General features: G+C 29.6%; 5 protein-coding genes across 6 annotated transcripts; 4 read left to right on the plus strand and 1 right to left on the minus strand.

Moving 5' to 3' along the window:
- Positions 1–3,725: 3,725 nt before the first annotated feature.
- LOC147802071 (uncharacterized) lies at positions 3,726–9,744 on the plus strand. The gene is made up of 3 exons (XM_087153531.1): positions 3,726–3,864; positions 7,494–7,634; positions 8,907–9,744. The coding sequence occupies exons 2-3, from the start codon at positions 7,503–7,505 to the stop codon at positions 9,027–9,029; spliced, it is 255 nt and encodes an 84-aa protein (XP_087009657.1). The 5' UTR covers positions 3,726–3,864; positions 7,494–7,502; the 3' UTR covers positions 9,030–9,744.
- Positions 9,745–11,292: 1,548 nt separating this feature from the next.
- On the plus strand, positions 11,293–25,810 carry LOC107436220 (uncharacterized). The gene is made up of 3 exons (XM_016047846.5): positions 11,293–12,214; positions 22,090–22,413; positions 25,574–25,810. Exons 1-3 carry the CDS (start codon positions 12,189–12,191, stop codon positions 25,773–25,775), a joined length of 552 nt encoding a protein of 183 aa, XP_015903332.3. The 5' UTR covers positions 11,293–12,188; the 3' UTR covers positions 25,776–25,810.
- A 4,187-nt stretch (positions 25,811–29,997) lies between these two features.
- Positions 29,998–76,142, minus strand: Hel25E (ATP-dependent RNA helicase 25E). Its single transcript, XM_016047848.4, has 10 exons — positions 75,955–76,142; positions 75,539–75,767; positions 72,249–72,376; positions 65,721–65,997; positions 64,003–64,121; positions 55,086–55,217; positions 52,333–52,442; positions 40,510–40,654; positions 33,730–33,877; positions 29,998–30,196 (listed from the first exon to the last, which is right to left on the minus strand). Exons 2-10 carry the CDS (start codon positions 75,735–75,737, stop codon positions 30,183–30,185), a joined length of 1,272 nt encoding a protein of 423 aa, XP_015903334.1. The 5' UTR covers positions 75,738–75,767; positions 75,955–76,142; the 3' UTR covers positions 29,998–30,182.
- Positions 76,143–79,780: 3,638 nt separating this feature from the next.
- On the plus strand, positions 79,781–90,365 carry LOC107436221 (beta-secretase 1). Of its 2 annotated transcripts, XM_087154254.1 has the most exons (5): positions 79,781–81,900; positions 84,366–84,407; positions 85,245–85,323; positions 86,855–87,014; positions 89,834–90,365. In XM_087154254.1, exon 1 carries the CDS (start codon positions 80,097–80,099, stop codon positions 81,486–81,488), a length of 1,392 nt encoding a protein of 463 aa, XP_087010380.1. In that variant the 5' UTR covers positions 79,781–80,096; the 3' UTR covers positions 81,489–81,900; positions 84,366–84,407; positions 85,245–85,323; positions 86,855–87,014; positions 89,834–90,365. The 2 variants fall into 2 exon arrangements, with proteins under 2 accessions (XP_087010380.1, XP_042907047.2); XM_043051113.3 differs by lacking the exon at positions 89,834–90,365 and having other exon boundaries at positions 86,855–87,115.
- A 7,886-nt stretch (positions 90,366–98,251) lies between these two features.
- LOC139426215 (DENN domain-containing protein 4C-like) lies at positions 98,252–115,330 on the plus strand. Its single transcript, XM_087154255.1, has 5 exons — positions 98,252–98,439; positions 102,978–103,058; positions 108,998–109,074; positions 111,580–111,905; positions 114,176–115,330. Exons 4-5 carry the CDS (start codon positions 111,607–111,609, stop codon positions 114,300–114,302), a joined length of 426 nt encoding a protein of 141 aa, XP_087010381.1. The 5' UTR covers positions 98,252–98,439; positions 102,978–103,058; positions 108,998–109,074; positions 111,580–111,606; the 3' UTR covers positions 114,303–115,330.
- The last annotated feature ends 145,403 nt before the right edge of the window (positions 115,331–260,733 follow it).

Here is a 260,733-nt window from a genome sequence, read left to right on the forward strand (position 1 = left end):
TTGATACTATCAAAGAGGAATTCTTATTTTGTGAGTCTCTTTTGCAAACTACAAAGGCAGTTGATGTTTTAGCAATGTTAAATGTTTTCGTTTCCAAACACGACTTCGACTGGAAAGAAAAATTTTATTCACTTTGTACAGATAGAGCACCTGCGATGCTTGGCAATAATTCCGGTTTTGCCCTGTCTCCTAATGTTCTTGTTACTCATTGTTTTTTTACGTAGATATTCACTGACTACAAAAACTCTTCCAACCAGCTTAAAATAAGTATTATTAATAGTTATTGAAACTGTGAATTTTATCAGAAGTAGAGCTCTTAATCATCGTCTTTTTAAAACATTGTGTCAAGAAATGGGTGCAGAACATTAGGTACTTGTGTACCACACGGAAGTGCGCTGGCTATCACGAGGGCAGTTTTGAAAGGAATTTTCATGTTGAAGACAGAAGTATTACTTTTTCTAGAAGAAAAAGGTAGCCCACTCTTCGAATATTTCAAAAAAAAAGAAGAGATTTTACAAATAAATTGGCTTACCTGGCAGATATACTTAACCACGTGAACAATATAAGTCTTTCAATTCAAGGGCCTGATATCACCATTATGGATGCAACTGAGAAATTACAATCATTCTTATTAAAATGCAACTTTGAAAAAAATAGAATTCAACTTTCAAATGTTGGACGAAGTGCTTTCTGAAAATGGATCTCGGCAAGATAATTTGTTACTGAATAACTTGAAAAATGAAATCTGTGAACACCTGGAAGTACTTAAAGTTTCATTTAAAAAATATTTTAATTCGGATGAGATAAATATAAAAGAGTTGCGGATTTGCAATCCTTTTCTTTGTGATATTGACTGTATCGATGATATGAACCTTTCCAAAGATGAGCTTGGAACAAAGTCTTTGCTAAAAATGGATTTCGATTGAAAAAAACTCGGAGAGTTCTGGTCTTCTGTGAGAGAAGCCTACCCATTGTTGGTAAAGCGAGCTATGGCAGCTTTAGCTACAGTGTATCTTAACGAAGCGGGTTTTTCCACACTTGTGACAATGAAAACAAAACATCGAAATCGATTGAATGTTGAACATGATATGCGAGTTGCTTGATCGAAAACCATCCCTCAATTCAAAGTAAGGAAAAGCCTTCACATTAAAAATTTTAACTTTACAACCTTCACATTAAAAATTTTAACTTTAAAAATTTTGTATACTATTAAAATAATAAAATTAAATGTTTTCTAATAATTGATGTTTTCTGCATTTATTTTTTTCTCAGGGGGGTGGTCCGTGGGGACGAAACACTGATCTAGACAATCAGTAGTGGAGAACATCAAAGCTCTTGAAGTAGCAGCTAGTGAAATGGGACTAACCATTAATGCTGACAAAAGTAAATGTATGGAGATAAACAGAGGGTTCACTAAGCCCTTGCATGTGAATGATTATGAATTTGAAGCTGTTGATGAATTTAAATTTCTTAGGACTACTGTAACCTGCAAATATGACACAAGTACCGAAATCGATAGACGTTTAGCAATGGCAAGCAAGTACTACTTTGGTTTAAAAAGCCAACTAAAAAGTAAATTCCATTGTAGCAAAAAGGTTAAGAAACACTGGGTTAAATCGTTGAAAATTGATAACATAGATAATTTGAACTACTTCTATCATTAGCAAAACTTTTATCACCTTTTAGAATTTAAGTTAATAAGTTTAAGCGTTTCACTTTTACCAGAGAATTCAACTAATAAAAAATATCAACTGTTTTAAAAATTATACCATCTGAAAATTAATGAACATTCATAGTAAATAGCTTAAATAGTGAGAAACTTAGAATTAAAGTAACAAAAAAAAACCTGTATTACCCTTAATGTCAGAATATGTTCTATATTTTTTTCTTTTCTATCTTTTTTTGTACTTAAAAAATAGCAACCGAGTAAAGAACACCATTTTATGTAAACGAAGAAATATCTATGCGAATTTTGATGAAGTTCTTAAATCAAATTAAATAAGTCTCTACTGGCGGCTGAGTTAGCCAATCTGGTTAATTTCCTATTAGCCTCCTATTCCTATTATATTCTCTGGTTAACTATGAAACTATATGCTTTTTAACTAGAGCAGACGATAGTTAAAAAGCAGACAATACGAAATCAGGCACAAAAACTTATTTCTTTTTCTTTTTAATAAACGTATCTTTTCTTAACGGTTTTCAATTTTTGACTTAATACTATTTTTGAATATTATTAAACAAATAATAAATAATTATTAATTTTTTTATGGAATTATCTTTGGATAAAAGAATTTTATACTCGTATGTAAAAAAATTTCTATTCGCTTTAAAAGTTCTCAAAATAGGCAAGAAGTAAAATTAACATTAAGGGGTCTAAGCTTTGGACCACTCTCCGTTGAGATCTTATTTTCCAGATTGCATCCTTCCTATTTTGAATCCAAATTCAGCTATGATGAAGAGGTATTCAGATAGCGTGTCTGGTTTTGTAACTTAAACTAGTCGTCGGTTCTAATTAATTAGCATATTTGAGAGATTCATATCACAGGGATTGAATATGGGTGTTCGATCATTTAGATAAAAAATTATCAGCACTGACATTACGGATCTCAAATTAGTAAAATTTTAAAAAAAGTTGTGATCGACTTTTTACGATCACTGGTCAAATGCTTTTTCTTTCTGGATGCACTCCGTTAACCGCCACAGCATTTCAAATCATGGATTGCAAAAACTGTCTCAATTGATGTTTGTCGTCGGATTGATTTTCATATCCTTGTCTATGTACGTGTTTCACAACAATACTTTTCTTTCTTCACCATTCATATTTATATTGAAATCACCGTCAAGACAGTCATTATACGTTAATAATAAAAAGAATATAAAAGTACTTAAAATTATTATGATGTAAATACATTAAAAATGCCTGCTAGTGAAAAGAAAAACAGCAGCGATCGCCATAGCAACGCATGCGCACTGTTTACTATTACTCTTGAACACAGTTGAAAAGTATGTGGGCTAATCAAATCCTAACCAGGACCCATTTTACCAATGGGTTAAAAAAAAAAAAAAAAAAACTTTAATTAAGCAATCCACTCTCCTATCTTTCGAGGAGTAAGAATGTCGTGCCGGATAGTAATAGTGAAATTCTATACATTGCCGTTGTACTAAGCTGATTTTTATGTAATAATTTTTGTAACATTTTTAACGATGTAACACTTTTATCCAAATTCGCAGTAAATCATAACGGATGCTTAGGAAAATAAAAATCTGGCGAATCCTCAAAATCTATTTAATCTCCAGAATAAAAACGATCTGTTTTGCATTCACATATTTTAATAGTTGTTTCCTTTCAGTTTGAAACTTCTAATCCTCAAAATCTATTTGAAAAGAACATTTGTAATTTATATTAGACCTTTTTTTTTTCAATAAAAAACACTGAATTGAGATCAAAGAATTTGTCCTACAGTTGGTTGTTATTGTTTCTTCCAGACAGACAAGAACAGATAAGAATGTCTGTTTATTAATAGTTTCAAAAAACATCAATTACCAATCAGCCGCCATCTTTAAAAGACAAATCCATATTCAACCAAAAAGGTCATTGGCAGACAATACCTATTGCTTTTCTATCAATGGCGGCTTGCTGAGGCGCAAAATACTGTGGGGAACAGATGGGCATAGCAGCTGTTGTGGATTTCGCTAGTGGTCACGTGCCCAATACAAAACATTTTAGTATAAGTAAAGAACTTTTCGCATTGATTCTGATCCATTTGATTCGGTCCAGTCCGTGAAAGTAACAATTTCTGAAATAAATTAACGTTATTTGAAATAATTGTTGGCAACAAGAAGGATTTTTATTTTATCTCATTTGTAAGTTGCTATACATTTTTTATTATTCTTCAATAGTTAAAGTTGTGGTGAATAAACATTTTGAGTTCATATGATTTAAAGCTGACTCATATGATTACTGTATAATGGATTTTGGGTTTCATTTCTCACCCTTAACTCCATAGTCTTTTCCTTTAAACAAAATGTTGAAAATACAATTTAAGTAGAATGGGATATTGGTTACTGCCTGAGACATCTATGACTTATCAGGACTGTACACAACTAAACTATGAATATTTTGATGAAATCTGACAACTTCTGGGTCGAACTCCAACTGACCTTCGAAACTTAGCTATCCGGTCTTACCTTACTTTCACTTTTAACTTCAAGTTTTGAAAACTATTATCACGAAAACATGTTATCAAAGTCGGTGACAAATATTATTCAGCAAATAATCGGTGCAATCTTCTCTTTTTATGTTCAGTATTATTTCCTTAAGCTCTCTACAGTTCCATTTTCCATTCCGATTTAAATTCAATTTTTCATTAAGTTCAAAATTGACGATATCATCCAGCTAAGAATTTAGGATACCTAAAGTGTGCATGGCTGACATTTTTATAAGTTTTTTTTTCTTTCTTTTTTTTGCAATGAAATTTTTAAGCATCAGTTTTTATTAATAATAATAATGAAATACTGTTAGAATTTTAGCGAGATTTACTGGCGCAAAATCTTAATTTGAAATCACCTTCACCTGGAATTGATCCTTTAAATTGAAGGACCACGATTTTTATAATTAAACTTTTCGAACTTTAAGGTGTTATTAATAAATGCATGAAAACAACTGATTTATTTAACAATTTATTATTCAAAGTGAAACCCTTTTTTTCACACTTTGAAGTTCAAATCCTGTCTATTAATCTGTTTTTGGCTCAAGTATGCATTCATTAAGAGTAAGACATTTTTCCCTTTGCTCTTTGTGGAAATCGCGCGACCTATTTAATAAATCAATTACAATTACTAAGATATCCCTTATTCTCCAAAACGAGACATTTTACTGATTTTCTTCGCAAGATTTTCCCTAACTTTTATGGAGCAGCACGATGATTTTGTGTCACTCTCTAGATTTCCATCATCACATAATGATTAATTTACTCTTTTTAAAATCCTGTGCCTGTTTGTCCTGCTTGCACGACTGCCACCATCATAAGCCGTGCAGGATATTAAAAAAAAAAAAAAACCTGATGAAAACGGGAGCAGGATTAATAAAATGCTTCTTTCAAATAAATAAATAAAAAAGTAACCTGAGATCACTTTGCTGGGAGAATGGAGCTGCACCAAAGAGATGAAAAAAGAGTTTTCCTCCGTTACAGAGATAAAGAAACTGATTATTAGAGCCCGGATTTTGATGACCTAAAAAATCTCAACTAATGCCATTAAAAAGTGCAAAAAATGCCCTTAAAAAGGGCAAAAATGCCCTTAAAATGCAAAAATTGCTCAAAAAATCCTTAAATAAAGTAAAAATATTGAATTTAAAAAATGTTTTGCTCTTTAAAATTATTATGAGTCGTTTCAAAAAATATAAAGCAATGCAATACTTGTTCTACGTTCATTAAAGTTTGACAAATATGTTTTATATCCTAAAAAAACATAAAATGGAAAATATATTGACACCAAAATATATTTCTTTTGTATAGAAACTTTGATGGATATAACAACTTCCATATCATAATATTACTAAATATCAGAATGAATGTTTATTATAATTATATTAAATGTTTTTCGATAATTTGAAATGTAAACGAGCGTCTCTTGTCTGAAAGTAAATTTTCATTCCTGCAGAAGCTTCTTTCAACGTCTACTGATGTTATAGGTGTGTACTTGAAAAAGACGGTCTCACTTACTGACAATTCTTCTTCAATTTGAAAAGATTTTGCTTCACCTGTTAATATCCTATAGATTTTCTTCATTGTTTGGAAGCCAGTGTAATAATGAAAATTGATAAAAAATAATAAAAATTGGAAAAAATTAACAGAAAACTTTAAAAAATGCATTAAAATGTAAAATACGCCCCAAAATTTAAAGAAAAATGCCCTATAAATCTAAAAAAATGCTCTAAGAAGACAAAAAATGTCCAGAAATGCAAATGTCATCAAAATCCGGGCCTTACTGATTATTATTAATTGAAATAGACGATCGAAATTCATTCTTCTTCCTGTTCCTAGGAATGCTTGGAAGAGATTCTCCCGTTGATACGATTCGAATTTTTTATTTTTCTCTTCCACCACTCATCTTTTGACTTACGGACATTTTTTTTTTCAACTCTTAATTTTAGCCATTCGAGTCCCATTAAAAGGGAAAATCACAGAAGTGATCTTTTTATCAGACCTCAAAAGAAAGCGACAAATTTAATAACTATTTTCTATAAAGAACGTTTTTTGCTCCGAAGATACGTCGAGAAAATAACACTATTTCATTCAGTGTTTTAGTTTTATTATTTGTTTGGATGATAGACAAAACCTTATCAAGATTTTTTTTCCTAACTATTTCAAATAGTTCTGATATAATCAAGTAATAAATGATTCAACAAGATAAATATTTTGCTCATTTTGTTTTAACTAGAAATAATATTTATTTGACAAATTGTGTTTTGATTTTTTTTAATGGTATTTATTCACTGAAGTTTTCTATACCAATTGAAATTTAAAAAGTGAACGCTTTTAAATAATTCATGCTATGGTGAAATTTGCAAATATAATAATATGATTATTGATATTTATATTTGATACTATTTCTATTTATTGATATTATCATTCAATAGTTTACCATATTATATGTTTAAATTAAAACAATGCTATTAAAATTTAGTGTTTTCATTAGTTTTTATTTTTACTTTTGACTCATTTGAATTAATATCAGAATAATTTAAAGAAATTATTATCTTTCTATTGTATTATCACAGTATATATGATTTATTGAATGTATAAGTAAAATTTACATTTTTATTTTATTATGGTGTTTGGTGATGAAATATCCGCTGATGGCAAAAATACTTCTCTCATTCCTCACCCGATGGTGCCAGTATGTTCTACTCGCCCCCACCACAGCGAGATATCCTCAGTGGCCATCAGGCTAACCAGTTCCGTGTAACGCAAATGCGTCCTCCATGAATGTAAATTTCTCTCAATACTTGATCCTTCTGGATTCAAAAATGACGTTTTAACATTAGTAAAGCCAAAAGGGTCGACTGAAAGTCAATCACCACCCAATAAACCCATATCAACGATTTGACGTTTATCACTACTACTTACAGATGCATTCAACCAATACATTTTATTATCATAAATTTAATCGGATATAAATTGATATAATTATATCAATAGATTCAATTCGTAAGAAAATTATTTATTTTTTTTTTTTTTGCAAGGGAGATATTTGATTCAAGCAATATATTACATTCTGACGAATTAACATCTTTGCTCATTTTTTGAATGAAATAATTTATACTGCATTTCTTTCCAAAAACCTACAACAATTATACTAACATAACGGTAAGAATAACATGCACCTTCATTTTGCATCTCGGGTTCTTCCCCTTCTGGTTATTTATCATTTGATTTTTCATCGAAACATATCACTGTTTTAAAAGTAGTTTTTTTTTTGTTCCCCTTTAGAGACAAAAAATGACCCACTACAAATGCTTAAAGGTTTGTTGTACTCTCTTTGTCCTGAGCCTTTGCTTCGATGCCGTTGCATCTTGTGAAAACTCTACCGAAACTTCTGGGAACTTCTTTTACCGCCACAACCTCGAAGTGGTAAGTGACTTTTAAAATTCCTCAAATAAAATAAAAAACAATTTTTTAAATACATTTTATATAAACTCATTGAGCGTGTATGATGTAATAATAGTCCCGCAGCTGACTGATCGTAAAGACACGGCTCCCAGTAGAACACCAAAGTTATTCATCACTGGCTGTGGTCAGTAAGCGGGTGGGTGACCACTTTGATCAGCCTGCGTAGGGACCTAGGGAGTGCGGTCTTCGTTAAACTGTTCTATCGTAAAGTGCTTTACTTTGCGCGTAGGTCGTCGGGCTACCAAAGCAGGGGAGCCATCCCCTCTGAAGAGGATCAAAATGGCGATGCCATTTCTTCGAATCATACTCGAGGATGCTTCCCAGATCGTCGCCAATAGTCCATTGTGCAGCTCTAGGACAACGTAAATAAAGTAACTACCTGTAGTTTGTCTAAACTAAGAATACCCCTAGCCATTCGTCTGGGCCCAAGGTGGTGACTATGGTTACGAGGTATAACTATTTCAAGTAGGGGTGTTGGGTTTAGGACAGGTTTCGTGTAGGCGAGAGAAAGGGAATCTTTTTCTTCTGTCTATTTTATTTTTATTTTATAACCGTCGTTGAACAGCCGACCCAATTTCATGGGTTTACGACTACTTACGTTCAACTCCGTAGCCTTGTAATTTTGAACCAATCCAGAAGACAAGGAAACTCCTGGATCAGTACCCCCAGAGGTATTGATTTGTTGTGGGAACATGGAGGACTTTGCGACTCGACAGATTTAACGTGCATCAGTCACCATTTACTACACGGGGAGTCTTCGGCCGGCGAGGATCGAACCCATGACCTCTTGGATATGGGCCCAGCGCCCTCTTCTGTCTATTGTGTTAATCCTAGAGGGAAGAGAATCTACCCTCCTAAAATGTGCTATTTTTGCTTTCATAGCAGCAGACGGCCTCAGAGTTTGTGCCGGGGGGGAGGGGAGTTCTTACCGTAGACAAACTATACCTATGGTGTGATAAGCTAATAAATAAATAATAAGCCGCGATGGTGTAGGTTGGCAGAATTCAAAAACCTTTCTCTCCTAATGCGTATTCAAGACGTTCACTTACCGCAAATGGATCGCGATTTTCGTCCAATACTTTAGAGACCGTTCACACTGCATACGATTTACGTATTAAAGAGAAATGGAAAACCTTTTTGGTATACTATTATGAATTGTCTTTATCATGAATATCTATGAATTGTCTGCTGTTACGAATTGTCTTTATATTCTCTTTATATTTACTATTTCAGTGTATAGCAGACATAGTCAGAGCCATATGTAATGCCCTGAGACCATCACCCGCTAAACGTCATACAGAACTCATCAACAGCATTCTTGGACTGCCCAGAATTTTGAAAGAAGCCGGAAGATGAAATCATTTCACTTCATTTCTTTTCTTTTCTCAATTTTTAAAAGCAGTAGAGACATAAGCATCCAAACTATTTCACACAAAGACAAGAAAAGCGTATCAGAACAACAATTCTATCGTGCTTTAAATTCTATCAGATTATGATTGAGAACAGATACTTTTTTATGTTTTTTTTTCTTTTTTAAATTTTTACATTCCAAAAATTGCTTAAATTTTTTACTAAAAATTCAGGCAGTATTGTTTTTTCCTAATGTGGAATAAATCTGTGATCTGTGTAACCGACATTTTTTTAAAAAGTCTTTTGCGTTTTTTCATTCTCTTTGGAATGGGTAAGTTTTTTACTAAAAATTCATGCGCTAATAATTTTTCCAAATGTTCTTAAAATCTGCACCAAAAAAATTTTTTTTTCTTAAATGTGTCTTGCATATTTTCATTATAAAAATTATTTGAAATTTTTAATAAAAATTAAGTATTATTGTCTTTTTCCAAATGTTCTTTAAATCTGCAAAAAATATGTTTTTTTTTTTAAGATGTGTCTTGGATATTTTCATTGTAAAAATCATTTAGAATTTCTATTAAAAATTCAAGTGCAATTGTTCCTTCCAAATGTTCTTTAAATCTGTGAAAAAAAATTTTTTTTTTTCTTAATGTGAATTGTAAACATCATTGTAAAAATTATTTAAAATTTTTATTAAAAATTCAAGTACTTTTGTTTTTTCCATCTGCGTGCTCTTTAAATGCGTGTTTCCATGTTCTTTAAATCTGCGAAAAATATGTTGCTGTTTTTTTTTTCTTAGCATGTCTTGGATATTTTCTTTGTAAAAATTATTCAGAATTTCTATTGAAAACTCAAGTACTATTGTTTTATTCAACTGTTTTTTAAATCTTCGAAAAATATGTTTTTTTTCCTTAACGTGTTTTGGATATTATTTTAGTAATTAATAAATGATTATTATAATTATTAATAAAAGTATTCAAATCAGGAATTGTCTTCTCCTAATGTACATCAAGTCTGTGAAGAAAAAAAAAATTTTTTTTTTTCTTTAAGGAATTTAGATTTTCTCCATTCTAAAAATTCTCTTTAAATTTTTTACAAAACATCCACGTACTATTATTGCTTTTTTTCTACTATGCATTTTTTTTCATCAGATTATGATGGAAAAAAAGATATTATAAATGTATTATTCTGATGATTATAATACAATAAAAGGGGTACTAAAAAATAGATTTTACTAATTCCGGATAAAGGAAAATGTTTTTAAAAGAAGGGATGAAAGAAATATTCATTGTTAATATAATTTTTGTGAATTTAAAGCCATTTTTTTATAACATTTAACTCATAAGCTGTTACGAGTAAATATATAAATAAATTTTCACAGTACTCCAAATCAAATTTGCGAGCTAACAGAATTTTTTAACTGACTCTTGTAATGTAATTCCAACTCAAAATTAATGCAAAAAAACTTATTTTCTTAACACTCTTCGTAAATGAAATCGTAAGTAAACAATTAATCGAAGACATCAATTTCTTTATTTATTGCTTACGAATTTACATTTTTCTTAAACACTTTTTCGGAGTTGAACTCATAAAAAAAAAAAAAAAAAAAAAAAAAAAAAAAAAAAAAAAAAAACACTAACTATGCTTGAATCTATTAACTCGAAAGAATAACTCAATTTCACTCCTAACGAAATTTAATTGAAACTGTTGTAAAAGGATCCATAACAACAAGTGAGCAATATTCTCGGTGAAGTGCAGACTGGATCGATTTTATTGAAATTTCATTACATATATTCATTTTAACTGTGCAAATTGCGAAAAAAATGAATAATGAAAATTCTTTGCTTCTACATCTTGCTTACCAAACCGAACAGCAACATTAATCAAGTAATGTAGAATTTCGGAGGAGGTTTTGTCCCCCAAAACTGCGTGTGACCCATGACATCAGCAACAATATGAAGTATTAAAGTTGAGCTAAGTTTCTCTACATAAGTTAAAATGTTAATTAACTTTAAGTTCGTTAAATACAGAACCGCATAGCACATCGAATGTGTTGATTCTTTTTTGTCTTCTTCTTTTTCTTAACTTAGATTTATTATTTGTATTTTATTGTGACACGTGATATATTTTTGTTTTATGTACCTGGCAACTTCAATGCATAAATTTATGTTCTACATGGCTTCGTGTAAATATACAGAGTTGAAATCTTTGTGAAAGAATATAGACTCTGTTATTTCAGAGAATTGAGTATAATATGAAAAAAACACAACTACTTCCACTTCGAAAATTTTACTAGGAATAACATTTACCTTTAAGTTTAATTAATAAGCTGAGTTTTAAATATATTTATTAAATTCATAAACCTAGATAAAACAACAAAATAAATTATTTCAAAAGAAACTAGACTAATGCAATTGGGTATAATATTAAAAAAAACACAACTACTTCCACTTAGTAGGAATAACATTTACCATGACGCAATGCTAAATTCTATGCCACTATCCACATAAATCAATTATTAATCAAAAATCGAATATTAATTACTTTTCTTTATAATGCAATAAAATCTGGAGAGCAGCTATTTAAACGATCAAACACTTCGTTTGTTTATTTGTGGCTTGAAGTTAGGCTCGCAGAAAATGCCGTTCATGGGTTAAATTTAGTAGGAATAACACAACCTGTGACGTAGGCTATAGTATACCCAATTCTAACCTGGTGAGTAGCGACTTACAACACACTTTGTTTAATGTTTATTTGTTGTTAGAAATCAGGTTCGCAGAAAATGCTGTTTACTAGTTAAATTTAGTAGGAATAACACGACCTGTGACGTAGGTTATAGTATACCCAATTGGAACTCGGCTTACTCGAAATAGAATGAAAAAAAAACTGAAAAAAACATTTACTAACGCAAATAAATGCCACGTTTCAACAACCAATCAGGATTGAAATACCCACACTACGTCACTTTCATGTATCCCATTAGCAAGGTTTTTCTGAATACGTACCAAAAGTTTCATTTTTACCGCTTTAAGTTAAATAGCGCTGTCATAAGTATTATTTTTTTAACGTCTCTCTTCATTCAAAGGAAATATAAATTCTAATTACACTTGTTTAGTTATATCTCCAAAATTTTGTTTTAAAACAGTAATTGGCATATCAATCAGAATGAATTCATCATCTTCAAACATTATGTAAGAGATTTATTTTATTTTGTTGCTTAAGTTATTCATTCATTGTCAACTGTATCTATTGTTCTTCTAAAAATACATATATTATGATATGGACAAAGACTTTTTTTTTCCAACAAAGTGTTTAAATGAACACATTCGGCTTATATACCAAATCAGACTCTTGAAACAAGATTTAGTAAAATCCTAGACAAACCCATCTCTTGGCGACTTGAAATCACGCAAAGTTGGCTGGGATCAACGTAGCTTCTTGATTATTAAAAAAAGAACAATTTAAATAATTACACATTTATTCGCTAGCCATTTTCAACCGGTACCCCACAAAAAAAATTAAAAAATGAAATAATAACGGTAATAAATGAAATAATAGCGATTACTCTGACAGCAAGAGATCAAATGTAAATGACGGAAAAAATAACCCTTTTACCTTTTTTTCTAATAAAATCCAAATTTTCGCGTAGGGATGCATATCAAATAACCAATCAGGGTAAAAATATACTTGAGGGTGCCCTTAGGCGAAATTGGCGACTTATGTTTGGCGCCATTCCTGTTTGCTTGGAATACCGTGGTAATAGGAATGTCGGCCAAAACATAATGATATTTCAATAAAACATTGGAAAATTTCAACAAAACATCGACCAAAACTTTATAAAATTGCAACGAATCCAATATAAGCAAAATTAATAAACCCAATAAAGTGCATTTTGAATCGAAACAAAAATTAATGGAGTAAGCACAGAAAGGAAAAAAACAACTCACTTCTTCATTAAGTTTGAATATCCTCAGATTTAGGTGCACAGAATTCTCTAATATATTAGCAGCAGTAAGATACTGTCTAAATTTAACATGAATAGAACCTGTGTACCTCCATCGCCACATAAATTCGGCGAAATACGAATTGAAAATGTCGTCTGTGATACCGGACTGGCAGAGACATTTTTTTCTAAAGTCCCTTTTTATGACTGCCCACATACCTTCGATCTATTTGAACTAAGGCAAAAGTAACCTTACCAAACGGTATCCAACGTAGAACTAACGGATCTCTGAAATTACATATACAGTTGAACATTTAAAAATAACGCTAAAATCTAAACCAATCAGAATCACGATTGGGTTTCAACATCGCCCAGCTTGGCGATCAACCGCTATCAAAATTTGGCGAGAATCAAGGGGCACCCTCAAATATAGTCAACCCGTTTGGGAAGATTTCAAAAACTTGCTTGGCGAAATTTAAATAAAAATCGCAACGGGGTGGGCTATTCTCGGATCTACCCCATGGTTTTCACATACACATTGATATGGCGATATATGTATTACTAAAAGAAGGACCGCTGTCGATGGTTAAAATTTTTCGGCAAATCAAACATAATAATCAATCAATAATTATCGTTTATTATTTTCAATAATTGATTAATCGAGGGATATGAGTATCATTGCCCTACACTTATGTTTTTGTAACGTTAACTTTTACTGTCCAGTTTATAGTTTGTCTAAAATAAGAATTCCCCTAACCATTCGTCTGGACCCGTGGCGGTGACTATGGTAACGAGCTATTTCAAGTAGGGGTCATTGTTTAAGACAGGCTTTGACTCAGGTCGGCGAAGGTAATCTTTTCCTCCTGTCTACTGTGTTATCCGTAGAGTGAAGAGAAGCTACCCTCTCTGAAAGTCTTGTTTCCATAGCAGCAGACGGTCTCAGACTGTGTGGCGGGGAGTTCTTACCGTAGACAAACTATACCCCTGCACCCATGTTTTTATAAGGTTTTACTGCTCAGTAGCTAATCCAGCGACTTTTTCTGACTGTAGTGTGTTATAATGCTAATTTAAAAGAAAGAAAAAGTGAGTTTAGGCAGAGTAAGTCATGAAATTTCAATTGCTGAAGAAAAATAATTAAGACTATTAAAATGCAAACAAATTTCTCCGTTGCCTAAGTTATCATTTATTACATTCATTTGAATATTTTCTCTTCAGAATTTGAAATTTCATGACTGACTCTAGATTTCTTTAAATCTTAAATTAGCAATGAAAGAGAATTTGAGACAAAAAATTTCTTCCTTTCATTGGAACCAAAAAGATGATATTATACATAACGATAGTTATGAATAAATATTATTGTGCTAGCTGAAAAAATATCATAGGATAACGAAAATGTTGACAATGTAAAAAAAATATAGATTAGTTATACTGGGGAAACATCGCGATATATTGCTGAATATCGGTATTTTTGTGCTTCTCGATGTTACATTTCGGCACTTTTCAGTTATAAGGACAATGTAAAAGTAATATGGATTAGTTATACTGGAGAAATATCGCGATATATTGCTGAATATCGATATTTTTGTGCGTCTCGATGTTACATTTAGGCACTTTTCAGTTATAAGGACAATGTAAAAGTGATATGGATTAGTTATACTGGAGAAATATCGCGATATATTGTTGAATATCGATATTTTTGTGCGTCTCGATGTTACATTTAGGCACTTTTCAGTTATAAGGACAATGTAAAAGTAATATGGTTATAAAATAAGGTTATAAAAGTAATATGGTTATTATATATTAGTTATACTGGAGAAATATCGCGACATATTGTTGAATATTGATATTTTTGTGCGTCTCGATGTTACATTTTGGCACTTTTCATTTATGAGGATCGATAATCGTGTTAACAAAAAACTGTGAAAAGCATTCGCCTCTATAATCGATAAACAGTGCCAGTGGAAGACATTTTCACGGCTTGGACGATACTGAAAACAGCGCCCTTAACTCAATTTCGGAAAAAGGAATGCTAATTTAAAAAAACAAAAATAATAACTTATTTATTGTCCCTTGAATTGTCTTGTTCTCATAACTCTGCATAAAATTACTTTAAATTGTAAGTTATTAGAAAATTATATAATCTTCGAGTAAATGTTGATTTAAGAAACATATGAAGAAGATAAATAAACTGTTTCAAGGTGAAGATTTATGAGAATTATCACCTCAAGTGTCCTCAAAAATCCTATATCTATTATGACTTATATTTTTAAAGAGCATAATGTATTATGACATACAAATATATAAGCATAAACATTAAAACTTTTTGTGCTTTAGTAAACGGAAATAGTTCTATAGAGTCTTAAAAATCAATTATTTTGTGGTTTTATTTTTGATAAAGAATTTGGTCTCTCTTGTGGTGTAATAAACCTTAAATAGCTTCTTATTTGCTAAAAGAACGTTGCTACAGTTTGTTAAATAAGTTCTTATCCACAAGTTTCAAAAAATATCTTATAGGTTGCTCTCATGAATGAACATTATGAGATTTATTATTTCTTTCTTATAACTGTACATGTTTAAAGAATATATTATAGGTAATTTCCATTCAATAAACACCATTAGGAATAACATTGTTGGCGTCGACTGCCTTAGCACAATTTATGGGTTTATAAACTGATTCAACAAGAATCATGTGATTCAAACATTTGCTGTTATTTATTGGTAACTCGTTTTTAATTCACCTTTCACTAATCCTTTTGTAATAGTAATATGTTTATGAAAAATGTACAGTGTGCCAAAAAATGTTCTAAAAATCGGATTTTAACGTAGTAATACGGATATCACACGAGAGAAAAATAAGAGCAACCGTACTTGTAACCTCCGCTTTATTCTTAACTCTAAAAGAAATTTCGCTGTCGCCCATAGGGTTGCTTAATTGCTAAAACTGTTGCTCGTAACCATTTTTTGTTACATAACTTTTGGATAATATTATTTTCTTTCATGTGATGCTATTATCTCATCGATGTTTGTAAAGGGAAGAAAAGTAAATCATAGACTCTCTAAAGTTGATATCCGTTTAATTTTATGTATTAACTTCAGGCCCGGACTGGGATCTAAAATCGGCCCGGGCATTTTAGAGATATCGGCCCTCTACTTCACATAAACACCGCATGCGCTTAGCGTACGCGGCTCCTAATGTACCATTTTTAGGCATTTTTTACTTATAAATTCTCATGAGCGTAAGTTAATTTATCGAAGTAAGAAAGTAGAAAAAAATTGCTTAATAATCCTTCATAGAATATATTTCAGTTTAAAATACATGGTTCTTATAAGGAAACATAGGTTGATAAAATCAAAAAGAAGGTGAAAGAATAATAATATTTATTATAGTACACATACATGAATGATTTAAATAAAAAAAAAATTTAAAATAGATTTAATGCTTCTTCAAAAGTCATTAAATTAATATTTAATTTAACTTTTGAAGATGCTCACTATTTTCTGCCTCTTTATCGACTATGGCGTCGCTATCAAATTTCATTAATAGATCTTGTTCTATTGCAAATGCCATGAGAGTATTCAAATTATCCGAAGATGAAGTACTCTTCATTCGATTTTTAATTACTTTTAATGTGGAGAATGATCTTTCACAAGCCACCTGACTTTTTGATAATGTTAGTAAAAATTTTAATGCTAGACTAATTAAATTGTAAGAATTGATCAATAAATTGAATGTCATCTTGTAGCAACAAATAACACAATTTTTGCACGCACTGCGTGTCTCACATTTTAGACTTACTTCTTCTGTTTCCAAAGTAAAGTCGTTATTATCTTCATTTGAATAATCTTTTGTGATTATTTTATAATCTTCTAATTCTGAATTTTTCAGTTTTTCCCAATGTAAAGCTAAACTCATTTAGTTCGCCAGATTGATGCTTGTTAAAATGTTTTTCAGGGAAACGTTTCAGATCTTGATAGGAAAAATCGGCATAAAACTTTCCATTTGTCGGAAATCGACGTTCCATTGACGCTACAACTGTGCTGAAAATAATGTTATGGACGTTTATCTTAAATGCAGTGGGTTCATCATCAAAAACTGCTTCATTCGATGCTGTCTCACCCGGCATCGATTTTCTTTTCTTCAATCTTTTTCATGGAAACTTTGTTTGAATTTCAGTTTCTTTAAGTTCCTTATTTGCGCGAATAATGAAATCATCTGTAACTTTTTGTACACCTTCAAAATCTCTCACTATTTTTTTTAGTTCTGAACACGTTTGTGATACCATTCCAAAAGCTTTTAAGATGTCGAAACCATAGGTTGGCAAATATTGAGAAAGCGGTGTAGTTAATTCAAATATTCTTGAGAATATTTTGGCGATGATTACTGTTTCATATTTGCAAAATGATTCTAAAATTATTTTTGCCTTTGCACGGATATCTGGCTTGAAATTTGAATTTTGTTGTATAGTTTCTAAACTTGTAATTAATGTGACATATGACAGCTTAATAGTTGAATCTGAGTTTGAAAATTAACCAAAAATTTTCTTTAATGCAGAATCTTTGAACCACCAACGCGTTTTCCAATAGTTGCGAACCTTTTTTTATTTCCGTACTCGTTACTTTGTTCCCAGATGTTCATACGTTGGTATGATTCACGGAAAAATACTGCGACGCTATTTAGTAGGCAGAAAAACGATGCACTTTCAATTAGTGCCTTCGTGGTATCTCCTAAAACTAAATTTAAGACATGTGCATAACACCAAACATGAATTTGACCAGGGGACTCTTCGGAAAGCCATGAAGAAAATCCTTTACATTCACCTTGCATATTTGCAGCCCCGTCAGTTGAATTACCGATGCACTTTGTTATATCTATATTACAAGACTTTAAAACTGAATCCACTAAAGAAAACACATTCTGTCCAGTTGAAGATTTACACTCTACAACAGCGAGAAGTCTTTCATATACAAGATATTTCATATAATTTTTAAATAGAAACTTATATCTTATTTGGCATCATTGGAGAGAATTTTCGAAAAGAAATAACTTTTACTTAAAATATTTTTTAATATCTCCTACTATTTTCAAGATAATAGATAAGAAAAAATACATATTAATGGATTTTGACATATTCACTAAAAAAAATGTCTTTTACCTTCATTAAAACACATTTGCGCTTTTCTTCCCATGTTTTATAAAAATTTAAGCGATTTTGATAATTTAAGTGAATTATTTTTGATAAAAATGATAAATTGAAGTAAATAATCAGAATTTTTTCTTATCTATTATCTTGAGAACAGTAGGAGATATAAAAAAAATTTCAAGTAAAAGTTACTTTTTTCCAAAAACCCTCTTTAATGATGCCAAATAAGATATAGGTTTCCATTTAAAAAATCAAAACTATATTCAAATTCCTGTACATCCGGCCACTTCCGGGAATTAACAATATCACTATTGAATTCCTTGGTGTCGATTTAGTTACTTAGATTTTTTATTTCAAATCGATTATTTGCTTCATTCTCGAAAAAAATGGGTGGCACGCATGATCTGAATCACTCTGTATATTAAAACAATATTATTACTACATATATCATATATATGTTATTTAATATTATTATTATTTGCGCGATATTATTTGAAATTCATGCAATGAATAAAAAAAAAAATTTTGCGCTACTGGCTCGGTCCAACCGGCCCTCAGGCCAGACCGGCCCACCGGGCAATTGCCCGGTCCGCCTACTGGCCAGTCCGGGCCTGATTAACTTTATTTTCTCAAAATTTTATTCTCCTCATCAACGTCGCCGCCATTTTTATTTACGTTTATAAACGTCATCGCATAGAGTGGAAACGATTGGTGCAAGTGTGAGTTACTCTTATTTATAAGCAATTTTTCTCTCTGAGGAACGAAACAGTTGCTGGCCTGATATTACGAGCCACTGTGATTTCTACATCACACCGAAATTTTGGAGAAAAGTGGAAGTGGACTAGCCAGTTTCGTTGCCGCTGATTTTCAACGAGTGATATACCCATTAGTGTCAATCTTAATCGTTTCTAGGGTTGACTTCAAATATTCTAAATAATTAGTGTGCTAACTATTAATGCAACTTCGCTAATTTATTAGTGCTAACTATTAATTAAGTTACGAAATCAGACACAAATAGCACTTTCTCTGAATAAACATACTTCTTACATATTTGGATCTCTGACCCTCAAAATTTGGTGGTAGAAAAAATTGAATCAAATGTTGGGGTACTTGGATTATTATAACCATACTCTAGCTGCGTAATCGACAAGAGAGAAATATTCAGTTGCTAAGATAAAACAGATGAATTCCGTTGTTAGAAAGTAAGAATTTTTGTGGCATAACCTGTACTTATATAAGACCTCGTTTTAACTTTCATCTCATTATAGGTTCAAAGTTTTGAGTAAAACTGTTGACCTTCAAAACTCTACGAGGGATTCTTTCTCCGAATTCAAATTTTATTCCAACATTAAAAATTTTCAAAGCATAATTTTTTTAAATTTCATTTAAGAAAATTTCGAAAATAAGAAGATTTTAATATTTATGTCAGCATTGTTCACCCTTGTCAGCAAAAATAAGTAAACCATAAGACCTTGTGTAATAATTGTACGACCCCTTAAAAGTGTTTATTAAAAGGTTTCAAAGTGTTATATCATTCCGCAGTGGCAAAGACACGGTTCCCAGTAGATCGCAGAAGTGAGAGGGTGGGTGACCACTCTGATCAGCTTGCATAGAAACCGGGGTTCCGTGGTATCATTAAATTGTTCTTTAAGTGTTAGCTTTGAGCGCAGGGCTACCAAAGCATTCTCTTTGCAGATGATTAATAGTCACTGGTCTAGTGGTTACTGTACTGGACTATGGGACCACCAGTGGTTGTGAGTTCCAATCCCACTGTTGGCATGGATGTAACTTTCTGTGTTTCCCTTCTTCTGAGTGAATGTAACCCGCCCTGTACCCGGGTTTGCGGTTGGGTGACGCTACTCTTAGCCACTGGGTAACGATAAGTTGTTGTTGTAGTTTATTTACGTCACATCGCAATTTTGATCCTCTGATGACATCCCAGCTTCGGTAGTCGTCCGACGACCTGCAAGCACTTTACGGTAGAAGAACAATTTAACGAGGACCATTACCGCACACCCTCGGTCTCTTCGTATCGAAGTGGTCCCCCACCCGCACACTGAACGCCTCCAGTGATGCTTGACTTCGGTGTTCTACTGGAAACCGTGTCTTAAAGATCAGTCCTTTGCGGGAGGGTGACGAAAAGAGAGTAGCAATTCCGGCATTTCTGAAGCGCAAATAGATCCAAGTGCCCGCCATTAAATAAAAAATGGTTAAAACAGTAAATCATCCTGAGTAGGACTGGGTGATGTCAGAAATTTTAAATCGTGATACATCGTCAGTTAGACATCACAATATAGTGATGTATCGCAATTTAGCATAGGTTCAAAAATTACCTATGGGAAATCTTTAAATCAATCAAAAATAAATAAAAAGGAATAAATCTAGTACAAAAGAAAATATTAATACTAAACATATTCTACTATGATATCAATATCATTGCTCAATTTTTTAAATTAAATTAATAAAGAAGTCAAAGTAAAAGCAAATAACCCAAGCTTTACTTCATTTTTCTCAAATTAAAAATGATTTAAGATTTATTGGTTTAAAAATAATAATACAGTAACAAATTATTTTACATACATGCATTAAAAATTAAAAAAAAAAAAAAAAAAAAAAAAAAAATTTCACTTTAGAAAATTTTTTATTTTTTATTATTTGTTGAAAAAAAAACATGCTTTCGAAACATCATTAAACCCTTTTTTATTTACTTATTTAATATAATAAAAAGTAGGATTAACTAATGGTCAAATTGTGTACTTAATAAATGTAAAAATATTTTTACTTATTTATTATTATTTTCATTTTTGAAAATAAAATCGACTGAAGATTTATTTGTTTAAAAACGACACTGACTATCGAACAAATTATAAAACAAGCAAGTATTGAAAGAATTTTAATAAAAATTTTAAAAAATACTTAAAGTACTAATGTTAAATTATTAAAAACGTCAAAACATTACTAAACTTCTTATTTAATTAAAAAAAAAATTGTTTCAACTAATAGCCAAATTTTTTTAAAACTTTGTTTTCATTTTCTCAAAAATAAAATCAAATTAAATAAGGGTAAGCTTTGTTTTAATCTTTTTATAATTAAAAACGACCGAGCATTTATTGGTTGAAAAACAATCAAATTATTATACTTAACTACATTTAATAAATTTAAAAAAACTAACTTTTTATAACAAAGTTAAATACAAAATACCTCAAATAAATTGTATCGCTTAAAATAAAAAACAATAATTGAAAAAAATCAATGATTTGATCTATTGAGTTCAGAACGAAAATTTACGATAACAGCAATTGCGCAGCAATCGCAAAGTAACAGTAGGACTACTAAAAATAATTGACAAGAATCGTTAAACATAGACAGAAAAAAAATGGTATGAAATAATGCAGAACGAAAAGATCGCTGAAAAAGTCTCACCGAAAATAACTTGCAAGAAACCCGACAATTATTTCCGACGAAATAAAATGCACAACGATTGCAAAATGACTTAAGTCCCATTGGAAATAATCTTCAAAAAAACGCAAAATCCCTAAGACAAAACTGGACATAAAGAAACTATGCATTGCGTTCTACTTATATTACAACGCTGATCCTCGCACGAAACCGAGAGTTCTGATTCAATTCGCTCTTCGTCATTCAACATCACAAAACTAACATCATCTTAATAGCAAAACGCTATCTACATCTCTGCAGCTAGACGAAATCAAAATCGTCTTCGTTAGCGTGGTAACAGCGTTAGCCTAGTAAAGGATACTTGCATATTAAATCGTTAAACCGCGATTGTAATCTAATTCCGGCTGCTTAAATCAGATTTCTGATGCAACGCCTAAAACGAAAGTCACTACATCGGTCTACTGATATATGCGTTAAATCAATATTTCGCGATACATCGATTTATCGCCCAGTCATAATCCTGAGAGATGCTTCCCACGCCAGCCACTTTATTGCACTAAAAAAAGTGATATCTTTGTTACAGAACTTACGAAAATGAGGACATAACTGTAATACGTAGTGATTCCAGTCACAGCAGCTCCGGAGAGGAACTCGATGCAGCCCTATTGGATGAGAAGTCTGTCATAGTGATCAGAAATCGGGAATTGGGCAAGAGGACAGTCCTCTGGTTGTGTCTCGGCAGATGCGTGCGCCACCTGACGTTGGCAACTGTCATTGGGTCTTCGATATGCTGCGGTGGATTTTCCGAGAGCCTTTACGGGCTCCGTAAACCTCTTGCCATCTCAAGTGTTTTGTTTAATATTGGGTACAACACCATATGGAGAACAGATCCATTGAGTCACTACAGGTAAGCTCATTTCTTCGCAAATTTATATATACATGAAAGGGTAGCAGTCATGGTGAGTGATGTTAGGCCACGCAGATAGCAGTTGGAAGGCAAAACATATTTTATTAACTTCACATAGTATATTTAAGACATTTTCTAGCAAAGGCGGAGCTCAAAATCGCACTCCAAAACTGTGTGCTTAAGTTTTTATCTTAGGGAAAGTAGCAAAGGAATTTCCCTCTATTTTGTTATATTTGAGGGGAAAAGGGAAGTGATAAGGATTACTATTGGTTTATGAAAGAAATCTAGCGTTTCCCACACAGAGCATAGGGAGATATGTCCTGCTCTTAATTAAATGCATAGTTGAGCCAAAAATAGATTTAAGAACAGGGTGTGGCTTTTAAAAGTGTGAGAAAGAATTTGGAATAGAATAATTAATTAGGAATAAAGTAGGAGTTGTTTCATAGCAAAGAAACTAACATGAAAAGATTAATAAAAGCTTTTTATATTACATACATATATAATATATATATATGTGTGTGTGGGTGTGTGTAACATAAAAAGCTTCTATTAATCTTTTTATGTTATCCTAATTAATTATTCTAATTGAAATTCTTTCTCACAAAGCCACATCACCAAGCTCTTTAAAAGCCACATCCTGTTCTTAAATCTATTTTTGGCTCAAGTATGCATTTAATTAAAAGCAGGACATTTTCCCCTTTGCTCTCTGTGGGAAACGCTCGACCTATTTGATAAACCAATTACTTTACTAAGATTTCCCTAAAATGAAACATTTTACGGATTTAATTTGCAAGATTCCCTGACATATAACCTAGAAGCACAAATTTTCGTGTACACATTCATGACTGCTCTATCTAATAATTAATAGATAAATTTTGTACCTTCCTTCCTTGCCTAAGACCTGTTTTTATCCCTCCACTCGGCAACGAAGTTATAAGTCGCCAGGATTGAACGGTCGGGAGGGGGGTACAGTACATCAGAGATATGTAATATCTCATTAAAATAATCATCTGAAATTTTGAAATTAAATCAATCGGAAGAGGGTACATCAAAAATATGGAATAACTTCAAATCATTCATTCAAATGGACAGTTTTTGAAATTTATCATTCAAATTCTTCTTCAACTCATTATTCATCCAGTATCTTTAACAAAAAATAAACTCTTTAATCATCAAACTTTTTGTTTATTATAAATTATACCTACGCCCAGTGGAACTCAACGATCATCGATTTTCCATATGTCTATGCTGCAAGTTACGTCTACGTTCTGAAGGCGATGGATACTACTAGAGAGCTGAGCTTCAATATTATTCATTCCCCTCGGACTAAAAAGAAAAACTGCATCGGACTCCTGATAGACGTTAAAAAGTTTTCGATTTGAAACCCCATCCCTTCCGTCAGGAAAGTGTTGATTTTGCTTCTCCCAGTGCTGCCCTGGATTTTATCGTCAATATATTGTTATCACCCTGGAATGGTTTACTTAGATGTTCGACATTCCCTCCCTCCTAGTCAGAACTCAAAGAAAAATAAGCTTCAATTTCTCCTTCACTCTCGGTGTTAATTTATGAATCATCTTAACGACGAAACACATTTTTTCACTAGCAGCTCTCGTCTTTGCTTTTGGAATTGTGTTCATGGAATTTCAACGAACTTTCATCCATGATGTTGCGGTTTTGAAAATATCTTCTTGGACTAATTCGAACTTTTTCACGTATCCTTTGTGGTACTTTCACAATTCTCATAAAACAATTTCTTTAATTTTTATTAATTAATAAATAAATTTTGCATCCTCCTTCCCTGCCTATGGCCTGTTTTAATCCTACCACTCGGCAGCGACGTTATATAATGTATATTGTACAGTAACGGTCGAAAGCTTAGTAGACTCACTCTTATAAATGAACAAATAACAAGCTTTTTATAGTTAAAATCACAACAAATTAACTTTATTTTGGTGAATATAGGTACACTTACGCGGCAAGAACTATAATTTTATGCATGACATATGAATTTCGTCCAAACGTGGAGTCTTCGAAATATCCTCCTTTAGATTTATTCACAGCAGTGCATATTTTTGGGATTCTTTCTATTAGTTTTTGCAGTGTTTTAGTTGAGATCTGGTTCAAGCAACTAAATAAAGATTCCCAAAGTTTGTTTTGATTGGTACATGGCATTTTTCTAAGTGGTTCATAGCTCAATAGGATTAATATCGGGGGATTGAGAGGACTAATCCGTGTATTTCAGTGCTTTTTTTCCTTTCTTTGGGTGCAATGCAGTTTCTACACCATTTCGATGAATGTGTCAGATCGCTGCAAAACAAATTCGTATCCCAAGATTCTGTGTCCAAATGAAGCGACGTAACGCTGCAATATTTTGAGATAATATTTGTTTAAAATCTATAACTCCCTCTATTCTTACAAGATCTCCAACTTAGTCACCGGCAAAACATCTCAAAACCATGACTGAACCTCCACCATGCTTCACTATTGGTAGTAAACATTGATTTATCATATGTTCACCACCTAAACAACGAACATGCTGTTTTCGTTTGTGGGCCACAGTTGGCCCATCCCTGGGCTAATCAAAATTGCGATGGCATGTCTTCGGATCAACCTCAGGGATGTTTCCCAGACAGTCGTCAAGAGCTTATTGTGAGCCACGATGGGTATGGTGATAGACCATTCATTTTTCAATGAGAGGAACCGGGTTATAGCTGGTAGACACGAATTGCGCATCCAGCTAGCACCGACCACAGTGCTGACGTAAAATATCCTCAGTGGTATACATACGCATCAGGGGTTAGAGTCCCCTTGCCGTCAGGCTTAACGTTGGAGGTTCTTGTGGTCTTCCTCTCCATGTAACGCAAATTCGGTTTATTCCATTAAAAAGTTTCGACGAAGGCAAATTTCTCCCCAATACTTGATCCAGGAGTTCCCTTGTCTTCTGGATTGGGTTCAAAATGACAAGGCTACGGAGTTAAACATTGATGGTCGTAAAGCCAAAATTGGGTCGGCTGTTCAACAACGGTTGTAAAATAAAATAATTGCGCAGCTCTGGTGCGACGTAAATTAAATACCTACCTACCATTGAACTAAAAGAACTGTTTAGTAACATAATATATGGCCAGTGGATTTACGTCTTTTTTCTTTTCTTCTTCCAAAGAATTGCTCAAGGTAGAGAGATTTTGTGCCCCATGAAGAAGAATAAAGAAAGACCACCCAACACAATACTTGTCCGCAACGAGGAACAACATGCTCTTATTCTCTACTCCCTGGCTTCAGTGGTTGCAGTTGCAGTAGCTTTCTGGAATGATATATCCACAGTTGATTTCAATGAATTATTTGGCAACTTAGCAGAGAATTGAAAATCATTGTAATGCTGAATCCATTCAAATTAAAGTTCTACAAACTAAAATTTTAGTTGTTGTCTAGGTTACCCCCCAAGTCAAATTTTTTGATGGTCCCATCAAAAAACTTTGATGGTTTATGTTAGTTTCAGTTTGAGTCATGATAGTCCAACATCATTTGATGATCACCATCATCCATGATATGGTGGAAAGTGCTACTTTAATATCATGGTAATTAATCATTAGAGAAGTTTGACTCTCATGGGCCAACAATCCATGATGGTTCCAAGTATACATTTTCATTACGGTTTAATGGGAATTCTAGTTGGTTCTCAGGAATATATCATCAAAACAATTGTTTTATGTTGGCCCATCATTAATCAGTCCAAATTTCCTACATTGAGTTGATGGTTACGTATGCTGGTTGCCATCCAAAAATATAATGGTTCAATGATAGTTACCATCAAGATCATCTTGGTTATACTTAAGGTGAGCAAGATTTCTAAAATTATCTTATTTTTTATTTTATTAATAAATTTTTTTTGGATATTTCATTGCTCATATATATATATATATAAAAAAAAAGATAAGATGTTTTCGAAGAAGTTCGAGAACATTTGAGACAATCAGTTTTTGAGGACATTTTCCGCCCTCCTTTGAGTTACATCAAAAGAAGTTCGAGGGCTATCTTTAAATTAGAGGACATCTAGTTATATAAGTAGTCTGGCAGTCTTTACTTTGAAATGAAATAGCGATGTCGACCCCAAGCAAAACATAAGATGATACTGTAAAAATGTATTTTCAGTTCAAACATAATGATTTAGGTCGCAATCCATTTGTTTTAATAAAAAAAAAGTTATTAAAAACACAAAATATTAACAAAAATAAATCTTTGAAAACAATTCAAAGTACCAGTTAAGATTTAAATCTAATACGACAGAAAAAATAAAATTTTTATTAAAATAATTTTTAGAAAATTAATATTTCTGTTCAATTTTTCAAGTATATAGTCATTGTATCGAAATAAATAAGCAGAGAAAAAATCTGAATATTTTAAAATCACAATTAAACATAAAATTAATGGTTCAGATATTTAATCAAGCCATATCTAGTTCAGCAGCTATTGGTTCTTTGCACCTTGCAGGATTTTCATTTTTTTTTTAAACTCTTAAGTTCTCTTGCCTGTTCTTCAGATTCTCTTAGTTTTTTTCGCTCTTCGTGGTAATAACTGGTGAGCATTTCCAGCTCCAAGTATCATTTGTTTTGTTACCTTAAATAACCCTCCAGAATTACTAACATAAAAAGTAATTTCCTTGCAAGTTATCAATGAGTAAAGCTTGAGCCGTGATGGCTCAGGGAATAGAGCGTTCCAATAAGGCGAACAGGGTTCGAATCCCAGCCGATACGAATTCCGCATCCGGCTTGCACCGACTACAGTGCTGACGTGCGAGTGGTATACGGATCGTGACTTAGAGTCCCATTAGTGTCAGGCTAGCCGTGTGAGGTTCTCGTGGTCTTCCTTAACATGTAATGCAATGCGGATTAGCTCCATCAAAAAGTTCTCCAAGAAGGTAAATTTCTCCCAATACTCGATCCAGGAGTTCCCTTGTCTTCTGGATTGGGTTCAAAATGACAAGGTTACAGAGTTGAACATTAATAGCCGTAAACTCATGAAATTGGGTCGGCAGTTCAACGACAAAAAAAAAATATGCAAAACTTACTGAGTCGGGGTAGCCTGGTCGGCAGAAGACTCCCTGTGTGTGTGGGGGGGACTGATGCACGTTAAATCTGTGGTGTCACAAAGTCCACCATGTTCCAATAACAAATCATACCTCTGGGGGTACTGATCCAAGTGTTCCTTGTATTTTAAATTGTGTTCAAAATTAAAAGAATACGGAGTCGGACGAGGGATATAAAATCAAAGTTTTATTAAGGCTGAAACAACAGCAGCATTATCATGTGACATAATCAAAATATTTCTTATAAACGCGAATAAATTTTTTGTAGCTCGTGTTTTCAACCAAAGATGAACAGAAAATATCTAACTTTTCATTTTGAACCTAAGGAGATTGAGTAAACTTACCTGATTTCACTTTATCAGATGTTATTTGATTACAAAACTGCTCAATTTACGTAACTGCCAACATGGATAGGAAAAACTCGCAGTAGATTTTACGAAATATAGAGCTCATAACTGTTGCATAATATACTAAAATTCCCTATAGGGAGTTTTATTGCCATTAGAATTCAAACAAACTTTATCACTCTAATAAAAATAAACTGAAAATTTTATACAAAAAAAAAAAAGCTTCGAACTGATTAATATGTTTATTCCCGTGCCTTGTTATACACATTATTTTAGTGGATATAGTAAAGCAAGAGAGGAAATTGGATATTATGTCCTTTTTCTTTCTTCAACTGATTTTTTTTGTAATTTTGAAATTTCTACTTAGAATACACATACCGAATTTTAAGTCCATCTTTTGAGTGGAATGTAGCCATAAGCTAAGGCCACCCCTAAGACGAAGAATAATAAAAAATAAAACACTTTTTTTGTTACTACAGATTGTTTTTTTAATCATTTAAGTATTTCTTTTTATGGGTCATTTATTTAAATGTGTAATAAAAGATAACAGTGAGGAAAAATGAGTTTACACATATAGTGAACAGAAATTTCGGCCCCTTGAAGAGAACAAATTTCTTTCTTAAAATTAAGACAAGGCAGTATCTAATGGTTGTTTTAGCTGCTTTACATGGCCATTTATAGGGCAGACCCATTCACAGATCATAATTTGTTATGGTAACCAGACAGATGCACCATTTATTACACGGGAAGTTTTCGGTCGGCTAGTTTCGAACTCTTACCAACCAGGCTATCCTGTATCCACAATGCTTTAAGACTGTGCCTTGCTGTCAACTTCACGGCAGGATCCTTTTTATTAAACAGTCTGGTATCAAATGATCCCATTTTCCATTACATCATTTAGCAACAATTGTTAGGAAAAATAACTATGTTTTCATTAAAATGTAATATTTGTATAAAACTAACTAGAAAATGTTAAATGCATACTTTTAAGCTGAAAAGGACATTTTAATTTAAAGAACAAATAGAAAAAGAGATTGATCTCTCCAGGATCAAGTACAGAGCCCCCAAATCGAACAGAAAGTTTATTTTACGTTTCCTTCTTTAATGAACTCGTTTTATACAGAGTTTGCCTTCCGATGAGGTAAACCAGATTCCAATCACGCTGCTCGATAAGAATCCACTTGCACTGACCACAATGCTGACATGAAATATCCTCAGTGGCCATGGGTTAGAGTCCCTTTACCGTCAAGCTAACCGTTCTCGTTAACTTCCTCCAAGAAGACAAACTTTCCCATATCCTGGAATTCCCTTGCCTTTTGGGTTGGGTTCAAAATTACAAGGCTATTAGTAGCCTTAAACCCAAAAAATTGGTTCGGCTGTTCAACGACAGTAAGTACAATATAAAATCCGCCAGTTTTATGTTAGCTTCTTCATTACTCCATCATATGAACACACACGAAAAACAAAATTGCGTAAATCCATGACTTTCTAGGGCGGAATTCTAAATGTTCGCATATACGCGACATGTTTACAAAATTACGAGCTTCTGATTGGCTTAAGGCATCGTGATTGCAAAAATTAATCTGAATTCTGCCCTAATGTCAACAAGGATATGATTTTTCTCAGCTAGATGATAAAGTTAACAACCAGAAAAGTGCATGATGGACATAGTATTGTCAGAAAATGACTAAAATGGACAGAACGATATTTCGTCTGACCATTGGAGGGGGGTGGGACTTCACCTATTAGGTTCTCTTTTGCATACAATTATTTTATCACTACACCCTTATTGCAAGCAAACTATGTCGAAGCCAGTACATAAGCGCTGATATTTAGGATTGGAATTAAAGGCCATTCACACTGCATGTAAAAAATTTGCTTATGTAATGGAGAACCAGACTAGTGAAATAACCATACAATATATAGGTTTGCAAATTTGATTTACTCGTTTAGCTATTTACCCGAATAGCTCTTTAATATGACTGCACAAAGGTAGGAGAGCAATAAAAATGTTAATTGGAAGATTTCTTTTAGTTTTATAAAACCCAGTCCAGTAATAAATTCAAATGTCACTTTTAAACTTTTAAAGAAAGTTGAGATTTTTATCACGGTCATAAAAACTAGTAAAAGCTAAAAATTAAAACAAAGGGGAAAAAAAGATGAAAAAAGAAACTTTATTTTGAAATGCTAGAATATTTACAATAAAAGTCAAAACTATTTTTTAAAAATGAAGCATTTATTACACATCTGTGGTAAATGTTAACAACGATGAATGAATGAACAAAAAAAAAGGGGTGCATAGTATCTGTATGCAGTCACAGTAATAGTCCAGAGATCGTTTACCTTCCTTCAACTGAAAAAAAAAAAAAAAACATCAATTGATTTACTACATACATTAGGGGTGCACAGCCTTAATGCAACTTTCAAAAACTAAAAATATTCAATTTTTACATTAAGTTACATTTACACCCAACATAAATAAAAGAGTTTGCATTTTATAATTTTTTCAGGGTGCGTAGCCAAATCTTTCAATAAAAAATAAGCACCTTTTAAGCACTAAAAATATTTTTTAATGCACTACATACAATAACAAAAACCAAAATAATTTTCAAAAACTTTACATGATCAAGATAAAATAAGTAGTTTCTGACTACAAAAGCCACCCCAAAAAAGATTGTGAGATTTTTCAGTTTCATTTCATAGGGTGGAAAATGAAGCCTGAAACTGAGAATCTCTTGTGAAGCAGAGTTGCACAGGAGAGTACAAGAATAATTCCCACTAAATCCTGTTCAGTACATGCACACGCAGACCCGTAAATATCTCACCAGACATGTTAAATAATTGGAGCTTTCATACGCCCCGGAACATTGGTACGCCAAAATGCAGTGTTTGTAAATGTTCAATCTGCTACATTTTAGATTTTGAAATTCACTTGTTAACGAAGTTACTATTTTCTCTGACAAAAACACAATAGATTTAAAAGAGCATTATAATAACATTAATTGAAATGATGGGTAAAACCAAAACTGTTATTAACTCTGCATCTTCATATTTATGGATTTTAAAGTTAAAAAACAGAGTAAAGAAAGAGTTGAAGCACTAAAACAGCTGAAAAAAATACAAAAGCAAATAATTTTTTTCCCTCTTTTTTTTTCTTAAAGAATTACATTCTACAAATACTTTTCTTGTTTATCTGAAAGGAAAGAAATACTCCTGATTTTTCTGTTCTCATTTCAGAATTAAAAAAAATTCCCCAAATGACTGGCTTCTGCTTTAGCTAGAATTTTAAATTGATAAAATAAAAAAAAATTCTGCAATAACAGAAGTTTAAAAGATAATTCGCTCTAGAAATGTTCTTTCTTTCATTTTTTGAAAGAACACCATAACTTTCAAAAAGCAGGATAAAAACATTTTATATTTTAATAAAATGACTGTGAGAGGGGATTTTATTACAAATTCAGATATTCAGAACACCATGAAATGGGGGGGGGGGGGAGGGGTATTTCTAAATTCCATTTTAAAAATTAGATTTTTCAGTGACCTAAATCTATGACTTTCCATAATTTTTCTTTAAAAAAAATAGTTAAAATCATGACAAATTTTGTTCAATACCGAAATTCATGACTTTTCAGATGCGTGGATACCCTGCTTTTAGTTAGAAGGCTGCACACACAGACTGTACTTCAGGCTACACTTTTAACATACAGTCATGAAAAAGTTATTATTGAAATTTTCTTTTAGTTAAAATTGGTATGAAACATAACTTCTCTAACTTAAAGATTTGACCCAACAATGATTTTGGAAAAATTACTTTTTTTTATTTCATTTTGACAACAACCTTAATATTTCAAATCCATGACTTTACGTATGTGAATAATTCCTAGAATTTTTCATGACTTACCGAAGTTACTATTTTCACCGACAAAAATAAAAAAGGTAAATTTAAAAAAGCATTATAATAACATTAATTGAAGTGATAGGTATAACCAAAACTTATTAACTCTGCATCTTCATATTTATAGGTTTTAAACTGAAAAAACAGAGTAAAGAAAGAGTTGAAGCAATAAAATAGCTGAAAAAAAATATCAAATATCTAAATACTGTCAGATATATGTAGCTATTTAAACCTATTTTATTTCTTCTCAAAAGTGTAACATAAAAAGTCTTAAACTAAAATTTTAAATTGATAAATAAAAATAAATAGATTAAAAAAAATAACGAAATCACAGATGTTTTAAAAGAAGTTCAATTCGCTCTAGACCTTCCATTCTAAGAGTTGCCTCCCTTATCTCTTTAAGAAGTCACAGATGTAACATTTCTACCTGATTTCATATTTAACCATAATTACCACTCTGCAATGATTATTTTGTAGATTAAAATATAACTACTAATAAAATATTATAATAAATCCATTTGTATATTTTATAAAACAAAAATATTCTTTTGAAAAGAACTATAAAATTCTACTTTTAATATTATAATTGTATATGCTTATTTTATTTGAGAACTTATCTGTTAAGGAGATAAAAGAAAGAAAAAGTTATTTTAGTCTGCACTAGGCACATGCTGAATTCTGAACAAATAACAAAGCTTTAATTTTTCAAAATGTTGAAGCAAGAAAAATTGTTAAATTAATTTAAAGTAACATACATATTTATCTAAATACACTAAGTTTTGATATGTTTATTTGTATTAATTAATGTATGTATTAATTATTGTATGTATTAGTTTGTATGTATTAATATTTATGAGTCAAATAAGAAAACGATTTTTGATATAAAGGTAGATACTGTTAAAAAAATTTCCACGAGTCCAAAATTCCTTAATGAAATTAAAAAAAAAAAGAAGGGCCATTTGGGTGGGTCAAAAATTGTAAACCAAACAATGATTATATTACCGAATACCAATCTGCAAAGTATGCAACACTAAATAAAAGTGATTATTACACATTTTATAACTACTAAATAAATGAGTACTAAATAAATGCGAATTCTATTTTAAATAAAAGTGATTACAATAAAAGAAAAATATCACAAAAAGGTTTCGGATTTGCACTTTTTAAATCTGAAATCACAAGAGTTTAAAAGATAATTCTTTCTAGAAATGATGTTTTTTCTTTCATTTTTTGAAAGAACATAATTTTTAAAGAACACGATGAAAACATTTTGTATTTTAATAAAATATGACTGTAAGTGGTGATTTCGTTACAAACTCAGATATTTGGAACACTGTGCGAAATAAGGAAAGGGTAAATAAATTCCATTTTAAAAATTAGATTCTCGGCAACCCAAATCCACGACTTTCCAGATGCGCAGATACCCTATTAAAATTAAAAGACTGTACATTTTACAAGTACAATAAATTTCCACATGGAAAAAATTTCGATTGATATATTTCTAATTTACACTGTATTTTTAAAATTAACATGTTAAAACATAAAAAATTAGCACATTATAAGAAAAAAGGATTCCATTTGCAAGAAGGTAATTTCATTTTTTGTCAGGGTGGGTAGCCAGATTTTTCAACAAAAAATAAGCACCTTGAAAACACTCAAAAAAATAATTCAAATCACTTTCATAAAAAAAATCAATTAGGATATGTTCAGTAATAAAACATTTTTCTATCGTTTAAGGTTCTTAAAATTGAAAAACATTACATAATCAATGATAAAATAACTAGTTTATGATTAATATTGAAGAGGAAATTGTGAAAATCATGTATTTTTTGTAATTTAAAAAAGACAATCGACACGGCAAAGAAAAAAGGCTCTTTTTAAAAGATAGAAAATTAAGTACTTTTTACAAGCCTCAAAAAATTTTTTCTATCTAAGGGCTTTTAAAAAACATAAATTAAAAATAAGCACATCTGTGAAATAAAATGACTTACTGTAGGAAGAAATGTCAATTTCTTCAGGTAATTCAGAAATGTTAACATCAAATCTTTCTTGAACTTCATTCAGTATTTTGGCATCTGATTCATCAGAAACAAAAGTTATGGCTAAACCTTTAGTCCCAAATCGACCAGCACGAGCAACCTAAATAATGGATACCTAATTAGAGTACATGATTATACGTATTCAACATAATTTCCAATGAAGACTCCTTTAGAGAAACTAATTTAAGAAAACTTTAGTTCATACAAGATTTAAAAACCAACTCAACATAAATGATCTTTAAATTGGCATTAATATAAATTGAGACATTGGATTTTCCCAGGAATATGAATCGTAATGTACAATTTTTAAACCACCTGAATTCGAATAGCAATGTGTAACTTTTAAATTAGATAAAAGCTATGGTTAGAACATTAGAATAGAAACTGGGATATAGAATTTTTAAAACGCGTAAATACAAATCACAATTCATAATTTTTAGATCGCGTAAATACGAATCATGATGCGTAACTTTTAGATTGCATAAATAAGAATTATGATGTATAATTTTTAGAATGCGTGAATGCGAATCCCAATGCCTTATTTTAAAATCACGTATAAATACGAAAATCAATGTTTGATATTATAAACTGCATGAGCAAATCAAGACATTAATTTTAAACTTGTGTGAATACGAATCGCTATATAGGTCTTTAAAAAGGCGTTAATACGAATCACAATATCGGAATTTTAAATCTCGTAAATACGAATCGCAACGTACAATATTCAAATCGCGTGAATAAGAATCGCAACACGCAAATAGGAAAAGCTATGTTTGATATTAATATTGTGTGAATAAGAATCGAGATACAGTAAAACTTGTGTAAGTTGACCACTTGTGGTGCATTGTTTTAGTGGTCGACTTATGGAGGGGGTGGGTCATTTTTTACTTTTTTGTTTCCTATATCATGTTGCTATATACATATATTTTTTCTCTTTTACTTGACTTAAAAATTTTATTCAGAAAATATGCAAATGAATATCTTAAGAAATGTGTTTAAACCTGAATGAACTTCAATTTGATACATATAATTCAAATATTTAACAAATTTTTTTAAAAAAAATTATTTCGTTAGTTATGCATGTGAAGTGTTTAATAAATATAATTTTTTAAAACATCAGAACACGAAAACATGTAATTTGAAAACTTTAACAAAATAAAATTATTTGAGCACTTTAAAATTTATTTACTACACTTAAAGATCAAAGACCATAAATAAAGGATCAAAGCATATTTCAGGGCATTCATTTATTCAAATGCTCACTATTGCAACTGGAAGAGCAACTTTTCAACTAACACACCTGTTTTCAATGAACGGATGAAAGAAATGGTCAAAAGCTGACCCCTTACAGTTTCCCCTGATGGTCAACTCACAAAAGGGTTTAGATTAGCTTTTTACACTATTTTACCAAACAAGTGAAATTTTAACATACATTGCAAAAATGACAGAAAATTTTCTGAATTTTTTTTCCTGGTCAACTTATGAGGGTTTCAGAATAGAATTTCATAATACTCATAGACAAAATTGACTTATTTCAGTGGTCAACATACAAGATAGACAGATGGTCAAGCTACAAAGGTTTTGCTTCTTTATATTATATAGGGAAAATTCCGCTCTTGATAATTGAGGTCAACTTATGCAGGTGCTCAACTTACAAGGGTGGTCAACTTGGCAGGTTTCACTGTATTAGCAGATTCCAGGCTTGGGACCTCTAAAAGGCTCGTCAAAAGCAGCGTCGTTTGAACTACAAAAATCGGACCTATCTGGAGGGCGGGTAAAAAATTCGGAAAATCTTATCTGCTGCGAGTAAAAGGGGAGAAAATAGCTATAATAAGTAAAAATGAGAAAGGATTGCTAGCTATGTAGTTTGAATTTTCTGTTTCTCTTTGAAAATCGGTAAATTTTCTGAAAAAGCGAAATACTTATAAAAAAAAAAGTGAAATTTTTAGAAAAATCTGCATTTTTGATTTAAAAAAAACTGAAATTCAAAAGATAAAAGTGAAAAATGCGGAAATCCGCTAAAAAGCGGAAAAATCTCATCCCTGTATAAAATATGTTAATTTAAGCAGATTTTAGGTTCAGGCCTATCTAAAAAATTTTGGAAATAAAAATAGATCATTGAATCCATGTTATGATAGTTTCTTAAATTGGTTTAATATAATATTGAAGAACTGAGTAAGATGCTTTATTGAATTTTGTATGCTATTTTTTAATTAATCTTTAAAAATTTTATTTGTATGGTATTAAAAACATAAGTTTTAAATTATCTTTAACGTATATTATTTAATTTAATGCTGCACTTTTAATTCTATTGTTATACTACTTAAAGTGCCTATAATAAAATTAATAGCTGAAAAGTTAATTATTTATTAAATCATAACTGCACTTAAAAAGATACATTTATTATTTTATTCGAGAGATTTCTCGGTTCGATATTAGAGGGTGGAAAAATGATGCCTGAAATTGAGAATATCTTGCAAAATGCAGCTGTGACATTAAGTCACAGCCTAATTTCTAAATATCCCGTTTTATTAATCAAAATACTAATTTTTCGGCTTAATTTATAATTTTTGATACAGTTTTTATTGTCTTCATCTTTTTTCTTCTCGCCCCTTAACGCGTTAGCGCAATGAGGACATTTTCCCCAGGAAGCTCCTTGCACATTCCTCAGACACTCCTTTTCTTGAAAAAAAAAGCTGTCGGCGACCTTTGATGTCAACACATGTTTTTAGTTACGGTACGGTCGCCGTTAGTATTTAATTCTGCTTAAATTTAAGGGGTTAGTTAACTCAGTTCAGTTCGCTCCTTAAGCTCGATTTTTTTGCTTTTTAGGAAGTTTAACTTCCACTTCTAGCTATTTCTTTAAATACCGCCCATTTCTGGGAGCGGACACATTCGAAATTTAGTCGTCAAAAACAAACGCACGAACCCTTAACAGGGATTTTTTAATTTTTACCCCCTCCTCTCCTTGAGAGACGGAGATGTTTTCATGGTTTTTCTTACACCCTCTCGTGGGTGTTTATGCGGACATTTGATGGCGATCCTCATCGTGCATAATGTTTCATGGAAGTAAACATCAACCTTTTCTTACACCCCCCATGGGTGCTTGTGAGCTGTCGAGCTCGACCGTGATGAAATCCTTTTCTTCGCCATGCAGATGTTTTTGAAAAGATGACTCCAGCGGCATCCCACTCCCGCGTTCCATGAGTTTTGGTTACATCTCGAAAGTTTTGGTATGAAAATGCCAAATGTGATTTGAAGAAGCGGTCCTTGGTCCACCACTGATGGCCTATCCCTTTTTAATCATATGCCAGAAGTTAGTGTGCTGATAAATTTTGTTTTTGGTGTGTGTTTGTTATACATAGTTGTGTGTAGACTATGATGCATGTGTTTTCAACATATTTATGTGATCAATTTTTTTTAGTGAGAAAAATGTCTGATTTTTTTTAAGGTGTAATTTCTAACTTAGTTTTTGCAGGTGTTAAGTTCAATGTTTTTGCCTAGGCGTTTCTATTAATTTAAGTCTTTTTTTTTATTTTTAATCTCTCTAAGTTTTAACTTGTTAATTTTTGTGCACTTAATTGATCTCACTAATCACTTTGATTTCTGAACCCATGCATAATTCATAGGTTGTATACTAATTTTTTTGTCGTTTTAACTCGGAATACTAAATTATCAGTCGTATTTGATTGGTTTTAATTTTTTTCAATAATTGAATTGTACAAAACTTTGTTGTACAAATTTTTTTTTCATTCGTTTAAACTCGGAATACCATCAGTCTACAATGTGAGCCTGATTTGTTTTCATTTGTTTGCAATTCACAATTTTTTTAATAAGCATAATTCAGCAAACAAAATCAATTTTTTTTTCATTCCTCTTTATAAGGAACCATTTGAGTTAATGAATTACCTCATTTTTTTCACATTTATTGAGTGAGTTATTTATATACTCATTGAGTCACATTTTATCTCTGTAATTTTATTGTCTATGGAGATAATTTTTTAATGTCAAGTGAACTTTATTTTGACTATCGGGTAGGTCAAAAGTTTTTTTAGCAAAAGTTTTTAGCAAACAATTAAGATTGTTTTTGTTGTTGTTGTTTTTGTAAACAATTAAGATTTGTTGTTGTTTTTTTCAAACAATGAACATTGTGTTTTTTTTTACTTTTTAGCGAACAATTAACATTGTTTTCACTGTTTAGCAAACAATTAAGATTGTTTACTTTGTAATATTCAAGATCAGCTATGTACAGCTGTTAATGTCCGTTTTTGTGTTGTGATTGCTATTGTAACTATGTTGGGGCACAGCATTTCTACTTGAGGCCAATTTACTGTCAAAATTTTTTGAGATCGAATGTTATGTAACATCTGAATGTTCTGTTAAGGCTGATGTGGTGGACTGGTACGGCAGGTTGTTAAATTGTTAATTTTAATGCTTTTGGGTACGGATACTTTTGGCTTTTCTTCTAATTCTTTAATTTTAAAAAAAAAAAAAAAAAAAAAAAAAAAAAAAAAAAAAAAAAAAAGGATTTCATTTCTTCAAAATTTTTTTTTTTCACCGGCTGTGGGTATAATGTGACATTAAGTCACAGCCTAATTTCTAAATATCCCGTTTTATTAATCAAAATACTAATTTTTCGGCTTAATTTATAATTTTTGATACAGTTTTTATTGTCTTCATCTTTTTTCTTCTCGCCCCTTAACGCGTTAGCGCAATGAGGACATTTTCCCCAGGAAGCTCCTTGCACATTCCTCAGACACTCCTTTTCTTGAAAAAAAAGCTGTCGGCGACCTTTGATGTCAACACATGTTTTTAGTTACGGTACGGTCGCCGTTAGTATTTAATTCTGCTTAAATTTAAGGGGTTAGTTAACTCAGTTCAGTTCGCTCCTTAAGCTCGATTTTTTTGCTTTTTAGGAAGTTTAACTTCCACTTCTAGCTATTTCTTTAAATACCGCCCATTTCTGGGAGCGGACACATTCGAAATTTAGTCGTCAAAACAAACGCACGAACCCTTAACAGGGATTTTTTAATTTTTACCCCCTCCTCTCCTTGAGAGACGGAGATGTTTTCATGGTTTTTCTTACACCCTCTCGTGGGTGTTTATGCGGACATTTGATGGCGATCCTCATCGTGCATAATGTTTCATGGAAGTAAACATCAACCTTTTCTTACACCCCCCATGGGTGCTTGTGAGCTGTCGAGCTCGACCGTGATGAAATCCTTTTCTTCGCCATGCAGATGTTTTTGAAAAGATGACTCCAGCGGCATCCCACTCCCGCGTTCCATGAGTTTTGGTTACATCTCGAAAGTTTTGGTATGAAAATGCCAAATGTGATTTGAAGAAGCGGTCCTTGGTCCACCACTGATGGCCTATCCCTTTTTAATCATATGCCAGAAGTTAGTGTGCTGATTATTTATTGTTTTTGTGGCTGTCCCCCTTCGATGTCATGCTCTACTATAATCCAATTTTACAAAACCATCTGCTGATGTTAGAAAATAAAACGAACAGTTGTTTGATCGACCAGAACTCATTTATTCTGTGTCCTTTTTAAGAACATTCATGTTTTTTTCAGCACTTTAGACATCCCAAGGTAAACCGGCAACAGGTATGTGAAACTCCATTACAAAGACATCTTGATTTCTATTGTGTTTTCTTCTATGTTTTATCTTTAAGGGTTATTGCTCACATCGCATAAATTTGATTGTTTTTTTAGTTTCGGCCAATCTTTAAATTTTAACAACCCCTATTTTTTTTAACAGCAGCAGAGTTGCACATGAGAGTGCAATAATCTAACCGTACACAGCTCTACTGAGCTGAGTTTGGTGAGATTTTTGACGCACATGCGAAATCCCGGGTATTTGATTAAACACGTAAAATGATTGGCGCTTTCATACGCTACAGACTGGCAGTACCCTGAAATTGATAGTGGTCGAATGAATTGTGAAAACGTTGAATAAAACAATGTGAAAAGCACGCTTTTGCATATTATGTGGCGAAAATCGACAGGGTAAAGAAAAAATATCATTAAGCACTTTTTAAAAACACTATGCACCTTAGGAGACACCTCTATAAGTAATGGGTATTGAATCTAATCCTCTTTGTGGAGGCTGTGTCATTTTGAAGAGACTTGTGACTGTGGGGTAAGTATTGGGCAGAATAGACCCTATTCTGCTCAAAGATTTGAGCAATTAGGGCAACACTGCAAGATGTTCCCGGAAAGTGTCAGCTAAATTTTATTTCAGCCATAAGGGTTTTTTGCTAATCATGTTTCAGGGTTTGGGTATAATAGACCTCCGGTCGATGTGCCCTGCTCTTTAGATCTGCTCACTTCTAAATCTGTCTACCCCCAGAGGCACGATTTGTTATGGGAACATGGAGGGCTTTGTGACCGCGACAGATTTCACATGCATCAGTCACCATTTTCTACACTTCTTAGGGCGGCGAGGATCGAACCCACAACCTCTTGGACATGGGGCCAGTTCCCTACCAGCCATAAGTATTTTTATTTAAAAAAAAAAAAAAAAACACCCATATAACTGGCGTTGAACAACCGACCCGAATTCAGGTTTACGACGACTAACATTTGACTTCGTGGCCTTGTCATTTTGAACCCAATCCAGAAGACAAGGATTAAGTATTGGGAAAAAATTTGCCTTCGTGGAGAACTTTTTCGATTGAACTAATCCGCATTTGCGTTACACGGAGAGGAAGGAAAAATAAAAAACTCACCCTGTGCAAATAAGTATCTGAATCTTCTGGCATGTCGTAGTTAAAAACAATATTAACTCTCTCAATATCCATTCCTCTTCCAAATAGATTGGTAGCTACAAGGATGCGCTTGTGGAAATCTTTAAACTGCTGATACCTGGATAACCTGTAATTATATATAAGACACTTTACAATTAAGACACAAAAACGAGTCTCATTATTTTACAAAAAAATATATATATAAATAAAATAAATGTCATTTTTTTAAATTAAATCTTTTCAATGTTCAGTAATACCTGGCAAACACAATATTTTTGGGACCCAATAAATATACTGTTGTAGAGGGATACATTGTTATATGGAAGGAGTATATACTTTGGGGACACAAGATTTTCTAAAATTTTAATGTTATATATGTATTAACTATAAATGTATACATTAATTTGCAGATAGGTATGAATTAAGTTCAAAGTAGGAAAATGATTTTCGTTTGTGGATGGTGCTCTACCCACCCTCCACCAAAGAATATCTCTTTCAAGTGTTAAATGTGATGTGTGTGGTTATTTGTGACTCATGATCATCTTTTAACATGAAGAAAATGAAATCAGATAGGATGGTTGCATCTTCTTAAGAGGTAAGGGAGGCAATTCTTAGAATAGAAGCTTTTGGAGTGGTCACATTGAGAGGAGAATAACAATAATTCATATGAAATCTCGTCGGGATCACAAAATATTATTGTAATAGAGAGAGAGTTATTGTTGTATCGGGTATCGAGTGTTCACTATATATTATTTTACTCTGTAAGTTTCATTTTAATTTCACAAAAATATTAAATTTAATTTTGTATATTTTAATGTATATTTTTTCACTTTGTTTCATCTTTATTTCACAAAAAAAAAATAAAAAAATAATAATTAGCCTTTTTTTAATGTAACCTTTACAATAAATAAATAAATAAAATAAATGTAATTGTTTTTCACCAATGTACAGTAAATTCTCACTACTATGATATCCAATACCACAATAACTCCCTGCATTACAATAATGTTTTGTGGTCCCGCTGCTACGATTAATGTTATCCACATCTCACTATTGCGATATTCTCTGAATCAATAAGCCCCATAAAACTATTTTTTTTCTTCAAATTATGTAAAAAAATCTTATTTTATCATATTTTGTCTCTTCTGTGAAGAGAAGTCTCACCGCTGATTATGTACATATTTCATTTCACCATAGCTTTTGTATTCCGATTTTATTACTCCATCCTTTATGTACATAGACCACCCCAAGACCTTCCATTCTTAGAGTCTCCTCCCTTAAGTCACATTTCTACCTGCTTTCATATTTAACCACAATTACCACTCTGCAAACTATACAATATATGTTGTTGTTTCTAATGCCACCTGCCACACGGGCAAGCCTGTTTGATGAAACCAAGCAAATTTAAGGCCAGAGTGTGCGATTCTTGTTTTTCAGTAGCATCACCTATGGCCAAGAATTAGACTTCTGCCACACAATACGTCGCACCCGCTTATAGGGCGGACCCATTCATTCATCCACAAATCGTAATTTTGACCTGAATCAGAGATTGATCGATCCAGTACCCCCAGAGGTATTGATTTGTTATGGAAACGCGGAGGACTTTTGCGGCTCGACAGATATAACGTGCACCAGTTACTTTACCACAATGGGAATCTTCAGCCGGCGGGGTTCGAACCCACGGACATGGGCTTAGCCCCTCCATATAATATATAAATAGATTTATAGTTTATACCTATATATAGCTGCCAACCTCTAGTAATAAAAATGCAGAAATTAGACAAAAAAAAGTGCAGAGGATTCGCAACTGCAAACTAATTACTAATAAATTTATAAAAAGAAAGCTTATTTTAATTATTTATAAATCCACTATAATATGAGCATAAAAAAGCAATATGCTCTCCTTTTATTAAAAAACAATAAGGAAAAACATTAGTAATAACATGCTACATAGTCATAAGTATGATAGATTGAATAATTTTCAAATGATTATTTTAAAAAAATCATTGATTTAAATCAACTAATTTTTTTTATCTATATATATTGATTTTAAAAGTTAAAAAACAGTGTTTTAAATTTTTGATACTTTTATTATTTTCTTTTCTTAGTATTAAAATTTAATTTAAATAAATTGCTGCATTGATTAATTTTAGTTAAAGAAATTACTTTCTTGGTGTGTGTTAAATTCCAACACATTTGAAATTACATTTTTAAAAATGTTTTGATTCTTGAGATTGAAAGTACAGATTAAAGTAAACATTTAATGCTGTGTTAATATAGACTTGCATAGCTGTAGAAAGTAATTAATAAACATGAATTTTTTTCAAAAAATAATACAAATAATGTTAATTAAAATTCTACCTTTTGAATGAAAAAGCGTGAATTAAAATCTACATTACGTTTTATTGGTGGAAAATGTATATTTCTGCAGCTTGAGGTTATATTAAAAAGAAATTACCCTAGTATGCCAAAAACAGAAAAAGAAAAGGGCTGATGAATTCAGATGTTTTTTTCCTAATATAGTGTCATTCTTCCCTTTTAAACTCTTTCAAAGTCTATTTGATGCAGTAGGGTCATTAACTGGTATTTTTTTCTCATAATATGTTTACAGTATCTTTGACATTATCTGATTTTCTATAAAGAAATTTTGTGAAAAAAAAATCCAATGAGTACATAGATTTTCTAATTTTCTTTTTAGCTTAACTTATCTATTTTGATATATTAAAATATTCATTTTTAATTCTATAAAATATATAGATTTAATATTTATTTATTTATTGATGAATGACAAAATTTATAAACACAGTCTGCTGCATTTATTTTGTCATTTTAAAAATCAAGAGGAAAAAAAAAAAAAAAAAAAAGAAATCACAATTTTAAATTAAAGTTATGGTTTGCTAACTGAAACTTTGTTATGGTTTGCTAACAGGGTACAGGGGTCTGTGGAAGCCAAATTTACTAACGTTTATTGGTACCTTTACAAATTCAACTTTAGGAAAAATGATAGAATAATCACACAAAATACTTTTTCTTAAAATTTTATTTTAAGGAAGAAACGAAAAATCCATATTTTTAATATATTTGTGTTGATTTTTTAATATAATTTTTAATTTTCACAAATTAGGTACCTCTCAGAAAAACACAGACAGATCCCTGAAGTATTCTTTAAATTCTCTACTTCATCTAGTCTTTAAATTTTAATCATGCATTTGTTTCAAAATGGTTGCTATACATTCAAAGCCATGTATTATAATGAAAAATTATTTTAGTTAGAGCTTCTAAAATATTGTTACAATATAATTTTAATATTAAGTTAATTTGATTAAACATTTATAATTTTTTTCATCATAAATTAAAGTTCTTACAGTGTATTTGAATAAAAATAATCTGATTTAAATAAAAAAAATCAGATTTAAATAAAAAAAATCTGATTCTTTTGATTTTTTTTAAAAAAAAATTTAAAAAAATCACGAACCCTGCCTCAAATACACCTCTATTTTTTTTTTTTTTTTTTAGTTTGCTTACACATCAGAAAACAGGAAGCAGCGACGCCTGAATTACGAAAATACGAGTCATCTGGAAGACGGATAAAAATACGGAAAATCTTATTTTTTGCGCGTAAAATCGGAGAAAATAGCTAAAATAAGTAAAAATGAGGAAGGGTTAGCAGCTAGGAATAATAAAAGCGGCTGTGTGTGTGTCTGTCTGTCTGTAATCACAATATATCGCCCCAGAAGCCTCGCCAAGGCACGAAACTCGGCACATAATTGTGTTTTGACATAATGAAGAAGTATTTTTTTTCTTTTTCAAAAATTTTGATTAGTTATTTAGTTATCAGTCATTTTGTAAGTCTATGCTTTTCGTCTGCTTTTTCGTCTTCAAAGAGCCATATTCAAAAAACTATTAAAAAATGCATATACTTTTCCCCACTCTTATAAATGCATGCTAATGCGAACCTTACAATTGAAATATTAATTTTCGACAACTTAAACCAATGATATACGAAGGAATTAATAATTTAATTGTAAAGTTCGCATTAGTTTACATTTATTAAAGTGGAGAAAAGTTTAACTTTTGTATTAAAAATGTGGCAACATATTCGATACGTAAATAGAACGCTTCGCTTTGATATATTTGTCGCTGTTCATAATTGTTATAATAAGTTTTTCTTCTTCTTTCCACTCTCTATTTTTTTTTTTCTTAAGCGAAGACGATAATTTTTGTAGCGATATTGTAGTACTTTGTACAACTAAAAATTCTTTTCACAACACTTTAAAAATATTTACTTTATTTTCTTTATATATACAGAGAACAGTCGGCAAAGAATTCGATTAGGTTGAAAAACATTTTGCTAAAAAGGAACGAATTCCAAAAGAAAAAATAAGCAACTTAAAGAATAAAAATGCTGATGCCAACCAATTTTTTGAAAGTTAACTTAGAAATAACAAACCAAACGATGTTAAATAACAAACCAAACGATGTTAACAAAATGACGTAGAAAGCGCAACTAGATCAAAATTATACAAGCACAACTAGATCAAATTATAATACCTGAGTGCTTGACGTAACAGATATAGAAATAGAATTTGATACCATAAAAAATTATATAGAAATAGAAATTGATACCATAAAAAATTTATTCGTTTTCGTGTTCTTTTCATGTATTTAGCATTTTAGTTTTTTTTTTCTTAAGCGTTGTAGCTATATAATTTCAAACATCCTCAAGAGCTATAACACATCTGCAGCAGAACTGGATATGAAGACAAAATTGCAGGACAGGAACACTTTAATTGTCCACTAATCTTCAGATTTCCTGCTATGTTTTAAAAAACTTTATTTGTGAAAAGTAAGTCAGAGAGGCGGACATCTGGCTGCCTTAGACGGCTAGTATACAAATAAAAATTCAGATAGAAAAATTATGAAACTTGTGAGAAAAATAAAAAATATTCTTTTCAGTATTTTTAAATTTATTTCTGTAATACTGTAAGCTTCCGGAGAAACTCAGGAGCTCCTTTGTTATATAATATTTCTCAACATATTTTGTTGCTTGATAATTTCTGAATCAAGAACATTCAGTTCTGTAGCAGCAGTTTTCCTCAATTTCTTAATTTCAAATCATCTATCTTTTCTTTTATTCGTTTTCGAGGAATTTCAGCTTTTTTATTCTTTCGTTTTTTTGCTTCTAATGCATGTCTCCATCTTGTTCTAGATCCCTTTACAGCATCTAGCATTTTTTCATTAATGTCTATGTTTTTTATTCCATTTATAAATGAAATATAATCATACACACACCTTTGTGAAATAATAGAGTCTTCATTGAGGTTTTCAACCAATTAGCTTTTATTGATTGAAAACCCCCCTTCGACTGTTGCGTTACCATGAGAGGATAAGAGCAATTTTTTTCATAATCATCCACAAATTTTCATTTTTTTCCCTTGTGCAAATATTTCGAAGAAAAAAAAAATCTAATCTCTTTTGCTGTGGATAAAACTTCAAGAAACTCTTTTGCTCTTCTTTTTTTTTGGCAGCATCACAAAACAGTAAAAACAGTCTGCTGTTTTAGCTACTATTGTCTGTAAACCAGTTATTCACACAAAGAGCAATAAGCCTAGCAACCCTATCAAAAATTCCTTATCATTGGATAAACAGGAGGAAAATTGCTAACAGGACAGGTTCTACCAGGAAAAGAGGAATATTATTATGACGAAATTACATATTTTGAATTACAGAATTTTTCCTTGAAACTTTATTTTTGCATGTCAGTCTTTGAATGAACTATAGTTTTTTTTTCTCCCTAACTTTATGAATATGTAAGAAAAATCCTAGCTTTTCCTGACTTTTTAGCTTAATTTTAGAATAGCCTGACTTTTGCAGGTGAAACAGATTAACTTTAATGCCAACAGATGGCGCTCTGACTGAATGAATATTAATGTTTTTATTTTGTTTCATTGTTGATTTCTATAGGTTCGATGAAAGAATGATCGTATATGTTATGTCCGTCCTCTTCTTATTAAATATGTTTTATTATTAGAGTTCGTTTTCTTTTGAAGACAAGCGACTCAGTATCGAAGTCTGGTAAATAGGTAACATTCAGGTAGGAAAGAATATTTGAATTATTTCTATTATAGCAGGTTTTCCTGACCGTGTAGGATCCCTGCACTACAGTGAAACCTGCCAAGTTGACCACCCTTGTAAGTTTGGCACCTACATAAGTTGACCTCAATTATCAAGAACGGAATTTTTCCTATATAATATAAAGAAGCAAAACCTTTGTAACTTGACCATCTGTCTATCTTGTATGTTGACCACTGAAATAAGTCAATTTTGTCTAGAAGTATGAAATTCTATTCTAAAACCCTCATAAGTTAACCAGAAAAAAAAAAAAAAACAGAAAATTTTCTGCAATTTTGGCAATGAATGTTAAAATTTCACTTGTTTGGTGAAACAGTGTAAAAAGCTAATCTAAACCCTTTTGTGAATTTACCATCAGGGGAAACTGTAAGGGGTCAGCTTTTGACCATTTCTTTCATCCGTTCATTGAAAACAGGTGTGTTAGTTGAAAAGTTGCTCTTCCAGTTGCAATAGTGAGCATTTGAATAAATGAATGCTCTGAAATATGCTTTAATCCTTTATTTATGGTCTTTGATCTTTAAGTGTAGTAAGGAAATTTTAAAGTGTTCAAATAATTTTATTTTGTTAAAATTTTCAAATTACATGTTTTCGTGTTCTGATATTTTAAGAAATTATATTTATTAAATACTTCACATGCATAACTAACAAAATAATTTTTAAAACAAAAATTAGTTAAATATTAGAATTATATGTATCAAATTGAAGTTCATTCAGGTTTAAACACATTTCTTAAGATATTCATTTGCATATTTTCTGAATAAAATTTTCAAGTCAAGTAAAAAAAAAAATTAAATGTATAGCAACATGATATAGGAAACGAAAAAGTGAACAGTGACCCACCCCCTCTATAAGTTGACCACTAAAACAATGCACCACAAGCGGTCAACTTACACAAGTTTTACTGTATATTTATTCATTTATTAATTTTTGCTTAAAGGGAAATATGTAATATTTTAAGACTTCTATTAACATTAGTTTAATTACAATATAATAGTATGCATTATATATAAACTAGAAATTATGGAAGAAGTATTACATTAAAAGAACTTTTGTTCTTCTGGTATTTTTTCGATTTCACGTGTTCGACTACATCAGTTTTACCATAATGCCCAGTGCTAAAGTCACTTTTACATACGTTGCAACGTACATCATGTACTCCAAAATTCGATTTAGAAATAAATGGTAATTCAAGAGAATAAGACTCATTGAAGAATAAGGCTTGTTTGTATTGTTTTTGTTCAGCCATAATAAATGGACAAGGCAAAACTAATCAGCAAATACATATCGCCATAAACCAATTGCTCTTTTGCTTTCGCGCAGGCAAACAGGAAGTCACGTGGTAACTGGAAAGATCTTGCAACAGAAGCTGAATTCTTTCTCTCATTGATAGAAGAGAGGAGAAATCCATTAAGTCACACTGCAAGCGGGCTTCTAAGGCCATAACTAGGAGCATCAATGCCCGACTCAAAGACAATACTAGCTATCGGCCAGACGGGGAAAAAGAGGAAGATCTTATCTCCTGCGCATAAAAAATAGCTAAAATAAGTAAAAATGTGTAAAGCTTCTGCAAAATGTGGAAAGGTTGGCAGCTATGCCTATATAACATTAAAAAAACTCTTATTGTGTCCCCAAAGTATGTAGGTCCTCGATATAATATATCCCTCTGCACCAATATACGGTTCTCAAAATATTATTGTAGTGAGGTTTTACTGTATATTATTTTACTTCGTAAGTTTAATCTTTATTGTACCCAGTATTCAGAAATAGTTCTGCTGCGGGCCATAAAATAATTCATCAATCATTTAAATCTTTATGAAATAAAATTTAGAATGCAAATTAAGTTAACATTAATTTCATACTATTCAGTATCTTATAATGTATGGGTGCCACTCTAAATTTTTTTTTTAAAGACTGATCTTGACCTATTAACATGATCTAGAGTTACTGAGCAGAATTTTTCAGAAATTTAAAGCTCAGTTTGGATGACCCAAATATTATATTAATGAATTGATAAATTTTTTTAAAAAAGAAATTTATTTTCTTTATTTTAAAGGAAACAAAACGAAAGTAACAGCTTTTTACATCAATCTCCATAGGAATTTTTCTCCCAGAAGCTATTCCTATCTCAACCTATTTTCAGGGCATCTGCTACATTTTAGATTTTCAAATTCATTACTTTTCATGATTTTCCATGACTAATTCCAAGAATTTTTCATGACTTAGCGAAGTTACTATTTTCTCCAACAAAAACACAACAAATTAAAAAAAGCATTATAATAACATTAATTGAAATGATAGGTATAACCAAAACTGCTATACTCTGCATCTTCTCATTTATGGATTTTAAATTTAAAATACAGAGTAAAGAAAGAGTTGAAACAAAAAAATAGCTAAAAAGAATACAAAAACAAATAATTTTTCTCCCATAGAATTATATTCTAAAGATACTTTTCTTGTTCATCTGAAAGGAATACTCCTGATTTTTCTGTTCTCATTTCGGAATAAAAAAAAAATTCGCCAATGACTGGTTTGCTTCAACTAGAATTTTAAATTGATAAAATTAAAAAAAATAAATAATAAAAATTCGTAAGTAACAGAAGATTTTAAAAGATAATTCCATCTAGAAATAATGTTTTTACTTTCATTTTTTGAAAGAACACCATAATTTTTAAAGAACATGATAAAATAATTTTATATTCTAATAAAATATGCCTGAGTGGTGATTTTGTTAGGAATTCTGATATTTGGAACAAGACGAAATTGTGGGAGGGAGGGGGGAAGATTACATTTTAAAAATTAGATTTTTCGGAAGAGGTGCAAGTGGCAAAACATGGTTTAGGAGCAACAAAGAAAGCAATTTTGGAGCAGGATAAAAGGAATTAAAACAAGAATTTAATAGCAAGAGTTTGAGTGGCTCATATAATTTTTTAAATTAATAATTACATTATTTAAGGTTATTGAGTGTATTTTCTTAAAATTTAAATAAATGTTATTTGTAATAGTATATACAACAAAACAGTAACAAGATTAATATTGATCATACCGAATTTATAAAAATACGTTAAGAATTAAGCAAACTTTAATAAATTTATATTTCAAATGTAAATTAGTGAATGACCCCTAAATTTTTAAAATTTAAAATTGGTTATCTAGTACAGTATTTTATTAATGAAATGATTAAAAAATTTTTTTTTTTAAATGCAAATACAATGAGAAGCAAAAAAAAAAGTTCAGAAATAAATAATTATACTGTCCCTACACTCATAATGTTTAAGAAATCTGTGATAATTAAATTTTTTTATATCAATTGTTTTAAATCAAATCATTAAGAGATGAATTAAAGTATTTTTGAATGACAAATTTGAAAAAACATAAGATTTTTTTGCTACTTTAAAAATTCGGAAAGCCCCTCTCTTCATACTTATTTAAAATCTTGCCTCTAAATATTATAAAGTTTTTTCCTAAATCAAAATAAGAGCACTGAAAATTTTAAAAGTAATAACACAATAATAAAATGCAATTAGTAAAAAAAATATTAGTAAAATAAAAAAGTAATTAAAAAATTTTTTTTTTTAAAAACCAATATCAGTTAGTGGATGGTCCCTCAGATAAAATTAACCTTTAAGAAACTCAATTCTTATTTATTATATTAAATGAAGAAAAGGGAGATGGAAATTTGGAGGTTATGATGTTTTGTGATTCTTGACTGCTCTGAGGATCAACATGAGAATATGTACTTAGTGAATGGTCCCCAAGTTAATTCCAAGATCATGGGTACTATTCTATAAATTGAATAGAGCAAGAAAGCCATTAGCTTGCCATTGACGAAGACGATGGCACTTCAATAACGATGAAATTAACAAGAGATATAAAATTTTCTTTTGCTTTCAAAATTTGGCAATGTTTAGTTGGTCCCCGAAAATTCGAGGGAAGTTTCGGTTCCATTTCAGAGAGTGGAAAAGGAAACCTGAAATTGAGAATATCTTGCAAAATGAAGCAGAGTTGCATATGAGAGTGCAAGAATCCTTTCCACCTAATCCAGAGCAACCCCCCCCCCTACATGGTAGTAGCTGGGTTGCGCACTTGCAACACTGGACAGGGCTTAATCCAGGGCGATTTTGGTACCGTTTTCGGTACCTTCACAAAATTAAAAAAAAAATCGGTACCTTCACAAAAAAAAAATCAGTACTTCAACAAACTTTGGAAAAAAAAAAAAAAAAAAAAAAAAAAAAAACATCTTCACGAAAATAAAAAAGAAAGTTAGAAGGAATTAAAGTGCTGAATAGTTTTCCGAGCGGTTCACGGAAAAGTGGATTCACAGTGAACGCCGTATGGTACGCCATCGGACGGCGTTCCGCGCAAGCGCACTAGCTCGAAAATAGGCTTGATATGCTGACGTCACTTCTCCTAAATACGCCATTCAATCGGGGTGAGTGGTGAAGTTTTTATACTAGGCAACGGGCTAAATTGTGCCAGCGCGTAAACAACTCAACTCATTTTCCCAGACAAGTGTTTTTGTTATGATGTAGTGTAAAACGTGTTCTATTCGTATTTTTTAACAAGATGTATGAAAAGTTTTTATAATGAAGCGAGGAAGAAATTTAAGTGGAGCGGGTGGCTCACGGAATAGCGATTATTAAAGAAGCGTTTACGCACGATCGATAGTATAGGAACGAAATCAATTAAAACATTTTTTCAGTCTGAAAAAACTGAGGAGAAACCGTCACAACAGTCGCCGTCTGAAAAAACCGTCACAGTTGATAACGAGGCACAGTGTATTAAAAATGCTACGGAACCAATGATTGAAGAGCATAACAATTCAAGTTTTGCTACAAAAAAAAAAAGTTTTTTTTATTTTTTATCAATACTTAATTTTCACAAAAATAATTTTTTTCACAAAAATAGGTACTAGGATTGAAAACCTGGATTAAGCCCTGCTGGAGACCTATAGCAAAAATCATGACAAATTTTTAAATTAATTTAAAGTAACATACATATTTATCTAAATACACTAAGTTTTGAAAGTAGGGGTTATGTTTATTTGCGTATTATGTATTAATATTTATGAGTAAAAAAAATTTTCTACATGAGGTCTTAATGAGGTTTTTTTTAAAATTATTTATTTTATTTTTCTTTTATAAAAAAAGGCCCATCCGGGTGGGTCAAAAACTGTAAAACTAGCAATGATTATAATGCCAAATACCAATCTGCAAAGTATGCAACACTAAATAAAAGCGATTATTACATTTTCATCATCTTTAAGTATTAAATAAAAAAGAATTCTATTTTAGATGAAAGTGATTATAATAAAAGAAAAATATCACAAAAAGGTTCCTTATTACTTGGATTTGCATTTTTTAAATCTGAAAAAAAAAAAAAAAAAAAAAAAATTGAGTTTAAAAGATAATTCACTCTAGAAATGTTTTTTCTTTCATTTTTTGAAAGAACAGCAAAATTTTTAAAGAACACAAAAACATTTTATATTTTAATAAAATACGACTGTTCTAGTGGGGATTTTGTTACAAATTCTGAACACCATGAAGTTGATAGTTAAGATGATTGCTAGATAAGTTTGATGAATTGATAGAATATGATTTCTCATGACTTTCCAGGTGAGCACATACATTAAATGTGACATTTTAAGGACTGTTTTAATGAAAATGCTAACATTACCTATCTTCTTGTGTCATAGCGCGATGAATAGCAATTGCAGGGAAATTCTGCTCCACCAGAAGTTGTGCCAGGGCCATGCACCTAGGTACAGTTCGAACAAAGATTACCACCTACAACAACAATTATATTATTATATCACAAATTATATATCTATTATAAGCAAACAAAATTACAAAAAACAGGGTGAAAGTTTTCAACAAAGAATTATTAATAATAATAAAAAAAAAGAATTCCTTGTATTTTCCTGTTCATATTATACACACTATATTATGAGGAAACTGGGTCACTGCCCTCAGCTATTACTAGAATAGCGATGCTAGCTTTAGTTACTGGAAATAAGGGACAGCTCAAAACCAAAAGAAATAACGCTAATAAATTAAACAGTTTAGTAAAGCTGAACGAACGTCTTCAAATATCTCATAGATTGCGCTTTGAAAGGTCTGCATTTGTTAAAACACAAAAATTACCTTTTATTTTAGATGATTTTTAAATTCCCTGTATTTTCCAGGTTCTCCCTGAAGTGTCAACCCACAATACATATGATAAATGTGTCTCAAATAATGATAGGAAAGACCTTCTAATAAGAATGGATTTAAATTATAGCAGGGTTCCCACTCAAGTTCAAAAAAATAAATAAAATAAAAAATTCCCAGTGTTTTCCCTGTACATATTACACACAATATATTAAGAGGTAGCAACAATAACTGTGCTCTTGTGTCAGTGGCGCCCCCCCCCCCCCCAATTGAAAAAAATAAAATAAAAATAATTTTTTCAATAGTTAATAAAAGAAATAAACATACCCCCTTAAATATTTTAAAAATTAATTAAGGGGGCTTCTACGAGTTTTTTTACTTCGTCAAACTGTTACAGAAGATCTTATAGCTATTTGTGAAACTGCAGAGTTTTAAGCAGGGTATCAAAATTCGCCATACAAGTAGATGAAGCTACTGATGTAGCTAAAGAAGCACATTTAATTGCATATGTTCGATATGTTGACGATACTAATATAATTGAAGATATCTTATTTTGCTAACCAATTCCTGACAGAGCCACATCCAATGAAATTTTCAAAATAACAGATTTTTTGAAGAGAACGACATAATGTGGAATAATTGCATTGGGCTCTGTACTGACGGTGCATAATCAATGGCGGGACACAAAACTGGTCTTCAAACACTAGTTAAAATGAAAACACCCGAGGTTCTCTGGACGCGCTGCATGCTCCACCGAGCTGCCCTCGTATCAAAAACTATAAGCGAGGAACTTAACATAGTTTTTGCAAAAGTAACGAAAATTATAAATTACATAAAAAGCAGTCCATTAAAAGCAAGGTTGTTAGCAAAACTGTGTGAAGATATGTGAGCTAATTACATGTCACGTCTGTACTATAGTGAAGTGCGCTGGACTCAAAGAAGAAATTGCTATGTTTCTCAAGGAAAATGAAGACGGCAATATGTTTAGGGTTGATAATTTTATTGTTAAACTTACATATTTGGTTGACATTTTTGAAAAATTGAGTGTTCTTAATAAATCAATGCAAGGACCACAAATGCATTTGCTTACACAATAAGACAAGGTGAAAGCATTTATTAAAAAAGTGGAGTTATGGAAATCAAATTTGCAAAAAAATAAGATTAACATGTTTCCACGTTTAAATTTATGCGCCCGAGATAACATAGAAGCAAACAAAAATCTCTTTGTGGAACACTTGAATGATTAGTTGCTTCAATTTTCGAATTATTTTGGTTGATTTTATAAAGTTTGCGTGGATACAGAATCCATTTATTGACGAAGATGATGAATTTAGATTGACAAGTATCGAAAAAGAGAAATTGATTGAATTATCTTGTGATACTACATTAAAACATAAATTTCAGACTGTATCTCTGGATCAATTCTAGTTAAATCTTCATACAGAATTATAACACTTTGTCAAACAAAGCTTTGAAAGTACTGTTGCCATTTGCAACATCATATTTATGCAAAATGGGTTTTTCTGCCTTGGCTGCAATGAAATCCAAATATTGAGCTCGTTTAGTTGTAGAAAAAGAGCTATGAATAGCTATATCGTCATAAACACCAAGATTTGATAAACTTTGTGCTAATAGACAAGCACATCCATCTCATTAAAAACAATAATAAAATATCGTTTTCCATTAGTTTGTATGAATAAATTTTATAAAAGAGAAAATGTTAGTTTTTATTTCATGATATCTCCAGGGGGGGGGGCCCAGTCTATGCCCCCCCCCGAAAAATTCCTGGATCTGCCCCTGTCTTATGTGAACTATAGTGGGCTAACTGCATTTATTAGTCTTAATTGCGGGGAAACGGAAATTGCGGGCTAAACATACTTACGAATACTATAGTAAATGAAATAGTTAAGTATAGCTGAAATATCATGGTTAAGTATCACGTCAATTTTCATCAAAAGACTGATTTTTTTAACTTCTAAATTGCCAAATATTAGATTACGAAGTAAGGGGAAAATATTAATTGAATGAAGATGGAACAATTGTAATAGATGCTAAAAATATTTAATAACTGATAATTCTAAGACTGCTTATTTTCTAGTTATGGCATAGGATATCCCTGCTTTTTAGAGTCAAAATAAAATTCTCTGACAAGTTCAGGTTTTTCCCTGACCTACGGTAGCCCTGTTATTAATTTAATTCAAAACAAAAAGATACTAAGAGAAAGTCTTGAATCCTGAGTAATCATAAATGTTGTTGAGAGTGAGAAAAAAAAAACAGTACCTGGTTAAATTCAAGAAGATCAAGAAGCTCAAATAATTTCCGGTTTTTTTCATTGTCCTTTAACTTCACGTAATATTGTTGCAGTCCATGAAGGGTTAACTTAGCTTCATCGTCCACGTACACTTCCATCGGCTGTAATGATAGCTCAAATTTATAGCTAAAGGGCTGGACTATCCAGTCTTTAGTTATAAGAGAAGGACATTGTCATTTAAATAGTTATGAATTATAATTAGTTAAATGACTTTTAAAATCAACCATGCCTTATTTAAATAATATGCATTACTTAAGAATGTCATTTCTTTTTTCATAAAAATAAACAATTATTTGAAAGTAATTCTGACACTTAAAAAAATTCTGATATTAAATGCACTAGAACTTAACACATCAAAAGGCTTAAAAAGTATATTGTGTATTTAATCATTCTAATAATTAAAAGCATTTAAATGTAAACACAAAGTAAAAAAAAACATCCATAAAATAAACAAAAGGCTCCTCGCAACAGAAATATAGTCAAATCCAGTTTTACAGAAATCCAAAATACTCAACGTAACAAATATTTTCTGAATTTCCAAATAAATCTCCATAGAAAAAATGGATTAAAAATACCGATATTACGAAAATGGTAATTCGATTTAACGAAATAATTCAAATATTTTTGCATCTTTAAAATGAAAAGGGACAAGTCGAAAAAGACAAATCACTCGGAAGGGACCACTCTGTAACCCCAACCCGTTCATGTTTGCAGAAGTAAAAATACATGTGGTTTCTAAAAAAAAGAATGATTCCTAACTCAGTTGTTTGAAATGTGCAATAATTTGGAGAAGTCCTTAATTTCTACTAGGTAGAAATCATTTGGACAGAAAAAAATTTACGGATTACGTAATTTCTAACAGCTAAGTGATAATAAATTCACTGTTTTAGTGGGCTTTCAAAATATCACAATTTTATATTTTCTACACATAGAGTACAAAATAGATCAAAACTAATTAAATGCAATATTCATAATTTTTTCATTTGAAGAATTCCAATGTAACAAAATCATTTCGGTTAATATGCTGCCGGAATTCGTAATGTCAGCATTAGGAATTAATGCTACTGCCAACTGCAGAGTGATTGCTCTAGTCCAGAGATATTAGCTAAAACGGGATTCGACCATATAACAAAGTGGGTTACAGTCACACATGCACAGTAGCTCATTATTTCAAAAAACTAAACGGAGCTGAAATGTTTGCATGCAATAAATTCAGGTCTATTTAAACTTTGAATTATTGTAATAGTATAATGTATTTTATTGTATTGTATAATGTATTGTCACCTCTTAAAATTAAGAGGTTGGTCGACAGTAAGCAGTGATTTGGCTAATAACAATGAATACTTCGCTTACAATTATTATTATATTTGTCTTAAGTTAGGCATAATTGTATTTTATAATAAATCATAGTAAAAATTTAGATATAATTTAAAAAATTTTATAACAAAACATAATAATTGAAAAGTTTTAATGTATAACTTAAAAGTTCGTGTATTGGTATGGAAACCTTACAACCAAAAACTATTTAGTAATTTATTTTATTCAGTAATTTAAAAGTGGCTAAGAAATAAATAAGCTACATTATATTATATTTAGGCAATAATAATAATGTGAACTTTAATTGTTTAAAAACTGCATAAAACATTCCTTAAACTACACTTAAAAGAATAGTGTTACTTTTATTATATACTAGGGCAGGTAAATGCACCAGTAAAAGGAATTACTTTATTTCATTAAATAGTTATTGATACATTATTACGATTATTATTTAAATATATTAACCTGTTAACAGAATCAATTTTAGTCATCGATCAAGATTATCAGGAAAGATCAAATTTAAATCAGGCAGAATTATCAACAGAAATTTTTTAAAAATATTTTATATCATTAACATTTTACATTATCTACCTCCCGTCCTCTTAATGCTACAGCTCAATGTCGGCTGAATGTTCAGTATTCCGTGTTACAGCCAAACCGCGCTTCACGCCACCACTAGTTACAATTAATTCTAAATTTCTTTTCAAATTAACTACAATTTTCAATCAAATTATAAATTCTCTGACAAGAGATAAAATAAAAGTTGATAGCATCCCCCTCCCTTTAAGGACACACTATACATAAAGAATCCTTAATTATCTTTCATAACTACCATCATTAAACCAATCGGCAAGCCATAGTTTTACTGAAAGATAAACAGGGCATAGAAATGGGTTAGAAGAACAAACCAAATACCTCAAATTTAAAAAAACCAAACAAGAATTTTTGAATCACAGCTGCCAACATGGATAAGAAAAAATCCAGTAGATATTACGAAGAATAATAAATTTCATGATAATTGTTGCATAACGTACTAAATATTTTACACATAAGGAATTATAGAAAAACTACAATATTTTCAAGTTATGATTGACATTAAAGATACTTTAAATGTTATATATAAACTCATAATTTCGAATATTAATAAGCATTCAATTCATCAAAGATAGTTAAAAGATTTCTTTCATTAATTTAAAAAGAGAGTTCAGAACAAAAATAAATTGAATATTTTCTAACAAAAGTATTGAACTGATTTCCATAAATTAGGTTATCGACATTATAGAAATATTCTAACAAGCAATCAATAATCTGTACAAAAATTCTATTTCAATAGGGATTTTTTTAGGAAACTTACTAAATTTAAGGGAATTTTCTAAAATGTACAAAAACCTGGACAATTTTAATTAAACCAGTAAACCAAGAGAAATTGGCAAAATCTTTTAGTCTACTGGAAAATCCAGTAGAGTTGGCAGCTATGCTGGAGGAACTATCGAAAATTTAATGTTCTGCAATTTTACATAACACAAATAATTTTATAGTTCACTTTTTGTAACACTAGTCATTAACCAACAGATTTCCATTGCATGATACAATAATAAGAAATTTACATCAGTTATTACACTTAACAAGAAAGCATGCAAAATATTTCACTTTTTTGCACAATATTTTCAACCATCTTCCAAAAAAAAACATTTTACTTTACAATCTTTACTAATTGCCCTTGCAGATAACAAGGGGTGCCACTCGTCAAATATTATATGTATAAAAAAAAACTTCATGTAAGATTTATAAGTCATGAGATGTTGAATCATCACGTTATTTCAAATCACAATAATACAGATCATAATGTCTGGGTTACCACAGAAAAAAATTAACAAAATAGTTGCCTTTAAAGCATGAAAATAGTTGCCTTAATAAGAACAAATATTCATCAAAAATAGGACTAGCATTTTATTAAATACCAAGTCATACCATGATCCTTTTAGTCAAATTGGCAGTCAATATAATTTTTATATAAACGTTAGTGCTCTAGCACTACATTTTTATACCAAATTTTTTTTTGAATATTTGCAGAAAATTAAATACTTTTAATTGCTAGAATTCAAAAAAAAAAAAAAATTCTAAAAAAAATTTCTTTTAGCAAACTTGTGTGTGTATATAAATACACAAATAAATAGGAAGTAATTACTCTAATTCATATTCATGCATCATATTATTGTATAAAAAATTAGGTTTTAAAAAACGTGCAGAATTTGTAGCAATAACCATTGAAAAGGCGATTAGGAACGAAATAGACTTACAATGGAAACTGCAAACTGAATAAATTATTAGCAATTCGAGAATGTCAACATTTTCTATTTCTTAAGAAAAAAAAATCAGTGTGTTTAGTAGTCAGGCGACAGGTTTTCTACCCAATTTATGCTTTAAAAAAAAATATCGCTAGAAGTACAGAAAAAACACCTTTTCCTGAAAATAGTTGCTTTTGTAAGCATTTTCAGGCAAAAAAAAATTGCCATAGTCGCCACATGCCGAAAATAGTTGCATTTCAGAACATACAGTTACAGAACGTAATTAGTTGCACATTAAAACCAAATACATAGTGAAAATCGACATGGTACATAAATCTTTGAAAAGGGAACATCAAGCACTTTTTAAAAACCTCCAACGAAAGAATCGCCTTTAAGGGCTTTTAAAAACATTATGCACCAAGCAGTCTAAAGATTTAATATTCTGTTGAAAATATTAACCAGGCTTTATCAGTACTTAATGCTATTCATTAAACAGTTCCAAAAGGAATGAAACACCGTTAAAAAAATCATTGGTTCCCAAATTGGATACTGAATTGTTACTTAGATTAAAAATTGCTTTAGAATCACCTCATGATTTATAAGCTTTGAAGAGTGGCACTCACATTAACAAGTTATTAAGTGTAAATAAGCAGCATCATTTATATATGCATATAATGCTGGTTAGATCAACGGGGATGCCACTCAAATAGGGTAAAAAAATTACCCGTGTTTACACTCTACATATTATATACAACAGGACTGGGTGATAAATTAATACATCAGAATTTACAGGGGTGATTGTGACACGATATTAATGAATAATGAATGAATATAATGAATATTAATGATTATAAGAATTGCGATATTGGATTTAAGAACAAGAATATACAAATTGCAAATCTGGATTTTTGAAACGTGTAAATACAAATAGCGATGCATGACTTTTATATCCCATAAATATGAATAGCGACATTTAAATTTAAATTAGGGTGAATACGAATGGCGACATACGATTTTTAAGAAGCTAGAATACAATTAAAAATTCTTAACTTTTAAATCAGGTAAATACGAAAATCAATGTTTGTTATTAAAATTGAGTGATTATGAATCGCGAAATTAACGGATTCCAACGTTGCTTCAAATATTAAAAGACAAAAATTTGATGAATAAAAAAAATAAAATAAAAATAATTCCGGAAGAGTTGTCTGTATGAAAACGTCTAGTTAATGTGATTTAGCGAAAGGGAACTTTTCAAACTTTAAATTGCTATGAAAATTTCGTCGGATTATAAGTTTTGATTCGTGAACTTCTGCGAACAAATGGTCTTTAAATCCGTGAAAAAATCACATGCCCCGATCCTAGTTTCTATACTAGGAGGGAGGATACAAAAATACCAGAAATTTTCTGAAATGTGTATTATATTTCCGGATGCATCATTGGCATTGATGTCTGCAAGTTCATGTGAAGAGCATTTTCCGCCCTAAGTGTGCAGTGAGAGAAACAAAATTTCCAGTTTGTAAAGGGGAAAGAAAAAAAAAAAATCAAAATTCTCTGTTATTTCAGGTGATTTTAAAATTCCCTATATTTTCCAGTTTTTCCCAGTGGAGTGGCAACCCTGTTTAAAAAGTGTAACAAAAAAAAAAAAAAAACATTCACTTCTAGAGAAAAACAAAACAAAGATATGGATATTTAAAATGCTGCTGCAACATCAACCTGTGCAAATTCTCATACAATTTTCAATCATCAAACAAAACTTTTAGGCACCACATAAACACGAAAAGATAATTATTTCATTCTATCACTAAATATTTAATGAAAATCTTTTTCAAAAGAAACAATAACATTCCAAGAGCCTTAGTAAACTTGTGCAAAAAGGCTCCTAAAATGATTTTTTTATGCTAAATGTAATCATGTTATACTTAACACTAGAAAGACTGAAATTTAGTACATATATACCTATATTGCCCAAAAGCAGTTAAAATGGCAGGATTGTAAAAGAATAAATAAATGTGTAACAAAATTTATTTAAAGTTAATTTTTAATATTTTTTTTCATTATTTACAGTTATATAACAAGTTATTAGTAAATATAAACAATAAAAAAAATTATATGTTGTACAAAATTCTAAGAAATTTTGTCACTATATACATCATTGTTTTTCTAATTGAAATTAAAAGCAGTCAAAATGACTTCCTTAGGCAATCTAGTGTTAAAGTAGCATTCTGCTGTAGTTTATTTAGTTTCCCAACATTTCTTTTATAGGCAACAACAAGCTAGGTTGGCTTTTTAACATTAAATATTGATTTTAAAACAGGAGAAATTATTTGATTATAGATATCCACTTTGCAATATGTTGAATGTCTAACAGATAAAACTGAGTCCCCAGTGGCAGACTTTTTTTTGGGCTTTCTGCAATATACTTCTCTAATACTAATATTTTTCTGCAAGATACTTTTAAAAATAACAAATATATGTTACTAAATTAAAGTAACAAAAGCATCAACTTCAAAAAAAAAAAGTGATTTTTTTATTCTATTGTGGGCTATATTTTGGGGAAAACACTAATTATTTCTTTTTTGTAAATCATCATCTCATTAAAAAATCATGAAATTCGTAGCAGCAAATCAGACTCTTTAAAAAAGAGTTACTAAAAGTGAGTTTTCATTTAGAGATTCAGTTGTCATAAATAATATTATTTTGAAAATATCGGATTTTAAAACTATGTGGAAATCAATATTAACAACTGCATTCATCTTTATTATTCATTGTTCTCAAATGAGAATAGAAAAAGCATTTTATCCCACTCGGATAAGAGAGAAAGGCATCTTTTGAACATAATTCTGAAGAAAAGATAAAATCTTTGGAAAATTTCTGCAGAAAAAAGAAACTTTTTTACTACCCAAAAGAAAAATCTTCCTGCGGCAATGTCGCCATGATTCTGCCACAGAGACTGAGTCATAATAAGTAATTTTATTAACTTCATAGTAAGATAAACAATGGGAGATATAGACACACAGAAAGTTCTTAAAACTGATAACATGTAAAAATTGTTCTCAGAAATCTTAATACAAAATCTTTTTTTCTGTGCTATACTCTATATTTTTTTCTTTATTACAAAATGTACTATATTCTCATTTAGCATAAATTTAAGCAGCTTATATAACTAAAGGAATATAGTATAAATACCTTAAGTCATTGACAATAGATATTTGATAAGGGGTTTTCGCCGTGAGATTTTTATCCACTATTCAAAGAGCCGAAAAACATTGAAAAACTTGTGAACACTAACAATTAGATTGAAAAACTTGCAAATAAATTATAAGAAAAACTTGTTTTGATTAACTGAACTAATTATGGAGTAGATAAACATTTTGCAAACCTTGGTATTTAATGAATTTATATATATATACACACACATTTATATTTCTTTAAACAATTTATCAAAAGCTATTGAAAATTTAAATACATACGTACAAAGTTCACTGAATCACATTAAGACATAATCAACAGTCCAATTAACCCTTTGTGGTTGTACAGTAGGGAACCGATTATCCGGAACGATCGGGACCATCGCTATTCCGGATAACTGATTTTTCTGGCTTTCTGAATGGCTACAAAAAGCAGTTTTTTTTTATTGCTAAACCCAACTGAAAAAAATTTTTTTTTAAAGAAATAATCTTAAAAAGACGAAAAAACGATGGAGTAATACACTAATGATTATTTCCAAAATGATGGTAAGGTAAACATCTTTCAGAAAAGAAGGAAAAATCCTAAAATCTTATGAGGAAAAAAAATTTTTTTTTTTTTTTAAATGGCGGGAAAATTTATCGAATTTTGTTCCGGTTTTTTGGTTTTCCGACTTTCGGATAACGGGTTCTGTACTGTATTAAGTTTATAAATGGGTGTAGGTAATGCTGGTCGGAATTAATTGCCTGAGAGCAGACATACGACCACAAAGGATTAAACATTTATGACTGAGGATATTAAAATTCATAATAGACACAGTAGCAATGGATCTGTAAATAACTAAAACTCGAAAAAAAGAAAAAGTAAAAGTAAGTTTTAAATTCACAAGATATATTGTAATACACTTTGGAAAATTCTTTAGAAATGAAAATACATTAAACATTTCGGATAAGTAATAAAAAACATACCAAGTTATATTTATAAATTAATAATTTAAAACAAAATTCTATATTAGTTTGCCAGAGTTGGGGTTTTTAGACATTCATTAGCATTTCAGAATTTAAATCATTTCCCTAATATATATATCAATATTTTCAGAAACTAAATTCTTTTAAAAGAACAGAAGAAAAAAAAATTCTTCAGGTTGCATTTTGAGCTGGATAACTCATACTTTTAAGACAGTTCGTTTCTAACAATACCACTGGTTTATTTCTAAAATCATCTAGCCAAAATTAGGAGTATTTCAATAGCATTTTTTGAACATTACGGAAAAAATATATGCATAAGCTTCCTTCCTGTATAGGTCCGGGGTGATTGTGAGCCCAATTCAAAAATCCGGAAAATTTCTTGAGAAAAATCACTAATGACGCATTTCAAAAAATTAATGTCTTTGTAAATTTAAATCACCAATATTTTCAAAACATGAAATTCCAAATAAATTGTACACAGCATAATTTAAATAAATAATTATGGATAGGTTTACTTTTATCTCTAATCATATTTATTATTGAACCAGAAAAAAATATTTACAAATGAAAAGGATGCTAGCTTTAACTTTTTAAATAAAATATACAAGAATTTTTATACATAAACGTGATCGACAATTTCTCGAAACTTCTGGACCTCGGATTTCCGAAAATTTCCAGATCGCAGTCAGTGAAAAATTCGGACATTTTCTGGAGCACAATTCATCTCAGATAGGTGAAATGAATAAAAAAAAAAAATAAAATAAACATTACACGAAATTGGTTCATCCACAAAATTGGTCTTTGCACAACCAAAAACTGACGATTAAACGGATTCCTTGTTTATACTTTCCATGCTATCAAAATAGGAAGCACACATTCCTCCCCTCCCACAGAACCTATAAACATCACCAGCTCCCTCATGCCCAGCCACCCACCTATTTCAACACAAGAAAATTATTCAAACATCTCCCACAACTGTACTGCTATTTGAATCCTTTTTCAAACATCGTGACTAACATCAGTGAAGAGATTTTTCATTCAGCCATAATATATTTGGAACTGTCTAAAAGTAGAGCATACCAGTAGCACAAAAATATTAAAATTTGTGAATAAAGATGAGACATTACATCTTGCATGAACTTCTTGCAGACGGGACGAATTTCTTTACTCAGCGTCGCACTGAACATCATCACCTGCTTCTCGTGGGGGGTGCTGCGGAAGATTTCTTGAACATCTCTTCTCATGTCTACAAAAATAATAATTCCGTTAGTCGCATGCCTTAAGAATTTTTTTGAAGGAAAATTTTTTTTTATTCTCAAAAGAAAGAAAAAAATATATCATGAGCATTTATTTCACAGAGAAAGCTGCATTTACTCAAAATCAATTATTACATATGCGAGAAAGGTATTTTTTAAAAATATAATTCTGCAGAAGAAAAATTCTCCAGCCTAACATTCTCTGCTTCCCCCCAAAAAAATCTTTCCGCAAGAACTCAGTAGTGTTTTGAGACAATGTTGCCACGATTCTACCACGGGGTTCATAAGTAAAATTTTGCAGAAAATTGCTAAAATATTGGAGGTTTTTGATGTTAAATTTGTCTTTTCTACTATTTTCAAGGAACAATGCTTTTATTTTTGATAATATCTCAGAACAATTAATAAAAAGTTGCACATCAGTTTAATACTTTTAAAAGATATAGGTACACCTAGGTAATTTCGTTACTTCTAAATCTTTACTTTTGTAACAATTTTTAATTTATTCATCAGTTTTCAATAAGCTATAGGCGGTTAAATGAATGGATACCATTGGAAAATTTTAACCACAGTAAGTCAATCTCTAAAAGGTAGTTTTTTTTGAAGAAGAAAACAAACACATACTAATAGAAAATGAGATAAATAATAAAATAGGTAAACTATATCAAAATAGGTCATCTTGCATAATTTTGCATTTTGAGTTCAAAAAAACATTCAGATGCACTCTTCATGTTTTACATGACACCAAATTACATACATAAATTGTATTGTGCCACTAATATTTAACATAAAAAAATTGTTTTTTCGGTTTAAAGAAAGATTCTGTGTTTCATTAGTATAGTCTGTCTTTAAAAATAATATTTTTACTGTAAATTAATAATCAATAACTTTTATGTCCAGAGCCACTGCTTTTCTTTTGATTGCATTTGTTTTAATCTATTTAAACATCATGTTTAGCTTCTGCTTTATAAAATGAAATAAAAAATTAATAGAACAATTACTAATTTAAAGTAACAGAAACGTCGTCTTTACAGAAGAAAGTATGGAAAAAAAATTTCTAATTGTAAAAGTAATGTATTTTTGATTCTAATATTATAGGCAATATTCTCGCATTTTGTAGACGAAAAAATACGCTAATTATTTCCTCGTTCGAATTTTGCAACTCATTGCACAAATTAAAATTTGTTAATAAATTTAACGATAATAAATTGATATTCCTACATAAATTAAAAATCTTAAAATCTGTGCAAAATCTCCCAAAATAAAGATCAACAATGATATCACATGAATAGGACTCTTTAAAAAAGAGATACTCAAATAAGTTCATGTGTTTCTAATACATAAAAATTGGCAATTATACAATTTTGTTTAATTAATATAAAGTCTTTTTTTAAGTTTATTTCCTTCTTAACATCCATATTTCATACATTCAATCAAGAAACATGAAGACTGGTCATTTGACCGGCTATGGTAGAAACAGGCATCGATAAAGTGTTGGTATGTTTAGTGTTAAAGAAGAAATCAGGTGATTTGAATAAATGATATTTTTCAAAAATATGGTTTGATGTTCAGAAATTAATGAACATTGTTACCTAAAGCTTCAAGCATTTTATCACATTCATCCAGAACAAAATGTTTGATGTAACGGAGATTAAGTTTTTTGCTTTTTACTAATGCCAATATTCTTCCAGGAGTTCCAACAACAATGTGGGGACAGTTGGATTTCAGAATTTTTTCATCATTTGTTATGGTCATTCCACCAAAGAAGACGCTCACTTTGATTGTTGGCATGTATTTCGAAAAACGTTCATACTCCTTGGATATTTGGAAAGCTAACTCTCTTGTGTGACACATGACCAAGACAGAAACCTATTAAAAAAAGAAAACATTTTTTAGATTTGTCATGCACACTAGAGGATTACACGGTGCATTACCAAATCTTTCAACAAAAAATAAGTGCTTTATTTTTTGTTGCATAATAATTAATTTAAAAATAACTTTTAAGTACTTTTACACCTATTAAATACTATACATGGGTGCAAGTCGGAGAGAAGGCCAAGACTGAAAATTTTTTGACTGAAATACCTAACATGCACAATACCCCCTCGACATATGCAAACTATCGAAGAAAGCTTTACCATAATACATCAAGTTTAAATACTGTACAAAAAATATTTATTCATCTGTCCTTTGATAAAATAACAACAGGACATAAGAAAGTAGACCAATAACGTAGACCTAAAAAGTATTTTTAAGGACAGGGAAAAAAAATTCTGATTTCCGTCTTCGAGTCAGTTTTGTTTCCGTCTTACTTCCGTCCGCGGACATTTTCGAAAGACGGAAATCCGTCCTGGGGACGGAAAACTTGCATCCATGTACTATATACATTAACAAAATGTAAAATAATTTACATGTTTATGTTAAATTTAAAAAGGGATTTCTGAATAAACAGAACATTTTAGAAACAAAAAAAAGTCTTAAACTGATTTCTATAAATGAGGGTTGCATCCTTATATGTTAGTAATACTTATTTAAATATTCAAGCAATAATTCTATTTCAATAGGGAATTTCTGAGGAAAATTACTCAATCTTAGGGAATTTCCTAAAGTGTTCAAAAACTAGGAGAATTTTTATTAAACTAGTAGAGCAAAAGAAACTGGAAAAATCCAGTAGAGTTGTCAGCTATGTATTAAGTAATTCTGGTGAAGGGAAAATTTGTTATTTGGAGATATATTGTTAAAGAAGGTAAACATGGTTGCTAGACAGTTTTTGGCAGTTCTGATTTGGCCTCTTTTTACTTGTTCATTACTATTTGTTCTTGGTGCAACCATCATACATTAGTGTTCACTTTACAAATTATGGTTTAAATTACAACGTTGGTCTTGAAATGACAGATTCTTCTTTTAAATGAAAATAATAAATTGGGTAACAGGGGTTTGTGTAGATTTTTTTAAGAGGTACTTATTTTGTGAAAATTTAGACATAATTTGTGAAAATTAAAAATTATATTAAAAATTCAAGACAAAAATATGGTTAAGTAGGAAAATATTTTCAGAAATTGTCACTACAAGTAAAAATTATTTTATACTGTTAAATTTCTATTTTTTCTTATTAAAGGAATACCATCAGTTCCAGCCAAATCTATGCAATTAAGCGGGTTATTCAATTAAAAGGGGAGTGCACTATTCAATCTTAAATTCTATATTTTTGCAGAATTTTACTTTTTAAATGGTATTTATGGCATAGCATAGCGTTTTGATTAAATAAACTCATTTTTATGATCAATAAGCAATTATTAATACTAGTACCTTATATAGAAACTTATATAGTACCATAAAACTTAAATGTCATTTAAAGTTACATAAAATCAGAATTTTTATTTTCACTTTATTATTTTCTAATTCTCGAAACTTAAGAGATTCCAAATCAATGCCCTATTTTACAATAGCTTGGGAGTTTTTGAAACTTATCAGGGGTCTGTTTAGAAGAAATTTGGGTCCGTTAACAGACCCTTCACAAACTATCTTTTCATAAAAACGGATCCTTCACAAAATATTTTAACTTAAAAACGGACCCTTCACAAAATATTTTAACTTAAAAATGGACCCTTCACAAACGATTTTCTTTTTAACCGGACCCTTCATAAATTTGTTTATCTTCATTATTATTTTGTTAATCGAATAAATCCTTTCCTGGGCAGAAAACAAGAAAGATGGATGTAAACAAATTAAGTTTTGTCTTCGGCCGACGATTCTTTCATTATTCGTCTGAAATGAATATTCTGCGTTCAGCAGTGTAGGCTAAATACCAAATATTTGTATGTTGCATCTCTAATTTAGAAACAGCAATTGTTGTTTATTTTTTTAAAATGTAATTTTTTTAATTATAATTTTACAATGTTGAGCATAATCTTGTATGTCTTTACAATTTAAAAACTCCTTGAAATTGTTTTTTTTTTTTTTGCAATAACGGACCCTATTTGCACAAATTCATCCCTGGTTGAAAGAATGCGAGTAATTTTTTCACAATTTCATGAAAAACGGACCTTTCACAAAATGTCTGGACAGACCCCTGCTTATTGTTTCCAAGATTCATTATTTTCCCCCCCTTCGATTAATTCAAATTATTCTTTTTCGCGCACAACTTGCAACCATCATTAGTGATGTGCGAAAAACGAACGAATCGATATTTCAATCAACTCTTTTTTGTGAATCGATTCATCAAGTTCGTTTTTGAAAAAGAATCGATTCTTTTTTTTTAATTTTTTTTTTTACAATATTTTGTACTCTACACTTTATAAGCTTATTCAGAGTTAGTACTTATACTTACTAAACATCCGCATATGCATTTGATACAGCATTTCGTTTATACAATTGGAGCTTGATAAAATCCTATCTCAGTCGAATAGACACAGGTCCATTCTCACTCGAGTATCATGCGAATGACAATCTGATTGGTTGAAAATATTTACATGCGAACAACTAGCCAATAAGGTACTCGTATGTGTGAGAGTTTTCGCAAGCGGAAAAATCGCATCCGATGAGAATGACCCCGATGTCAACGTTAGCGCACAACCGGTTTCCGGAGGAACTTGAAGGATGAAGGGAATTGAAAATGCTATTAATGCAATACGTACTGTATGCATCACTCTCTCTCTTTTTCTTTTCATCTACGAAATTAATAAGTTCTATTGATAAACAACAATTAAAAAATGGCAACAACAACTGAAAAGCTGTCTTCTCCAGTTTCGGTTCTTCCTTTCAAATAAAAAAGATATTAATGCTGTAAAGCTCAGATATTACTTTTCAGTTCTTTAATATTAAAGAGCGAATTTTTTCATTCATATGTTTAATTTTCGATTTATAAATTTCAGTAAATATGAAGTAAAGCAGAGTTTTATGTTATCGTTTATTCTATGTCAAGGAGCGAGAGCCATAGAAAATGAAACCGTTGCGCTGATTGGGTAATGAACTTACGTATGAATGCAAATCTCTGATTGGTTGAAAATGAGTTGAATGAGACAAAAAGAGTCGAGAATCGAATGAACGGTCCTCTGATTGGTTAAAAATGAGCCGAATGCGAGAAAAAGAATCAAGAGTCGAATAAACAACTCAATGAACTGTTTGCCTATCTCTTAGCATTAAAAGAATCATAAAGCCAAATGAATCGATTCTTTTGAACTGTTTCCTATCCCTTAACATTGAAATCGGCTCAAAGAGTTGAATTGAACTTCTAAACGATTCATTTGAGTCGTTTCGTATCTCTTAACATTGATATCGGCTCAAAGAGTTGATTTGGATTTCCAATCAGTTCTTTTGAGTCGTTTTCCTATACTTTAACATTGCATTCGATTCACTGAACTGTTTAAATGATTCATTTGAGCGGTTTTATATCTTTTAACATTAAAAGAACTGTTTTGAGAAACGAATCGATTCTTTTCGCTATTATCTTTTTTTCTAAAATTAAAAGATGCCTTCAGAGGGATGGGGGTTATGAAAAGGGGCAAGTAACTAAAAATTTTCAGAAAAAAAGATAGGTTTTTTTTATTTATTTATTTATTTATTTTTTTTATTTATTTATTTTTTTTTTCTTAAGAAAAGATTAAAAAAAAATATTTATTTTTTTAATGATTGAAAAACTATTTATTGCGAAAAATGTGAGTATTTAGAGTAAATATTCTTTTACTGCTGGGGGGAGGGATATTTTTAATTATTTTATTTATTTTCTTTTTTTCTCCCCTTTTCTTTTTTTTTTTTTTGTTAGGAATACTTTTAGACAAACTTATTGAATATCAATGCATATCCTCTCACTTTTTCAAGTTTTAATTTTTTAAGTTTTAAAACGCAATTGAACTATTTTTTTATTTTGTTTCACGTTATACAATTTGAATTTTTTTCATTATTATAAGTGAATTTAACGTTTTATTTTTTTACGAATATCTTTATTATTCATTATTGGTCTTTATATTAACAATTTTTTTTAAAAAAATTATTATTTTTTAATAAAATTGATGAATCAAACAAATATTAAAAAAAAATAAAAATATTAAAATTCTAAAAAAATTATTAGCATTGCCTAGATTAGCAGTTCCTAAATGGTGTTTCGCGGAACCCTTGGGTTCCGTTTAAAATTACAGGGGTTCCACTAGTTAGTACTTTTTATAGCCACATTCAACTGGACCACCCAAGTGGAACATTCTGCTTTTGAACCCTAGAGCCCAAGATCTAGATTAATGGTTCCCAATTGGTGTTCCGGGTAGCCCTATGGTTCCGTGGAAAAGTTAAAGCGGTTACACGAGATAGTACTTTTATAGCCACCCAAGTAGAACATTCAACTTCTGATCCCTAGAGTATAGGATCTAAAAGAGTGGTTCCCAAATGGTGTTCCATGGAACCCTAGAGTTCCGCCAAGAATTGCAAGGGTTTCTCTAATTGGTACTTTTTTTAGCCACATTCGGCTGACCGCTTAACTGGAATATTCTGCTTCTGCACCCTAGAGACTAAGATCTAAATTAATAGTCCCCAATTGGTATTCCGGAAAGCTCAATGGGTCCGTGGAAAAGTTACAACGGTTACACGAGATAGTACTTTTATAGCCACCCAAGTAGAACATTCAACTTCTGACCCCTAGAGTATAGGATCTAAAAGAGTGGTTCCCAAATGGTGTTTCATGGAACCCTAGAGTTCCGCCAAGAATTGCAAGGGTTTCTCTAATTGGTACTTTTTTTAGCCACATTCGGCTGACCGCTTAACTGGAATATTCTGCTTCTGCACCCTAGAGCCTAAGATCTAAATTTATAGTCCCCAATTGGTGTTCCGTAAAGCCTTATGGTTCCGTGGAAAGGTTACAGCGGCTACACGAGATAGTATTTTTATCAGGTGTTCCGCCGAAAGAACGTTAATTATTTAGAGTTCCATGGCAGAAAAATATTGAGAGCCCCTGACTTAGATCAACTAATTCAAATACTAAAATAGTCTAAACTAATTTGTACGACCACCTTTTATAAAGACTCATCCATTATAACGACCATTAAAAAAAGAATCAAAGAATCGATTCATATAACCGTTCATTTTAGTGAATTGATTCTAAAGAATCGATTCATTTAAATGAATCGATTGGCACATCACTAACCATCATTCACTGGATTAAGCAATGATTATTCTACTTAAGAGAAAGACTACGTAACACATTGTATATATGTTTGATTTTTGAAACTTTTTCTTTTCAATGCTCATAGCACCCTAGGAGGGAGTAAATTTATTCTGTACAGACCCCTTCTTATGCAAGATATACTACTCAAGAGAGACACAATGTTGTGAGGGCTTCGAAACACACCATAAACAATAACCCAGAAGTACAGGTACTCAAGAGCTTGCAACGCAGTGTTAAAAAACACTATCCATTGCAAAGATTGACAATTAAAAAGTTACTCAAATAATTTTCTTATTTAAAGTAACATAAAGTACAACTAATTTAAAGTAACATTATCTTTACTGAAGAAAGTTTAGAATAAAAATGTATAAAAGTGCTTAATTGAAAAAGTAATATTTTTTAGTTCCAATATTATATGCGATATTCTCGAATTTTGTAGGTGGAAAAATGCAATAATTATTTCCTCTTTCAAATTTTGTACACAAATTAAAATCTGTAAATAAATTAAAAATCGTAAAATCCTTACATTAACTCCTAAAATAACGATCACGAATAGAACTCTTTAAAAAAAGATACTCAAATAAAAGTATGTAAAATATGGTGTTCTGTAAAGGAAGAAAAAAATGAAAGAAAGGACATCATTTCTAGAGCAAATTACCTTTTATACTTCTGTGATTTCTGAATTTCTTATTATTAATGTGAAATTCGAGCTGAAGCCAGTCATTACCGACGTTTTTAAAAATATCAAATGAGAATAGAAAAATCATACTTGTTTCTATCTTTTATGATGCGCAAGAAAAACATCTTTGAAAAAAAAATTCTGCAGAAAAAACATGTATTTTTCGAAAAATTATGCAGAAATTTGGGTTATTATAAACAAAATTTTCCTCTTCCCAAATAAAAAATCTTGTTGCAAAAACTATCATTCTGCAACAATGATTTACAATATTATTCTAATTAAACTTACTTGATTATCAACAGGATCCAATTGCTGCAACGTTGCCAAAACAAAAACTGCAGTTTTACCCATGCCAGATTTAGCTTGACACAATATATCCATACCAAGAATTGCTTGAGGAATACATTCGTGTTGCACTAGAAAAATAAGTTCAATCAATGTACATAGCCATATTTTTCAACAAAAAAATAAGCACCTTTTAAGCAGTAAAAAAATATTTGTAAGCACTATATACATTAACAAAATGCAAATTAATTTTCAGACTTTTACATTACCATGATACAATAACTAGTTTCTGGCAAAGCATTCTTTTTTATTATTATACTAGTTATTACAAAATGAAGCCGGAAAATTGAGAATATCTCGCGAAATGTAGCAGAGTTGCATTTGAGATAACAAGAATCTCATCGAACACAGCTCAGTAGACATACAACACGGACCTACAAATATTTCATCAAACACATAAGTAAACTGATTGGCACTTTCATACATTACAGACTGTACACCGAAATATATTACGGTGAATGAATTGTGAAAATGTTGAATAGAACAATGTGAAAACCACGCTTTTGCATAATATGTGGCAAAAATTGACATGGTAACGAAAACAAATCTCTTTTCAGAAAAGAGAAAATTAAGCACTTTTTAAAAACACTCAATGAAAAAAGCACCTTTAAGGGCTTTCAAAAAATGAAAATAAGCACCTTTAAGCACTTTTTAAAAACGCTATGCACCATGATGTTATGCAACTTAAATTTTATTAACATTCAATTAATACCTCCATTTTCCACTCAGAACTCCTGTTTCATTTTTAACAGCTATGTGAAGAGAGGCCTTATTTAAATATTCCATTTTAATATTTAATAAAATATTTTCAGCATTTAACCTATTTTGTTAACACTATACTGCAATTATGCACAGAAAGAAATCTTTGAAAAAATAATTTCAGTCATTTAAGATTTTCAATTGGAAAATATTTTATTATGTCCGTAAAGAAAATTTATTTGAAGTTAGTAAAAAGTGAGAAATATTACAATATAAACAAAGGAAGATTAATCAGTAATCAAGTTCAATTGGTCCTCTCATTTAATAGTACATAACTGAAGTTTGACCTTGCCATACAGGTTAAAATATTAGGGACTAAGTGCTTGGTTCGTCATAAACAGGTTTATTTATCTATTGTACTATTCAAGAATACTTTTATTTCATTCGTGTTCAATTCTTTTAGCATAGTGGTGATTCATCACCAGTGTCAGTAACTGATGTTATGCCCTTCAAAACTGTTTATTACATTTTTCAGTTATTTTGTATTTTCAATTTAAACTAATATATTTATATTTAAATTTTTTTTTTTTAAATAAATGTCTTTTCTGTCATCCTGTAATGCAGAAATTATAACATTTTTTTTAAAAAATATTGTAAAAAATAAAAGGTTAATTTTTGATCAAATTTAATATTTTTTTTAAGAAATTTTTTTTTTAATATTGCCATATTTATTCTTATGCAAAAATATTATTTATCAGTATTAAAAGCATATTTATATTTAAAGGATTAGATATTCACTTTTGTTGTTCAATGAATTGTGGAGCTTCAAAAATTATAAACCTTTTTCTATTTTATTATACTATTTTCTTTTAATAAGTTATAGTAAATTGTATAAAAAATATTAAATATTTATTGATACATGTAATTATTATGCGTACAATGGTTACACCTATAGAATTTTTACCTTTTACCAAAGTTCAAGGTTTTGGACAGTTTTACCCAGTTTAGGACAGTAAAACCCACGTGTCCTATCCAAAACCAGTTTAGGATGTGCACAGTAAAAGTTTTCTTATGCATGAAATTTAGAAAATTCTTGTAAATTCAATATAATTTTGCCCCTCTATAAAATTGAGATATGCAATGCCCATGAATAAAAGTGTGCTATATAACTTGGGAACACAGTATTTAAAATAATAAACACTTCTACTTGAACCTTCTACAGTAGTCTCGATTAACAGAGTTGTTACTATCTCAAGTTTTTTGTTCCAGCTTATTTTTAAAAATAAAGCCAAAAAAAATTCCGAATTTTATCTTTAAACAAGATCCAACAACTTGATTAGGGGTGTTTATCACAGAGAGCTAAGAACTTTGAAAAATACATAAACAAATATCAATTTATACATGTTTAATATTTAACATAACTTTTTAAATTAGCATTTATAATTAAATTACATACTAATGCAGACACCTTGATAGTAACTCATTCAAGAAACTAACTTACTTCGTACAAGAAACGCACTATTGGATTTTAAAATCACACTAATATGAATCGCGATATTAGATTTCAAAAAAGTGAAAACACAAATAGCAATAATTAATTTTGAAATCGCGGACGTCTGATTCGAAAAATTTGTTGTCCGCGTGAAATTTTTGACCGCCGAGGACGGGCGGTTTTTCGAGCCCTGCAACCTTTGTCTATCAAAAGGTACCGCATCTCGCGTTTGAATCAAGTTAGCATGTCTTATATACCAGTGAATAATTGTTAAATTTTTGTAGTGGTAGTTAGGCCATAATTGCTTTAAACGGTAATTGGAACAGAAATTACGATTTAATTCCTGTTCCAACATATTGCATTCGATGAGTAGCACATTTCTGCAAAGACTGTTGTGTTGTTAATCAGAATAACTGAATTCACATTTCAAGAAAGTACCAAAAATTTTAGATTGGCCCTTTTGTACAAGAAAAGGAGACAAAAACAAAATGTTTTGGTAAGTAGCTTACATTTTATTTTGATAGCTTTACTTCATTTCTAACTAACTGTTGTTGGTTTTAACCCAGAAAAATGTCGAAACAATTAAGACAACACAAGTTTTTAGAAGAAATAATATAAATTATAAGAATAATTAGAAGAAATATGTTTGCGGAAAATGTACAATGGAAAAATCCCATATATGTAAAATATGCCTTGTGCGATGAATTAAAAATTCTCATTCTTTGTGTTTGTAATACAATAAAAATTAGCAATACACAATTTTGTTTCATTATAATCAAGTTTTTATAGTTTAATACTAACATCCATATTTCATAAATTCAATCAAGAAACTAAGTCCAGTCATATGGTAGAAATAGGCATATATTAAGCGTTGTTATGTTTAGTGTTGAATATATTACAATTGTACCTTTACTTTTTTATAATGTACGCTTTTACCGAGTGTTTCGGTCATCTGAGAGAATCCGGACTTAACTTAATAACAGTTAAAGCACAATTGTAATGTTACAGCTGTTCAAAACTTTAACTTTATAACAACACATACCTTCAGATGGATGTTCAAACCCGCAATCAACAATTGCTCTTAGTAGCTCTGGTTTCAGTAGGAAATCTCGAAATCCGGAGCTATGTATTGAAACATAACCACCGGTTGGTTTCTTTGTCTCAACTACTGTTTCAGGTACAGTAGTTTCCTGTTCATCTTCATCTTCGTAGTCCAATAACTCAGCTTCGTTTTCAGTCATAATTTAGCCAAACGCTTGTATAATATTTATCTGGGTAAGAAAAAAAAAGACATAGAAATTTTGTTATCACTAAAATAGCTCATGGAATTAAAAAAAAAAATGGCTAGAAAGGTTTAAATGTTTAGAGTACATTGATCATATGAGAGAATTCTAAAAGAAACAATTCAATAATAAATATTATAATAAGAAAAACGGTTAGTTAACTTCATAAACTTACTAATTAAAAGTGGTATAATATTACGTGAAAAACTGTTGATTATTTCAGATGGAAATTTTAATTAGTCGATCAAAAATATATCCTCTCTCCAACAACCAAGCTTCACTTCAATCAAAAGTTTCAATTTTTAAAAACGATTCAGGCGAATGGATAGTATTTTCTACACTAGGGTGCACTGCAAGCTCTTTATTGACTTCCGGGTCACTTATGCAAGTTTATTTTGAAGCCATTGGGCTCACAATGTGATCATAGTGTTTTGAGACTTTCTTGAGTAGTTTTTTCTTGTATACATGCATTTGTTACCTGATTTATTATTTTTTTTTTAAAAAGAATATTTATAAAAATTGTCGTTTGAAGACCTGTCATTTCAAGACGTAAGAATCGTCATTTGAATAAAAAAAATCGTAATAAAGCACTTCTTACCTTTTCAACAATAATTGTACGAGTATATTGTTGAAAGCACTTGCACTTTGAAATTTAAAATTAAGTAATAATTTGTAAAATGACCTTAATCTCGCTATTCGAACCATATTTTGCAGATGGCAGGCGCTTCTCCTATTTTAAGGGTCTAGGAACTGAATCCCTCATAAAGTTAGACATTCAAATCAATAAGATCGAGTAGTAGTATGTACATTAAAATCCGATGTATTATAAATGCTACGTTTGGCAAAAATCAGATTCAAGATATAGTAATACACAGTTTCTATTTTAAAATCCTGCTAAGTAGTCTGGAGCCTCATAAAACTTTTTAAAATGGATAAATCTTTAATTTCTGAAATATTATTTTTATTTGCTGAGCTATATTTTGGTATTAATGTAAATCTAACTAATGTTAGTGCTAATTTCCATTTTTTATAATAACTATAAATGCATTGTAAATGCTATTTACTTGAATCTATCGGCAACTCATACATCCAAAAAAAAAAATAATAATAATGAAGGTAAAATAGTAATAACAGTAAAAACTTAAAGTATTGAGAATTAAATTTAAATTATAGTTTAAGTGTTTACTTGAAGCCTACTGATATTAAGAAGGGAGCATAATAACTATTTAATGTCCTTCGGGTAAGGGTGTTCCAATCATAAATTTAAGTTTTAAATTCTTAAGTTAATATTAATTGATAATCTTAAAAATACAAATAACAATGCGTAAATTAAATACTTAATAAGGCAAATGAAATGCAATTAAACTGAACCTACTTTTTATATCAACGAAAGGGAAAAATCTTAAGCTTGAAACAATAAAACAGAATATGATTAAGAAACTTCAATTTTAAGCTTTAATCAAGCAAGTTAACTCCAAGAGTGTAAATGATCAGCAGCCGAAATATTAGTGCAAAGTTGCGCATGACGTAAACAGCAGTTTTTAAGACAGTATTTTGAAAGGGAGGAGAATCAAGGGTTTACAATAATTTTCAAAAGTTAAATTTAATGAGGTTATTTTTTTCTTTTATTTTTATTATTATTTTTAATTGAATAAGAATATTGAAGTTTGAACATTAAGCATTGCCTCAAAGTTTCGGTACAAAAAGGCTAATAGAAGTTTTTCTAGTTTTTAAACGAACTTCGTTTAAAATTTTATTTATTGCTTTTCTATTGTAATTTTATGTATTTTAGACGTATATTTGTTTGATAATTCAAATAAGACGTTAAAAGAAAGAAAACAGATTTAAAATACTATCGTCCGATTTTTTGAACGACTTAATTTAAATTTAATTAAACAGACTTTTACTCGCCCCCCCTTTAGAAAAACTTGTTTTTCTCTATATTAGCTCCTTTTATATATTTTTTATTTAAAATTTTTATTTTCAACAGTGTTTTGCCGATAATGTATAGAAAAAATTCTTGACACGAAAAAACTGCTGCAAAATTTCAGGAATGGTTGAGCATACCTGCTAAATCTTTTATAGCAGTGACAAAATTTAAATTGAGAGTTATAAAATTTTTACATCCTTTTAAAATATGTAATTTCACGTGACAAAATGCAAAATTTGAGCATAATCGGTTGAATGGTTTCTGAGAAATCGAATTTCAAATATACACAGGAACTATTCGATAGATTTAGCTCGATTTTGTATTTTGCCATGTAAAATTACGTACATAAAAATTGTATGAAAAATTGTATGCCTTATAATTCAAAAATTTTCCAGCTATTATTTAATAGCGCACTAAAAAATAATAAATATCTACTAAAGTTTATTTTCTGCATGCAATTATCTTTGGATAAACGAATTTTAAAATTATGTTCAAATTTTTTTTAACTCGCTTAAAAAAGTCTCCATGTATGGCGGAATATGCAAAATATAAAATTAAGATAGGGGCATCCAAACTTTGGATCACCCTCATAATCAAACTATAGGGACAATATTCCCCAGATCGTGGCTACCCCCTAATACAGAGAAAACACATTTTTGCGTTTAATTTTGTAACTTAAATAATCGCCTGCACTAATTAATTAGCATATTTGAGATCACCCTTTCGAAAAATTAAGATTGAGTTATAAAACGTGAAAATTCAGTCTTTAGATCAAAATCTATTCAGGGTGGTCTGTCTTTTATTTTGCACACTATACATCAAGTTCTGTGAACAAAATGTTTTTAAATTCACTCCAAAGATATGATTAAAAAAACTGTGGGTCTAGGTTTTGAATCCACCCAGCTTTAGAACGGGTACCAGCTTGTCAGGCAAATAAAAGCGGTGGGTGCACAATGCTGATTTTATTTTCACCATCACTCCTCTTTAGTCATAAATCGTGGAGTCTTAATATCGATGACCCTTTAACTCACAATAGACTGTTGGGCGAATTTTTTCTGTATATAAATATTTTAAATAAAATTCTCTTCACGCGGATATTTTATTGCTATACCATAATTAGGTTTGCAATAAGGTAAAATTAACAAGAGAAGGCCACTCATTTTAAAGGAACCGCAATGCATAGGACCCCTAAAGCCAAATTCGAAAAGGAAAAAAAAATTGTAAAAAACTATTGAAGAGTCAATTTTAAACTCCAGATTCAAATTTTTTAAATTTTTTTTTTTTTTAATGAGATTGTTTGAATGAAAATTTTAAAAAAAAGGTACTATTACTTATACTTATGTCGAGAAGCCTTTAAAAGAAAGTTTTCGTATTGTACTTTCGCAGACCTTAAAAAAACAATCCAAAAACATGGTCTTATGCTCGTTTATTTGCTTTCCCTTAAATGAGGTCCTTTGCAAAATATTTTTGTATTATTTATTAATATTTTCGCTGAAAAGGTTAATATTTGCTTTATTTCGTTTCCTTTGAAAAAGGTTTTCGCCTAATATTTCTGCTAACCTAATCATGACAGCAAACAAAAATGCAAAAAATAAGGTTTACAATTTGCTTGCTTTTTTAACCTAAATAACAATATTTTTTAAAAAAGATTTAAAAATCATTTAGTTTTCCTTTAAGGAGGAAAGGTTGGAAATTGGAATATTTTTAAGTCGTTGAAAAAAGATTTTTACTGCAAACCTTTTCGTAACAATGAAAGTAAAGTTAAAACTCAAGGTTGTCGTAAGGTTACATGCTTTCTGGGATTATATCAGAAGATCATATCATATCTTTATCTCGCCGTTTGATGATGCGCGGAATGCAACGAGAACAGAGTACGGAATGCAAGTAAAAAAAAAGCATCGATAAATAACTAAAACAAATGTTGACTTCAAACTCAACAGAATTACTTAATATCATTAATATTTTAATAAACACAGCAGATTTGAGCTCAAAAATTATAAAACTTATTTATTTTGTTAAAAACAAATTACCTGTTTCAAAATATTGCATCACAAAATAAGCAGCTGTATACTTTTTAACAGGAAATAAATCAGATCCAGAGTTCGAGATTGTTGTTGTTTACATTTATATTGAAAACACCATCTAATAGTTGACATGTTTCCCCATTGTGAAACTGAAGGAATCATTTTAATAATAAAAAAGTTTTTTGTTGGTACTTTTATTTCGTCTCAATAACGAGATGTTTTTTAATTGGAATTTTTGATGTTTTATTTATTAATTAAGTGTAAAAGACAAGAACTTTCCTCTTATTTTTCCCCCATAAAAGTTTGAATTCGGCGATACATTCATGCATGTTGTTTTAAAAATGTGAACTTTTGAGTGTGAAAATGTTGTTGAGTGTTCTTTCATTTGCCTTCTATTTGTATTGTTGTTGGTGCCAAGTACTGTACTATGAATACGATGTTGAAGGGGAAGCTCAACATGGATTTTATGTAACTATTACTATAGGTCGTCCACCACAAAATATAAAACTTTTAATTGATACTGGAAGTGCTAATTTCGCAGTAGCTGTCACTCCACCTCTGAAAAGCGGCAGCAATAATTTCTTTCGTTACTCTAACTCGAACACTTTTGTGAAAACAAGCTCTCATATAGCAATTCAATATGTTCAGGGTAATTGGAGTGGCTTTTTAGCCACCGATATAGTATATGTTGAAAAGAATCGCTACGTTAGGTGTGCCATAGCCTGTATGTCGGATGTGCATAATGTTTTCGACATCAATTCAATGTTCAGTGGCATATTGGGATTGGCCTATCCAGCTGTAGCTAAACCCAATTCATCCATCTCCCCATTCTTTGATGCCATCAGGAAGGCTCAAAATATAAACGACGTTTTTTCGATCAGTTTGTGCGGTCCTTCATTCTCGGACAGTCGCGGCTCGGATGGAAAATTGCACTTCGGGTTTATTTCTGCCAGGTACTATTCTGGCAAGATAATGTATTCTCCGATCACGAGAGAGCGTCTTTACGAAATAACTTTGACATCGCTGAGAGTGGGATCGAAAGAAATAGCCGTGAATTGTGAGGAATTAAATGATCCCAGATCGTCTGTGGATACGGGAACGACCCAACTACTCGTATCCAGTTTGGTGTATAATGAAATCATATCTAAAATAAAATTACACGTTAGTGAAGAAGAGAGTCAGTCGGGCGTCGTGGGAAATGTCAGTAAATTCTGGCTCAATGATACAGCAGCTTGTGTTCCTAAGATGTATTTTAATATTTCTCTTTTTCCTGACCTATTCATATCTTTTTACCACACTGATAACAGTTATTTTAATCTTGTTATATCACCTGAACTTTATCTACTTCCTTTTCAAGAGTTTTCCATCGAAAATACTTGTTTCACGCTCGGCATCGGCGTATCCGACGTTGGAACAATCGTCGGTTCCACTCTTTTGAAAGGGTATTACGTCGTTTTCGATCGAGCCAACAAGAGAATAGGCTTTGCTAACTCTAGTTTCTGTCTAAAAGAGATGAGCTTTGTTACGATGCCCAGTTTTTTAGACAGCGCCAACTTCTCGAATTGCAAATGTGTTGAGAACAATGTTCAGAATGATTCTATTACTGCTGGAACCATTATATTATTAGTGTTTATTTTAATACTGGCAGTTTTGTTGTTATACAGGATAATTGTATGGGTTCAAGCTATTAGGTTTCAGTATTCTAATAATCACTTAGACACTAGCAACTTAGTTGAGGAAGATGATAAACTATAAAACTAAATTTTTTTAAAACATTGTTGTGTGTCTACCACTACAAAAATACAATTCCAATTCACTACTATATAAGACGTGTTAACTCGATTCTATGTAGGTGTATCTTTAGATAGATGAAGGTTGACATTGTTGATAACTATTATCTCCACATTGGTGACCTGCAGATGTGATGTGAACACGCCTACCTTTACAGAACCTCCCACTTCGATTTGAATACACCTACTTCAATGAATGGTCCACATTGAACTATGGACTTGCTACTTATAACTGCGACATTATCCAGCTCATTGTGCTGTTGCTGCTCAGTCTAGTTCACACACAACATATACACTCGACAGCTAGCGGCAACACAGGAAGGACTTTCCAGAAGTCCAGGGTCCTGAAGTTTCAAGAAATCATCAATCACATTTATGTATAAAATTTCTTGTATATTTTATTTAGAAATATTAAAACTATAATTTATACTTGGCATCGCTTTCATTTGTAAATATTTTTTCTGTTAGAATAATAAATATGGTTAAAGATAAAAGTAAACTTATACATAATTATTCATTTAAATTATGCTGTCTATAATTTATTGAGAATTTCATGTTTTGAAAATATGAATGATTTAAATTTATAAAGACATAATTTTTTAGAAATGAGTAATTAATGATTTTACTCAAAAAAATTTCAGGATTTTAGAGTTGAGCTCACAATCACCCCTGGATATGTAATGTAGGGAAAATATTTATAAACTTCTGCAAGTTTATAATTACTTTCCTTATTAGCTTTCCCTACTAACTAACTTTGTAAATAATATATTAAGTATGTAAATAAATAAATTTATAAACATTATACCTTTCAATGTAAGGGACAAATCAATATGATCCATTTTGCCTATGGAAAGAATGAAGTTAATATCAATAGGTACAAGAACTGAAATGATTGCTACTCCTAAAAACTGAGATTTTTTTCCCTATAAAAGGTTATGCCAATTCAGTCCTATGCATGTTGTGATAATTTAGTAATTTTTATTGTGAATGTCCTTCTTTTAGCATCCCTGTTTCATTCTCTTTTTGCATGCTTTGTAGAAATCTCTTCTTCTTCCTTCTGTAGTTGCATGAAGATGCTCATACTTTATGTGTAGATTGGAAAACTCTCCTGGTTAGTACATTTTATTTTTGAAGAGCCTTCTACATTGTCAGAACTGAACAAAAGAACAATTGCAAGATTTATATTATTTATTGACCTATCCATAACATCAACAGACTCATAAAAACTTGAGAGTATTTGCCAAATGAACTTCAATTTAAATGTTAGTTGGTCATCACTGTCCATGCTTCAAAAATGCTGCTCTGAAAAAAAAAGGAACTGTGATTTCTATCCCACACAGCGGTAATAATAGAAGTTGGTGACGTTCCCGGCCACAAAAATTATCTCACTTCATTAATAATATTAGTGTGTAGAAATAAAATTCTCCCACAGTGATCGTAAAGACACGAATCCCAGCAGAACACTGAAGTTAAGCATCACCGGCTGCCGTCAGTAAGAGGGTGGGTGACCACTTAGATCAGCCTGCGTATGGACCGAGGGTGCTTGGTATCAGTCCTTGTTAGACTATTCTACAGTAAAGTAATAGACTTAGCCCGCAGGTCGTCTGGCTATCAAGGAAGAAGATCAAAGTTGCGATGGTATGTCTTTGGATCATCCTCAGGGATGTTTCTCAAACCATTGATCTTAAGTCCATTTTCTTAAGTCTTTCGACCAAGGTGAAAAATGAAAGGATAAAATTTTTTCTTAATTTTTATACCCAATCTAAAGGTTTTGTATTCTCACTATGTAAATTAATGATAATTTTTTTTATTGCATAATAAATTTTTTTTTATTTGGAAAAATAACTAACATTTTAAAGACATTTTTTAGTTTATTACAATATTATTTTTTTAAAGCAGTCATTGAACTTTAATTACATTGCCTTGTAATTTTGTACCCAATGCAGAGTATTGCTAGAAATTTGCCTTTGTGAAGGACTTTTTAAAGGAACTAACCTGCATTTACGTTACATGGGAAGGATAACTACTCTCGGGTAGCGGGACAATAAGTGAACGCTAACCCATGATCCGTTTACCACTGAGAATGTTTTACGTCAGCTCTCAGAATGTTTTACGTCAGAACACTCTATCCCCTGAGCCACCACAGCTCTTTAAAAAAATATTTTATTTTATAACTGTCGTTGAGCAGCTGACTCAATTTTTTGGGCTCAATTTTTTGGGCAGCTGACTCAACTATTAATGTTCAACTCCATAGCCTTGGAATTTTGAACCCAATCTAAAAAGACAAGTTAACTCCTTGATCAAATACTTTGAGAAATTATGCCTTCTTTGAGAACAAGTACAATATTATTTTATTTTATAGCTGTCGCTGAGCAGCCCACCTAATTTTGGGTTTAGGACTAGTAATGTTCAACTCCGCAGCCTTATAATTTTGAAGCAATCCAGAAGACAAGGAAACTCCTGGATCAGTTCCCCCAGAGGTATGACTAGTTATGGAAACATGGAGAACTTTGTAACCCAACGGATTTAACATGCGCTCGTCAATATTTTCCATCCAAGTAGTCTTTTCCCGGCGGGGATCGAACCCTCAACCTAATTCAGTGCTCAACCAGCCACAAAACATATACTTGTTTGTCTTTCAGAAAGAGTGAAGCCAGTAGTTGAAAAATATTTAATAATGCTACGTCTGTTAATTATAAAAAATTCTTATTAAATATTATATTTATATTGAATTATGTTTTCTTTATTTTAATTTCTCAAAGTGCTGTTTATTTAAAATCTTTTTTCCAATTTTTCTCTTTTCGCAAAATTTTAATGGAATTTTTAAATGTTTATTTTACAGAGTGTTGGCATTGATAAGGGCAGTATACCTGATCTAACCAAGGTAAGTCATAATGCTATGCTTTAAATCAATTCAACTTGAACTCTAAAATGTTCCTAAGAGGAAATTTAAGTAGCAAAATCCGCTTTAAACACACAGGCAGTAATGCTTTCTAAATTGCAATATTTCACTATAAGTTTTCTTCACTTTTTTCTTATTTTATTTGAATTGTCGTTCTACAGCCGACCCAATTTTGAGTTTAAGGCTACCTATGTTAAACTCCTTATCCTTGCAATTTTGAACCCTATCCAGAAGACAAATGAATTCCTTGATCAGTTATTGGGAGAAATTCGCCTCTGTGGAGGACTTTTGATGGAACTAACCCGCATTTGTGTTACATGGAGAGGAAACCACAGAAACCTCCCATGGTTAGCCTAACGGCAAGGGGACTTCAACCCATGATCCGTCTACCATCCAGGATATTTAACGTCATCGGTGTGTTTGGCATTAGCCGAAATGCAGAATTCGAATTCCAACCATCACTATGTGGGATTCATACCCGTCTAACCTCTTTGGGAAACAAGCGCTCTATCCCCTGAGCCACAACAAGTAATCGTTTTATATATGTTTATTTAGTTTTGCCCTTGTCATTTTTAAAATACTGTTTATTTTCAATAGCAAGTAAACTTATTTCATAATTTTTGCTTTATGCATATGAATGAGCAAAACTGAAAATAAATTATCCAATTCATTTCATCAGTTACAGAAAGGAAAGGAATTTTGATATTATCAGATTCGAAAAAATCAGGGATTTTTTTTTCTGAGTGTTTGAGCCCACCCTATGATTAATAGTTAAATTTAAGCTATACTATGCCTTACAACAATTTACTTTGTTTTTAGGCTTCGTGTCCTTTGCTAGAAGAAATGGAAAATCACCTTACATATATTTGGAAGGAAAAAAAAGTCAAACAGTTGCCAAGTAACTACATATTTGTTTGAACGAATAATACTAAATTTGTCTTTTTTTATTATTATATACAATTTGGTGTCAGTCATAAAAAATCTTTGATATTGTATTAGTCGCTAAACTTCACTTTATAATTGAATATTAGTGAAAATTCATTGAAATTAAATTTTAATTTTAATCTTATTATATTTAAATTGATGTACAAAATATATCTTAAATACCTGAAAGTTTTCTTGAAGATATACATATTATTCTATTTTTTTAATATGTATATCACGATGAATTCTTTTTGTATAGTAAGATTCATGTTAAAATAATGGTTCACTTCTTAATAACAATTTTTTGAGAAATAGGCTAGTGCTTTCAATATTTACGTAACTAATAAACGACTAAAAATAACTTGCCCATAAATGATCATATTGTAAAACCCATTGGACTCAGAGTCTGTTCAGAAGAGGTTTTTGAGAAATCTTATGTTGTAAACTGTTCTATTAATTGAGCAGTGAGTTATTGCAGTCCAGGAATCGTGCTCTAAATGACTTACTATAACTAAATGAAATAGACAAAAACATTCAAAGAAATATCACTTTTGTGACTTCCTTTTTTGCCCCATACGAAAATTTGTTGTTCTCTTTATTCTATTATACATTGTTTTTAAAAACCATACTTACATTCAAATCAAATTCTAAAAATTTACGAAAAACAAACTCGTGGAATGTTTTACTTCAAGGAATTTAAGAAAGCTTTTTTAAATGTCTACTACTAGTTGTCTCCAGTTTGAAAAAGGTCTCTATTAATTTTTATTCATAAAAGATTGTCAGCAATTAAAAGTAAAAAAAATTATCTATAGTGTGAGTAGTCTGTATAATGTGAAGTTTCGCTGTATTTTGTTAAGCTGATCATTAAAATTTATTACAATACCACCCTTTATTTTACAGAGTGCGTAGCGTTTTTTAAAAGTGCTAATTTTTGATTTATGTTTCTAAAAGCCCTTAAAGGTGCTTTTTTTAATCGGGGTTTGTAAAAAGTGGTTAATTTTTTATGTTTTATAAAGAGATCTTCTTTTTTCTTTGCCGTGTCGATTATCATTCTAAATTACAAAAAATTTACGATTTTCACAATTTTTTCTGCATTGTTTATCAGAAACTAGTTACTTTATGATGATTATGTAAAGTTTTTAAATTTTATTGATTTTTAATTTTTGATGATTTTGATTTTTTTTTTAGTTTATAAATTAAGAACTTTAAGCAATAGAAAAAAATAATTTTTATTACTGCACAGATCCTAATTATGATTTTTTTCATTTTTTGGAAAGTGATTAAAAATATTTTTTGAGCGCTTAAAAGGTGCTTATTTTTTGTTGAAAAATCTGGCTACATCATTTATGTAGTTTCTCCCCCTACATCATTTTTTTTTTATTATTTATGATTTTAAAAAAGTGTACTCTTTAAATTATAAATATTATATTATTAGTTCATAAGCTTTTATTATTTACACAAAGAAAAAATATTACATAGTTTAAGAAATTTCATTAACCTTTTAGGACAAATTCAGTTCAGTGTGCAGTGTCTGCTCTGAGCTCTACTAGTTCTGCTTTAGCAAACAGTGCTCATGAAATCTCTCACGAGCTGAATGGCCTGACAGTGGATGAGAGTATGAGGAGGGCTGTTGAAGAAGAAGCTGCCATCATGAATCAATTGAAGGTTGTATAATCACTTGTAAAAGTTGCATGAATCTCGCTGCATTTCATATTTTGAGCATTCGGGAATGCCTATTAATGACCATTAAAATCGTCTCAAAGGACTGCAGACTTATTTATGCATCTTGCATGACTCTTGCTTCACTTCATTGCCAGGATTCTCACTCCACAGAGAAAACCGGGAAAATACAAGGAATTTAAAAATCACCTAAAATAATAGGGAATTTTGTTTCTTATTTTCGTCTTTTAAAAAATGGTGACCACTCTTAAGGATATTTCAACTATACTAAACTGTTTAATTTACTGCAGCATTATTGAAGTATCTTCAGCTGTTTCTTTTTGTCAATTTCTACTGTAAATTCATACTCTCCCTATATCTCATTCAAATTTTCAACCATTTATAAAATACTTTTTATTTATCCACTCAAGTTCAAATACATTTTTTTAAACGTGTAGTGGATGACACTTAATGTTAATACAGTTTTTATCAAATGTTAATTCATAAATTAAATAGGGATGAGCAAAAAACGAAATGGAGTTTTCTAATTGGTTAAGCATTAGTCATTGTTTTAAATTTTACTATAAGTGATTTCAGTTTTTCACTTATTTTAAAAAAAAAATCAGTGTTAATTTCTAACTTATAGCTCTATTTGAACAAAAAAAAAATAGTTTATTGAGTACATTTAAATGTTTAATTATTTTATATTCACTCTCAGATCAATTCAATAAATAACATTACCTGGTAGCAAATGGGGTCCACATCACCAAATTTATACTTTAATAGTTGTCCGATACCAGGCACCTTTTTTTCTCTTCCAATTACTACTTATTAGTTTATACTCTCTCAATATATCTTGTTCAAATTTTCAATCGTTAATAAAATACTTTTTATTCATCCACTCAAATTCAAATAAATTTTTTTAAACTTATAGTGAAAGACACTTGATGTGAATGCAGTTTTTTCAAATATTAATTTATTAATTAAATTTAATTAATTAATTTTAGTTTTCGTGGGAGAAAAAATTTTAATTATATAATGAAAAGTAACTAAAATAAAATTTTCTTCTTCTGATCTAAGTAGGAATTGACTTTAAAATTTTTTTTATATTACTTGTTTAAGTATGTTCCCTTTTTTTCTCTAAGTTTTCCCAGAAATTAAAACTGGTATAGTTAGCCCAATATAGCTCGCACAAGAGCACAGTAATTATGTTTCCTCTTACTATCTGGCGTATAATATGTTCAGGGAAAATACAAAGAATTTTTTTTTCCTGATTTGAGAGGCAACTCTAACTGTATTTATATCATTTAGGAACACCCATTAGAATCATTAAAATTGTCTCATTGAATAACTGATAATAAAACGCTACTGAAAACTTTCTCCTAGAATGATGAATGCTGGATCATTTACGACTTTTGCGTGAATTTCGCTGCACGTTATTGTTTTTTAAAGCTTTCATGGTTCTCAGTTACAATCATCAAAATTGAATAACTATCAACAAAATAATGCTGATAATCCCTTGTGATGAATTGAATACTGATTGAATAACTATCAACAAAATAATGCTGATAATCCCTTGTGATGAATTGAATCATTTATATATGCTGCTTGACTTTTCCCTTATCATGTTTGCGTTTTTATCAATTTTTTTAATACAGTAAAGAAATATGCCATTTATCATCAAAACTCATTTTCACATAAATTAACACTCCTATATGAGTGTTAACATTTCCAATATAATATCGCGACCCAAATGAATGCTATTTTTTCAATGAAACTACATCATGCTTTATATAATCTTGGATTACACAGTTAAACAACTCTAACACTCAAGGAGATTATATAAATTTATTTTGGAATTTCCTTTACCTCACAAGAAATCTTCTCCTTTATATTATTTACTGAGTGGTCGTTTTTTTTAAAGTTATTTTATAAACTAGTGGGCTAGTGGCTTATAGCACTTATAAAAAATAGTGCCAAGTATATAAGACATGCTAACTCAATTCGATCTTGAGAAACCTTTTGATAGATAACAACTCTCCCTAAAGGTTTATATTATAAATAATAAACTAATAAAAAATATTGATATTAGAGATTATAGAGGAAAGGGTTATATTTTAAGAGCATATAGTAATGGTCAGAGATGATTGTGCTCCGGAAAAAATTTAGATTTCCGAATTTTTCGCCAACCGTGTTCTGGAAATCCAAGGTCCAGAAGTTTTAACAAATCACTGATCTCATTAATGTATAAAAGCTCTTGTATATTTTATTTAAAAATATTAGAACTATAATTTATACTTGGCATCTCTTTCATTTGTAAATATTTTTCTGGTAGAATAATAAAAGTGATTAGAGATAAAATTAAACATAATTATTAATTTAAATTGGGCTGTCTATAATTTATTTGGAATTTCATGTTTTGAAAATTTGAATGAATTAAATTTATAAAGACATTAATTTTTTGAAATGCATCAATAATGATTTCACCCACGGAATTTTCAGAATTTTTGAGTTGAGCTCACAATTACCTTGAATGGTATAAGTTACAAATAAAAAAATATTTTAATAATATTGGATAATCAGATAGATGTACAATTAAACAAGATTTCGTGTTAGTTACATAAATAATAATTGAGTGCATATGTAATAATTTAGTTATAAAACTTAATCCGGGAAATTTACTTTTGCATTGTTAGTTGTGCACAAAACCATACTCCTGCATGTACTAGTCATAAAAATAAAGCGATTGTTACATAAACTGGCATCCCTGTTTTTCTTTTTCACTCTCTTAATGCATGCTTTGTAGTTGCTTCTTCCTCCTGTAGTCGCATGAAGAAGCTCATACTTTATCTGTAGATTGAAATACTATCCTGGTTAGTACATCTCCTTCAATTCTTTAAGAAGAGTATATCTCCTAAGTATTCCTATATCTCCTAAACTTCTCCTAAGTATTTTATGCTTACTTTAGATAGGATTATTTATTTTAATTTCTGTGCTTGCTTGAAAGTGTTCTATGGTTTGATCAGAAAATGTGTTGTATCTGTATTTTTTTTCTTTATTTGTAGTTAAAACCCATTTTAAAAATCATAGGTCTTGATATTAAAATATATTAAGTGTTCATATTTTGTACACATGCTTAAATTGTTTTGCAATCTCGCTACTTTATTAATTAATTTTAATGTACTGGGAGATAATCTGACAGCCTGGATCACCCCTGTGATCTTTTTAAAAGAAAATGTATTTTCAGTTGAAAAATTCATTTTTTATTGTTTAAGTACTAATTTTTATCAACTAAAATAGTTTTGATTCACTTAACAAATTTTATAATTTTTATTTATTTTTATAAGTTTATTTTTATAAGTTTTTAAATTCGGATGATCCAAAAATGCCAGATATTTTTAAAGTGCCATCAGTCTAAAAAGTTATCGAGTTGTTTAAATTTTCGTGCATAAAAATAGCAAAACAAATAGTAGTTTTAATAGTTTCTTTAACATGGCACATTTTTATTAATAAAACTTGTTAAGGTTGTACGAAACATTTTAGTATGAATGCAATTTCTTTTAAAACTTGCTTATTTTATTTTAAAGAATAATAATCAATTGCAATAATGAACAATATTTTGTGTTACGACAATAGAGTGCAACGAAGACAAGATATCTCGTCCGTGGCGATGAATGAGTTAAACCATACTTCGTTAGAGCATTGATAAAAATTAAAGAATAATCTAGAGTTAGAAAATAATAGTAACCATTAAGATAATAAAAAAATTACTCTTAGGAAAGAAATCATGCAAACGATATGAAAAAACATAGGATTAAAGTCCAATGTGATGGATTTTCCTAGGAATTCCGCAAAAAAAAAAAAAAAAAAATGAATGTTTAAAGATCTCAGTGAAAAAATTTAAAAATCTCATATTTTAAATATGATTATCCTATACTATGATGAAATTAAATAGCTAATGAATATACAGTCAAACCCCGCTATAGTGAACATGGTTTATAGTGAACTCCCGGATATAGTGAACTAAATGTCCACTCCCCTGCCTTGCTACTCATGTATAATGTTATTCTTTGTGGATATAATGAACCAAAAAAAGAGAGGAAGTTGGATATTATGAACTTTCTTCTGATTTCGACTGATTTATTTTCTTCATTTTTTTGTAATAATTTTGAAATTTCAACTTGAAAATAAATTCATATACCGATTTTTAAAACCATTTATAGCATAGAATGTAGCAATAAGCATTTTTTCTTATTTGCTTCATTATTGAATACCATTATTCAATTATTTCATCATTCAAAGAAGCCACAATCTTACAGTATCTGGACAAATGCTTCAAGTCAAAATCTATGAATTTGCTAAGAAAGTTGGTGAGACTACTTTTATGAAACAGGTTTAAAAAGCGGAATAACATAAATTCAGGCTTTCAGAATAACATAAATTCAGGCTTTCAGAATAACATAAATTCAGGCCTTATTCTAATTAGTAATATATTAGTGAAGTTTCCTTTCACATCTAGAATAGCTTTTATATGTTCGTAAATAAATGTAACTAGTTTTTTTTTGTCTGATCAAATTCGAGCAGAATATTTTTTATAAAATTTGACAGAAACTTTTTCAACACTCAATTGTAAATTTATGAATTTTTCTACAAATTTTAAAATTTTAATCGCAGATATGAAGTCTTTCTTTTATGTATTTTATCGCATATTACACATTTACAGCATTTTATCGCATATTGCAATAGGACACAATATATTAATTTAACAATATTCATTACTGATTTACCTCTTATGATGACTAATAATCAACTATTGTTTTATTATGACCATGAGGCGTTTTTAAATGATAAAGGAAAATATTACGGTGAAGCAAAAATTAAAATATAATTTTGCTGTCTCAAATTTGATACTAAATTGCAAATAAATATATAGAAAATGAAATGAAAAATAATTAAATAAAAAAATTAAAGCAACAGATGATCATTTTAATTCTGAAATCGGAAAACATTTAATTTTTGTTACTATTTCATTATTGATATTTTAAAAATAAACTTTTGCTTTGTTTTTAAAATATTCCATGCAGTTTTGCTTAAGATTAGATTATACATCTTATTATCTGAAAAATTCATTTAAATTAATGAATTTTTATTGCCCATTTCAATAACAGTTATAAGTAAACAAAGACTTTCGGGAGCCAACTATAATTATAAAAATTTATTAATATATAATCACCTGAAACGGTTTTCCTTTTTGCTTAATGAAAATATGTTAAACAATACCTATCCAAGGTCTTATTGGTCATTCTATTTTGCCATTTTCTAGTACACTTTGAGCAAAAACTACTTTAAGTAACACATTAAAAAAACTGTATTCAATAAAAACAATATATTCTACAAGTTAAACGTATTTTTCCTCCACATGTCTTAATTTCCTAAACATTAATGTTGTACCAAAACATTAAAAAATAAATAAAAAATCTTGCAAAATTGTGAAAATAAATTTTTTTTTCAAGATGCTAAAAAAATAAGATTTTAAATAAAATATTTTGTAATATAGACACTTTTTTTGTACACATCCTACACTTAATAAGAGAAAAGAAACAGACCTGGAAGTTTAAGATTGTTACTTGGAAAACCGGGAAAAATCAGGGAAATTTGAAATGTAATTTGAGTGGCCACCCTGCTCATAAAAGTTGCCAAACCTGAAAAATGTTTCACGACTAATCAAAATAAAATTCTGAAAATATTTTTCATTATGAATCTAGCATTATTTTATATCTGATGCTGAAAAAAATATATAAAAATTTAAATTATAATATGTTAGATGATAGATAATTTTTAAAATGAGGAATAGTTTGTAACATTTTATGATTTTCAACTTTTTTGTTTCACAATATTTTATGTTTTCTAATGTTATGTTTGTAACATGTTATGTCCATATATTAAACCATTTTATTTTGCATTTGAAATTTGTTAATGAAAACTTTTTCCTCTATTTTGTTTTGGAAATTAGACTGCAAAATTATCGGTGTAGGTGTCTATAATCAACTAGAAATATCCTAAGTTTAGATTTAGAAAACTTATTAATTTGAAAGAGCACCACTGTACTTTGGGTAAACTAGACCACTTTCTTTAGATCTGAAATCTTTTTTTTTATTAAAAAAAAACTAACGAGATTGATGATGAATTTTTTTTTATAAAATAATTGAAATTTTTTTTAAACTGTTTTAAATGTGTTGAGAAAATAATTGATAAAAATATTTTTTTCAATTTCTCAGAATTTTTTTTTATGTGGACCTCTGATGCCCAAATCTTTTGTGCTTAATGCTTGCATATATTATGTCATATATTTTTGTACAAATTTTATTAAATTATTTATAATTAATGGAGATAATTAAATTGCAAATTCTTTTACCAAAACTTATATTTTGGTTATTATAATTAAAAATATTTAAAGATTGTCATTTTATTTCAAAATTTAGAACTGGTGGTCATCAGTGGGGTTCTTCAAAAATTTCTTCTAGAACTGGTGGTGTGAACTGGAGTGCAAATACACCTGTGTCAAACTATGTTGGTGTGCCACAGAATGTACCACTTGTGGTAAGAACGATATTTTTATAAAAATTTATTTTAATATCTTTTCAAGGTTGCTTCAATTTTTTATTTTTTAAAAAAATGAAACAAACTTGTATTTTTGCCCTCTATGTTACCTTACTTGTTTGGCAAGAATTTATACTTAAAGCGTATATCAAGTTTAATTAAGTTTGCATAAGTGAAATTTCAAGAATGATAATTATAGCATGTTTCTTTGTAAAAATGTAATATTACATTAACTTGCATATTGTATGACTTTAAAAAAGTGTTTATAAAATTTTATTTGATTTTTTAAGATGTTTGTGCACTTCAAATTTCAGAAACATTATTCACTTTTGTCCTCAGAGAAAGCTATTTCTTTTATTTTCTAACAGTTCTAACAGTTGATATAACCTCTCTTCAGAACTCCTGAGGACTGAAATTAGTCTTGAGAAAACGCAAGAGACCAGAATGCCATAGGATAATTAATATCTTTCCAATTTGATTTTTGAATTTATCAAGAAAAAAAATTATTTCTTCCTTAAAGAATTAAACAAACATACCTGCCAAATCTCCTGCATTTTACGACTATCTCCTGTTAACCTATATGTTCTCAAATTTTTCCGTATTTGTTCAAGAAATTTAAGAAGGAAAATTTGGTGATAAAATATCCACTGATGGCAAAAATAATTATCTTATTACTCAACAAATGATACTATTGCTAGTACTGTAGTATGCTGAATGTTAATAGTTTAAGAATAGGCCAGGATAGCCTGGTTGGTAGGGCACTTGGCCCATGTCCTAGAGTTTGTCGGTTCGATTATAAGCCAACCGAAGACCGTGTAGTGAATGGTGACTGATGCACGTTAAATCTGTCGAGTCGCAAAGTCCTACATGCTTCCATAACAAATCAATATCTCTGGGGGTACTGATCCAGGAGCTCCCTCGTCTTCTGGATTGGGATCAAAATTACAGAGTTGAACGTTGGCAATCGTAAACCCGGAATTGGGTCAGCTGTTCAAATAAAATAGTTTAAGTACTTATAAATAATGGTTTTAAAAAAATCTTCTTTAAATTAAGATTTGTATGCATATTTTTTACTTCGTTAACTGTAAGTGCTTATATTATTTCTAAATTTGATTTTTTACTTTTTGACTTACATGATTATGCATCATGTAATAAATAGTTAAGTCTTTGTCTTACTTACAAATGGAACTTAAAAACAAGCTTGACTCAGAATCACAGCTTCAGGTCAACATAAACATGATATTTTTAGGTTTTTATGGCTGGTTATTTAAAAATTATTATGTACTCTTACTTTTAATTTTATGTCTGTCAGTTTGATCTAAAGTAACTGACAAGAAGTAAAATTTTATTTATTGATACGATATCCGTTTACTTTCAGATAAGTAAATCTATCATTACTCGCTAGGCTATTTGGTTAGATAAATTTTTTTTAATCGGAGGCCTCCCAACATATTTTAGACAGGGAAAAAGAGGACCACTTGTAGGTAAAAAGAAGACCTATGAGAACCACTTCAAGACTGAAAAAAAAAGAAAGAAAAGAATTTAGTTCTTAGTACCATTTACAAATAAAACAATTATTATTCCGGGACCCCTGAATACAGTTTGGTTCGATATCTTTACCAATATTAACAATGTCAAAAAAATTTAAAAACAGAATCCTACTAAAAAAAATCTTGACTGTTTCAATCAACAATCTTACGTTTATTACTTCTCTCTTTTTAGCTTTATCTTTTTTGTTTCAAAGACTTGTGTAGAAGTATTTTATTAGCTTGTGGCTCACTTATCTGTTAAAGGCATTTTTAGTTTTTTGAAATACATATTTTATAGAAAGTTAGATGAAAACTTTCAAAAGAGTGTTTACTAAATAATTTGAAATGAGGCGGAAATAGGAGTAAACAAATAACTTTATACCAATTTAACATTTTCTCATTCAATTATTTAATTTTTTTTAGCCACCACAATTCTTTATCAGCTTACTTTTTTTATTAAATCTGCAATCTTTTTTTATTTAAACTAGTTTCACGAGACTGAGTTCCTAAAAAATCAGATCCTATTGCTATGAGCTCATGCATGCTCCCCCAAAACGTTTTGGTGGCATGTGTTATTATAAATTTGATTTGTAATAATTTTGTAAGCTTAAAAGTAAATAGTCTTAGATTTCTGAAAGGAATGTTTGAATTCTTAAAAATTTTTCCCGCGCTTATGTCTCAGCGCCATGTTTTTTTCTTCTTCTTACATTACTTTAATTTTAATAATACAGATTTAAAAAAATACGTCGCTTTCTTTTCTGATATGCATGTGCACATTTTTTTAAAAGTATATTTCTATAGAGTGTTACCTGTAGAAATTATGTTGATACAGTATAAAACTCTATTTTATGTATAAAAATATAGTTTTTTATTTCATTTTTGATATTTACAAATAAGTAACAGGGTGGCCACCCACCTGGAAAACCTTGAAAACCTGGAATTATCAGGGAATTTTTTTATACTGGAAAAAACCTGGAAATATCAGGGAAATTTGGATAAAAACCTGGAAAAATCAGGGAATTTTAAAGAAAAGCTGGAAATTTTTCTTTGATAATTTTTTTAATTTCACTAATTTAAATTATTTGCTAATTTTCTTAATTTAAATTATTTCATCCATTTACCCACTTTTTTTTAACGGAAATGTATCGCCAAACAGTTGAAATATCATCAACTTAACAATACTTTGCTTGCATCAAAATTTGCTCCATTATAGTTCTGTTAAACTAGAATGCCATATAAAATTCTCCCACGATTGCTAAACAAATGTGGAAACCTTTGACCGCTATGGGAATTTAGGAAAATTTAGGGAAGATTCTGGTGGAAAAAGGGATTAGGATATTAGCTTCTGTTTTTAAATTCTGTCCTTGGGCTGAATCCATTTATGGCTCAAGTTTGTTCCGATGCTTTGGCGGTTATTTTTTTTCTCGATTTTGACAAAATGTTTTTGTATTTTTAACTTTATAAAATTCTCCAAAAATTAGTTGGTTAAATTTTATGATAATAGATTTTATATCGCACTCCTTTTCTTTTTCTACTCCCATTCAAAGAAATCTGTGAATTATTTTTTCTGAGCAAACCAACGAATCACACATTTTTTTACAATCGCTAACAGCAATGTTTGTCGACAAATTATTACAATTGTTGCATTAATGGCAATTTTTTCTATTTCATTTTAACCTCTATAACATATTTTAATTTTAAAAAAAGGCTCCTTTGTTGGTCAATATATGATTTTTGATTCAAAATTTTGTACCAAAACATAAAAAATAAATAAAAAATCTTGAAAATTGTCAAAATAAATTATTTTTTTCAAGTATGATATGTTAAAAAAGTAACATTTTGAATAAAATATTTTATAATATAGACACTTTTCTTGTACACATCCTATACTTTATAAGAAGAAAGAAACAAAAACCTGGAAATTTTAAGATTTTTATCTGGAAAACCTGGAAAAATCGGGGAAATTTGAAATCTGATTAGAGTGGTCACCCTGAAGTAAATAAAGCTGTTTATACCTTAGATTCAATTATTCATAGCCAAAATGTACATATTATTGGCAATTCTTATTTTATATTATTATATATTCTTACTTATACTCAAACAAATACTATTTACCATAAATTAAAAAAAGAGCATAGCTATTTTTTTTAATTTTCAGTTATTACCCCTCTGTTTGCGTGTAATCCTAATAATTTTATTTCTAAATATGTTTCTAAATTCATTAAATAGTATTTTTTGTCATGAAATTGTATAAAAAAAATAAATAGTTGTAAATAAATTGTATAAAAAAATAAAATAGCCTTTATACCAAAAGATATTTTAATAATAATAAAAAAACATGGATAATCATATTTTTAAATAATTTGTTAAAAAAATTAACACGTACATCTTGGAAAATAAATTTGATTCTTGTTGAATAATATTACCCTTTTTCAAAGGTTAAAATTTAAAATATATTTAATGGAGTAAAAAAAAGAACATATTTATTGGTTAAATTTCATTTGTAAGAATTCAGTTAAACAAATTTGCTGCAGCAATTTGAATTAATTCATAGAGTAAATATTTTAAGCTATTTACTCTTTTAATTATGTATCTTTATTGACCTTTATTTATTTTTCATTAAAATAAATGCATGCAGTTATAAGCAATTTTAGGTTTTAAACATTTTGTTAAGTAAACAATTCAATCTCATTAGAATGTTATGGAATATAATGTTTATTCAATTGACAAGTTTTGTGAGTACAGTATTTATCACATAATTTTTAAAAAGAAAAATTTAAAACTGATCGTAATATCAATGACTTGATTACCATAATTTTTATAAATTTTTTGTAGCCTATTGCAATCCAACCAAAAAAAAGTAACTGAAAAAAAAATCAAATTGAAATATCCTTAGAATGACGAAAAACAACATAATCATCCTAATGCTTAGTGAATATCTTTTTATAATTTAGAAAATTTCTTTGCAAGCAAAAAAAGAAGTAAATGCATGAATTTATAAACAATTGTAAATTTTAAAAATTCATTAAGTAATTTTTTTTAAAATCTTAATGGCAGGCACTGAGCTTTCATCCTTCACCTTGAAAGATGCCGGAAGTGTTGCTCATTTAATTTACGGAGGAGAGCAACATTACCCATGCTACGCTGTCACAGATACCTGTTTATAGGTTAAGCCACATTCACACAACAGAGAATAGCCCACTCAGAGAAACATCCATGCACTAAGTTGGATACGAACCCGCAACCATTGGTTTCGCAGTCAGGCATGCTGACCACTCGGCCACCTGGCCGGCATTTATTAAGTAAGTAATTTAATCTATGAATGTTTTAGTATATGAGGTATTTTCAACCGACAAGTTTTGTAATTACAGTATTTATTGAAGAGAAAAATCAAATATTAATAATAATATCTATCAATAAGATCCAATGCATTCCATTCCCCGATCCAATTATGCAATCCATTCCCCCCTTTTTTTTTAACATTTTGCTGTCAATAGAAACCCTAACAAAGAAAGAGTACACAAAGAACAATGAAATAAAATTGTCAGAAAGCTGATCAAAACAACTTAATAATTCATAGCTGATAGATATTTGTTTTATAATCAATTCAAGTATTCTTAATGAAAAGTGTCATTAAAAAAATTTTAAAATTTTAAAACATAATAAAAATACCCTTGAGATGGCAAAAATTTAATGAATGGTGGCTAATGGTAGTTTTCAAACAATTTATTTAAGTTTTAATATTGTTAGTAACATGGTAACAATGAGGGCCAAAATCAATTGGACTGTTCAGATCTGCATAACAACGGGAGACGAGAATAAGGAGAATTTGTTTCCTCGATAGCTATTCCAATTTCAAACGCTTCTTCGGAGCACATGCATTAGCTCATAATAATAGGAGTCGTTTTTGACGGTGCTCTTTCTTTAAAAACTAGTAGTATTCAGCTTTTTGCCCCAGATGTCCTACAAAAAGGCTCGTGCTTGACAAACTCTCATAGATGTTTAAGCTGTGCATGTATTGTGTAATTTTCTCTCCTAGCTATTTGCTTCTCCTGTTTTTAATTTTTTGCTTCTTTCTTAACTTCATGGAGTCTTGGTATATATTTTTCATGTTATTGGTTTTCAGATTTCAATTAGTTGTTAACAGTTTTTAAATAAATTTAGGTATATTTCTATTTTGCCAGGGTGGGCGATAAAGTCATCAATGCAGACTTACTTAGTGCAAATAAATTAAACAGTTTTTTTTAATTATTATTATTTATAAGTAATGTTTTTAAAAAAGAAAAAAAATAGATAAGTTAGTTGCTGAAATTACTTGCGCAATCGAAATGAAAAAGTACCTAGATTAGTTTCAATCTGTTTCCGTCCTTTGCTTAATATTATTCTGAAGTATGTATCTGTGAATCTTGATTATCAGAGCCTGGTTTGCATCTGTATTATAATAACAAGATTAAACTGGTCATGTTAAAACATAGTATTGAACCTATAACCTAGCTTATACCATTACATGAAATACGACTCTATAGGTCAACATTTATCTGTATTTTTGTCGTATCTGCAAGCAGGATATGTCAGTAGATAAATGTAGGAAAATTGAAGTGATTATTACAATGAAATGAAAAATGAATGATTAAACTGCTTGAAACAATTATCAAAGTCCATTTTTCTGGTATAAAAATTGTTAACACTTAAATTTATTATAATATGAAAGTAAACAGCTACATTTATCATCATTTTGGCAGATTTTAGTTTCAACTATTAGATGGTAGAAATTTTTTTTTTAAAAAAAAAGCTTAATAGTTGAAACTTTTTTATTACAAAATTATATTTTTAATATAATTTCTAAACTTTTAATTTCTTGATATTTTTTAATGACCCTTAATTTTAATAGTTCTTTTTGAACTTGGAGACTCATATTTTTTTAATGAACTAACTTGATTATTTATATATTAAATTTATATCTATGTTTCCAAAGTTTTTTTTGTAGAACTTCAAAAGTTGACTATGATTTTTTTTTACATGAATAACGAGCATATAATAACAGTTTTGTATGAAATTTACTTAATTTTTACTTTAGTACTTCACTTGTTGCCTCACTCAGTCCTCTTGTTTATGGTGGTGCTCAAGGGGTGATGGAGAAGGACATAATTCTGGGGTTGGATCTGCTTAGGGCTCTATCGAAATTTTTTTTTTAAAAAATTTAGTTTTTATTAATTATAGCTTTTTTAAAGAAAGTTTTTTATATCTAAGTAAAAACTGCAATTTTGTATGTATTAAGAGTCAAGTATTCTACGTATTTTACAAATGTTCTATAAATTTTACAAAACATTCTACAAATATGAAAATAGGATTTTTGTATTTTGAGGAATGGGTCTGTAGTAGATCTTGACCAGAGGCACATAAAACCTCTGTTCAGTCTTGCGTATCATTCATTCAATTTAGAAATTGCTTAAAGCAAGAGTTTTGAACAAATTTTTCTCATTAGTTGGTCAGATAAATAGTTACATTGATTGAGAATGTTAGAGGTAAAAAGTAAATCATATGTTATAAATTTTTACTTACTAACTAATTTTGTAAAAATTTGAAATATTTGCAGTAATAAAAATTGCAGCACGTTATTAAAAATAAAATAAAAAATAACATTGCTTGAATTTGTTAATTATAACTTGTATGAAACTATGTGATTCTCATTTTGGTATTCATTGTTTGTTATTTTTGGATCATTTTATTTTATACAGGACTTCAATTTAGTAAAAATGATAGATTAGATGTTATATATTTGCTAAAAATTTTGCACTATTTTAATTTTGGCTTGCAATCCTTATTTTTATGTACTAGTATTTTTTTGAACATGGAAAAAGCTGTCATTTTAAATTTTTATTCCTTACATGGTTTTTAATTTTTGTGATAATTTTGAATTGCTAATTATTTCCATACTTTAAATTTTTCTTTTTACAGTCCAATGAAATAACTATTAATGATACTTTCTGACAAGTAAAGCTTTCAAGGTATGCAAAAATGTATAGTAACAATTTGAGACACATAGGTGTACTTATTTATTCTACATAATGAATGGAGAGTGTATTTATAAATTATTATATTTTAAAGCGGCGACTTAGATTTTTGCTATTTTTCTGTGATCATAAACTGCAAGCAAATTTGTAGACTTTAATTCATGCATTACCATACAAATCTGTGCAAATGTCTTAACTGTTAAATGTTTAAAAGCATATTGGCAATATTAAATCTGTGTAAAGAAGAAAGTTTTGACTCTTGCCTAATTTTTTGTAACATTAAAATTAAATTTAAATTAAGAAAAATTAACTTAAAATTTAATTTGTAACATTTAAATAAAGGCTAACACAAATCATTATCTTGAAAAAATAATAATGAGTAGATTTGTTCAGTTATGTACGCTTACTCAATAAGCTAAGTCACTGTCAAGGCTTCTTAAAATAAGGTATTTTTGTTTTTTGAAATAATATGGCTTGCAATTTTTTTAAATTTCTGTTTATTTTTACTTTAAGATGATATTTCACTAAAAAGAATTGACTCTAATCAAGATATATTTATGCTCCTTATATGTACTTTTTTCCTTGTTAAGAATTTTTACCAACATTTGATAAAAATATTGAAATTAATTTGTTTTGAGAAGCCGAACAATATCTTCTGAATCCTAATGTTGATAGTGAAAGAAAAAGTGTGGATTTATTACAATTTGCGTAAAACACCTGAAGCTACAGGTTTGATGTTTATGCATCAATTGATAAAAACATTGTGATGTAGTCGGTTAAAGAAGTAGTTGTAAAAGTGGAAGAAGTGCAATCTAATTCCAATGAAGACTGAACTTAACACAACCAATTAAAGCAAACATTTGCAGGAGGGCTGAAAGCCTTAAAAACAATAAGGAGCTTTCTGTATTCACAAGAACTTTCAGAAAGTGAACTACAATCTGTAACAGCTGTTAAAAATTTATTGTTTGTCCTAAGAAAAAAGAAAACCCAAATTTCTAAATATTTTAAGGAAGTTAATACATTTATTTATCCCTTTTTTGCACTGTAAATATTTTGAATAATTTTTCAGTTAAATGTTTTATACTTATTACACAATTGTATTAATTTTCATACATTTCCAAATTATTAAAAGTTAACCCTCAGTCGTCGTTTTCTTGCATCTGTTCTGTGGTTTGTGAAGAATAGTTCCTCGAGAAGGATCGATTGAGGTTCTTATGTATTGAATTTTAGCTTATAAAAACAAATCATAATAAACGAAATTCAAAATTTTCTTATAAACTACAATTTAGTAATCGAGATTTCTGAAAACATTTATCTGCCATCTCACTGCGTATTTTAAGAAAAACTTAATTTTTTGTATCTATGCTGTCGAATTAAAACTATTTTCTTAACTGATATTTTTTATTATGTAATTAATGTTTAAGGTGAAAAAATCTGAAATCAAGTCAACTTTAAGGTTCCTGATTATAGGTTTTTACACTTTTACTTGAATCATGAATGTTTTAAAAGTTTTCCTACTTATTACTATATAATATTTAAAATATAAAACAGAAATTTTTGTAAAAGAGGTTTAAATTTCATGGTTTTACTATTAATGAACTAGTTAATTTTTCTACAGATAGTTGAACAATGTGTCAACAAGTTATTTAAAAATCTTTTAACATAACTGCTTTTGATAAAAAAAAAATTCTCTCCATGTAACCATTTTTTGTTATTAAGAAATTTTCTCTGTGCATATTTTTATGTAGTTGTTTTCACAATAACCAGAAATAACATAGTAATTTTGTGTATTTGTCATTCTCCTTAATTATTTTCTTTTCATTTAGCTACGGAAACATAAGGAGTCAAACCCACAGCTGCTGCTCCATCATCACTTTTGCATACCTGCTGTTTCAGCTATGTTAAAAGTAATTCTTTTTTTTTTCTTCTGCGAAATATGCTGTCTGTAATGAAAAAGAAGCTTACATTTGGAGTTTCTTTGTACAGGGTTATTCATAATTCCCTCCGGGCAGGAACTGCACTATCGCATTGAGGTATGCCGTGTGATCAAGGGTTCACGCATAGAACACCTGTAATGTATGTAAGTAAAACTTGAATAGTTTCGGAATAATTTCATATGTTTCTTTTTTTCATATTCGTCTTCTTTTTTTTACTATAACGCTTCAATACCCCGAAGGGAATTATGAGTAACCCTGTATATCTTTTAATCTTTAATCAACATTATTATTTTTATGCAAAAAATTGTATAAAAACTGCTACGTGTAATCTTTTGTTTCTCAAACTGAAAGTATGCCTGATTCATGAGAAAGTGTCACATTTATTAGCAATACATATTATTTATGATTTTTTTCCAAATTGAAAATATTGTGTTAAAATTAATTTTGATTTTCATGAAATACACTTCGACACACTCTTTAAATATCTTTGATGAAATGACTAGTTTTTCTCTTAATTCAGACCAGAAAAAAATTTTCCCTGTTCCCTTCAGTATTTTTTACTATTTGTTAGATAAATTATTTCAAAATAAATTTCGACCACATATTACTTATTAACAAAATAATATTTTACCTGTTAAAAAAATTTGCATATTTCACGTTGATTATTTTTTCTAAGGACAAGTCTTAACCTTATTTTATAATCTTATTGATTTATTATTTTTAACCTTTTTTACATTTTAAAAATAGGAATTTACAAAAATATTAATAGTTCTTTTTTTTTCTGCATTTTTACAGCCTGTTGCAGGCCAAGACTCTCTCCTTAAGTTTCTTTCATTGGGAATGATCCACTGTTACAGTTTTCCAATGGTTGATCCCAATTTTATGTGACATTTTCTCAACTGTATCAAGCCACCTCATGTTTGGTTTGCCCGTTTGCCGTTTTTTTGGGGGGAGGGGGGTTAATTCATTGTATCTGTAGATATGTCCAAGTCATCTTAATTGATATACCTTTTTAGTTTTCACAATATTTGGTTATTATACTCCAGACATTATTTTTTTGAAAGTGCCAAATATTTTCTTTTCTCTTAGAACATGTTTTCCTTTGTTTTGTTCATGGTCCAGAATGCGCTTCCACAAATACTTTTTTGTTTTACTAAAGTTTTATATTGATAAGTCTTTAATTTATGCTTAAGTGTTTTAATTTCAAGTGATTTCTTAATCCATGTTAACATTTGTTTGCTATATTTAATAAATTAATCTAACATTTAAACTGTTATACTGAGTCTTTAATAACTTTTTCAATGACATGGAATCTCACTCTTATAGATATTCGTATAGGTTTTACTTTGCCTAGTTTTGCTTTACATTTAACTCTATTAATTGTCATTTTTGTAAGATTTATCTAGTTACATGGGTATTTCTAAATCGAGTATTGCATAATATAATTTTGTTCTATCTATGCCATCATATGCTGTCTTAAAGTCAAAAAATATATGGTATGTATAAATATTAATTTCTTTTGTTTTTTTCCCCAGATTTGTGTGATTGTGTGGATCTGGTCTTGATCTTTCTCCTTCTAATCCACATTGATAATTTTCGATGACTTTTGCAATGTATGGTAATAGTCTTTTGCATTGAAATGCTTGTTAGGATTTAAAATGCTTTGTTTAAAGAGGTGATTACTCTGTAGTTGTTACACTCTTAAATTTATCTCTTTTTTATGTCTTGGACGCATGGCCCCATACTCTCATTCAATGGGCATTTATTTAAGTGTCTTGACACAGACTTTAATTATTTGTGTTTTATAAACAAACACAATTTTTAGTTTTTTACTCTCCAATGATAATGGAAGAGCAGTAACTGTTATGGTACCGGAATGACATATGAAAGTGAAAACAGCTTAAATATTAGATTTATCTTTTACTATAAAACAATTTATTTTTAAAAACAATTAAAATTTTTTTTTATAAAACACATGCATCGCATTCATTATTTCAAATGTGTCATATATCATGTCCTAGATATAATTTGAAATGTTCACCATGGTCGTGCAGCAAATTTTGCATAAAATTTTATTTTTAAGAAATTCTTGTTTGTCTAACTCTTAGTGAGAGTAAAATATTCCTTCTAGATCTACTATTAAAACTAGGTTATTCAGGGTGGCCACCCACCTGGAAAACCTTGAAAACCTGGAATTATCAGGGAATTTTTTTATACTGGAAAAAACCTGGAAATATCAGGGAAATTTAGATAAAAACCTGGAAAAATCAGGGAATTTTAAAGAAAAGCTGGAAATTTTTTCTTTGATAATTTTTTTAATCTTACTAATTTAAATTATTTGCTAATTTTCTTAATTTAAATTATTTTGTCCATTATCCCATTTTTTTTAAACGGAAATGTATCACCAAACAGTTGAAATATCATCAACTTTGCTTGCATCATGCTTGATACTTTGCTTGCATCAAAATTTGCTCCATTACAGTGTTAAACTGGAATGCCACATAAAATTCTCCCACGGTTGCTGAACGAATGTAGAAACCTTTGACCGCTATGGGACTGTGCAATTTAGATAAGATTCCGGTGGAGGTGGAAAAAGGGATTAGGATATTAGCTTCTGTTTTTAAATTCTGTCCTTGGGCTGAATCCATTTATGGCTCAAGTTTGTTCTGATGCTTTGGTGGTAATTTTTTTTTTCTATTTTGACAAAATGTTTTTATATCTTTAACTTCCTTAAATTCTCCAAAAATCTATTATTATAATGTAATAATAATAGATTTTGTATTGCACTCTTTTTCTGAAAGCTTTTCTACTCCCATTCAAAGAAATCTGTGAATTATTTTTTCTCAGCAAACCAACCAATCTCACATTTTTTTACAATCGCTAACAGCAATGTTTGTCGACAAATCGTTACAATTGTTGCATTAATGCTAATTTTTTTTTAATTTCATTTTAACCTTTTATAACATATTTTATTTTTAAAAACCCAACTATATATTAATGTTTAATTTTACTCCTTTGTTGGTCAATATATGATTTTTGATTCAAAATTTTGTACCAAAGCATTAAAAAATAAATAATAAATCTTGCCAAATTGTCAAAAATGTTTTTTTTTCCAAGATGATATGTTAAAAAAATAACATTTTGAATAAAATATTTTATAATGTAGACACTTTTCTTGTACACATCCTACACTTTATACGAAAAAAGAAATAAAAACCTGGAAATTTTAAGATTTTTATCTGGAAAACCTGGAAAAATCAGGGAAATTTGAAATCTGATTTGAGTGGCCACCCTGTTATTGTTTCTCATTGTTATTTCATGGATAATAAATCCTGTCTATCAGAGATTATCATATACCATCGCATGTCATGTTGTAACCTTCATCACATTGGTATAAAATAAGTAGAATTTTATGGATTTCCTTTGGCGTAAATTAAATTTATCTTAAATAGAACTCCCGATTATAATATAAAGAGACCCAGAAGGATGGAAGTCCTAAAGATCCACAATTTCTAAAGTATAGCAGAATCACTGATCTTATATATTTAGTAAACTGAATAATATGAAAGGGGAAAGTAACTCACCTTTTACATAAAATTCAAATACCATTTTTTGCTGAAAGTATGCATAAAAAATTAAGTAACAAAATATGAAGAGAAGAAGAAAAAAAGATTAAGCACATAGCCGAGCTTAAAAAAATTTATTATTAATCCAGTACTTAGATCATAATTTTAATTACAAATTGTCAGGATTAGAATTAATCATGGAATACAACTATAAAGAATTATGATAAGCAATAATTATGATCAGAGTAAACATTATTTTATTCCCTGTGGCAGAATTTTTTGGCATTCTGCGACAAACCTCTCTAGCGCTAATATCTTTCAGCAAGATACTTTTAATAATAAATAATGCATATGTTATTAATGACATTTAAAGTAACAGGAATGTTGTATTCCAGGGTTGGCAAGGTTTAGGACAGAATGGATTAATCCACGGTTTAAACCATCCTGTCCAAAACCCTTTTACTCAAAATATGTCACAATTTTATCTGAACAATATTTAAGAGGTAAAATAAACATAGAGCTAATAACATATTGATAATTAAATCTACTATATAATATTTGTTTTTAAAAGTATAATGTTTTATTAATATTGTTTGATTCTCCAATTTAAACATTAAACAAAGGAAGATTAATCAGTAGGATCAAGTTCAATTGGTCCTCTCATTCAATAGTACATAACTGAAGTTGAACCTTTCCATACAGGTTAAGCTATTAGGGACTAAGTGCTTGGTTACTCATAAACAGGTTTATTTATCTATAAGTACTATTCAAGAAAACTTTTATTTCATTCATGTTCAATTCTTTTAGCATAGTGGTGATACATCACCAGTGTCAGTAACTGAAACTGATGTTATGCCCTTCAAAACTGTTAATACATTTTTCAGTTATTTTGTATTTTCAAGCCAAACTAATATATTTATATTTAAAAACAGTTTTTTTTAAAAATAGATGTCTTTTTTATCATCCTGTGATGCAGAAATTATAACATTTTTTTAAAAAAATATTGTGAAAAATAAAAGGTTCATTTTTAAACAAATTTAGCATTTTTTTTAAAAAAATATTATTTTTTCATATTGCATTATTTATCCTTATGCAAAAATATTATATATCAGTATTAAATGCATATTTATATTTAAAGGATTAGGCATTCACTTTTGTTGTTCAATGAATTATGGAGATTCAAAAATTATAAACCTTTTCCTATTATATTATATTAATTTTCTTTTGATAAGTTAAAGTAAATTGTATAAAAAATATCAAATATTTATTGATACATGTAATTATTATGTGTACAATGGTTACACCTATAGAATTTTTACCTTTTACCAAAGTTCAACGTTTTGGACAGTTTTACCCAGCTTAGGACAGTTTTACCCAGTTTAAGACAGTAAAACCCACGTGTCCTGTCCAAAACCAGTTAAGGACGTCCAAAACCCCAACCCTGTTGTATTCACAAAGAAAAACCTATTAGGGTATAATAAAATTGTACTGTCCCATAGCGTGGGGGTTCAGGAAATAACACTCTTAAATAACACTATTTATTAATTATTTAAAACATTTAGAATACAGAAGATGCGTTATAATACAACACCAACAGGTGAAGAAAACTAAACTGAAACTTTTAGAGGGTAAGTCCCGATTCGATTGCGTAGGCGTGATAGTTCGTAAACATAGCCTTGAACGGCTAAATACATGACAAAAACTTTATGTATTTTTTTAAAAATGAATATGCAATATTTTTTATATTCTAATATCTCGGCAATATTGTCCCATTTTGTAAAAGAAATAACACACTAATTATTTCTTTTTTGGCATTTTGTAAATCCTCATCACATAAAAAAAATAATTAAAAATCATAAAATCAGTGAAAGAAAAGAAAACCAAAATCAAAAAATCACAAGTATTCTTCCCCTCTGAAAGGAAGAAAAATCTTTCAAAAATTTCTGCAGAAGAAAATTTTTTGTTTCAACGCTCTTTATTTTTCATTTTTATTAAATAAGAATCGAAAAATTATGAACATTTCTTTCTCCTCCGATGCGCGAAAAAGGCTTCTTTTAAGTATAGTTTTAAAGAAAGAGAACCAACATTTTTTACTTTCTAAAGAAACGTTTCTGTGACAATGTCGCTGCGATTCTGCCACAATTCTTTTCTAACAGAAATAGTGTATTTTAAAACTAGAAAAGAATAGTATTATAAGTCTAGCAAAAAGAAAAACAGTGCAATGCCCTTAGAAATACCATTTATGTGTAATATTAACTGGATATTTTACCCAAATGCTATAGATATTTCTCTGATAAAAAAAAATATTTGAAGTATTAACCACATTTTTTGTATCTATAATAGAAAAATGCTGATAAAAGTTTCTTGCATTCCATCACAAGATGGTCCCTGCAGCTGATGGGCAAAGGTATTTGGAACAGGTAATGATACATTATTGTTTTTCTTATTGCTAAAAATCAAGAAATAAAACATTATTAATTGTAAAAATTTTGTTTAAAAATAGATATATATTGTAGTTAACAAAAGTAAAGCTAATTTGATGTGCATATAAATATTCTATAATTACAATAAATAAAGAGGGGGGAAAAGCTCGAGAGTTCAAAACTTGTATAAAAGGATTTAGAAATGAGTACCAACTTTTTATCTTTATTATCAATCAACTTGGAAAGCATAGAGCGACGTTTATTCTTTCTGCCAGCAAGTATTTGTCCATAACCAGCATACGTCCTTAATTGATTTGGGCGAATATTATATAGCAGTCTATTAAACTTTATCATTTCAAACTCGTCAAAACTAACATATATAATAATTACACAAAACAGATCAGTTTAATTATTATAGCTTATGTATTATGAAAGCATTACAAACTGTGTGTTTATTTATTGTGTAATATTGAGTATAGTAAAGTGCGGCGTGCTCTCTGCTTTCGCTTATAGCACTGCGTTTCAATGGGTAAGGCTTAATTTAGCCTATCAAGATTTATTTGAGCTCTGAGGCTCTTCTTCAAATGCGACATGCTACCACGGAATCCAACAGGGAACTTTTTATTGTATATTACCAATATTTTGAAACTAGAAACCCTCCACCAAAACCCAAGTTGTTGAATTAAAAATAGTAGTAGAAGACAATATTCGCTTTAATCTAACTCACGTGATTTCGACTTCAATTTAATTTTAACTCATTCACAAAATGGGTAGAAATAAGCAAAATGTTACAGTTTTAAAGGTTTAGTATTTCCTCTTGCGAGTTTTTAAACATTACAGGTTGTCGGCATATTATTTAATTAATTGCCCCTCTTTTAATACCTTTTATAATCTTAGAATTTTTAAAGCTTTTGTTGTTGTAATAGGATATATTGGCGTGAAATGTTAAACTATCTTTTTAAAGTTTATTAATTATGATACCACGTAAGTAATTATTTTCCCTTTCTTCGAGCTCTTCGTAAACCTACTTTAGATTCTTCTTTATTATCATTTGATTAAATAAATTTATGGTATTTCGTGTACAAAAAATTCGGACGTTCTAAGGTATTTCGTGTACAAATTTCCTTTACAATAAAGTGTTAGGTACAGCTGTCATTAGTTGTTTGAGATCTTACTATTTGACTGCTTTCATATGTAGAAAAAAGTAAAATCAGTTCTTTCCATGGTTGTCAAGGTTTTGATATGCGTCAGTTTTTGACTGTTTTAACCATTTATAAAGCCGTTCTTGCTAATAAGGTATAAATAGTGTAAATATTATCATTTATATTTTAAATAGTACATTGTAGGTGTGTTAAAAGTTTAAGATACGAATATACAGTGCACTCCCGATTATCCGGGTTAATCACCGGGACAGGTCGCACGGATAATCCGAAAACTCATTTTGTTAAAGAAAAATTCAATATCAATGCAAAAAATATAAAAATTACTGACATTTGCATGCATAACATCAAACTAGTAATTTTCCTTTTTAAAAAATGTGTAATGCGTCTTCGCCATATATCGATACACATATTTTACGAACCGCAGTAATGTCACCGTAATCAAATCCTCCCATATAATCTAATAAAGCTTCCACAGAGCAGCAGAATGAGAAATTGTATTTCATTCATTTACTACATCTTCTGCATCAGTTACTATCATCACTATTTGATTTAACAACATAACGATGTCTTCATCAGTCAAATAATGGAAGCCAGGCTCACATGCATCACTTTGAAACCAATCTTCTAAATTTTCTTTATCAAGAATTTCGAAACCTTCGATTTCTTTTGCTTGTTCGAGAATACTGTTATCATATTTTTCTTGAGCATCTGAAGAGGATTGTTCATCAAGCGGTATGATCTTTCCCCAAGATTGTGATAACGTAGACGATTTTACCCTGTGACCATGTTGCTGATATTCCATATACTGCAATCCAATAACGAATATTGCTTCCAAAAATTTGGTAGTGTTATAACTTCATGAATAAAATATTTTTAATCTTGAAAATGTTTCTCTTTATATTTTTTGTGTGATTCCGGAATGAGCTCGGATAATCCGCAAACCGGATAATCCGCGCACGGATAATCGAGAGTGTACTGTATCTATACAAATTAAGGGAAAATCAACTTAGACTGAACAAAAAATATCTGGCAACCATAACTTTATTACAAGAATATACTTGAAATGAATGTGTTGTTCTTTGTGTTAAATAGCTCATAGTAAAATAATTATTTATTAAAACATTAATTAATACAGTACAAAGTCCTATGTATTTTCCTGACACTTTTTTGTCAAAGTAGACAAATCGCTTTTCCTTTAAATAAAATTTTTTTTACATTAAAATTATTTTGCAATTCTTAGTGTTTTGTTTTTGCAAAGATACCTGTATGTTTTACTTTTGTTTTGTAATTAGACCAACCTTCTTCTGCTAGATGCAAATAAAGGGGAACTGTATTGCAGGGTGTCAAGGATGCTGAATTTTGAAGAATGGAGGATAAACGAGTAGCCGACTACTTTGTAGTTGCAGGTTTTCTGGACAATGCTTTACCTCTCGAAGAGTTCTCTCGTGGTGGAAACAGTCTCAAATCTACACAGTTTTTGCTGCCCATCACTGATGTGGCCATTATTAAACATAGCCAGGGAGGAACAGTGTCGAATGGTTATACATGCATTGAATGCACTCCTCTTGGTTTTCCTGCTGATTTAAAGCATGGAAGTCTATGCAGTCCAAACATCTTTTTCTGTTACTGCCGTGGTAGAGATAAACCCCCTCTCGTTGATGTGGGGTGAGTACAATTTTAAATTGTGTTATTCAGGGTGCGTAGCATTTTTGAAAAGTGCTTAAAGGTGCTTATTTTTCTTGTGATTTTTAAAAGCCCTTAAAGGTGCTTTTTTTTTGGTGTTTGTAAGAAGTGCTTAATTTTCTATCTTTTAAAAGAATTTTTTGCCGTGTCAATTTAAATTCTAAATCTTCATGCAAAATACAAAAAATACATGATTTCCACAATTTTCTCTGCAATATTTATCAGAAACTATTTATTTTATCACAATCATGTAAAGTTTTTTAGAAGTTTTTTAATTTTATTGATTTTGTGTTTATAAATTAAGAACTTTAAACAATTGAAAAATTTTTTATTAGTGCACAGATCCTATTGTGATTTTTCTTTTGGAAAGTGATAAAAAATATTTTTTGAATGCTTAAAAAGTACTTAAAAGGTGCTTATTTTGTGTTGAAAAATATAGCTAAGCACAATGTTATTACAGTTTGGTTTCCTTTAAAAAAAACTTATTTACAGTCTTTTCTTTTCCCCTGATTCGAGTTAGTAACAAAAGCCTTGTATTTGAAGGCAATACTGTTTAATATAGTATCTGCATCTTATTTTACAACTCAGTTTCTTTCTTATTAAAAAAAAAATTATAAATTTTCTGCACTGTCTAAAATATGAAGATACCATATTTTTGTAAATATTACTAGTTACATATTCAGCCTATGTTTTGGACTTATTTTCCCTGATTGATTATTGAGATCACGGACAAAATTTAAAACCTATAAAATAAGAGCATTCTCATTAACCTGTAACACTGCCTGCCACCTACCTCAATGATGAAAAAGTGCACATCCTTCATATATCGCAAATCTTTATCTCTTGTCATTCAAAACTTGCTTCATAGCAGCTTTGAAATTCACAGTAGTTTTGGAGCAGCTCCCCTTGCGATCTTGTAGACTGCTAATATCGACCCCCACCTTAATTAAAATGCTATTATTTAGAATACTTAATTTAAAATGATAATTTTAGCTTTTAATAACAATTTGTTTAGTTCTAATTGTTGTTTAGTACAAAATTTTTTATTTCATTAATTAGCTATTATATTAAGTTATTTAAAATAATTTTTATGTTTTATTAAAAAAGCAATTTAAAGTAGGGTTTGTACTGGCAACTAAAAGCTGCTTTGGCACTTTTTACTGAGATGAGAGAGGGGGGGGGGACTTAGTTTTGTAAAAACCAATAAAGGAAAGTTGCTTTAACCTTTCAACTGTCATGCCCGAAATGATCTCAGACACAGCAGTGTTCCAAATTGTCACAGCCGAGTATTACTCAGGGGAATATATTTTTATTTTAATGCATCATATTGTTATACCCGAATATATATCGTGAGAAGTTTATTTTGGCTTCATCTCTTTGTTAAACCCGATTCTATCTAGAGAAAGTTAATTTGGAACAATAGATGGCTGCACTTTACTGAAGATTTCAAAGGTTTAAGTTCAAAGGTTTTCTTTTCTTTTTTTTTTCTCTGTAAAATGGCATCTAGTTCTTTGAATCGTTACAGAGATGATTTATTTTTGCATCTAATTCAAAGTATTAATTTTTAACTACTAAGTATATTTGATTTTGTACTAAACATTTGATTTTTGCAATGAAAAAAAAAGTTTGATAATTTATGTACCCAAATTATCAAAATAACTTATAAGTTAAAAGGTTGAAGAAAAGTTGTGTGAAACTGTTGATGTATTAGGTTGTGTAGTTGATTAATTGAGCTGCAAGTTCTGAAATTGTTTATTCTTTATTTTTCACCCTGATATCATGAATTACTCCTTACATGAATAAAACTTTTAGTCTCGATGTATTCCTTAAATCAGTATGTATTAATATTTGTTTGAATTGCCTTTTTGATTTGCAGTCTCTTTTACTGCTTAAAATAACTAACAGAAAACCAGTTTATTCATTTTAGTGAAAGTAAAGAAATTCCCAATTACAACCAACAACTAGTTTTAAAGGGACCAATTTAGCAAAGTTGTGTCAATTTAGAAGCAGCACAACTTTGCATAGCTTGACAGTTTGCTTAGCTAGAAGTTGCTAGAAGCTGGCTAGAAGTTTCTGTTGCTAGAAGCAAAAGTTCGAAGTGGTAGCTTCGGAAATTAAAATAATGGGCAGTTTTTCACAAAATATCTATTTTATTAATTTATAAAAATAATAAAGATTGTTTATTGTTTACAGCTATATTACTTTGCTGAATATTGTTTACAGCTGTATTACTTTGTTTAAATTTTATTCAGGGTACTTTACGAAGGAAAGGAGAAAGTCATGGCTGACAGTGAAGTGGTCCTAAATACACCTGGTGGTCATTTAGCAAATGTAAATAACAGTGGTTCAAAAACTTTTTACATATTGGAAAGCACCTGAAAATGATCCCTGCAATCAACTAGTTGTTACTAATATATGTATCATATTAGTAAATAAGGTAATTTATCTTTGCTTCTTCTTATTTTTAAAATTGCTGCTGTGAGTATGCAACAGTCCCTACAAGAACACGACTTTTGGGCTAGTTGAGGGACAAAGTCGACTCACCGCCGTATCGGTTTTCATCGCCGTATCGGTTCCGTTAATAAAGTGAAATCTGACCAAAATGAGGGCCAGTGCATGGCAGTTCAGGCAAACTTCTGGCAATCATTAAAGGACCGGAACTACTTTGTTGCCTCAAGATTGCTTTGCCATTTTTGCCGGTTAAATACCGAAATTTTTTTACCCCCCACAGAATAAAGAGAACATTGCCGTAAAGGCTTTTATTGTACCTTTATGATGTCTTTTTGGCCTTTTTATAAAAAGCTGAATACGTTCACTGGCACACGTCGTTGCCTCGCTTGCCATTAATACACCTTAACTGTAGGCTGGTTAGAAAACGTCTATGCCGTTTTCACCCGTATCGCACCTTTATTTCAGGTGCTTAGGCGAACTTCTTTGCCTTATTTACCAATATACCACCCTGAACTCACCTCAAACTCGGTTCAATAGAAAGTTTTAATGGTGTCCTTGCCGGTATCACACCTTTATTTCAGATGCTTAGGCGAACTTCTTTGCCTTATATGCTGATAAACCACCCTTAACTCATCTCACACTTGGTTCAATAGAAAACTTTAATACCGTCCTTGCCGGCATCACACCTTTATTTTAGGTGTGTCGTCATTTTTTTTGTTAGTTACTTGCCTTTATTAGAACTTATCGTAGCTTTTAATTTCAAAGGCTTTTTGCAGCATGTTGTTAACAATTCTTCTTTAGTGAACATAAATTGTCACAAGTGTTTGTCTTACACTGCTGATATCAGCGATAGTAATTTATTGTGTTTTAGCTTTTTATATTGTAATAAAACAACAACTGTTATTACATGCATACTTTTTTATGCCAATATAGAAAACAAAATGGTATAAAACAATTGTTTAATTTATAATCAAACCTCATCCAATGAATCTTCTTACAATAGAGTAGATATTTTTTTATTTCATTTTGATCAATTATAAATGCAATCACTTAAAGTAGAAGCATATAAAAAAATTTTAGAATTGAGTGTTTAAATTTTTTAAACATCATAAGATAGATAAAATTAAGTACAAATTTTTATTAATTAAAATAAAACAATTTTAATAATTAAAATAAAACAATTTTAATAATTAAAATAAAACAATTTTAATAATTAAAATAAAACATAATGCAACTCAATAAATAAGTTATTTAAGTTTTGAAAATATTGCTTATATATTTAATACCTGCAACCAGCTTTTATTGATAGAAACTTACACACAAAAGTTTATTTATCCTATAATTTTGTGCCCATTCATCAAGTCATTTATTTTATTAAATATTAGATAAACAATATATATCATAAATAGTTTTTTTTAATTTTAAATATTTTGTACCAGTTAATAACACACATATTTAATCATTTTAAATATATAAAAGCAAGAATTTTAACAACAATAAAATGCTTAAAGCCTTTAGGAAAGAGTTTTATTTCCTTGTAACAAATCAATACGTCAGTATGTCAACTTTTACGTATGGACAAAAATAATTTCTTTATCCCATTCCAGAAGCTTTCCTTTTCAATGAGACTAGTTTTCCTGCAAAAAATAAAACAATTTATTTTATTATAGATATATTAGATGATGTTTACAATATATATATATATATATATATATATATATATATATATATATATATCATTGATTTAAATCAACTGATTTCTTAAAAGCTATCGATTAAGACAGATTGATTACTTTTACAAAAAATTATTAATTTAATTATAAAAATATGCTATTGAATTTAATTAATAAATGCATTCTTTAGGTTGCATAATAAATGCATTCTATAGGTAAAAAAAATAAATAATTCAGATCTGATTTCAGAGATGTGGTATTTCATTCAATGATGGTATTTCACTAAGAAATAATAAGGAAGATATGTATGTAAATTATTAGAGTCATGCATCCCTTTAATAATTATCCTTAAGAAAAGTATTGATTTAAAGAAATAGATTTGGAAAAATCAATTACTTAAATGAACTGATCATTTAACTATTATAAGTGTAAATACTTTTTATACTATATAACTAATAAAAACATTATTTAGAGTATGTTTACTTCAAGTATTTTTTTTTTCATTAATAAGGTTATTTACTAAGAAATGGTGAAAGGGATATGCAAGCAAATTATTATTTTTAAAATTGATCAACTGTCAAAGAAACATATTAAAATTATTCACATTTAATTTTTTGATTATTTAAATGCAGTTCATATATATAGCTCATAGATATCAAGACTTATTCTACCCAAAGTAGCTTAAAAATTTTTTTTCATCAACAATGTAGTCTGATCTAAACTAATTTAATCTGCCTTAGATATCTAATTGAAAAATAGTATCACAAACTTTAACATTCATTAGAAGGTGAGAATGAAAAACATAACTATGATTCTATTTATTCAATTAGTTTTGTAATAATTAAATAATTCTAACCATCTTAGTTAAAAATGTTAACTATTGTAGCTATAATAATATTTTAAAGTATTATGAAAACAATTCATTCGATGTTTTGAATGGTAAATGTAGAAAAAACTCTATAATTTATTAACAATATTCACATTATATTTCATTTTACTTAATCCTACATTATATTAATAACCAAATTGCTTGTACATTATACATTTATCAATTAACTGTAAAATTTTTTTTAAAAAAGTATAATTTGCTCTAAATATAAATTTTTTTAATTCCAGAAACAAAGCTTGAATAATTTTTCTAATTCTATTAATGAGCAATTCGTAACAGTTTGAGATTGATAATTAGGAAATGTTAATAGTACTTCTGTAACCAGTATCAATTATTAACCAGTAATAATTATTAAAAATAACCAGTATCAATTATTTAATATTATTCTATACCTATTTATTTAAAATCTGCAATTAAATTCGTGACACCTTTAATAAATTACTTTTAAGTGGGGTTTCAATAATTTTGAAAGGAAGGCAAAGTAAATATATGTGTCTTAACATTTATATTCAAAAGTAATTTTCTACTTCAGTAATTTGCAAAAGTAATTTTCTGCTGCACTATATATATATATATATATATATATATATATATATATATATATATATATATATATATTACATCGGAAATAGAAATCTTTTTATTATTCAAACTGATAGTTTTAGGAACTGCATTAGTATTCGTAGAATATGTGATATTCTGAGCACAGACATATCAGAAATCACAGCAGCTAAAAAAATATGAGAATAAAGTTTTTTTTATTTTTTATCAGGAACTCAGAAATTTCAGGACTATGAACTCGGATATTATTTAACTTATTAAATAAACTATTTTGCTAAAATAAATAGGGAAAAAATTTATACTTTCTTTATTATTAAACCATTAGTATAAAAACTTACTTTCACTATATCTTTCCTTATAAATTTTGTACTTTTTGATCAAATAGGTAATTATAATGCACCATATAAGAAAACACTTTTTAATTATCATTCATATAAAATATGTATGACATATTGCCTTAAATATATAAAAATTTGTATTATGTTAATGGTTTAAAAAATAATTATGTTTCATAAAATTTAATTACATACTAATATCATAAATTATACACATCTAAATAATAACATTAATTGAACAATATTGAAATATAGCATTTCTATATTACGGGCAAGCGAGGTAGAGAATCATTCTTTATGGTATCACTAAAATCAAATTTAAATGCTGAATGTTTATTTTGCTTGTTAAATAAAGCTGCATACTTAAATATTCAGTTCTTTCCTTTTTTATTCGATATTTTGTTAATATATTTAAAGAAAAGAGTAGATATTTTTAGTTGTTTATTGAAAATATTAATTAATAGTTAAAGGAATAGTTAAATGCTATGAAAGACCTTGAGGACAGGTCTAAATCTAAAGTAAATAATTAGACTTGAAATTTTAACTTATTATGCATCGTTTTTTGAAGTTGGATAAAATATGCGAATTACTAAATGTTTAATGTTTATAATAAAATTACAAAACAATAATAATAATGAGTTAAATATTTTTCTAACATAATGTAGCAGTTTTCAAAGTGAAAAATTTTTTCTTAAGAATTTTTTTGATTCTAATTTAGAAAAAGAATAAGTAAGTATGAAAAAAATAAGACACGGGAGCCAATTAAAATTAAAATAAATAAATAAGTTCCAAATATAGCTCTTGTTAGTCAGGGCTATGACTAAATTTTAGAAATAAAATTTCCTGAATTTTTGAGGAAAGTTTCCAACAATTTCTGGATTATATATTTCCTTTACACAGTTATCATCATAAATTAAATTTAAATTAAGCAATTAAAGTTATTTTTTGTAGAAAATATGTTAAGTATACACTTTCATAAAAACAAAATTTTCAAAGGTGAAGGCATATTTTAGAATTAACAACCATATAAAAACTCAAAATAGTAAATTAAGAAAAAGATAAATTAGATGAGATAAATAATAGATTTTGCACAAGAACTGGAAAAAAAAAATTAGTAAAGTAATCAGTCCTTACAGATTTTATTTTTCATTGAGGACCAAAAATATTTAATACAAAAAGCTTTATTTCATGAAGGAAAAAAAATTTTTATACTGAAAATATGATTATACTTATAAATGAATTTTAAAAATAATAAGCATGACATAATATTCTAATTTCAATTAAAAAAATTTAACATAATTTTGAATTAAATTAATTTTATAACAAATTTAATTTTGCAATATAATAATAATTTTATAACAAATTTAATTTTACAATGTAATAATAATTTTATAACAAATTTAATTTTACAATATAATAATTTTATAACAAATTTAATTTTACAATATAATAATAATTTTACAACAAATTAATTCAATTTATAACAAATTTAATCATAAAATTAAACTTAATACAAGAATTTGAATGTTCTTATACCTTTACTGCAATTCATTAAATGCAAAAAAGATAAAAACAACGAAATAAAAATAAAAATTAGAAATACGGTGCTTCTATTTAATATGTCCTTTTGTTATTTATTTATTTAGTACAAAAATATATTATATTCAGTATCAAAACAAATAAATTGTTTATAAATGCCTCTGAAAAAATGAAAGAAGCATTTGTTATCAATTACTAAGAAATTATAAATTCCTCCTTTATTAGATCGAGTTAATTGAACTTTTATTTATTAAAAAATCTTCCAATTCATTTTAATAATAATTCAATTGTTATTGATTGACAATAAATTCAATTGTTATTGTGAAGTCTTTTTAAAAGTGTGTAAATACAAATTCTTTGGATGGTGGTTAAAATTATTTTCTGTAAGACTCAGCAAATGAAGTTTTAAATGTGAGATCCAAATAAAGACACTGTTACTGAATCTGACAGATGATCTGAAATCTTTAAATTTGTAGCTTTATGGTATGTCTTAAAAGTTTCCATTGTGTTTATTTTTTGAAATATATTAACTTTTCTTAATCTTAATTTTTTGGAACGTATTTTAAGGAATTGTTTTTTAATAAACCAATATATGTAAAGAAAATATGAGAGAAAATTCAGAATTAATTCTATGTAACATAGTCAAAATAGTTTTTGAAAGGAGTAAAGTGATACTGAGTTATTCATACATATCTTCATGAATATTTCACATTGAATGATTGCCCAACTTTACTATAATTGGGTCACCAAGAGTTGGCACTTGGTTCCACCTACTCGGGCGCAGAGTTAATTTTAGAACAGGATAGGAGAAACATTTTCTCTGTTAAAAATGAGACAACCCTTAATGCACGCCAAACGCAAACAGTGAATTCTTTTTCACTTACTTACTTCTCTTTATCATCCGCTATTACACCTTTCATTACTCTGGCTAATTGAATATATATTTTAAATTTAAAAACTGCTGTTTTCCCAGCAAAATGTCTCAAAAAGGACTATCTTTTCACTCAAAAGAGAGAAATATCATCAAATTTATGAAATATTTAATGTTAAAAAAAATATGCATAAAGATTGCGAAATAAATATTTTTCTCATACGATTACCAAATAGTAACCTTCTTCAGGTTTGTTAGCAACCTTTTCACAAAAAATAGCAAAATAGTATCATTGGAAAACCGCATGATGGAGGCAGAGCCAAGTGTCAACTCCTGTGGAATGAACTATACCGATGTATAAGCATATTTTTGTAAAATTTTTGGAATTTGAAAAGTTTACTTATGCACCAGGACATACAATAGTATTGAATAGTTCTTTCCATTGAAATATTTTATTTTTAAAAAGTGAGTTTTAACAGTTTAAATTTAGAAATATTAGTGTGTTTAGTGTATATTTTCTTATCAAAAGGCCAAAAATGTGTTTATGCATTTATCAGGTCTACTTTGATTTCATCAAGATAGGACTTTTTTTTTCCAGTGCTGTTGCTGAAATTTCTTTATTTTATTTTAATGTGATTTTTGGTGAAAAATACTGAGGTTTGGTAAAATCAGGGTTCCTACACGGTCAGGAAAACCTGCAAATGTCAGGCTATTCTAAAATTAAGCTAAAAAGTCAGGATTTTTCTTACATATTCATAAAGTCAGGAAAAAGTCAGGATTTTTCTTACATATTCATAAAGTTAGGAAAATAAAAAAAAACTATAGTTCATTCAAAGACTGACAGGCAAAAATAAAGTTTCAAGGAAAAATTCTGTAATTCAAAATATGTAATTTCCTCATAATAACATTCCTCTTTCCCTGGTAGAACCTGTCCTGTTAGCAATTTTCCTCCTGTTTATCCAATGATAAGGAATTTTTGATAGTGTTGCTAGGTTTATTGCTCTTTATGTGAATAACTGGTTTACAGACTATAGTAGCTGAAACAACAGCAGAAAAATCAAAAAAAGAATTTGTACTGTTTTGTGATGCTGCCAAAAAAAAAAAAAGAAGAACAAACGTGTTTCTTAGGGTTTATTCCACAGCAAAAGTGATTAGATAATTTTTTTCGAAATATTTGAATGGAGAAAAAAAATGTGAAAATTTGTGGGAGGTTATAAAAATTGTTCTTATCCTCTCTCATGGTAACGCAACAGTCGAGGAAGGGTTTTCAATCAATAAGAGCTTATTGGTTGAAAACCTCAATGAAGACTCTATTATTTCACAAAGGCGTGTGTAGGATTATGTTTCATTTATAAATGGAATAAAAAATGAGACATTAGGAAAGAAGGAATAAAAACATTAATGAAAAAATGCTAGATGCTGTAAAAGGGTTTAGAACAAGACATGCATTAGAAGCCGGAAAAAAAAAGAATAAAAAAGCTGAAATTTTTAGAAAACGAATAAAAGAAAAGATAGATGATTTGAAATTAAGAAAATCTAAATTGACGAAAACTGCTGCAACAGAACTGGATGTTCTTGATTCAGAAATTGTCAAACAACAAAATATGGTGAGAAATATTATATAACATAGGAGCCCCTGAGTTTCGCCGGAAGCTTACCGTATTACAGAAATAAATTTAAAAATACTGAAAAAAAAAAAGATATTTATGATTTTATTTTTCTCACAAGTTGCATAATTTTTCTATATGAATTTTTATTTGTATATAATTAACTTTTCTTGACTTTTTTCCCCTTTATATTTCAATATTATCTTTTAAAAGAAACGTCAGTTTTAAGTAAAATTGTGATTTTTACAAATTAATATTTTAATGTAACAAATGTTCTAGTATGTTTTAAGAGTAAATATTATTAGAGGATACTGATACATATCTCGCAGATTTGATTAACCCTTTATATCCTGACGACACTCATGCATTTGGTTCCACTTAACATTAAATAAAATAATATTTCCATAATCCAACAGATTTTCTTAATCTTTTTATTTGAATAGTTTTCGTATCTAACTACAAAAACACACTAAAAGTTTAATCTAATCATGATAATTAAAAATATGTTTCACAAGTTTTCTGAAAATATAATTTGGAATATAAAGTGCTATTACGCAATTCCACTTTAATATATAAGTGTTTATCCTATTCAATCTATGACTAAGTAGCATATTATTACTAATTGTAACTGCAATGTTAAAAGTTTTGTTGGAGTGGGAAACGGCAGGTCAGGAATTTTATTGTAAAAGGTCAGGAAAAACCTGCAAAAGTCAGGATATTGTTTTCTCAAAATAGTGTAGGAACCCAAAATGCTTCACAAGTATTTTTCTTAAAGCAAAAATATGCAAATTTTTTATAAAAAAAAATATTGCTGACTTATATATTTAACAATCATTTTAATTTTTGAAGCTAATTAAGCCTGTGATAATATTCAAAGAAAACTTTTTTAGAATTAAATAAACTTTTCTTACTTTAAATGTATTTTTTTATAATTTTTTTATATATAAAAAGAACTTTCTCTTAAAATTAATAACTTTTTGCATTTAAAAATAAAGGAACACATACACAATATTTGCTATTCTTGGTCAATCGTCAATTTTACGTAAGCTATCTTAATAAAAAAATTTTTTTTAATGGTATGTTGGTAATTTTCTTCCAGAAACTGATGTAAAAAGTTTAAACGCAAGGAACTTATTGTTTTTCTCTCGACCAGAGGTGACTTGTGCGGTCTGGTAACAGTATTTTTTATTCATTTTAACCTATAAAAAATTAACTGATAGCTCAAAAATCAATTTTCTTTCACAAGATTAAATTTTACATAGATCAAAATGAATAAAGAGAGCAGTTACCGACTTGTACTTGAAAAATTGTTTGAGAGAATTCCTTTCCAAATAGGATTTTAGTAAAAACATTAATATCGATTTAACAAAAAATCCTAATGTGATTAGGAAAAATGAAGGTCATTTTCGAAATCAGCGCATCAAATAACATATAAATCAACAATAACTTCTCTTCTATTTTTCAAAAACTTCAATTTCGCAGGCTTGTGTTATTAAACCATATTTTTGTTAATATTGGTGTGATACTTTAGTTATTTTTTGAAGATTTATTTTTTCTCCTTGAAGGTTAACATTGTTCTTGTATCAGAAAGTTAAGTTAGTTGCTTATGTTAATCTTTTAAAAAGTTAGTTATTTCTGCCATCAGTCTGTAAATGTGTCTGTTCTAAAAGATCAGAATAAAGAATTAAGTTTGCAAGTTGTGAGGTATAAGAGAAGTCTAAAAGAAATATAGGTTTTCTTGTTTATGTTCTATTTAAATTTTACTTGATAATGTAGTAAATTCTCTTTAGCTTAATTCATAACACAAATATTTATCATATTTTTAGATAAACTTCAGTTACAGAGTTTGGACATAGTTATCCAGTTGCACATTTTATTACTAGCAGTTTAGATGCAGAAACCATTAAGTATTTCTTTCTCTTAAATCTAAAATTCCAAACCTAAATTGTAATTGTATAATGACTAATTATAAAATTACAGCTGATCCATTCAATACGATTTTTGAAAAGGTTTCACATTTGCTATGTAAATGGCACATTCACAGGACCTGGCAAAGACAATTATCAGCTAAGGTTAAAGATGTATATTTACAAAATGAACTATACACAGACTTATTATCTCTTACAAAAGCGAAATCTTTTATCATTTTTAAATAAACTTCAGTTGTTTATACAAAAGCACAAAATTGTTGCTCTGCTGTTTACCTCTTATTTTGTACAAAATTATTGTTCACCACAGTTCTGCAACTAGTTTCTACCGTAGGCAGTGCACACGCCGATCAAGCAGTTGGCCGTGAGCTCATTTATGTCATATGCAAAGAAAATAAATTTTAAAAAATCTGTGCTGTGACTAACTATTAAATGTTGTGATGTAATATCCTGTGATTGTCTTGTTCTTTAAATGCTGTTATTTATGTCTAAACTCTGATGGATTCTACAACAGAAATAATAAATAAGATTAATCAGACACTACCCCTCTCTTTTAGACGTAAGCAACCTGACTAAATTAGAGACTTGCAAAAGAATTGAAAATAAGAAACCGAGCAGCAAACCTGTCATAACAATAATTTATTTAATTTTAACAATTTAACTCTCAATGTAACTTTGTAACCCAGTAACCTATCAACACTTAGACGTAACTTAAAATTGTAACAATGAGAACTATCTTCCTTTAGTTTTTACTTCTTTTACTAGACTGTAACTATGTGATTCAAAAATTCATTTTTGCAAAACCCATTATAACTATAATACTTGAGTGAACACCTGAATGCTAGAAGATTGAGTTGAGAGAATTAGTTCAACCTCATGACAAGTTAAACATGTATGGAGGAAGTGGGCCAATTTTTTATTGTTAATAAAAGCTTTTTGGTCAACTAGCAAAGCACGAGAGTGATTGTCTAATTGTGGATGTTTGCTCCAATATTCTGTTAACTGCGTCAACATGCCTTCAGATATTAACACCCTTTTCAACTCCTTTTGTATGTTTTAATTTTTTAATTGACGAATGCACCAAATCCCAAAGTATGAGTTGGAGTAGCGCTTCCACCCAAAAGTGTAGGGAGACTACTCTGACGGTGTCGCAAGTAGTCCTGGAAGATGTTGGATGACCCAGGTTTAATAAATCGTGGGCATTTTTTATTTTATATATATATAATTGTATGTGTGCATGCTTATAATACTTTCCTGGTTATTAAAAATTTTCTCTTAAAATGTATACTTCCGTGTTAAATGATCCTCTTTCACTCTGTAATTCAAGTTGATTCAGACTAATAGATGCAATCCTTTGTTAGATTTACAATTTGAAAAGTTGTGTTTTTAACTATATACTCAACCATCAGTTGAAATCTTAACAAGATATCTTGATTGCAATTCAAGATATCTTGTTATCTAATTGAAGCAACTTGTTCTCGTCTGTCTTTTGCCGAGAAAAAAATATTTAACATTTCTATGAATGAATGTTACTGCTTATATATAATGTGATATATTTAACATTACTACTTTGTAATAATGTTTATTATGCTTTTTAATAACGAGTAGTGAAACTTCTCTGAAGGTGTCGGAAGTTTAATTTGTAGGTATTTTTCTTATATATGTAATTGTATGTGTGCATGCTTATAACACTTTTCTGGTAATTGAAAATGTTCTCTTAAAATGTATACTTTTGTGTTAAATGTCCCTCTTTCACTCTGTTACTCAAGTTGATTCGAAGTAATGTTTTCAATCCTTTTTAGATTTACAATTTAAAAAGCTGTGCTTTTAGTTATATACTTAGCCATCGATTGAAATTTTCACAAGGTATCTTGAGTGCAATACTAATTTGAAGCAACTTGTTCTCTTCTAGCTTTTACCTGGATAATGTCCCGGAGAATAATCTCACAGCATTGTCTGCTTAAAGCTTTTCTGTGAGATATGTTTACCAGGACTTCAAGTTTCTACTATGATTTATGCAGATACTCATTCGCTTTGAAGAATATCTCTGTGCCATGACAAGTCAAAATTTAGTCATTAATTTGTTATATGTATTAGATATAATTGTAAATTTTTTATATTCATAAAAATAATTAAGCTCTTTATTATTTGGCATAGTTGTCAGATATTAATATAATTTATGTCTTAGATTAGATTCTGACCCACTGCAGAACTGTAAGGTAACATGATTTAAATTTTTTTATCAAGAAAAATGCTTCTATTTTACAGCTGAATAAGCAGACAAGACTTTTAGCTGCTCCTTTTCTCAGGATGTTGCCACTAGTAGCTGTCATAAACCTAATGTGATTGCACCATCATAGAGTCAAGCTGTCTACCAATACTCTTTGTCTATTGTATAAGAACGAAAAAAAATAGACATGCTTCAATTTTTCTAATCCAAATTTATTTATTTATTTTTTTTTTTTTGTATCCTATTTTGTACTTTTTACATATATGCTGTACTCTTACTTACCACTAAAAAAATAAATAAAGAGGTAAAAATAAAAATTATCAAAAGAAAATGTATCTCATTTATTTATCATTTCTTGAAGATTAAGGGAAAGCTGCTATTTTATAGACTATCTATCCAAGGTACTTAGTTCACTTTATATACAAGCTTACAACTATTTCACTGCAACTGTTTCAGTTTAAATAAATTTCAATTTAGAATTTAATGCTACTGTATTTAATTAAAAACTTCTTAAATTTAGAAAATATGTCCAATAGTACGATTGTAGAAGTCATTTGATTGAAACACTGATAAGTATTGAACAATAGAACACTTGACTTGAAGAAAAGCCACAGTTTTGGGAAACTAACTTTCATTGCAGAACACAACAATTTTGTGTCACTTTGATGATTGTTCTCTCTCTAAAAATTAAATATTGTACCTTCTTTCCCTGCCTAAGACCTGTTTTTATCCTTCCTCTCGGCAACGACGTTATATATATATAAAAGAATGCATCAACGTGACACATAAAAAAAAAAGCAAGATACTAAAAGAAAGAGCCAGAACAGATTTAAAAAGACATATTGTTACCTCAAAAGGCATAATATAGAATTTATCATTTAGTTCAGTCAATTGAGCATAAAAATATTATACAATTGTATAAACTTAAAATACAATATTCTGTTAATCTTTAAAGACATTCTAATTTATAAAATTTGAAACACAAGAAAGATTTTTTTTTTTTAAAGTAGCTGACTCAATTTTAACTGTTAGTCTTTAAGATGACTTTGTATTAATGATGTGCCAGATATTCCAAAGATTAATATTTTTCAGAAATATTATTTCAATGCCCACCACTTTTGGCAACATATGGCACGTGACAGGCACTATTGTTTATTTCTGTTTTGTGGGCCCCATTAAGGTGGATCAACGTCACCATTAAAAGGACAGATAGATTACACCTATGCACTAAGCGGGATTCGAACGCAGAACCTTCCTGGTACAAGACCAATTACAGCGTGGTCAACACTTTAAAAAGCATAAAACACCATATTTGAATTAATTTATTAACACAGAAACTGTTCTACACGAAGAATAACACAGAAACTGTTCTACACGAACAGTTTCTGTGTTAATAAATTCGATTAAAAACGCAGTGTGTTAATAAAATCGATTAAAAACACAATAAAATTGGACATATATTCAAATTTTAGTACAGTATTTATTTCAAATCAATGCTTGAAATAGGTTAGGATCAGTGACTTTGATTTTGAACCAATATGAAATTTAAACATAAAATGACAATTCTCTGCATGTAATTATATTCTTCTCAACAAAAATTACAAATTCAATAGTATACAAATCTTACTTTCTGCCTTAAATTAATTGTAATTAAAAAAAAAGTTGTGTTACCTGCCATAGTAAGCAAAAAAGAAACGAAACTTGATTTGCAGAATTTTTAAAAACAATTGTACAAAAACAGCTCTTTTTTTTAAATTAACTTTTATTGAGTACACACTTAAGTACATTAATATTGATAAAAGTGATCCAGAAATTAAGCACTTAATGTACTTTTTATTCCCATTTAAAATATAATTGATTTATTCTAAGAAGAAAGAATACAGTTTTCCACTTTATTAAAAAAACAAAGCACTATTAATTCAGGTTACGAAGTAGCAGTAAAGCATAAGCAAATAATTCATATAATGAGCATTAAACGGTTCAACTCTATTTAAGTTGATTTGAAATGAGGTCCAGAATCTCCAAAGACAGTATTTGGCGCTTTTAACAAGTAATAAAGGAATAGAGTATAAATGCCCTTTTAACACAAAAAAGACAGTCTTACAGTAATAATATTTTACGAAATCAGACACAAAAATGCACTTTCTCTGAGTAAACCAACTTTTTTTTTTTAGTGATGTAGATGTCTGACCCCCAAGATATTGGGGGCAGCCGGAACTCTGGAAATATGCTTCCAATAGTTTGGACAGAAGAGAATTCCAAAATTTGGATTCCTTCATGTTAATTTTTTTTTTTTTAGTACTTTTTAAACGAATTGCAAGATTTTTGTTCACAGTTGTAAAATTCGTTTATTTTAATTTAATTCCACTCAAAATTTATCTTTTAGTAAATGATCATTGGTTTTTTATTTAATATAAGTCTTAAAATTTTTGAATTGTATAGTAGATAATTTTTTTACATCATTTTATAGAATGCAATTTTAAGTAGCAAAATCGGTCAATTAGTGAAAAGTTAAATTTTGAAAAAAATTTCTACCCTGCAGTTCAATTTTTCGACTATTATTAAATAAAATAATTAGCATTTACTATAAGTTATATTTTGCATAGAATTTTCTTTTGGATAAACGATCTTTATAACTGAGAGCAAAAATTTTTCAAATTCTTTTTATAAGTTTTCGAGATATGGTGAAATACACACAAAGTAAAATTAACATTAATTGTTCTAAACTTTGGACAGCTTTCTTGACGAAACTATTGGTACATTACCTCCCAAAACTACAACGTACTGCTGTGCTAGTTTTGGAGCTCCGCCTTTCGATAGCGCTATGCATGCTCTCCAGAAAAACTTTAGTTATAAAGCAGATAAATGAGAACGATAAAGTGTAAGCTCGATCAAATTTTCATTATTTATTCATTTTGTACACGAAACTAGCGTTAAGGTTATATATTAAACTTTTTTAAATGAAAATCTATAATCCAAAAAGCAGAGCCGTTTTGGGAGCCCTCGGCCTGTCTTCATTAGGGGGCTCTTTATGAGTAATTTCAAAGAAAAAATTTTACTTTTGAATAATTTTAAGAAAGTAAAACATTTGTACATTATTATAAAAGCTTTAATTACATCATTTTCATCAAAAGTTTAAGATAGCAATACTTTTTACGCGTTTTGAGAGGTGAAGCCTTCTATCACATTGCTAAAATCATTTTCCAGCACATCATATTCAATGCTCATGATGACTCATTCTTTCTTAAGTCATTTTTTATCAAATTTAGTATGGAGAATGAGCGTGCGCCACTGCATCTAGCTATCATGAATGACAATTGTCCAATGTCACACTTGAAAAACATATGACAAACGTCAATGTATGGAAAAGTGTCTTCGAGATTGTTGTTTTTTACTATTCTATGCATCTCTTACAAATTTATCTAATTTATTCTCCTAGGCAAAATCATGCTTGAAATGTTTTAATTATAACTCTAACTCCTTTTCGTTTATAATACTGGCTTAAAATGTTCAAAATTTATAACGGTGAAGCGTTAGTTCCTTGGACTTTATTTTTTATTCCATTATGCGATCTTTCACTAAGAAAGACACTTGATTTTAAACACAGAACACATTTCGCATGCTAAACTATCGTGAAAATACTGTAAAAGGAGTAAAAAAAATATTATAATATATATAAACTAATTTTCCGAGATTTTTCCAGTTTTTAAGCATTAATTAAAATTTCCTGAATAAAACAAAATTATTTTTTATATATAGGATCCTTTAATATATCAAAAAACACATTAAATAAATAAAATAATGTAAAAAAAACAAAAGAAAAAAATTTAAAAACTAAACTCAGCCGGGGTTCGAACCCGCACCCCATCGCTTAAGGCGCAAGACACTAGCGGTCTTAGCCGTTGAACCACGTTTATACGGAGATCAGGCTGCTACATAGCTTCAAGTACCCTCTCCCGGTTAGCTAAAAAAAAAATACTTGAGGGGCCTTTGCAGCCCCCTCTAATTGGTCTATGAAAATTTTCCTTTGTAGGGTGTTTCGGCTAATAGATGCCAACTTTTCATCCGAGTTTGAAAATTATAGCTTAATATTAAAGGGAGTTAGACGGACTTGAAATTTGAACCTATTTCCCGCCATTTTATTTTATTTTTTACTCCATTATGCGTTCTTTCATCAAGAAAGACACTTGATTTCAAACACAGAATACATTTCGCAAGCTAAACTATCGTGAAAATATTGTAAAAGAAGTTTAAATAAAATAATATAATAAAAATAAAATAATTTTCCGGGATTTTTCGAGTTTTTAAGCATTATTTGAAATTTCCCGAATAAAAAAAATTTTTTTTTGCATATAGGATCCTTTAATACATTGAAAAACACATTAAATAAATAATATAATGTAAAAAAAAAGAAAAAAAAAGAAAAAATGTAAGAAAATTTTAAAAATTGACCTCAGCCGGGGTTCGAACCTGCACCCCCCTCACTTAAGGCGTAAGGCACTAGCACACGGTCTTAGCCGTTGTACCACGTTCATACGGAGATCAAGCTACTACATAGCTCCAAGTACCCTCTCCCAGTAAGCTAAAAAAAAATACTTGAGGGGCCTTCGTGGCCCCCCTACATGGTCTATGAAAATTTTTCTCGGTAGGGTGGTTTGGCACATAGAGGCCAACTTTCCGCCCGAGTTTGAAAATTATAGCTTAATATTAAAGGGAGTTAGACAAACTTGAAATTTGAGCCTTTTTCCCGCCATTTTATTTTGTTTTATTATTTATTCCTTTATGCGTTCTTTCACCAAGAAAGAAGCTTGATTTTAAACATAGAGCATTTTTCGGATGCTAAACTTTCGTGAAAATATTGTAAAAGGAGTAAAAAAAATATTATAATATAAATAAACTAATTTTCCGAGATTTTTCCAGTTTTTAAGCATTAATTGACATTTCCTGAGTGAAACAAAATTATTTTTTATATATAGAATCCTTTAATATATCAAAAAACACATTGAATAAATATTATAATGTAAAAAAAACAGAAGAAAAAAATATAAAATTTTTTAAAAGTCTACCTCAGCCGGGGTTCGAACCTGCACCCCCTTGCTTAAGGCGTAAGTCACTAGCACGCGGTCTTAGCCGTTGTACCACGTTTATACGCAGATCAGGCTACTACATAGCTTCAAGTACCCTCTCCCGGTTAGCTAAAAAAAATACTTGAGGGGCCTTTGTGGCCCCCCTATATGGTCTATAAAAAATTTTCTCGGTAGGGTGTTTTGGCTCATAGATTCCAACTTTCCGCCCGAGTTTGAAAATTATAGCTTAATATTAAAGGGAGTTAGACGGACTTGAAATTTGAGCCTTTTTCCCGCCATTTTATTTTGTTTTATTATTTATTCCTTTATGCGTTCTTTCACCAAGAAAGACGCTTGATTTTAAACATAGAGCATTTTTCGGATGCTAAACTTTCGTGAAAATATTGTAAAAGGAGTAAAAAAAAAAATGATATAAATAAACTAATTTTCCGGGAATTTTCCAGTTATTAAGCTGTATTTGAAATTTCTCGAATAAAAAAAATTTTTTTTTCATGTAGGATCCTTTAACGTATCGAAAAACACATTAAATAAATAATATAATGTAAAAAAAAAATATGTATATATAAAAAATTTTAAAAATTGACCTCTGCCGGGGTTCGAACCTGCACCCCTTCGCTTAAGGGGTTAGTCACTAGCACGCGGTCTTAGACGTTGTACCACGTTTATACGGAGATCAGGCTACTACATAGCTTCAAGTACCCTCTCCCGGTTAGCTAAAAAAAATACTTGAGGGGCCTTTGTGGCCCCCCTATATAGTCTATAAAAATTTTTCTTGGTTGGGTGGTTTGGCTCATAGAGGCCAACTTTTCGTCCGAGTCTGAAAATTATAGCTTAATATTAAAGGGAGTTAGACGGACTTGAAATTTGAGCCTTTTTCCCGCCATTTTATTTTGTTTTATTATTTATTTCTTTACGCGTTCTGTCACCAAGAAAGACGCTTGATTTTAAACATAGAGCATTTTTCGGATGCTAAACTTTCGTGAAAATATTGCAACAGGAGTAAAAAAAAATAGAAAATAAAAATAAACTAGTTTTAAGGGAAATTTTCAGTTTTTAAGCTGTGTTTGAAATTTCATAAAAATAAAAAAAATTATTTTTTGCATGTAGGACCCTTTAATGTATCGAAAAACACATTAAATAAATAAGATAATGTAAAAAAAAACAAAAGAAAAAAATATAAAAAATTTTAAAAATTGACCTCAGCCGGGGTTCGAACCTGCACCCCCTCGCTTAAGGCGTAAGTCACCAGCACGCGGTCTTAGCCGTTGTACCACGTTTATACGGAGATCAGGCTACTACATAGCTTCAAGTACCCTCTCCCGGTTAGCTAAAAAAAAATACTTGAGGGGCCTTTGTGGCCCCCCTATATAGTCTATAAAAAATTTTCTTGGTTGGGTGGTTTGGCTCATAGAGGCCAACTTTCCGCCCGAGTTTGAAAATTATAGCTTAATATTAAAGGGAGTTAGACGGACTTGAAATTTGAGCCTCTTTCCCGCCATTTTATTTTGTTTTATTATTTATTCCTTTACGCGTTCTGTCACCAAGAAAGACGCTTGATTTTAAACACAGAGCATTTTTCGGATGCTAAACTTTCGTGAAAATATTGTAACAGGAGTAAAAAAAAATAATAATATAAATACACTAATTTTCCGGGAAATTTTCAGTTTTTAAGCTGTATTTGAAATTTCTCAAATAAAAAAAAATTTTTTTTCATGTAGGATCCTTTAATGTATGGAAAAACACATTAAATATATAATATAATGTAAAAAAAAATATAAAAAATTTTAAAAATTGACCTCTGCCGGGGTTCGAACCTGCACCCCCTCGCTTAAGGCGCAAGTCACTAGCACGCGGTCTTAGCCGTTGTACCACGTTTATACGGAGCTCAGGCTACTACATAGCTTCAAGTACCCTCTCCCGGTTAGCTAAAAAAATACTTGAGGGGCCTTTGTGGCCCCCCTATATGGTCTATAAAAATTTTTCTCGGTAGGGTGGATTGGCTCATAGATTCCAACTTTCCGCCCGAGTTTGAAAATTATAGCTTAATATTAAAGGGAGTTAGACGGACTTGAAATTTGAGCCTTTTTCCCGCCATTTTATTTTGTTTTATTATTTATTCCTTTATGCCTTCTTTCACCAAGAAAGACGCTTGATTTTAAACATAGAGAATTTTTCGGATGCTAAACTTTCGTGAAAATATTGTAAAAGGAGTAAAAAAAAAAAATGATATAAATAAACTAATTTTCTGGGAATTTTCCAGTTTTTAAGCTGTGTTTGAAATTTCATAAAAATAAAAAAAATTATTTTTTGCATGTAGGACCCTTTAATGTATCGAAAAACACATTAAATAAATAATATAATGTAAAAAAAAAAACAAAAGAAAAAAATATAAAAAATTTTAAAAATTGACCTCTGCCGGGTTTCGAACCTGCACCCCCTCGCTTAAGGCGCAAGTCACTAGCACGCGGTCTTAGCCGTTGTACCACGTTTATACGGAGCTCAGGCTACTACATAGCTTCAAGTACCCTCTCCCGGTTAGCTAAAAAAATACTTGAGGGGCCTTTGTGGCCCCCCTATATGGTCTATAAAAATTTTTCTCGGTAGGGTGGATTGGCTCATAGATTCCAACTTTCCGCCCGAGTTTGAAAATTATAGCTTAATATTAAAGGGAGTTAGACGGACTTGAAATTTGAGCCTTTTTCCCGCCATTTTATTTTGTTTTATTATTTATTCCTTTATGCCTTCTTTCACCAAGAAAGACGCTTGATTTTAAACATAGAGAATTTTTCGGATGCTAAACTTTCGTGAAAATATTGTAAAAGGAGTAAAAAAAAAAAATGATATAAATAAACTAATTTTCTGGGAATTTTCCAGTTTTTAAGCTGTGTTTGAAATTTCATAAAAATAAAAAAAATTATTTTTTGCATGTAGGACCCTTTAATGTATCGAAAAACACATTAAATAAATAATATAATGTAAAAAAAAAAACAAAAGAAAAAAATATAAAAAATTTTAAAATTTGACCTCAGCCGGGGTTCGAACCTGCACCCCCTCGCTTAAGGCGTAAGTCACCAGCACGCGGTCTTAGCCGTTGTACCACGTTTATACGGAGCTCAGGCTACTACATAGCTTCAAGTACCCTCTCCCGGTCAGCTAAACAAAAATACATGAGGGCCCTTTGTGGCCCCCCTATATGGTCTATAAAAATTTTCTCAATAGGGTGGTTTGGCTCATAGAGGCCAACTTTCCGCCCGAGTTTGAAAATTATAGCTTAATATTAAAGGGAGTTAGACGGACTTGAAATTTGAGCCTTTTGCCCGCCATTTTATTTTGTTTTATTATTTATTCCTTTACGCGTTCTGTCACCAAGAAAGACGCTTGATTTTAAACACAGAGCATTTTTCGGATGCTAAACTTTCGTGAAAATATTGTAACAGGAGTAAAAAAAAAATAATAATATAAATAAACTAATTTTCCGGGAAATTTTAAGTTTTTAAGCTGTATTTGAAATTTCTCGAATAAAAAAATTATTTTTTGCATGTAGGATCCTTTAATGTAAGGAAAAACACATTAAATATATAATATAATGTAAAAAAAAAATATAAAAAATTTTAAAAATTGACCTATGCCGGGGTTCGAACCTGCACCCCCTCGCTTAAGGCGTAAGTCACTAGCACGCGGTCTTAGCCGTTGTACCACGTTTATACGGAGCTCAGGCTACAACATAGCTTGAAGTACCCTCTCCCGGTTAGCTAAAAAAAATACTTGAGGGGCCTTTGTGGCCCCCCTATATGGTCTATAAAAATTTTTCTCGGTAGGGTGGATTGGCTCATAGAGGCCAACTTTCCGCCCGAGTTTGAAAATTATAGCTTAATATTAAAGGGAGTTAGACGGACTTGAAATTTGAGCCTCTTTCCCGCCATTTTATTTTGTTTTATTATTTATTCCTTTACGCGTTCTGTCACCAAGAAAGACGCTTGATTTTAAACACAAAGCATTTTTCGGATGCTAAACTTTCGTGAAAATATTGTAACAGGAGTAAAAAAAAAATAATAATATAAAAAAACTAATTTTCCGGGAAATTTTCAGTTTTTAAGCTGTATTTGAAATTTCTCTAATAAAAAATTTTTTTTTGGCATGTGGGATCCTTTAATGTATGGAAAAACACATTAAATATATAATATAATGTAAAAAAAAAAAAATATAAAAAATTTTAAAAATTGACCTCTGCCGGGGTTCGAACCTGCACCCCCTCGCTTAAGGCATAAGTCACTAGCACGCGGTCTTAGCCGTTGTACCACGTTTATTCGGAGCTCAGGCTACTACATAGCTTCAAGTACCCTCTCCCGGTTAGCTAAAAAAAAAATACTTGAGGGGCCTTTGTGGCCCCCCTATATGGTCTATAAAAATTTTTCTCGGTAGGGTGGATTGGCTCATAGAGGCCAACTTTCCGCCCGAGTTTGAAAATTATAGCTTAATATTAAAGGGAGTTAGACGGACTTGAAATTTGAGCCTTTTTCCCGCCATTTTATTTTGTTTTATTATTTATTCCTTTACGCGTTCTGTCACCAAGAAAGACGCTTGATTTTAAACACAGAGCATTTTTCGGATGCTAAACTTTCGTGAAAATATTGTAACAGGAGTAAAAAAAAAATAATAATATAAATAAACTAATTTTCCGGGAAATTTTCAGTTTTTAAGCTGTATTTGAAATTTCTCGAATAAAAAAATTTTTTTTTTGCATGTAGGATCCTTTAATGTATCGAAAAACACATTAAATAAATAATATAATGTAAAAAAAACAAAAGAAAAAAATATAAAAATTTTTAAAAATTGACCTCAGCCGGTGTTCGTACCTGCACCCCCTTGCTTAAGGCGTAAGTCACCAGCACGCGGTCTTAGCCGTTGTACCACGCTTATACGGAGATCAGGCTACTACATAGCTTCAAGTACCCTCTCCCGGTCAGCTAAACAAAAATACTTCAGGGGCCTTTGTGGCCCCCCTATATGGTCTATAAAAAATTTTCTCGGTAGGGTGGTTTGGCTCATAGAGGCCAACTTTCCGCCCGAGTTTGAAAATTATAGCTTAATATTAAAGGGAGTTAGACGGACTCGAAATTTGAGCCTTTTTCCCGCCATTTTATTTTGTTTTATTATTTATTCCTTTATGCGTTCTTTCACCAAGAAAGACGATTGATTTTAAGCATAGAGCATTTTTCGGATGCTAAACTTTCGTGAAAATATTGTAACAGGAGTAAAAAAAAATAATAATATAAATAAACTAATTTTCCGGGAAATTTTCAGTTTTTAAGCTGTATTTGAAATTTCTCGAATAAAAAAAATTTTTTTTGCATGTAGGATCCCTTAATGTATCGAAAAACACATTAAATAAATAATATAATGAAGAAAAAAAAGAAAAAATATAAAATTTTTTTTAAAAATTTACCTCAGCCGGGATTCGAACCTGCACCCCCTCGACTAAGGCGTAAGTCACTAGCACGCGGTCTTAGCCGTTGTACCACGTTTATACGGAGATCAGGCTACTACATAGCTTCAAGTACCCTCTCCTGGTTAGCTAAAAAAAAATACTTGAGGGGCCTTTGCAGCCCCCTCTAATTGGTCTACGAAAATTTTCCTTAGAAGGTTGTTTCGGCTAATAGAGGCCAACTTTTCATCCGAGTTTGAAAATTATAGCTTAATATTAAAGGGAGTTAGACGGACTTGAAATTTGAACCTATTTCCCGCCATTTTATTTTATTTTTTACTCCATTATGCGTTCTTTCATCAAGAAAGACACTTGATTTCAAACACAGAATACATTTCGCAAGCTAAACTATCGTGAAAATATTGTAAAAGAAGTTTAAATAAAATAATATAATAAAAATAAAATAATTTTCCGGGATCTTTCGAGTTTTTAAGCATTATTTGAATTTCCCCGGATAAAAAAAAAATTTTTTTTGCATATAGGATCCTTTAATACATTGAAAAACACATTAAATAAATAATATAATGTTAAAAAAAACAAAAGAAAAAATGTAAGAAAATTTTAAAAATTGACCTCAGCCGGGGTTCGATCCTGCACCCCCTCGCTTAAGGCGTAAGTCACCAGCACGCGGTCTTAGCCGTTGCACCACGTTTATACGGAGATCAGGCTACTACATAGCTTCAAGTACCCTCTCCCGGTTAGCTAAAAAAAAATACTTGAGGGGTTCTTGTGGCCCCCCTATATAGTCTATAAAAAATTTTCTTGGTTGGGTGGTTTGGCTCATAGAGGCCAACTTTTCGTCCGAGTCTGAAAATTATAGCTTAATATTAAAGGGAGTTAGACGGACTTGAAATTTGAGCTTTTTTCCGGCCATTTCATTTTGTTTTTTTATTTATTTCTTTACGCGTTCTGTCACCAAGAAAGACGCTTGATTTTAAACATAGAGCATTTTTCGGATGCTAAACTTTCGTGAAAATATTGCAAGAGGAGTAAAAAAAAAATAGAAAATATAAATAAACTAGTTTTAAGGGAAATTTTCAGTTTTTAAGCTGTATTTGAAATTTCTCGAATAAAAAAAATTATTTTTTGCATGTAGGATCCTTTAATGTATGGAAAAACACATTAAATATATAATATAAGTTAAAAAAAAAATATAAAAAATTTTAAAAATTGACCTCTGCCGGGGTTCGAACCTGCACGCCCTCGCTTAATGCGTAAGTCACTAGCACGCGGTCTTAGCCGTTGTACCACGTTTATACGGAGCTCAGGCTACTACATAGCTTCATGTACCCTCTCCCGGTTAGCTAAAAAAAAATACTTGAGGGGCCTTTGTGGCCCCCCTATATGGTCTATAAAAATTTTTCTCGGTAGGGTGGATTGGCTCATAGAGGCCAACTTTCCGCCCGAGTTTGAAAATTATAGCTTAATATTAAAGGGAGTTAGACGAACTTGAAATTTGAGCCTTTTTCCCGCCATTTTATTTTGTTTTATTATTTATTCCTTTACGCGTTCTATCACCAAGAAAGACGCTTGATTTTAAACACAGAGCATTTTTCGGATGCTAAACTTTCGTGAAAATATTGTAACAGGAGTAAAAAAAAAATAATAATATAAATACACTAATTTTCCGGGAAATTTTCAGTTTTTAAGCTGTATTTGAAATTTCTCTAATAAAAAAAAATTTTTTTGCATGTAGGATCCTTTAATGTATGGAAAAACACATTAAATATATAATATAATGAAAAAAAAAATATAAAAATTTTTAAAAATTGACCTCTGCCGGGGTTCGAACCTGCACCCCCTCGCTTAAGGCGCAAGTCACTAGCACGCGGTCTTAGCCGTTGTACCACGTTTATACGGAGCTCAGGCTACTCCATAGCTTCAAGTACCCTCTCCCGGTTAGCTAAAAAAAATACTTGAGGGGCCTTTGTGGCCCCCCTATATGGTCTATAAAAATTTTTCTCGGTAGGGTGGATTGGCTCATAGATTCCAACTTTCCGCCCGAGTTTGAAAATTATAGCTTAATATTAAAGGGGGTTAGACGGACTTGAAATTTGAGCCTTTTTCCCGCCATTTTATTTTGTTTTATTATTTATTCCTTTATGCGTTCTTTCACCAAGAAAGACGCTTGATTTTAAACATAGAGAATTTTTCGGATGCTAAACTTTCGTGAAAATATTATAAAAGGAGTGAAAAAAAAATGATATAAATAAACTAATTTTCTGGGAATTTTCCAGTTTTTAAGCTGTGTTTGAAATTTCATAAAAATAAAAAAAATTATTTTTTGCATGTAGGACCCTTTAATGTATCGAAAAACACATTAAATAAATAATATAATGTAAAAAAAAAACAAAAGAAAAAAATATAAAAAATTTTAAAAATTGACCTCAGCCGGGGTTCGAACTTGCACCCCCTCGCTTAAGGCGTAAGTCACCAGCACGCGGTCTTAGCCGTTGTTCCACGTTTATACGGAGCTCAGGCTACTACATAGCTTCAAGTACCCTCTCCCGGTCAGCTAAACAAAAATACTTGAGGGCCCTTTGTGGCCCCCCTATATGGTCTATAAAAAATTTTCTCAATAGGGTGGTTTGGCTCATAGAGGCCAACTTTCCGCCCGAGTTTGAAAATTATAGCTTAATATTAAAGGGAGTTAGACGGACTTGAAATTTGAGCCTTTTGCCCGCCATTTTATTTTGTTTTATTATTTATTCCTTTACGCGTTCTGTCACCAAGAAAGACGCTTGATTTTAAACACAGAGCATTTTTCGGATGCTAAACTTTCGTGAAAATATTGTAACAGGAGTAAAAAAAAAATAATAATATAAATAAACTAATTTTCCGGGAAATTTTCAGTTTTTAAGCTGTATTTGAAATTTCTCGAATAAAAAAATTTTTTTTTGCATGTAGGATCCTTTAATGTATCGAAAAACACATTAAATAAATAATATAATGTAAAAAAAACAAAAGAAAAAAATATAAAAATTTTTTAAAATTGACCTCAGCCGGTGTTCGTACCTGCACCCCCTTGCTTAAGGCGTAAGTCACCAGCACGCGGTCTTAGCCGTTGTACCACGCTAATACGGAGATCAGGCTACTACATAGCTTCAAGTACCCTCTCCCGGTCAGCTAAACAAAAATACTTGAGGGGCCTTTGTGGCCCCCCTATATGGTCTCTAAAAAATTTTCTCGGTTGGGAGGTTTGGCTCATAGAGGCCAACTTTCCGCCCGAGTTTGAAAATTATAGCTTAATATTAAAGGGAGTTAGACGGACTCGAAATTTGAGCCTTTTTCCCGCCATTTTATTTTGTTTTATTATTTATTCCTTTATGCGTTCTTTCACCAAGAAAGACGATTGATTTTAAGCATAGAGCATTTTTCGGATGCTAAACTTTCGTGAAAATATTGTACCAGGAGTAAAAAAAAATAATAATATAAATAAACTAATTTTCCTTGAAATTTTCAGTTTTTAAGCTGTATTTGAAATTTCTCGAATAAAAAAAAATTTTTTTGCATGTAGGATCCCTTAATGTATCGAAAAACACATTAAATAAATAATATAATAAAAAAAAAAGAAAAAATATAAAATTTTTTTTAAAAACTTACCTCTGCCGGGATTCGAACCCGCACCCCCTCGCTTAAGGCGTAAGTCACTAGCACGCGGTCTCAGCCGTTGTACCACGTTTATACGGAGATCAGGCTACTACATAGCTTCAAGTACCCTCTCCTGGTAAGCTAAAAAAAAATACTTGAGGGGCCTTTGCAGCCCCCTCTAATTGGTCTATGAAAATTTTCCTTTGTAGGGTGTTTCGGCTAATAGAGGCCAACTTTTCATCCGTGTTTGAAAATTATAGCTTAATATTAAAGGGAGTTAGACGGACTTGAAATTTGAACCTATTTCCCGCCATTTTATTTTATTTTTTACTCCATTATGCGTTCTTTCATCAGGAAAGACACTTGATTTCAAACACAGAATACATTTCGCAAGCTAAACTATCGTGAAAATATTGTAAAAGAAGTTTAAATAAAATAATATAATAAAAATGAAATAATTTTCCGGGATCTTTCGAGTTTTTAAGCATTATTTGAAATTTCCCGAATAAAAAAAATTTTTTTTTGCATATAGGATCCTTTAATACATTGAAAAACACATTAAATAAATAATATAATGTAAAAAAAAACAAAAGAAAAAATGTAAGAAAATTTTAAAAATTGACCTCAGCCGGGGTTCGAACCTGCATCCCCTCGCTTAATGCGTAAGTCACCAGCACGCGGTCTTAGCCGTTGTACCACGTTTATACGGAGATCAGGCTACTACATAGCTTCAAGTACCCTCTCCCGGTTAGCTAAAAAAAAATACTTGAGGGGCCTTTGTGGCCCCCCTATATAGTCTATAAAAAATTTTCTTGGTTGGGTGGTTTGGCTCATAGAGGCCAACTTTTCGTCCGAGTCTGAAAATTATAGCTTAATATTAAAGGGAGTTAGACGGACTTGAAATTTGAGCCTTTTTCAAGTCATTTTATTTTGTTTTATTATTTATTTCTTTACGCGTTCTGTCACCAAGAAAGACGCTTGATTTTAAACATAGAGCATTTTTCGGATGCTAAACTTTCGTGAAAATATTGCAACAGGAGTAAAAAAAAATAGAAAATATAAATAAACTAGTTTTAAGGGAAATTTTCAGTTTTTAAGCTGTATTTGAAATTTCTCGAATTAAAAAAATTATTTTTTGCATGTAGGATCCTTTAATGTAAGGAAAAACACATTAAATATATAATATAATGTAAAAAAAAATATAAAAAATTTTAAAAATTGACCTCTGCCGGTGTTCGAACCTGCACCCCCTCGCTTAAGGCGTAAGTCACTAGCACGCGGTCTTAGCCGTTGTACCACGTTTATACGGAGCTCTGGCTACTACATAGCTTGAAGTACCCTCTCCCGGTTAGCTAAAAAAAAATACTTGAGGGGTCTTTGTGGCCCCCCTATATGGTCTATAAAAATTTTTCTCGGTAGGGTGGATTGGCTCATAGAGGCCAACTTTCCGCCCGAGTTTGAAAATTGTAGCTTAATATTAAAGGGAGTTAGACGGACTTGAAATTTGAGCCTTTTTCCCGCCATTTTATTTTGTTTTATTATTTATTCCTTTACGCGTTCTGTCACCAAGAAAGACGCTTGATTTTAAACACAGAGCATTTTTCGGATGCTAAACTTTCGTGAAAATATTGTAACAGGAGTAAAAAAAAAATAATAATATAAATACACTAATTTTCCGGGAAATTTTCAGTTTTTAAGCTGTATTTGAAATTTCCCTAATAAAAAAATTTTTTTTGCATGTAGGATCCTTTAATGTATGGAAAAACACATTAAATATATAATATAATGTAAAAAAAAAATATAAAAAATTTTAAAAATTGACCTCTGCCGGGGTTCGAACCTGCACCCCCTCGCTTAAGGCGCAAGTCACTAGCACGCGGTCTTAGCCGTTGTACCACGTTTATACGGAGCTCAGGCTACTCCATAGCTTCAAGTACCCTCTCCCGGTTAGCTAAAAAAAATACTTGAGGGGCCTTTGTGGCCCTCCTATATGGTCTATAAAAATTTTTCTCGGTAGGGTGGATTGGCTCATAGATTCCAACTTTCCGCCCGAGTTTGAAAATTATAGCTTAATATTAAAGGGAGTTAGACGGACGTGAAATTTGAGCCTTTTTCCCGCCATTTTATTTTGTTTTATTATTTATTCCTTTACGTGTTCTGTCACCAAGAAAGACGCTTGATTTTAAACACAGAGCATTTTTCGGATGCTAAACTTTCGTGAAAATATTGTAACAGGAGTAAAAAAAAAATAATAATATAAATAAACTAATTTTCCGGGAAATTTTCAGTTTTTAAGCTGTATTTGAAATTTCTCTAATAAAAAATTTTTTTTTCGCATGTAGGATCCTTTAATGTAAGGAAAAACACATTAAATATATAATATAATGTAAAAAAAAAATATAAAAAATTTTTAAAATTGACCTCTGCCGGGTTTCGAACCTGCACCCCCTCGCTTAAGGCGTAAGTCACTAGCACGCGGTCTTAGCCGTTGAACCACGTTTATACGGAGCTCAGGCTACTACATAGCTTGAAGTACCCTCTCCCGGATAGCTAAAAAAAAATACTTGAGGGGCCTTTGTGGCCCCCTTATATGGTCTATAAAATTTTTTCTCGGTAGGGTGGATTGGCTCATAGAGGCCAACATTTCGCCCGAGTTTGAAAATTATAGCTTAATATTAAAGGGAGTTAGACGGACTTGAAATTTGAGCCTTTTTCCCGCCATTTTATTTTGTTTTATTATTTATTCCTTTATGCGTTCTTTCACCAAGAAAGACGATTGATTTTAAGCATAGAGCATTTTTCGGATGCTAAACTTTCGTGAAAATATTGCAACAGGAGTAAAAAAAAAAATAGAAAATATAAATAAACTAGTTTTAAGGGAAATTTTCAGTTTTTACGCTGTATTTGAAATTTCTCGAATAAAAAAAATTATTTTTTGCATGTAGGATCCTTTAATGTATGGAAAAACACATTAAATATATAATATAATGTAAAAAAAAAAAAAAAAAAAAATTTTAAAAAATTGACCTCTGCCGGGGTTCGAACCTGCACCCCCTCGCTTAAGGCGTAAGTCACTAGCACGCGGTCTTAGCCGTTGTACCACGTTTATACGGAGCTCAGGCTACTACATAGCTTCAAGTACCCTCTCCCGGTTAACTAAAAAAAAATACTTGAGGGGCCTTTGTGGCCCCCCTATATGGTCTATAAAAAATTTTCTCGGTAGGGTGGATTGGCTCATAGATTCCAACTTTCCGCCCGAGTTTGAAAATTATAGCTTAATATTAAAGGGAGTTAGACGGACTTGAAATTTGAGCCTTTTTCCCGCCATTTTATTTTGTTTTATTATTTATTCCTTTATGCGTTCTTTCACCAAGAAAGACGCTTGATTTTTAACATAGAGAATTTTTCGGATGCTAAACTTTCGTGAAAATATTGTAAAAGGAGTAAAAAAAAAATGATATAAATAAACTAATTTTCCGGGAATTTTCCAGTTTTTAAGCTGTGTTTGAAATTTCATAAAAATAAAAAAAATTATTTTTTGCATGTAGGACCCTTTAATGTATGGAAAAACACATTAAATATATAATATAATGTAAAAAAAAAATATATAAAAAATTTTAAAAATTGACCACTGCCGGGGTTCGAACCTGCTCCCCCTCGCTTAAGGCGTAAGTCACTAGCACGCGGTCTTAGCCGTTGTACCACGTTTATACGGAGCTCAGGCTACTACATAGCTTGAAGTACCCTTTCCCGGTTAGCTAAAAAAAAATACTTGAGGGGCCTTTGTGGCCTCCCTATATGGTCTATAAAAATTTTTCTCGGTAGGGTGGATTGGCTCATAGAGGCCAACTTTCCGCCCGAGTTTGAAAATTATAGCTTAATATTAAAGGGAGTTAGACGGACTTGAAATGTGAGCCTTTTTCCCGCCATTTTATTTTGTTTTATTATTTATTCCTTTACGCGTTCTGTCACCAAGAAAGACGCTTGATTTTAAACACAGAGCATTTTTCGGATGGTAAACTTTCGTGAAAATATTGTAACAGGAGTAAAAAAAAAATAATAATATAAATACACTAATTTTCCGGGAAATTTTCAGTTTTTAAGCTGTATTTGAAATTTCTCTAATAAAAAAAAATTTTTTTGCATGTAGGATCCTTTAATGTATGGAAAAACACATTAAATATATAATATAATGTAAAAAAAAAAAAATATAAAAAATTTTAAAAATTTACCTCTGCCGGGGTTCGAACCTGCACCCCTCGCTTAAGGCGCAAGTCACTAGCACGTGGTCTTAGCCGTTGTACCACGTTTATACGGAGATCAGGCTACTACGTAGCTTCAAGTACCCTCTCCCGGTTAGCTGAAAAAAAATACTTGAGGGGCCTTTGTGGCCCCCCTATATGGTCTATAAAAATTTTTCTCGGTAGGGTGGATTGGCTCATAGATTCCAACTTTCCGCCCGAGTTTGAAAATTATAGCTTAATATTAAAGGGAGTAAGACGGACTTGAAATTTGAGCCTTTTTCCCGCCATTTTATTTTGTTTTATTATTTATTCCTTTATGCGTTCTTTCACCAAGAAAGACGCTTGATTTTAAACATAGAGAATTTTTCGGATGCTAAACTTTCGTGAAAATATTGTAAAAGGAGTGAAAAAAAAAATGATATAAATAAACTAATTTTCTGGGAATTTTCCAGTTTTTAAGCTGTGTTTGAAATTTCATAAAAATAAAAAAAATTATTTTTTGCATGTAGGATCCTTTAATGTATCGAAAAACACATTAAATAAATAATATAATGTAAAAAAAACAAAAGAAAAAAATGTAAAATTTTTTTAAAATTGACCTCAGCCGGTGTTCGTACCTGCACCCCCTTGCTTAAGGCGTAATTCACCAGCACGCGGTCTTAGCCGTTGTACCACGCTTATACGGAGATCAGGCTACTACATAGCTTCAAGTACCCTCTCCCGGTCAGCTAAACAAAAATACTTGAGGGGCCTTTGTGGCCCCCCTATATGGTCTATAAAAAATTTTCTCGGTAGGGTGGTTTGGCTCATAGAGGCCAACTTTCCGCCCGAGTTTGAAAATTATAGCTTAATATTAAAGGGAGTTAGACGGACTCGAAATTTGAGCCTTTTTCCCGCCATTTTATTTTGTTTTATTATTTATTCCTTTATGCGTTCTTTCACCAAGAAAGACGATTGATTTTAAGCATAGAGCATTTTTCGGATGCTAAACTTTCGTGAAAATATTGTAACAGGAGTAAAAAAAAATAATAATATAAATAAACTAATTTTCCGGGAAATTTTCAGTTAAGCTGTATTTGAAATTTCTCGAATAAAAAAAATTTTTTTTAAATGTAGGATCCCTTAATGTATCGAAAAACACATTAAATAAATAATATAATGAAGAAGAAAAAGAAAAAATATAAAATTTTTTTTAAAAATTTACCTCAGCCGGGATTCGAACCTGCACCCCCTCGCTTAAGGCGTAAGTCACTAGCACGCGGTCTTAGCCGTTGTACCACGTTTATACGGATATCAGGCTACTACATAGCTTCAAGTACCCTCTCCTGGTTAGCTAAAAAAAATACTTGAGCGGCCTTTGCAGCCCCCTCTAATTAGTCTATGAAAATTTTCCTTAGTAGGGTGTTTCGGCTAATAGAGGCCAACTTTTCATCCGAGTTTGAAAATTATAGCTTAATATTAAAGGGAGTTAGACGGACTTGAAATTTGAACCTATTTCCCGCCATTTTATTTTATTTTTTACTCCATTATGCGTTCTTTCATCAAGAAAGACACTTGATTTCAAACACAGAATACATTTCGCAAGCTAAACTATCGTGAAAATATTGTAAAAGAAGTTTAAATAAAATAATATAATAAAAACAAAATAATTTTCCGGAATCTTTCAAGTTTTTAAGCATTATTTGAAATTTCCCGAATAAAAAAAATTTTTTTTTGCATATAGGATCCTTTAATACATTGAAAAACACATTAAATAAATAATATAATGTAAAAAAAAACAAAAGAAAAAATGTAAGAAAATTTTAAAAATTGACCTCAGCCGGGGTTCGAACCTGCACCCCCTCGCTTAAGGCGTAAGTCACCAGCACGCGGTCTTAGCCGTTGTACCACGTTTATACGGAGATCAGGCTACTACATAGCTTCAAGTACCCTCTCCCGGTTAGCTAAAAAAATACTTGAGGGGCCTTTGTGGCCCCCCTATATGGTCTATAAAACATTTTCTCGGTAGGGTGGTTTGGCTCATAGAGGCCAACTTTCCGCCCGAGTTTGAAAATTATAGCTTAATATTAAAGGGAGTTAGACGGACTCGAAATTTGAGCCTTTTTCCCGCCATTTTATTTTGTTTTATTATTTATTCCTTTATGCGTTCTTTCACCAAGAAAGACGATTGATTTTAAGCATAGAGCATTTTTCGGATGCTAAACTTTCGTGAAAATATTGTAACAGGAGTAAAAAAAAATAATAATATAAATAAACTAATTTTCCGGGAAATTTTCAGTTAAGCTGTATTTGAAATTTCTCGAATAAAAAAAATTTTTTTTAAATGTAGGATCCCTTAATGTATCGAAAAACACATTAAATAAATAATATAATGAAGAAGAAAAAGAAAAAATATAAAATTTTTTTTAAAAATTTACCTCAGCCGGGATTCGAACCTGCACCCCCTCGCTTAAGGCGTAAGTCACTAGCACGCGGTCTTAGCCGTTGTACCACGTTTATACGGATATCAGGCTACTACATAGCTTCAAGTACCCTCTCCTGGTTAGCTAAAAAAAATACTTGAGCGGCCTTTGCAGCCCCCTCTAATTAGTCTATGAAAATTTTCCTTAGTAGGGTGTTTCGGCTAATAGAGGCCAACTTTTCATCCGAGTTTGAAAATTATAGCTTAATATTAAAGGGAGTTAGACGGACTTGAAATTTGAACCTATTTCCCGCCATTTTATTTTATTTTTTACTCCATTATGCGTTCTTTCATCAAGAAAGACACTTGATTTCAAACACAGAATACATTTCGCAAGCTAAACTATCGTGAAAATATTGTAAAAGAAGTTTAAATAAAATAATATAATAAAAACAAAATAATTTTCCGGAATCTTTCAAGTTTTTAAGCATTATTTGAAATTTCCCGAATAAAAAAAATTTTTTTTTGCATATAGGATCCTTTAATACATTGAAAAACACATTAAATAAATAATATAATGTAAAAAAAAACAAAAGAAAAAATGTAAGAAAATTTTAAAAATTGACCTCAGCCGGGGTTCGAACCTGCACCCCCTCGCTTAAGGCGTAAGTCACCAGCACGCGGTCTTAGCCGTTGTACCACGTTTATACGGAGATCAGGCTACTACATAGCTTCAAGTACCCTCTCCCGGTTAGCTAAAAAAATACTTGAGGGGCCTTTGTGGCCCCCCTATATGGTCTATAAAACATTTTCTCGGTAGGGTGGTTTGGCTCATAGAGGCCAACTTTCCGCCCGAGTTTGAAAATTATAGCTTAATATTAAAGGGAGTTAGACGGACTCGAAATTTGAGCCTTTTTCCCGCCATTTTATTTTGTTTTATTATTTATTCCTTTATGCGTTCTTTCACCAAGAAAGACGCTTGATTTTAAACATAGAGAATTTTTCGGATGCTAAACTTTCGTGAAAATATTGTAAAAGGAGTAAAAAAAAATGATATAAATAAACTAATTTTCCGGGAATTTTCCAGTTTTTAAGCTGTGTTTGAAATTTCATAAAAATAAAAAAAATTATTTTTTGCATGTAGGACCCTTTAATGTATGGAAAAACACATTAAATATATAATATAATGTAAAAAATTTTAAAAATTGACCTCTACCGGGGTTCGAACCTGCCCCCCCTCGCTTAAGGCGTAATTCACCAGCACGCGGTCTTAGCCGTTGTACCACGCTTATACGGAGATCAGGCTACTACATAGCTTCAAGTACCCTCTCCCGGTTAGATAAAAAAAAATACTTGAGGGGCCTTTGTGGCCCCCCTATATGGTCTATAAAAATTTTTCTCGGTAGGGTGGATTGGCTCATAGATTCCAACTTTCCGCCCGAGTTTGAAAATTATAGCTTAATATTAAAGGGAGTTAGACGGACTTGAAATTTGAGCCTTTTTCCCGCCATTTTATTTTGTTTTATTATTTATTCCTTTATGCGTTCTTTCACCAAGAAAGACGCTTGATTTTAAACATAGAAAATTTTCCGGATGCTAAACTTTCGTGAAAATATTATAAAAGGAGTGAAAAAAAAATGATATAAATAAACTAATTTTCTGGGAATTTTCCAGTTTTTAAGCTGTGTTTGAAATTTCATAAAAATAAAAAAAATTATTTTTTGCATGTAGGACCCATTAATGTATCGAAAAACACATTAAATAAATAATATAATGTAAAAAAAAACAAAAGAAAAAAATATAAAAAATTTTAAAAATTGACCTCAGCCGGGGTTCGAACTTGCACCCCCTCGCTTAAGGCGTAAGTCACCAGCACGCGGTCTTAGCCGGTGTACCACGCTTATACGGAGATCAGGCTACTACATAGCTTCAAGTACCCTCTCCCGGTCAGCTAAACAAAAATACTTGAGGGGCCTTTGTGGCCCCCCTATATGGTCTATAAAACATTTTCTCGGTAGGGTGGATTGGCTCATAGAGGCCAACTTTCCGCCCGAGTCTGAAAATTATAGCTTAATATTAAACGGAGTTAGACGGACTTGAAATTTGAGCTTTTTTCCCGCCATTTTATTTTGTTTTATTATTTATTTCTTTACGCGTTCTGTCACCAAGAAAGACGCTTGATTTTAAACATAGAGCATTTTTCGGATGCTAAACTTTCGTGAAAATATTGCAACAGGAGTAAAAAAAAAATAGAAAATATAAATAAACTAGTTTTAAGGGAAATTTTCAGTTTTTAAGCTGTATTTGAAATTTCTCGAATAAAAAAAATTATTTTTTGCATGTAGGATCCTTTAATATATGGAAAAACACATTAAATATATAATATAATGTAAAAAATTTTAAAAATTGACCTCTACCGGGGTTCGAACCTGCACCCCCACGCCTAAGGCGTAAGTCACTAGCACGCGGTCTTAGCCGTTGTACCACGTTTATACGGAGCTCAGGCTACTACATAGCTTGAAGTACCCTCTCCCGGTTAGATAAAAAAAAATACTTGAGGGGCCTTTGTGGCCCCCCTATATGGTCTATAAAACTTTTTCTCGGTAGGGTGGATTGGCTCATAGAGGCCAACTTTCCACCCGAGTTTGAAAATTATAGCTTAATATTAAAGGGAGTTAGACGGACTTGAAATTTGAGCCTTTTTCCCGCCATTTTATTTTGTTTTATTATTTATTCCTTTACGCGTTCTGTCACCAAGAAAGACGCTTGATTTTAAACACAGAGCATTTTTCGGATGCTAAACTTTCGTGAAAATATTGTAACAGGAGTAAAAAAAAAATAATAATATAAATAAACTAATTTTCCGGGAAATTTTCAGTTTTTTAGCTGTATTTGAAATTTCTCTAATAAAAAAAATTTTTTTGCATGTAGGATCCTTTAATGTATGGAAAAACACATTAAATATATAATATAATGTAAAAAAAAAAAATATAAAAAATTTTAAAAATTGACCTCTGCCGGGGTTCGAACCTGCACCCCCTCGCTTAAGGCGTAAGTCACCAGCACGCTGTCTTTGCCGTTGTACCACGCTTATACGGAGATCAAGCTACTACATAGCTTCAAGTACCCTCTCCCGGTCAGCTAAACAAAAATACTTGAGGGACCTTTGTGGCCCCCCTATATGGTCTATAAAAAATTTTCTCGGTAGGGTGGTTTGGCTCATAGAGGCCAACTTTCCGCCCGAGTTTGAAAATTATAGCTTAATATTAAAGGGAGTTAGACGGACTCGAAATTTGAGCCTTTTTCCCGCCATTTTATTTTGTTTTATTATTTATTCCTTTATGCGTTCTTTCACCAAGAAAGACGATTGATTTTAAGCATAGAGCATTTTTCGGATGCTAAACTTTCGTGAAAATATTGCAACAGGAGTAAAAAAAAATAATAATATAAATAAACTAATTTTCCGGGAAATTTTCAGTTTTTAAGCTGTATTTGAAATTTCTCGAATAAAAAAATTTTTTTTTAAATGTAGGATCCCTTAATGTATCGAAAAACACATTAAATAAATAATATAATGAAGAAAAAAAAGAAAAAATATAAAATTTTTTTTAAAAATTTACCTCAGCCGGGATTCGAACCTGCACCCCCTCGCTTAAGGCGTAAGTCACTAGCACGCGGTCTTAGCCGTTGTACCACGTTTATACGGAGATCAGGCTACTACATAGCTTCAAGTACCCTCTCCTGATTAGCTAAAAAAAATACTTGAGGGGCCTTTGCAGCCCCCTCTAATTGGTCTATGAAAATTTTCCTTAGTAGGGTGTTTCGGCTAATAGAGGCCAACTTTTCATCCGAGTTTGAAAATTATAACTTAATATTAAAGGGAGTTAGACGGACTTGAAATTTGAACCTATTTCCCGCCATTTTATTTTATTTTTTACTCCATTATGCGTTCTTTCATCAAGAAAGACACTTGATTTCAAACACAGAATACATTTCGCAAGCTAAACTATCGTGAAAATATTGTAAAAGAAGTTTAAATAAAATAATATAATAAAAATAAAATAATTTTCCGGGATCTTTCGAGTTTTTAAGCATTATTTGAAATTTCCCGAATAAAAAAAATTTTTTTTTGCATATAGGATCCTTTAATACATTGAAAAACACATTAAATAAATAATATAATGTAAAAAAAAACAAAAGAAAAAATGTAAGAAAATTTTAAAAATTGACCTCAGCCGGGGTTCGAACCTGCACCCCCTCGCTTAAGGCGTAAGTCACCAGCACGCGGTCTTAGCCGTTGCACCACGTTTATACGGAGATCAGGCTACTACATAGCTTCAAGTACCCTCTCCCGGTTAGCTAGAAAAAAATACTTGAGGGGCCTTTGTGGCCCCCCTATATAGTCTATAAAAAATTTTCTTGGTTGGGTGGTTTGGCTCATAGAGGCCAACTTTTCGTCCGAGTCTGAAAATTATAGCTTAATATTAAAGGGAGTTAGACGGACTTGAAATTTGAGCTTTTTTCCCGCCATTTTATTTTGTTTTATTATTTATTTCTTTACGCGTTCTGTCACCAAGAAAGACGCTTGATTTTAAACATAGAGCATTTTTCAGATGCTAAACTTTCGTGAAAATATTGCAACAGGAGTAAAAAAAAAAATAGAAAATATAAATAAACTAGTTTTAAGGGAAATTTTCAGTTTTTAAGCTGTATTTGAAATTTCTCGAATAAAAAAATTTATTTTTTGCATGTAGGATCCTTTAATGTATGGAAAAACACATTAAATATATAATATAATGTAAAAAATTTTAAAAATTGACCTCTGCCGGGGTTCGAACCTGCACCCCCTCGCTTAAGGCGTAAGTCACTAGCACGCGGTCTTAGCCGTTGTACCACGTTTATACGGAGCTCAGGCTACTACATAGCTTGAAGTACCCTCTCCCGGTTAGCTAAAAAAAAATACTTGAGGGGCCTTTGTGGCCCCCCTATATGGTCTATAAAACTTTTTCTCGGTAGGGTGGATTGGCTCATAGAGGCCAACTTTCCACCCGAGTTTGAAAATTATAGCTTAATATTGAAGGGAGTTAGACGGACTTGAAATTTGAGCCTTTTTCCCACCATTTTATTTTGTTTTATTATTTATTCCTTTACGCGTTCTGTCACCAAGAAAGACGCTTGATTTTAAACACAGAGCATTTTTCGGATGCTAAACTTTCGTGAAAATATTGTAACAGGAGTAAAAAAAAATAATAATATAAATAAACTAATTTTCCGGGAAATTTTCAGTTTTTTAGCTGTATTTTAAATTTCTCTAATAAAAAAAATTTTTTTGCATGTAGGATCCTTTAATGTATGGAAAAACACATTAAATATATAATATAATGTAAAAAAAAAAATATAAAAAATTTTAAAAATTGACCTCTGCCGGGGTTCGAACCTGCACCCCCTCGCTTAAGGCGTAAGTCACCAGCACGCGGTCTTTGCCGTTGTACCACGCTTATACGGAGATCAAGCTACTACATAGCTTCAAGTACCCTCTCCCGGTCAGCTAAACAAAAATACTTGAGGGACCTTTGTGGCCCCCCTATATGGTCTATAAAAAATTTTCTCGGTAGGGTGGTTTGGCTCATAGAGGCCAACTTTCCGCCCGAGTTTGAAAATTATAGCTTAATATTAAAGGGAGTTAGACGGACTCGAAATTTGAGCCTTTTTCCCGCCATTTTATTTTGTTTTATTATTTATTCCTTTATGCGTTCTTTCACCAAGAAAGACGATTGATTTTAAGCATAGAGCATTTTTCGGATGCTAAACTTTCGTGAAAATATTGCAACAGGAGTAAAAAAAAATAATAATATAAATAAACTAATTTTCCGGGAAATTTTCAGTTTTTAAGCTGTATTTGAAATTTCTCGAATAAAAAAAATTTTTTTTAAATGTAGGATCCCTTAATGTATCGAAAAACACATTAAATAAATAATATAATGAAGAAAAAAAAGAAAAAATATAAAATTTTTTTTAAAAATTTACCTCAGCCGGGATTCGAACCTGCACCCCCTCGCTTAAGGCGTAAGTCACTAGCACGCGGTCTTAGCCGTTGTACCACGTTTATACGGAGATCAGGCTACTACATAGCTTCAAGTACCCTCTCCTGATTAGCTAAAAAAAAATACTTGAGGGGCCTTTGCAGCCCCCTCTAATTGGTCTATGAAAATTTTCCTTAGTAGGGTGTTTCGGCTAATAGAGGCCAACTTTTCATCCGAGTTTGAAAATTATAACTTAATATTAAAGGGAGTTAGACGGACTTGAAATTTGAACCTATTTCCCGCCATTTTATTTTATTTTTTACTCCATTATGCGTTCTTTCATCAAGAAAGACACTTGATTTCAAACACAGAATACATTTCGCAAGCTAAACTATCGTGAAAATATTGTAAAAGAAGTTTAAATAAAATAATATAATAAAAATAAAATAATTTTCCGGGATCTTTCGTGTTTTTAAGCATTATTTGAAATTTCCCGAATAAAAAAATTTTTTTTTGCATATAGGATCCTTTAATACATTGAAAAACACATTAAATAAATAATATAATGTAAAAAAAAACAAAAGAAAAAATGTAAGAAAATTTTAAAAATTGACCTCAGCCGGGGTTCGAACCTGCACCCCCTCGCTTAAGGCGTAAGTCACCAGCACGCGGTCTTAGCCGTTGCACCACGTTTATACGGAGATCAGGCTACTACATAGCTTCAAGTACCCTCTCCCGGTTAGCTAAAAAAAAAATACTTGAGGGGCCTTTGTGGCCCCCCTATATAGTCTATAAAAAATTTTCTTGGTTGGGTGGTTTGGCTCATAGAGGCCAACTTTTCGTCCGAGTTTGAAAATTATAGCTTAATATTAAAGGGAGTTAGACGGACTTGAAATTTGAGTCTTTTTCCCGCCATTTTATTTTGTTTTTTTATTTATTCCTTTATGCGTTCTTTCACCAAGAAAGACGCTTGATTTTAAACATAGAGAATTTTTCGGATGCTAAACTTTCGTGAAAATATTGTAACAGGAGTAAAAAAAAAATAATAATATAAATATACTAATTTCCCGGGAAATTTTCAGTTTTTAAGCTGTATTTGAAATTTCTCGAATAAAAAAATTTTTTTTTTGCATGTAGGATCCTTTAATGTATCGAAAAACACATTAAATAAATAATATAATGTAAAAAAACAAAAGAAAAAAATATAAAAATTTTTAAAAATTGACCTCAGCCGGTGTTCGAACCTGCACCCCCCTTGCTTAAGGCGTAAGTCACCAGCACGCGGTCTTAGCCGTTGTACCACGCTTATACGGAGATCAGACTACTACATAGCTTCAAGTACCCTCTCCCGGTCAGCTAAACAAAAATACTTGAGGGGCCTTTGTGGCCCCCCTATATGGTCTATAAAAAATTTTCTCGGTAGGGTGGTTTGGCTCATAGAGGCCAACTTTCCGCCCGAGTTTGAAAGTTATAGCTTAATATTAAAGGGAGTTAGACGGACTCGAAATTTGAGCCTTTTTCCCGCCATTTTATTTTGTTTTATTATTTATTCCTTTATGCGTTCTTTCACCAAGAAAGACGATTGATTTTAAGCATAGAGCATTTTTCGGATGCTAAACTTTCGTGAAAATATTGTAAAAGGAGTAAAAAAATATATTATAATATAAATAAACTACTTTTCCGGGATTTTTCCAGTTTTTAAGCTTTATTTGAAATTTCTCGAATAAAAAAAAATTTTTTTTACAGGTAGGATTCTTTAATATATCGAAAAACACATTAAATAAATAATGCAATGTAAAAATATATATATATATATACCAAAAATTTTAAAAATTGACCTCTGCCGGGGCTCGAACCTGCACCCTCTCGCTTGAGGCGTAAGTCACTAGCACTCGGTTTTAGCCGTTGAACCACGTTTATACGGGGATCGGGCTACTACATAGATTCAAGTACTCTCTCCCGGTCACCTAAACAAAAGACTTAAGGGGCGTTTGCAGCCCCCCTAATAGGTCTATAAAAAATTTTCTTTGTAGGGTGGTTCTACTCCCAGAGGCCAACTTTCCTTCCGAGTTTGAAAATTATAGCTCAATATTAAAGGGAGTTAGACGGTCTTGAAATTTGAACCTTTCTCCCGCCATTTTAATTTATTTTATTATTTATTCCTTAATGTGTTCTTTCACCAAGAAAGACGATTGATTTTAAACATAGAACACATTTCGGAGGCTTAACTTTCGTGAAAATATTGTAAAATGAGTAAAAAAAATATTATAATATAAATAAACTACTTTTCCGGGATTTTTCCAGTTTTTAAGCATTATTTGAAATTTCCCGAATAAGAAAAATTTTTTTTTTACATATAGGATCCTTTAATATATCGAAAAACACATTAAATAAATAATATAATGGAAAAGAAGAAAAGAAAAAAGAATTAAAAAATTTGACAAATTGACCTCTCCCGGGGTTCGAACTAGCACCCCCTCGCTTGAGTCATAAGTCACTATCACGCGATTTTAGCCGTTGAACCACGTTTATACGGGGATCGGGTTACTACATAGATTCAAGTACCCTCTCCCGGTTAGCTAAACAAAAGACTTAAGGGGCATTTGCGGCCCCCCTAAAATGTTTATAAAACTTTTTCTTTGTAGGGTGGTTCGGCTCAGAGAGGACAACTTTCCGTCCGAGTTAGAAAATTATAACATAATATTAATGGGAGTTTGATGGACTTGAAATTTGAAACATTTTCCCGCCATTTTATTTTATTTATTCCTTTATGCGTTCATTCACCAAGAAAGACGCTTGATTTTAAACATAGAACACATTTCGGATGCTAAACTTTCGAGAAAATATTGTAAAACGAGTAAAAAAAATATTATTTTGTAAATAAACTATTTTTCCGGGAATTTTCCAGTTTTTAAGCAATATTTGAAGTTTCTGGAATAAAAAAAAAATTTCTACAAGTAGAATCCTTTAATCGAAAAACACATTAAATGAATAATGCAATGTAAAAAAAAAAAGATATATGTATATATATATATAAAATTTTAAAAATTGACCTCTGCCGGGGTTCGAACCTGCATCCCCACGCTTATGGCCGAAGTCACTAGTAAGCGGTCTTTGCCGTCACGTTTATACGGAGATTGAGCTATTACATAGTTTCAAGTACCCTCTCACGGTTAGCGAAACGAAAGACTTAAGGGGCCTTTGCACCCCCCTAATAGGTCTATAAAAATTTTCCTTGGTAGGGTGGTTCGACTCCCAGAGGCCAACTTTCCGTCCGAGTTTGAAAATTATAGCTTAATATTAAAGGGAGTTAGACGGACTTGAAATTTGATCCTTTCTCCCGTCATTTTATTATTATTTTTTTTTTTATTCCTTTATGCGTCCTTTCACCAAGAAAGACACTTGATTTCAAACTCAGAACACTTTTCGCATGCTAAACTTTCGTGAAAATATTGTAAAAGAACTTAAAAAAAATAATATAATAAAAATAAACTAATTTTTCGGGACTTTTCGAATTTTTAAGCATTATTTGAAATTTCCCAAATAAGAAAAAATTATTTTTAGGTATAGGATTCTTTAATATATCGAAAAACACATTAAATAATTAATATAATGTAAAAAAAAGAAGAAAAAAATGTAAAAACTTTGAAAAATTGACCTCTGGTGGAGTTCGAACCAGCACCCCCTCGCTGCAGGCCGAAGTCACTAGCAAGCGGTCTTTGCCGTTGAACCACGTTTATACGGCGATCGGGCTACTACGTAGCTTCAAGTACCCTCTCCCGGTTAGCTAAGCGATAGACTTAAGGTTCCTTTGCAGCCCCCCTAATTGGTCTATTTTTCTTTGTAGGGTGGTTCGGCACATAGAGGACAACTTTCCGTCCGAGTTTGAAAATTATAGATTAATATTAAAGGGAGTTAGGGTTTTCCTCTTCATGTAACGCAAACGCGAGTTAGTTCCTTCTAAAAATCTTCCCCGATGGAAGGAGTTCCCTTGTCTACTGGATTGGGTTTAAAATAACAAGTCTTCGGGGATAAACATTAGTAGTCGTAAACTCAAAACATTGGGCCGCCTGTTCAACGATGGTTGTAAAATAAAATAAAATGTATATTTGTATATTAATACCGGCAATGAACAGCTGACCCAATTCTGAGTTAACAGCAGTCAATGTTCGATTCCGTAGCCTTTCTAACTTTGATCCCAATTCAGAAGACAAGGAAAGTCCTGGATCATGCATTGGGAGGATGTTACTTTCGTGGATGACTTTTTGATGGAACTAACCTACGTCTGCGTTTATATGAAGAGGAAAACCTGATATGGTTAGCATGTCGGCGAGGGGATTATAACCCATGTTCCTTACAGCCTCTGAGGATATTTTACGTCTGAACTATGATTTTTCCAATCGGAAAAGGAATCAACGATCCACCGCAGGGATATGAACCTGGGTCACTTCATTGGGAGGTGAACTCTCTGTAAGTTGAGCCACTGCGGTTCGTTATTAATGTATTTTACTCGTATAATGAAAAATACCATTTTGATTTCAAACTTTCAGTTACACTTTATTGATGCATTTTATTGTCGTTGAACAGCCTGCACAAATGTTTTGAAACTACCCATGTATAACTCCATAACTTTGTAATTTTGAACTCCTGGATGGACCTATCTCGCAGTTGCGTTACATGCAGAGAAAATCCTCCCGTGGTTAGCTTGATGGCAAAAAGATTCTAACCCGTCAACTACTGAGAATATTGCACGTTAGCACTGTGTTCAGTGCGAGCCGGCTGTGGAACTAGTATCAAAATGATTTAAATGGTTTTTCTCTTGTTCATACTCAAGTTTAGCCAATCTTTAGATAACACCCTCTAACGTTGAAATATCAAAATGCTTAAGAAAAAACTCCACTAAGAGTTTTTTGTGATTCTGATGAAACAGGAATTAAATTAAGAAGTTAGAACTAAAGGAAAAACTTAAAAAATAAATTTAATCATGTTATTCAATAACAAAAAATTGGGAAAAACGCTAAATTTCGAAAATTGTGACCAACATAAAATCATCTATTTTAATAAAATGCATTACGTTTTCAACTACACGATTTAAATGCGTAATGAAATATTTCGTTCTCGTACTGATTTATGTTTTTTTTTAAATGGTAAAGCATTTCGCAATTTATTTTATTACACATCAAGAAATTCAAGATGTTGTGACATTTTAGTTCACACTTTTTTAATTGGCGAATTTTGAGTTGGCGAATTTTGTTCGGCAATTTAGAAAAAAGCAGACAGAAACAATATAAGATTATAACAACCCTAGAAAACCAAAGCAGTATTCTCTCTCGTCTAGTGTTAGTTGCAAGAGTTGCATTTCATTTCTATTGAACATGCAATCTATAATGTAAGTTTCCATTTTTATTTATGCATTTATTAGAGATGTTTATATATATATATGTATATATTATTCTACTCGTTTATTTTTTCCATTTTTTTTAATATGAATATTTTTTTATCAATAATTTTGTTTCTAGCTCTTTTCAATTGCAATGAATTTCGATTTTTTTTTATTTATATACAATCATTCGAAGTTATTATGCATTTAAATGCATGAATATGTATTTAAATGATTTACAAATATTGAATGTTTCAAAGTTATTTTAGGAAGGTTGAATGTTTAAACATACAGATGTTTAAACATACAGATGTTTAAACATACATGATTTAGGAAGGTTAGATGTTAAAATATGTATAATTATATAATTATCTACTATTAACTGAGAGAACTAGAATAATTCACGATTTTATAATTTTTCTGTAACACTCCAGTTTAAAATTGTAACAGTTACGTAAGTAATTTTTATCGGATTTATAATTAGTTAAGAAGAAATTTATCTACCAATTTGTAACATATACACATAGCGTATTCGAGAGATATCAAAATCGAATATCGAGATTTGCATTTACAATATTTAGAATCTACAAATCTGATTTGTATTCACGTGCTTTAAAAATAACATTGTGATTTGCATTACAGGATTTAATTACGCACTATGGATCGTATTCACGCGTTTTAAAACAGCGCATCATGATTTATATTCATGCGATTTTAAAATCAGGTTTCAATTCACACCTGTGCTACTTTTGAATCAAACATTACGATTTGTAATCAAGCGTTTTTAACATTAAACAATTTGTTTTTTATTCCCACTATTTAATTTTCACGCAATTCATATTCACGCAATTTAGTTTTAATAATTGAATTTTCACTGATAAAAAAGTTAACTTTTGTATGTTGCCTACTTTTATTTCGAAAGGTATTTATAACATTTAAGTTCAATATTCACAGATTATTATATACTAATAGTTCTAAAAATTTTAAAATCATTTTTCTTTAACTATTTTAAATATTTTTTATTAATTTCACTCAAGGATAGTCCGAATCTGTGTTCAGAATTATAACATCACATATTGTTACGAATTTCCTAATATTGTAATAAAATTATAATATTATGAAATTTACAATTACAATCATATTGTTATTTTTATTTTAATTACTTAAAATAATATGGCTCATAATTTTAGTGACTCTAATTCATTTATATTTTAATTATTCAAATTCCACAAAATGAGATTTAAAATACATCAATTTCAAATTTGTAAAAATTATAATTAGAATTTTCTATTGGCAGGAATTTTACTGCAATGATTATGTATGTCACCTGATTAAACTTTTTTCACCATTAAAATTTCAGGTGTTTTCTTACGAAGCTCCAATTACCCCTGTTAAATATTAATGATCATTTTCATATTCAGATCTTCCATTTTATTTAAAAATAGTTAGTGTTAAGAAGCATCAAATATCAGTTTGAATGACATTCATTTATTAAAAAGTGGCAAAGATAATTTTTGTTTAATTAGTAAGTACTTTTCTGACATTTAATGTAGAACTTTGATATCAATCACTGACACTAGATTTAATTATTTTGAACTTTTAAAATTCTATTAGTTTATTGTACATTGTAATTCTTTATTAGTTTATTGTACGTTGTTTCTATTTTGCTGTATCATCCCTGCGTAATGCATACTTTAATATCTTTACTTTGACAAGTATTTCAGAAATACACGTTAAGGGTGGTCTTCATGGACCACGCCTATACGAAAGCTTTTCATCTAAAAATTTTATTTTCCTTAATTTATTACCGTCGTTGAACAGCCGACCCACTTTTTGAGCTTACGACTACTAATGTTCAACTTTTTAGTCTTGAAACTTTGAACCCAATCCAGAAGGTAAGGGAACTTTTGGAACAAGTATTGGGAGAAATTTGTCATCGTGGAGGACTTATTGACGGAACTAACCAGCATTTGCGTTACATGGAGTGGAAAACCACCAAAACTTCCCACGTCAGATCAAGGGGACTCTAACCCGTAATTTGTCTAACACTGAGGATATTTTCCGTCATCACCGTGATCGGCGCTAGCCGGGTGCGGAATTCGTATGGATCAGCCATTGCTGTAATTCGAACCTCAATGGAAGGCAAACTCTATCTTCTGAGCCACCACAGTTCTTTCTCAAAAGATTGAATCAATCGAGTTCTAATAAATATTTTTCGATGTAATTCAATCGAAATTGTGTTGTAAGGTGGAAAATAATATGTAATTGTCTGCCTTTAATAAACTGGCTATAATAGAGTTTGCAGACGTTAACAAAATTTCCATAAATAAAGCTAAAATTTCAAAAATGCTGGCAAGACTCTCCTGTCGTGCAATGAAAAAACAACTAAGTGCTTTATGATAGATTTCTAGGAAAGAGGCTTGACAACCATTTTCTTTCCATTGCTGATCCTATCAAAGCTTAAGTAGAATTTTTTAAAAATCCGATAGTAAAAAAAAATTGATTTTTTTTGATTGAAGAAAAATATATATTTCACTATTGAAGTTTATCGTGTCAAAAGGAAATAAATGAATAGAAATCCCAATTTTGAAATATTTGTCCATTACGTTGATCTTTCTATTGCATAATAATATCTATTTCCTCTAACAGCCTATTTTTTTGTAAGCTTATGGGTTATAAAATGAGTTTTAAATTAAATAACTGAAATGAAATTTTTTGAAATAATGACAGAAAGTAGCATGAAGCACATTTGATTCCTCAGTTTTAGCCGGGAAATTACTCAATTTTTGATCCATGGCGAACTCAAGCAAGTCACCCTATTTGTTTTTCGTTTTTTTTAATAGAATCTAACTTTTTATTATTAAGCTTAAAAATTTCCATTTTACTCATAAAACAAGAAAAAAATTGAAGCTTACAATTAACTCAAAACTGGAATTATCAAACAAAAACAAATGCTACGCCATATTCGCTAGAGACCTATTTTCTAATATATTCGACGACATTTGGCACAAACGTAACACTTTTTCGACGTCATATAACGTGATATTGATATTCTGTGTAGAGAAGGGCTGTACTAAAAGCTGAAGTTATAATTCTCCACCTTATCACGTCACGCCGCACACAGGTCTCGAAAATCACAACTAAGGGATATAAAAACTGGGCTGTTTATATTTTCTGTAAGAAATGAGTTGAATGTTCGACACTTTTCTGATAATAGCTGACAAACTTTTGACTGCCGAAAAATTATTTCTGTTCAAAAATAAAGTATTCATAGATTTTCTTATAGTATTAAAAATAATATTTTAAAGTTGGAAAAATATATCTCAATGCTTGTCTTTTACGTTTCATTATCTTTTTCTAATACATTATCCCTAGAAAACAAAAACCTTAAATGCTAGTTACTAAAAAACATCCATGGACATATAATGATAGAAATATTACGTTTGCTCATAAATATTTAAAATTAAGACGTTATAATTAAAGCACTACTAAAATATTTTGAATAATAAATCGACCATTAAGAAATCGATTATGAAACTGAAAGAATTTTTAAGCATTAATAACTTTTATTATTGAAGTTCAGGATTTTATTTTCTTCTACGCAGTAAGTTTTTTTTCTGTTTAAAGTCACGAGACTGTATCGATTTCAATAAAATTTCTTGAGCGTCTAAACGAAAAACATAATGCTTTTTTTTATTCACTGCAATATAAATTCTTCTAGTTCATTTTATAACTTATTTGATGAGATCTTTATATTTTCTGAAGTAAAGCATGGAAAAATTACGTTTTCTCATTTTGTGTTTATTATAATTCTAGCCGATAGCTGTCAGGCAAACTGATATTTGATTACTACTGTTAAATTTTTATAATCAGGTGAGAAGAAAATCACCTCAGAATAAAACAAAATACACGGAAAACAATAAATGCACAAGTTTAAAAAAAGATTGCTAGTTAATGCGAAACAATTTATTTTTAAAGCGAGAAGTTGATGATGCGCCGCCGTGACGTCACTGACTGAAATCAGAACCTCTTCAAATCTAACCTTCTATTCACTATGTAGTCCTGTGAATAACTACAAAAGACCATTTGACAAAAGAAAACAAGCATATTTTTTTCTTTTTTTTATTTGTCAAAAAAAGTTGTGCGTAGAATTGTTAATCTCCTTTATAAGAGTATCGTAAGGGATAAGCAATGTTACGAAATAAAATTGCAATAAATTTATTAAAACATTATTGGTCTAAAAAATATTACCTTCTATGCACTTAAAACACTTGTTTTTTTATAAAGGTTGTAATTTATTTCATTGAAGAGAAAAAAAACCCCAATAAGTTTGCAGTTAATGAATTATTAAACTCTATTATTAAAAAAAATTTAAAAAAAAAACAATAAAACGTGAGCAAATTACTGCCGTACAATTGAAAAGCGATAAAAAAGCAAAATTGGAATTTTTATAAATTTAGCATCTCATTATGAATATTGCAAAAACTTTATTTTTCAAAAATCTGTTTTTTTTTAGCAGTTCTCTGAAATTTCGTTTCAACGTAACTCCGACTAAATCTTTAATTCGTAAACAGAAAATGTAACTCCAAATTATCGTGAATTAAATAATTTCATACAGCTAAAGAATTTTGTGAAGACCTCAAAGGTTACTGATTATCGTTCCAGAGTATCAAGATGAGCTGATGTGACTGAGGTAGAAATAATTTTTGGCATTGTCGAAATTGAATTCTTGCCGAAGATTCTAACAATGTGCAGCAATTGATTTTCCGAGTTCTTGATTACGGAGGTATCTATCATGTTCCCTTAAGCCAGTGTTTCCCAAAGTGTGGTACGCGTATCCCCAGGGGTGCGGGAAGTGTTTAACGGGGGGGGGGTATGCTTTCTTATACGAAATATCTTGCAACAAACGAAAATTTCAAAATTTTTTATTTAAAAACAGAGCTAGCCTTGAAAATTTACGATTACGTACTTTTCTATTGACTATTTTTCGCAGAGTTCACAGTCAATAATTAGTGGTGTCAACAACAACAGCCAGTTGGGATTTTTAACTTTTGTGCAATTTTTTTATAGTAAAAAATACATTCTTTTTTTTATTAGTGGTACAAAGCGTAACAAAGAATTTAGAAAGGGTACACAAAAGTCATAAGTTCGGGAAACACTGCCTTAAGCCTAAATCTTAAGCCGCATCTTGTTTGCTCGATGTATAGCCAAAGTCGCACTGACAAGGAATGCTGTAAATGTCCCAGCGATTATCAAAACTAATAGTATCTTTAAGAGATTTAGTTTCGATAGCGTGACTAAAAATTACTTAAAAACCAAAATGGGTGAAAATATTAGCAATTAAAAAAAAAAAAAAACTTGGAGTGCTTTAAAATTTAGACATAAGGAACGCTGTAGATACGTCCGTTATCGCCGTAGATATGTCCGCTGTAGATATGTTCAATAAATAATTAATTGCTGCGCATTGATTGAACCTTGGGGATAAATTCAATTTCGACAGTGACGAAATTATTTCGACCCCAGTCACATCAGCTCATCTTGATACCCTGGAATCTTGTTTTATCCATGAGGAATGCTAATTCCCTTGTTAACGACATTAGTTCTTCACGACCTCTCCCTAGCCTGTGGAAATGAATTTTGTCCCTTTCTGCAATTGTGGTTTTTCTTGTCTTTTTTCTCTCTCAGCTACTCTACTTTTTCTAGTTCTGCTTCTCGTTTTTATTTTTCCATTTTTCGTATGCATATTTTCCAGTTTATATTTTAAATTACTCTTCTTACTTCTTACTTACGTCTGGCAAGTCTTGGAAATGGGTACTTGTTTTTGTGCGCTTGAAGCATACCGACTGTTATTTCCAACTTGCATATTTTTGAAGCGATCGTAATTTATAATCAAGCAATATGGATCATGGGATCATTTATGCGTGGCTTATTTTTCGTGGCTTATTTTATATAATTTATTAAATTAATTTGTTAAATTAAAGTATTAAATTAAAATTGTGTATTATTTAAATGTGGCTTATTTTAGTAATTTACAATTTATGTACACACACAAAAACAAATTACTAAACTAGATATAGTTCTGTGGCTGCGAAATTAACTTACGGACAAAATTAAATTTTAGATAAAACGGTGAAAAACATTTCATTTCTCTTATGAAATTTTATCAAAATTATTTTCTATTTTATTAGTTATGAAGTCTGATTTTTATAGCAGAAAGAATTGATATGTTTAATATCACGTATTTTTCTTTTGTCTTTTCCTTCCTGGAGAACTTCTTTCGACATTCAAAGTAGAAATTAATTTTACGTAGAATTTTACAATTTCTATTTATAAATCTTTTAGTGCTTCAAACCTTTTTTTTTGTTTGCCTAGTTTAGGGAGTCACAACTTTTTTGAGTAAATGGCCACTTGTACAGCAGGTTGACCAACAAATAGCCGCACATATATTTAGACATATTAACGGCAAATGTAGTAATATTTATTTAAACATTTTTATCTATGAACTTTGTAATATATTTGTTGAAAATTAAAGGAGTTCAATTACTGGAATTCATTAGAAAAATAAAAAATAAAACTAATACTTAAAAAAAAATTCTATCATATCAAAAATAGATTTATCATAAAATAAATAAACATTGGAGAGAAGAAAGGTTTTTTTTATCATCACGAAATACAAAAATTCATTTTAAAAATTAATTCTAATAAAAAAAAATGCAATGCTCACAGAATAAAAGCAGGAAAGAAATTATTACATAAGTAATATAAATTCAAGTTAAATTGTTGAATTGAAAAAAAATGTTTTAAACAAAAGAATAAAATAAAAACAAAACTGTTATAGTTCGAAATTAAATACACATATGTAGTCAATCGGAATATGTAGTCTCTCTAGTCCAGGGTTTCTTAACCTGTGGTTCATGGACCCCTTAGGGGTCCATGGGTCATATTCTGGGGGTCCGCCAACTACTCCTAATTTTCAAAACGTTTGGATCAACAATATTTAAATAACATTGATCTTTTTTTCTGAAAGGTGAAAATACATAGGTACATATTTGAAACTAGGTGATCGAGATACCCCAAATTCAGTGCTGATTGCACACAGCCCTCTAATATCCCTGTCATATTTTTAACATCCTCCACTAACCGGCTTTCAGTTTGCACCATCAGAGGCAATCTCCCGATGACGTCCGCTGTGCTATTTTTTATCACCCCCAATCAGGCTTCGTACATTTGACACCTTGTCCAGGTTACTAGATCTAGAATTTTTTACTAAGAAGAAAGCCCAGTTTTTGAAATTTGGAACATTAACCGAACTAGGATTTGGTATTTCACAAAAACCTGTGGTTGAGACATCTCTCAAAGTTGCAAATCGTATTGCCAAAAGCAAGAAACCGCATACTATTGGAGAGACGTTAATTAAGCCATGTGCGCTGAAAATGGTTGAATTAGTTTGTGAACTGGAACAGAGAAAAAAACTTGAAGCTATTCCATTGTCAATTGATGTGATACATTCAAGAATAGTTGAAATTTCTTGCAATATATTGAAACAGATCATCGATGAATTGATACTATCAAAGAGGAATTCTTATTTGATGAGTCTCTTTTGCAAATTACAAAGGCAGTTGATGCTGTAGCAATGTTAATTGTTTTCTTTACCAAACACGACATTGACTGGAAAGAAAAAATTCATTTACTTTGTACAGATGGAGCACCTGCTATGCTTGGCAATAAATCTGGTTTTGCCCTGTTGGTACAAAAAGAGTCTCCTAGTGTTCTTGTTACTCATTGTTTTTTACATAGACATGCACAGACTACAAAACCAACCTGCTTAAAAGAAGTATTATCACTAGTTATTAAAACAGTGAATTTATTTAGAAGCAGAGTTCTTAATCATCGTCTTTTTAAAACACTGTGTCAAGAAATGGACGCAGAACATGAGGTACTTCTGCACCACATGGAAGGGCGCTGGCTGTCACGAGGGCAGGTTTTGAAACGAATTTTCATGTTGAAACAGAAGTATCACTTTTTCTAGAAGAAAAAAGATAACCCGCTCTTCGAATATTTAAAAAAAAAAAAGGATTTTACATATAAATTGGCTTAACTGGCAGATATTTTTAACCACATGAACAATATAAGTATTTTAATTCAAGGGCCAGATATCACCATCATGGATGCAACTGAGAGATTACAAGCATTCTTATTGAAAGTGCCACTTCGAAAAAATAGAAGAATTCAAGATGAGAACTATGCAAACTTTCAAATATTGGACTAAATGAATCTGAATGAGCTTACTGAAAATGAATCTCGGCAAGATAATTTGTTACTGAATAGCTTGAAAAAGGAAATCTGTGAACACCTGGAAGTACTTAAAGTTTCATTTAAAAAATATTTGAATTTGGATGAGATAAATATAAAAGATGAGTTGTGGATTTGTAATTCTTTTCTTTGTGACTGTATCGATAATATGAACCTTGTCAAAGATGAGCTTATTGATCTTAGAACAAAGTCCTTACTAAAAATGGATTTCGATTCAAAAACACTTGAAGAGTTCTGGTCTTCTGTGAGAGAAGCCTTCCCATTGCTTGTAAAGAGAGCTATGGCACCTGTAATTCCGTGCTACAGTGTGTCTTAACGAAGCGGGATTTTTTCCTCTCGTAACAATAAAAACAAAACATCGAAATCGATCGAATGTTGAACATGATATGCGCGTTGCTTTGTCGAAAGCCATCCCTTAATTCAATTTATTAATTAAGGAAAAGTAGCAACAGCCTTCACATTAAAAATTTTAGTTTTAAAATTTTTTGTATATTATTATAATAATAAAATTAAATCTTTTCTAACGATTGATGTTTTTTGTAATTATTTTTTTCACAGGGGGGTGGTCCGAGACATCTTAAAATTTTTTAAAAGGGGTCCATTGTGCCGAAAAGGTTAAGAAACACTGCTCTAGTCAATCGGAAAGTTTATGAACTTTTGATCCTAATATTCTAACCTTCTAGGCACGAAAACAAGTTAACTAAAAGGTAGTACGAAAATGATTCTGTAAAAAAGAAATTTAGATCAAAAAGAAATTTACATACAGTCCCTGGCGAAACTATCAGACGAACTATAAGATTCTATGTAAAATCTTAATTATCACGTGATACTATACAGCTTTATTGTATTTATGGAACTGAAACCGGTTTGCACTTGTTTACGTTCGTTTATCAATTGATTAAATTTGTAATGTAATACGTTAAAAATAAATACATATAGTATAAGCACATAAAAAATCTCCTGAATTAAAACCTATTACATGTATGGTTAAATATAAAAGTATTGCCTATAAACTCGTGCAAAACATGCAACTGTATTAGCACTACAGATGCCTAATAATTTGGCACGATTATTATAATATACTAATATAATACCAGATATAATTATTCTTTATTTATATAATAAATCGTTTAATTTATCCAATCATAGACGATATTGTAAATAGTCTAGTTTAACAAATTGATACACCAACGTTAGGCAGTGTAAACCGGTTTCAGTCGCATTAATAATGCTGTATAGATAATTAAGATTTTACATAGAAACTTGTAGTGCATCTAATTATTTTGACAGGAACTGTAGATTTGAAAACAAATTTAGATAGATATTGTCTTGTTGGAAACAAAGCTTTAAAAATTCGAGATAAAAAATAACTAATTCGAAATTCATAAACCTTCACAAAATCCTTTGTTTCAATAAAATACGTTATGTTTTCGACTATATAATTGAAATTGGAAATAAAATGTTGCGTTTCTAGGTCTGATCTTTGTCAACATTTTTTAAAGTAACAAAGTATTTTCAACACATTTTAATACTCTTTAGGAAAATCAAAATGTAAAAATTGTAAGTATCATCAAATTCAAGTTTTATTAACCCGGGATTTTAAATTGGCGACTTTAGATTAGAACATTGCAAATGTGAAATTACGTTAATAAGATTATAGCAACCCTGGAAAACCAAAACAGAATTTGAATATTTTTTTTAAAAAAATAAATAGATGAGAAGTATTTTCTCTCCCAGTGGAGTGTGGGTAAATCTCATTCACTTCGATAAATGCTAGTATAAAAATGTTAAATCTGCGTTTACTACTTAAAGTTTTTTTTAAAGTTGTCTGCAAGAGCTTAGTATTTTTAGAAAATTAAAAGTAATGCTTAGAATTTAACAAGTAAGTACAATTTTCTTTGCTATGTATAATATAGCATTTATTGTTTACTATTTGTTTTTTCTTTTCATTTATTTTATAGCTAGATTTGTGATTTGATTGTTGTTTTTTTATTAGTTTTTTCTTTAACAATGTTTTTCTTTTAAAATTTACAACGAAATTTCAACGGAAATTGAATGGTCATCTATTATTATTTGTTATCGAACGATTATTGAATAATTATCACGTATTAACAGATGTAAAGTTATTCAATCTTTATTAGGTTATTTTAAGAAAGACAATTTATTAAAATGTTTATATTGGTATAACTTTAAAAAAAATATTCGTAATTTCAAAACAAGGTAATTACAGAACAAGGAATTATGTTCTTTAAAAATTGTATGAATTGGTGACAAATACATAATTACCATCAATTAGTTACACAAGTGCAAAATAGTGTATATGCAGCTAGCACTATTATTATATGAACTCAAAATGTCATATTTATTGTGATTTTAATAGTTTTAAATCTGTCTTTTAAGTTATAGTCCCAATTTTAAGTTATTTTCTCGAAATTTCGTAGTTTTTAAAATAGTTCATTTCAATATTAGTTAATATGTTTTAAAATAGATAAAAACATAATAAATTAAAATATAGAGCTATTTACGGGTTTACAGCTATTAATGTTCAACTCCGCAGCGGTGAAATAAAAACCCAACCCTGAATATAAGGGAACTTTCGGATCACGCATTGGAACAAACTAACCTTCTAGGAGGCCATATTGATGGAACTAACCAGAATTTTCTTTACAACAGGAAGAAAACCACGAAAAGTGGCAAGGAGTTTTAAAATATGATTCATTTACCACTGATGATATTTTACGTCAACATCGTGAACAATGAGACACTGCTGTCTATTGTATGACATTGAAGCGAAAACTATGAAAACCTCTTAAGGTTAGCCCGATGCCAAAGTGATTTTAACCTTAAACTGTATACCTTTGAAATTATTATACCACAACACGATGTTTGTTGAGACATTATTAACTATTATAATATGGAACCCTATAAAATAGCCCATATAATATGTGACCCTTTATAATTAATAACGTTTTCCCCCACTCTGCAGGCAATTATTAAATGTGGCTCTATGCAATGTTCAATATGTGTGTTTTATACTACAAGCAACGTAGCTTTATATACAAGTTCAACCATAAATTTGCAAATTAATGAGTGCAGACGATATATAAGTTAGGTTAACTCTTTTCCTGTATAAACGTACCTTTTTTCTTTCTTCGCTTTTTTTATTGATGGATTCTGAGATTTTTGATCCTAAGAGTATGGGGATAGTCGCAATCTGAAGAGAAAAAAAATTCTCAATAGTTTGAAACCGAGAGCGGTCGAAAGTTTGAATATCTTTATGCTAATATTAATTATTTTGCCATATCCAGAGAGTATATTAAGCTAATCGAATTATTTCATTACTCAAAAATTGCACGATCGATTTTATTCACTTTTTGCATTTTTACATTAAAAATTATATTCAATAAAATTTGTCTCTTTTTTTTTACAATTAAATATGTTCAAATTTTGTTCAAATTTTTCTATTTTTTAAAATAATTTGTCATAGAAGCATTGAATATCAGTTGGAATAATAATAAAATTATCAAATAGCTATATAAACAGCAGATTGTTTGTTTTGTTCTTCCAAATATGAAACCGTGTAACTGTGTAAATTATTCCAGAAACTAGAAATGGCCGTTGAGATAAAGCAATAATTTTACTAAGACGAAATGCCATTTTCGCTGAGGCTTTTTCTATTTTGCTGAAGCAGCATTGCGTATATTTTTCTATATTCACTTTTGACCAGGCTTCTAAAAATATACCTTAAGGGTGGTCTTCACAAAACACCCTGTTTATGAAAGCTTTGTCTTTAAAAAATAAACTAATCTATTTCTAATATATATTTTGTGATGCAATTCGCTCTACATTGAGAGCGAATTAGGGTATAAAAAAACATATATTTTATTATCCGCATCTAAATAAATGTCGCATTTAATAGAAATAGTAAAATCAGATAAATTTCCAAAATCTAGGCCTGCAATTTCTAAAATTATTGCAAGTCTATCCTGGCGTGCAATGTAACGCAAGTGCTTCAAAATAGATTTTGATGAAAGAGTCTTTATAACTATTTGCTATCCGTTGCTAATCTTTACAAACTAAAACAAAATTTCAGAAGACTGATGAAAAAAATTTTGATGAAAAAATATTTTGCATTTTATATATTAGTTTTTCCTATCATATAAAAATCTAAAATTCAGTAGAATCTCATTTTTGAATTTCTTGTTTCTTACGTTGATTTTTTATTTGCACGATAGTATCTATTTTCTCTAAAAGTTTACTCAGTTTTTTCTTTTTTTCCAGTTAGAGATTGTTAAAAAAATTTATAAAAATGAATTACTAAAATGAAATTTCTTAAAATATTGGCAGAATATAGCAAGTAGCGCATTCGAATTTTCAATTTTAACCGGGAAATTTACTCTATCCTTATTACACTGCGATCTCAAACTAGTCATCCTATTTATAACTTTTCGTTTTTCATTTTTTGCTGGTAAAACAACAGCTATTCAGTGCGAACCGCTCGTTTTCGCGTTATACATACAATGTATCTGTATACACATGTACAACGTCCATTAATATAGGCATATTAATGTACAATCAATATATACACACGCATTGCATAAACAATGCGGGAAAAAAATCACCCCACCTTTAATAACTTTTAATCTAATGATTGGATCTTTACGTTCTAGGTATGCTTACGTGTCTTAATGGTTAGAGGGGGTAACCTCAAATATGCTAATTAATAAGTGACGATATTTTATGTTATGAAATTACTGTCAAAAACGTATTTTCTCTGAATAAACAGACACTTTTTAATGGCTTCGGATTTCTAACCCCCAAAATATTAGGGATAGCCACAATCTGGAAAATATGGTCACCATAGTTGGTCAGGAGAGCGATCCAAAAGTTTGGACTTCTTAATGTTATTTTTTTTTCGTATTCCCCATATCTCGAAAACTTTTGAAGAGAATTATAATTTTTTTGCACAATGCGTTTAGCTAACGATAATTTCATGCAAAATATAAATGCTAGTAAATATATATTTTTTATTTAATAATAGTTAAGAAAAATATTTTTCTTCATACAACTTTTACATCATTTTAAAGAATATAATCTTACATGGCACAATCTTGGCAATATCGGTCGAGAAGTTCCTTAGAAATCAAATTTTTAAAAAGTCATATTTTTAAAATTTTTTTCCCAGGAACTATTTATTCGCTTTCTTTCAATTATTTTAATTTTATCCATTGCAAAAAGTACATTTTTATTTAGAAAAAGTTATCGTGACTGGTTTCGTAACAAGACTATCGTCAGCATTCTCTCTGTCTGCCTATCTCTGCCTGTTTCTGTCTGTCTGCCCTTCAGAGACAGCTGGCGGATGGAATATCCCTAATCTTGTTACAATATCTAAAATTAAAAACTTTTCGTTCAAAACAAACTAAACTTAGCATAAACTATGTAACGTAAAGAAAGAAACAATTTAAACTTTTATTTAAAGTAAATAAACAATTTACTTTAAATGTGTAACTATATTTGTCAAAAAAATTAGAATATATATTTTGTAAAAAAAAGTTATACTTAGAACTTTTAAGTTCTTTAAAAAATGTAGCGTGTGTGGTACGAAAGGTTTCTTAATAAAATTTATTAAAACATTGCCCTCGAGAAATATTACTTTTTATGCACATAAAACACTCGTCTATTTCTATAAGTTATAATTTATTTCAGTGAAGAAAAAACAAATAAGTCAAGCATTTAATAAATAATTAAACTCTTTTTATTACTTGAAGAAAAAAAAAGAATTTTAACCAAACATATGTCGAGTAAAAAGTTCTCAACAACATTTTGTAAATTTTGCAAAATTTGAAATGCAATTTTAAAAGAATTTTTGTCTTAAGGTTGTAAGATTTCATCCGTTTAAAATTGGATTTCGCGAGATTTATAAAAGTTCTAATTTCAAAATGAACATTTTAATTATCTTCCTAGCAACAACGATTGTAAACGCAGAGAGAGCAGGGGGGAGGGGAGGTGGTCAGATTTTCTTATTAGCGACTGTTTTATTGCGTCACTAATTTTTAGCGAATCGAAAACGAGTTAAGATTTTAATTTGCATCTTCCTTCTTTCGTATATCTCTTGTTTTTTATTCGGAAAAAAAAATCTTTTTCTATCTGAATTTCTGTTTGAGTGATCTGTTGGAATAAATAAACCTAGAACATGAAATTTTCCATTTGAATGTAAGTAATCTTTAGTTTTTTATTTTCTGTTTTGTAACGTTTTCATCATTTTTCGGGGCTTGGATGAATTTAAATATTTTAATAATTTAGCAATTAAACATTTATTATTATTTTGCATTTGAATTACGTAAGTAATTATGTATATCTGTGACTTTTTTAAATGAGGATATGTAATTTTCATAGAAAACTTATTTTTACCGACTAGTATATTTCCTATAAATAATCCTCTTAAATTTCAATGTATTGAATCTTTTAAACTCTACATTTCAAATCGGGTTTAATTCTGGTACAAATACAAATTATCATCGTGAAAATATCTGTGAGAGGGTGTATCTTCATTATACGTAGTCAAAACGCGAATAGCCTTTACTTATTCTTGTCCATTGTAATAAAATTCTTTGTAAATTTTTTTTAAAGATCCTAGAATTATTATTTTTATCTAAATAAAGCTTCTTTTATGTTAAAATTCACTTTTACATTCACTTTTTTACATGAATACTTGAAAAATATGTTTTCAAATATTTGACTTAAATTTCCATACATACAATAAATTACTTTCTCAAAAGTGTTTTTTAATATTATTAAAAAGTTATTAGGAACAAAGAGTTTTATAATAATCGAAAATTTATAGATTATGTTTTATAACACTCTCACATTTCTGTTTGATAAACATTCTAACTTATGTATTTCGTGAATAAAACATACATTTTTATCCATAATTCATTAACATCCTTTTTTATTAATTAACTGTACATTATTTATTACTGATTAAATTGAAATTTTAATCAATGAACTGAAAACAAGTTTTTTGTTGCATTTATAAAAAATACTTAATCTTGCCTAATTCAGGTGTTGGGGATTTCGATTCTAATTAGTTGTATACACTAACGATACAGATTTTTTTTTTAAAATAAGTTTTCAGTTAATTTTTGTCGAAATGTACAAGTTAAGAAACGCTATATATAACGTTTTTTAACTTGTACATTTACAACATTACATCCAGAAGACAAGGGAACTCCTGTATCTAGTATTGGGAGAAATTTTGCCTGCGTGGTGGACTTTCTTGATGTAACTAACCCGAATTTGTGTTACATGGAGAGGAAGACCACTAGAACTTTCCAAGGTTAGGCAGACAGTAAAGAGACTCTAACCCGTGATCCGTCTACTACTGTGGATCTTTCACGTCAGCACTGTGGTCGGTGCAAGCCGGATGCGGAATTCGTATCGACCAGCCATTGGTGGGATTCGAACCCGGTTCACCTCACTGGACGGCGAACGTTCCATCCCCTGAGCCACCATGGCTCATTACATTGTACATTTATATAACGGTGGGTTGCGTTGATGGGCAATAAACTTTAGGGCACATCATCGGGATTAAAACTGCACAGGAACGTTTGCCGAAAATAACGTTAAACACAACTAAGAGCTCTTTAAACCTGTTTAGAAGCACACGCAAAGAAATAGTTCAGAATACGTGCCTTTATCGGCGTATGACGACCGTTATAGGCATGGATTTCTATGCAGTTTTAATCCTGATGATGTGACCTATTTTTCCTTCATGTTTTCGCAACACTTATGCGAACTCTTCGCTGTATATAATTTTTTTAACTTGAGCCTTACAACAAAAATCAGATTCAAAAGATAATTCGAAAAAAAAAAAAACTAGCTTGGAGATAGAAACCAATTGCAGATTTGGAATCAAGTATACGAAAGTATATCAGATCTGTTAAAAAAAATCTAATGCAGCATAAAAAAAATATTGATTTATTCAGAAGCTACAATAAAAAATCAGATATAGAAACTATAGAATTAAAATAAATATTTTTAACATTTCCTATTCAACATAAGCAGACAACCGCTGTAAAATTTGGATTTGGCAACACTTAAAAAAGATCACTTTTAACATTTCCTTCGTTTCCTGTTATAGCAAATAAGTCAATTTGAATTCGAATTTGCGAGATCATTTTTATTGGTTTGTTAAGTTCGAGTGTAAGTAATTCTTCTCTTTTTGTTTTTATTCGGATTAGTTTTATTTCTTTCATTTTCTACCTTTTAAGTATTGTGTTCGTTTAAATGTTAAAATATATTAATTTATGTAATTGCGTCAAATGTTTTGAGTACATGATAGCATGGAATGAGGTATCTCGTATCTTCCAGTTGAGAATTTCAAAAAAAGTTTTTCAACGATTTCAAATAATTTAAAGAATAAATGCATTTCATGGCTAAGATTAGTACAGAAAATTTATTAAGGCATTTTTCAAGAACTAATTATATTTTCGAAATATGGTTTATAAATAAATTCTCAGTTTCATCCGAAGTAGCTTTGTTTAGCATTAGGATATTTTTCCCTCGTCGTAATTTTAAATGTTTATGAAATTTTTTTAACTAAAAATATTTAACTCTTTATTTTGGAATTTAGTGTTTTTTTTCCTTCTGCTGGAAGAAATTGAAGTATAACTCATAAAAATTACAATTTAGTTCCATATAAATTTTCAATATCTTAACATATCTACTGAACAAAAAAATAATAAACATCTGAAATTTTTCTCAAAAAATTTTACAATTTTTGTGTATTTTTTCATGTTTAATCTATGTTTTTTTCCATGTTTAATCTATGTTTTTTTCCATGTTTAATCTATGTTTTTTTCCATGCTTCCATCTTTAAATATATATTGAAATTATTTATGAAAGTTTTGATTTTTGTGTTAAGGGAAGTTAACTTGCTCTGCTTTATGGACCAGTGGTAACAAAACTATTCTCTTTCATAATTTTTGCTTTGGTAAATTGATTTAAAGTTATTTTGACGGTATAACTTAGTCTCTATAAATGGCTTTTATTACAAAAGATACTTTTTTAATTTGCTTCTAGTTGACAGGAAAGCAGAAAAATGATGTATATTTGTGTCTTATTTGGTATGTCAGCCTAAGATGGGCCTTTAGTTGCAGATTCCGCTAGGACAATTAATTTTTGATCTGGAGTCTTTTACACCCATCTCTCTAAAATCCGCATAATTGGGCGATCATTGTTGTGGTCATTTTCTTATGTCTTTACATGTAATTTTAATTGAAAAAAACTCTTCCCCTCAAATAAGTTTTTTTCCTCATATCTTTTGAGTTTGGCTTAATCACAGATTAAATAATCACTGATATCTTCGGTTTCAATAGTAAATAAGTATTTTTTTTTTTTTTTTAGGAATTAACAGTCCTTGCTGGAACTCGCTCTGTGGTCTGCCGTTACTGTGAAATTCGTAAGATGGACACTGCCATTGGCGAGTGATGGAATTTGTAAAGTTGCATTTTCGAAGTGCCCTATAATAGAAGCTCATTTTCAATACTCGCCAGGAGTGAATTTTTTTCCCCTAATGAAGTACTATATTTTTCCACTAGGAGTTATTCAAATAACGGCATCTAGGAGTTATTCAAATAACAAACTACTGTAAGTTATAGTTTTAAATTCTTTATTAGTATAAAATATATTTTGGAACAGTTTAATGTTTTCAAATGTTTTGAAGTATTTAAAAAAGTATTTTATGTGCAATTAATTGAGAGCGATAAATATAAAAGAGATAAATTGAATTTAGACCGTCTTTTGCACCTCGGGTAATTTAACTTTATGAAACCTTGCTGGAACTCGTTCTGTGGTCTGCCGTAACTGTCTACGTAAGATGGACACTGCCATTGGCGAGTGATGGAATTCGTAAAGTTGCATTTTCGAAGTGCCCTATAATAGGAGCTCATTTTCAAAACTCGCCAGGTGTGAATTTTTTTTCCCTAATGAAGTACTGTATTTTTCCACTTCGGCATCTAGGAATTATTCAAATAACAAACTACTGTAAGTTTCGTTGCAAAAACCTGCTGCGCACGCGCAACTCATAAAGAGGTGAAATATGATGCCGTTTGTTTTGGAGAGATTTATTAAAGTTCATTTAAAACATTTCCTTTCTTCTTTTTTTTCTCGTACTGTGGCAAATAATAAGTTCGAATTTGAGACATTTTTATTGTTTAGTTAAGTTCGAGTGTAAGTAATTTTTCAATTTTTCTTATTAGTTTTAGTTATATTTCTTTCATTTTCTTCCTATCTCTTGTTATGAATTTTGTTTAAAACTTAAAACACATTTTTTATACAATAGCGACAATTTTCAGAGGCGTGACAGTATGGATATCTCGAATCTTTAAGTTTTTGCTTATTCCAAACGATTTTTTCAATGTTTTCAGATAATTGTAAAGAATTAATGTATTTTGTGTCGAAAATAAATGCAGAAAATTTAAGGCATTTCCAAAACTAAGTATATTTAAATAGAGTTTGTAAGTAAATTCTCATTTTTATCGAATTTAGCTTTGTTTAGCGGTTTATTATTTTTCCTTCGTCGTAATTTTTAATGTTATTGAAACTTATTAATCTAAGAATATTTGATTCTGCATTTTTGAGTTTTTTTCCTCCTTATTATGGGAGCTTCAAAATTAATGTGCGTAACTCATTAGGTCTCTAATTTTGTTCCATATTAATTTTCCTTATCTTAACATGCCTACTATAAAAAGTTAATAAGCTTCTAAAATTTATATCGTTTGTATTAGGCTGGAATCTTGAAAACTTCGACTTTTCTCTGACGAGCACTCAGAATTTAACAGGTACTTCTTGCTAAATGGACAGTTTTGATCATTTTTCTGATTGCTAAAAGCAGCATTTATCGTCAATCGAAATATCGTCATCTTTCCGATTAGCTAGAATCTCAACTGGAGATTTGTCACAAAATTGACTATGTATGCGTTACAAAATCCCTTAAATCCTCAAGCAAATGTCCCCTTAATTTTATTGCTAGATAGAATATTTTTTACCAAAAGAAATTGACCACTTTTCGCCTAGCTAGAGTTCTTAAATTTTAAATGGTGCTCTGACCTTGGCTACAGCAAGTAACTATTTTTTTTTTAATTTGTAAGCTAAAGCTTATCTCCATTGTTATCCAAAATAGAAATTTTAACCACTTTCTGACGTAAACTCAAACAATAATAAAAGAAAAGTTATAAAATGTAAAGTTTTTAATATTTTTAAAGAAGAAAGTAATTCCATTGTAATAAATGCTAATACTCAAAATTACCCCTTCCCGTCCTTCAGAACACTTAGCCCTACATTTATGGTTTTATTTAAGGCACATTTATAAACACAATCGGTTACATTCATTTTGTCATTTTAAAAATCAAGCGGAAAAAAAGAAATTTTAAATTAAAATTATGGTTTGCTAATTGAAACTTTGTTTTAATAGTTAAAGTACAGGGGTCTGTCCAAGTGAAATTTACTACCGTTTACCGGTACCTACACAAATTTAACTTTAGGACAAACGGTAGAACAATTCCACAAAATACTTTTTTCTCAAAATTTTATTTTTGTGTCTCGTAAGAAACGATAAATCCAAATTTTTAATTTTCAAAAATTATGTCTAAATTTTCACAAAATAGTTATCTCTCAGAAAAACCTAGACAGACCCATAAAGTATTCTTTAAATTTTCTATTTGAACTAGTCCTTAAATTTCAATCATGCATTTGTTTCAAAATGGTTGCTATGCATTTAAAAGTATGTATTATAATGAAAAATTATTTTAGTAAGTTAAAATATTGTTCTAAATATTGTTATAATATAGTTTTAATATTAATTTAATTTTGATTAAGCATTTATAAAGTTTTTTTTAATCATAAATTAAAGTTCTTACAGTGTATTTGAATAAAAATCAAAAAAATATGATTTAAATCAAAAAAATTAGATTTTTTTGATTTTTTTAAAAAAAATCAAAAAAATCACGAACCTTGATCACATAGAGCTCCATACTATAATAGCTAATAAAGTCGCAACAACTACGGTGTTGAGGTATCAAAGATATACAGTTTAAGGTTAAAATCAGTTTGGTATCGGGCTAACCGTAAGAGGTTTCCGCTTCAATGTAATACAATAAACAGCAGTGTCTCATCGATCACGATGTTGACGTAAAATATCATCAGTGATAAATGGATCTTATTTTAAAACTCTTTGCCGCTTTTCGTGGTTTTCCTCCCTTTGTAAAGCAAATCCTGGTTAGTTCCATCACTAGTGCCTCCCAGAAGGTTAATTTGTTCCAATGCATGATCCAGAAGTTCCCTAGTATTCAGGGTTGGGTTTTTATTTCACTGCTTTGGAGGTGAACATTGATAGTTGTAAACCCATAAATTGTTCTAGATTTTAATTTATTATATTTTTATCTATTTTAAAATATACTGACAAATATTGAAATGACCTACTGTAAAAAGTATGAAATTTTGAGAAAATAACTTAAAATTGGGAAATTACAATAAATATTTAATTTTGAGTTCATGAAATAATAGTGCTAGCTGCATGTACACTACTTGATTTTGTAACTAACTGATAGTAAGTATGTATTCGTCACCAATTCATGCAATTTTTAACTTAATTAATATAAAAAGAGCATAATTCCTTGTTCTGCCAGTTGCGAGTAAATAATTTTTAAATTTTAGACAAATTTAAACATTTTAATAACTTATCCTTCCTAAAATAACCTAGTAAAGATTGAATAACTTTACAACAGTTAATACATGATAATTACTCCAACAATAACTATTCAATAACCAATAATAAACGACAACCGTTTACCTTCCATCAAATTTTGGCATAAATTTTTAAAAAAAACCATTGTTAAAGAATAAAACGATAAGAAAAAAAAACCCAATTCAATCACAAATCCAGGCAAAATTATAAAATAAATGAAAAGAAAAAACAAATAGAAAACAAAAAATGCTACATTATACATAACGTGGCTCTATGGAATATTCAGTCCAATATATGTGTCCTACACTACAGACAACGTAGCCTCATGTATAAATTTAACCATAAAAATGCAAATTAATGAGTGCAGACGATATTTTAAGTTAAGAATCAAATTCAAAAACGTTCCTTTCCTCCTGAATAATAAACGTACCCTTTTTTTGTGTGGATGGATTCTGAGATTTTTGATCCTCAAAGTATGGGGATATAGCAACACCTTCTAGAGCCGCAATCTGAAGAAAAAAAATGTGTCTCAATAGTTTGAATCATAGAGCGGTCAAAAGTTTGAAGATCCTTACGTTGATTTTAAATATTTTGCCATATCCTGATAACATATAAAGCTAATCGAATTATTTCATTGCTCAAAAACTGTGAAACTGATTTTATTCACCTTTTGTGTTTTGACATCAAAAATAACATTCGTAAAAATTTGTCATTTTTTTTACTATTATTATATAAAATAATAAAAAAAGCTTAAAAAAGTTATTTTTTTTGCTGGGACTTTCTAGATTAAAACAATTTAATATTTGAGTTCAAATTCTTTTCAATTATCTTAAAAAATCTCAAGATGCCGAGAAATTCGTAAAATTAACATGAAGGAATATAACTTTTGGCCATGCTCCTAATTTTAGGATTAAACTATATTTTGAAATAATTGGAGCATGCATTGTTATTAGTTATAAAGCTCAAGATGGCATTTGAGCACATTAGTTAATTGGAAACAGGTTGAAACTTCTACTGACGATAAATTCCAGTTAGGTCACAAAATGGTAATACACTTTATGTGTGGAAATAGCGTAACGATATAAACTAGCATGAAGTTTGGCGCTATAAATGAGAATTGAATTGTCTAGTCAGACGGAAATGGGACGAATTTTTACAGTAAGGCACGTCCTCATAGGCACGAAAGCAAGTTAACTAAAACGTAGTGACAAAATCATGGTGCAAAAAAAAGAAAAAAAAAATTCGAAAGAAATTTGGATATTTATTGTTTTATTCAAAAGGAAGGGTTTAAAATTTGAAATAAAAAAAACTATTTTGAAAATCATTACCAATATAAAATCGTTTGTTTTAATAAAATGCATCATTATGTTTCTGACTAAATGATTTAAATGCGTAATAAATTATTTCGTTCTCGTATCTAGTTCAACGTAGGTGATAACAGCAGAGTTCGAGTTGCAGTGGCTTAGGATATAGAGTGTTTTCCTCCCAATGGAGGTGACCGTGATTCGAATCCCAAGGTGGATGGTTGATACAAATTCTGCTCCTGGCTCGCACCGAGTACAGTACTGACGTAAAATGTCATCAGTGGTAGACGGATCGTGGTTTAGAATCACCTTACCTTAGATCTAACCACGTGCGGTTTCATGGTTTTCCTCTCCGCATAGCGCAAATGCGGGTTAGTTCCATCAAAAAGTCAAATCCTCCAAGAAAGGTAGTTTGTTTCAATGCTTGATTCAGGAGTTTCCTTGTCTTGTGGGTTGGCTCTAAAATTACAAAACTTCAGAGTTTAATACTTCACGAAAAGTGGCAAGGAGTTCTAAAATATGATCCATTTATCACTGATGATACTTTACGTCAATATCGTGATCGATGAGACAAGTGCTGTCTATTGTATAACGTTGAAGAAAAAACTACGGAAACCTCTTACGGTTAGCTCGATGCCAAAGTGATTCTAACCTTAAACTGTCTACCATAGAGTTATTATACTACAGAGCCGTAGTTATTAGAACATTATTAGCTTTTGTAATATGGAGCTCTATATATAATAGCTCATATAATATGGGACCCTATAATATGGCCCATGTAATATGTGTCTGCATATAGTTTATATAATATGTAGCATTATATTATGGCACGTATAATATGTGGCCAATTACAATAAATAATATTCTCCCCCGCACTACAGGCTATTGTAAAATGTTACTCTATGCAATATTCGGTCCAATATATGTCTTACACTACAGGCAACGTAGCCTTATATACAAGTTTAACCATAAATATACAAATTAATGAGTGCAGACGATATTTTAAGTTACTCAGACTCAAAAACGTTCTTTCCCTGAATAAACGTATTTTTCTTTGTTGTTTTGGATGAATTCTGAGATTTTTGATCCTTAAAGTATGGGGATAGCCGCAATCAGAAAAAAAAAATTGTCTCAACAGTTTGAACCCGAGAGCGGTCGAAAGTTTGAATATCTCTACGTTAATTTTAATTATTTTCCCGTAGTGATAAAATCACATCGTAGTGATATAAAACGTAGTGATAAAATCATGGTGTGAAGAAAACTTCGAAAGAAATTTGGATATTTATTGTTTTATACAAAAACAAGGATTTGAAATAAATAAAACTTATTTGAAAATCGTAACCATTATAAATTCATTTGTTTTAATAAAATGCATCATTATGTTTTTGACTAAACGATTTAAATACATAATAAAGTATTTCGTTCTCGTATCTAGTTCTGATATATCTCAGTTTTTTTAAAACTGTAAAGCACTTCACAACTTATTTTAATATACTTAAAGAAAATCAGGATTTTTAAAATTCTATGTAGCAATTATAGTTCGTTCACCACTTGGCTCCACCTTCTCGGTCGCAGAGTTCATTTCAGCTCGGGAGTAAGAGGAGAAACATTTCCAAGTTAAAAATTGAGACAGCTGTTAATGCGTGCCAAACGCAAACAGTGATTCCTTTTTCTGTCACTTATTTCGCTTTATCAACAGCTATTATACCTTTCGTTACTCTAGCTAATTAAATATATTTTAAATAAAAAAACTGCTATTTTCACAGCAAAATGTCTCAAAAAGAAACTATTCACTCAAAAGTGAGAATTATCAAATTTATGAAACATTTAATGTTAAAAAAAATGCACATAAAGATTGCGAAATAACTATTTTAATCATACGATCGCCAAATAGCAACCTTGTTCAGGTTTGTTCACTATCTTCTCCCAAAAGTAGCGAAATCGTATCGTAGGATACCACGTGATGAAGGTGGAGCTAACGAATTATACTTCAAACGTTTTCAGCGAATTTTAAGATGGTGACTTTAGTTAGGAGCATTCCAAATAGCAAATTAGGGGGAAACAATTTAAGATTATAACAACAATAAAAACCAAAGTAGTATTCTCTCTCTTCTAGTGGAGTGGTTAATTGTTAAATGCATTCTAAAGGTAATGATTGAAAGGTAAAAAAAATCACTGTCAAAAACCGAATCAAAACCGAAAAGGCCAATGTAAATTCGAATTTGTTATCTTCATAATCACTTCAAAAAAATAAATAAGCATGTAAACTTTGACTATTATTTTTCCATTAATTTTGAGTTTTCATCATTTAAATAATTTAAAAATGACTTTTTTAAACAACTGATAGATTGAATATCTCAGATCATATTAAAATATCTAACACTAAAAACTTTTAATGGAATATATTTCCGAAGGTTTCGAGGTGCTATTCTCTAACTTAAACGATGTAAAGAAACAGTAATAGAGTAAAACCTAAAGTGTAAAGAAAATATTTCAGACTTTAAAAAGAAAGTATAATTTTTCTTAAAAAGAATGGTTACAGTAAAAAGAAGCGATATAACAGTTATTAGCTACACCTGACGAAAGCATATTTCTTTATTATTTGTAAAAAAAAAGTATTTGTGTAATTAAGTCGTCTTAGAGAAGTAGCGAGGGGAATAAGATATATTTCCAAATCAAATTGCACTAAATTTATTAAGACATTAGTCTAAATAAATCTAACTTTTTATGCATATAAAACACTTATCTGTACCAAGAAATTGTGATCTTGCTCCTTGGTGGAAAAAAAATTAATCATTAATTAAATACACTTTATTATTTGGAGAAAAAAAAACACGTTTTGAGTTTAAAATATTGAAATACAATAAATGTGGCTACAGTTTGTAAGTTTTGTAAAAGTTGAAAGATACTTTTTAAGGAATTTGTCTTTTCAGAAAATGTAAGATTTTCCACTTTTAAAATCGGATTTATAAAATCAAAAGTTCAAAACTTATATTTTGACTCTTTTTCGTTGAAACTACGATTTTAAATTAGGGAACAGCAAAAACAAGGGTCAGCAAACAAACAAAACAAACAAACAAAACAAACAAACAAAAACAAAACAAAACAAAACAGTCTTTCGACTTGCGACTGCTCTCTTGCTTCAATAGCTCTTAATTTTCGTTTTTGATGTTGTGTATTCTGAAAAGCATTTTCTATTTCAGTTCTCTTGTGTGTTGTCTTTGGTTGCCGATAATTTACTGTGGTTTGCGTGTCTCATCTTTCATTTGAATGGTAAGTAATCTTTTATTTTTAATTTTCTGTGATAACTTATTTTTTACTAATATTATTTTAACTAATGCTATTCTGACTATAATTTGACTTATTGTTCTGTTTTTACATTTGTGTTAAGTCTGTTTTTAAAAAGATATTTTACTCTTGAAGCATTGAGCGTATTTTTTTTCTTCATATGGAAATACATTGAGTTTTTCGTGAATAAATCTTTAAATATTAGGATTTATGTGACATTTGAAATACAAATTTGTTTATCTTCATTATTGTTTTGTTAATTGAATAAACCCTTTCCAGGAAGGGGGGTGGAAGAAAGACAGATGTAAACGAACTAAATTTTGTCTTCGGCAGACACTTCTTCCTTTATTCGTCCGAAATGAATATTCTGCGTTCAGCAGTATAGGCTAAATACCAAATATTTATATGTTGCATCGCTAATTTAGAAGCTGCAATTGCTGTTTATTTTTTAAAATTGAATTTTTTTGATTATAAATTTACAGTTTTAATCATAATCTTGTATGTCTTTACAATTTAATAATTCCTTGAAAAAAATTTCTTTGCAATAACGGACCCTGGTTGAAAGAATGTGACTTAACGTTTATTTTATATTCACAAGTTAAGAGTAATTTTCTCACAATTTTACAAAAACGGACCTTTCACACCCCGAGAACGCTGTAGTGTCTGTTATCAAGAATTCGAAATTTCAATTACTGGGCATTGAATAGAATCTTGGGCATAAATTCAATTTCTACAGTGCCAAAATTATTTTCACTCCAATCACGTCAGCTCATCTTGATACCCTGGAATCTTGTTTTAGTCACATGAATGTTAATTCTCTTGTTAACGACATTAGTTCCTCACGACCTCTCTATAGCGTGTGAAAATGCATTTTGACCCTCTCAGCCACTGTGGTTTTTCTTGTCTCTTTTTCTCTCTCTCTTGGCTACTCTAGTTTTTCTAGTTCTGTTTCGCATCTTTATTTTCCCATTTTTTGTTAACATATTTTACGTTTTATAGTTTAAAACTTCTTTTTATTCTCATTCACGTCTGACAAGTCTTGAAAATGGATGCCTGCTTTTGTGCGCTTGAAACATGTTGACTGTTATTTTCAACTTGTAAATTTTTGTAGCGAATGAAGTTTATAGTCAAGCAATATGGATCATGGGATTATTTATTAAAGATGTGGCTTATTTTACTAATTTTCAATTTTTGAATATACAAAAACAAATTACTAGACTAGATATAGTTCTCTGAGTGCAAAATCAACTGACGGACATAAAACCAAATTTTTATAAAACGATGAAAAAATTTCATTTCTCTTATGAAATGTTATCAAAATTATTTGTCTTTTATTTTTCATAAAATCGGGGTTCATAAAATCGGGGAAATTCATTTTACAAAGAATTTTGTAAATTCTATTTATAATTCTTATAGCGTTACAAAACCTTTTTAGTTTGCCTAATATGTAGTTGATTTTTTTTTTACAAAGTTTTATTTTTTAATGTTCATTTTAAGAAGCTGAAAGTTGAGACAAAGAATACTTTTCATTTCTTTATTTTTTACTCTTAAAGAATTTTCCAATTCATAAATTATTTAGACTTGAATTTAGTTTTAAATAAATTTTAACTTAAATTTTAGTTAAAATTTAAAACCATTTTTAACCATTTAAAAATTTTTTTTAACTATTTCCACGGTGGATCAAAACAAAGGCTACTTGTTTTAGAATGGAAAAATATATAGGCGAAAGAAAAATGCTAGCAGCAGAAAAGCCGTTTTTGAAACATTAATAACAATGGTTTATAGCGTTACAGAAGATTGTCAAGTCAGATAAATAAAATTAATAATAGTAAAAATCTTGTTTTCCCGATTGACATAATAGAAAAATCATTTCATTTCATAACCGGTGTTGAACACCCGACCCAATTCTAAGTATGCTAGAATTGGGTCTTCTATCAATGTTCAATTTCGTAAGTCTTGTATTTTGAGCACAACACAGAAGAGGAGGAATCTCCTGGATCAAGCATTGAAACAAACTAGCCTCCGTGGAGGACTTTTTGATTGAACTCAAGTATATTTGCCTTACATGGAGAGAAAAAGCAATGAAAACCTCCTTAGCCCGACAGCATGGGTATTATATATCCATGATCCCTCTACCCCTGAGAATATTTTACGTCTATACGATATGTATAATGTTCCATCTAGTTCGCCTTAACATCATGTCGAATGCAGAGTTTGGGATTCTTTTGATAAAAATGGTAGTAATTATGAAGTATTTAGTCAAGAAGAACTCGTAAAACACTTTAAGTTTATATTATTCTAAAAAAAAAATTAAAATGAGCGATGGGGTAAATAAGAAAAAACCAGCTCACTTATTAGCATGTATTTGTTCCGGACATTTTTTGTTGAAACCCTTCTTCATATTTATGCATTTTTTATTTTATTTGCCCAACCCACAATTCTATTTTTTTGTTTATAAACGATGTTTATACTCTGTTGCAAGTTAAGTAAAGGCCACTGCGGTAGAGGATTTAAGTAATCAAACGCCACTGCATATAGTTCCGTTTTATTTAGCTATCAAATTATACAAGTATGATTTAAAAACAATATAAAAGCTTTTAAAAGTTAAACACGTCCGACAGAAATTTAATTCGTGCTATCTTTTACTTTATATATCCTTGAATTATTTGAAAAGGTTATAGTTTGGTAGTGATACTGAAATTATAGACTTGGTGACAAATTTCGATAAATAAGGAGAACATTCGTTCTTCTAAAAAAAAGAAACAACTATATGACGTTTCAAGAGCATTTGATTTTATTGGAGCACTAAAAATGGCGCATATTACGCTGACAAATCAAGTTACCCTTAACAAATGAAATGCGAGATAAAGAATTTTTATTTTTGTTTTGCTGTAGAAGAATTTCGTCTGCAATAAACAACATTTATTATTTTTTCATCAGTTTCTTTAAATGCGAACAGAATGGTGTAGATTTGTTGCGATTTTTAGATACCATTTTTATTAATTCTTATTACTTGTTAATTGATTATTCAAGAAGTTTTTTTTCCTCATTTCACACGATTTAAGAAAGCAAGCGAAAAGAAGACTATACAACTTCGTTTCAAGAGTTGGCGATGATAATATGTGTTCGCGCTAGGAGCCATTTGGTTTGCACTTAGATGCAAACAGGCTTTTTCGATAGGGATAATGATTTTTTCTTAACTTAACAACAGAGTATAGATTCGTAAACTACGGAAAATTTTATCAAAATTTAATGCCTCAATTTGAAACAATTGATAACTATTTTTGTGTATTTAAATTGTAAAACTTTTTTTTTGCTACTGCCTTGTAGCAAATGATAAGCAAGTGATTTTAATTATTGTTTTATGCATTGTATACGCTGGCGCGGCATGTTTGAGTATGGGACAGAGTAATTTATATCACGCAATTGAAAGAAGTTTGATATCAGTATATATTTAATATATGTAATAACAGGGCTCCAACCCTGTTATCAGTGTTGTCTTTAGCTTGAAATAATTGCAGTCATAAGCCATCAGACGTTCTAAACAGGTTTATTTAAATGTTGGCTGGTATTGCTAACAGCTCACGTCCCCACTCCTGCATAGGAGGGGGAGTGGACAAGACTCCGGACAATCCCGGCACAGCTTATCAGGATCATATTATGATGAAAAGGACACGCAAAACTATGCTTTCTTACGTTTTATACCAACATAGATTTGAAGTAAAAAGGCACATTCGTACATTCCTTGTATCCTTACGCATTAAGGAAAATCATTTCTGCTTCCTAATATGGAATTGAAAAAGGGAACGATTCTAAAAATAACTCTTCCTTTGAAATATAAATCTATTTATATTTCAATGGTATGTTTTCAGCCTTGAATTCCCAAAATAGAATCTCTCGACGTTTATTCTTTAACAAAGACATTTAATGAAAACGAAAGAGTTTTAATTCTTTTATTAATACAAAAGTATTTAATTTTTGTATTACATCCCCCCCCCAAAAAAACATTTTGGTAAGCCAAAATAAAAAAATTTAGAAAACTTTTAAATTTAAAATTTTTAGGTTGGTACGATTGTTCCTTTTTCCCTACTACAAACAACATCTTTTCAATTATGTGAAGAAGAAAAAAATTATTTACAATGACAAAAATAACAACATGATAATGCACTTCATCTGTTAAGACAACTAAACAGAAAGAAAAATGAAACATGTTTATAAACTATTCTACTAAAATTTTTAAAAAAATTTCTCACAAAAATATACAACTTTTTATGGAAACGAACTGGACAACAAGTGTCATTTAATCAGAATTTAAGATTCTGTGTGGTTAAATGATTATTTACTTGATGAAATATAACTATTCTACTAAAATTTTCACACAAAAAATTTTTCTCACAAAAATATACAAAATTTTTATGCAAATGAACTGGACAACAAGTGTCATTTATTCAGAATTTAAGATTCTGTGTGGTTAAAAATATTTCCTAAGCTTTGATACATGAACTATTTCAAAATTTTGATTACTTAAATTTCTTTTCATTTATTTTGTTTTTGTAATCAGTTTCTTGGTCATTCTTTCTTTTTCCTATTTTTCCTTTTATTTTTTGTTTTCGTTATAGTTACCCTTTACATATTTTTTCGTCGATATTAACCTGATAATGAACGCATCCATTACCTAGATCTATCTTCGAATCATTTGAACTTTTTGGACATTCTTTCTTTCTATTTTTTGATGTTTACTTTTACTGAAACATCCTTAACATTCATTTTTTCGATGCTTATTTTTTTGAAACATCATTCTTTTCTTTTTTCGATGTTTACTTTTTTTTAAACATCTTTTTCACCATTTTTAACCTTAACATTTTGAGAATTCTGCAGTTTAATGTGCAAAGATAAGTTGTCACTTTTAGAATTAGCAGAGATGATCAGTCTCTTACCAAATAAAGTAACAACTGGCCCGACACAATCAATAAACAAACAAAAATCCCTGCAAGTCTACAACCCTACTAAAGCATATGGTAAATCAGTATCAAGTATAAAAAACTTAACTGATTAAACAATTTCGCCTATCGTAATAAGGGAGTCTCACAAATTTGTTTAAGTGTTAACTGTCCGTTTGTTTGGGTTTCACATTTTTTAAAATAGGAATTTTTAGTTTTGACCAAGTCCGAAAAAGTAAAAGAAGTATTACACTTTCTTTAAGTTTATTTGAAAACTCTTCATTGTTAGGTTCAAAAGATAAGTTTTGAAAAATTTAATTTTTAATGTGGTTAGATCTTGAAAAATCATTAGAAAGCAAAAGTTTAAACAATGAATTAATTTTGTTTGCCGTCACTAATTTAATTGACGTTTGAACCATATACTTTTTTTTCTTCAAAAACATTTCAAAATGCACGATAAATACAGTACTATATCATAATTTAAAAAAAAAAAAACAATATAAACACTAGAAATGCAATCTAATCATTAATAATATACTATTCCATTATTCAAAATAAAATATCTAAATTAAAATATCAAAATAAATATCTAATATTACTAAAATTTTTAATCACAACATTGAGAAAGAAAATAAAAATGAGAGAGTAAAAAAAAAATATATCTACAGTCAATCCTTTTCATTTGTCACTTTTCTTTTGACCTTCATCCATTTTTCGTTGACGAAAGAAAAAAAAAATATCACTTTTCAATGCAATTCATGAATATTCATGATTAAGATTCGCGCACATTCACTTTTTATTTCACAACTTGAGTAGTAAGAATTGTAGGATCACTCGGTGTCGAATCACTACTTTGGATGATGTTTCTTCCAACTTATAGGCACTATGGAATTGTAGGCTCATCGGATGGGATACTTTCACTGGTTTCAGGGCACAATCTCCAGCCATCGTCCTTCCTACATCAGCTTTTCAGGCGCGACGAGGTACAAGTAGTACGGGTGGAAAATCGCCATCCTTCCTTCAACGTTTTTTTCACTGCCGATTTTTTTCTCCTCCGGGGGTGATGGAAAATTTCCACGAAGCAGTCAAAATGGGTAAACTTCCTCCGCAAGAAGCAACTATCCTGTCGTCTTGTAATAACAGGGCTCCAACCCTGTTATCAGTGCTGTCTTTAGCTTGAAATAATTGCAGTCATAAGCCATCAGACGTTCTAAACAGGTTTATTTAAATGTTGGCTGGTATTGCTAACAGCTCACGTCCCCACTCCTGCATAGGAGGGGGAGTGGACAAGACTCCGGACAATCCCGGCACAGCTTATCAGGATCACATTATTATGAAAAGGACACGCAAAACTATGCTTTCTTACGTTTTATACCAACATAGATTTGAAGTAAAAAGGCACATTCGTACATTCCTTGTATCCTTACGCATTAAGGAAAATCATTTCTGCTTCCTTATATGGAATTGAAAAAGGGAATGATTCTAAAAATAACTCTTCCTTTGAAATATAAATCTATTTATATTTCAATGGTATGTTTTCAGCCTTGAATTCCCAAAATAGAATCTCTCGACGTTTATTCTTTAACAAAGACATTTAATGAAAACGAAAGGGTTTTAATTCTTTTATTAATACAAAAGTATTTAATTTTTGTATTACATATATATATATATATATATATATAATTGAACAATTGAAAGTAATTTATATTGTGCAATAATGCAATTGATAAAACAACGTACTTCTCTATAGATATCTATAAGTGCCTTGACAACTATTTTCTTTACCTTGTCTTCATTATTCTACTATACTTACTAAACTACCTGCTTCCTTATACTTTAATATTAAAATAAAATATCAGGAAAATAATAAAAATTTGATTTTTAAAATTCAAGTTTTTGGCAATATGAGGCTTAACATACAAAAATGTCGATTACTTAAAAATTTCAATTTTGAATCATTGCCACATTTGGTGATTTTTTTGTTTTTTTGGGCTTTCTGCGACATACCCCTCTAATTCTAATATCTTTCTGAAAGATACTTTTCAAAATAACAAATATACATGTTACTAAATTAAAGTAACAAAAGCATCAACTTTAAAAAAAACTTTTCGGATCAAATAAAATAATTTCTTAATTAAATACGTAATTGTTTATTATTCTAATATTATTCGCTATATTCTCGCATTTTGTAGGGGGTAAACACACTAATTATTTTCTTTTTCGCCTTTTGTAAATCATCATCTCAAATAAAAAATCGTGAAATCCGATTATTATTCTAATTCTGATATTATTCTAATCCGATTATTATTCTAATATTATTCGCTATATTCTCGCATTTTGTAGGGGGTAAACACACTAATTATTTTCTTTTTCGCCTTTTGTAAATCATCATCTCAAATAAAAAATCGTGAAATCCGATTATTATTCTAATTCTGATATTATTCTAATCCGATTATTATTCTAATATTATTCGCTATATTCTCGCATTTTGTAGGGGGTAAACGCACTAATTATTTTCTTTTTCGCCTTTTGTAAATCATCATCTCAAATAAAAAATCGTGAAATCCGTGGCAGTAATTCGGACTCTTCAAAAAAGGGTTACTAAATGCGCGTTTTCATTTCAAGATTCAATTGTTGGAATATAAATAATATCATATTGAAGCTATAAATAATATTATATTAAAAATGTCGGATTTTAAAACTATAGAGAAATCAATAGTAATAACTGCATTAAAAAAATTAGAATGAAATTTTCTGCAGAAAAGGAAACCAAATTTTTTACTTCATTAATCTTTATTTTTCATTGTTCTCAAATGAGAATAGAAAAAATCATTTCCCCCCCCCCCCTCTCGTATGCGCGAGAAAGGCATCTTTTGAATGTAATTGTGAAGAAAAGATAAAATCTTTCTAAAATTTATGCAGAAAAAAAACTTTTTACTTCTCAAAAGTAAAATCTTTCTGCAAGAACTCGGTAACGTTCTTCGACAATGTCGCCACGATTCTGCCACGGAGTTGCACAGTAATATACTTTTTTCATTTATCTGTAAAATGTTTAAAAAAAAGTACAGCTTTTATTCTATCGTTATTAATATCTGTAATGATTATTTATTTTCATTTTTCAATTATTTTGTAAAATTATTTTAAAATGCCATCAAAGTTAGCAATTTTATTTGGTAAATTTTCTAGAAAAATGATGAAAACTATCTACCATAGCCTTCATCATGCTTAAAAATTTGGTTTGCCTCGAACATAGTAATATTTTCATTTGTTAATGATTTGTACCTAATCTCTTAAAATTAAAACTTCATTAATTCAACCAGATTTTTTATTAAAACTTTATCATTTTATGCTTATTGTTCTTAATTTTTTAAATGATGCTGAAGCTGCCTGGCGTTATTCATTTCTTTAAATTCTTTTACAAATAAATAGCAACCATACTATTCAGTTATTGATACTTGCTTTAAGCTATCTGTAGCAAAAGATTTTTTTTTATAATTATCTAATGAACATTGGTAAATGAAAAAGATTATCTTAGCTTTAAAAATATGACCTGATTTTGAGTTTATAAAGAGAAATGTCATCATAATTTTAGTTACCAATAAAATTTAGAAAAAAGCGCAATTATTATTTGGTTTAGAAATAATTCTTTGGTAATTATTAATTGGATTTCTTATAACAATTTCTTCTCAATCTCTAAAATAACTACTTATGTATGTCTTTAAAGTATGGATTTAATGATTTTATTATAGACCTGCTTTTTTATGGTTAGAAAAAACATTTTGAAATCCTAGGAGGGATTCACAAGACTTTCGAAATCATTGTTAACATTGTTGGATTCTTATTTAAATTTTCGTTTGGTGTATTCGTGCCTGACCTCTTGGCTCATTAAACTATATTCTCAACCCAAATTTGAGACATTAATGCTGCTTATAATCAGTGTTGAGCTGTTTAAAAAAAACTAGTTTTGTAAAAGGGGTTGGCCGGTTTTAAAAAACAGTTTTTATTTTAATTAATATTTTATTTCTGTTAAGAAACAATGTTATATTTAAAGCTCCATTATCTTGAAATAATTGGCATAAAAGGCATTTATTTTTATTCTCACTTGCTATTTTTTATTATTAAATAACTAGTACTAAAGCTTACCTAGTTTCGGACTGTGTAATTAGTGCAGCTTATGTCATTTTCAATCGTTAAATTTTGAAATCATATTTAATTGAAAAAGTATCGTTACAAATTTGTAAATATGTATTATTTTGTAAATATTCTTTTGTTATGAGGCTGAACGTTTCAGACGTACCTAAATAAAAATATTGATTCGAAAATTTGAGAGAATGAAGCGTGATTCTAACGTGAAAAAAAATAACGCGTTATGTCTCAGTTTGGCTTCATTTAAGCCGTCTTGGAAGTAATCTTAGTGACCATTTTGACGTCAAAATTGTTGTTCTGGAAACGTGAGTTAAGTTATAGATTTTATTTTATATCCGTCGTTGAACAGCCTTACGGCTACTAATGTTCAACTACGTAGCTTTGTAATTTTGAACCCAATCCAGAAGACAAGGGAGCTCCTGGATCAAGTATTAGGAGAAATTTGCCTTCGTGAACTAGCCCGCATTTGCTGTACATGGAGAGGAAGACCACGAGAACCTCTCACGGTTAGCCAGACGGCAAGGGGACTCTAACCCATGATTCATCAACCACTGAGGATATTTCACGTCTGCACTGTGGTTGGTGCGAGCGGGATGCGGAATTCGTATAGACCATCTATTGCCGGGATTCGAACCTTGTTCACCTCAATGGAAGGCGAACGCTCCATCTCCTGAGCCATCTGAGGGAATTATGCAACAATCATATGGAATCGTGTAGAATACTCGGCGGATTCGTTGACAAACTTATAAAAATAGGATCATGCCTCGCACAGTCGAGTACTATAAAGAGTAAACTTTTTATCGGGCATACTAACGAAGCATTGTACATATGACAATATTCGCTCTGAATATAGAGTTGAAGTAACATAATAAATGAATCTTTGAAAAAGCATTGAATTTTATACATGATTCAATTTATATTGAATACTAAGTTGAAATATCATCAATTATATTCGCATTTAATTTTTTTACTTAGCTTTGTGATAATATTTTATTTAAGCGATAATTTATTTATGACTACTATCGTTCAGAAAGTATTAATTTTCCTATTCTTATTATCCCTATTTATTTTTAATGTACACTCAGAATCCGCCTTGATTATATTTATTGGGTAACTCATTACCTTCCTAAGGACTCAACACCTTTATTACGCGATGAATGTGTAAAGGGCCAAACTACTATGGACTGCTTGTGACTGCAATAGTGTTCGGATCTGTGAGTCTCCCTCCAGCTATTGAACAGTCGTTTTCCTGTAATTAAGTGCTCTATATAGTTAGAGTTTTTGGAGGCTTTGACAATTAAAAATTTTGAAGTTTTAAGGATTGGGTTTTCAATCTCCAATCCAACCAACTCGATACAGTGTATTACTTTAAATAATTTATGCTTCTTTACGTTAAATTTGTATGCAGTCATAGGATTAAAAAAATGTGAAATTTTATTTGTACATAAAATGATTAAGGCTAATGAAGCTAAAGTTGGACCTTTTTTTTATTGTTCATTTAAACCAGGGTTGGGTTTTTGCCGTCAAAAATCTACTGTTTTCTTTAATTTATGGTATATAGCAGGCAATATATTATTTTCACATAATTGCCTTTATAAATGAATGTTGTAAATGATTGCTATTGATTTTGCAACTATATACATGTATTCTTATCGAAGGATATACATTCATATAGAAATATTGTAATATACTTATTGAAAATAGTGATACTTACTTTTATCATTATAGCTTGAATTAGCAAAGGATTCACAATTTTGCACTTCTTAATTGTTAGAAATAAACAAACAAACAAAAAAGCTTGGAACTATTAATAAATTCAAGAACTCAGAAGAAGAATTTAAAATTTGGCATTTCTTAAATATTAAAGCTAAACAAAGCTTTCAAAGCTTGCAACTACTAACAAACTCTAAGTCAAGAATGACTTCAGTAATGTAATATGCCAAACAAAATGATGCTTGGAAATGTTGAAAATTTTGTTTAGTATCCTAATATTTTACTTCAAATAGTATGTTTTGATATAGTCATGTTGGGAAAATGCAAAAATCTGTTCTTAAATATCCTTTAACAACTTTTTTTCTAATTTTATTGCCCGAAAATTAATTAATTTTAAATTATAAGCAGTTAAACTCAAAAATACAGTTTTACCAAAACTATGGGTTTTTGTCAGTTTTTGACGTTTTTGACAGAGGGGTTTTTGACATGACGGTAAAAACCATGGTATAAACCGGTAAAAACCGTCACGTGTCAAAAACTTGCCAACCCTGATCTAAACATAGATTTTTAAAGTATAGGGTCAAGGGGGAATCACACTTTTACCAGCATTATTAGATATTAATTTGCGCATTGAGTGGAATTGTATAATGTATAAGCATATATTTATAAAAATGAGTTAAAGTTCATTTTTTTTGTAATGTAGTCTTTATAATTGAATATTTATGATACAAAAGTTGTTTTTTTTAATTGTGTATTGAAAATATGAACAGTTATAAAAAGATTTTCTGAAATGTTTCTTAAAGGTTTAGTTATTTTAAATTTGAGACCTTTATCTTTAAATAAATCAAAAGAAAAACAGATTTAAAATAAAAGAAAACATTTCTAAAAAAAAAAAACCTTTTTTTTTTATACCTTTCTCAGCTGATATTAACCATTATCCAGCTATTCAAAGTTGAACAGTTTTTTTATTGGTAATGCTTGTTTCGTTCATTAGTATTAGTCTTATTATTCTTTATAAATTCTTTAAATTGATTTTTAATATTTGATCCTGTTTCTTTCAGACTGCAACGAGACAGGGTGGATTCTTTTGGAAAACTGGTTGCGCAATGAGCTGAACCCGGAAATGGATAAGTACAATTTTTTAACTTTTTTCTTTTTTCTTAAACGTTCCGCTATTACGTAATGGAGAAATATTTAAAATATTCACGAAAATTTCATTTTCTCCAAAAATGTTTTTTAGTAATCATTACTATTAATTGATGATTTTGTCCAGGGTTTACAAGCCTATACTTCAATTGGGATAAATTAAATTGTAAGGGACGTCGGAATTCGTATCGACTGGTATTCGAACCCGGTTCGCCGCATTAGAAGGCGAATGCTCTTTCCCCTGAGCCATCGCGGCTCATTGATGATTGTTAGTTACAATCAGAAATGTTTACTTTCTTCAGTAGGCCCTTTTACTCCCTCCGCCTCATGTTTCTTTTGGATTCCTAATTTTCATCCGCTGACAAAACTATTGGGGCAATTTTCTTCCGATATTTACATTATTTCGAAGCTCATAGATTAAGCCGGTGAAACAAAGTAGTGGAAAATATGTAACTTCTCAAGTTTTGCAGCGAATTAAATTTCGTCCTGGGTTTACAAGCCTATACTTCAATTGGGATTAATTAAATTGTAAGGGACGTGAAGTCATTTGTTATTATAGGTAAGTATTATCATTGCTTGTATTAACATTTTGTTATTTATTGTTACATTACCGGCTACAAATAAATCACTTTTCGGTTTTTCGGGGATAACTATTTATATCTTGATCAAATTTACACAAGTATTAACTTCTCATCAAGTAACGGGCAAGAGTATACCGTACTTTCAAAGTTTCGCGGTTTATAATTTTGCTCGTTTTCATACAAATGCAGCTAATAAGGCTCGTATTATTATTCATTTTTTGTTATGAATTTTCATGTTTTACTAGTTCTTTGAAATTAAGAAACGAGCACAAAACGCACCTAGTCTCAACAGAAAAGTGCAAGCTCAAGAAAAAGTACTCAACAAGCTTGTTGCTGTAACCTAGAGCTGTCTCCTATTCAACTTCCTCAACTGTTTAAATTTTCCGCAACAGCTCTTTTAAAATCTCAAAGCTCTGTTTATCGGCAAATTATATTTACACAAAAAGAATCCTGGTTGACCTCTTGCTAGCCAGCTAGTCGCCTGAACTCCGGTTCTTCTGCTATTCCAATTGCTGTGAGTATTGCCAGCTCCAAAATTCTAAATCCACCAATAAGAATCATAGGAGACGATTAGTCAAAGGAGGTTTATGTATGAAAGATCACTAGTAAATAAGTCAAATAGAATTGCAAATTTAAAGGAAAGTCGAATAAAATTGGCAAAATCAACTCACTTTCAATAAATTAAGGACTAGTGTCATAACATATTGTAAAGTGGAATACAATACGCAATGTGATCTACAAGGAAAAATTTGTCTCAAAAAGTTCCAACTAGAGTTGTTTTAAAAATATTTTCTTAGTTTTTATTTTGTATTATAACCGGAGTTGAAAAATCGACCCATTTTTAGTTTTACGACTATGCATCTTCAACTTCGTTGACTGTTAATTTTGAACCAAAACAAAAAGGCGAGGACATGGATAAATCAAGTATTGAGACAAATTAGCCTTCATAAATCTTTGATGGCACTAAACTACATTTGCATCACATGGTGAAGAAAACGACAGCCTCCTACGGTGAACCAGAAGACAAGAAGACTCTAAACCTTGACCCGTTTACAACTAAAGATCTACATCAACACAACGAGCTGGAAGCGGAATTCGAACTGACTAACCACCACTGGGATTCAAACCTTTGTCACCTCTTAGAAATTTGAATGATCCATGCCCTGATCTCGGTTACTTCAGATAGAAATAAATAACACCTCTATGCCAGGTGATACAAATACCCTGGGTAGAAATCCCTATTTGAAAGGAGAATAATGAGCTAAAACACAGCTCAAAGGATTCATAAGTAGATTCAGGCTTAATATGCACGCTATGGAGTGCATCTGGTGCTATGGAGTGCTATCATGGTTTAGTGCCCCTCCAGAAAAATGCCAGGCTACACGAAGTCAAGAAAACTCTCAAACTTATTGCGAAATTACGATTAATTGTTTAGTAGCATCCCTTATACAACCCTGATCTCTCTCCAATTGACTCTTATGTATCTCCATCCCTGTACAAATATCTGGAAAGTCAATCGTTCATCTGTGACAAAGATGTACAGAAGACCGTGGAAAACTGGATCCACTAGCAACCCTGAGTTAGTGCGCTGATGCCATCCTATGTTCTAAGCGATTATATATAGTAGTACTGCTCTAAATTAACTGTAATAATAAAACTAGGAATAAAGTTTCATTAAAAATAACTGTAGTTTCGTTTCATTTGGTGCACCTTAACTAGTCATAGCATCGTAAAAGTTCACTGAGCAGAATTAAAAAACGTTATCCCCTGAAAATCTATTTGTGATTTATTTTGGCCGTTATTTTATGAAACCTACCACTCAGAAATTTCAATACACCTCCGATTACATTATTTCTTGTTTTTCCATCATAAACAAAGCGTAATTCGGTATGTTGAGTCATAAAATATTCACCCTGTATAACTTTTGCTTTCACTATCAGATTTTCAGAAAGTAAAATTCTGTCTTAATGGTAGTAAAAGTTGAATTCAAATATGCTAATTAATTAGGAACTTTCAACTAAGTTTTGGAATCAGTTACAAAAACGTTTTCTTTTAGTAAAAATGTCTGTTTTTCGACGGAGTTAATTTTTTTATCATGAAAATAAATGAAAACTGTTGTTGCTGTCTAACAGTTTTAATTTATTTCTGGGCTGTACATTGATTGTAGAAATGGTTAGAACTACCGTTTTTGAGCGTAGCAGCTGTGAAACGAAAAGTATTTATTTGCACATATTACAAACTACTCAAGTGATGTTGTTTGGGCGTAAGTTAAGGACTTAAAGAAACCGGATTCAAGAAATTGTGGAAAGAATTTTTTAAGCATGAATTTATGCTCCTACTGCAAACGATCTTTTATATCGTTCCTGCATGGTTCCATGGAAAGATTTGTCGATTCTGAAATATTATAAAGTACTTATCTATAGACAATGCTAAACAAATGGATTAAAAACTATCAACCTTTGAAATAATATCTTATTACTATATTGCCCAAATACCCTTTGGAAAAGTCTCTAAGTTGATTAAATTAGGTAATAGCTTATGGGTTGAGAGGCAAGCTGATAGGTTGAGTTGATCATTATTAATCTTTTGAGAGACATGTTGATACCAAAATGCTTTCGACTGTTCTCGTTCTTGGAGTTAAGAATATCTCGTTGAATTCATGAAGTGATGGAACCAAGGGGAACTAGTCAAACTTTGTGACCATGCCGCTGGCTGAAGACGCTGTGTGTCAGCAAGAAAAACACTTAACGGCATGAATGGTCAACCCCTAAATTCACAAGGATTACACCAATGATCAATTAGGAAAAAGTACATGGATAAATTATTGAAATATCATATGCTTTTTAAATTATAGAGAGAGTTCTGCAATCGTTTGTAAATTAATGTGTGGTATTACAACTCTCTAAAAATGGATTTTTAATTAATGTCACTATTTCCTGTGGCATGAATAGGGGACTAAGTGTGAACTATACGAAGATTCTAACGGAATTTCAAAAATTCTCTGTGTATTTCCAAGTCCAAGAGACGATGTGCGAGCAGGCTTGGTTTTCTAGGGAGTTTAAATATTGAGATTTGTCTTTAAATTAGCAAGTAATTTTACTTTCATAAGATTTTTTTTGTATTCTTTCAACTCTAAGGTCGAGAGTCATAAATCATTTTAAGGAAAAAAATGTCACGGCATAAAGTTTTTTTTAAATCTTCAGCTGAAGTTAAAATTGATCTACAAACTAAATGGCAAACAACTCATATTGTAAGCAGTACAAGCACTCAAATAATTCAACAGCCAAGCACTCTTAAATCCTTTCATTCGGCAAAACTCTAGATCAAACATTTTCTGAGACAAAACTGGAAAGCGTTACTCACTTCTCGTATTTCTTCAAAAAGTTGGAGGAACAGCTTAGAACAGGGTAATGCCGATAAGCCCCGCAATAAAGCTGTTGCAGAATTCAGACTTGCTGTGGGCCATGATTGTCTGGCGAACCACCTCTGCTGCATCGGCATTTTCGCTGACCCAAATTGCCTGTTATGCTCGAATAATGAACTTATGGACAGGAACCATCTGTTGAGTTGCTCATCTGTGCGTGGGGACTCTGAGGTGAGGCGCTACTGGAGTGCCCGACATCTGTTAATGAGTCAGTGACTTTTTTCTCTTACTTGTTTTCCACTATTTATGTAAGAGTTTGTCATTTTCTTTTGCCATTAGAAATAAAAATAAAAAACAAGCACAACAATAATATCTGAAGGCGTGGTTTTTAAGATAAGGTGTAAAATTTAATCAGAACTCAGAAGTTTTATTACGAATTTTAACTGCTTGATCACTTGTGCTTGGCTTTATAAGGTTCTCCATCCATTGGTTAAAAATTCATTCGAAAGCAAGAAAATTCAAGTTTATGTGGAAAATATTGTTCAATATGAAGAAAGTTCATCGAAATAGGGTATAGCCAGACTACAGAGCCCTTTTGAAAGATTAAAAGAAAATTCAGAGTGGTGCACCACAGATCTGTGAAGGTTCTCAACGCATTCAGTGCATGACGTGGCAATGCACTGAATCTACACAGATCTTCTGTGTAGATTCAGTGCAATTGAAATTTCGCACTAATTCATGTAAAGCTTAGAGTGTGTTGGGTTGAAGATCACCGAATCACTGGATACATAAAAGGAAAGTCCCGGAGTTGATATACTAAAGAAGGTAAGTGTTTCGTTTTGTGTATTTCTTTACAAAATAGTATTGAAATAAATGAGTGGTAGTGTGTATTGTGTGTTAAATTAAATTGTATGACATTTAAAAGAGGTAAAAGTAGACACTGTGATGAAATGATTTTACTAAATCTACTTTTTTTTTTTAAATTAAAGGCTTAACTTTGTTATTAAGTTTCAAGCATTGATATTTTCAGCTCTTTCTTTTTGCATCTTTTTTTTCCTATTAACATCTTGTTTTATTTAAATAATTTTGTAACCGCGAACTTTAAATTTAGAATTGCATTAAGCACGCGTTTAGGTCAATTTACATTGCATTTATTATGTCTAAATATCTTTTTGATATTAGTTGCATAGATTGAGTAACCCCATCTCATCATTTATGGGGAAATAGAATTTTTCGGGGAAAGGAGGGGGATTCTTAGCCTTTTTAGATTATATCAAAACTAATGTAGTAGTGGAATAAAGTGATGCGTACGGAACAAAAAGAAATTAACAAAAAATAATAATCAAATAATTTTACAGAATTAATTTAAATGTTTTTCAGCTCTGTCATACAAACAGAAGCTTTTTACCGAAGTTTGAAAACTGTTTAGAAAAGCTTTTATTAGCAGGTTAAAGGCTAATACAAAAAAGAAAAATAATCCGAAGTTAAAGATTTTTTTGTGAAAAGCAAATATTTTTATGCATTTAAAAATATTGTCAATGTGCAATATTATGAAAAATATTGGGAAATATAATGGGAAACCTATTACTTATGTTTTAAAAAAAAAACTGTTTTAAAAACTATGAATTTGCTAAAAGGAAATATTTTGAATAACTATTTTCAAGTAGTTTTTTTTCTAGTTACACTTGAAACCAGTTTTTTGTTATGCAAGAGCAAAAGTGCTTATTTGTTTACACTCATCTAAAACTATAGTAAATACACCTTAGATACCTTTTTTTTTCTTGGTATCTCTCATTATTTTACATTTAAATTCCGCAAAGCATCTCATTTTAAAGCATCTACTTTTTAAAAAAATTTAAAATCTTCAGTCAAGACTTTTGAAAGTAATTTTTGAATTGAATTCGCGACTTGACTATGAAGAAATGGAGACTATGAAAAATGTTCGATGAAAATATTAGTAAACTAGCTATAATACGCATCACTTTATACAATATGCATAACCGAAAGAAATTTAAATATAATCATACTACTTGCTGATGAAAGAGATAAAATATTCTAATAATGAAATATTAAATTTAATAAATCTGAAGTAAATATAGCCTCCATATAATGGTGCTTAAATACTTCACATCTTTAGTTTTTTTCATACTTAACTGCATTTATTTTTTAATTTCTGGTATCTATATCTTCAGCTACATCTTAATGGCCTGGGTTATGTGAAATTTTATATTGGGATGGTGCGATTTTTAAAAACAAACAGCTGGATTTTTTTCTTCTGAATGATGCTAAAATGGTAACTTATTTTTTGGAAGGAAGGGGCTATGAATGAAGTAAAGGATAAGAAGGAAGAAAGGGGTTAAGAATCATATGTTAGAAACCCTAAGAATGAAAGCGCTTATTGTGAAAGAAAGAAAAAAAATAAGTAGAAAAACTATAGATCGAAATATTGAAGGTAAAAAAAACTTATGTAGGAATCACAACCCTCCAACTATAACGAAATTTCCGTACTTTTAGAAAATATTTTTCTTTCAGATAAGATTATGCATGATTCTGATTTAATACAGAATTAAAAAAAGAAATGTTCACCACTACATATAAATAATTTGAAAAGATGTCAGATTGACAAATGGTCATAATCATAATTTCTAATAAAATTTTTAAGAAAATTCTATTTATTTTGAATATTTCGGTTTTAGTTCCCTACCTCAGTGTTTCCCAACCTTTTTATCACCGCGGACCCGTCAACGTTTGATAATTTTACCGCGGCCCGCTGGTGGTGTGTGTGTAAGGGGGGGGGGGAGGACGTTGATTGTTTATATTTTAGATTATTTCGATTTATTAATTTAAATTTAATTGTATTTAAACATGCCTTCAAAATAAAATGCAGTTACACCAAAAAATACATATAAAGTGATTTAACATTTTAACTTACTAGAGCTTTAAATCAATGAGAATCCTGAGCTTTTTTCTTTGCAATGAGACTGTTCCATCCGGGGGTAATCGGATACCACGACTCCCGAAGTGTGTTGCTTATGTCCAGTTTATTCCATTGCTTTGTTTTGGTAGCTGTTACTGCAGAAAACCCAGCTTCGCAAAGATAGGCAGTCGGAAATGGCAATAGGGATTTAAGTGCTGTGGTGCCAATCTCGGGGGTATTCTGCCATGTCTTTAATCCAGAGTTGTTGTCTCGAACGTAGTTTTAAGGCTGCCGTCGTCATTTGCAATCTCCAGCAGTTGATCTTCTTGCACACACATGCTAGATTCGCCCGATTTGTTGACAAATGGGTCGCACATCCATTCCTTACCAGATATTTTTAATTTGGGGTATAAACCTATGAATTCAAATTCAGTTTCAATGAAATGGACGGCCCGGTACCATTTGTACCACGGACCGGTACCGGTCCGTGGACCGAGGGTTGGGGAACACTGCCCTACCTCATTAATATTTTTCTAACTTCACATTTCAAACCACACATTTCAAACTTCACACCCATAGTGAGTTATAATTAAATTCTTTCGCTCATAATTTCTGATTATATTCAACAGCCTGCAAAAAATAATCTTTCGAATCTTTTTCTTTATTCTATCTAATATCAATATTAAGATAAATTTACATAGTGAATCGAAGAATTTGCAGGCCATCTAACAGAATTTCACAATAAGCGCCTTTCATTGCACGACTCGTAGAACGATTACTATACGAATATCAAACTTGTTGTGGTTGATGTTCTAAACTAAAACAGTACGAATTTTATGAGATTTGGAATTTATTCAATAACATTTAATACTCAAAATCGCATTCATTAAAAGATTTTGGGATGCTTAATTTGTACATAACTCAAATTTGAGTTGCTTTACTTTAGAGTGCAATACCTTATTTTTTCTATGCTTTCGATACAAGCAAGTCTGTTTTGAGGACAGGGTAGCGTACATTTATAGGTACAAACAGGATATAGCGTATTATTTTTGTAATTGTCTATCGCAGTATCGAATATATTCCTAATAAAAGGTCACCGTTCTGAAATTTGAAAATACAGTAAAAGTTCGTTATAATGACAATTCAAAATAGCAAATAATAGTGTCGTTTATAAGAAAACACACTTTTAATGTTAAAATAGGAATAAAATGACTAAATAATATAATTCTCTTTTTTTTTTCTTCGATTGTGTACAAGTATTTTTAACTAAAATAATCTGGAGTAGTTTCCATATAACTTTTAAACTGAATTGACTCTGTGCATAATGCAAAACAGACATATCTACATGTCTTTTAAGATATGTGATAGATATTTCGTTAACAAAAAGCGCATTTTTTTTTAAGTCTGAAGCAGAATTTCTAAAAGTAGCAGAACTTTCCTTTTGTAAGGAAAAATATAATTTAGCTGGTGGTCGGTCATGCATTTATAAAAATAAAATGTTAAATTTATAAGAAGGAAACTATATTTGATTTTTGCTTTTCTACATCGATATTAAAAATTAATGATGTATCCAATTTAAGCCATTTTTATATCTGAAACAGCTGAAAATTGTCTCAGGTACCACTTGCTAATACAGCAAGTCTGCTTGGTGAAACCAAATGCATCTAGGACAGAGGGTACGTTTCTTTCAGAAAAATGTCGTTACTAACATTTTATCTGGACGTCTTTAATATAAGCATTTTGACGATGATTTGGAACTTTGATGTTGTTGTGTACTTCTCGTGGTAAACCGTGACCGTTATATCGAGCTTTTACTGAAACACATCCTTCAGATTTCAATTCTGGATTTAACTCTAAAGTGGCGGAGCAGCAGAGATTAATTGCAAAACTTTTGAGTTTGGACAAAAATTTTAGATTTTCTCACCTAGACTTCAGTCAAAAATAAACTATTGGCGAATTTTGTGTTTTAGATAGTTGCAATAGTTCCAATCATTATGATGACTAACCGATGACGCAATACGGTGAGAAACATTTTAATCAAAAGTCCTAAGATAATTATGATTAATATGGATAGTTACTTTCCCAAACCTATATGCGTATTTTTTAAGGCTTCTTTTGCCATTTTCACGAAAAAATTTTTAAATATAAAAAATTTAATAATAAATATTTAATATTAAAGATTATTTAAAAATTAGATATAAAGGAACATTAACAATTACCTTAACCCTTTCCTGTTACCACTCATTGCAAAAAATTACAGACCGTTAGAATATAAAACTTCTAAACGTTTCCTTTTTTTTAAGCAACCACTACTCTTAAAGTAACAGAACTGAAATATAATTCTTTATTCGATTGTAGTTACTTAGGTGATGTTTGACTAAAATTTGAGGTTTCCAATGTCTGAGAAGGTTAACGTTATAATTGTTTTCCAAGAGAAAAATTACCATCAAGCCAACAAAAAACTTTCCAAAGAAAACTTGCCAATTAAAGTAGAATATTTTCTTTCTTCGAGTTGGAAACAAAACTAAATACAGGGCTGCCATTGGCGACTAAAAAGGCTACTGAAGCGACTATTTTCAAGCAATAGCAACTAGGGCGTCTATTATAGTAGAAATATGAGTAAAAACAACTAATTTGCAATGAGTTGCGTAAAATTGGCGACTTTTTTAAGCCAATTAGCAACTAAAATTAAGAATAACTTGAGTTTCCCTCTTCCCCCCCCCCCGCGCGTTTTCGTTTTATTCAAACTTTATTCTTCCTCTCTGCAATGTCAAAAGCAAGACAGACATGTTTAACCAATCAGACTAATGGAATTCACACTGCGTGAATGCTCCTCCTGCTCTTGTAATATCTCTGAGGATTACGTCCCCCCCCCTCTTTTAATTTGAACGAAGTAGCAAAATAAAAAATAAGATAAATCGTCTTTAATTACACAAAATGGGTAGTTAATTTTTTTAGAGCTATTTACAATAGAAAAAAGGTAATGGTGATATTCGTTTTGTCGAATTCTGATCGTAATTTTTTTAATAAGCTTTAAATTTGGAAATGCTTCAGTTGGGAAAAGTAAACAAAATAAAAACTTGATAGATGAATTAAATTGCAATATTTCTATTTCTTTTCTTCAAATGTCTAAACTAAGCATCTGCAAATTAGAGTCGAGAAAGGAAATTCGAGTTTCAAATTCACCTGTTCTGTAGCAGATAAAAATAAAATTCCCTGTTTTTATGCGTAGTGTGACAGAATAAGGGTCCATAAGTAATTACAATTTTGGATCGGTTTGTTTTGATGTTCGGTTCGATTTGGAATGTTGAAGTTTGCAGGGACCGCAGGCGTCATATTTTCCTTACTTTTTCAATTATTTCTGCACTCTTCCCCCCCCCCTCCCCTGTTATATCCTTTTTTTTTTAAATCCTCTTATTTCTGCTATTCTTCTTTTAAAATGCATAGTGATAGCCAACAAAGCGAAATAATGACTCAAGGTCAAGTATTGCAACTGTACTTGTTTTTCAATTCATTCATTTTGAATGGGGGTGTGAGGAGCAGAACACGGTAGAACATGAATTCTTATTAGTACGTCAGCTTCTGTGTCTGCTTGCCAATTCATGTTTAAGTCATGAAGCTGCTGAAAAATTATGAGTAACAGAGAGAGAACATGAAATTGAATCGGTTAGAATTGATAAACTTGTTCATAAAAGGAAAACAAATTTAATTGATATTTATACTAAAAACCCCAAGAAAATGTTAAAAAAATAATAAATTTTACATTTTATACAACATTGTGTGTTTTTTTCCACTTCATTTTCAATCATAGAATTCTTAATTTTAATTTATTTGTACCTATATAATGATTTTCCTTTCATATTATTGTTGAAAATTATTTAAGTACTTTTAGAATGCAGATTTTGTTTATTTTATAAAAATTTTTTATTTTATAGTAAGGTTAAAAAAATTCATATATGAAAGTAGTCATTTCTACTTCATTTTTTATAACGCCTAAAATTTTTAGTCTCTGGCTTTTTTTTCAATATTATTTTTTAATTACAACTATTGTTTCTTATATGATATCTGAAGCCTTATGCCTCATAAAGAATAAAACTAAAAATAGATATTTTTAAAATGTTCAAAAATTTTCGGAGTTTTCTACAGCAGTTCCTTCAGCATTCCTCTTTCTATATATTGTTGGTAAATTCAGAAATAAATGTTCATTTTTTATAAAATATGAGTATCTAACTGCATATTATTTGAATTTTATACTTTTATAGCACAAATAATTAAAATTATGTTAAAGGAGGATATGATGAATTTTTAGAACTTCAGAAAACAGAGAGATGTTTTTTGTAATCAAAATCTATTTTTCGCTATGGAGAGGCAATAATAAGACTCTGTGAATAAGTCTCCTTGCCTATTTGCCAGCGCAATATCAAAAGGGAAAGTTACCCTTCACGATTTTATTTTCGGCATACCGCCGACCCAATTCTGGGTTTACGACAATCACTGTTCAACTCCATAGTTTTTTTAAATTTTGAACCCAATTTAGAAGACAAGGGATCTCCTGGATTAAGCATTGGTGGAAAACCTGCCTTTGTGGAAAACTTTTTGTCGGAACTAACCCACATTTGCGTTACATGGAGAGAGAAACCACGAAATCTTCCAAACGCCATCTCGACGGCAAGGGGGATTCGAATCTATGATCTCTCTACCACTGAGAATATTTTGTAGCACTAAGGTCGGTGCAAGCCGGGAGCAAAATTCATTTCCACCAGCGTGGTGCTTACGAGTTCTGGAAAGGCCTTTCTGAAGAACATTTTGAAAGGATTAAGTATAAAGTTTTCGAACTGTCTAATGCGCTCTTTAAAACTTTAGTAGTCCTTTTTTTTAAATTGAGTTTCTACGGAGGGTCTGTGTCCGTCTTAGAACAGGACAACATCCGTAATACGCATGGAAAGGTAATTTAATACTCAATTGATCGGGGTTGATTAACATTATGAAATCATATAAAAACCTGGATGATATGTACCCATAAGATTAAAGTCAAAATAATTTCATTTTTTTAATATGTATATAAATATTGTTTTCTGCCTCTGACTTTATGTTATTAGGTTAAGCAAAACACATTTTCAAAAATCTATCTTTTTAAAATAAAGATTATCTGTATTGAGTATCATAAGACATGATCAACTCATGATAGCCAACTCATGATAACCAATATTTAGCAGATGCAAGCAATTTTCCTCGTGCTTTTCCCTTTCGAGGGGCCGTTACAAACGTATTATCATGGTGCCTATAATAAACACCTCGGTACCCATAAAAGTATAAATGACTCCCTAAGCAGTATGAATTACAGCAATGCTTTTACCAAAATTAAACATAATTACTGTCAAGAATAGTATGGCGTTTTTATACGATTCCCTTAAGTGAATTAGTACTAATTTACGATTGTTTTTGCTTTTTAGTACATGATTACCCTTAGTACAATTACTCTTGATTTTACTTTATTTAGTCTTATAGAACACATTTTAAATGAGTAATTACAAGAGAAATAAAGAAAGTGGTTTCAATAATTTTAGGAATACTAAAGTGGTGACGTAACCCCTACATGCTAGCCATGTTGATAAGTTAGCTTGCCCCATGTGTCGAAAAATTAAATAAAATGATTAAATATAAAATCATAGAAAATTTAATATCAAAAAACTTGAAAATACTCCTATTTTGATTAATTTTGTAAGCTAGCAAATATCACTGATATTCTTTTATAAATAATTGAAATAAAAAAAAACTGAATCAATCAGGAGTAGGATTCCTTTTTTAAAGTTCTCTTTCTAACAAACTAAGTAAATTTTTGCAACTAAAAGTAATGTAAATAAACCTCTGTACGAATTTCTGAAGGTTAGCGCAGATGGTCCTGGAGTTGTAATATAGTGATAGACATACACATCCAAATTCTTCATTTTAAAATAGGTGTTAATTAGTTGCATACCAAACGTACGTTTGTTGTTTGTTAATATTGCGATTGCACTATTTCACCGGGAAATGTAGGACTCTTTTGTAGATTATTAAAGTAAACTCGACTAAACTTTAGAAGTTTAAGAAATATCTTTTTTTCATTCTTTGTATAACTAAACACGCAAAATTGTTTACAATTTCAATAATAGTTTTACGAGTTTAGCCTAAAACAAAAGTATTTATTTCATTTAATTTTCTCTCCAATAAACTAGAAAATTGAGTTTATTTATAAAACTGTACACGGAAAATCATGTATATAAATATCTTGTTTAAAGAATATTTAGATATGAAAATTAAATTTTCATTTCGAAGAGAAGTTTCTTATTAGTGTACTATGGTTAGTTCACTTGCGTTTTCTAAGTTAGATCACTTGCAATAAATTTGGTTATTTATTAAACAGTTCATAAAAAAATTAAGCTTATATTGCTTTTTTTTACAATCAAATACGGCATTAACGCGAAATGTGACTCAATCTAAAAAAAATTTCTAATTAATTTTGTAGGTAGTATCGAGAATGAATGTTGATTTAATTTTTTAGAAAATTTAATTAGATTGTTTTTCCTACTTCACATTTGTTGTTTTAAATATTTATAATGTTTTAATTGCATAGTGGGTTAATCCATATATATCTCATTTGTATTCAAAATCATTTTAATCAATTTAAGTTTTTAGTTTTTACTATTTCAGGAATTAGTTATGACATAGGCATAAAAATGACCTCTAGTTTATTAATGTGTTAAGTGGCAATGTTTCTATCGTTGATCTGACATTTACTGGCAATGTTAATGTCAAATCTATACCACGTTGTTTTTTCTTAATCTTTTTTTACTGTGTTTAATTTTTAGAAAATTATTCTCAATAAAATAATTTTAAACCAAATTTTGTTTTAGAACAAATTTTAAACTTTGACCACGATTTTGTTTCGTGGATGCATTTCGTGGATGCATATCGTATTGCATCGTGGATATATATAAATCGTGTTTAATATTTGTAAAACAAAAATTTGAACATAATTTCCAAGCAATTACTGTGTGATTGCTATCTTATAATTTGATATTTTTCTTCACTGATTTAAAACTAAATTTTTATACTTGAGTTAATTTAACGAGAGTCAAATTAAGTAATGTGAATCACATCGCAGACCAATTGAAAAAATAAATTTGTAAACATTTAAAAGGGAGGCGGATATTCTAAACTAGAGTCAACTTACTAACTTTTCTGCGAAAATTCTGATCTATATGGTAAAACTTTTTTTTTCTGCGTTAAAGAGGAAAAAGATATATTTTGCTATAGTAAAAAAAATTATTCCAAAATTAAGCCTGACTTGAGTCATAGTTGGAATTTTTACACTTGAGATTTTCACGAAATTTAAAATACTATCTCAAAAATGGGTTTATGATAAATAACAGAAATATTTCATTTAGAAAAGAACCCCTAAACAAATCTGCTTAATAAGTTTTTAGAATAAAATTTTGCCTCTTGTCTTAGGTGGAAATTAAGAAAATTTAGTTACTGGTCAAAGATTAAAATGATTCCCCGGTTAAGTTATTAAAGGTTAAAGCTATTACCAAAGTAACTAAAAGTTATTATCTTCCCTGTCCATTTACGTATATCTATATTTTTTTTAAAAATAAATGTTAATCAAGTTAATTCAAAAGAGTTGTAATGCGGAGAATGTGTAATGTTCAAATTGTGATGAACTATAAGTAAACACAGAAAAAAAACATAATCAAAATCAAAACTATATTATATAATATCTTCTTATATCGGTTGGTGGTCCACAAACTATTAATAATAATTTTACGGTAGCTCGAGTTAAATTTTAATAATTTCGGACCAACTGACCACTTTTAATATATTGTCCTGTAATTAATAACTGGTCAATATTGTTGCTCTTTTAAACAAAGATCAATAATGAATAAAAATAAACTTTTGAGGAATTATAATTAAATTTATAATTGAGTCCTAAATTATGAAGAATTTTAATATTCAATACTTATCTGTTTTCGCTTCAGTTATGTATTCTACAATATTATGGAGTAGGATCTTTAAATGATGAGCAACCATTTATAGCGTTGTATATTTTTTTAATTTTAAAAGGCTGTTTTATTCAAAATGTCAATTCAAAGTGTTTTTCTTTTTAATTAAGTATTTTTAAATTATTTTTTTATTAAGTATATTTTAGTTAAGTATTTTTTCACTAAGCATCTTTTAACTTGATAGACTAAGAATTTTCTTCCTCTCAAGAATTAATATTCAATAAAATTTAAACTTTTGTTATGTTTAATTGACTGCGATATACTTTCAGAAGTTTATGATTTAAATTTTTCGAATGCAATAAACTATTGAGAGCACTTAAATTCCGAAGAATTATAAAATGAACATTAAATATGGATATTATTTAATATAAATTAATATGAAAATAGCAAACCAATTAATATAAATGTATAGTTAATTCCATTTATTTCTTGGCTGTCTGTGGTACTTTTTGTCCATGTCTGATCTAGCGTAACACTATCACTACCAGGTCCGTTGCCAGAATTTCTATTAAGTGGGCATCATGTATTTTTTTTAATTGATGACTGAATTATTTTAAATTTGTATTCGTTTTAGATATCTCATACCTTAAATAACTAAACATTAATCTAAAATGTATGAAAATATATATGATATACAACCTAGTACATATATACATTAACTTTATTCAATAATTATTATCATTTTTTCCTTTTGAAAATCTTCTCGAGGATGGGGTAACCTCCTTTCGTAGCAGGATTCAAGTCCTGTGAAGATTTAAAAATTTTCTTATACTCTTTTTTGACGATGAGTTAAAATGCAGGAAAAGAAAGATAAATAAACAAGACTGAGCATTTTGCATGTTTTGATGTTTTATTCGTAAAAAAAAATCTCGTTTTTAAATTCAAGTATATGTTTCGTAGCTTTACAAAATCGAATTCTTTCTCGTACTGCAATTTTAATATTTATTAATATTTTTTTTTTGACGCAACAAAGAGAAACCTATTTTTTTTAAAAATTGAAATAAGCACGACTTGTAAAATTTATTTTTTATGTCAATTATAAAGCACTGTTTACATACAATTCAGTGAAATGTAGGCCTTGTCAAATATGACTATAATCGATGTTATATTCCTCATATTAATCTTAGATAAGTTTTAGACGCCTCGATAAATAAGGCATCTTGGTGAATTTTCCTCAAAATTTCATAGAGTGCTTAATCAGTACTGTGCGGTATTACTGATTAAATTTTAGGGTTTTCGCTCAGCGGTGCTAGTTTTACCTTACAGTTTAAGCTTCATAGCACTTGCGCATACATTAATGTAAAGAAAAGATCTCATTAACATGAAGGGATCGAAAATATGGTTAGTAATAACAGATAACGTATGATAAATGCTTCGCATATCTCTTTAATTACATATGTGTGTGGGCATATAAGGAGGGGTAGAAAGTGTGAGAGGTATTTTTACATGCCTCGAACATGTCGAGCAGTATAATTTTTGAGTCAGTATGCGTACTGTTATTCTAAATTCATTACGTTTTTGATAACTGTCAAAAATAAAGGTTTAAATTTATATAACTTATTGGAAATTTCTACCGATTTATATTTTAAAATGTTACAATGTTACTAATAATCTTCCAAGAGAATGTAGCATAAGCCTTACTTCAAAGCTTGTTCTTAATTAACTGAAGTTAATCCAAACATGTTTCCTTTAAGTCCTTCCAAAAAGTGCTATTTGTCAGGCAATGTTTTGGTGACACAAATATAATATAAATTCTCACAGAACAAAGTTTGCGCGTTGTTTAAATTTATCTTTTTGAAAAATGTTTCATTGGGTCAGTAATTGAAATATTTTCTTATTCACGGTTAGTTCAAATGTAAGCATATTTTTTTAATTATAATCTAAATTTTTTTAGTATAAATCAACAGCTATATTTAATATTTTTACTTTTTAAAGTTTAAATTTTAAAAAAAACCCACGTTTTAAGAATTTATTTTTATTTTAATTGTTTAAGTTGCATTTGTATTCAGTTAATGCTCTTTCAAAAGTCATTTAGATGTAATTTAAGGTAAAACTTTCTTTAACTGACGGAGAACAATTTTAGATTTTTAGAGTTATCATTAAATGTTTACATTTAATGAAATTTTCCACATTTTAATCTAATTTTCTTCTAATTTACATAAAAATGTATAAAAAAATTAAAATGTTTAGTTTAAATTTAGGTCTTCATTATTGGTTTCTTTTTAGAACGCTTACAGAATTTTTGCTTTTACTATTCCTTATAGGGTATTGATCATCAATAGTTTAAATGCGTTTTTCATTCACATTCAACTTTAAATGTAAAAGTATAATTATTATGCTGATCAGCATTTATATATTTTAAGTATTTAAAAAAATATATTCTTGAGGACACCTCTGCTGCTTGATAGATGCTTCAATTTTTTTAGTGCAGTTAGTTTTTTTTTCAGTATTAAGTTCAGTTTTTACTATAAAGAGTGAAAGCATATATGCAATTGAATATGTCTGTTCTTTTAAGTGTTACAAATTATATTGTTAATAAAATTATAAGTTTTTTTTAAAAAGGTTTTGATTTTTAAAGTTACTGCATGTGATGAGTCATTTTTGTAGGAAAATTAATGTTTTATTTGGTGTTTATCTGAAATTATTATTAATACACTGATGGCTTTAAAATTTTGAAAATGGGCAGGTTCTTAAAATCTGTCAATTTCTTTTGTTAATTACCTCTTTTGAAAATTAATTTTTAAAAAAAAGAAGAAAAAAACATCTGCATACGGAAACTACAGTGCTGTTTCGAATAATCTTTAAAAGAAGTCAGCTGTAGCCTAAAATTTACAATTATTGCTTATTTAATGCTTTCTTTTTTTCTTCATGTGTCTGCATGCAAAAGTAATTTAAGAAAAAAAATTATCAATTTTGAAACGCAGTTTTGTTACTCGTATAGAAATCTGTGCACTGACGCCATGACATTTTTACCAACTTTATTTTGTCTTACCACAATATTCTGGAAATAACTCCTTAGCATGAAAGGTAACGTTTTATCATGAAATTAACTGTTTATTTTTCATATAACAGCAGAAATAAATTGGTAAAACATCCAAATATAGTTATAATCTAAAAGATAATTGATTCAATAAAAAAATATGGTTATTTAAATAAAATTTTAAAGAATGCATAAAAAGAAAACATAAATAAAGTATACATGATTGCTTTCTTATAAATTTTTGCGTTAGACTTAGTTTTTGCCACGATTTATTTATTAAATCATGCAACATTAAACAGTATTATTAAACTCTAAATTTATTCTTTTTAATCTAACTATCAGTATATGATTAGTCTCAGAACTTGAAGAAATAGGAAATAAATAAAAATAAAATTTAGAAAGGATCACAAAAAGATGATTTTAAAGCTAAATCTCGTGATGAAATTAAGAAATCATGGTAATTTTTCATTTGCCATAGTTTACATATTTTTTAAAACAAAACTTATATTTTGAAGAAATTAATTTTCGCAAAAAACGGAAATTAAGAACAACTTAGAGAATAAATGAAAATAAATTCGACAACTGTGACCTACCGAAGAGGCATTAGTTTTATTTTAAATAGCACAGAAAGTAGATTTATGATCTATATGTTTCTCTCAACCTAATTTGGTGATGCTATCAATAATTTAAAACACAATGTCTTAAGTTTGAATTTTAAATGTGAGTTCGTGGATCAAAAATGATGAAATAATTTGTATTTTATGCAAAAATTTTAGTAATATCCGTAGCTTTTGTTGTGCTTCACTCCCAAATAAACATGTTTGTGGCACTTGCCCATTTAATGTATGGTTGAAATTCGTCTCATTAAAGAAAATTTATAACTTTTTCAGATATTATAGTTATTTTAAAGATTTTAATTTTTCTTCATGAAATAACGAAAAAATAATAATAAAGAATAACAATAAAAAGTTAAAAATACGCAGTCCGTTTTTGTTTCAATTTCAACTTAAGTTGATTTAATATACGTGACACCCATTTAAAAAAAAAAACAAATTTAAAATTTTTGAAAGTTTTGAAATTTTTTTGGACTTTTTTACACAGGAAAAATTATGTATTCAAATTATTGAAGAAAAAAAAACGTTATTAATGATTTTTTTTAAAAATAACTTTTTAGATTATAGTAAAAGTTTAAACTGTAAAATATCGCAATAATATTCTTTTGATTATGAATCATGAGAAGTTAATTCCCAGAAGTCATGATGTATATTAGCATAAGATTTAAAGATTTTTAATTGACACAAAAGAAACGTTCGCCTTTATGTTGATCTAGCGCTCTCTAGTATGCACGTAAATTATTTAAAAAACTATAACAAGTATTATATAATAGTAAATTTTAAAGAAAATGCTGTTAAATATAGTTTTTTTAAAAACTGAAAAAAGTTTCAGATTTCAATACCGAAATAGTTATATAATAATAAAGAAATCAATTTGATAAAGAAGAAAGGTAAAAAAAAATTTTTTTTTTTACTTCAATGTATAATTTTTTTTCTTCAAAAATTAAATATATTATAATGCCGGAAAGTTCTGAGTTAGGTGCATCAAGTATTTTATAAAACTAATCAAACAATAAAACTAATCAAACAATAACAAAATATCCTGAATTTCAGTATAATTGGCAAAAGACAATTACAAATATATTTTACCATTCAAAACATTTTCTCCCAGAACATTTAATATTCATGGTACGTAAAATATTTAAGACTAAGAAAATCATGTTATTACTTCAATTGTCATCTATTCCTAATTCTCCGTATCCAATTTGGCAGAGAAAGTTCTCAAATTTGTGTATGAACTTACAATGTCGAGTGTCGAACTATAAAAATGACTTTGATTCCAGTAACCATTTAAATCGTAATTTTTAATCGTCCATAGTAAAAAACCATGCTTGAAGTTTCGTAATGAAAATTTTATAGTAAAAGAACTCTTAATGTTTGACTAGACAAGGTCTTTCGGAAGAGAAAGGGTATTTTCAGCCACAAGAATATTTATTTAGTTGCTAATTGATAGCAAACAATTAGAAAAACATATGGACACCAGAAGTTAATGTGTTCCTAACTAGCACAAACATTCCCGTATGATCTAAATTTTTATCAGAAAATATTTTCTCTTATACTTCATTCGATTAGAATGAGTTCTCCGTTGTTAGCTATTTACTTTTAAATTTTAGAGGCATACTCGTAATCAAGTTATAAGTATATCATTAATAAGCAACTTAAAGTAGCTAATTTTTTGAGCTGTGTAAATTTTTTTTGGATTTGTTTAGAAGTCTTTTACATTTAGTTGAACTTTTTCTCATAACTGACATATTTAAGATAATAGGAACCTTTTTTTCTCTTGTACATAATGCCCATAGTTACTTTTATAGATTTCAATGATCGCTCACGATGGATCTCGTGTTTTCCTTTCCCAACACAATATCTTTTGAATTTAAATCATTGTTCTTACTACTATGATTAACTATTAAAAATATATGCTTTCTGAAAATTAGTCTAAGAAATATATTCTTGTGAATTCTTAAAAATTTTATATTAGTTTTTCATCTGTATATTAACCTTGTTTCTTTAATTGCTCGTGATAAAAATCTGTTTTTGTTTGTTGGCGATATTCAAAGAATTTTTATACGTTTGGGGAATTACGTTGACGGATCACCAAATATTTTTTTATTCTCACTTAATGATAGAACTAAATATTTCAATGGTTTAAAGCACACAAAAAAAGATTCAAAGAAAACTATTAAAAACTGATGCCAAAGATAAGATACATTAAAAATAATTATGTGAATAATTTTTAAACTGTTAATATAATAATGTCGTTTGTTTTAAAAAGATTTTCTTAAATTTGTTTTTTTATTGTATTTTCTTTGCAGTGTATCATTTGATTTGTTTGTTAATTTCAATTACTTGACCAGACAGTTTCCATATTGCTTGCAGAATGCTAGTTTACTAAAAATATTCGTGTGGACTCTTAGCACACAGATAAATAACTAATATAAATATTTTAACTTAGCTCGTGGTAAAGACCGATCTGGCGATGCTCATTATCAGACATAAATTTGAATGTTGCACTATAGTTTATTTTTTACAAGAAACTCCGTATATTATTCATTATTTTTAACATTATACATTATTCCATTATTATACATTATTCTATTATCGTTTTGGTGGCTTCTTCTTTCTGAGATGGATGACATTCTTGAATAAGTATTTAAAAGTAGAATTTTATAAACGTATGTTTCACATTATTTACAGTGAGAGTACTTAAATTTAAAAAAAAAATATCTATCTCCATAATAATTATTTCATAAAAAAATATCATTTTTGAAAAAATTAAATTTAAATTTAAATTGAAAATGACAGATTGGGTTTCACTGTATTTGCACAATATCCTTTTAATACAGTAACAATACTGTTGATTTTTCTTTTTTTTGTAATTGGACAAATTTCTTAGTTTTGAAATGCGAAGAATGCAATTTCTCAATATTGGTGGTTTGAGGGATTTCATTTGTTTTTGAAATGATAACTGCAAATTTATTAATATAATAATCTAATTAAATAAACTGAAGCAGTTACTATAATATATCAAAAGTTTAAAAAATCCAAAGTCTTTGCATAATTTAAACTCAATCATTCATTCGATGAATTCCAACGAACAATTTTTACTTATTTGATTGATTACATCAATAGATATTTTTTTCGTTGTTCTCACTGATTGGTAGAACTATATATTTTGATGGTTCAAAAAATTGATAGGAAAGTGTCAAAACTGATATCAAAGACAAGATTCATTAAACAAAATATTATCTGATTAATTTTTATAGTATTAATGTAATAATGTCATTTGTATTAAGCATCATTTTCTTAAATTTACCTATTTTTTTTAAATAATTTTTTTGTAGTAAATTTTGTAAAACAAATTTATCTTCAAAAATGAATAGTTTCCTCTATGAGGTTTATTTAAAGAACTAAAAAGTAGTGTTTGTGCCAGTTTTATGTTTTAAGTTTTTTTCAAAGCTAAAAAAATAATGCACGCATACTGTACACTATATATTCAAGGTTTTGTAATTTTTGAGAGTATCTAGTTAAGATTTTATTGTATTTTTGCATAAGTGATTAACCATCTTTTATATCTGAGATGTTTCTTCTTACGTATTTTTTTAACACCAAGTATATTGCAGTTATGTATTTAATTATGGTTTTAATTACTTAAATTGAAAAAAAAAATAAGAATACCAGAAAAAAATTATTTTGGGATAAAACGTTGATGTATTTTGATTATTTTATGTCGAAGCAATGGTATTGTTAATCTTAAATTTTTTTTTACATTTCTCATGAAAACTAATGAACATTTTGTGAAAGCTGAAAGTTTTGGAACTTCACGAAGTCATGCTTAAATAGGTCATGCTTAAATCAAACAGTTGAAAGAATTAACTTTTAGTTGGGTCACATAGCTGCAGATATTCTAAAAATAACTTTTTTATGTAAGGACTTACCAACAGCCGATCCTTATGACGAGGAATTCAGAAAAACCCTGCAATTTGATATCACTGAAAGTACGAAATGAGAAGAATAGTATAATCCAATGAAGCATAAAATAGAAATTTTTAAACTCTGTGGACAAAAAAATTTTGATAAGAAAAAGAAACTAATAAACTGTTCTGAAAGTCTGATAACACGCTAAGAAAGTAGCTTATAGATACAATTAGAAAATAGTTTAGTTAGCAAGATTAAAGAATATTGATGGTCTTATTCAAAAGACTGTGTGATAATGTTTACTGGAAATAAATTTCTGTCAAAAGAAAACGACTATACTAAATTTTTTTTTATCATTAAAAAATAGCGAGATAGTTGCACTTGAAAGACTTCAAACTGTACTGGTCCCTTACGCAATGCCTAAGAAACATTTTGGCGGTATTTGTGCTCCAAATTGTGAAATTTCACTTTAAAATTTCCAGTTACATTGAATATTGTGATAAAGCATCACCTAGAAAGAAGCTTGAAAATAAAGGGAAATATATTCTAAATTTCTTCCAGGTACCTAAAAATAATAGAAATTAGAATAAGTCATAAAGATAATTTTAATAAAATGAAAAAGTTTGGAATCTGATGACTTAAAAAAGGTCTAATAAAGAGCGCATCTACACAAGTAGTTACTGCCTGTGCAAAAACTAAAGAATGTTCCACAAAATATAAGAGGAAGAAAATAAATACAAAGAATTTGGTATTTCCTCAATTGATCAACAATTAAAGCTAATATAGAAATGTACTGTTACAGTTGCGGCTAGAATACGGTGTAACTAAAGTGAATCATCCAAGCGGCAAGTAGAACCTGGACAGTTACAAAATGTTCCCCTAAATTGAATGGAGTATTGTTCTGGGAATTGCACCATATCAACAAGAATATGGTGTAACTAAAGTGAATCACCCATAGAGCAAGTAGAATCTGGACAGTTACATAATGTTCCGTTCAGTTGAATGCCACATTGTTCCAGAAATTGTACCATAGCAACTAGAATATGGTGTCACGAAATTGAACCTTCCAAGTGGCAAGTGGAATCTGGACAGTTACAAAATGTTACCTGAATAGAATGCCACAGTGTTCCAGAAATTGTATCATAGCAACTTGAATATGGTGTCACTAAAGTGAGTCATCCAAGTGGCAAGTAGAACCGGGACAGTTACAAAATTTTCCCCTGATTTGAATGGAGTTTTGTTCTGGGAATTGCACCATATCAACAAGAATATGATGTAACTAAAGTGAATCACCCATAGGGCAAGTAGAATCTGGACAGTTACAAAATGTTCCGCTCAATAGAATGCCACATTGTTCCAGAAATTATACCATAGCAACTAGAATATGATGTCACGAAAGTGAACCATCCAAGTGGCAAGTGGAATCTGTACAGTTACAAAATGTTACTTAAATAGAATGCCACAGTGTTCCAGAAATTGTATCATAGCAACTTGAATATGGTGTCACTAAAGTGAATCATCCAAGTGACAAGTGGAATCTGGACAGTTACATAATGTTCCGCTCAGTTGAATGCCACATTGTTCCAGAAATTGTACCATAGCAACTAGAATATGGTGTCACGAAATTGAACCTTCCAAGTGGCAAGTGGAATCTGGACAGTTACAAAATGTTACCTGAATAGAATGCCACAGTGTTCCAGAAATTGTATCATAGCAAATTGAATATGGTGTCACTAAAGTGAGTCATCCCAGTGGCAAGTAGAACCTGGACAGTTACAAAATGTTATTTAAATAGAATGCCACAGTGTTCCAGAAATTGTATCATAGCAACTTGAATATGGTGTCACTAAAGTGAATCATCCAAGTGACAAGTAGAATCTGGACAGTTACATAATGTTCCGCTCAGTTGAATGCCACATTGTTCCAGAAATTGTTCCATAGCAACTAGAATATGGTGTCACGAAATTGAACCATCCAAGTGGCAAGTGGAATCTGGACAGTTGCAAAATTTTCCCCTGATTTGAATGGAGTATTGTTCTGGGAATTGCACCATATCAACAAGAATATGATGTAACTAAAGTGAATCACCCATAGGGCAAGTAGAATCTGGACAGTTACAAAATGCTCCGCTCAATAGAATGCCACATTGTTCCATAAATTATACCATAGCAACTAGAATATGGTGTCACGAAAGTGAACCATCCAAGTGGCAAGTAGAACCTGGACAGTTACAAAATGTTACTTAAATAGAATGCCACAGTGTTCCAGAAATTGTATCATAGCAACTTGAATATGGTGTCACTAAAGTGAATCATCCAAGTGACAAGTGGAATCTGGACAGTTACATAATGTTCCGCTCAGTTGAATGCCACATTGTTCCAGAAATTATACCATAGCAACTGGAATATGGTGTCACGAAAGTGAACCATCCAAGTGGCAAGTGGAATCTGCGCAGTTACAAAATGTTACTTAAATAGAATGCCACAGTGCTCCAGAAATTGTATCATAGCAACTTGAATATGGTGTCACTAAAGTGAATCATCCAAGTGACAAGTAGAATCTGGACAGTTACATAATGTTCCGCTCAGTTGAATGCCACATTGTTCCAGAAATTGTACCATAGCAACTAGAATATGGTGTCATGAAATTGAACCTTCCAAGTGGCAAGTGGAATCTGGACAGATACAAAATTTTCCCCTGATTTGAATGGAGTATTGTTCTTGGAATTGCACCATATCAACAAGAATATGATGTAACTAAAGTGAATCACCCATAGGGCAAGTAGAATCTGGACAGTTACAAAATGCTCCGCTCAATAGAATGCCACATTGTTCCATAAATTATACCATAGCAACTAGAATATGGTGTCACGAAAGTGAAACATCCAAGTGGCAAGTAGAACCTGGACAGTTACAAAATGTTACTTAAATAGAATGCCGCAGTGTTCCAGAAATTGTATCATAGCAACTTGAATATGGTGTCACTAAAGTGAATCATCCAAGTGACAAGTGGAATCTGGACAGTTACATAATGTTCCGCTCAGTTGAATGCCACATTGTTCCAGAAATTATAACATAGCAACTGGAATATGGTGTCACGAAAGTGAACCATCCAAGTGGCAAGTGGAATCTGCACAGTTACAAAATGTTACTTAAATAGAATGCCACAGTGCTCCAGAAATTGTATCATAGCAACTTGAATATGGTGTCACTAAAGTGAATCATCCAAGTGACAAGTAGAATCTGGACAGTTACATAATGTTCCGCTCAGTTGAATGCCACATTGTTCCAGAAATTGTACCATAGCAACTAGAATATGGTGTCACGAAATTGAACCTTCCAAGTGGCAAGTGGAATCTGGACAGTTACAAAATGTTACCTGAATAGAATGCCACAGTGTTCCAGAAATTGTATCATAGCAACTTGAATATGGTGTCACTAAAGTGAGTCATCCAAGTGGCAAGTAGAACCTGGACAGTTACAAAATTTCCCCCTGATTTGAATGGAGTATTGTTCTGGGAATTGCACCATATCAACAAGAATATGATGTAACTAAAGTGAATCACCCATAGGGCAAGTAGAATCTGGACAGTTACAAAATGTTCCGCTCAATAGAATGCCACAGTGTTCCAGAAATTGTACCATAGCAACTAGAATATGGTGTCACGAAAGTGGATCATCCAATTGGCAAGTAGAACCTGGACAGTTACAAAAAGTTCCCCGGAATAGAATGCCACAGTGTTCCAGAAATTGTACCATAGCAACTAGAATGTGGTGTCACGAAAGTGGATCATTCAAGTGGCAAGTGGAATCTGGACAGTTACAAAATGTTCCCCGGAATAGAATGCCACAGTGTTCCAGAAATTGTACCATAGCAACTAGAATATGGTTCAAGGAAATCATCTAAGTGGCAAATAGAATCTGCACTGTTACGTTATATTCTTCTGTATAGAATTCCACATAGTTCCAAGAATTGTACCATATCAACAAGAATAAGGTGCAAGTGATTCACCTAAGTGGTAAATAGAATCTTCACAGTTACATGATGTTCATCTGAATCGAATGCCACATTGTTCCAGGAATTGTACTTTATGAACTAGAATATGGTGTAACTAAAGGGAACCGTCCAAGTGGCAAGTAGAATCTGGACAGTTACATAATGCACCCCTGAATTGAATACCGCATAGTGCTGGGTATTGCACCATAGGGACCAGAATATTTAAAAAATTTTAATCTTTCTATGAAATATATACCAGATGGTCTTACCAGAACTACATCATAAGAATTAGGATGTGATTTATTACTTATTTTTCCTCTAAAATAACAGCAGCATGTTTCTAAGGGAATTACCCCATTACGTTCAGAACTTTTACAGTTATTTATTGTTTCACTAAAATAAATGCCTCTTGGTTCTACAAGGAGTGAACCATAGCAACTAGACTTAGAAGAAAACAGATTTTAATTTTCATAACACTAAGATCTGAGCACTTGGAATATGTTGGTGGAACTCCCACATGACTAGTTGTACTGTTTGAAAGGCGAAGGTTGTACTAGTTGTACTGTTAGGTGTCTATATTTCAGGTATAGAAATATGGACACCTAAATTGTTAGTAGTTGCTGTGTGCTCTAAGAAACATTTTGAGGTGAAAAGCATTCCACAACAGTCCCACCATTCAGATACTGTTTTTGATAGAAATAGTTCCTATAGTGACTTTCTAAATCATACCAGTGACATTTGTACGCATGCACAATAAATCTGCCTATGACTAATTTGGAAAATGTCTCGACATGTTCTCTCAAGATTTTCTCGATTATCTGACAAAAGCAGCTTTGACCCAACTCCCACACATCAAATGCCTTTTGCATTTAACCGAGCTATTGATGCTGAATAAGAGAGACAACGAACTAAGTAAAATGGGGGTGATTAAACAAATTAGACTATTTATAAACTTACTGAATAATATGCTTTAGTTAATTTATTACATTCTTTTTTTTTAAATTCTTTTTTTTTAAATTCTTGTAATCTTGAAGTGCTTTCTCTTGAAGTGTTTTCTATGTAAATATAAGGAATATTTTGTTAAATTTTTAAATTTTTATGCAGGCATGTGAAGTGATTGTTAATTTATATACATATTTATTGTCATATTCAAATGTGGCATATATTATGTTTTACTTAGTTAGTAGAGAAAACTGTTAATATTCTTTCAGTAGCAAATAACTTTTTTTAATTTCTTTTTTTTTGACAGATTAATAGATAAATTTAACATTTTATATTTAAATCATGTACTTACTTTTAATTATAGAATATCCATTCCACCCCGTCAAAAAAAAAGGTTGCATAGTTTCTTATTGTAAATTATAAATTTTTTTTATTTCCTTAAATTTGAATTTTTTAAATTTTTTTTACGGATTGAATGGACGTTCTTTTACATTTTGAGTGTAATATTTTTATATCTATTTAAATAACTTGTTTTCAGTTAGTTCATTCCTTTAAGAAAATCCATTTCACCCCATTGTAAAAAAAAAAAAAAAAAAAAAAAAAAAAGATGGGTCATAATTTCTTATTCCAAATTATATTTTAATTTTTTTTTTATTTCCCTAAATGCTTTTTTTTAATGTTTACGGTCTTTGGATTTTCTTATATATTTTGCGCGCAATGCTGTAATAACCATTTTTAATAACTTATTTGTATATAATTTATTCCATTAAGAAGTTCCATTCCGCCGCCCCATCGTAAGAAAAAAAAAAGATGGGACGTAGTTTCTTATTCTAAATTATTTTCATCTTTTTATTTCCATAAATAATTTTTTTTTAAATTTTGCTTACGGACTGAATGGAATTTCTTACATATTTTGAATGCTTACATATTTTATATATTTATACTCATTCAAGTCATTAAATTTTAGTGATTAATTTTTAGTCTTTTTTTTTTTCATTTACTAATTAGTAACCTTTTCAATATCATATCATTTCACCCCATTGTAAAAAAAAAAAAAAAGAAAAAAAAAAAAAAAAAAAAGATGGGTCATAATTTTTTATTCCAAATTATATTTTATTTTTTTTTTATTTCCTTAAATGCTTTTTTTTAATGTTTACGATCTTTGGATTTTCTTATATATTTTGTGCGCAATGCTTTTATAACCATTTTTAATAACTTATTTGTATATAATTTATTCCATTAAGAAGTTCCATTCCGCCGCCCCATCGTAAGAAAAAAAAAAGATGGGACGTAGTTTCTTATTCTAAATTATTTTCTTCTTTTTATTTCCATAAATAATTTTTTTTTTAATTTTGCTTACGGACTGAATGGAATTTCTTACATATTTTGAATGCTTACATATTTTATATATTTATACTCATTCAAGTCATTAAATTTTAGTGATTAATTTTTAGTCTTTTTTTTTTTCATTTACTAATTAGTAACCTTTTCAATATCATATCATTTCACCCCATTGTAAAAAAAAAAAAAAGAAAAAAAAAAAAACGATGGGTCATAATTTTTTATTCCAAATTATATTTTAATTTTTTTTTATTTCCTTAAATGCTTTTTTTTAATGTTTACGATCTTTGGATTTTCTTATATATTTTGTGCGCAATGCTTTTATAACCATTTTTAATAACTTATTTGTATATAATTTATTCCATTAAGAAGTTCCATTCCGCCGCCCCATCGTAAGAAAAAAAAAAGATGGGACGTAGTTTCTTATTCTAAATTATTTTCTTCTTTTTATTTCCATAAATAATTTTTTTTTTTATTTTGCTTACGGACTGAATGGAATTTCTTACATATTTTGAATGCTTACATATTTTATATATTTATACTCATTCAAGTCATTAAATTTTAGTGATTAATTTTTAGTCTTTTTTTTTCATTTACTATTAGTAACCTTTTCAATATCATATCATTTCACCCCATTGTAAAAAAAAAAAAAAAAAAAAAAGATGGGTCATAGTTTCTTATTCCAAATTATATTTTAATTTTTTTTTTATTTCCTTAAATGCTTTTTTTTAATGTTTACGATCTTTGGAGTTTCTTATATATTTTGTGCGCAATGCTTTTATAACCATTTTTAATAACTTATTTGTATATAATTTATTCCATTAAGAAGTTCCATTCCGCCGCCCCATCGTAAGAAAAAAAAAAGATGGGACGTAGTTTCTTATTCTAAATTATTTTCATTTTTTTTATTTCCATAAATATTTTTTTTTTTAATTTTGCTGACGGACTGAATGGAATTTCTTACATATTTTGAATGCTTACATATTTTATATATTTATACTCATTCAAGTCATTAAATTTTAGTGATTAATTTTCAGTCTTTTTTTTTCATTTACTATTAGTAACCTTTTCAATATTGCATTTAGGTTATTATTGCATTTAGGTTACTATTCTTTTATATTTATTTTTATAATATTTATAAAATATTAATAGTAACCTTATTCCATTTTATTTAAGTATGCTATTTAGATTTTTTTAAGTTTAGAAATGCTCTTCAATAAAAAGACGAACAATTTTATTTTCTAAATTTATTGAACTATCAGTTTAACTATTTTGTTAATATTCATTATTTTTCTACATTCAACTATTTGACCTCCATGAAAATCTTGTAATTTCTCTGTAATTTTTGTGTTTTCCAGATTGTTATTGTTTGTACCCAATCATATTCTAAACAACAACCCAGTTTGCTTAAAAAAAATTTTAAAAAATGAAAAAAAGAATTAAAAAAAATGAACGGAAAAAAAAGAACAAAAAATGATAAAAAAAAAGAATAAATAAAACTTGAAAAAAAAAGACAACTTTGAAAAAAAAAATTACAGAAGGAAAAGCAAACTGTCTGTTATTGTATTTTGTGCAATAGTTTGCATTTTTTTAAAATTTTGCTTTCATTATATGTGTCTTCAACTCAAAAAAAGAGGGTACTGCTTTCATGCGTCTTGTTTTATATTTAGTGTACAGTACTGTGTTGAAAAATTACTTTCATTATTTTATTCTTCATATTTAAAAGATGAGAATATTTTTTTAAAACTTTTATACACAATTTCAAGATTTTTAATATAAATTAATATAATGAAGTTATTTTGAAGACTTCTAAAATAATTTTTTAAGTACCTATAATTTTTTTTTATTTTGTGATTGATTACTTTTTAAGCATTTCACTGTTTTCAAACTTATATTGTGAAAAGAAAATTTTGAAAATAGCACAAATAATATATTTTAAATAAATATCTTTTTTAAAAATGTTCATCTTTGCATCAGTATTTATACTTTTTCTCATCATTTATAATTAATTGAGTGAATTGTATTGTGTAGAGTCCCTGATAATAATTTAAACTAAGAATTTTTCGGGTAAAAGTTATCTTTTTTTGACAAAGTCTTTTTTTAAACATAAATTATAGTTGTTTATAATTCTATTAATAAATTTTTTATTCAAAGAATATCTTAAAATTGTCTAGCATTTTTAAATGCTCTAATCTATTGTTTCTGAAAAGTTTGATTTGAAACTGTAGATTCGAATCAAATAACTCAAATCAATAAATAAAAAAAACACCGATTCGAGTGAATGATTGATAAATGAATTATGTCTATTTAGATTTCAGTATTTAAATTTATTGGACAGTACCATTTGATGTTATTAAAAGGATGTTTTTCAAAAGTGAAACCTATTAATGTGAAATTTTAAGTATTTGTCATGAAACTGATAAAATGCTTTTAAAAGTAGAGTGGAACTTTTGTTGGAAAGGAAAATGTCATTTCATTTACTGGAAGCCAATCAAAAAGATTTTGGGGTTGACTTACATCAAACAAACCTGTTTCTTAAAAGTAAATCGTAATAAATCCAAATTGTTAATTCACTTTGACAAAGATTTGAAAAAGTGCCAACACTCAAAATTAAGCCGTAATGAGCTTACGCTAGGCAACCTTATCACGCTTTGATTATATTAATCTGTTTAAATAAATATCTGGTTTAATTTGGCCAATTAATAGATCCAACATTTTGTGTAAAAAAATTATAAAAGTCACAAAAGCAAAATAAAAAGAAAAATTAGAAAAATGAACTAAAAAATATGTTAAAAAAACTAAACAAAAATTATCAAAATATGTAATAAAATTCTTACTTGATATGCATACTGTATGGTCTTTATGTTTTATGTGAAAAATTATTTTTAAATTTTGTGATTATCATTTAAAGTAGAAATATACTTTTCTACTTTAAATTTTTTATGTGAAAAATATATTTACATTAGTTTTGACATTTTTTTTTAAAATTTGTTATGAAACATATTTTCTTGGTTAGAATTAGTAGTTTTCTGTTTAATGTTAAAATCATTTTTTTATTTAACTTGTATGGAAATTATAACTTTCTTTTCATAAAAAAACTCCAAACGAAATTTTGGTTTAAAAAAATAAAAATTTATTTTCCTTTTTCATTTGATTACTACATAACTGACGACATTTACCTTTTCGTGCTATTGAATTTGTCCAGCAGAGAAATTCCGGCAAACTAAACAATTGAAACTAAGAATCTTGCTTTAACCAATCATGGCATCTTTACGTAGGTTTTTTGTACTTTTTTTCATCTTTTTAAACCTACTTAAAATTTTTGAAATATATTTAAGTTTAGGGAAATAACAAGAAAATATTTTTCCGTATAAAGGTTTGAATCTTTATTTCTCATGAATCTCTGGCTCAATTCAAGTATTGAAGACAACAATATTATTAAACAAAAGGTTGACTTTTTAAAATATTTTTAGTTTTAATAAATACCAAACAAACAATTTATTTGGTCATATTGGTGATAAACTATTTTCTGGCTATTAAGATGGTTCTTCCAAAATATTTTTTAACTCCTGGTATATTGTCGTTCTATACTTAATTATGGTTTTACTTACTTAAATGGAAAAAAAATACAAAATGCAAGACAATAATTTTTGGGGGATAAAATGTTGATGTATGTTGACTATTTTAAGTAAAGCAATGGTATTGTTTGTTATTGTTACCAGAAATGTTATTTTTTTCCTTGAAATCTAATGAATATTTTTTGAAAATGAGCAATGAAAATTAATAAACATTTTTTCGACTGAATTCGACAATCACCCCCAAATATGCCATGCTTAAATTAAACAGCTTTAAGTGACTTTTGAGTTGGGTCATGAAGCTGCAGAAAAAGCAGTTATGAAATAACTGCTTTATGCAACGAGCCATCAACATACATTTCATGTGACAGCTAATTCACTTAACACCACAGATAAGAACAAGATAAAATCAAAGCAGCATCAACTCCTGAAACTCTATCAACGAAAGAAATTATAAAATTTTTAATTTTATTTCATTTTCAAAGTTTGATAATTATAAATTAGCTTTATTGACAAGAGAAGTGATGATCTGTGTGTTTTTAAAATCGATGATGTCTACTGGAACTCATTTTCAGTTACTAAGTGCCTTAGATGATACGATGATACTAACTAAATCATTTTTATCGTTTAAAAGCAGTGAGATCGTTGCACTTGAAAAACTTTGAACTGTTATGATCCCTTACGTGTGCAATGCCTTACATTTAGGCGATATTTGTTCATTTTGTGCTCCAAATTTTGAACTTTTACTTTAAAATTCCCACTTCCATTAAATATTAAGATTAATTATCACCTACAAAGAAGCTGGAAAATAAAAGGTAGCATATTTCTAAATTTCTTGCATGCACCCCAGAAGTAAGAATATAAACTAGAATAAGTTAGGAAAAGAATTTTATTGATAGGAAGTGGTTTAATGACTTAAAAAGGACAGATAATAAATAATTTTGCACAGTACTGACCCCTTGTGAAATGTCTGAGAAACAAATCAGCGACATGTGTTCCTTTATACTCCAGATTGAACTCTTTCTTTAGAAGTTGTACCAGTTAAAAATATTAATCATCATCCGGAAAGCATCACCTAAGAAAAGTTCAAAATTTAAAGATAAAATAATTCCTAAATTCTTCCCATTACACCAGTTATTAAGAATGATAAATACTGGAATCAGTTGAGAATTTCATCAGTAGGAAGAAAAAAGTAAAATCTAAGGACTCAAAATGGATGGATAGAAGCATCTACACAAGTAGTATAGCCTACGAGAAAATTAAAAATGTTCCACAAATTATAAGAGGAAGAATACAAAGAGAATTCATCATTCCCTCAATTGTTCCACTAAATTAAATGCAGCCAAGTTTTACATCATTACAACTAGAATTCAGTTTCTTATTGTTTCACTAAAATAAACGCCTCGTGATTCTACAAGAAGTAAACTATAGCAACTGGAATATGGACAGTTTTACTATGTTCCTCATAGTTAAATAAAACATTTGTCACTTATGGTAAGCAAGTTAAAAAGCTTTTGAAAATTATTTTACTGAGTTCAGTTATTCCAGTTTAAAAGAACCCTGGAAACTAGAATCAAAGGAAAGGATCTTATAATATCTAGAAAGATGGACATTTAAACACTCATAATATATTGGTAGAATGGTTTTAAAATGAATGAAACCAAATGAGGCGATTAATGATAGGAAGATCGCATAGACTGTGTATTAAAGAGATACAAAAATTGGTTATGCCCAAAGAAAGGATCTCAAATTTGAGTTCTGCATCCGGGACTAATTGATCTTAGTTGTGCAAAGAAAAAAAATCGGAATTGCTAGTCAACTTATTTTTATAGTTTGTAAAAAGAGAGCTAACTGCATGTGAACAATTCAGAACAGTGTTTTACTACTTGACCATTGTAACAAACTATTGACAGCTACTAAGACTACTGAAGCTAAATAAATGTTGACTCAATCATTTTCATCGAAAAACAGATATTTAATGTAAAAGAACTGATGAAAGTGAATCACCCAAGTGGCAAGTAGAATCTGGACAGGTACATAACGTTCTTTTGAATAGAATGCCACATTGTTTCAGGAGTTGTACCATAGCAACTGGAATATGGTGCAAGTGCATCACCCAAGTGGCAAGTACAATCTGGACAGTTACTTAATGTTCTTCTGAATAGAATGCCACATTGCTCCAAATATTGTACCATATCAATTGGAATTTGGTGGTACTAAAGTGAATCATCCAAGTGCCAAGTAGAATCTGGACAGTAACATAATGTTCCACTGAATTGAACACGGCATTATTCTGGGAATAGCACCATAGCGACCAGAATATGGACAATTACTTAATCTTTCTTACAAATAAATAACAGATGGTTTTACCAGAACTACATCATTGGAATTAGAGTACGAGTAGTCACTTATTTTTGCTCTAAAATAAATGCAGCATGTTTCTAAGGGAGTAACACCATTACATTTAGAATGTGGACAGTTACTTGTTTCACTAAAATAAACGCCTCTTCATTCTACAAGGAGTGAACCATAACAACTAGACTTTGTTAAGGAGAAAACATTTAAATTTTTATAAAAAATAAAATCTTAGCACTCGGAATATATTAATAGAGCACCCACATGACTAGTTGTACTGTCTGAATGATGCATCAATATTAAAATATTTCCGAAATAGAAACAGTGAGACCTACATTGTTAGTAGGTGCAATTTTAGTTTGACTGAAACTAAATGAAGAGATTGACATGACCGATTAAAAAGACAGTGGAAAAAAGAGTTTTATGGTGATAAAAGAATTCAAATCTCAGTAACTCTTCCAGAACGAAAGTACTCCTAATCAGAAGAAAAAAAATGCTCCCCAAAATATGTTAGTTTGAAAGAGTGAGCTAACTCAATTTACCAGAGTACTGCGTATTAGTGACATTCTAAATCCTGCTTTAAACAGATCTCCAGTGATTTTATATAAAATATAAATTGACATTTTAATTAATATTTAATAATTAAACTACTAAATGTCAAAAGTTTGTTTAACCATGTGCGCTGAGAAACATTTTGAAGTGAAAGGAATTTCGCAACAATCCCACCATTCAGATACTGTTTTTGATAGAAATAGTTCCTATAGTGACTTTCTAAATCATCCCAGTGACATTTGTACGCATGCACAATATTTCTGCCTGTGACTTATATGGAAAATGTCTCGACATGTCCTCTCAAGATTTTCTCGATTATCTGACAAAAGCAGCTTTGACCCAACTCCCACACATCAAATGCCTTCTCCATTTAACCGAACTATTGATGCTGAATAAGAGAGACAACGAAACTAAACAAAATGGTGGTGATTAAACAAATTAGACTATTTATAAACTTATTGAACAATATGCTTTAATTAATTTATTACATTCTCTTTTTTAAATTCTTGTAATCTTGAAGTGCTTTCTCTTGAAGTGTTTTCCATGTAAATGTAAGGAATGTTTTGTTTAATTTTTATGGAGGTATGTGAGAGTGATTGTTAATTTATATACATATTTATTGTCATATTCAAAATGTGGCATATATTATGTTTTACTTAGTTAGTAGAGAAAACTGTTAATATTCTTTCAGTAGCAAATAAATTTCTTTAAATTCTTTTTTTTTTGACAGATTAATAGATAATTTATACATTTTATATTTAAATCATGTACTTACTTTTAATCATAGAATATCCATTCCACCCCGTCAAAAAAAAGGGTGCATAGTTTCTTATTCTAAATTAATATTTTTTTTTTAATTTCCTTAAATTTGCATTTAAAAAATTTTTTTTTTACGGATTGAATGGACGTTCTTTTACATTTTGAATGTAATATTTTTATATCTGATTAAATCACTTCTTTTCAGTTAGTTCATTCCTTTAAGAAAATCCATTCCACCCCATTGTGAAAAAAAAAAAAAAAAAAAAAAAAGATGGGTCATAATTTCTTATTCCAAATTATATTTTAATTTTTTTTTATTTCCTTAAATGCTTTTTTTTTAATGTTTACGGTCTTTGGATTTTCTTATATTTCTTGCGCAATGCTTTTATAACCATTATTAATAACTTATTTGTATATAATTTATTCCATTAAGAAGTTCCATTCCGCTGCCCCATCGTAAGAAAAAAAAAAGATGGGACGTAGTTTCTTATTCTAAATTATTTTCATTTTTTTTATTTCCATAAATAATTTTTTTTAAAATTTTGTTGACGGACTGAATGGAATTTCTTACATATTTTGAATGCTTACATATTTTATATATTTATACTTATTCAAGTCATTAATTTTTTAGTGATTAAAATTTAGTATTTTTTTTTTAGTAACCTTTTCAATATCATATTTTTATCATAAATAATTACTTTAACATTACACCGAGTATAATAACGTATTTTTAATATGTTTTAGTTTTTACAATTTTTAATAGAAACAATTTTTAATAGAAGTTTCCATCCAATACAACAAAGAAAAATTTAAAAAATGTATTTAAGTTATTTTTCTTTTATATTTCCTTTAAGTTATTTTTCTTTAATATCTATTTAAATCACTTAATTGTAGCTAGTTTATTCCATTAAAATACTCCATTTTGCCTCATCAAAAAAAATTTTATAAAGTTTTTTATTCTAAATCATATTTTTTTTAAAAAATTTTCTTTCTTTAAATATGTTTTTTTAAAGAATTTCATTGATTTACTGATATATTATAACATATGACATATTTTGAAATACGTTTATACTTATTCAGGTCATTAATTTATAGTTATCTCATTTCAATATCTCTCATAATTTTTATGTAATTCAAGTATGCTCCACAATCTACCCATTATAATATTATTTCATAAGTATATATTTTTTTCTTTTTTCTAAGAAAAAGAATTCTTTTTAATTGCTTATAAGTTTCTTTTGAACCTTATTGCATTTTATTTGTTCATCTGTGCTGTTATTTAGAACTTTTTTTAAACAAAATGTGGTTAATTAAGACACGTTTCATTCTGTTTTCAAAATTTTCTGAACTAGGAGTTTAACAGCTTTATTTTTAATTATTACTTACCTACATTCAATTATGCGATATTCTTGTAATTTTATTATTTCATGTGTTCCAGATTGTGATTGTGTGTAACGAATTGTTGTGTAAAGAACAAAATTGTTTGCTAAAAAAGAAAAAAAAATTTAAAAAAAATTAAAAATTGAAAAAAAAAAAAAATTGCTCGAAATTTGAAAAAACGAAAATTATAAAAAAAAAGCAGAAAAAAGTACAAAAAATTTAAGAAACAAAAAAAAAAAAAAAAATAATGATAATAATAATAATAAAAAAAGGAAATTAAAAAAAAGAAAGAAAGAATAAAAAGCAAACCATCTTAGAATTTTGTATCATAGTGATTATCTTGGTGATTTATCTTTTATTTTGCATGCATTGTATTAATCTTCAACTGATAAAGGGACTGAAAAAAAATATTATTTTTAGTGTACTGTATTAAAAATTTACTTTATATAATTATTTATGTTTAAACGATGATAATATTAATTTTTCCCGATAGTTACTTTATGCATGATTTCTAGATTTTTTTGTTGCTGGAAAAGTGCCAAATATTAGTAATTATTAGGAAACGTTACTAATATTAAAAAATTATTATAATGACTTCTAAAATTTTGAGTACTTATTAGTTACTAGAGATTTGCTTTTTTTCAAGCATTTTACACGTTATAAACTATTTTTTTGTATCGACAGGTTAAAATTGAAAGTGGCAGAAATTATGTATTCTGTAATCTTTTATTCCTTTAAATAGTACATCTTGGCATCAGTATTTATGCTTTTTTTTCTTAACATTTACAAATAATTGAGTGAGATACCAATGTCTAAAATTCGTAATAATGATTGAAATTGCGAAAATTTCTGGTTAAAGTTATATTTTTGACGAAGTGAATTTTATGTGAATAATAGAGTTGATTAAAATGAATTAAAACGATTCTAAACGATGAAATTGTCAAGCATTTTCAAAATGCTTTAAACTATTCTTTTTTAAAAGTTCGATTTGAAACTACAGTTATAGATTGGAATCAAATGATTCAAATCAATGAATGGAAAAACATTGAATCAAATGGATGATTGATTACTGAAATATGTTTAATTAGATTTCAGTATTTAACTTTAATGGATATTACAATTTGAGGATATTATGATGATGTTTTTCAAAAGTGGAACCTACTATTTTCTAATTTATAAGTCTTTGTTACTAAAATGTAAAACGCTTTCAAAAGTAGAGTGGAGCTATAGTTTCAAAGAAGAAAAAAACATGTACTGGAACCCAATCAAAATGAGTTTTGGCCGGACATGAATCTTGGAAAACTATTCAAGTATAAAATTTTTAAAACTATTTTTATTCTTCAATTTGGAAAATATTAGAGCTATTTTTGGTGGCAATACTCAAAATTTTGCTGAAATGAGTGTATGCTAGACAACGGCAATCTTTATCACTATAAAGTATTTATTTATCTCACACTCTTAATTACCAAGTTTTTCCAAAGTAAATAAATAGTTGAATAATTAATTTCACCAACTCATTATTCCCATTGTAATTTCGTAGCTGAAATACACGTTCACTAAAGATTTTCCTTCGAAAATGTGTTTGCAAAATTCTCATAACGTTTAACGAAATCCTGAAATTTGATTGTAGGAATACCCAAATTAGAAAATAATTATAAAAAGTTTCTGCTTGAAAAATTAAAATGAAAAAAGAAACTGAAAGAATTTATCAGATCAAAGTGCATTGATCTTGCATTTAGCCTTGAATATAATTTTTTGTATGCGTAGAAAACGTTAAAGCATTTTTTTTTAAAAAAAAAGTCTGCAGTTCTTGAGTTAGTAAACATAAACTTTCTTGAACAAAATATTTTTAAAAATAAATTTCTATTTCTAGTTAAAATTTTCAGTCCATGTATTTTAAGTCGTAACTAAAAAACTGTTCGGTAGTTTAACACTTTCAACTTCCAAATTTGTTTATTTTTATTTTTGGAAAAAAAAGGAAAAAAAAACAGTACTTTCACATTTTCTGTAAGGGTCTGTGGCTGAAAATATTTTGTCTCTTTCTGTTAATAAGCCACTTTGATTTAAAAACTATTTTTTTTGGCATCTAATGTACAATGTATCGTTCAGAAGAGCAAAGCAAAATTAAATTCAATACAAAATCATAATGTAGATAAATCTTAATAAAATTATAGTGGACATGATAGCCAACGTCATTCTTAAAAACTTAGTGTTGATACTTGTTTCCTGTTATATTTATTGAAATCAAAATTTTTATTTTTTATAAGACTTTTCTTTAGTTATATTGATTTTGGTAAAAAGCAAATTTTGATTCTCAACAATCAACATCCATCTTAATTTTAATATTGAACTCAGCTACTCAGTTAAGAAGACGAGGGCAATTGTGTCAAATGACAGCATTTACTTGAGAGCCTAGAATCATTTTTTTTAAGAGACATTTTTTATGGTCATTAAGAAAATAATGAAATCACGAGAAAGAATGAATAGATCAATCTTTAATTCCTGCGTTAGGTCAGTATAATAAGTCCAATCCTAAACTACTCTTATACAGGTATTTTATCATTTAGATTAAATCTAAGTAATTTAAGACTTGTTTATACAGGTTAATAACGGTTAAACCGGTTTATACCGCTTAATTTATTAGATTGCTGTAACGGATTAAATTTTTTTTTATTATTATTTGTTTAATAAGTATCAAGTTATCTATGAAATGAAGCTGGGTAATATTCCTGGTAGATGAATACTTTGAAGGTTGTTTTTATTTGCAAATTGAACAAGAGATAAACTTTTAAAGATCCACTTGGAAAGTGTAAAACTTGATGAAAAGTTTGCATAAACGAACAAATATTTTGTTTCAGATTTAACTACAAAAATATCATTGCCAATTTTGAGGCATATCAGTTTTGATTTTATAGCCGTATTAAATATTCAGTATTATTATATAACTGCACGCATTGCTTAACAGAAAACGCTTCAAATGTGCATATTACTTTTAAAAAAAATGTTAAAGCATTTTTTTTTAATTTCTTGAGTTAGTAATTTTCTTACTTTCTTGAATAATTTTTTTCTTCAAATTGAATAACTGAAGACTAATCATGTACTGTTATGATTGTCATTTTTCCTGTTATTTTTTGAATTCTTCTATTTTTATGCGCAATTAATTGTACGCAAATACTAAAATCAACTTAAAAAAAAATCCTAATTATGAATAGCTCATAATTACTGATTTTAAATTCTTTCTTGAAAAATTTTGTTTTCCAAAGCAAATACATTTTTACAACACTTCAATGACAGTTACCTAACTCTGGAAAACATTTTTAACGCTTTTTTTAAAATTTAAACTTATAAATGCTATCCAAAAATGTTTAAAAATATGCTTGGATTATCTTTCCTTTGAAATCAAATAAATTATGAGAATAGAATAATGGTTACAATTTACTGATTGATGCGATTTTTGAAAAACAGAACAGCAATTAAAATGCGGCTAGGTACTTTGTGTGAAAAACAGATTTTCAAATAAAAAACCAGCGGTTAGGTGCAATTTATGAAAAACTTAATATCAAAGCAAAACAGTCCATTCACAATTGGGTACTTGCACTTCAAGAAGATCACAATACCCCCACATGTGACATGACATCAGTGCCAGCTGATCGTAAATAAGCAAAATGGCGCAAAACCAAATCTTTTAAACTAAAAAAAACCTTCTAAATGATTACTTTGTCATATTTTTAAAACAGTAGCCGGTGTTTTGTTTAAATGTGCTTCCATTTTTTCTAATTCAATATTTCACCAATGATAAAAACTGAAATATTAACTAATGTAAAAGCATTTTAAGCCATTCCTAAGCTCCATATTGCCAAAAGGAAAGCGATATTCTAAATTAATTGATTTATTTTCATGCCAATGTGCCTCAGTACCATGGGTTAAATATTTAAAAAATCATAACAGCAGTTGACTGTCTTGCTGAACTTTTTGTTTCTTATTTTAAAACAATGGTCATATTGCTGGAAGAAATAAAAATAACCAGCATTTAATTGTATTTTTTTTTATTTAACACACATTATATTCGAGACGTTATATTAATTACTACAATAATGAGCAGGTGATTTTTCTTCAACTGCTGTAAATATGGTAGGAATTTTCAATCGATGATCAGTTAAGCATATTGTCAAAAAGAAACCAATAATCATGAATCACACACAAAGAAGAATTATAAAATTAAATAAAGAATTTTTTAAAGGGAAAATGCAAAGGTTCTCTTCGGGACGCATTCCTTTACGATGGTAATTGTGATAAATCAAAATAAAGAATGATTATCCTAAGATAAAAATTACTCTTTATAAATGCGTCTATATTGCTTAAACGTAAAAATGCTACTGAAATGAGTTGAGAAGAAAACAGAAAACAAACTTAGCGACGTGGTGTAACAGTTAAAATGCGTTAAATAAGATGTACTAATCTAACAGTTAACAAAAACTTTCTGAGAAGGAAAAGATTTAAAACAGTGCGAGAATTAAAATTTATAAAATCAATGTCTTTAAAGAAATTTCATGCTACTATAATTAAAACGTAAAATAAATAAATCGTTCATTAAAAGAATTTTTAAAAGAGTAGCCTGGAATTCTTCTGAATGAACAATTGATGGTTGAATGTAGCAACATAGATACCCCGAAAGAGTTTTTTTTAAAAAAAGCAAAAGCATTACTATTTCTCTTCTTTCATTCTGATTATTTTTTTTATACACTTAACTTAAACAATTGTAATCTGTCATTCCTATGTAAAGGCAAATTAGACGTATATTAAGATATATTCAAAATAGGTTTACCCTGTTTTTAATATTCTAATACTTCGAAACTCATTGACATAAATCACAACTCACTTATCTTGAACAAAATAATGTTTCTGATTTTTTACAAAATTGTTTGCTATAGCCGCTTTATAATTTTATTTTTCTTACTCGCAATTATCCTCATTTTCAAGTAATATATCAAAAAACGAAATTCCTGAAATTTCCAATAAGTTATTCGAAATTCGTAATCATAACATTTAAATAAAGCTGAATTCGCGCTAATTAAATATTAAATTGTCTAAATTTTGTAAAATTTTGATTTTTCCCCTTATCTGAAAAGCTAAAATTTTAGCATAAATTCTTGATTCGTAAATGTAAATTCCACATGATTGCACGCAATTTTTTTCCCTACTACTGCTAATTGATATTTTTTTCTATAATTTCTAATTTTTTTTTTCTGAATTAAAATCTTGCTTGTGAATAAATACAAAATTTATTGTTTACTCGTACAATAGTACAATAAATACAAAATTTATTTAACTATTATTAACTCAAGAAACTATGTAATTGAGTTATTTTTGCTGCTTAGAACGGCGCTTATTTTGATTTCCCGGCTGGAAATCGAGATCATCCTTTCAATAATTCAAGCCTATCAAGATTTAGAACCTGTTAAATTTAATCGGGATTGAATGCAGGAATTCAATAACCCCTTTTAATTCATATTTTTACTCTAATTTCTATTTTTTTTTCTCTAGGAGAAATAATCCCGCACACTTGTCCCACATTCCTCATACTAAGTTATTTTTAAGTTTATAAGGTCACTGTCCGATATACGCAATTTTATTTCATGAATTTATTGCAAATCTTAATGGGAATTACGATTTTTGCGAACAAAATTTATTCCGTCCAATTTTAGTTTACTGTTTTGTCAGTCATGGGTATGTTTGTAAAATCTAGTTTTTAGAAAATTTGATATTAATTCAAAATTAATTTCAGTCGCAACTAATTATATTTATGTTATAAATGTTAAGTAAGTCCGTATAGTCTGGTTGTTGGGCACATTAGTGAGAACGAGAGTTCGAATCCAGCCGGCCGAAGACTCCCCCATTTAGTAAATGGTGACTGGTGTACGTTAAATCTCTCGGGTCGCAAAGTCCTCCATGTTCCCTTAACAAATTATGTTTCTGGATATGTGCTGAATTGGAAATTATCGTCCTCTGGTTCAGATCGAAATTACGAACTGTGGATGAATGAATGGTTGCACCCTATGAACGGGTGTGACATATGAGTGTAGAAGAAGTCGAACTCTTGGCCATAGATGACTCCACTGGAAAACAAGAACAGTCTCACCTCCAGTGCTTTAATAGCCTAAAACAACAATCAATTTTAAGTAAACTTTTTGTGGGTCATGATTGTCTAAGAGGGAATCTAAAAAAACAATCTAAAACCGCGAACTTAATTCCTATCTGCAGTTATTTTTACACACAGACAGCCTTTGAAATAACGGAACTCTTGTCATCTCCTTTTGAATTGATGGTTTTCTTTAAACGATAATTACTAGTGCAATAGTACTTAGACTAGGTCCTGCTAATCAAAAAATTAACCTTATTTTGATAAATTATTACATTGATTCTCCCACTTGTCAAAAATTACAAAATGAGTTATTTATTACGACAATTCGGTACTTTTAGTTGGTATAGATTTTTTTTTATTTAGAAATTATTTTTATTATTGCATTGATATTCATGAATTTACAAAATATAATAATTTTTAGAACTTATCCTTTTTTTTTTCCCGAATGTTAATTTTTTTTGAATGGTTATTTTCACATGTCTTTTAATTGTTGTTTAATTTTTTAACTTTAAGTATAACTATGTTTTTAGCAAAAAATTATATTTCTATTATCTTGATTGAAAAATTATCATTTTTAGAAAAAATACAGTATAAATAATTGAGTACAGTAGTTTTGATTTTGCTTTCATTATTAAAATAAAAACAATCCTAAGTTTAAATCGTCTAATGGTTGCTTATCTTTGTTTCTGAAGTAGATATTTTACAAGTGAAAATAATTTCAGAATCGAAACAAATTATCCTTAAAAACTGGTGCTAAAATGTATTTTCAAAATTTTTTTTTTAATCAAATAAAGACAAACTCAGGATTATATTTTATTGAAAACACGTATAGTTTCTACTATAAAGTAAAAATATTGTTTTAATTGTTAAACTTTTTCTTTAAAGTCGCTTTCAACAAATATAATTTAAATGTCAAGGATCCAAAAAGTTTTAACTGATTAAGTCAGAAAAAAATGGGGATCAAAATTACATAATGTTGAAAAAAATAAAGACTGGAGTTGTTTGAAGAAACCTAATTTAGTCATTCAATAATAATTGATCATTAGTTACAAATCTATTATTGGCGTCGGCTCCATAAGCATTTCTATTAATTTGAATTCCAAGTTTAATCCCCTTAAATAGCTCTTTATATATGCACTATAATCTGTGAGAAAACGGTGAAATTTTTCTTGATTGTATCAATTAATTACTTTGAAAAAATATTAATACAATTATGTAATGACATGCAAATGCATGTCATTACTTAAATAGAAATGTGTCATTAACTACTGAAAAGTCGACCAAAGTAATCAAATCAGAAATTGATTTCATTGATCTAATTTTTTTCAAACTTTTTTTGAAATGGCGAAATTGTGTAGCTCAAACTAACTACGGGTTGACAAACATTTCAGTTTAGAATAACTTATTTATTTAAAAAGACTTTTAGAATAACTTATTTATTTAAAAATAGCAACTCACTATGCGAGAAAGGCAGTTTAAAAAAAATTTCTTTTTTAATGCCGGATAAAGATATTTCCTCTTGAAATTGAATGAACTTTATGAGGCAGAAAAATATCTGCGGAATTAAAATAATAGTTACAAATTTATTGTTTATAAAAATATTAAATGGGTAGGACTTTCATTAACATCATTATTTTTTGGGAAAAAAGAATTCTCCTTCGATGCCTACTTTTTACAGATGTATCACTATACAAAACTATTAAATTTTCATTTCGTTCTTTTTTTTATTCTGAAAAATTCAAAAAAATTATACGATTTCTAAAATGTTCTTTCAAATGTGCTGTTATTTTTTACACACTAAGTGACCTAGTAATGAAATTTTGCTTATTGAAATTTGTTAAAACAGCAATATATTTGCAATATATTTTATACTATGAAAATCAACATAGAGTTTAAACACTCCTCTAGTAAAATGCTTTGTAAATTTTTAAAGCATAGCTTGATTTAAGTAAAAAAAGATGGATTTGTAATGAAGCATTTTTAACTTGGTCTGCAAGTGAACTAGCTTGAATAATCGCATATTAGTAAAATATTATTTACATAGTATGTCTTAAGATTTAACTAATGGTTATATTATCAATTGAACAAATTCGAAAAGTCAATTCGAAAAAAGCTTAGCAGAACCTTTCAGAAACTTTATTTAATTTAGTTGGGGTGGGGGGAACTAAAAGAAAAACAATTATACATTTTAAAAACAGCAATGACAAGAAGTTTTTGGTAAAAAAATTTTCTTGTACAATTTTCAGTTAAATGTTCTCACTTTTTATTTAAGATAATAATTAAGTTTAATTTTCATAAATTGGAACATTGCCCAGTGATGGAACAAGTGCTAATATTTTATGTAACATCAAAGTATGTCAGATTTAACAAAAAACTGATATCGTTAAAACTGATTTCGTTCTCAAAGCTGCATTTTAATTTAAATTTTCACTTTTGTCATTTTGATTTAATAGAAAGAGTTTTTTTTATCAGTATACTTATAAAGAGGTGATTAATAACTCAATATTGATTGATATGATGGATATTTAGTTGAATTTACTTTTTTCTTACCTAAATTATTTTTGGGTTTAATTCTAAAAGTAGTGCAAATATTTAAAATGTCGGGTAGGTGTAAAATTAATTTTGATTTGCCGTTAGCTTGCTGAAGTACTTATACTGGTTTTGAGCTTAAATTATCTAAATATACAGCTTAAATATTGAAAATTTTGGTCACCAAAAAATATAGCAATTAATTAAATCAATCTATCTTTATCATATCAATCCTAATATATAACAATACTATTATAGAATGTCTTTGCAAAATAAAATTCAAATGCTTGTTTGTTTTTGATCTTAATCTTAGTTAAATTTCTTTTTTAAAGCATTGCTTCATGTAATATCACTAGGTATGCAACTATATAATGTTTCTGAAGATGTTTTAGCCAAATGTTTACATTCAATCGTATGTTGAAAGCATCCTACAGTTAGGCTTCGCATTCAAAATTTAAGACCTAAATTATTTCTTTATTTTTATGTAAACAAGATTTAATGCAATTTTAACCAATTAGTACTTCCATGTCTTTATAGAGACCGTTCTAAAAATGAATTAAGAGTAATCATAAAATTATGTATTTTAATGCAGAAATTTTAGTTAAATTATTTGTAAACCTTTCATAAATAGCTGTATATTCAGTATATCTGTATATCAGTATCAGTAAATAGCTGTATATCAGTATTTTCGAAAGACTACGTTATCAACTGAAAGTTTAAATGTTTTATCTGACTCGATAGTAGATTTTTACTTTGGCGTGCTTTAGATTTTATTTCACAAGGGTCCATAAAATAGGCAAATAAAAAAAGGCTTTGTAGTTAAGTAAAAGTATTAAACTTCATCTCTTTATCTCTTATATTAAAATAATTCTCTTAACATAAGCTCTTTTGGAATAATTAGTCATAATTTATTAATATTGTTCAGTGTTTATGTACCGCTTACTCGAGGCATAATGGACTGGATAAATATCTGTTCATTATGGATATAGTAAAAATAACCTTAATTTTAATTTAATTAATATCTAAAATTTTTAAATAATAAAAAAATTACACTGCTTAGATGGGAATGATCCCCACTTTCTGAAAAATGTTAATTTTGTATCTGAATTTTTGACTTGTATAAACAAAAATACGGAATGTAACTTGCTTACAATCTTTCGTTTTTTTAAATGCTTTGTATATAATTATTTAAATAATTTAATTAATTCAAAATTTAATTTGGAAGCATATTACTCTTCTTTAACTAAATATTTAAGCAAGTGCATTTTTGAAAAGTTTCGTATAATATTCCCCAAAATTGAACGTCATACTATTCTGAATCTGAATGTAATTTTTTTGTTTTATTTTAATATTTTCGTTTTGGGAAAGCCCCATGGATTCCCCACTCTCTTAACTACACCCCTAACTTGGTTTTAAGACAATGTGCAGTAAAAAAATTCAATTATTTATTAATATTTATACATAAGTTATATGTATTTCTTATCTAATAAAATAGTTTTCGAGCAGAAATATTTTTAAAATTTGTTTTAATAGATTTCGCATAGTATCGAAAAATTAAGGCATATATTAGGTTGAATGGCAATGGCTGAGTGATTAAAACACTGAACTGTGATTGTGAAGGAATGAGGTTTGATCCCTTGCGGCTGCTTGCAACTCGCCCAAATTCAGATCAATGGATTTAAGCTTGTCTCGAAACAAAAGGCAGCCTGAGAGCTAAGTTAATTGTATTGTCCTATTCATGCTGTAGGTTGTATAATTTCTGAACCTTAACCTTCATGACACCCCTGGTCCACAGCGGGTGGTTGCGGAAATGCTTTACTTTACTATTAGAATGAGAGAAATTAAAAGAAACGCACATAATTTATAGATAATATATATGAGCATCAGTCAATTTCATTATAATGTTTCAGCTTCAGGAAACATTTAAAAGTTTATATTGATTGTTATCGTAGCAATTTAATTTAAATTATTGGTTGCTATGAAAATAAATTTCATTCATTTCTTGTTTAGCAGAAATTCTTATTCACTCAAATAAAATTATTTAACTTAAACACAAAAAAATTTTTTTAAGCATAAAAGCTAGCCTAAATTTCGCTTCGTTTTATTAGTTTAAGCTCTGTCGTGCCACAGGTCCCTGGTTCGATCCTCAGGCCGGGCAAGTTTGATTCAACCTTTCATCCCCTTCAGTGGGTCGATAGATGAGTATCAAGCATGCTTGGGAACTAAACACTGGGGATTCCGCGTTCGGCTGACCACTTTAGCGGTCTGCTCCTGCACCCCAGAGCCCGAGGTCAAGAAAACTGAGATGGGCACAGTAGGCCTTGGCCCTCTATGGGCTGTCGCGCCATTGAGTTTAGTTTAGATTTTATTAGTTTAAAACCTTTTCTTACAATATTTCCACCTAGTTTTTTTTCCCTCCGACTCACTATTATTGCTTTTATAACAGATATTGTAGCTACCATTTTCACTTTTTCTCACTGCAAACGAGTAAAGGGTTAAAAATCAATATCGAAATTTTTCAACCATACAAAATTGCATTGGATAATTATCTTCCAGTGCAAGACTTACCTAAAAGGTCTACTAACTCAACGAGTATCTTTGTTCTCGGTTGGGATTTGTAATAGATAGATAATAAGATTTCTAGATCGGAAAAAGAACTTTAAAAGCGATAGAGAGATGTGTGGCCTTTTTCAAATATTATTTTAAGAGTAGTAGTTGTTTTTTATTTCGTTTTTTAAGAAAATTGTTGCTTATGGATAAAATTGCATTGCTTAAAATTGTTGCCCAAGAAAAATTAGTCCTTAATTTAGATTTCATTTTAATATAGCAACTTATGGTGTTTTATTGTTCATAAAAAAGGAAAAATTCTAACCCACAAAATTAGGTACTACTTCAGTTTACACCATTAATCAACCTCTAAAAGCTATTTTCTTTCTTATCTAATTTGTATATCAGTATAAAGTATGAGAATCGCCATGGTTAACAGGAAAGCGGTGGTGGCAAATTGATTAAAAAGAATAGGAATAACAATCGTTTCAAAAATGAAATTATGAAGAAGTTGCTGCATATGTGAGAATTGGGGAAATGTATCAATGCAGTGGATCTCAAAAATGTCCGAAATAACCTAAGAGTTAAATCCAACGTAAGGATGTGATGGATTGATGTGGGAGAAATCAAATTGAGTTCTGTTTCATCGAGAACTATTGCTTGTTTCAAATGCATGATAAAAATAAGGAGGGTTTCTAACATGAATGTCCTTGAAAAATTTCATTTCTCCAACGATGAATGAAGTGATGGAGTTCCTCGGACTTCTCAACGAACTCAAAATAATATTTAGACATTAAATGCAATATAAATTTACCTTTTTTTATTTACTTTTCCTTGCAATTCATTAAATTTAAAATTCATGGTTATTGTTTTCAAAAGGAGGTAAACAAAGTAAATCTAAAGGTGAAGATATTTTTTGTGTTTTTGCAGGAGCAGCCTGGATTATCTGATGTGAACACGTGCATGCTTGGAGTTACGGACTGTTCTCACTGCATGCGAGTTCAGAGATGCGGATAAGAACCTGATTGGTGAAATAAATTTTCCAGTAAAAAACTCACCAATCATGTTCTTGTTCGCATGCATGATTTTTTTCCACATGCAATGAGGATGGTTATAAAATTGAAAACATCCGTTAGTTGTCTCAGTCAGTGCGGAATGTCGGAGGTCAAGCGTTTGGACATACTACTCGATGAGTACATCATTGAAGAGTATTCTACTCAAAAGAAACTCTACGACAGTGAGATTTCTCGATGGTGTATTCATTAAGTAGTATTTTCATGCGTATGACCTGCTATGTTCCATTCATTTTTGGGGGGGGATGCTGTGGTAATTCCAATTTCATCCTAATTCATTGTATACAGGTGAGCACATCAGACAATTTTATAGTTTTTCCTTGCGAAAACATAAAAGTATTATTTCTCTTAGATTTGCTATCTTATTGATGCGTAATATTGAATTAAGGGGGAGGGTCAAATTTTAAATATATTCATAATTTTCCTGTTTACTTCCTTTTGCTCATATCACTCACTAACATTTGTATTTCTCACTTTTTTTTTAGTTACCACTTTCCTTTGCATGTTTCCTTTTTTTAAAATCTTGGATTTTTTTTCATGAATATTTTTTTATTTTTTTATATTCCGAGTTATTTTGTGACATGTTTTTTTTTTAAATTTTTAATTTAGGCATTTAATTTTATTAATTTCTTGTGTCCTTTTTCCCTTTTTTAGTCCATAGTTCTTTTTGTTTTTTACAGTTTCTTGGTAGATTTTATTTATTTTCATTAATTTGATTCTATATATACATTATTTAATTTTACTGTTTATTTTTTCTCTGAGTTGTGAAACTAAACAATGCTTGAAATTTTCTTGAAAAGGCACAATCAATTTTTTGTCCTTTATAAAATTTAATGACGAAATTACCTTTGTAGTCAAGTTATGATTTGATTGTCCGATATTTTAACTTATATTTTGATGGATTAGAAGTATTTAACTGCATTTTCTCATTTTAAGCTTGCGTCTTACAAAATTCTGATCCGGTTAGTGCAATGTTCAAACTTGAACTTTTTACTCTGCGTTTAATTAAATAAGAATATACGATGAATTCTATTCGCAGCGAATTATGCTCATGATATTTTGGACTACATCTCACATCGTGATTTGAGATTTTGTGAATAAAGTAACTATACAACATTGAAATTTTTAATCGAACTCAGAAGACAAACTTCGAAGAGCGGAATACTAAAAAAAATCTGTACGTGACGCTTATGAGTGTATGACACGGATGAATGTAATTCATGATTTCATTAGAGTTATTGATTTTTAAGTATTCTTAGGCTTTGGGTGAAGTCCCAAGACCGGAATTCTAACTTATTACATATTTGAAACGAGAGCTCATTATCGAGACTTAAAAGTTATTTTCTTAAAATTACAATTGACAAAGCTATATTAAATTTTTCTGCTTAAAAATAAAATTGTCTCAAAAATTCTTTTCCCCAGGGGGTTTGTTTAAATCTACAATACGGGTTTTTTTTGTAAAATATTTCATTTTTAAATGTATATTTCGAATTGTTTTCAAATATCTTGAATTCTTGAAAGAAAAAAATATCAATCACTTATTTCTTTACAAATTAAAAGCAATTTTTAAAATTTAAAGAATACCTGAATAAAAATATCTCCGATTTTTACAAATTTTTATAAATTTGAAAATTTAAAGATTTCTAAATTCAAAAAGAAAAATTGTTTTAAAAAAAGATTTGATATGCATAAATAAGAATTGTAGATTTAAGCAAATACGGAGCTTCACGCACCCGGGTGCCCCAGTGACGTCCATCTTCTTTTATGCTTGCAATTTTCGGCGTTAATCTTGATAGATGCCACTTGGAACTTTTTTCAATATATTTTTTTGCAGATTATTGAAATGTTACTATTTTTCAATTTTTTTAAGGAATATTTCTTAAACATATAACTGGAAAAATTTTGAGAGCTGAATTGCTAAAAAGCATGCTGTTTAATTATTGAACTTCCTTCATATACTTTCGAAATTGATTTTCGTAATTTTTGATATCTATAACAATTTTTTTCGTTTGCATGAAAAGGAAGATGGACGGTATTTTGTCTTTTTAATTCAAAGTGTGACTGAGTATTTTATTTTAGAGAGTTTTTTGCACTTTTATCTTGCTTCCGGTGATTTAGACAAAATTATATTTCGTTAAGTTAATTTTTACTAAGAGGAAAATTGGATTACAAAAGATGACAGTCGCTTTCTTAAAAGTAACTGCATCAATCCGTCATAAAAATTATTATATAGTCTTGTCAAATTTTTTAAAAAATATCCTAATTTTTGTATGAAATATAGGTATATTCATTTTGGGTGTAAATAGGATTAAAGAGAGTTTCTTCATTATCCACTTTTACTTATTTAAAAAGAATTCATCAGATCAGTTTTGTTTAAAAATATTTTTGAGGTTAGAACGTTTAATGTGTTTTATAAGGATTAAAATAAATATGTGCTGCTTTGTCCAATGCACTTTTATTTTTAGAGCTTTCTTTTACTAAACTGTTTCAATATTGTTTTTTTATGTATGGAAAATCAAATACCCTTAGAAGGAATTTTCTTTTTCAATACACATGTTATTTATTTCAAAAATATTTAGTTATTAATAATTGAAGTGCATGTATTTTAATGAGTGGTGGTTTATTTGTTCAGCCAGATGACATAGAGCCAATTAATCTAAAAATTGTGCCACATGAATTTTGTTTTTTGGGATCATAGGTAAGTATTTTCATATCAGAAGAGAACGTGCAATGTAGCCCGAAAACAAAATTTAATACACTTGTTTTTTTCAATAATCGAAAGTTTCTGTGAATTCAGAGAATTAAGTGACAGAATTATGGCATTTAGTTCGCGTGTTCTAAAACACACTTCAAATTTCTGGCCAGATTAATCAATCAGCTCGAGAAAAACTATCTTTCTTTGAAATGAAGTAAAAGCACATCACAAAAGTTTGAATCATATACTGTTTATTAACGTACATTTTTCAGAAATTTTTTTATTTAGGTAATGAAATTCCCTGCTGCTTCTAAAAATAATTTTTTCCTCTTGGAAGCAGAAAATTAAAAAAATTCTTTAAGTGCAGAAACTTTCGATTTATAATGTTTAAATTATGTATTTATATATTGTGAAAATGTAAAAATATGGATTTTTGTGAAGTTTTAATTATACTGATGCAATGTTAAAAAAAATGAAATGAAAAATGAAATTGACCACTGTCTTTAAAAATTAATGAATGAAAAAATCAAATAAATTAAACAATGAATCGAAAACTGATAACTTAATAAACGTGTATATGTTCTCAAAAACAAAAGAAACCTATTTACTCGTATTAACCATTTCAAACAATTTCTATGTTATCATAGTTGCAAAATTAGGAATTGTTGCTATTAGCCAGAGGCGTTTAGTAGCAACTCTTAAAGTATTGAAAATTCTGAAGATTAGAAATTAGCTAATTGTATTAACGCAAAGTACTTCTTTTGAAGCATTTTTCGAAATATGAAAACACTACAGGATTTATTTCAAAGATGAAGAAATTTCCTGACCTCTTCAAATTGATTTACGTTAAATAAAAGCATTGTGTGTTACGTTTTCAACTTATAAAATTTCGGGTTCTTTGAGTCTTTGATCCAACAATGCAACATAAATTAATATTTAATGTTAAACGTAACCTACTTATTTCAAAACAAGTTTAAAATAATTGCATTTTCTGTGAAAAAAAGGACTCTATTAAGAGGCAGTTTCTTAATTGCAATTTTTTTAATTAGTCACCCTCTGGTCAGTGTGACCGTTAATTTTGCTATACATTTATAACACTCATTTTTTTTCCTTCTTTGCAAAAATCCAATCTCTTTTTTTTCCTAACATGAGGGATTCTCTAAAAATTGAAAAACAATTATTTCGATTATTGAGTATGATAATTGAATGTTTATTCAATTATCACACTCAATACACAACTAAACCATTTATATATATTTTATTCAGCTAAGGATTTCATCATACCATTTTAAACACATTGATTTGCTTACGAAAGTTTGTTTTATGTAATTTATAACTAAACTACGCTTACCTTACTTTTTGTATGTACGAAGGAAGAAAACATTCTCTCGATAATTTTAAATGCAGAGGGTTAAGCTACTTCATTATTTAAATGCATAATAACAGCTTTTGCAATTATGTGAGTAAAAATAGATGCATAATTGATTTGTCTTACTATTTTTTTTTTAATTTTTATACTTTAAGAGCGAAAAAGCTTAGAAATAGGAAGAAAAAAAAATATTTAACTTACTTTTTTTTGATTAATAAAACGGAAATAATATACAAACTTAAAAAAAATAGAAAAAAAATAATTATTGTTGATGGTTTCATAACCAAGCAATGTGTCACAAAAATTTCTTTATTTATTGTTATAAATTTTTTGTTTTAAATTGATGTGATTAATGGTTAGGCAAAATTAATTCTATTTTATCCATTTATTGTGCATTTTACCAAAAACAAAATTTAGAAGGTAAAATTTTAATAATTGATTTAAATAAATGTATAGTTATTTTCTTTCTGGATTTGAAAAAGCAGCTTAAAATATTTTATGCAATGCAAAGTATGATTACTTGCATTTTGAATCATCTTGTTCTGAAACTCGTGTCTTTACAATATTGTGTAATGCAAATGCATAAATGTAGGTAAGTCATGTATATAAGTATACATGATGCATCATAAGTATGCATACCTTAAATGTGTTATTGATTGGAGAAGAAAACTTTCTCCAAATTTGTCTTAAAATATTATTTTAAAAAGAAAGATGATCAAAATTATATGTCCCAGATGTACAATATATAGAAAAAAGAATTCTTAAACAAATTGATACACATAAGTCTCAAAAGGCTCATCCTCTTTTTCTTTTTAATTTTTATTTGATACATGGAGAAAAGTTTCTTTGCATAAGGAAATTTAACAATTATGCTTTTAGAAAACTAAAAAATTACCCTCTAAAAGGTTATTGAAGAAAAACAACTATATATTTTGAAACTTTCCATTTATTTCCCATTAAAACCTTCCATATATTTTTCTATTAATAATTTTTATTCTTCGATGGAGAAAAATTCTCTTTACTTGTTTTATTGTTTGTTTTTATTACCTAAATAGGAAATTTTAATAGTACAATTCTTGGTTGTGGTTTCAAACAAATTATGACTCTTGCTTTCTAAAAACATTTTATTTCTTTAATTATATTTTAAAGTTTTCTGTTTTCAGCTGAGATCACTACTATGCAAATTTAGAATTTTTAACTTTTAAAACTTCCTATATATTGTTATGAGTTATTATTGTGGGTTTCTCCTATGAGATTTATTCCTGTACTGTCACATAGTAAAAGCGTATATGCTTATTGCATGCTTCTACAATGAGGTATTATTATATGTTTATGATTCTGCTATGATGTATTTATTATATACTTATTATATTCTTTTGAATTTTTATAAGAAAGCATCTAAAAATGTGTTAGTTAGCCTAACATTCAGTTCAGGGGTTTAAAATTACCCATAGACTTATAAAATCGGATTAGACTGTTCGCGCAAACCATCCCCAAACCCTGAAAAACTTCCTCTAAAAGACTACCTTACCCATTGATCATAAAAAAATGAATTATTAACGTTGATTTGTTTTTCGTGAGTTTGACAAAAATTATAAATTTTTTTTATTTTTATAAACACTATGTGGCTATGTTACTTGCATGCTATCGTTATTTTAAATGAATGGCTAATAATTTAGTTTGGTTCTATCCAAAATCGAAAAAATACTAAATTTTTGTTAACCTTTCGAGATAATATAAAACAGCACCGAAATTTTATAATATATCAACTTAGACGCTGATTTGAAATTTTTGAAAATGTCAAAAGTTTTTTTTTTTCTTTTTTTATTCCGAAGTGAACATGGTTACAAGCAATTTTAATTATTCGATTTTATTTCGTTCGTTTTTAATTCTGATCGTTTTTTATTCATTCGTAGAAAATCTGTCAATATAAACTATTTACTTGCTCTTAAACTAATATGAAATTTAAACAAAATTAGAATTGTGACGCATTTTCAGTCTTTGAGTTACGTGGCTGCAAAAAAGAAAACAAAATTAACTTTCCTGCTAAAAGCATTGCTAAGCTAAATAACGCTTTACAAAAACGTAATAAGTAATAATAATTGCTGTATTAATAACATCTTCGTATAAGAATGTTTTTTTTTAAATCTTTAGAAATATACAAAATTTCATATTGTTTTATTTAATAGTTTTCGAGTTATGGCAGTAAGAGGCACGCTAAGCGAAAATTTTCCGAAATAGTGGTAGCAACGGAAATAACTATTTTTTTCTTCTTAAATATAGAGCGATTACTGTTAATTGCGCTTATCTTCTCTGCAAAAATTCACATATTTTGAATAATCTTTAATTGGAAAATTGAATATTTCTAACGAAAGTATTTTGCTCTCTGGTTAAAAAAAAAAATTTTTTTTTTTGAATTTTCAAAATTTTAATTTTACAATTTGTCAGTAATATTGTAAGTATTTAACTGAATAGAGTTATAAAAGAGAGATATAAATAATCATAGAGACATGCTTTCATTTTAAATTCTAAGCATAAAAATATTTTTCATGCGTTTTAATTAAGAAAATAAAGTTTGTTCATTACGAGCACGTATGTACCAATAAAAAAATTGCTTAATTTTAACTTTTAAATCAAATGTTAAAAATATAATATAAATCTAATTATCATCCGATTTATATATTTTGGATGCAGGGGTAATACTGAGTAGCTAGGATTCGAAGGCCAGTTAGAGCTAAACAATTCAATCTATAAATTGTCTTATTTATCAAAGATGTTCATTCTCGAAAAGTCATAAATGTTATAATTTCTTTATAAAGGATTTTTTTCCAGAAAAAATTTAAAACACATGTTAACTCTATGGAATATTTAAAAACACTTGAATTTCAGTGAAAAAATAGCAGACATTTCTATTTTGTAAAACAAGTTTTAAAAAATTATGCATGTAATTTACATGTTATGGTAGTCAAGGTCATACTCGAAGGGAGGGAAAATTGTCCCATAGCGGCTGAGGGCCCAATCAAAATTTTTAATATAGTTTTTATTAAGTTTTTTTTCTTTTTTTAAAAAAAGAAGGAAAATAGCAGGGAATATCTATATGAAAATGTAAATTTTGCATAAAAGGTCTTCAAAAATTCTACAATGTATGAAATTCAGGTTTTTTGAACTTTGAGGCTAAGACTCATAAAAATTTTTGTCAACCCGTCAAACCTTTGTTCAGCTTTGGATGTAGTTATCTTCTTCCTCTGCTGCACTGCAGCTTTTGTGGATTCAACATAGACACATATCAAGGAAGGGGGGCACCGGTAGTATCCAGTTTTACTCCGTGATCAGAGTTTATCGAAACGAAACGGAACAGTGCTAATTATCGGGCTAAATCCGTATTGTTCTTTAAGGTATGAATCCTTAGTAAACATATAATAAGCTAAACTAAAAAAAAATTTATAATTATAATCATCAATATGGATAGCTTAAAAATGAGGGAACATTAGAGAGTTAACATAATAAAGCAAACTTATCTACACTGACGCCGTGAATTAATTATCAACAAAAAGCCAATATAGTAGGACCTTCTTTTTAACTAGTAAAATGCAATTTAGAGTGTGTCCGCAGAAGGCACAACTAATTTCCCCGAAATCGATGCGCCGGTTTTACCTCACTACTCCCTATCTAAGTATTGTCCAATTTATTTATATAAATTTATATCAAATAATACATTTTCTAGTTGACATAACGCATAAGTTAATCAAAATTGAAATATAGCTAATGTGATTGTACTTTATAGAAATCGTTCATCACTTCTCATGATTAAAATGTGAGTTTAATTCCGAAGTGAAATATTTATCACCAAGCTTGCTCCTACTACAAAGGTATTTATTGGTACATACATTTTAAGAGTGTCTAAACATTTTGATAGGAAATTTAATACTGCAAGAACGTTTTTTTTTCTTTTTGTAAGATTTCGTTTTTAAAACGAATTTTTTTCGTGGTAATTTGAGCCTCAAATTGTAAGCTATGGTAATTTTGTATCTTATTCAGATTTCCATTTGGGTAGTCTATTCCCAGATGCCAAATGGGATGTCGAATTTCAGCAGTCTACCTATATTATTAATCTATGGAAAGACTTTTCTGAATGCTAAGCTAACTTGATTGATTCGAGAAAGTCTGTTTTATGACATAAAACAGAACGCAATACTTTGAGTAAATATGGATAATGAAGAGCTTTGAATGTCTTCTGAGTTTTGATTGTCAAATTTTGATTGTTAAAATCAGTTTAGATATTTGGTTTAAAATCAACTCGAAGAAATTTTTTTTTGATATATAATTTTTTAAGAATGTTATATTAGTAACTTTAGGACTTGTTTATCATCTGAAGAAGAAAAAAGATTTAAGCGCCCTAAATCTTAAACAATTGAAATTTTTTTCTTTTGTTTAAATTTATAAAAAAAAATGGTTAGAGCTAATTTAAAACCAAAAGCTTGTTATCAAATTTCAATATTGAAATTTTGTGCCTTTTTTATAATCTATAACAAAGTGTAGTTTGAGTTAAATTTATTAGAACCAATTTAAATTCTAAAATATTATTTCGCTGTAGCTCAATTTTTTATCTCCATTTAAATTTTTTTGTTTACATTTTCTTTTTAGCTTTGATTACATGAAAGTTTTAATTTTTTTTTCCAATAACTTATTGTTAATTTTAACTTTAGTATGTCTATAGTCATAAGTCTACTTATTACCTCTTTAAAAATGATTACAATAGTTACTTATTAAATTTTTTATTTCATTTCAGGCTCTAATGTTAATTTTTTTTCAGGTAAAACTAATAAATATTTTAGATTCATTTTAGTTCATTAAGATGCTCAGTTCAACTAATAAAACCGTATCAATTGGTTTCCTCCCTGAGAATGAATGACTTTGTGTCTGCTACTAATAGACAGAGATGAAGACGGCAGAAAATCTTCAGACAACACTTAAAAGATGGTCTTTTTTCCAAATTAGGTTAGTTTGACAAATCTTTTTAAACTTACGATAATCATAACTGCCAACTAGTACGATTGTTGAAAAAAGATTTTTTAAAAAGTGATAGTAAAACAATTAAATTTGTAAGAATTTTCTTTGAACAAAACTATCAAGACATTTCTAAGCATAATTAGCCATGAAATAGATCTTAACTAAAAAATTTTTTAAAAATTATTGATTAGTCGTGGTAGCTTAAAATTTTTTTCACGTTTTAAACTTCAAAATTTTATACCCCAAAACGCTAGTTTTAAATCTTAATGTAATACTAAGAAAATTATATCTCAGTGACCGTACAAGTTGGCAGCTATGCATATTGTTCTAAAAAACAATGTATTTTTTAAAAATAGTACTTTTTTTTCGAACCACGAAATTCTATTTTATATCTGTGGTGATTGCTGTTGACGTCTAAAGCACGTGATTGACAATTTTGTGTGAAAAGCACTTAGACGTTCGAAGTACGTCTTTCTAGCGCAAGTGGTAGAAAGGAAATTTTAATTTGTGAGGGAAAGCTATCTCAGATTGAATGTAAGTCACACTACATTGCAGAATATAAAACACAGAACTATTTAACTTTTGATTTTGTAACATAACTTTCGATTTTGTTTTGATTTTGTATATATATATATATATATATATATATATGGGGTGATTCTCACGAAATACGACAATTGACAGTCTTTTGCTCCAAGATCAAATACTATACTACTAAAAGAACTTTTTGTAAAAAAATTCAATAAATAACATTGCTGTTAGCATTTTAAAATGTAAATTTGCACTCGCATTGGCTGTTTTGTATATTTAAAAAATTTAATTGAATATCAAAATGTCATTTTCTTGGTATGTCGCAAACAATCTTTCCAATAATAACTAGCTTTAAAACTTCCCATAAATTTTTCAATGTCTATTTTTTTTATCTCAACCGTTGTTAAGCATTTCTAGAATATATGCAGAGGGTATTATTTCCAAAAACTTGGTTGAAAATAATTTTTTCTGTCAATAATTTGTTTGTCACATGAAAATCAGTCATTTTCCTGGCCACTTTTTTTTAATAATTAACCAAAATAGAGTCACCAATCTATCTATTTTGTGGGTTATCTATAATAATATTATTATTATTTAAAATCTATCAGGTTAAGCGATTGATAAGAATACCATCCATACCTTTGACAGTAAATAGGTTTTTATGTTGTCATTTTCCTGTCTTCTTGAAATCATTAACATAAACTACATAAATTACAACCTGAATTATTTCAAGAAATCCTGTTGTTTTCTGCGGAAAGTAAACTTCTTAGACTGAAATGTTAAATTAAATGCTGTAAAATGGCTAATTGTCATTATCCTGCCTGTCATTTTCCTGGCTTCTGACTGCCATCAGTTACCAGAATTTTTTTTAAACAGTATAATGTTAAGAGGGAAAGCAAATATTAACCTAATACCCAGTTAAGATTGTAATATCCTTGTATGTAGTCAAAGTTATTTATTTATTTAATGATTGATTATTATAAACAATTTTATTCTGCACATATCAACAACAAAAACACTTTAGATTCTTTTAACAGTGGATAAAGTAAATAATTTAAACAATTCATTATCCATAAAACACAGATAGTTAAAATATTAAGGATAAGCTTAGAATGTAATAAAGTTGTAAAATAAAATGATTTGAAATAATTTAAATTTAAATAATATAATAAAAAAATTTCCAATGTAAATTATTATAAATTTAATTTTACTAGGTTATTTTAAGATATTAGACCTAAAAACAATCCAGGAAAAATAAACTGAGAAAAAAAACGAGAAGCCGAGAAGAAACGGTATGCTCAAGTTGTTCACAATAACTATTTTTGGAATTTATGTACATAAAAATTTAAAATTAGCTTTTCAAGTCTGTCTTTTTTGAGTTCTTAAGTTGAGTTACTTACTATTAGCTTAAAATGACTGTTTTCTTAACTTCTAATCTAATATGTCATTTTCCTGGCATTCAAAATTTGGTGAATTCCTATTTATTTTTTTTTCTTGAGCAAATATCAATTAATTACACTGCTGTCTGTAAGATATTAATAAATGCAACTAAATAAATATACAAAAAAATTAGATTATTTTGAAGACTTTAAATTTGAGGAAAAGTTTTTTTTCCCGTATTGTCATGTTTCCAAAGAATCACCCATTTATATACAGAGAGAGAGAGATACAGAAAGATTCATATATATATATATATATATATATATATATATATATATATATATATATATATATATATATATATATATATATATATATACCGTTAAAGTATGAAATCCGTTATTTTATAGAATACCTAGTTATTCCATGAAATAACTGATCGTGTCCGTTAAAGTGTAAAACTGTCTTGTATTTCATGGTTTAACTAGTTATTTCATAGAACAACGATCTGCAACCCGTTAAAGTGTAAAATAATCTATATGCTACAGCTCAAAGTTTAGGTACTGGTCAGGGATTTAAAAAATTTTCGTGTAAAACCCAGTGTGTCAACAAAAAATGTTTTTGTTTTAGAAATAATGTTCTTTGTAATTCCAAGTGTCATTTTAGTAATCCTTGTTGTAACAAATGATTTTATGGTACGTTTCCATAAATACCATTTATACGCTGCATAAATTAGATAAATTGTTTCGTTTTCATTTTAATTGTCTATCATTAGTTTATTTATAGAATACCTAGTTATTTCATAGAACATTAACATATTAGATTAGAAAGAATTAATAACATATTACACACTTTAACGGACACGATCAGGAATTTCATGGAATAACTAGGTATTCTATGAAATAACTGCATTATATACTTTAACGGTAACATATATATATTAGATAGATAGAGATAGATATTTAAGTACGTGTTTTGCTTAAGGGGCATTTTCTTTCTTCATCTTACAAAATAACAGCAATTTTTTTAAAACCAAAATTAAATGGATTCTAAATTTACGTTGGTGGAGCAAATATAAATGAGACCTTTCTAATAGCAGCAGACGATTTTCATTATCATGGTTACAATAAACTATCTAGAATTTAAATAATTGTTTGGCACTGTAGTTCTCGTTCTTTTTTTTCTTTCTTTTTTTCTTTCTTTTTTTTCTTTTTTTTTTTTAGTAACTTGAATCAGAAGTAAGCGAAAACGTTTCTAATGCAGTTGCAGAGCACATAATAATAAAATTTTTAACGAGAGGAAATGTCAAATGTACTGACATCTTGGGCAGATTACAGGCAAACTCTGTCAATAATATCCTGTCTAGAGCTCAAGTATGCAAACGGCATTAGTCATTTAAACAGGGCCGTTAAAAAATTGAAAACTAGTCTCATGCTCTTCAACCAAGATTGAGTCTTACTACAGACCTTATTCATAATGGCCGACGAATGAAAGTTCGAGAAATTTGTGCTGGGACAAAGATGAGTTATGGAAGTATGCAAAGCATAATTCATGAAGATTTGGAATATAGAAAAATCTCAGCGAGGTGGGTACCTAGAATTTTGAACACAAAACAAAAGTATGCAGAAAAGGAAGTTTGTCAAAGACCGAAGTAACACAACCAAAATTTCAGACATTTCACTGGGATACAGTTCAACATCCGCTATATAGTCTGAATTTGGCACTTTTAGATTAGCATTTGTTTAGAAAAATTTAAAAACTTTATGAAAACTTAAAAAACTCAAAGTTGCAACAATCACTACTATGATTGATAGAATCAATCACTTTAAAAACCATAATACAAAGAATAAAATGGTTTTAAAAATTATTACCATTAAAGAAAAAATCATTTATTTTTAGAATCCAATCAATAAATATAGCCAACAAATTAGTTGATAGAATGAAAGAAACAAACTTTTGAACTTTAATGGCATGAAGTCGTTTAAGTGCTCATCAGCTAGGAAAAATGAGGAAAATACTTGATTCTTTTGCACTTTAACTGAGCAATTCAGTTAATCTGCAAATTATCTTGATAGAGATTCTTGACTCCGACATCCTACATTTCTCAATGTTAGGAAAATTAAGAAGGTGGAGATAAAAATAATCTATTGAAATACAATAATTATATTTCGTTTACGACATTAAGATGTAATGATTACAATTTAATGATCTTTAATTTTCCCTCAGAATATAAAGAAAAATGAGCAAGAAGCCTTGTAAAGACGTCTAACAGTCATTAATGGTAAGGTAAGGTAACTATCGGTAAGTTTTACTAGCTTGAAGAATGGTATGTGATTCTGCTCTTTGTAAAGGTAAGCTTACTAATAATACTTAATAATAAGGCAAATTATTTATTTATCTTGAATTTCTGTTTGTATGAAAGTAATCCTAAAAAGGTTGAGTAAGTAATCTTATATTGCGTTTTTTTCTTCAGGGTAAAAAAAAAAGGCAAAATTTTGTCCGGTTTTTTTCCGTTTGGTACATTTTCGTTCGAGGGATCCCGTCACACATTCCGCAAAATTCATCATTCCTCCTACGTCCGCGTTTAATTATATGCGACGAATATCGGTCGTTCCGTCATCTCATTGCTTTTGCGTTTCCATACTTTTGTTACTTTTTTTCCGGTCTTTTCCATTTCTTTTCAGTTTTTCATTGTTTTCTGAGATTCTTTCCACTGTGTTTGTCCCTATTTTTTTCACTTTTCAGAAGTTTTACTTTTCCATTGTGCCTTTTCCACGTTTTATTTTCATTGTTTCTTTTCCAAATTTTTTTTGCTTTTTCTATAAATTTTTTTCCATTGATGCATTTTAAATTTTTTTTAATTGTTTCGTTTACGTTTTTTCCATTATATTCTTCTTATATTTTTTTTCCATTGTGTAATTCTTATATTTTCTCCTTAGTACTTTTTCTATATTTTTTTCATTGCTTTTTTCTAATTGCTTTTTTTTATAGTTTTTTTTCACCACTTTTTTCCATTGTTCTTTTTACTTTGTGTTTTTTTTTTCATTTTTCCATTGTGTTCTTTTAATTTATTCCGGTGTATTTTTCTTTTTTTTTCCCAGAGTTTTTTTCCAACAGTTTTTCCGATTTCTTCCTGTGGAGTTTTTTATTTTCCATTTTATCCATTGTATTTTTTCGTTTTCTTTCTCAGCGTTTCCCAATTTTTCCATTGTTTTTTATTTTTAATTTTTCAGTATTTTTTTCTATTTTTCCCTGTGCATAATTTTCCTTTTTTCCATTGTTCCTTATTTTTCTATTTTTTCTATTTTTGTGTAATTTCAAAGTGTTTTTTTTTTTTTTTGTCTCCTTTCAATTTCTTTTTCGATTGAGTAATTTTTATATTTCTTCCTTCGTATTTTTTCTATATTTTTTTTCATTGTTTTTCTTTCTATTTTTGCCATTGCGTTTTTACTTTGTGTTTTTTTTTTACCTTTTTCCGGTGTGTTTTTTCATTTTTCCATTGTGTGTTTTCTATTGTGTTTCTTCCATTCTGCTTTTTTCGGTTTTTTCCATTGTGTTTTTTAAAATTTTTTCCAGTGTATTATTTGATTTTTTCCAGGGTTTTTTAATTTTTTTCCATTGTGTGTTTTGTATTCTCATCGTTTTTTTACATTTTTCCAATCAGTGTTTTTTTCTATTTTTTCCATTGTATTTTTCCGATTTCTCCTATGGAGTTTTTTTAATTTCAATTTTATCCATTGTATTTTTCCATTGTTTTTATTTTTTTAGTGATTTTTCGATTTTTTCCTGTGTGAAATTTTCCTTTTTTCCATTGTGTTTTCTTTATTTTTCTAGAGTTTTTTTTCAATTTTTGAAAGTGTGTTTTTTCATTTTTCCAATGTGTATTTTCCATTGTGTTTCTTCCAATCTGTTTTTTTTCCGGTTTTTTTCCATTGTGTTTTTTAATTTTTTCCAGTGTATTATTTGATTTTTTCCAGTGCTTTTTCATTTTTTTTTTCGATTGTGTTTTTTGTATTCTCATCGTTTTTTTACATTATCCAATCTGTGTTTTTCTGTTTTTTTCCATTGTATTTTTCCAATTTTTCCTATGGAGTTATTTTTTAATTTCAATTTTATCCATTGTATTTTTCCATTGTTTTTATTTTTGCTGTGTTTTTTCGATTTTTTCCTATGTGAAATTTTCTTTTTTTTTATTGTGTTTTCCTTATTTTTCTATTGTTTTTTACCATTTTTCCTGTTTGTTTTTTAATTTTTCCTTTGTGTTTCTTCCATACTGTTTTTTTCGTTTTTTTTCCATTGTGTTTTTTTTAATTTTTTCCAGTGTATTTTTT

The sequence above is a fragment of the Parasteatoda tepidariorum genome, chromosome 10 (genome assembly GCF_982258835.1).
Source record: "Parasteatoda tepidariorum strain Cologne lab strain chromosome 10, Ptep-v5.0, whole genome shotgun sequence".
Taxonomy (NCBI): Eukaryota; Metazoa; Arthropoda; class Arachnida; order Araneae; family Theridiidae; genus Parasteatoda; species Parasteatoda tepidariorum.

What these genes read in the sequence shown, in the direction of transcription:
- LOC147802071 (XM_087153531.1), top strand. Translation starts at nt 7,503, where the DNA reads ATGACCCACTACAAATGCTTAAAGGTTTGTTGTACTCTCTTTGTCCTG. An exon ending in ACCGCCACAACCTCGAAGTG is followed by an intron (nt 7,635 to 8,906) that starts GTAAGTGACTTT and finishes TTACTATTTCAG; the next exon opens with TGTATAGCAGACATAGTCAG.
- Hel25E (XM_016047848.4), bottom strand. Translation starts at nt 75,737, where the DNA reads ATGACTGAAAACGAAGCTGAGTTATTGGACTACGAAGATGAAGATGAA. An exon ending in GTTTGAACATCCATCTGAAG is followed by an intron (nt 72,377 to 75,538) that starts GTATGTGTTGTT and finishes TTATTTTTCTAG; the next exon opens with TGCAACACGAATGTATTCCT. An exon ending in CAGATACTTATTTGCACAGG is followed by an intron (nt 33,878 to 40,509) that starts GTGAGTTTTTTA and finishes TCCATTATTTAG; the next exon opens with GTTGCTCGTGCTGGTCGATT.
- LOC139426215 (XM_087154255.1), top strand. Translation starts at nt 111,607, where the DNA reads ATGGAGGATAAACGAGTAGCCGACTACTTTGTAGTTGCAGGTTTTCTG. An exon ending in CCCCCTCTCGTTGATGTGGG is followed by an intron (nt 111,906 to 114,175) that starts GTGAGTACAATT and finishes AATTTTATTCAG; the next exon opens with GGTACTTTACGAAGGAAAGG.
- LOC107436220 (XM_016047846.5), top strand. Translation starts at nt 12,189, where the DNA reads ATGAATTCATCATCTTCAAACATTAT. An exon ending in TCATCATCTTCAAACATTAT is followed by an intron (nt 12,215 to 22,089) that starts GTAAGAGATTTA and finishes TCTTTGTTACAG; the next exon opens with AACTTACGAAAATGAGGACA. An exon ending in GATCCATTGAGTCACTACAG is followed by an intron (nt 22,414 to 25,573) that starts GTAAGCTCATTT and finishes CTTCTTCCAAAG; the next exon opens with AATTGCTCAAGGTAGAGAGA.
- LOC107436221 (XM_087154254.1), top strand. Translation starts at nt 80,097, where the DNA reads ATGTTGTTGAGTGTTCTTTCATTTGCCTTCTATTTGTATTGTTGTTGG.